Raw genomic sequence first — 288,358 nt, forward strand, 5'->3', positions numbered from 1 at the left:
AGTTATTTTGTATCAATACGATTAGTTGTCAGTAAATGTTTCGTTCATATAAAAGGATATCATCTGCACATAAATTATAAGAATAATCATTTTCAGTGAGAATGCGTCCAGGAAAATGTATTATAAAACCTAATTTATTTTTATTTCATATAATATTTCGTCGAACCTAATAAAAACTATGCAGCTAGTCTAGAATCTACAATTTTTAATTAAACAGCCTATATAGGCCTAGTCATGTTTTGTCTTTAGACATACTTTTTTGGTGTATCATATTTATTACTTCAAGGTTTCTTCATAGTCCCCTAAAAAGTATGTTAATGGCTAAAATTTCTTTGTTTATATTGTAAGAAAAACTTTATATTATAACATTATATGATATACCGTATATGTGTATAACAATAAATAAATTTCTTTTATGTTTTTATTAACTTCATTAAATATGTAAGAAAATTCAGTTAAGATTTTAAGGAAACTCTCTATAAAAATTCAGACCTTGATAAATGGTCACAGCATTTTGACAATTTCAAATATGCTACCGGTATTTTAAAAAAAAGATATGTATGCACGTTGTATGAACACTGAAATTTCCGTGTAAGCATTTTTAAAAATTATTAAATTCCTCTTCCGCCGAACTTGATATCGCAGACAGGTTGACATTATTTTCATTTTTATTATCTTAGCGCACCAGCAGGGGACTTTCATGTGGGAGGAAACAGGAGTACCCGGTTGAGAAGGCGCACCTATCTCCAAGCCACATACGCTCACACCAGGGATCGAAACCACAAACGCAAACCAGAGGTGACCGGCCAGCTAGAGGTCGAAGTGCGATCACCAAGTCATCTCAACCCCCGAGGGGGTGTCTGTTTCTAAGCCCTGATTTAATATTGAAAACATTATCATATTCATTCTAATCTAATCCAGTTGCATTGGTGTATTTTCAAGAGGCTTAGTACATGTATTAGTAAATACTCTAAAGAGGGCTCAATAGCTAAAATGTGTGTAATGTTTTGTAAGTTAAATATTGTTCATATTGACATTATAAAATTTGCATGAATGTAAGGCTAAATATCAGATAGCGACGCAGTTTTTTCTTCTAAAAATATTTATTTAATCAGTATTACATAATCTAAAGATGTGACACCACGGGGACAGAGGAGGTGACTATTCTGGTATCGGACTCCAAATAAGAGATACGCCGTGACACTACAGATAGCGTTACGTCGGGACTATCCTTCGTTACGGCATTAAATAAGGATTTAGATGTGACACTATCGTCTGGGACTTTCTTTGACTGAGGTAGATCATAGTTTCAGAAAAACACACAATTATTCTGATTTTGATTCAGGGTGTGCAGGCCACCCTACTCTTGTAATAGCTTTCACAGCATTCAAGGTCAGGGTCCCCTTTTTAAGCATGAAGTGTTCATTTTTAGGTGCATGCTATAAGTGGGGAGGACACAGAAATGACTGAGGATGTTCATGAACATATAAAATTAACTGAAGATGATACTAGATCTAATGATATTTGTAGAGTGGTTCATGTACAGAACAAAAATCCAATAAACGACCTTAATTTGGGGCTTTTTTTAACAAATATGATAAGACAAAATCATCATTCATGAACAACTAAACTATTGCTAAGTTGGATATTTGTGTGATTTAACCATTTGAATGGGACTTTCTAATATGTGGAAAAGTTGATCGCCCAAGTAGAGTTACAGCGGTAGATTTTCTCATCAAAAAGAGTTATGTTTCTTGGTCACATCAAAATTTCAAATTTTGCTCTGAAAAACGAATTCTTAATTTCCGCAGTCGGGAATCTTCGTTTTTTACGTACATGTGTACGTAAAATTAAAGATTGGATTTAACATTTGTACGCGTGCGCAACTCTTAGAGAGAGAAATAGGTTGTCTGTATTTATCAGTTACCTTGGGCTGATTTTTTTTAACGTTTACATGCAATAGACTATAGTTAAAACTTTCTAATAAGGGGAATTTCGTGGTTTACAAACGCAATATGTAGAGAGTGCTTGGCGTACTCATATTATAGATGCTTAATATCCTTTATGATAATCCGATTTTGTTTCAAATAATTATCACAAATATAAAAATCCTACACATCAAAAACAAAGAACACAAAAGCTTTTCCAAATGTCTATCATTGCATCCGGAATTCCGTATAAGAATCTACTTAGAAGTCAAAAAAGCGACTCCTACACATTGCGCTCTAAACTGTGTTATAAATTATAGAATAAACCATAAATCAATTGAACCCATTTATTTCGATCATCAACGTCATCAGCGGTTGATATGAACCGAATATATCAACCTGATATGATGTCATGACAGATTGATATGAACCGAATACATCAACCTATGATGACGTCATGACAGGTTGATAGGAGATATAACTGCTATGCACATCAGAGAAAAAACTACCGCCAGTTGTATATTTTTAAGTATGCTAATGTAATCTATTATGCATTGTAACGATATATATCCAGTTTGATATAAAATGTAGAACTGAACTGATGCATTGCTTTTCCCCAATTAGACAACTGTCTTAACGGCGGAGATAGTAAGAAGAAAATACGCAACGTGAAAGGGGAGCCGAAGAAGATAATTAAAAATACTAGACGATCACAAGGCCATTAAGATATGTAGTAAGAATAGAGTGCATGGGCCATACGTAGGATGTAGCGATCGGATTTGGTGGCCCGCTTTCCACGTCTGACAAAAGACCCGTGTTACTACACCATATAGCGAATGGTAGTCGAAATAGTAACGTTTTGTTAATTAGTCACGCGTTTGCCAATTTCTCCCGCACGCGTCTGACTGTTCGGATTAACTCACGTTATTGTTGCATACAGACACAAGTAAGGAATACTTACCGATTAACTTTATGATTATTACTGACCATTTATAGGAATACTAACGCATGATGTAAGTACTGAAAGCGACGACTGACAACACGTATATTCCTCACGAGTTTCCATGCATAGTTACCACAATTGATTCAAGAATATTCTAACACAGAACCCAGTTACTCAATACTCAGAGATCAATTCTACATACTATGCATCTTACAGTACATGATGAATATGGAAGACCGAACAGCTCTTTATTCAGTGTTCTTTGTATTTGGAAATTTGTTCCCCGAGATTTGTTTTTCGTTGTATGTCTATGATGAAATGTAAATGTTGATTATTTTTTTGAATAATAGTTATATTCACCTTATGTGTCTTAAAGTCGATTGCATTGCATATCTTACTGTGAAAAACAGGTGTATGCTGGCGTCGGCTATATGCATGCATATCTATCAGAAACAAGGTTTGCAGATCCAGAACCATGCTTCGATGATAATCGCCTTTCATTTGATGATGGGGCCAAATGTCTGGGAGATATTTGATAAGAAGTTATCATTTATCCACCACATAAACCCAAAGGAAAAGTCCGAAAATGATTGACATTTCGAGAATATATTATGAGTCTGTGGGTCAGCACGAGACTCATATCTCAAAGAGCTGGGTACAATTAACAAGAAAGAATGTGTAATTAGTTTAGGCCCATATACAGTTCGAAGTTAACACGTCAATGTACACGAGTCCCCACTATAACTATAGTTATTAGCTAAATCCAATTGATTGGTAAGTTTATATATATTTATATCTTCGGTTGAGTATATGAATCAGTTAGAAACACGCCGTGATCCTTTCTACTGAATAAAAACCAACAATGTTCACAAGGCTGTATTTAGTGTTCTATATGATCCAATGTTTGTTATGCTTTACAAAATACAGACTATTAAATGTTGATATATACTATGATGTCGCCCATAGCCAGATGTTTTCTGAAAGTAAGTTACTCTGTGCATGTTGGTTAAGGTATGCTGTGCGGCCTTTGCCTTCCATGAAAATAGAAAAACGTGTTATTTTTATAATTTTAAACTACACGCAGATTCTGTCAATGTGACAGATCCAGGACTGATGACTTATGTTGATGTCGAAGAGGGTAAGTTTCTCTATTGTACATTTCCCATTGTTTCAGATTTAGGATCAAAGCGGTCAGGCTTATCCCGAAACTCCGCGCTATCCGAAAGGAAAACTTGGATGTTTAGCAAATTTGATAACGATCTATAATAAGATCCTTCAAGAAATCTAAACTCTATTGTATTGACAATATTTTCCGGGCACGCAGTATATATCTGGAACAGAAAGTCCCAGATTACTGAAAACTGAAAAGGACTTTTTTCTACACGGCGGGGGTGTAGCCGAGTGGTTAGCACGTGCGCGCTGTATCATAAGGTCTGTAATTGAGTCAACTGGCGTGGTTTCACTTCCCTACGCGGCAGCTATGTGTAACAGGCTCTGACTTCCTTCGTATAAAGCTCCCAAGTAAAAGGACATTATTATATTGTGCTACAGCCGTGCCTCACATTGAAAGGACCCTCATTATATAACATTGTACTATCAGACATAAGTACCAAAGGCAAAATATACCCCAACCTATCCACATGTTTGGATGTGTTGAAGGAAAAGTGGTGGGGGAATCAGGAACAGAAGGCTGTGGATTGCTCAATATCGACAGGGAACGATGACCCCAATGCTTCAAGATGAAAAATATCTATTCAAAACTATCAAGTACATAAAGTAGATATGTCTATTCGACAGAGTATGCATCTTACTAATAATACTAATAACATAACACCATATTATGTGTCTAATATCAACAGAATTTTAAATATCCACCTTTCTGTAAAAGTGTCAATGAATGAAATTAATCCTATATGTATGTACATGTAATAAAATACACATTAAAAGTCACCCTTGTATCCTTTAAGAAGCTGCGGTGGCTCAGTGAGTAAGCCCCTGGCTTGGTAACCAGGAGGTCTCGGGTTTGCTCCAGTAAACAAAACCAGCGGCTGCCAGGCAGGATACGCCCACATTTTCGAGAGATGGATAGAAAACAAGCTAAGACGAAAGTGATTTTTCCTATAATCAAGGGCCATAATTCAGGAAATTACAATTCGATAAGCGCAAATATCGAAAGAACCGAGATCTTGGGGTTATAAACTTACATTTCAAGTTTCAACAAAATCGGATAAAAATTGTGACCTCTATAGGGTCCACATACCATATTTTTACGCAATTTGAGAACGAGGGGCGGCCATTTTGTCTGTCAGTATTGTGCCGATTTTCACGAAATTCGAACGCAGTCGTCCTTAGGGTGTAACAGTGATATAATAATACGTTTTTTTAAATCGGATAAAAATTATGACCTCTATAGGGTCCACAAGCTAAAAACGCGATTTTTCAAACAATCAGGGGCCATAATTCAGGAAGTTGCATTCCGATATGCGCGAATATCGAAAGGAACCGAGATCTTTGGGTTATAAACTTACATTTCAAGTTTCAACAAAATCGGATAGAAATTTTGACCTCTATAGGGTCCACAATCTTGATATACCATATTTTTATGCAATTTGAGAACGAGGGGCGGCCATTTTATCTGTCAGTTTGGGGCCGATTTTCACGAAATTCGAACTCAGTCGGCCTTAGGGTGTAATGGTGATATAATAATAAAAAATTTTTAATCGGATAAAAATTATGACCTCTATAGGGTCCACAAGCTAAAAACGCGAATTTTCGTACAATCAGGGGCCATAATTCAGGAAGTTACGGTCCGATATGCGCGAATATCGAAAAGAACCAAGATCTTTGGGTTATAAACTTACATTTCAAGTTTCAACAAAATCGGATAAAAATTGTGACCTCTCTATGGTCCACAACCTTGATATACCATATTTTTATGCTATTTGAGATCGAACGGCGGCCATTTTGTCTGTCAGTTTTGGGCCGATTTTCACGAAATTTGAACTTAGTCGTCCTTAGGGTGTCACGGTGATATAATAATACGTTTTTTTTAAATCGGATAAAAATTATGACCTGTATAGGGTCCATAAGCTAAAAACGCGATTTTTCGTACAATCAGGGGCCATAATTCAGTAGGTTACGTTCCGATATGCACTGATATCGAAAGGAACCGAGATCTTTGGGTTATTAGCATACATTTCAAGTTTAAACCAAATTGTGACCTCTACAGTGTTCACAAGCTAAAAACGTGATTTTTCGTACAATCAGGGGCCATAATCCATGAAGTTACGGTCCGATACATGCCAATATCGAAAGGAACCGAGATCTTAGGGTGATAAACCTATATTACAAGTTTCATTAGAATCGGATAAAAATTGTGACCTGTAGACTGTTCACAAACAATTGTGGACGGACGGACGTCCGGACGGACGGACAGGGGCGACGACAATATACGTCCACATGAAAATTTGGGCGTATAAAAATCATTTAATTGCTAATTAATGATTTATCAATTAAATTGGAAATTTGTAATACGTTTTGACATTATATCTGTCCCCCAGATTTAACAATAAATCGTTTTTCAGAATTTTCGATGTTGTTTATCGAAGAAAAAGCAATTCGAGAAACCCGTTCTCTTTGTTTGCGGAAATCCATTACAGTAAAAGGACAATAATCGTTCCAGTCATTATCACATATGTGATAGAACTGGGTTAAACACGTTCCAAATATAATTTAACACAGAAGTGACGAGTGATAACAGGTACATGAGCGAATTTCTGCTCACTAATAATTCCTTCGAAGACCAAAAGTTGTTATATGAGACTGTAAGAGGATATCTGAGCAGAAATTCGCCCATGTATCTTTATCACTCGTCACTTCATTCAGTTATATAGAGGGATAACTCGTGTTTTCCTTTTGCGTTCGTCACTTCCGATTGTTGGAACATTGATTATGCATCTATCGTAGCAATGATCTCTGTGTTAAAATTATATTCGGAATGTGTTTAACTAGTTCCATCACATTATGTGATAATGACTGACACTAATATTGTCCTTTAAACTTAACATAACTAAACGGGGGGGGGGGGGGATTGAAAACCAAATTTATGAAAGGATCATAATAGAGCAGTAACTTAAAAAGATTTTAAAGGGTATCTCTTTTCTTTACTTCTATATCGCAAAATACTTTATTTACTTGTTTCAAACTGATGTAAATGTTTTGTATTTAATATTAATAAGTATTAGAAATCAGTTTGTAGTATCACATATCCGATTAAGTGACGTGTTGCAGGATAGTGTGTGGCAGATTAGCGTTTACGCGACTTTCATAGAAAGTCGGGAGTTGTACTGACCCTCGCTTTTGTAAAAGCCACAATTTATACCCTATTTTGTGCACCATAAAATCGTGATCTTTAACATTCTCCATTGTTTCGAAATTATATTTTTGTGTTTGAAAGAATTGCTCTGTATCAGGGCCTGGTGATAATGAGTAATAATACCACTTTCATTTTTGAAGTGGATGAAATACAGTGATTGTTTTTTTGTATTGTTGTTGGGGGTGAGGGTCACTCTGGAAAATGTAACTTACGTGTTTCAACACTGACTGTATTTTTTAATTGGTAAATTCTTAATAAAATATTCATTCTCATTTTTCCATATCTTTCGTTTTCAATTCAACTTTGATTTTTTGACCGGAAAGGGAGTGTGCATGTCAAATGCAAATTCAACGTATTAAGCGTGATTTTTGCAGTGAAATCAGCGTGTATTTATGCGCCACAATGTCCCGGTCGTGCTCAACACCAAATGACCAACACCAAATGACCATCTGGTGGGTTTACACGGTCGTGCAAACACAGTTCTCACGAATCATCCTCGTGATCTGATGTTGTTTAAAATGATATGTACAGCCAGCCATTTATAAATGAATGAATTCAATTGGTTTTAACGCTCTACTTTTCTGCGTCAATACGTTAAAAATGGTGGACATGCCCAATACAGTTTGCTATGGGACACATTTTGCCAGAACAAAACAAGTGGATTCTAACTGTGGAGTGTCGTTTCACCGTCCACACCAACATGTATACGGGACCTCGGTATTTCGTCCAAGCAGAACAGTAGGACATATGTTAAACCCCATTTCTATTTCGTTCAATCTCAACAGGACACTGTAGCTCCTCCACTTATGAACGTGGTATATATCTGCGGTGTCACCATGTAATATACACAATAGATGTAATGGACAAAGACGAAAAAAACATTTCAAAATGATTAGTATCTCCAGATATGTTCTGGGAACAGCTTATTTAAACTTATTGTATTTCAAGTAATTATTTTAATGACAAATTTAAAATATTTATCGAAGTGCGTTTCACTGACATGTACGTAAGCATACAGTAGGGACCTCTCGCATCGGAGAAAACACGAAAACAAACATATGTTTCGTATCCTCTAACACGCGGTTTCACAATCTGGCGTACGACAATAGCTAGATGTTCAACTTGAATTGAAATTGCCACTCCATGAACTTCTCAGTCCAGGCAAAATTCAATTTAATTAAAATATAGATCTATATTACGTTTCGTTTTTTATACTTTCGATGACCTACACTACATGTAGTAAAGACAAGTAAAATCGAAATTTTGAACTATAAAAACGAAACGAAATTGAATCTGTTTTTTAATCAGATTGGGCAAAATTTTCAATCTTTTCTTTTGGCAGATGTACAACAAGATTCGATCAGAATATTGCATTTTACATTTGAGGACATTCTACACACTCTACACAATCAACAATATACACAAGGCCTCGAAAAATTGTGGAAATTCGATATACTATGAGATAAGAAACACAAATGCGTAACATTCTTCACAGGCCGAACAATTGTGGAAATTCAATATATGAGAAAAGAAACTCAAATGCATAACGTTCTTCAAAGGCCGAACACTCGTGTCACGCACAAGCGGGGATTCAAAACCGCCTCACTTTAATCAATGGCAGACCTTATGATCTAACGCTCACGCGTTAAACTATTCAGCTAACCAACACCCCTGCGTCGCTTCAGATTCATTACCACAGGTACAAGATCGCGAATGGGTAAAATAGGTACAAAGCGAGTAGAGTATATAAATATATAAATGAAATGATAATGGGGTTTAACGTCCTAGTGTTCTGCTCCTATGCTGGGCTAATGAAGGCGGGCATACGCCATACAGTGTGCTATGAGGGAAATTTTGCCCGGGCAGCGGCACTATCGCCTACTCTTATATCGAATTCCAACTGGCAAGGGATCTTTTACGTGCATTCCAATGTATACACGGGACCTCGGTTTTTTCGTCTCATCCGAAGGACTAGACAGCTGTCCTTGTCAGGCCCTCCGTCCTGCATCACTGACAAAGGGGAACCACGCTGGAAAATCTGGATGAACTTTCTCGACCAATGCAGGGATCGAACACCCAACCTCCTTATAAATATATAAAAGTCCTGGCCTTGTACACGCCCAGTATTAGTCTCTCTGATGAAAGATAAGAAATCCATGGTCAAACGGATTTTTTGTATCTAGTTCCGATTATCTTATTGTTATCATTGATTTCTTTGAAAAATTTTAATATGAGTACTGTAAATGTAAATGGAGAGAGAGAGAGAGAGAGAGATGGGGTTTAACGTCCACTCGACACAAACTAGGTCATTTCGGGACTACCACATGGTTCAATTTTATTTCAATAATTCGATTGCGCGTAGGGGTCTTTAGCAGTTGAAGGAAACCGGAGGACCCGGAGAAAACCCACGAGGGTGGACAGGCGACCCTACTCCTTGTCAGTACAACCGGGGAATCGAAACCCCGATAGCTGACCTAATGACAGACCGTATGATACAGCGCAGCGCGCAAATGTAAATGGGGTGTAATGTCCTACTTTTCTGCACCAACTGGGCTAATAAAGATGAGCATACGTGACAAAAAGTGGGATCACCTGCCCAACAGAGCAGGTTTTATCCGGTACCTCCGGTTTCCTCTACTTCTAAACACTCCTACCCGCAAGAGAAATATTGAAATACATTTGTACCAGGTGTTAGTCCCCAAATGACCTAGTTTGTCTTGAGTGGACGTTAAACCCCATCTACCAAAAAAAAACTAGATGGTTGAACGAAACAATTATTAGGGTGACCAAACATTGCTGGGATTTTCATTGCTAACATACCCTACACATACACGAAAGAAAAGATACTGTTACACACCACTCTCTCTCTCTCTCTCTCTGATAAGTTTAAATTGAAACACTCCCACTCTCGTCCACTTCTAATCAGCAGATTAATCATCACTAGGTAAATAAACGTCATATCCAGTTGAAGAAGGGATTGAGGTCAAACCAGATAACGTACTACAGCAAAGTGAATCCGCAGAAAATATATTCAGTGAATCCAAAACAAATCATAATCAGTGTTCGGACCTGACTCGTGGCACAGATGTAACTATTATCCGGCCGTCCATCAAAATGACAGATAAAATTGTACACATCGTTTCGGTATTGTTAGGTCTCGTTCTTTGCTCAGGTAAGGCTCCATTTGTTTCTTACATGTCTTTTATGTTATGTATATCACTATACAACAAGGAACTAATTATGGGGTCAACTGTACTTCAAAGATATCTTTATTTGTATTATTCTTATGCCTTTTAGTCGTTGATTTTATCATTCAATAAATTGTTTATATTATTCACTGTGATAAATAAATTAATTATATCAAAAGATCAAGAAGTCGTATTTATATAATATGATATGGGGTTTAACGTCTTACTGTTCTGCTTTGACGGGCCATCGAATTCCAGCTGCTAAAAATGTCGTATTGATATGACATGATGATATGAAATGAAATGAAGTGGGGTTTAACCGGGCAAATGAAGATGGACACCTCCCCACTTCTTTTATCATTTGTTTTTTAAAGTATAATTTGTAGGATATAGGTATGCCATATACAGTTATAACTGACTTTATGGCTATCACGATTCGCGCTACGACTGAAATTGTGCTTTTAATCGTGGAGTAATCGTGGTGATCCTGTCAGGTCTTTTCATATATGCAGGTCAGTCGTAGCAATGGTATTGATCGTATCGAAACGTATCTGAACGTATCTGCACGTGCCTAATCGTGGAATCAATACGGACAATCCTGTCGTAAAGCATCGCAGGACAATTGGAACCAACAATTCAGGCGTGGCCTAAAAAGTTCCCCTTATTTATTAGCGTGGTTTCCCCTTGTCTGTGATGGAGGAAGGAGACATTATACAAGTATAGGCGCCACGGTGGTCCGGGGTTGGAAGAAACATTTCCCCTGGATTTCCTAACGTGGTTTCCCCTTGTTAGTGGTGGGGGTGGGGGCGCTGTCCTAGCAAAATATAGCGTCTAGTGATGCAGAGTGACATACAACCGGGACCCGTGTAAATGTTGGCGTGCACGTAAAAGAACCTTTGACACTTTGATTGTTGGCGGAAACGACACTGTACGGACAAAAGTATGCCCGTCTTTGTTAACCCAGATGAAGCAGAACAGTAGGACGTTAATCCCAATTTCATTTAATCTCAGTTAGAATCATCTGTTTATTTTCCAAATTTATTTTTAGAGTCTTCTTTTATTCACATATCAGCCCAAGTTGATGATAATGATGGCAGTTATCGCCTAAACGTCGACAACGCGACCTGGTTGGTCGGTGCTCCGCCATTTTTCTACATTGAGGGTACAAGATATTCACAGGAAGCCGGCAATTTGAAGTTTATTAACGTGACCGAATCGTATGGATATGAGCGTTCAATTTTAGGATATTATATAGGGAAAGACATACACTACGAGGCCAACGATACAGAAATAATTGCCAGTATACGATCTTTCGGTGCTGGACCGGTTAAATTTGTAGTGGTAAGTGATACACCTTTTCGAGGCACCATGTACACATTCGCGTGCACGTATAAGATCTCTTGGCAGTTGGAATTCGATCTAAGTAGGCAGTAGCACCCCTGTCTGGGCAAAATGTCCCTCATGGCACACGATACAGAAATAATTGCCAGTATACGATCTTTCGGTGCTGGACCGGTTAAATTTGTAGTTGTAAGTGATACACCTTTTCGAGGCACCATGTACACATTCGCGTGCACGTATAAGATCTCTTGGCAGTTGGAATTCGATATAAGTAGGCAGTAGCACCCCTGTCTGGGCAAAATGTCCCTCATGGCACACTGTATGGCGTATGCCCGTCCTTATTAGCCCAGTCGGAGCAGGCTAGTGGGACGTTAAACCCATTTCATTTCATTTTCAGCAATAATATAATTTATATATAGCTTCGGACAGAGTAAACATGTAGTGGTAAGAGATGTACAGCTAAAATATTTGACCCACGAGAGCCTGTTCTTTCCCTTAAAGTATGTCACAAGTTATGCTGTCGTTAAAATGCTGTCGTTAAAATCGTTTTAACTGAGGAGACTATTTTACGATCTACAACTGCTGGGCCGGTTAAATTTGTTGTGGTATGCGCGTCACCTATCAAATATATATACCATAAGAGCGACTTTCATCCCTTAATAGTAGTTCTCAAGTTATAATATCTAACTTCATATGGTCGTTAAAATCGTCTTAATCAAGAGGGTATAACTACTAAATAAATTACTATACTCTTCAAAAAAAAGTAGGGAAATGCACTTCTGTTTTTATTAGAGGCAACCAGTGTATGGTAATAACAGGCCAATTGCCTACACATGAACATAAACAGTTCATAAGGGCGACTTATCTGACGGCCCCATTTCACTCGCAAAGAGATACACTGTCAAATGTAAATATGGACGTTTTTGATTTTTGTCTTAATAATGAGTAATTGCTCCACCAATCCTCAGATATTCAGTAATTTGTCGTGGCATTCTCCTAATCAACCGTCCAATCGATATTTGGGGCAATCTGACCCACTCCTCTTGCAGTGCCACGGCCAAGTCTTGTCGGTTGACGTTGACGTTGACGAATACGTCTCCCGATCAAATTAAACGCAACACACTAAAGCAAAGATACGCTAAACAGTAAATCTTATGGAAGAACCGATTGGAAAGCAAACATAGATAGGATAAACCAGCACGCGGCAGTTTTCATCAACCCTTCCTTGAAGTGTCAAATTGGACAATGAACCTCTCCCACGTTTATGGTGCTATTGCGTGTCGCACATGCAGCTCAGTGATTCTGTTGGGGCGATACGTTCTTCATCTGTGAACATACTCTCACAGCATGTCAAGTGTCCATGACTATTTATCTTATCACAACCTGCATAGGTATTTGCATTTCAATATCCCCTACTTTTTTTAAAGGGTATAGTATACGATCTTTCGCTGCCAGGCCGGTTAAATGTGTAGTGGTTAGTGAGACACTTCTAAAATATCCACCCCACTATAGTTCGTGACAAGGGATCGTTTCGCCTAAATAACTTCATGTGGGTTGGGTTGGGTCTTAAATCCCTTGTAACTGCTAAAGAGCTCAGACACCCATACCCCCCTCATCACTCAATCTTTTCCACTCTGAACTTAAAGTGTAAATTAGATCCCAAGATGTTACATTCTCCGAACCCAGAATCTCCCAAGCAGCGCATAGTTCTTTTAGTTATTAAAGCCATATTCCTGTCCTTGACCTTTATTTCAGCGATATGTTAATGGTGCCAATGGAACGCAAGGTTATAATGAATGGGAAACTATCTGTGGTTTCCCGGGTTTCAAAATGGACAGTGATTTGTTACCACTTGGTTATCTAACATTTAGTAATAAATTTATCGGTTCTCGAAATAACATTGGCAGGTAAGTACAAACTGACCACAGACTGGGGCGGACTAGGCCTCGGTCTAGCGGTGCATTGGCCCCGACTTGAAACAACCTTTTGACGTAAATTAGAGGAGAAAAATGATCTGTGAATGGGTTGCGGAGAAAGGTGAATCAAGCTTCTTGATATAGTCCTCGAGCTCGATGATTAAATAAAATAAAGAAATTGCATTGTGTTTATGACCTAGTGGGGGGGGGGGGGGGTCCGACGAAGTGACGGCCAGGGAATCAGAGTGAAATTATTTTTTTTTTATAGGGACTGAAACCTTAGCTTTTTAAAACTACCAAGCTTTCCTTGTGCGTGTTTATTGTCAGTGTCCCAATAAAAAAGTTGCCGATATATTTATTTTACTTCTAGGTGGAATAAAACAGCACAGATTCAGGACAGTCTTGAAGGTTCTGGACCTATTTCTATATTTGATCACACTGGTCGAACTATTTTGATATCAGCTGCTGATAACTTCATGGCGTTATCATCATGGCACGATAAAACCAACAACATCCTGTACTGGGGCGTCATGGGTGGAGTCAATGAAATTCCCGCTAATTTTAGCTATCAGACCGTAGCTCTGTTTGCTGACGGCATAGGATGGGTATGTGTGTTATTATTAATCCAGGATAGGTGTGGTCTATGGTATTCAAATGTGATTAATCATCAAGGGCCCCTGGATATATACTGGATTTGGCGCCCGAAACCTAGATCACTAAATTTAAATTAGGGTTGGACCCACCCTCTTTTTACGGCAGTTTATTAAGTGTGACTAGCCTCCCAAGGAGCCAATAATCTTATTGTGTATTTTAATTTTGTTATTTTATTGTATTTGCTAGTAGAGTTTTGTGTTTAAACAAAACGAAAGCTATTTATCAGAACTACTAACACTATATCAACCAAGACGGTCCTTGTCATTCTACATTCAAAACTGAAACATTTGGTTGCTCCTAAATTGTGGAATGATTTATCTCTGAAATCCGAAACTGTTAATCTTCGACTACTTTCAATCCACAGCTGAAGACTCACTTATTTCAGGAATGCTATGAGTATTAATCATTGTCTCATTACGCTTTAGGATGGATTTGGCGCTCAGCAAATGTACATTATTATTTTTAAATATACTGGGTATGTTTAATTATATCGACGTTTTACAATGTTATTCCCATGAGTGGTTGTGTAGATAAGGCCGCCAGTGCACTGCTCCGCCGATGGGCCGTTAATGTTTTTCAGACGGTTCTCGTGCTTAGGTTGTTGTTTTGAGGGTATCTTAGATAACCGACCGAAGATCCCCGCTCCTCAAATATACTAAATATTATATTATGTGTATTATTTTAGAGCTATAACATATTGGGATATTTGTTCCACCCACAGTCACAATATGACTGGACAAGTTCATACCTAGGATACTGGACATCACCAGGTAAATAAATTTTCTTTAGTCAATTTGATAAAACTTACAGTAGATGATATCACGCTATGACTTTTGTATGTTTTAGTCAATAAAATTGGTTCAGCGCAATCTGAAAAGGTAAGTTTTTGAAACCATAAACTGGCAGGAGATCGTGGTGAATGAAAACGAAAGCAGACTAAAATAGCAGCCTCCGTGTAAACATATAGATAATAGCATATGCCTGCTGGGGCCTGTTTCACGAAATTTTAACTAAGATATAATCCAAATTTTAGTAATTTTATTGGATAATATTATATTGATTTTAGTGCTTAGCCAATCAAAATTGAAGTATCTACTAAAATTTGGATTTTATCTTTAGTTAAGATTTCGAGAAACAGGGCCCTGGTCCTACAGGTGATAAAACTTGTTCTTGTTCTGCTTTAATAAACTTGCTGAAGATATAGCTGTAAATTATCATCGCGATTATAAACCAAACATATTAGTAACCAAATGTGCTAAAAATCAGTGCTGGATTTAGGACAGGTGAGGTCCTGTGCTAGTTAAATTATGGGGCCCCTTATTTAAGCCCCGAATAGGCAGTCCGGCATCCAGACTCATAAAACAATTTGGAAGGAAGAAGGGCTCCTGTGTTTCAACATACGTAAGCAAATTGGTAAATCCGGCACTTTAACAGCGCTAAGCAATGAAGTGCAATAAAATGATGGTGTTTCAACGTTTTCGTTTTGAGAATCAACTGGCTTAATGAAAATCTACCGATCATTTCCAATTTCGGCTTGGATGTGTTGAGACACAGAAGTCATCAATATCGACTGCGCATGCATATTATTACAATAGTTGAAGCACTTACAATTTTTAGTTCATTCAATTAAAATTACTATAACTCGTTACCTCACGGCCAATTTACAATCTTCGTAATGCAATAACGAAAGGGGACCGATTATCAATACATGTCATACATAGTTTACTCATGAGCACAATATATGATGTCTTATGTGTGTAGCAGGAAATAACGATCTGTTTATTGTTCTGATTTGTTACAGGTTCAGCTTATTACACTAGCCAAACAGAATCAAGTAAAACATACAATCAAACAATGCAGGATATTTTCAATATATATGAAGAATCAGTCGCTGATAACATCCCTTATACGTAAGTTAGATTCTTAAAGATACATTATGGAAGATTAGACAAAGAGCTGGCAGCTCTCACTAGAATAGTTAAAAATAAGACGATATAAAGGGAATATGCTGAAAATTTCTGTCAAAATTGCTTTACTCTAAGCCAAGAAAACCTTATTTTAAAATCTTTGTAGCATCGATTGTCATTGTTAGCGCAGTCACGAAAATTAAGAAAGTCTAGATTATCCATTTTTGCGTATTCAAATCCAATGAAAATCGAACAGATAAGATGGCATCGAGAGTTGATTATGGTCTTTTATGTTAATAAGTATTTAATTAATAGTTTAACATTTCAGACCTAAAGAAAGACCTGCAATAGACAGATTTACCTCTTGTTTAAAAGACTTCAAATAACTACGCCGCTTTCATTTGGGCCAATATTATAATTATTGTTGATTTTTTGGGGGATTCGTTGAAACATTTGCGTTTTTAGTGAGTTAAGATGAAACCGCAACGGAAATAAAACACGGAGACGGAAATAACTAAAAAACTGATGTCGTAGAGGAGTGGAATGAAAACAAATAGGGTTTAACGTCCTATTGCTCTATGCCGACCGGGAAATTATATAGTGTGCTATGATAGTAATTATATTTAGACAGTGGCGCTACAACCTACTTTTATTTCGTATTCCAACTGTCAAGGGTTCTTTTACATGTACGCCAACGTGTGCACTGGACCACAAATCTAACGCGAAGCCCCAAACCTACTGTGTTTAAGAATAACATCTTTTTTGTATTAAATTATGTTCGTGTGGGTATATCAACTAGCGATGTGTTAATAAACCTGATTTATGTTGTGATTTGCTTTATATTTTAGATATGTTGTGATATTATAGATGTAACGTGATTTATTTTATATTATAGATATAATGTGATTGTTTTATATTATAGATATAACGTGATTTATTTTATATTATAGATATAATGTGATTGTTTTATATTATAGATATAACGTGATTTATTTTATATTAAAGATATAACGTGATTTATTTTATATTAAAGATATAACGTGATTTATTTTATATTATAGATATAACGTGATTTATTTTATATTAAAGATATAACGTGATTTATTTTATATTATAGATATAATGTGATTGTTTTATATTATAGATATAACGTGATTTATTTTATATTATAGATATAATGTGATTTATTTTGTATTATAGATATGTTGTGATATTATAGATATAACGTGATTGTTTTATATTGTAGATATAACGTGATTTATTTTATATTATAGATATAACGTGATTTATGTTGTATTATAGATATGTTGTGATATTATAGATATAACGTGATTGTTTTATATTATAGATATAACGTGATTTATTTTATATCATAGATATAACGTGATTGTTTTATATTATAGATATAACGTGATTTATTTTATATTATAGATATAACGGGATTTATTTTATATTATAGATATAACGGGATTTATTTTATATTATAGATATGTCGAGTTAGATGATTGGTGGTATGTGAAGACAGACAATAAAATAATTAACTGGACAACACCATCTACATCCTTTCCTCTCGGCTTAGAGTAAGTCCCCTTTTATTAAAATACAGACCAAGGACCCATTTCTAATTAAATGTGATTTAGATGTCTAAAGGCAGATAACTGTAGATAAGAGAAAAGTCATATATGTATACTAAACACGTATTCTTTAATGGTTGAAATCGCGGGTCCATGATAGTTCGGACTGGGACGAAATCTGCAGGCGGATTTAATATTTAGATCTGACCACATTATTTCCCATGGGATGCCCATTGAACATTACGGACTTGAATTCTCTCAATCTCCAAAATAATGACAATGGAGTGAAAAGGGGGCTTAAAGGACAAACTTTACAATATAGGGGTATTTTAATATACTTTTAATCCATCTCCAGGAAACTTCACAAAACCACTGGTCTAAAGTTTGCGGCTTATGCAGGCATATGGTAAGCAATAACACAGTTCATTCGTATAACCAGCATTATCGCTAAATTAACATCTGATTAAAGACTGGAAACTGAATTCTGTAAGTACCGGGAAGAACATTCGGGACTTTCGGTACTTTTTCAAGCCCGGTTTTCGCTAGTTAGATTCCCTTGTCGATTTGTTTATTTAGGGCGAAACCTTGCGTGTCATAATATAGGTCATTATGGCACTTACAAGATCTCACAGCAACTTCAATTTGTCAAGAACAGAGAGAATCACAAAAAAAAAATGTTTTTTAATGTCCACTCGACACAAACTAGGTCATTTCGGGACTAACATATGCTTTAATTGTATATTTCAATAATTTGCTTGTGCATAGGGGTATTTAGCAGTGGGAGGAAACCGAAGGACATGCGATTCTGCTCCTTGTCACGTACAAGCGGGGAATCGAAACTACGCCACTTGACTCAATGATAGATCCTATGATTTCACGCGCACGCGTTAAACCACTAGACCTCCCAACCCCCAGTGTCAATTTCAAGAAGACGATTATCAAATGTACGCAACCAGTTCCTGATTCTATGAAACAGAATTGTAACACATAACACAATAATGTTATTAGGGATAGGGGTCTGGCATAGTCATTTGGCCGTTCCCCGATCTACCATTCATTTATAATGAATACAAAAATAATGTTAACTCCAGTATTTATGGCACAATATAGCCCTGTTGCTGACGACGTGCCATTAAACAACAAATCATTTCATTTCATTGATAACCGGCAGACTAATTAAGATGTCTTTAATCAGAATACGTGTGTTTAACCCTATATTTGTATTGCACTTTGCATGAAGGGTATATGAATCTTTCAATCAATATTAAATATTAAATATTGATTGAAAGATTCATATACACTTGATCCAAAGTGCAATACAAATACAAATTTTGTATTCCGTTTTAAGGTCGCCTGACAATGTTTATGCCAGACAAAATGGAGGGAAATATGATTTTGTGATTGAAAATGAGATAGCTCTTCCAAATGATCAGGTGAGTCTCCCCTACCTCCATTTATATTGTCAACAATAAGCGACATATGACCCGCACATCACAAAGGTAGCACTTTATTAGTATAATCTAATGTACACTAGAACCAGCCATCTTGAAATTGTGACGTCATTAAAAATAATAATCGTGATATTTACCTCAGTAAGCCTTAGGCTTTTATTTGGAAACACGAAGAAAAAGATTTATAATTGTATGGAACAAGTTCTTGATTGTAAACTTAAAACATCAATCATATAATTCAATTGCTGGTTTCCTCCTGTTGTCTTTTGAAATTGAAATGTTTTTATAACATTATTCGTTTCCTTCTATATAAACATTACATTTTGCAAGAGCTAAATCTTCCTATTTCAGGTCTTTCTTTAGGCATGAAATGTTATCTAAATTATTAATTAGACATTAATTAACTTATCCAGACCATAATAAATTCTTGATGCCATCGCTATCCTGCGATATTTACTGGATTAGGATCCGATTTTCCGATTTGCTGCTCACTTTTCATTTATGATTTAATCATGAAATGGATACTTGAGACTATGTTTTTTAACGTACCGACGTTAGTAATTATGATCGAGACCAGGCCGAAAATTCAATCGTTAAATTCTCGGTTCAGAGTGGATCAATTTTACTGAAATTTTCAGCAAATTCCCTTTACATTATTTAGGTTTTAACTATTATAGTGAGAACTGTCAGCTCTTTATCTAATCTCCCATAATGTATCTTTAAGTGCATTATTAGTGTGATTCATTTTTTTATTGCAGCAATTTTGGGAAGATCTATTTCAAGAAGCGAAATCTTTGGGAATTGTTACATTTGTGCAAGTGAGTGATCTTATGGAATTTGTTGAGAAGGATTAATAAAATTTACATCGGGTTTGCGTTCTTCTGTGCAAACACCGACTCATGAGCACGATGCCGCGTGTATTTGTACATTCTGAAAATATATCTAGTACCCTTTAGGACCTGGTCGATGGCTTGATAGTGGCGCGGTTGTTGTGTTGAGATTGCTACCAGAGTTCATCAACGTTCTCCAGTACCTAAATGTTATTTCATTGCTCTCTGAAACAACCCATTTCAAAGTAATGAAGTCCTTTTCAGTTCATTGTATTTCACAAGCTCTAAAATCCAATGAAATCGACCATTTTATTTTTGACCCAAATCTAAGAGATTTAGTCAGTTTCGCTATCTACTCTTTTTTCTAATGTTCTATTAACTTTTCTATTTAAATTTAATGTTATATTTAATGTTTTATTCAGTGGTATTTTAATGTTATATTTAATGTTTTATTTAGTGGTATTTTATGTTATATTTAATGTTCTATTCAGTGTCAAATTTAGTGTTATGTTCAGTGTTAGATTTGATGGTCTGTTTGATGTTCTTTTTACTGTTTTAGGGTGGTATGAGTGAAGTGTTTTTATCTATGAATTCCACTAAAACCGACTTGTATCTAGCCAGTAATTGGTTGAATCAGATGTCTAATGCTGGTTTGAAATATAACATCTCTATTATATATACCGATCCTTATCCAAGACATATATTGCACGCTATGATCAACCCTGCTGTTACCCAGGTTATTGCAGTTTTTCTATTAAAAACCCCGAACCCCCAAAACATAGACCACTACAGTCTTTATATATCTAGATTTTTGACCATATACAACGACTTTATTTACTATTTAGAGAACGGTTACGACAACTTGGGTTAGAGTTTAATTCATGCAAGTCGTTGTATATCGACAAGAACGTGACCCCGTTCTCATATTCTGGGCATATTTTTGGCTATGGGTTTCAAATCAAAGTTGCCATTACCACATGGGAGAGCATTAATGTATGGGTTTCCAATCACCTGTTAAAGAACTCCTAAAGTAGCAAAGAAAATACAAAACATTTCATCTGACTGTTCCACCCTTATATTGTTTAGTGACTTACCCTTTAATAGGTCTGAATAATCTTAATGAAAAATGAAGTTTATCTTACTCTCTCGGTTTAACTTTCCACCGACATTGTGTCCGACGTTAATTCAACCACAACGGAAATGATCGGGATGTATTGATACATGTCATTCTTTAACAACATAATATTTTGAGATGATTAGGGAGGATGTCATTCATATGTTGTCCTATATTATTTTAAGATATTTAAAACGTTACTGACTGATTTTGATCGTCTAAATATTTAGGTGCGGGTTAGTGATGATTATGGTAGTCAAGGTGATCAGTGGAAGATAGGTATAAATTCACTGTTTACAGCTGGTGTACAGGTCGGTGCGGCTAAAGGTGTATTTAAAAGTAAAACTGGTCAAACAGGTAATGGTATGCATTGTGTTTGGGGGGAGGATAGTCCAAATCGCCCAGTGACTAGCATTTGCTACATATTATTTCAACAATCCACTTGAGTTGGGGGAGGGGGCGGGGGAGGAGGCTTTTCTAGTTTTATTTCTATACCCGGCTTATCATTTTACAATAATTGTATTAAACAATTCGTAGAAAACCTGTTGGAATTGTCAGTTGCTTCCAAAATTCTTATGTATCTCATAAGAACAAGACTTCCATGACCATGAACATTCGATAATAAGGGACGGATATCCTATCTCTATTTATTTGGCAGGCTATTCAGAACCAAATCCACGATTACAAGAAGTGGTAGCTGTTTTATCTGGTGGGTTTGTAGGTGTAGGTGATAGTTTAGGTTCTACAGACACAGAACTACTAAAAAGGTAATAACAATTAATATTCAAAATATACCATTGGGGTGATGAGCATACCGGAACACTTAGCGAGGCAGCTTTACATTGTTCGATTTAGATTCCTTGGTTTGGCATACAGGAATTAAGTCTTTATATCAAGACATAGGTGCCAATCAGGTGCAGTTTCCAAATACGCAAATATAGAAATGCAGTGAAATGAAATGGTTTCTAACGTCTTACGTGTATGCATCCCAAACAGGGTTATAATATTTATTATAGAAATTTATTAGGGAAATTTTGGCCGGACAGTGGCGCTAGGGCCTACTCTTATAACGAATTCCGTTTCGTCCCATCCCAACGATTAGACAGCTGTCCTTGTCAGATCGTCCATCCGGCACCACTGACAAGGGGAAGAAACCACGCAGGAAAATCCCGATGAACTTCCTCGGCCAACAGGCTGCCCATTTGTTATAACGATTCAATGCTGTTGTTGTTCTTCTTCAGGTGTTGCGGTGCAGATGGCCGTTTGTTAAAAGCATGGCGTCCTGTAAAAGCAATTGACAGTCAAATTATACAGGTTTGATTGATTAATATAACAAGAATGACGTCGAATGTTATATATATATCCACTGATACACATCCATACTTAGACTTTCGTTCATGTCATCCAGCGCATACCAAAAGGAATATTCCTTATAATCTTGCAAGACGGATATGTACAATTGTATCTTCGGAAGAGGATAAATCAAAACGTCCGAAAGAGCTAAGGGAATTCCTTACAAAACAACATTATCCTTTAAACTTGATAAATATTGGTATAGAAAACGCCTCTAAACTTAACATTGGTGATCTCAGAAAACCCAAAATAAAAGACAACATTTAATCCTTCTCAAGAAAGAGGGTTGTCCATTGTAAAAGGGCGGTTGGATATTTTAAAGAACAAGAGTCGTAAATTAAAATACATCCTAAATAATTCAAAAATTATAAATACTCTAAAACAACCTCAAAATCTTAGAAGAATATTAACATCATCAAAGTTTGATTCTGATATTTCGGTACCCCGTGTATCCAAGTGTGGGGACCTACGATGTATGACATGTTCCGATATATTAGAAGGAACATTTGTCCAAATTACTAAAGATTTTAAATTCTATGTTAAACAAAATATGAATTGCAAATCGAAGTATGTAATTTACTTATTAATACGTAATGGTTGTAATGGCAAGTACATTGGAAAAACTACTCATCAGTTGAATTTACGAATTAACCAACATCGTTCTAATATAAAACTCGCAAGAAATAGAGTTTTGCCGGTGAGCGAACATTTGGATATTTGCGGTAAAGGTCAATTAAAGATATTTCCTTTTTACAAACTCAATATTAGTGATAATGATCTCTTTGAAACAAAAGAAAGCAACTTTATCGCTAAATATAACCCAATTTTGAATGCTAAGGGGTGATTATTTTAATTATGTTTGATATTTAATTAATGTTATTTCGTTTTAATTTTTATATTTCACATTGTCATTGTCCTCTGTTATGACGTAACGTTATTGTAACAGCATAGTAACGCATTAAAATGACCTGACGATTCGTTTGATAACGATGAAAGTACTAGCCAAAATTTTAATTTTTAGTGTTTTTTCTCTAATACTTGAATTTTGCTTATATGATTAACTGAGAGTTAGATCGTTTTATATATTTATATGTAAGTTCTAACATGTTATCTCCAGAGAGCTTTCCAGGATGGCAGTGGACCGAGTGGTGAAGTATGGTATAGCTATTCTGTCATTTCAACCAACATTACAGAACATAATCTGAAATATGGTATAGTGTTTGCTGCCGAACAAATGGGGGAATATATTATGACACCTATGTCTATAAATCTGGAAGATATATATAACAAGGTTTGTACCAAGGGATACAGATTTAAATTCACTAAATTGTGACCAGGGGTCCGCTGTTTGGGAGCCCATGAATTTATTAAAAAATAAACAAAGTTTATCTTCACATCCGGGGAGAAAAACGGTCTTAGAGTGGAGCTTAGGAAAAGTGAATCAGGCTAGTTTCGTTTTCTCAAGTTCACTTAAAGGAGCTAAATCGCTAATATTTGGGACCTAGAAATTGACACAAATGGGTCACATGGCTTATAATAATGTAATATGAATGTATATAAACTGATTTACATTCAACCGTTTCCGTTTTTACTATAATTTCTGATCAGTTATGTTCGGCGAAATACGCCAGAAGTCTCAATTGAATGGCAATCTTTAGCGTCTGGTTATTCCAGTCTATACCGATGATATTTATTGCGCGTGCTCTCCAGATAAGAATATAGCCTCACCATTTGACATGACTTGTGGGATATGTCTAGCCGCGTTCTTTGAGTCCCTTACCAATGGTAAAATGTTTATTTTGTCTTGAATATTGGATATCAGAAGCCCATCTTTTCCCTGTCAGATCACAAGACCAATGTTGATTTGAATTGACAAATAATTCGTGTTTCAATGTCGAAGATTTTTGATGATGATATTGAGTTAAAGACTTAGTTACTTTAAGCTATAGTATTTTAAAGATAATCGAGTCATGTCACATATTCTTATGGGTGCTCAAGGAAAACAGTTAGAGCTACCCAGTCCACTCCCGAATGTGGTCAGGTTATACGATCAGTGTGGTGAAACATCCAACGTTACACATAGGCTTTTATTCTGCATTCAAGGTCGTTATATCGATAAAAGCCGTATGTCATGTATGTGTCACGCAGCAGTGACGATAGTTACATCGATAAAAGCCGTATGCCATGCATGTTCCTGAAGCAACGATCGCAAGTTTTACAACATCTAGATGTACGTAGTTAAGGCGAGATCAAGCCTTCTATTGAAGATGTATGCCATGTCTATGTCACACCGCAGTGACGATCAAATTTAAGTTTCTCTTTGATATTCTCCTTATATAGTTCTCCATATATAGTACAGTCAGGTGGGATACAAATTAATTTAAATACTTCACTTGTCCGAAGATATCTTGACCAGTTGAGAGGCCGGAAGGGGGGGGGGCAATGATTCAATGCGCACACGTTAAACCGCTTGACACCCCAATCCCTCCGACGATACTATTGAAGTCCACTGACAGTCTCCATATATAGTGCAGGCAGGTGTGATACAATTTAATTTAAATACTTCACTTGTCCGAAGATATCTTGCCCTGTTGAGAGGCGGGGGAGGGGACAATGGTTCAATGCGCACACTTAGACCACTTGACACCCCAACCCCTCCGACGATACTATTAAAGGTCACTGACTTGTTGATTCCCCTTTAGTAGGGTACATTTGTGATCGATAACAGGTATGTCTTTAAAGATAAAGGTTAGATTGAGAAGGTGGAGAAAAACTAATGCTTAAAACTATTAAAAGGATATTGGCTGATTAAATAGATGTCACGTTTTTATTTACAGTTACCTAAAAGTAAAATATTTTCGTACCGCAGTCCCGATTACTTGATGGATTTTAGTGAGGAGAATCCAGTGACGTTGTCCGGATGTAGTTTAAAGGATTTTTGTCTCTATTACACTGTTCCGGTTATAACAGACAATCGGTGAGTTGATAAAATAATTTAAAAAAAACCCTCAACTCTCCTCTTGTTTAAACAATATCTTATTCAATAACAGACTTATTATTATGAATATAACACCCTTGGTCAGCTGATATAAAACCGGCTACTTATGATAGATCAATAAACCAAATCCATTGATAGATAGATGTTTATTTTTCTCATTCAATGGGCAATTTATTCTTATCAGAGTTTTAATACGAATTTCAATGTCATTAACCACGGGTACTCTGGGCATATGGCCAGCAGAGTCACTAATTAAACATACATTATGCAAGAGCTAAATCGGACTATTGCAGGCCTGAAATGTTATCTAAATTATTAATTGGACATTAATTAACTTATTCAGATCATAATCAACTCTCAATGCCATCGTTAGCCTATGATATTTACTGGATTTGTATACATTTAGTGATGGATAATTTAACGTAGAAATGGATGATCGAGACTCCGTTTGTTATCATACCAACTGCAGCAATGACGACCGAGCCTAGCCTAAAATTCAATAGCTAATATCTCGGTTCAGAGTGACTCAATTTGACTGAAATTTTCAACACATTTTGTTTTTGTTATCTATTTGTTAATAATTATAGCGAGAACTGTCTGCTCTTTATCAAATCTTCTTTTATGCCCCTTTAAGAGTTTGAATCCAGCAATCAGAATAATTATATGAGTGTACTATAAAACAGCAGAGTAATTGACTAAGAGTATAAACTTGAAACTCTGGACATTTGAAATTAAATAAAATTGGGTTGAACGTCCTACTGCTCTGCTCCGACTCTAATGAAGACGGGCATACGCCATACAGTATGCTATGAGGGCAATTTTACCCTTGGCTACGAGCAACTCTTATATCGAATTCCAACTGCCAAGGAATCCTTTACGTCCACTCCAATGTGTATCGGGGACCTCGGTTTATCGGTTCATCCGAACGACTATGCGTTGTCCCTTTTGAGGCATATGACCAAGAGAGTCACTAACCAAGATCATAACTTGAAACTGGGTATATGACCAACATAGGTACTAACTAAATTAAATGAAATTAAATGGGGTTTAACGTCCTACTGTTCTGCTCCGAACTGGGGTACTAACTAAAATCATAACTATGTGTATATGACCAGCATAGTAACTAACCGAGATCATAACTTGAAATTATGACCAGCATAGTTACTAACCCAGATCACAGATAGTCACTAATTGTTATTATTTATTTTTTTTTACACAGAACAACTTTATTGAGAAATTTAATTCATATTTCAGTTTACCCACACTTAACATAATATTCAATTATTCTTGTTTCAGGGGGCGTGAAATTTTAATATTAGGAGAACTGGATAAATGGATTCCAATGGCCATGAATAGAGTAACAACAGTATTTATGGGTGATGACGTATCATTATCTGTGGCAGGTGCTCCAAGGGAGACGATTCATCTCACAATTCTAATAAACGGTAAACGTGACGTGTACACAATAAAGACTGACGACACAGGTCACGGGCATCTATCTATTGAACCGAAGCCAGCTATCTCTTCAGCGACAAAACAGCAAATCTATTGTTCAGTGTTTGTGTTTTTATTAATTACAATGTATCAGTTATGTTTTCAATAATATGGACAATAAACTAAAAACCAGGTGATATAATTTGTTGGCACACCAAATGCTGATTTATTATTCGGATATTCTAGATTTATGACTGTTCGGGTGTATTTCCAGATTACCAAGACTGTAAATCTTTATAATCAATGTCCTTCTTTTGTCCAGTGAAGACATGTAGGACTTTAAAATCTATTTCATTGCATTATTATTTCCTTCTATGATCTGTCTGTTTAAATATCATTTATGATCAAATTCCAATAGCTTTAATTGACATTGGATAACGAATTACAATAGCCCTGAAAACCTGTTCAAGTTCGAATATCCGAATATTTATGTGAGAACTAAATAGAATTAATATCTGTCCCACGATATATTTTACCTATCGAACATACGGGTTGAGTAATATACTTTTATTAACGACAATATTTTTATTTTTGCGTACCATGCATTGCAATAAAACAAATAAAGAAAACTCTTATGGGTTATGAATTGTTCATTTAAGTATAACTTCATTTATTAGTTTCCACTTGACCGCAGTGGTGCATTAGACAATTGCTTTCATGTGTTTGTTGGGGGGGGGGGGGGCTGGATTGCAAATAAAACTTTGGGTTAATTACATGTTCTAAAGATGAACTGGGTCAGTAACGTACGATTGTCTGGTATTCCATATTCAGCCATCGTTTTTGATACTCACAAAAAAAACCCCGCCCATTAGAGAAATTGGCACGCAGTTTCCAAGTTGGTACATTGTAGTAGCCAGTCGAGTAAAGGGTGCCTCGCCAATCACGAGGGTTTGTCTTTAAAAGAGCTATGCAGGCTCGGATTTCTCAGATACTATTGAGACACCATGGGGAAATCTTGTTCCTATGGTTGCTTCCCAGATCAGACGATGAGAGGGCGGTATTTACCGTCATTGTTGTTGTTAAGACATGTTTGTAACTAATAGAGTTATATAAACACGGATTTAGAACATTACGGTGTTCCAGAGTTTCATTATATCTTAACCCAATCTTGGGCGAGATATCAAATTTATTTGATTTTTTAATATGATGTCTAAAATGTCACGAAATTGAAGTTTTAGTAGTTTAAAATCGGTTAAATTTTAAAAATCTGTTAATTTTGGTCATTTCAAAGGCTGTCCCAAAAATGGGACGCTGCCCACAAGAGGGTACATGTTTTAATAAAAATATAAACAATAGCAGTGGAAATTATAATGACGGTTTAACAAAGAAACAACTAGTTTTTATTTAGATCAGGTAATTTATTTCATTTCTAATTATATTTGTATAAAATATCAAACGTTAAATAATGTAAAATCCCATGTAGGCTAAAGTCCCATTTTGCTGTATAATTTACTAAATCGCTTTAACCGGCGTTAAAAAATTACAGGTGACGGAAAATTCTTCTGGTTTATTCAGACATATTCTCCTACTTAATTTATTCTGGGGGTTGAATAAAAATATCGGCACCATTTAAGTCGTCCTCGTCATCCAATATCCGATCCAAGGTTTCATTTATACGGAAGCGTACAGGGGTCATGCAAAATTTTGTAGAAGGCCTCGAGATCCTGCGATCCTGTGATACTTTCTCGAGATCTCAATTTAATGTTCTCGAAATCCCCTAATAAATTTCTCGAGAATCTCCCATCCTGCGTTAACGATCTCGAGAATTGGAGTTAATGTTCTCGGGATCTTGCCATCCTGTGTAAATTTTCTCGAGATCTCGGATAATTTCATGTGAGTGCGTAGTTTTAACGTATTCTCAGCGCCCCACAACCTGTTGTTTCGGAGTTTACCCCCCCCCCCCCCCCCACACACACACACACTTTCCCGAAAACCTTAATAGCTCGGAAGAGCCTACAGTTTTTAACGGTTTTGTTTCAAATTTTGTGTTTTAACGGATTTTCGATATTCAGTGTTCCGCGACAAGGATGACCCCTGTTTATTTTCAGCAATATAAGATTTCTGTCCCAGAGAGATAACAAGCAGGCGAACACGAAAGAGATTAGATTTCTTGATGAATGCTAGATCCTTATACAATTTATTAAACAACCAAGTTTTCCTTTCGAATAATCTGCTGTTGATGCATAGATGCTGCGTGGGCGTATCTCCACACTTTGCGTGACTATCGTTCAAATTTCTTTTGAATCATTAGTGTCACAAGCAGAGGAACCCTATTTATTTTCGGCGGAATAGTGAACCTTATTGATTTGCGGCGCTCCCTGAAGTTGTTATGGCGTTATTTCTATTTTCCGGTAAACCTTGTGAACACGTTAGAACCCTGAGTTTTTAAAGATTTTTTATTTAAAATCTGCTCCGAAGCATGTGTACCACAAGACAATAAACTCTCTGTCTAGCTTTATTCTAAAACAAAATATGACCCGAAAACCATGCAGAATATACCATTTTCAATTAAACGTCGACCACACATTAAATTGAAACAATTTAACAAGCAAGTCTGTAATTCAAAGCTTTACACATTAAAGCTAACGTGGTAGGGTTTGAATTTCATATTTGGTGTGAAGTATTGGGGCTATAAGACGATGAACCCAATCGATTTTAATCATATTTCAAATTTAGTGTAAATCATGGATGTCCTATCGATTGTCCGTATATTCTTTCATTAGTTAGCAGTTTTCCTTTGTAACAAATGTTAGAGTATATTTGTTTTATCAAATTTGGTGCGAAGTATTGGGACAATGGTTGCTTCACAACGTGGATACACTATCATATAAGGTTTCATATTAACTCGGGATCTCGAGAAAATGTACATAGAATGTCAATATCTCGAGAAAATTAACTCAAATTCTCGAGAAAAGATACACAGGATGTCAGTATCTCAGGAAAATTATCAGGGGATTTCGAGAACAGATCTCGAGAAAATTACCAGGTGATCACGGGATTTCGAGAAAGTATCACAGGATCGCAGGATCTCGAGACCTTCTACAAAATTTTGCATGACCCCTATATATACGCTTCCGTACATTTACACTCAGTTACCTATAAAAATTCATGTAAAATTATACAAAACACTATCTGTGCTGTAAAATTGAAAAATTCCACTATTCGGAACTTAGCATGTACAAAATGGCAAATGTGAAAAACATACCCTTTAATGGGCAGCGTCCCAAAAATGGGACGGACTTTATTCAGCTCACTAAAAGTAATCTATATTGATTATTCTTGCACAAAGTCATATTTGAGAATCTAGAACACATAACCTTTAATATGATCGTAAAATTTTCCCGAAATATATACTGTAAAAGGATTACTGACCTTTGACCCTTTTGACTTTCGCATTTTGCAGGCTGTGTCATTACGGACGCCATCTTGGAAGGAGAGGTAACTCCATGAGACTTTTTTTCTAGTCAATGTCAATTAGGCTCTTTATGTATTATACTAATACTGTTACTTTAATAATATCTTGATTTTCTTTGTTTTAATTTTGATTTGTAGGGTCGTCCCAAAAAAGGGACGCTGCCCTTGAATGGGTTAAGTACACAACGTGAAGTCAAGTCGAAATATCGAAGTCCAAGGATATTGTTGCCGTGACAAAAGTACACAAGGTGAAATCCAGTCCAAGGATATGGTTGCCGTGACACGACACAATTCTTTATAACTACCATAATTTTAATACTTGTGACCTGGTGGTAGGTGACAAGCGTGGATGTTGGTTGCCTTAGCTTTAAAGCAAAAACTGGCGATTTTTCGAGCAATTAATGGAAAATTATTAAAGATCGCTTACCAATTATTTACGAAAATGGATAGTGTGTACCAGGGTTAAAGAGAGTATAAACTGTCCGTGAAACTGGTTGAATGGTGAGAGTTACCCAATAATGTAGTACAGAAAGGTACGGAAGCCGATAAACACACTCTCGCATCTTGTTGCTTTTGCGTGAACGAGGTGCGACGGCGAAGCCAAGAAGCCGTGACAAATGACTGTAATCTTTGACTGTCGCTATGAGACTCCAAGAGAAAACGAATGTGGAAGGTTGGACAATAGGCGTGCGCATGACAGATACAGACAAGAAACGAAGGGAAATCACTTCTTGACTTCATGGTTTCCTGCCTTCGCCTTCCGAAGTGACTCAACTTCTTGGCATCGAAATAATTATTTCTTGCCATCTTCTCTTCGCGCTGTTAATTATAGCGAAGCGAAATAATACTTATCGGCTACCATAGAAGTGTACGATATTGTAACCCTTTAACGCTATAACTAAGTATTGTTGTGTACATGTATATCAGCATTAACTAAGTATTGTTGTGTACATGTATATATTGTCCTGTCATATTTTCATATTTTATCATTGCTTTGCTAGATAATGACTAGATAATGACGTCGCTCGGGAATATAAGCAGTAATTGTATTCCATAGAATTGTGACCTGTATACTCCAGTTCAATTACTAAAGGCCAATGAAACAGTTTATGTATTATCTGTTTAGTCTTCAGATAACAAATGTAAATACTGGCACGTAAATTTATATCAGCCCCACTCCCTACGCATATAGGCTAGTCATACTACATTGGTCACAATAGGTGTTATCGAGTGTAATAACCATTACAAGGGAAGCCACGGTGGCTAAGTGGGTAAGACGCTGACTGTAGGTTGCATTAAACCATTCGGCCACATATCCTCCCCTCAACTGATTGCGACCTCGCGATTCAGATATTAATATTTCGCAATATTTGAAGAAATAAATCAGAAAATAGATAACAGATATTGAACTTATCTTTAGGTTTTGACCTTAATCAGCTAAATTAGATTGAATGTTGTGTGAGGATTGAGTGTTACAGTACATATATAATGACATCGTTGTGGGTTATTATTTATATTGCCATAGCTGTATTCTGTCCAGGTATGATTTTGAACATACATTTAGAATTGTTAAACAGATAAAAAGAAATTAACTTAATTGTCAGGATACTTAATTTTAGTTATTACAAGTTATATTTTAGACTGAATAATTAAATAGGTTATACTCCTATTTTTGGCTTCAGTTTAGATATAAATGAAATGATAAGGGGTTTAACATCCAACCTTTCTGAACCAACTGGATTAATAAAAGCGAGTAAACGCCACGCAGTTTGTTACGAGGGTAACGTAGCCCACAGATAGCCGGTGCGCGGAAAAAAAGTCACAGGAAAAAGAATCACAGTAAAAAAGTCACAAATTTGCCTAGGTAAAAAAAAACACAGGAAAAAAAGTCACAGTTTTTTATTACATCTCAAATTCAATAACAATATAAACAATAACATACATATTTAACCTTTCATTACACATATTTTCATTACACAAATGTAACAGACTGCTTTAGTCTTTAGAAATAAGCACATTTTGATATCATAGCACATCTGACGTATTAGCACATATGGCATGTCAGCACATCTGACATTTAAATACATTATAGCACATTTGACATATCAGTACATCAGACATTTTAACACATTCTAGCTCATTCAACATTGTAGCACATCAATACTCTTTGTTAATTCTAATGTTCCATCCAACTCCATGTAAGAATTCTTGGATGGATTTGGCACCGCTGACACGATCTCTGCAAAAATTTCGTAGTTGTGTCTGCATCTTTACAAACTTCTTCTTGATTGTATAGTGTTTGCAGCAAGGTAATGTAGAGTAACCACTCTATTAACCAAACCTAATTAACTCATAGACAAATAACTTAAACGATCAAAGATATACTCACTCTACAATACAATATATATAAGTTGTGACTTTTACCTGTGGTTTTTTTTACATGTGTTTTTTTTACTGTGACTTTTTTACCTGTGACTTTTTTTCCTAGATTTAGAGAGCCGCGCTACAGCCAACTCTTAAAGTAGCTAAGTCTCTAACTCAATATCATCCAAAACCTTCGACAATGAAAACAAGAATTATTTGTCAATTTTAATCAACATTGATGTTGTAATCTTACCGGGAAATGATGGGCATCTGATATCCAATATTTAAGACAAAATAAACATTTTATGATTGGTACACGAATCGTGTACCATAATGCGTTTCAGCGCAATTTGTAACAAGCGACTCGGAAGAACAAGGTTAGACATATTCCACAAGTCAAACGGTGACCGCATATTATATCGGTGTAGACTGGAATTACCATACGCTAGAGATTGCCATTCGATTGAGACTTCTGGCGTATTTCGCCGAACATAACTGCTTTGAAAGTAGAGTAAAAACGGAAACGATTAAATGTAAATCAGTTTTGTTTTTTTTTAGATTCATATTACATTATTATATACGTTGCGACCCATTTGTGTCAATTTGTAGGTCCCAAATATTAGCGAATTAGCTCCTTTAATTAATCTGTTGTCCGGGAAAACATACCCGCATTATAGCAGACTGCATGGCGTATGTCCGTCTTCCGTAGAATAGTTGGACGTTATAGTATGAAGCTCATATTTCATTCATAATTGGAAATGACCTAGTTGAGTGAACGCTAAATTCACGGTCCTATGTACCTGTCTATAATCATATCTTTTGTTATTTCATACAAGATTCCGTCGAAGCCGACCCATTCGGATTTAGAGTAGACGTCGACGATAATGGCACTTACATCATTGCTGATTCTGATCGAATCATACTGGAAGGAGCACCACCATTCTTCATAGTGGATGGAACCAGATATTCAGCTGCCGATGGTAGTCTGAAGTTTATAAATGTTTCTGACAATCAGAGTGGTATTGGACCATTAGGTGCTTGGACGTCTCGGGATATATATTATATGGCCGGTACCACAGTCATTATCGCTAGTGCAAGAAACTACCCATTTCAATTCTTAACGTTTTCTGTGGTAAGTAAGAGAAAAATACACATAATTACCCAATCACGAGATCCGTTTTCATATACATGTACTTATATCTTTTGGCCGTTTTGACCACATTATGGCCGGTTCGACTAAGGTTTTTGTCGATTTGACCAAAGTGAATTTTGGCTGTTATGGTTTATGGGTTTGATCCACTTCCTGGCTCATAAAACCGTTTATTGTTTATCTACTCCTGTCCGTCTGGTTCTGTTTCCTGACATATATCAGGATAGCCTCTATCATTCAGATAAATATTCTACGAATATTGAAGACTATGAGGTTCTGGATGACCGAGACTAATCTCAGGGACCACTCTTGATGTATGTACGAAACGTCGTATGCACATTAGTAATTGTGTCTTTTTTTAATTTTTGTACTCAAATGGCGGCAATTGAAGGAAAACAATGTCGACCTTCAGCGAATTTTAGTATAAAGAAATACGAAACATCGCGCCCAAAAACATTAGAGTTTTGCTGTTGTTGAAATGCGTAAATTAAAAGCGGTTTTACTATTTTATCCAGGTATGCGGGATATTGATCATGTCCATTTTGATATTTTACATCAACACATAGTACACACGAAATTATATTCTAATCTGGAGAGAGTAACACGTGCGGTTTATTTAACCAAGGATCAACGTGTTTAAAATGAACAACATGTCCATAAAATGTAGTAAGAACTAATCAAAGAGGAGCAATCATCTGTAAGAAAAAAAAATCAAACTTAATTAATCATCTTCTTTAAAATAATAAATAAACCCACAACAAGTAAGGCTACACCCCCCCCCCCCCCCCTAACAAAAGGAACCATTAAGTATAAATGAACAATATGGCATGTCTTTCACACCCAATAAGCCTGGTTAACAAAATTGAAGATGGGGTTAATTATCTAGTCAAAATTGAGGTATTGATATTTGCAAGCGTTATAATTCAAACCACTGCACCCTTTTTTTCCAGAAATATATCAATGGAGCCTCCAATACCCAGGCTGCGGATTACGATCAAATTATTTGTGGATTTCCTGGATTTAAAATTGGTGCTCCAAGAACAGATTTAGGATATTTGGCGTTTGGCGGCCATTTTACAGGCGATACTGATAAATCCATAGGCAAGTAAGTATTTAATATAAACCTGTATTATTTGACCTCTCTGAATAACAAAACTTTCGTCAATAATATTCCTGAAACCATGTTTATAAACATTTGGAGTTGTTGTATTAGTACTAAGTCATTGTCCGTACCGATCAGATTAAGATAAAGGAAACTGTGGTTGGGACTGAGGCATGTTCCTGAAGCAACAGTCGATTTTTATAGCATCTAGACGATGCTACACACTCAAAGCAAACACGGCTCCCTCCACACAAATCTTGACATTAGACGAACCTTGAACTTTGCAACTCGATTATCACAGGTAGACATTTTAATTGGAAAGCACGAGATTTGTTATTCCCGGTGATCAAGCCGGGTCGCTTACCCAATCAAAATTAGTGCCGAAATATGCACTTTCTTCTTAGTATGTGGCTTTATGATTATATACTAAAAAATTCAATAAAAAATTTAAATGCTGCATAAATAAGTACAATTTTGCATAAATTAGTACAATTTTGCATAAATTAGTACAATTTTGCATAAATTAGTACAATTTTGCATAAATTAGTGCAATTCTGCATAAATTAGTGCAATTTTGCATAAATAAGTAAAACGTTGATACCCTATATTTCCAACAAACCCGATACTATTTCGGAAAATTGTAACTTCTATTTTGTATCCCAAAATACATCGCATGCGATTCTTTGTAGATTTGACAGTACAGCTACCATACACGATGGACTTGAGGGATCTGGACCACTTGCAATATTTGACAAAGCAAGGAAGACAACTCTAATAACACCACTTGATAGATTTATGGTGACATCCATGTGGCATGATAAAACTAACAACTATATCTACTGGGGATTAATGGGAGGTATAGACAATATACCCTATAATTTTGAATACCAGACTATTGTATATCAAGGTACAGGAATTAACGCGGTAAGTTATTAGATATTATATTTTACGGTACATGAAATATTACGGTAAGTTATTAACAATTATATATTACGGTTCAATAATACACAGGGTTTATTATTAAAGATTATATTTTACGGTACAAGAATTAATACGATGTGTTATTTTCCGGCATATTATTATTATTTTACGGTACAGGGATAAATACGGTATGTTATTTTACGGCATGTTATTAAAGATTATATTTTGCGATACGAGAATTATAGACACAATATTACACGTACGAGAATTAAAGATTATATTTTACGGTACAGGACTAAATGTGTGTTACTAAATATTTTACATATATACAGGTCACAATTCTATGGAATACAATTACTGCTTAATTATGACCGCATGACTAGAGAAGTCTAGTCGAAACGTCGCTCAGTAATAAGCAGTAATTGTATTCCATAGAATTGTGACCTGTATATTCCAGTTTAATTACTAAATGCCAATGAAACAATTTAAATATTTTACGTTATGTTAATTACTAATGAAATGTATGTAATGAAATGTTATATTTTTAAAGGTTATATTTTTAAAGATTATATTTTGCGGTACATTTTATTAATTTTCAACCTCCATTTCTACATTATGTGTCTGTTTATTGTTGATGGGATGTAGCATAATGGTCTTTGTTTATTTCTCTTTCGATGATGTTTTTTTTGTTTGCAGGCTATGAGTGCATGGGGAATGGTCCTGGGAGATTTATATTATAATCGTACAAAATCTTTTTTCTCAGCTGATAACGATATTTCAACAAAATATGTTGGTTATTGGACGGATGATGGTATGATTTATTATTAATACATTATTAAGACAGGGTGTTTCGGTCAGGGCACTGGACTCATGATTGGAAATGAAATGAAATAGAGTTTAACGTCTTACTGATCTGCTCCGACTGGCAGAATTAAGACGGGCATATGCCATGCAGTTTGCTATGAGGGCAATTTTGCCCGGACAGCGCGGCGCCACGGCCTGCTCTTATTTTGAATTCCAACTATCAAGGGTTCTTTCAGGTGCACGTCAATGAGAACCCGGGACCTCGGTTTTTCCGGTCCATCCGAACGATCGATTATAAATTGTTCCTGTCAGACCCTCCGGTGTACATCACAGACAAGGGGGAACTTTTTCGTCCAACGCAGGGGTCGAACACGGCACCTCAAGGTTAGCGAGCCAGTGCCCTACACACTGATCCACCACGACCCCATCTCGCGACTAGAAGGCTTCCTTTAAACAAGATCAACGAAATTTTGATTAATCTGAAATACACAGAAAATAATGAAATTGGACCTAATAACAAATTAATTAGTGATCAAAAGTCATGCATATGGAAATTATGTTTACAAATGTTTAAAGACTCTTTGTGTGATTTTAACGCTATTGCAGTCTTAAAATAGTGCAATACCGTTCAGTATCCACAAAGATATGTCGAATTAAAAGTTCCTTCAATCTATGCTGCTCCCCATGTAAAAAGACTGTCGCCATCTTTATTTGCCGTGCGGGGGATCACGTGGCTAAGTGGGTAAGGCGCTGGCTCGCTAGCCTGGAGGTCAGATTTTCTGGCGTGGTTTCCCCTTGTCAGTGATGCAGGACGGAGGACCTGACAAGGACAGCTGTCTAGTCTTTCGGATGGAATGGGACAAAAAACCGAGGCAGTTGGAATTCGATATAAGAGTAGGCCATAGCGCCGCTGCCCGGGCAAAATTTCCCTCATAGCACACTATATGGCGTATGCCCGTCTTCATTAGCCCAGTTTAGGAGCAGAACAGTAGACGTTAAACTCCATTTCATTTCATTTATTTGCCGTGCACCTATTTGATGAGCCTGTTTAAAATCGGATTGAATCCGGGATGTGTGTGTGGGCCCTGGGTACGGGGGGGGGGGGCGTTATCAGGCGATGGTTTTCTGATTTAGCTTTCTGAATTAAATGTTAAATAATCAATCTGGGTATATATTGATTAAACATACATTATGCAAGAGCTAAACCTGTCTATTGCAGGTATTTCGTTGGACCTAAAATGTTATATAAACTATTAATTAGACATTAATTAACTTATCCAGACCATAATCAACTCTCGATATCATCGCTAGCCTGCGATGTCTATTGGATTAGGTTCCGATTTGCTGTTCGACTTCCATTCAAAATTTAATCATGAAGTGGATAAACGAGACTATGCATTTTGTCGTACCGACTTTAGTAATAATAATCGAGGCTAGGCCGAAAATTCAATCTCTAAATCTCGGTTCAGAGTAGATCAATTTGACTGAAATTTTCAGCAAATTTCCTTTACATTATCTAGGTTTTAACTATAATAGTGAGAACTGCCAGCTCTTTATCTAATCTCCCATAATGTATCTTTAAGCTGTGTTGAATTTGATATTTTCCGGAAAATTCAAATCACTCTTTATTACTTTAAGGTACATATTACTCGAAGGCTTCAGAACTAGGTAAAAACTATGCTGATACTATAATTGCTCTACAACAGGAAGCAGTGACGGAAACGAAGTTACCTTTCAAGTGAGTAATATAATATAATAACAATTCACTAGTTACATCGCTCAATAATACTAAACACAAGTTTCTAGAGCATATATCATATTCCAGATATTTTCTGTTTTCACTATTTTTATTATATTCCAGATAATTTAGGTTTTCAATATTTTTTATATCAAATTCATTCCAGATATTTGTGTTTTAAATAAATATGTGTTTTAAATAAATATTTTGTGTTTTAAATAAATATTTTGTGTTTTAAATAAATCTGTTATATTCCAGATATTTTCAACTTGATTCCTGGTGGTGTATAAAAAATGGTAGTAAAATAAAAGATTGGAAAGCTGACTTGACAGCTCTACCCCAAGGAATGGCGTAAGAATATTTATATATTGTGAAACAACTGTAATTTCCTTTTCATCAATTGATTTATATTTAGCTTTGTCATAAAATACAATTTTGCAAGCATAGAATGCGATTTAATGTCAAATAAACAATGTATTCAACTAAACAAAAATATTATTTTGTTTCTTGTTTTGTTGCAGGGGATTGGAAAACGCTACAGATTTGAAGTTTATGATGTATAGTGGAGTTTGGTAAGATAGGGTTTGAACGTTGTACTTTTCTGTGTGTGTGTGCGGGGGGGGGGGGGGAATGGTTATCACGTGCGCGCTTTACCATCAGGTATGTCATTGAGTCAACTGGCTGGGCGTAGGGTCCTCCGGTTTACAAACAGGGGGTATACGTCATGCGCTGTGCATTGCATGAAGTTTGTCAAGATTGTGGCGCTACGGTCTACGTACACAAGGGACCTTGTTTTTCTCGTATCATTCTATCGACTAGAACCCTGTAGCTAATGAGCCACAGCCTAACTCCCCAAGCCACCTAAAATGTTTAATTAAGTGACAAATACGGAACTGATCAGATACGCGAATCTTTCGCGTTCTTCTAAAAGTAGTATAGAATGTTTCAGAAATAGTACATGTACCTGCCTCGTGCATGATACCCACGACAATATGTGCTCATGATTTCAAACCAGAGTTTTTATATTTTTTCAGGTCTAGTGATAATGTATATGCTCAACAAAATGGTGGGATGTACGGTTTTGTAATTGAAAGGGATACAGCCCTACCACTAGACCAGGTTACATTTAACCTCATTTATGGGTTTTTGGACGAACTGGGCTCGTTCATCTTGCATATCTTGTTCTTTGAAAAATATCCTAGGCTCCGCCAAATCATGTACCATCGATATGAAACTTGACATTATACGTGTTTCGTGGACAATTGAGCATCGATTTTAGATACGATATCACAGTGCCAAGATAGCCGCGATGATTTAATACTGGCTTCCTGGGCTATAGTGGGTTCGCCCTTTTTAATCTCTTGTAAAGTACAATATCTTAACAGTTTATAATAAATAAACTAGTGTCCAAAAGAAACGATACCACCTGTTTGCAACGACAGAAAAGAAAAACTAAACAAAGCAGAAGTTTAGGATTAGTGTTCTTCTTTTGTTAAATCCTTTCACAACATCTGTACACAAAATCATTACTATCAAATCTGTACAATCAATCTGACAAGCCGTTAAAGATCGGTGGGGTTGAAAAATAAACATTTCGTTAGAACACTGATCACAGAAACAACGGGAAATGACACACCACATGTCAGTAGCGGGTATGTCCACCGTGAGCATCAATACATGCCAGAACACGCCTGCGGACGGATGACGTTGGGAGTGATTTGTTGCCATTCCTCGAGGAGACATCGTTCCAAGTCCTGCACGTTGACTGGAGGCACAAGGCGACGTCGGATTTGCCGATCGAGATGGTCCCATAAGTGCTCGATGGGATTCAAGTCCGGTGAACATGCGGGCCATGGCAAAACGTGTACGTTGGCGTTGGCAAGGAAGTTCCGTGTCAATCTTGCTGTGTGTGACCTTGCATTGTCATGTTGGAAAATGATTCCACGAGGCTGTTGCTGCAGAGAGGGCACCACAACAGGCCGTAAGATGTCATCACGATAACGATTTACATTCAGGTTTCCACGAATTACGACAAGCCTCGTTGTGACGTCTCCACATATGCCAACCCAAACCATTAACCCTCCACCTCCAAATGGCCGGACCTGTAGGACACAGTTAGGCGCCAAACGTTCACCAACTCTTCGGTATACAAGCTGCCGTCCATCGTTTCGGAACATGACGAATCTGCTCTCATCAGAGAACATAACACGTGCCCAGTCCCGCCGTTGCCAACGTCGAACTCGCTTGGCCCATATCAGTCTGTCGTGCCGGTGTCGAGGCGGCAGGTGCGGTCCGCGGTAGGGATGACGTGGCCGGATACCATACTGCCGTAGTCTCCTGTAGACGGTCTGTCGACTGATCCTGTGTCCCAGTGCTGTCGCCGCCGTGGATGTCGCTGTTACGGTGCGATTCCTCAGGTGCAATACCCGGATGTAACAATCCTCACGGGGCGTGGTTACTCGTGACCTGTCAGACGGAACCGCTGCATCAACCTGGTGATAGTGATGCGTGCGCAGCCCAACCTTCTGGCGACGTCGACATGTGACGCTCTTTGTTGAACCATTCCAACGGCCCCCTCTCTCTCTCGATGGCTGTCATACGTGGCATATCTTGTGTTCCGTTTGTTGCTGTGATATCAACGTGTATGATCAGCCGTTTTTTACAGTTTTCATGCACGTGCAGAACATGCTAGAGAGGGAAATGTCACTTTCACGAAATTTACGTTTTTTCCCTCAAGTGATCAACTGTTCCCGGTATTTTTATGGACTATGCTGTGTTGGGGATGTGCAATACTTATTGGCATGTTTTCATACTAAAAATTTCACTTAGAAAAAAATTAATTGGAAAGAAAGTTGGTATCGTTTCTTTTGGACACTAGTTTAGTTCACAACGATATCATGAACTAAAATTTCTACATTAGACATCATCTTCACACGATAGGGCCAAGACAAGAAGATCCATCTATACTTGTCGCAGCAGCTTTTAACAGTTAACAGTATCAATTTATTATTATTTGGTTTCAGAAATTTTGGGACGATTTGTTCCAAAACGCTGCTAAATGGGGTCTGAAGACATATGAACAGGTAAATCTTACATACATAATTGATTTGGTATTTGTTTCTAAATGTTCCAAATCCTATTGGTATCAAATATTTATTTCTTTTTTTTTATTTTCCCCAATCAGTTATAACTACTGTCATCTGGGAGTTACGGGAAATGTTAGCCAAACTTTGTTACTAACAGATCGGTCACGTCGACTTTCTACTCTAGAGGTGGTCTCATGGCTACTTGTTGATTAAGACGCTTTTCATTAGCCTCTGGATTTTCCAATCTGGTTTGCCCTTGTCAGTGGCCCTAGAACGCTGGTCCTAGAACGCTGGTCCTTGTAAGAAAAATACATAGCATCTACAATGGGACGAAAAGCAGAAGTCCCATGTATAATTAATGGTTCTCTGAAATCATAAAAGAGTAGGCCGTAGCGCTGATGTTGGGATATATCCCCGTCTTCAGTTAAACCTATAAATAAAAGTCTATAGGACTGTTTTACCAATTTGGAAATAGCCTTTATTATAGTTAGATTACATGGTCACTAATAAGGTCTGACAAATAACACCTTAAACTGAATGTTTGCTTTTTTCAGGATGGGATGGATGAAACATTTATGAATTTAAATGTAACTAAAGTCGATCTCACGGTTTCCAAGACCTGGTTACAACAGATGAATGATGCTGCTGTTAGAAATAATATTAGTATCCTGTATTCTGATGCTTATCCTAGACATATTTATCAGACATTGATGCTTCCAGCCGTAACACAGGTATAATAAAACATAATACATTATTTTGGGTATTCAGATATTCGCGATATATTATTCAGACAACAGCTATTCGCGATATATTATCCAGCCAACCAAACATATATTATTGAGACCTATTTCAAACAAATGAAATTTTCGGAAACCCTGGGACTTGCACCTCTTCCCGAAATAAATCATGCATAATTATAAACAAACATGAATCGTGAGGACGAATTAGGATTAATTTAAAAACAAATAGACATGGTCCATGAAGAGACATTTTATAATAAAAAAAAATTAAGAGTGATGGATATTGAACTGGCAGTGCAAATGGATATTCTGAAATGGCATGGGCGTCACACATGGGGGTGGGGGGTCCGGGGTTCCGACTCCCAATTGTTTTTCGGGGGGGGGGGGTCTGAATATAGGCCCTAACTCCTATTTATTTACAAGAATTATTAGGATTAGTTAAGATTCTATCTGTATAAAACAATGTACAAATTAAAACACAAACACTTATGTATGTTTACTTATTGAAATCCATGTGTAATACACAAAATGTACAAAATACTTTAAATATCTATACAACTTTCTTGTAAATGTCAATGTGTATATGTATATAGTATTGTAGTTAACAAGGTGGTTGTCAAATATGCATCCTCATAAACTAAAGTTATGTGATCCAGTTTTGTTTCATTTGGATCCTCCGGCGTCACAGATTGTCAACATTTTATATAATTTCATTTGCGTACCCTCACCCCCGAATATATATTTCACGGCTACGCCTCTGTGAAATGACAATTGTTAAATTAATTTCATGGGCGTCGACATCTTGTTTTAGGTCTAGTTACCTCCCCTAGACTTCGTTCATGATAATGTAATGACAGGATAATCTAGCCAATGACATATTATTCTCAAATATCGACGACTAATATTAGTATAATATATTTGTCTGAATGATAGAGACTATCGCAACATGTCCTGTGTATCATTGCTTGATAAAGACTAGGGGCCTAGTCGAGACGTCGCTCTGTAAAAAAGAGAGAATGTTTCCATGTAATTGTATTTTGTATATTAAAAGTAATTAATTGACGGTTTTATGTTTTCTCAAGGCCAGAGTTAGTCCAGATTACGGCAAAAGTACGGACCAATGGAAAATTGGAATTTCGTCAATTTTTGCCAATGCTGTGAATTTGATTCCCAATAAAGATTCTCTGAGAACAAATCGTAACAATAGTGGTGAGTTTTATTTATGACAGACGACGAGGGTTGTATGTCTAATCTTGGAAAGCAGAATCGGTTATTACTTCTAGTTCAGATTAAAGCCAGGGTTCGCGTGGGTGTGGGTGGGTGTGGGTGGGTGTGGGGCAGATTTGAAATTTTGTTTAAACGGTATTTATTTTGATAAGATTGGAAATTTGGTTTACACAGTATTTATTTTGATGAGATTGGAAATTTGATCCCGGATTCTCTTCAAACAAATACCCCCAACATGACCTTACAGACTGTCGAGTGTAGAGAATGACATGATGCCCATTCTATACTATTACCCTACAAACATTTGTCAGTTCCAGTGTTACTATTCGGCCAACTTCTGTACAGAGGTGCGCAGCATTGATAGTTTTGAGAAAAATAATGTTGGTGTGTTACTTATTCGCACAATTCAAGATAAATTTAGCAATTTCAAATTTTGTGCTATTGACTTTTTTCTATAATCACCTGGGTTTTTTTAAAAAATAAGTTGTGAAGACAAAAGTTGTGTGTGTGTGAGAGAGTTGGTACCACTATAGCTGGTCTAGAAGGGTGCAAAATTGTCTCCCAACGAACCTGTTTGTTTTTTTCAGGTCTTCTTGAACCCCATCCTGAGTTGGAGTTAATTGTAGCCCTTCTGTCCAGAGGACCAGTGGGTGTTGGTGATAAGTTAAAATTTGTTAATAGTACAATCCTGAAAAAGTAATTTCTTCTTTCTTTAATTTCTTTTAAATGCTTTAACCTTATTATTCCCTGTATTTGTTAGTACACTATATTTGAAGAATATACAAGAACAGTAATTATGCCAAAGTCTAAATGAAATGGGGCTTAACATCCTACTTTTCTGTGCCAACTGGGTTTATTCAGATGGACATACGTCAGGCAATGTGTGAACCATTCTGGATCGATCCTGCGACATCTTGTTAACGAGCCAATGCCTTACTCGCTGAACCATCGTGACTCCCACCAAAGTCTGAGTCACGGCTAACCAATCTGGTTAAAATTCAATGTGTGAACCATTCTGGATTGACCCCGCGACCTCTTGTTAATGAACCAATACCTAATCACCGAGCCATCGTGACTCCCACCAAAGTCTGAGTCACGGCTAACCAATCTGGTTAAAATTCAATGTGTGAATTGACCCCGCGACCTTTTGTTAATGAACCAATACCTAATCACTGAGCCATCGTGACTCCCACCAAAGTCTGAGTCACGGCTAACCAATTCGGTTAAAATTTGGAATAATTTTCCCAATTTATTTTTTGAATTTGTATTTAGCTCAAACATTGAACAGACTACAACAGATAGCTAATAAAATGAAAAGACTGACTTAATTAAAAATTAAACCAATTAATTATAATCAACCTTTTTTTACAATTCGGTTTTTAGTTGAAAAACAATATTATATTATTATACTAAATAATTGTATGCAACTGTCGACGGTGTTATGTATTATTTATTTATTATTACCATGCAGGTGCTGTTCTACGGATGGAAAATTATTACAACCAATGCATCCAGCTACAGCCATAGATTCTCAGATTATGCAGGTAATTCTGTTAAAATATTATGCGGTTGGATGATCACAGTTGATACAAACTCTATACATATTTTTAGCATTCCTTAAAGACTCGCTATAGGAATTTCTTCCAAACTATAATAGTGTCTCTACTAGGATTAGCAGTCGACAAATGGTTGAGGTCCGTTAAGTATTTGCAAAGTTATGGCAAATTGTATTTTGATCGATCTATCCGGCTCCAGCCATCTTTTATTGGTAGCGGGGAGACCTGATGAGCCTAGTTTAAATCCGACTGAATCCAAGCAGGGAGATTAACTAGAGTTGGTATTTTGATTTTCTTTTCTTTATTAAATATTAAAGATACATAGTTAAGAGTTTAATAAAGAGTTGGTCATTCTTGCTATAATAATTCAAAAATAAATGATAAAAAAAACATTGAAAATTTCATTCAAAATACTTCATTCTCAGCCAAGTTATCATTGTCTGTAGTTTTGACAAGATGTGTGCACAGTGGTAACCAGGGCACTAGTATAGTTGGGACTTAGCCTCGCTTTCCCATTTTTAAATTAAATCGTTAAATGGCGAAACGTTTTAATCTAGTTAAAATCTCGAGTATCCGATGCCATCGAGAGTCGATTATGGTCTTGTTTTGTTAATAAATGTCTAATTGATAGTTTATACACGTGTATAACATTTCAGGCCTAAAGAAAGATCTGCAATAGGCAGATTTAGCTCTTGCACATGAGTACATATTTAGGTGTCCGCGAGAAATTTGATATTTTAATCAATATGAGTGCACATTTAGTGTGTATTAATCCTTTAGAAATTTGATATTTTAGCGAAGATGCAAATAGCAACTCTAAAGGTGAGTTTAAAAAATACTAATTAACATCATTGCATAATCGTTTCAGGCAGCTTTTCAAGATAGCAGTGGCCCTGATGGCGAAGTTTGGTCTACGTTTACGTCAGTTTCTGCTGTAGGAATGGTCAATGCTAAATATGGTATCATATTTTCTGCTGGACTTTCTAAACCGTTTGACGTCACTCCTGAGAATACTCATCTAGATTATGAAGTAAGGAGTAATTGTTTTTAAGATTTTAAAATGCCACAAATAATAGAGTATGGGCGTATCATTCAACATGAAATTGACTCCTCACTCACAGTTCATGTAAGTTTACCTGTCACGAATAGGGATATGTCAGACTCTAATTCTAATTCAGATATACCAAAAGTGTGGCTGTTACCCTATCTTTGTTACAGCATACAAGAGTGTTAGGGGTAATCACGAATAAGGGATATGTCAAACCCGAATCCTTTTTCAAATATGCCAAAAGTCATTAGGAATAGGACCCATTGTCCTTGACTGTATCCCTATCTTTGTTATCAGTTTGGGAAATATTTCTTGGCTATTGTCCGAACTGTATTATATAAGGCTGTAAGAATAAGACTCATTTTCTTAAAATGTTGTCGTATCTTTGTTGAAACTTTGGGGGAAGAGAACCCATGTTCTTTTATTGTTACCCTATTATAAGTTTGGAGGAATACGTCCCGTTTTCCATGACTGGAAGAATGGGAGATATGCTCTTTAACTGTTGTCTTATTTTTTGTTATAGTACACACAATTTAGAACTAAATTTCTCTTTCAGTTTCCAAAGAGTAAAATCTACAGTTGGACTAACCCTAGTCAGTTATTCAATTTTACTAAGGGTACGAAATTTACCCTACAGAACTGCACATTAGAGAAGTTCTGCCTCTACTATACAGCCCCTATTATTGAATTCGAGTAAGTACCGCCAGGTTCTTAGAACATTGCTGTCCTTTCACCAATATAGTATTATAGAACTTGTCATACCAAAAATAGCAAATAACGCATTTACTCAGCGTTTTGACTTGTAGTAAGTGGACGTTAAACCTCATTTTCTCTCCCTTTAATAATACCCTTTGGTTCAGTTTGTTCCGCCATTAAGGGAGCTATTCGGGGATGATTCGTTTTCTGTCAGAGAAGCTCATTTTTAACCACGTAATGGAAATGATAATGGTCTACCATTCTGCACCAACCGGGATAATGAAGACGGGTAGCCACAAGCCTATGCAGTGTGCTAGGTGGCAGCGGCGTTCCGTCTACTCTTTATGGAATTCCTCCGGCGTAGTTTCTCCTTGTCAGTGGTGCAGGACGGAGGGTCTGACGAGGATAACTGTCTAGTCCTTCGGATGGGACGAAAAACCGAGGTCCCGTGTATACATTGTCATGCACGTAAAACTTACCTTGGCATTTGGAATTCGATATAAAAGTAGGCCATAGTGCCACTGCCCGTGCAAAATTTCCCTCATAGCACATTGTATTGCGTATGCCAGTCTTCATTAGCCCAGTCGCAGCAGAACAGTAGGACGTTAAACCCCATTTTATTTCGTTCCGTCTACTCTTTATAGAATTTCAACTGACAAGTGTTCCTTTACGTGTACGAAAACAAGTAAATTGGTTGACTTAATTTATTTTAGCCCAATCCAAAAGTACAAACTGCACCTTTGAATATATTTTATATATTAGACGTATCAAATATTATATCTTTCAGTGGTCAAGAAGTTGTTATATTAGGTGAATTAGACAAATGGATCCATATGCCATACCAAAGAGTTAAGCAAATAACCGTTACAGATACAATAGAAATGGAAATTAATGGCGCCCCCAATGAACAAATAGAAATCTGGATTGCTGTCAATGGTAACATAGGAGCCATAGCAACTAGAGCCAACGATAGTGGGGTCGCCTTTTTTAAATATGAACGCAAACATAAACCATCCAATGGTGCATACCATGTTGGCAGTGTGGTAACAACATTAATATATTGTGTTGTTGTAGCATTAAGTTTAAATGTTAGAATGTAAATACACTTAGATACTGTACAGATGTAAAATAAACACCATTTTGTAAATAAATATCCATTAGATTTGTTGTCTTTAGTTAACAAGAAATTGTGAGGATAGCATCGTACCCTGTTCGATGAACCATTTTTGGACCAGAAGCTAATCCCTAATCGCTATATATTCATCTTGCTACTCTTCTTGGGGGCGATGCTCTTCGAGAGGCATATTTTCTGTATTAACATGTGATGAAGTATTAAGGCATGCGCTTGATAAATATTCTGTCCGGTTGAAATTAGATGTTGGACTTCAGTACAATTGTCATATTTGTTTCCACGCCAAAAACTCGCCAACAACAACAACAACCGATGTCAGTAATACAAAATCAACCCACGGCATTTTATCTAACATATCTCGAGAGTATATTGAAATGAAGTTGCGTTAAAAGTCATATTTCTGTGAAACAACCGGAATAATGAAGCGAACATTTGTCATGCAGTGTGCTCTAAGTGATTGTGGTAGATAACATTGACAGAAAGAGGTTTACCGTCCACTCTAGGTCATTTCGGGACTAAGATATGGTTCAATTTTATTTCAATAATTCGCAGTGGGAGGAAACCGGAGTACCCGGAGAAATCCCTCGATTTTGGATAGGCGACCTTATTCCTTGTTACGCACAAGCAGGGAATCGAAACCACGCCACTTGACTTGATGACATACCTTATGATCCAATGCGCATGCGTTACCCCCCCACCCGCAACGTAGATACGTCGAATTGGGTTCAATATAAATAGAAATGGGTCCATAAAAGGAGAGCCCTTGACGAAGAAGAGGCGGAAATGCCACTGCCTGGGCGAAATTTCTCCCTAAGACCACAGTGCAGGGGGCGTAAGCCGGTCTGTATTAGTCTAGTGTGGATAGGAAAGGTCTGACGTTAAACCCCCTTTCACCCCCCCCCCCCCCCACACACCCACCGAAAGCTTATCTTTTCCCATTTAAACGTCGGACTTGGATTTTCTCTGACACATAACAATAATAAGAGACATCATTTTTTATCTTGGAGTGGCGATAAGATATCTAATCATTAATTCACATGATATTGATTGGCCGTGGTGAGTTATTTGATAGCAATATACATGGTCATATGTCCGACAAGTATTTAAAATGGAGTATCTTTGGTGTATAATATGTACTTATATTCTACTCCACTGTCCAGGTAAGGTTAGCTTTATATCATAGAGGGCACCTGTTGGCAACCTTTCCGCACATGTAACGGATTTTACCTGATTTGACTGATGATATGTCGATTCATAGGTCAGATATAGAAGTCTTAAGCCCTGCGCATACCAAAGTTTATTTGTCACCTGACGACCAAAATTTGATGGCAAAGAAAAGAAATGGGGTTTTACGTCCTACTGTTTTGCACTGGGCTAATGAAGGCGAGTTGACAACAAAACATTAAACGCACATCGAACGGTAGTAACGTATTCCACGTTGGCGTGCACGTATAAGAACCATTGACAGTCGGAATTCGAGGGAGAGTAGGCGGAAGCGCCTGTGTCTTGAGAGATTTCCCCTCATAGCACACTACATGGCGTATGTCCGTCTTCGTTATCCCGGGTATTTGGGGCAGTTAAACACCATAAATCCCATTCCATGTTTCTCTTTTAATTAGGTTCTGTGGAGGCCAACCTCGCACTGAACGTGCATGTCGATGATGCTGGTAATTATATGGTGTCATTTGTTGAAACAGTTCTCCTTGAAGGAGCCCCACCCTTTTTTATAGTGGGCGGAAAAACCTACTCAACAGCTGATGGCAGTCTTAAACTTATAAATGTCACTGAGAACAGTGGAAATACAGATGCATTTGGTCCTTGGACGTCACGAGATATCTATTATGACGCCAATTTTACCACCATCATCGCTAGTGCGAGAAACTACTCTTACGGTGTTGTGTCGTTTTCAGTGGTAAATATACTTATCTATATTTAATACATCAACAAATAGATAAAGGTCCATAGTGATAGCTAATGGTGTTCACTAGGTATAAATAAAATGGGGTCAAATCGTATTTCTGATTGTGTTTGATTTACGTGAATGGAAATACCGCTTTAGCACATGAACCTCCCCATAGACCCCCCCCCCCCCCCCGCGCCCCCGCCTACAACCGACGAAATCAAAACATCAACGATAGATAATCTCCAGTCTTAAAAAGAGACCCATTGTTGTCTGCACTGTAGGTGCTGAATTTTGATAAATTGTTAATTAATCATATTTTTCTGAATATTCTGAACGTATTTGAAGGACTGGTAGGCTTCCTTGTGGAGATTCAACTTCCAGAATAATTTAGTTTTCAAGGGATCAAAAATGACTCAAATGGCGCTCTTCTTACAAACGAGTCTCTGGTGCACCGTGCAATACTTCCTAATTTAGAATTCTGGGGAAAGTTAGAATGCTTAGAATCTTCATTACCGAATATCGACCCTTATGGTTCCCGATAATATTTATTATGCATTATTTTGTTCGATTACACTATTTTGCCTATACAGCTTTTTTAGGACTTCGAATTTTGTCTAATGGTTTGGATTGTTCGTATTTGGTTTTATCTTATTTTTTATCTAAACTTATCGTCAACAAAATCAAACAATTTCATTCATTTATTAAATAACTTCTAAATTAAATTTATATACAGAATTATGTGGATGGCGCAACGGGAACAAAATCCGCTGATGAAAATCAGATTATTTGTGGATTTCCTGGATTTAAAGTTGGTACGCCAAGAACGGATTTAGGATATTTGGGATTCGGTGGTCATTTTACAGGCGATACTGATAAATCCATGGGCAGGTAAGTTTTCAATATAAACATGTATTACCTAAACTTTGAGTAACAAAACAAGATTCGACATTTGGATAAGGATATACCTGGAGCAATGGTTACGAGCTTGGTACACTGAAGATGCTGATTAGTTGGACCCACGTTGACATCAGACTGGTTTTCCTTTACTGGAAATGAAATGAAATGAAATGAAATGGGGTTTAACGTCCTACTGTTCTGCTTCTATGCTGGGCTAATGAAGACGGGCATACGCCATACAGTGTGCTATGAGGGACATTTTGCCCGGGCAGCGGCACTATCGCCTACTCTTATATCGAATTCCAACTGCCAAGGGATCTTTTACGTGCATTCCAATATATACACGGGACCTCGGTTTTTCATATCATCCGAAGGACTAGACAGCCGTCCTTGTCAGGCCCTCCGTTCTGCATCCCTGACAAGGGGGAACCACGCCGGAAAATCTGGATGAACTTTCTCGGCCAATGCAGGGATCGAACACCCGACCTCCAGGCTAGCGAGCCAGCGTCTTACCCACTTAGCCACGTGATCCCCTTACTGGAAAGGAACAGCGTCTAGTCGTCTGTGTGGGACGGAATAAACGCATGTACGTAAACGAACACTTGACAGTTGGAATTCCATAAAGAGTAGCACGAAACGTATCTCCCCTGAAAAAATTCCCCTTCGTTCTGAATTTTTGATAAGATAAAACCATGGTGGAAAATCCAGAGGAAACTTCTCGTACCAACACTCCGGATCGCGATGTTACCCATTGAGCCACGGTTCCGCTGGAAACATAGACCCATGCTAACACAGCCCGAAACATGTTCCAGACCTAGATTATAATTTTTTAAACCAACTACACAGTGTTGTGAAGTTTGTTGCCGGGGATCCTCTATTTTTGATAATTTCTAGAAGTGTTAATATATACACTCTATTTTACTACAGATTTGACAACACAGCAACCATACCTGATGGCTTAGAAGGTTCAGGACCATTAGCAATATTTGACAATACAGGAAAGACAGCCGTGATAACACCACTTGATAGATTTATGGTGACATCCATGTGGCATGATAAAACTAATAACTATATCTATTGGGGATTAATGGGTGGATTGGATGGTATACAACGAGAGTTTGAATATCAGACATTTATAAATTATAACACGGGAATAAACGCGGTAAGTAGAAATGAAATGAAATGAAATGGGGTTTAACGTCCTACTGTTCTGCTACTTACTGGACTAATGAAGACGGGCATACGCCATACAGTGTGCTATGAGGGAAATTTTGCCCGGGCAGCGGCACTATCGCCTACTCTTATATCGAATTCCAACTGCCAAGGGATGTTTCAATGGCAGTATGTATACCTCGCCTTTAGAACATCTGATACAACATCTCGTACACCACTTCTCGTATATCTTGTCCATAGAACATCTGATACAACCTCTTGCATACCTCGCCTTTAGAACATCAATTACCGCATCTCGTATAACCTGTCCTTAGAGCAGCTGATATCACATCTCGCACAACTTGTCTTTAGAACACCTGATATCATCTCTGATACAACTCGCTTTAAAACAACTAACACCATCTCTCGTATACCTAAAACCACCTCTCGTGGAACATCTGATGAAACCTCTCGTATAAACACAGTCGTCAGTTGATATTAATTGAACATGGATAATTGGGACTTTGTTTATTATCGTAGCAACGAAAGTTTGAATATATTCCCTTTACATTATCTATTTTTACGTATTATAGAGAGAACTGTCAGCTCTTTATCGAAATCTTGCATAATGCTTTTAACGCTGCCTCTTTAAGGATACATATAAGAATGTTTATATATTCCAGGCAATGAGCGCGTGGGGAGTAATTGTTGGTGGTCAGTATTATAATAACACAAAGAGTTTTAGCACCGCCGATAAAGATATTACAACACAATATCTTGGTTATTGGACAGGTGACGGTATGTACAAACACTTTCAGATATATCTCTACTTTCAATTTAATCTAGATAATGTAAATGGAGTTTAACGTCCACTCGACACAAACTATGTCATTTCAGGACTAACATATGGTTCAATTTTATTTCAATAATTCTCTTGCGCGTAGGGGTCTTTAGCAGTGGGAAGAAACCGGGGGACCCGGAGAAAACCCACCAGGTTGGACAGGTGACCCTACTCCTTGTCACGTACAGCCGGGTAATCGAAACCACGTCAGTTGACTCAATGACAGACCTTATGATGCAGCGCGTACACGCTAACCATTCGACCCCCCCCCCCACCCCAAATAGAAAGACGGGTAGGACGTCGTGCCGCTGTCAGCGCAAAATTCCCACCTTAGCTCACCGCATAGATAATGCACGTCGTCTTTACCCCTGTTGTACAGAAAAGTGGGACGTTAAATTCCATTTCATTTGTATCGCTATTAGTAGGATCAGTTATTTACATCGGGAACAGAAACATACACCTGAACGTAAATCAAACAGGGACTTAAAGACATCAGGAACATCAATCAAACAGGGGCAAAAATATATAGGAACACAAACAATAACATTGACATGGTACATGACTATAACACGGCAACCATTCTGCAATGGCAGCGGCTGAGATATGGTGAATCTATATGCTCGTCGCCGCTAGTCTCCGCTCTCCTTTAAGTCTGTCTCTAACCAAGTCTCTTTAACTACAGTGTGTGATCATGAGTTAGTTGTGTTTTACGCCCGCTTCCACCGAGGTGTTATCGCAGACAACTACAGAAACCACAAGGTCTTATATATACCTTCGTATAGCTGACTGTGAGATTCTATTTAATAAACAGCATTGTCAGTATATGTGGGATTGATTAAGTATGTAATTAAATACGTGCAACGTGCATATATGTAGTGGACGTGTATATATGTAGTGGTCAGTATATATTATATCGTAGATTAATAACATATGGGGTTCAATTAGTTCATTGCATCTACATAAATGTTAATATTATATATGAGAGAATATAAGCTAACTTTGATGAAAGTTATGGAGCACTGTGTCAAACATTAATATTAGTCAAGCGGAAATGGTACTGAACTCTCAACCAGAATGTTCCAGCTATGAATCCCTGCCGAGTAGACTAGAACCCCCGGTTTTTACTTATCAGAGGTAAAACACACGAAACTAAAAAGTGAAGTGTTGCATATTCGTTCGGATGGGACGAAAAACCGAGATCCACCGAGATCGATTACCATATAGTAACTATAACTGGAATATGCTTGGAACTAACATATGGTACATTTGTAGTTCAACAATGTCTATGGAATTTCGAGACTAACATATTGTTCAATTTTATGTCAATAATTTGCTTATGTGTGGGGGTCTTTAGCTGTGGGAGGAAACCGGAAGACCCGGAGAAAACCCACGAGGTTGGAAAGACAACCCTACTTTTATCCCTCTAGTACAAGTGGGGAATCGAAAATACACCAGTTGATTTAATGAACCAACGCGCACCACCCTCAACTCCTCCCGTCGTTAAATGAACATGACGATTACCTAGAGTATGGAACCGTATGTTAGTCTCAAAATGACCGAAGTATAGTGTTAACGAGACATTAAACCCAATTTCTTCTCTTTAAAGGTTCATATTATGCAAATGGTCCAGAACAAGGTAAAACGTATGCCGACACAATAGTTGAAGTGCAACAACAAGCTCAGACGGTAACGAAAGTACCCTATACGTAAGTATATTGGCATTTCTATTCACGTAAACTATGTTGGATGATTATTTTAATTAGAAATACGAATATTGAATTAAATTTAGATAATCGATTTGAGTATCTTTAAGTGCGGATTAGGTCGTAAAAAATAGATATTGTCCGAAAAATGCAAATGATTGAAGGGAGGGGGGGATGACCGAATGGTTGGTACGTGCGCGCTGTATCATAAGGTCTGTCATTGAGTCAACTGGCGAGGTTTCGATTTCCCGGTTGTATGTGACAAGGAGTAGGATCGCCTGACCAACCTTGTTGGTTTCCTCCGGGTCCCCCGGTTTCATCCCACTGCTAAAGTCGTAAAGACCCCTAAAGACTCTGACAATGCACAACCGATAGACCTGTTTACCAGCACACGAATCTCTAAATGTTTGATCATAATTGGTTTTAAAAGGTAAATTATGAAACACTGGTTTTGCATTCCCGATATTTTGTATTGTCAATATAATTTATTATATTCCAGATATTTTGTGCTTTCAATATTTTGATCATATTCCAGATATTTTATGCTGTCAATTTCAGATATATTTGTTATATTCCAGATAATTTCCGTGTTGAATATTTCTATCATATTCCAGATATTTTATATTTTCAATATTGGTATCATATTCCAGATATTTTGTCTTTTCAAAATCATGTACCAGATATTTTGTGTTTTGACTATTTCTGTCTAATTCCAGATATTTTATGTTTATCATATTCCTGATATTATGTGTTTTCAATATTTTTATTACATTCCAGATACTTTATGTTTTTCAATATCTCTGTTATATTCCAAATATTTTATATCTCTGTTATATTCCAGATATTTTGTGTTTTAAATAAATCTGTTATATTCCAGATATTTTGTGTTTGAATAAATCTGTTATATTCCAGATATTTTCAACTTGATTCCTGGTGGTGTATCAAAAATGGTAGTAATATAAAAGATTGGAAAGCTGACTTGACAGCTCTACCACAAGGAATGGCGTAAGTGAAACTACAAAATCAAAGATTCGAAAGTTAAAGCGGTACCAGTACCCCAGTTATTTGAGTTATTTGTTTATATTACAAAGCGGAGTCACGATGGCTCAGTGAGTAGGGCGTTGGCTCGCTAACCTGGAGGTCCCTCGTTCGAAACTTTATTTGAATTGCCTGGCGTGGTTCCGCCTTGTTAGTGATGCAGGACAGAGTGCATGGCAAAAAACAAAGTAAAGTCATTCGGATGAGACGAAAAACTGAGGTTCCGTGTACACATTGGCGTGAAGATGAAAGGCCTTGACAGTTGGAATTTGATATAAGAGTAGGCCGTAGCGCCGATGTCCCCAAAAGTTTCCCCTCATAGCACACTTTATGGCGTATGCCGGTCTTCATTAGCCCAGTCAAGAGTAGAACAGTAGGACGTTAAACCCTATTTTATTTGTTTATATTACAGAGGATTAGAAACAGCGACAAAGTTAAAATTCATGATGTACAGTGGAGTCTGGTGAGTTCAATATTTTACTAAAATGAATAGACCTCTTTGGTGTGGATCCAAAGTATTATATTTTGTTGTTTAACTCTATAGATAAAATCTGTGTTAAGATCGTATAACAGATTGCGTTCCGTTATGGATCCACCAATAACCGTAAACAGCCTATTTTCATTAATCTTTACAACTCAAACCATGTCCAATACCTGCAATGTAAATCCGTGAGATAGTATGGCCATATTATCGTACATTATAATTTAGGGGAATATCCGTTACGAGACGACGTTGTGCTCTGTTATAAATTTTGGGGAATACCCGTCTCCTCTTGTTACGATATTATTCTCTGTTATAATTATTAGAAAACCCGCCTCCTCTCGTGAGAATACCCGTCTCCCCATGAGACGATTGTATTCTCTGATATCTTGTGATGATACTATCCTGTGTTATAATTTTGGGGAATACCCGCCTCCTCTTGTGATGATATTATTGTTTGTTATAATTTGGGGAATACCCATCTCCTCTTCTGACGATATTATTCTCTGTTATAATTAGGAGAATACTCATCTCTTCATAAGACGATTGTATTCTCTGATATCTTGTGATGATACTATCCTGCGTTATAATTTGGGGGAATACCCTCCTCCTCTTGCGGTGGTATTATTCTCTGTTATAATTTGACGGAATACCCGTCTCCTCGCTCGTGAGACGATATTATTCTCTGTAATAATATGGCGAATACCCGTAAACTCTTGCGACGATATTATCCTATGTTATAAACATGTAACAGTAAATCTCTTTGATCTTTGGGGTATATTCTATGACCAGAATAACTTGCGGTTTGAAAGTCGGGGCGGCTTTGGATATATATATATATATATATATACAGGGAAATTTTGGGTTATTCCTCTGAAAGTTTTTCTTTAATCCTGTAACGGGTTATTCTTCCAGGATAGTTTTTTTCCCATAAGAAAACATGATATAAGGTTTTTCTTACGAGAATTCTGGGATATTCTAATCTTGCGTACATGTAAACATAGACGGTTTATAAGCAAGATAAAGTCCTCGACTTCGGTTATGCTGGGGAAGAAAGACTTCAGAAAAAAAAACCTCGGCCTGGCGACCTCGGTTTTTCTTTATCTCGGGTTTTTTCTTCAGTCTTTCTTTCCCCAGCATAACCCCAGTCTCTTGCTTTATCCTACACTTATAATATGGGGAATATCCTTCACCTCATGCATCGATATTATCCAATATTATAATTTAGGGAAATGCCCGTTTCCTCTTGTGAAGATGTTATCTCTTTTATAATTGGGGAAATACCGGTCACCTCTTGTGACGTGATATTATTCTCTGTTATAGGTCTGCTGATAATGTTTATGCCACGCAGAATGGTGGAAAGTATGGTTTTATTATAGATGGTCCCATTGCTCTTCCTTTCGACCAGGTAGAATTTACAAACCTACAATTAAAACGAAAATAATGATCACATTGGGTTAAAATAGTTGTGGTGAAAGGTTTTTAACGTCTTACCGTTCAGCACCAACTCTACGGTCTTTTATTAAATCGAATTCTAACTGCCATTGTGCACGACAATGTGTACACGGGACCTCGCTTTTTCGTCTCTTGCCGTGCCCTCCGTGCGGCACTACTGACAAGGGGTAACCACGCCAGAAGATCTTGATGAACTTTCTCGGTCATCACCGGGATCGAATACGTGACATCCAGGTTAGCGAGCCAACGTCTTATTCACTGAGCCACCGCGGCTTAATGTTGTAAATGGTACCGGGTATGTTTATTCTTTCTAGAACACCTGATACCACTTCGCTATTGATATTTCTATAAATTGACTCTGTTTTGTCTTTTCGCTATTGAGGGGGTGGGGTGGCCGAATGGTTATCGCGTACTCGTGGCATCGTTAGGCCTGTCATTGAGTCAAGTGGAGTGTTTTCGATTCCCAGCTTGTACGCGACAAGGGGTAGGGTCGCCTGTCCAATCTCGTAGGTTTTCTACTAAAGACCCCTACGCTCAAGCGAATTAATGGAATAAAGTTTAACCATATGTTAGTCCCCCCCCCCTCTCTCTCTCTCTTTCGCTCTCTGATATTGAAGGTTTGTTCTTTATTATAGCATTTACAGTTTATTATGTCTAAGTTATAATACATTTATTAATGTAACATGTATACCCCTTTTCCAGACATTTTGGGATGATTTATTTAAAACTGCTGTTCAATGGGGATTAACAACTTATGATCAGGTATTTTACTCTATATATATATATATATGACGTCATTGATATTCTGTTATAGATGTTACGACATCTTTGATGGCCCCAGTCGTCTCAATCAGAGGAAATGGTGGTGCACTGTATGATCATTCGGCACACAGAGAACAATCTACTTTTAGAACAGATCTCTACCATGAATGTTCAAAAACATTATTCACACTGGTGTACTCTTATGTTTTTTTTACCACTGTCAAGGGGTCGTTAACGTGATATCAATGGTATACAATCAGACTTTGGTGTTTCAATCTATCGGTGACTAAAATATACACTATAAATTTAATAAATGAAATGAAATGAAATGGGGTTTAACGTCCTACTATTCTGCTCCTATGCTGGGCTAATGAAGACGGGCATACGCCATACAGTGTGCTATGAGGGAAATTTTGCCCCGGCAGCGGCACTATCGCCTACTCTTATATCGAATTCCAACTGCCAAGGGATCTTTTACGTACATTCCAATGTATATATGGGACGTCGGTTTTTCGTATCATCCGAAGGACTAGACAGCTGTCCTTGTCAGGCCCTCCGTCCTGCATCACTGACAAGGGGGGGCCATGCCGGAAAATCTGGATGAACTTTCTCTGCCAATGCAGGCTAGTGAGCCAGCGTCTTACCCACTTAGTCACGTGATCCCCCATATCGTAGTCAAATAACTTCTATAAATAAATCTATAAGACACTAGCAGATCAAAGACGTCATTTTATATACATAATGTTTATTAGTTCATTATAATTGCTAGTAATCAGGCAGAAGTCATTAACTAGGTGCATAAAACTGTGCAAGAGCATGTTGAAGAGCCTGCAACGTCACCAAATCGGTCAACTTCTCTGACGCATACTTGAGCGTAACGTTCACCTCGTCTGCGGTACACTCGGACCCTGCCATCGGCAAATCTCAAAGTGAATCGAGATTCGTCACTAAAGACAACCGAATTCCACTGTCTTTGAGTAAATCTTATGTGTCTTGTGGCCCACACAAGTCGGTTACGGCGATGAAGAGGTGTCAATATTGATCCATTATAGGGCCTCCGAGCTCGAAGACCAGCAGCCTGCAACCGATTTCGAACAGTTTGTGCAGTTACCCGTCCACCAAACATCTCTCTACTTGTGGAGGTTGCAGTGACAAATCTGTTTCTAAGATGACGTAATCGTATTGCTTGATCTTCCTGGAGTGACGTCACACGTGGCGCTCCCGCCCTTGGGCGGTCGGCAATAGTTCCAGTTTGAAGCACACACATTCTAAGATTAATTATTGTCTGGCGTGAACAATTAAAGGCTCTTGCAACAGTGACCACAGACTGACCAGCATAGAGCCTACCTATAGCACGTAGACGTTCTACATTTGAAAGGTGCGGCATTTTCTAACAAAGATGAAAATAACAATTTTAATTTGTTTTTCCAGTTCAAGTTACGTGTGCGTGTTCAGTTTAAGCAAACTTGCATCGATTGACCTCACGAGTTTGTGTTTGCACGTGTTTTTCAGGTTTTTCATCTTTATAGGCTCAAAAGTCACGTGATCCATGTGACTTTACAATTTTATGAAATTAAAGGCTTCTTACTACTTACTATCGTTAGAAACACTTTATAATTTATTTGACTTACCAGAAAAAAAAATTTGTTGAAATTCATCAGTGTCAAGTTTTTAATTTAATGGCAAAAATTGTCATTACTAAAAGACCCAGGTTCATAAGTAAACGGTATCAGTTTACCAGTGATATAAGAGGCGTTTCCTTGCCAAGGTCCCTGGAAAATATCGAGAATCTTTTTGCGATCAACATCGAGATCCAACCCAGGACATCATGTTTAGTGAACCAACGTCCTACTCACAGAGCCACCGTATCGCTGCACACACATTAAGAAGTAAATGACTGTATTTCCGAAATTATAAAATGATCATTAAGGGTTTAAGAGGGGTTTTTTTTGTATTTTTTTAGGATGGGATGGACGAAACATTTATGAATATGAATGTTACAAAACAGGATGTAACTGCAGGGTCAACCTGGTTACAACAGATGAATGATGCTGCTGTTAGAAATAATATCAATATTCTATATTCTGATGCTTATCCTAGGCATCTGTTTCAATCATTATTACTACCAGCTGTAACACAGGTAAACATATATTAATCATGGATTAACATCTACTACTTTCGGTTTTGGAGTAGGCTATTTTCAGTTTCGCGAAACTGCTTTAAGGAGGCGTCGGGGGGGGGGGGGGGGGCTCTACCCTGGTATGTTATAGAAGATCTGGAGTTATTTCGAATAAAACAAAGAATGGCCAATGGCAAATAATTAAATAATTCGCTGGTCCTTGTGGATACTCCATAATTAAATAATTCGTTGGTCCTTGGGGATACCCAAATGAAGATTCCGAAACTGAATTTTCTCCATCCATGTATAGGTGGCAATCGAGAATACGAGATAATTTCGTTCAACAAAGCATACGAAAATTGAATATCGACCAATCCCCTATGTTTTTAGCCAGACTATTATTCACACGGTATCGCTATGAGCGAATATAGGGTACATGAGGTAAGGGTTCGAATGGTTTGAATTTTATACCACGTTGTTGTTGTTAGTTAGTTGTATTTTACGTCCGCTTCCACCGAGGTGATATCGCAGACAAAAATTTGATTTTAAGGTGTGTTTTTTTTTTAAAAAACGCACCTATTAATATTTCAAAAACTCTGACCCACACAGTGGTTACAAGGTTTGAATGACCCCGGCGATAATAACATGATAGGGCACTACCTTGTAACAAGCACGTTTGCAAAAAAGGAATTGCATGATTTATAAAGAGCATATTAACTCGGTGATGTACTCTGTCATTTTGTATAACTCAGACGAGAGCAAGTCCAGATTACGGTAAAAATAAAGATCAATGGAAAATTGGCATTTCTTCGATTTTTGCTGATGCATTAAATTTGGTCCCCAATAAAGATTCATTTAGAACGAGTCACAACGGATCAGGTAAGCGTTTAACCCTTTAAAGTTCTTAGTTTCTGTACATTTCTAGGTCTAAACACTGCGACCATGTGACAGTTGATGCTTATACATCCGACACCTGGCGTCTTGGCGTAATCAAGTTATGAGAGTCAGCACTACATGCACTGTTATCGTCTCTTGTCTTATTTCTTCATGACTGACGAAAACCAAAAACGAAATTAATACAAAAATCTACAAAGGTCCAATTCAAAGTATATAACAATTCTATATGGTATATTATCAGGATACCTCGCTACAGTAGAGTACCTAGTCACCCGAATTCCATGTAGTAACGACGAGACACCGCAGATCTGACGTACTTAATCAGCGTAAGCTCAAGCCACTTCTGAGGTCCCTTACTGATAGCTGAACATGGTCATTGTTAAAATTGTATAAGACCATCTTGTTTCGGAAGTTTGTTCCATAACACCGGGACAAGGCGTCATTATTGAACCGCGATCAAATACAGCACTTCTAACTACGTGTCTTAGTAGTGTACATGAATAGAGAGTAGCGGGTGATGGAATAGTCCAGTCTGGTTCCCCTTGTCTGTAGCATGTGATTCCCTCTTGTCAGTGGTGATGGAATAGTCCAGTCTGGTTCCCCTTGTCTGTAGCATGTGATTCCCTCTTGTCAGTGGTGATGGAATAGTCCAGTCTGGTTCCCCTTGTCTGTAGCATGTGATTCCCTCTTGTCAGTGGTGCGGGACAGAGGACCTGACAAGGACAGCTCTCTAGTCGGTCGGGTGGGACGAAAAACCGAGGTACCGTGTATACATTGACGTTCACGTAAAAGATCCCTTGGCAGTTTCAATTATGTCCGGGAAAAATGTCCCTCATAGCGCACTTTATGGCGTATCCGCGTCTTCATTATCCCACTCGGAGCCGAACAGTAGGACGTTAAACCCCATTTCATTTTGTCAGTGTCAATATTGAGGTATGTTAGTAGATCTCTCTATATTTGTGTATCTCATTATTACGGTCAACATGCCATTATTTCATTGAAGATCTTGGTGAACCGTATCCAGAATTAGAGATGGTTGTAGCTCTCTTGTCTAAAGGCCCAGTGGGTATCGGTGATAGAGTAAACTTTGCTAACAGTTCAATAATCAAAAAGTAAGTTTTTAATCACCTCCGTGTATACTGTATACTATTGGCAGACCTTAAAAGTCATATCGTAGTAAGCTGGAAATCGAAAGACGGGGAACCCATTGCGTCAAAGCATAATTTCCTTCATGGTACACTATGCCCGTCTTCATTATCCCGGTCGGTGCAGAAAAGTAAGACGTTAAGTCCCCAGTTCATTTCATTTTATTATTGATGGTCATTGGTATAAATTATTTTTGTATCCAATGCAGGGCGCTGTTCTTAATTTTAATCAATTTTTATACAAGTCGGATTTTAATTAAAAAGTTATACTAAACAATTATATTCAACTGTCGTCGGTGTTATGTATTATGTATCTATAATGTCATGCAGGTGCTGTTCTTCTGATGGTAAATTATTACAACCAATGCGTCCAGCTAAAGCCATAGATTTACAGATTATAGAGGTAAATATTGGTCAATAGTAATTAGGTCACAATATTTACGGTAGATACGGAACATTAAATAAATAGCTGGCATTATAATTGTTAAAAACTAGATAATGTAAAGGGAATATGCTGAAAATTTCAGTCACACTGCCCCAATAGTAATTATACCACCATCTACGGTAGATATTAAAGAGGCATTATGGGACATTAGATAAAAAGCTGACAGTTCTCACTATAATAGTTAAAAAATAGATACTTTAAAGGGAATATGCTGAAAATTTAAGTCACACTGATCCACTCTGAACCGAGATATAAGCGACTGAATTTAAGGCCTAGCCTCGCTCATCATTACTAAAGTCGCTACGATAAAAAGCATAGTCTCGATTATCCATTTTTGCATTTAATCACCAATAAGCGTAGGGCAGCATATCCAGTGAAATCCATTGAATATTCAACATATAGGATGGCATCGGGAGTTGATTAAGGTCTTTCCGTGTTAATAAATGTCTAATTAATAGTTTATATAACATTTCAGGCCTAAAGAAAGACAAGCAATAGGCAGATTTAGCGCGTGTATAATGTATGTTTAATTAAACGTTCAGGCCACGCTCACAGCTGAATATTGGGTAATGTGAAAATTACCGAGACACAGTAATACGATGAACCTATTCGATATGTAATTTGAAATCTTATCCAACCGATAGTCTAAAACTTTCAAATTGTCCAGTAAATTGATAAACATGCGATACGTTCAAATTTACATTATTGTTTATTCCAGTCGGCTTTTAAAGATGGCAGCGGGCCTGATGGTGAAGTATGGTCTACATACACAAATATACCCTCTGTAGGGATGTCTGTTTCCGGCAATGCTACGTATGGTGTTATTTTTGCTGCTGGGTTAACAAAGCCCTTCGACATCACACCAGAAAATACCCACTTAAATTTTGATGTGTCAAAAATTCACAATGATGTACGGGAGATATATTATTTTTCTTTTATATCAAACCCCATAAGTTTCTGATAATTCCGAGTGCTAATCGCGTTAGTGTCATTCAAATGTGTATGTTCGTTTCGCCACGACGCGGCCAAGGGTTGCACTGGCTCAGTCGCCGAGGGAGTCCGGTTTCATCCCAGTGTAGACCGAGAGAGTTCATCGTCCCCTTAATCATTGGTACATGATGGACGGCCTAGCTAGGAAAAATGTCTAGGCTTTACACAATAGGGCGTACAATCTAGTTTCTCCCGAGTACTGGTTGGCGTTTAGTAAATGAAATTAAATAGGGTTTAACGTCTCACTGTTCTGCTCCGACTGGGCTAATGAAGACGGGCATACTGTGAGGGAAATTTTACCCTAACAACTCTTATATCTAATTCCAACAGCCAAGGGATCTTTTACGTGCACGCCAATGTGTACACGGAACCTCGGTTTTTCGTCCCATCCTAACGACTATACGTTGTGCCTTGCCAGGCCCCCGGTCCGGCAAGGCCACTGACAAGGAGGAAAAACGCCGGAATATCCCGATGATGAACTTTCTCGGCCAATGAAGGGATCTAACACGGGACCCCCAGGTTGCGAGCCAACGTCTCACCCACTGAGCCACCGTGGCACCCACTGAGCCACCGTGGCAGATGGAAGACGATAAAAAGTAGGTGAAAACGCCGCTGTCCGGGCAAAATTTGTTCTCACTTCACACTGCCTGTCGGAGTTAGCCGAGTTGGTTCAGAAAAGCAAGACGTGAAACCTCAATTCATTTGCCATGAAACTCAGTTAATACAGAACCTATTTATGTTATCCCTGGACGCATGTGAAGGCATAGATCACAAACATTTATAATTATAATCACCAGTCTTGATAACTACCAGGCACACGTGTCAGTCCAGGCTGCAAGATCTATAATTCCTCTTAAGAAGAATCTGATTTTAGTAGTCTGTGGTAAAATTTTCGATTCGCGAAAGTTTTAAAAACCACATGACTGTCATACTGGAATTGTTTCTATAGTTTTTGGTATAAACGATGATATGTAATAGGTGCACCTGTAAGTCCAAACGGAATTGTATTTCGATTTTCGTGCTTTGCATCAATTGCTGAAGAAAATGAAACTAGTATGTCATATTAGAATTGTTTGTTTACTAATGAATTCAACTTATTACCTTACTCTGCTCTTTTTAATCCTTGAATATCTATGACTAAGAAAAAAAAAACATGACAGGGTGTCTGGACGTTTCTGGCGACATTCGACTATCTCTATTAAGTTAAAGAGGAGTGAATCCTCGTAGAAACACCACCAAATCTTAACATACAAGCTACCAATATTCCAGATATTTAAATTGTGTCATGTTTTATTTTGTACTTTTTGCAGTTTCCAAAGAGTAAAATATACAGATGGAATGAACCGGGCGTGTTCTATGACTTTTCTAAAGACATCAAGTTCACTTTACAGAATTGTACTTTAGACAATTTTTGTTTGTATTATACGGCTCCTATTATTGAATTTGAGTAAGTTTCGTTAGAGATCTGTCGGGGATTGGACATCCTCGCTATCCCTAGTAGTGCCATTCCGTTCCACTACACACTGGAGATACTAAGGATGGGGATTGGGTGATCGCGTAATAAATGATCCTTGGAACTGTCTAATACCAGAAAAACTTTAAATATCATATACCTAGAACAGTACGTATGACTTGCTGTTCAGGAGACGGGGTCCGGTGGCTCAATGCGTATTACTCTGGCGTGATAACCAAAGGGTCATAGGGTTCGATCACGAGAAAGTTACCGGCATCTAGTCGTTTGGATGGAACGAAAGATCTAGGTTCAGTGCACAGGTTGGCTTGGTAACCAGGGTCCGACCACGAGAAAATTACCGGCGTCTAGTCGTTTGGATAGGACGAAAAACCGAGGTTCTGTGCACAGGTTGGCGTGAACGTAAAAGACCGTTGACATATGGAATCCGAAATAAGAGTGCGCCGTAGCGCCGTTGGCTGGGCAAAAGCCCCCCACCCCCACCCCATAGCACATTAACCAGATAGGTGCAATAAACTAGGACGTTAAACCTCATTTAAAAAAAATAAATTAACTTTGTTTCAGTGGTCAAGAAGTTGTGATACTGGGTGAATTGGACAAATGGATCCATATGCCATACCAAAGAGTTACACAAATTTCAGTTACTGATACAATAGATATGGAAATCAACGGTGCTGCCAACGAAGAAGTGGAAATCTGGATTGCTGTGAATGGCAATATAGGTGCCATAGCAACTAGAACCGACGACAATGGATTGGCGCGTTTTAAATATGAGCGCAAACATACGAATGGAGCAGATTACCTTCAATTCTCACTCAAGACGTTGCTTGCATGTGTTGTTTGTATATTATTGTCACCGTATTTAAGAGCATAAATGAAATGAGCTGTATCATTATTGAATACGTATTTTGTAAATAAATGTTTTATTAAACAAGGGACTTTTTTTTGAATACCCCACCGCCGCCCTAAAAATAGTTTAAGGAACATAACAATTACGAAACTGAAGGTTAAAGTCGCTGTTCCTAAACCTGCATTTGTTGGGTAATATCTAATTTTTGGCAACTTAATCCATGCTAAAATGTATTCAAATTAATTATTTAAAATTTAATGTACGTACTTGACCTGTGGCGCTATAAACAGCAACTGTATTTAGGCATTTATATCAGGCATAATTTTTCACACAATGCATTGATATTCTCTACACGCGTGACAGGCGTCCATATTCGTTCATTGGCCTACCCACGTGGAGCCACGGTGACGTTGGCTCACTAACCTGAAGGTCCAGTGTTCGATTCCGGTGTGAGCGTAGAAGGTTCATTTTTATTTTCCGGCATGGTCCCCCCATGTCCGTGGTGCAGAACAGGTGGCCTGGTAGGGGAAAATGTATAGTCCTTCGGATGGCACGAAAAACCGAGATTCTGTGCACGCAAAAGAACCCTTGTCAGATGGAATTCAATATAAGAGTATAAAATTAAAAATAGCTAAGCAACATAAGAGGTTAATGTGTGATATTGGGTCTATTTGTATTTATACAAAATACTTGAGGACAATCCAAAGGTTATTGATGTCGTTTATTCAGATGGCGTGCGTGCTGTACGCTCAAAGGGTTAACCAAACCAAGAGGGCGCTGTTCAACAATTTCCGGTGAAAAGTGTGTCAACAGGAATTGGAAAGTAAATAAATAAAAACAGACGAAGAAAACGGAAAATTTGGGAAGCATTATTTACTCCTTCACAGAGAAAAAAGGGTTCATTTGTTATTTAGCAAGGTACTCTATACATTAGACTCAAAGACTTTTAATCTTAAAACCGATGTCTTTCAGTTTTTTTATACTCAGTGGAACGGCAGAGGCTGTCACTAGTTTTGGGGACGTAAAGTTGTTTTCTCTGTGCAGTTGTTTCGTTCTTTCATTCCTGGAATTTTACGTCCACTTCCACCAAGTGTGATATCGTAAACAAAGGGAGAGTCAAGTTGTTTTCTGTGCAGTTAATTAGAGTATGTTGTTATCAACAGACTAACATGTCATTGTCAAATAATAGAGACATTTAATTTTAACTAGCCAGAAAATATATTTGGTCGCCATGGCGAGTGTTTTAGTCGCCATGTGGAGCCTTGGGTTTGGGGTGGATTTGGATCAAGGCTCACACTGGCTTGGATTAAACCTTAGGAGTGTAGGACTAACTAATGACTGGCGATTGGCGATTATCAATCAACTAATTATTAATTTGAGACAATTGTTAAGTATTAGGCTACTCATTGACACGGTCCGGATTATCAGCGAGTTGATTAATTTATAGTATACCGCCATGTGATTGACACTCAAAGTCGAAATGTGATGGTCAATCTAGGATATGATGAGAATTTTAAGGTATTTTTTTCGCCAGTTCTCAAAAAGAATTGCCAGTACCCCAATATTTTATGGCCAAAATCAAATCTTAATCGCCACTTTCATATTTTTGTCGAAAATTGCGACAACATGAGCCTTGATTTGGATGTATTTTGGTAAATTGTGCTACCGGTGAACATCTGAGCTACAATATTTCTTGTTTATATTGGCATATTGTTTGTAGTCCATTCTCGTTATTCATTCAGCTGATCACCTCAAATTTAAAGATTCATTCTCACAAAAGTATTTATAGGGTAGTTATTTCCAATAAAAGTATGGCAGATTTGGTATAAATGATTCGTTGTACTTCCTGGCAAAATACTCACTGATGATATTTCCTAAGTCAGGGGTCATACAAGCGGCTTTTGACCCTGTGACATCAGACATTGATTTGTGAATCAGCATTGACGTTTCTAGGGATTTACCCACAGTTCCATGCAGAGCACACCAAGAACTTGCCGTAACAGACTGTTTCATTGGCTAATTCCTCACATCAACTAGAACGCCTGTTATACAACAACTTTTCCAGATCCTTGTGTTGTGAAGACAAGTAAAACGAAATTTTGAACTATAAAAAACAAAATGAAATAGGATTTGTGTTTTAACCCGTTAAGTGCGTAGGTCGTTATATAACGTCCTGGACAACTGCCACTCACTGTGTGTAGGGCATAATATAAGGCCTTGGAGGTATTTTCCCCAACCTATTCTTAGAACATAGCACATAGTTCTTCGTCACTTCGTCAAATTAATTACACAATAGGGGGTAGTTAACGTTTTAAAAAACGTCACACTTAACGGGTTAATCAGATTGACCACACAATTTATATCAATACAATTTTCAGCTCTACCAGAAATAACTAGTATCGGTGATTATAATACAAATTTTTGTGGATACCAGCAAGCTATAGTGATTATTTTATAATTTTTTACTTCTAGTTGACTGAAATAAACGGTAACGGTTTATGGAAGTACACACAATATAACGTAGAACGTGTTCCTGTATAGGCCTATATATAATTTATGATATTGCTGAGACTATTATTAGAAATAAAGCTAAATGGAATCAGAAGACAGTACTTTATTTCCAAATTGGGGTAAGATAAAACAATTAATCTGTGAATAGGATTTGATTAAAGAGAGATCTACATGTATGAACCAATTACTGACTGCTATTGACATCTTTGTTGATAGATTAAACCATGGATTGTCTCCCACGTCTATTGACTCCTATACTCAAGCAATTTAACTGCACTCTTACGCTCAAGCAATTTAATTACATTCAAGCAATTTAGCTGCACTCTTACACTCAAGCATTTTAAGTACACTCAAAAGTCATTTAATTACACTCAAGCAATTTAATCAAGCAATTTAATTACACTCCTACACTCAAACAATTTAATTAAAAAAAAATTGAACCATGTATTATCTCTGAAACTGACCTAGGTAAATGGTTTGTCATTGAGTCAAGTGGCATGGTTTCGATTCCCGGCTTGTATGTGACAAGGAGTAATGACACCTGTCCAACCTCCTAGGTTGTTTTGTCTTGGTCCTCCCGGTTTCCTGACTACTGCTTTTTTTAAGACAATTACCTATGACTATGAGTGAATTATTGAAATAAAATTGAACCACATGTCAGTCTTGAAATGACCTAGTTTGTGTCGACTGGATGTTAAATCCCATATCACTCTCTCTCTCTCTCTCTCTCTCTCTCGCTCTCTCTCTCTCTCTCTCTCTTGTTATTTAGTTCTGGCTGGATGTTTCAGAATTCCATTATGTTTTTCAGATGATGAAATGAGTGATTCCGATCAGATAACACTAACCACCTCCATCATCAGTGTAGTTGTATTCTCTATAATAGTAAGTCTAGGTATCCTTTGTTGTTGCTGCTGCTGTAGAAAAAGACGTAACTATGGCGGCACTGTTTATCGTGAGGCGCCACAGAATACTACGACTATAACAACTTATCCGCAGCAGAGTGTCCAATACCCAACGCAGGCACCGTATCTTGGTGCTCAACCAGGTGAATTTTCTTTGCTTTCTATATAATGTCCCCAAAACTCAATGTTTGGATTTGACAGACGCAAACATGCAAAACGCATGCATGGAAGTTAGAAGTCTGTTAATAAACATACATGTACATTATGCAAGAGCTAAATCTGTCTATTGCAGGTCTTTCTTTAGACCTGAAATGTTATCTAAATTACTAATTAGACATTAATTAACTTATCCAGACCATAATCAACTCTTGATGTCATCGCTAGCCTGCGATATTGACTGGATTAGGATCCGATTTGCTGCTCAGCTTTCATTCATGATTAAATCATGAAATGGATAATCAAGACTATGTTGTTAATTGTACCGACTATAGTATTGATGAACGAGGGTAGGCCGAAATTTCAATCGCTTAATTTTCGGTTCAGAGTGGATCAATTTGTCTGAAATTTTCAGCAAATATCCTTTACATTATCTAATTTTTAACTATTATAGTAAGAACTGTCAGCTCTTTATCTAATCCCCCATAATGTATCTTTAAAGGGAATGGAAGCTTATAGACCCTACATGTATATCCTGAAACTGACAACAACATCTAATGCGCCTCCCCCCCCCCCCAAAAAAAAAAAAAAAAAAAAAATCTGTGAAGCAAAATTTTGTAATAGCATCCCTGCTGTAGACTGCAGGTTTCTGAGCCATGTCTTGATTTCGGTATTATGTTTGTACGACCTGTTGTTCTTGTTGGAGGTTAAACCCATTTCGTTTTTTCTCCGGGTCCTCTGGTTTCCTCCCACAGCTAAAAAGACCCCTACGCGCAAGCGAATTAGTGAAATAAAATTGAACCATATGTTAGTCCCAAAATGACCTAGTTTGTGTGACGTTAACCCCATTTCTCTCTCTCTCTCTTTTTCTCCCGGTTCGTTTGATTTCATGGCCCTGGATAAAGACAAATGAAAGGAATATACTATAAATATGTTTACTTTTATTTCAGTGCCACCCGGACAATATATGCCACCCGGACAATATATGCCACCCCAACAACAGCCATACTATCCACCACAAGGTCAACCATCTTATCAACAAGGTTATCTACCACCTCAATATCCTACAGCCCCACCCCAACAATATCCTCCCTATCCACAGGCTGGTTATCAACAACAAACATTTCAAAAAGTAATGTCGGAACCACCTCCACCATACAGTGATGCTCCACTCATGCAGAAAGCCTCAGCACCACCTCCTGAATAAATATGATAAGTTGTTAATATTTAAAGTAAGACATGCATGATTTGCATTTTTGGGAAAATATCAAATTTTGCGTGGTTTAATCCATGGGAATTTGTACTCAGATTGATTACCTAATATTTAATTAACCCTTTATTAACCGTCAGACGTTCCATATGGAATATTTCAGGAGGCCATTTTGCAGGTCATGACATATAAGTAAAAGTGACAAAAAATGTTAAATATGTTATACCATTCAATAGAGGAATTCAAGATCTTTTCAAAAATATATATTTGTATGATTTATTCTTAAATTTAAAGAGTTACAGGATATATTCTTAACTATATGCTTTTTTCTAGTCGAAACACCAAAACAATCCAACGGTTAAAGGGTTCAGAAAACAAATTCGTCATAACTTTGTAAATACTGAACAGAATCAAGCCACAATTGGGCTGATATAACTATTAGATCTCCAACTTTCACAATATTGTTGTTTGCAAGGGATTCCTATAGCTCACTAAAATAACGCATAGAGTTTTTAAGTATCGTAAATTGAAATTATGTACATACATGTCTTATAGATTAATCATTCTCATCTCCATTGGTTTCATATTATATCCTACACCATTATTTGAGAAATCTGTATTTAAATTGTGTGTGCTTGTAGTAACTTACAATTATTAATTCATGATTATCCAGGTTTTCAGAATTGCTAATGTTGGTCTTACACAGTGGCGAATATTGTGGCAAAAAGGATTTATAAGAAATTTGCAAGAATTTAATAAGAAATTTGCAAGGCTTTGTACGAAATTTGCAAGGATACAGAAGAAATTCGCAAATATTGATAAACATTTTTTCAGCATTTCTCTAGGCCTATATTATAATTTTTGGTGAATTTGCCGTGAATTTAAAATGATCACATTGACAACGATATTCTTCACTGTGTGAGAGTAGCAGAAGATAATGTGGGCAAGATAATCAGGTCTTTATCTCAATATCATAAACCAAATCAAAATCTATGTTCATAAGGAAAACAATTCACCGGTAAATTCACAGTAGATTAAACCGATGCACATTGCTCAATGGATACTATATAACCAGAAACGAAATGTAGAATCCCAAGTACTTTTTATTAGATCACAAATGTTTATGTTTCAGTGATTTCATTTTTGGTATATATTTTGAAGTTTTTAATAAACTATAACATATACGTATGGCAAACCAGCTACTTATTTATTTAGTTAATTAGTTTGTTTTTGTAGATTGTCATTCCCTCGAGTCCATGTCCTTTGATCTTGTTGTTGTCATGTATGAGGGGGGTGGATGGCCAAATGGTCAGCACTGTATCATAGGGTCTGTCATTGAGTCAACTGGCATGGTTTTGATTCCCTAGTGGTACGTGACAAGGAGTAGGGTCGCCTGTCCAACCTTGTGGGTTTTCTCCATGTTAGTCCCGAAATGACCTAGTTTGTGTCAAGTGGACTTAAAGCCATTTCCCTCTCTCTCTCTCCCTTGTCATGTATGGTTTCATGAATTGTTGTTAGGCAGTAGCTGTCTTTCCATAAGTATGTGTTATAGTTTATTATTTTATCCAGTTACTAAATGCCTCTAAAAGATTCTATTTATAGTATTTTAAGGTAAAAAATTATAAATTCTAATTTTAGGGGATGTAAATTGACTGGTCATTTTCACTACTAGTCAAATGAAGATTAGTAAATTTGACATTCAATATTTGAGAGGTCCCTCCAAAAACATAACTTTTCAAATTTCACAAAGAAAATGTAAACATATATAGAGTTAGTCTCCACACAAATCAATCAACATTATTCAACATTTTATTTTTCTGTCGATAGTCCTATTTTTAGGATTAAAATTGTTTTATGTACTTGGTTAAAGACTTAAAGTTACATTATAAGAGAGTATATATTCATATATATGTGCCAAATAGAACTAAATAATCCCACCAGCTGTTATTTCATTAAATAAATGAAATGAAATGAAATGGGGTTTAACGTCCCACTGTTCTGCTCCTAAACTGGGCTAATGAAGACGGGCATACGCCATACAGTGTGCTATGAGAGAAATTTTGCCCGGGCAGCGGCACTATGGCCTACTCTTATATCGAATTCCAACTCCCACCAGCTGTTATTTCATTAAATAAATGAAATGAAATGAAATGGGGTTTAACGTCCTACTGTTCTGCTCCTAAACTGGGCTAATGAAGATGGGCATACGCCATACAGTGTGCTATGAGAGAAATTTTGCCCGGGCAGCGGCACTATGGCCTACTCTTATATCGAATTCCAACTGCCAAGGGATCTTTTACGTGCACGCCAATGTGTACACAGGACCTCATTTTTTCGTACAATCCGAATGACTAGACAGCAGTCCTTGTCAGGCCCTTCATTAAATAAAGGTTATGATTCAGACTCAATTTTGTCTGTTAAAAATAACCATTGATTATTCACTACAACTTGGGAATCATTTAGTTGTATTTTTTTAACAGGAGTTTTTGTATTTAATGTTTAGTTTCAACTTTCAAGCCATTGTTGGAAAACTGTTCAAATCCATTGCGAATCATAGCAAACTATTGGTTTTCTACTGTTGTGTAGCTTAAAGGGTCTATCTATATTAGATAATGGGTTTTGGCTTTATAACTATTTACTTTCTCAAAAGGTATTGAGTAATTAACAGAGAATTTAATTACTCAACACTGCTGCAGAAATTAAACAGTTATAAACCCAACACTCGTTATCTAGATGGACCATGTTAAACTGCGTAACAGTAGGAGAACCCAATAGTTTTCTGTGATTCTCAACAGATTTGAACAGTTTTCCAACAATGATTTGGAACTAAACATTAAATACAGAAACTCTTGCTAAAACAACACAGTTAAATAATACCCAAGTTGTAGTGATTGTTTTGTGTATTATGTTTTGTCTGTATTAAGAATTTTATAAGGGTGACTCATAGCAGCAGGGTGCCTAACCTTAACAATGTGTTACAGCAAATTGAGTCATTGTCTAGGATAATAGGCTAAAAATATAAAAAATAAATAATAGCTTGCTTTATTTGACAAATCTAAACTTTTACCTTTTGTGTTATATCATTAAAAATATATTTTTAGCCTATTTCGTCATATAAAAGACTTGCAACTTTTGACTCATTTTACTGTCGCGGGTCACATATACCGTAGTCTGGAGTCCAATTCATTAATCATGTAATATATAAAAATAGATTATTAGATCTTTAAATCATGATTTTAGAGTACTGACCCAATTTTTCGGGCATTACTGTTTTGTATTTATAAGACTCTATCTGATTTTTTTTATAATATAATTAGAAACTTCCATTTCTTTCAATATTTGTAACACAAATAAAATCAGAGTGTAATTTTCATTAAAATTGGCCCTATTCAAAGGAGATTTCTTCAGTGATATTGAAATTGAATAGAATTTTACAGAATATAATTACTTTTTATTACTTATATCTTACTAAAAACCCTCGGGATATATATTTGACCACCCATCTTATTTGCAGGGAGCAAATGTTGACATTAAATAACTGACATTTAATCTATCATTTTCTATCTGCGGTGTGGTTCAACCCACCCACCTAGTTCCAAGAGTTGTTCGATTGGATGCATGTATTGAAATTTTACAACAGTCCCTAAGTAATTGGATTGGGTGATGCTAATTGTAGGCCGGTTGGGGAGGTACAGGAATTTCCGATGGCCGCTTTATATAAATGGCTGCTATATATAAATGTGTATTTTGGAGAATACTAACCCTAACCCTTGTATGAGTGGTAAAAGGTAAATCGGATCCATGTTTAGCCTTCTAAAAAGGGTTAGGGTTGGTATTCCCCCAAAATACACATTTATGGGAATGGATTCGCCAATCATCGGAAATTCCTGAACCTCCCTACAATTAGCATCACCCAATTGGACTGAACATATACATACATGACATAATTCTATTTAGTGCAAATACTGTTTATTACATACTGAGCAACGTTTTGTTTGACTAGGGTTTGCTTGTCTTTATCAAGTAATCATAGAAATAACAGATACACGACACAATTCTATTCAAAATGATTATTGCTTATTACTGAGTGACGTAACGACTAGAATTTTCTTAATCTCTTTCTTGCATCTAAAATATGACGCTTTATTAAGTAAATATGATCCACTATTCCACAGATTTGAAATATTTCAAATGCATGAAAGTTGGTTAGTTCCAACAAATCAGGTCAAAATCTTGACTTCAGTCTATATGATCATGTACATATTGACAGTAGTCCTTCACGTTTAAGGGGAGCTTTTGCTCCTGTTCCTTTCGACGAATTAGCCAAATCGGGCTCCTAAATATTGAGATTAATAAACTACTTTCAGGTTTTGTTTACTTTTAAACTGCATATATCCAAGGTATCAGGAGCTTTTGATGGCTCCCGCACAATTTTATAAACAGTGTAATTTATATAAGATATAGCTTGTTATAAAATGGGTGAATAATAGTGGGATTTATTATATAAAAGTTATAAGGCCAAAAACCTGTTTAATTTTCAATTCTTCTGGGTGTTGATAAATAATCACTTGAATCACATGAAAGATGTTTTGTTTAATGGAACTGAAACTTTTGATCAGTGTAACCAAATACTTTCAGTTTTTAAAATAGTCTTTTTGCTAAAGATGTTAGAAGCAAAATTTTAACAGGTACTCCCTAAGAACAGAAAATTAATTTGGTGGGGCCTAATTATATGGGACACTAACAGTGACAAACTAGCTATTGTACATGTATATAATCTAAGATAATGAACTTGGTGTGGCTTAATTATATGGGACACTATAGCAGTGACTGATTGACTAGCTGTAGTTTATAATCGAAGGGGTAAATATCAATTATAATGATGGAAAACTAGAAATTATAAGCAAAATTTTAAAAGGTACTCCCTAAGAACAGAAAATTAATTTGGTGGGGCCTAATTATATGGGACACTAACAGTGACAAACTAGCTATTGTACATGTATATAATCTAAGATAATGAACTTGGTGTGGCCTAATTATATGGGACACTATAGCAGTGACTGATTGACTAGCTCTAGTTTATAATCTAAGGGGTAAATATCAATTATAATGATGGAAAACTAGAAATTATAATATTATTATGAGGCATAAGTTTTTAATCTTTTAAAGGGTAAATAGTTGTATACCAAGTTATTATAATGATATTTTATTGATGTGTATTAGTATTTATTGAATCTCTGCCAAGGATCACCATATATTCCCTATATGTTAATGTGCTTGATCCATAGGTTCTGTGGTTGTCATATGTGTCACCATAGACAGCCATTGGCACCATAGCTTCTCTATATTTTCCCATGGGTCGTCATTATAATTCCCACCCATGAAAATCACATTAATTGATCCTTGTTACCCATGTGTTAATCTTTGTGACCAATAGAATCCCCATACATTTCCCATGGGAGACCATACATTGCTCATGAGACCTGGGCAAATCCCATTTATCCTACCATTTTAACAAGGGAGTGTGGCCGAGCCCTACTCTATCCTCATTATATGTTTATTATAAGTATTTTGAATGTGTATATAAAACTTCTAGTCTTTATTATTATATTTGTTTTAATGTTTACATTGTGTTTGTAAAAGCTCAGCAAGTAAGATTTAGAATGAATACTTCAAAACATATACTGTTAAATTATATTAAAAGATTTACTTTTCAATTACTTTAAAACATATAGTCTTCAGTTACTTAAAAACATATAGTCTTCAGTTACTTTAAAACATATAGTCTTACTCTCAATTGTTTTAAAACCCTTTACTCCCTATGGTTTTAAAAGCATTTACTCTTGGTTGTTTTAAAACCATTTATTTTAAAACCATTTACTCTTGATTGTTTTAAAACCATTTACTCTTGATTGTTTTAAAACCCATTTACTCTTGATTGTTTTAAAATCATTTAGCCTACTCTTGATTGCTTTAAAACCATTTACTCCCAATTGTTTAATACCATTCAATTACTTTAAATCATATACTCTTCAATTACTTTAAAACCATTTTTTTTCTCAGACAGAGACTTTAATTATAAGCTGAAATCCATTTTGTTTTCCTTGATAGTGTTTTTTGATGTAAAAACTGTGATATATACATGTATGATGTACAGTGAGACTTACTATTAGATTTTTTATCAAAATTTAGCTAATAGGCCTATTGTAAATAACAGATTTTTTCCCCTTTTTCTTGGAATAATAAACTCTAACGGGTCAAATGGGATCATTTGGACATGTGACCATAGAAAACCATTTTACTTTAACAAGTATTGCCGATTATTGCAAAAGCACTGATACCTCTTTGAAATAGTAGACCCTATTATGAAAAAAGGCTTCTTCTGTGAACACATTTTTATTGGTACATATTATATACATTGAATTGACACTTTGTTGTACTGTGCAATATATTTGAATGAAACATAAAAACAGGCCAAGAAATAGTGGTTATAATTTAACTGACAAATCGTCTGGCACTATTGCTGAGATAGTAACTCACTTTTTTTACTTTGTATCTATTGACTTGTATTATAAATATCAATACAAACACTGAAAACAAAACAATCTGTGATGGGATACAATTTACAGGTAGGCCTAACACAGCCTGAATTTACAGGTAGGCCTAACAAAGCCTGAATTTACAGGTAGGCCTAACAGTGTCTGTGACAGGTGTCTTATTTCCAGTCTTAAAAACATATAAATCTCCATTTTGAAGCCAAACATACATGTAATATTTATTTTCCAAAAAATGTATATATGAGCAATTATGACCATTGATCAACCCATTTTTGATGATCTATGAATTCTTATATTTGTGGTCAGGGATGTTTGTTATACCTTGATATATAATGGAGGAGTGCCAGGCCTTAGGCATTTACAGGAACTGAAAAATTATGTCACATTTGTTGGAAGCCAAAGATCTAAATTTGTATGTTTTGGGGAGACCCAAATATTTTTAATTTTCTTTTTAATTAAAGCATGTATAATTACAATTATGAAGTGTGTGTGTATATATTGAGACCCGGATTAAGACATGAGCTTTAAGTCCTTCACCAGATAGAGGATCATCAGAGATTAAATGAAAAATTATTTTATTTGTGAATGTGGAATAAATCCTCTAAATTGTGTTTTTAAAACAAGATTCAATTAATATATTATGTATGTATATATATTGGTAGTAAACATACCACAGTGAACAGAAACAATTTATCATGGTATAGGCCTACCAGGGACATGTGGCCGGGTACAAATGTCCTAGACTCATGACTGATTTTCTGTGGGCCTCACTGTAACTGTAGTCCAAGGTCCTACAGAATTTTAATTCAACTCTGTATAAATTTATTTAGTAGTTCATAACTGTATTTCTAAGGGCCCCACAGAAGGCCTACCTGTAGCCCAGGGGCCTACATAATTTTAATTCATGAGGAACCAAAAGTACCTGTAGTACAAGGGACCTACAGAATTGTAACTCGGCTGTGTATAAATGTATTTAGTAGTTTATATGAGGTGTTTTATCTATATGCATGTGTAATCAGGGCTTTATCTGATTATTTACATTATTTATCATTATATTTGATATCTAGTTGTAGATCTGTTCATATAGTTTGTACATTTTATCTGTTATCTATTTATTACAAATAAAAAAAAACATTAAATATTCTGGTTATTTTCTTCTTAGAAACATGGGAGGGGGACGTAGGCTTTAGATCATAAGGTCTGTCATTGAGTCAACTGTGTGGTTTCGATCCAAACCTCATGGGTTTTCTCCGACTGCGAGAGACATTAAATATTCTGGTTATTTTCTTCCTAAAACATGGTGGGGGGGGGGGGGGGGGGCGACATAGGCTTTAGATCACAAGGTCTGTCATTGAGTCAAATGGTGTGGTTTTGATCCAAACCTTGTGAGTTTTCTCCGACAGTGAGAGAACTCTAAGAGCAAGCTAATTAGTGAAATAAAATTGTACCATGTCAGTCCTAAAATTACCTAGCTTGAATCTAGTCAATAATATACGCCCACAGTGGCTAACTGGGTAAGACACTGGCTCGCTAGCCTAGAGGTCGTGTGTTCGATCCCTGCACTGGCCAAGAAAGCTCATCAGAATTTTCAGACGTGGTTTCCCCATGTCAGTGGTGCAGGACGGAGGACAGCTGTCTAGTCATTCAGATGGGACAGTAGGAAGTTAAACCCCATTTCTCTCTATTTCTTATCATCTGTTGGCCGACTAAGCAGGATGTTCGTGGGTCCCTCTCCCGCATTGGCCGGGAAAGTTCCTCAGAATTATGAATGGGCACCATTGTTGGTCATTGAGTAAAGCTCTAGTTCTCTAACCAGGAGCTCTGGGGTTCGATCCTGGTGTGGGGGATCACGTGGCTAGGTGGGTAAGACGCTGGCTCGCTAGCCTGGAGGTCGGGTGTTCGATCCCTGCATTGGCAGAGAAAGTTCATCCAGATTTTCCGGCGTGGTTTCCCCTTGTCAGTGATGCAGGATGGAGGGCCTGACAAGGACAGCTGTCTAGTCGTTCGGATGGGACGAAAAACGAGGTCCCGTGTACACATTGGCGTGCACGTAAAAGATCCCTTGGCAGTTGGAATTCAATATAAGAGTAGGCCGTAGGGCACTGTATGGCATATGCCCGTCTTCATTAGCCCAGTTTAGGAGCAGAACAGTAGGACCTTAAACCCCATTTCATTTCATTTCGATCCTGGTGTTGGACGATAAAATTGCTGTGTCAATAAAGCAGACAGGCAAGGAACAGCATTTACTTGATTCATCAGATGATGAAACGTGTTAATGTGGGCGTATAAAAATATGCAGTTGTCTGTCATTTCATCCAGATAAAATCTTAATGACTATATTATGTATACATTTGTATTAGACATCTGTTTCCTTAAATATTCCAAATAAATTTCATTTAAATCAACATTAATCAATATTTCAACATACTCATTATACTACCCTTCTGCTCAGACTGGTCCGACGTGGTTTCCCCTTGTCAGTGGTGCAGAACGGAGGGCCTGACAAGGACAGCTGTCTAGTCGTTCGGTTGATACGAAAAACCGAGGTCCCGTGTATACATTGGAATGCACGTAAAAGATCCCTTGGCAGTTGGAATTCGATATAAGAGTAGGCGATGGTGCCGCTGCCCGGGCAAAATTTCCCTCATAGCACACTGTATGGCGTATGCCCGTCTTCATTAGCCCAGTATAGGAGCAGAACATTAGGACGTTAAACCCCATTTCATTTCATTTCATTTCATACTCAGACTGGGCTAATGAAGATGGTCATATATCATACAGTGTGGTTTGAGGGAACTTTTGCCCGAACAGCGGGACTGTGGCCTACTCTTATATCGAATTCCAACTCTCAAGTTTTTTTTTTACCTGTACAATGTGTACACTGGACCTCAGTTTTCCATCCCATCCGAATAACTATACCACGACTCCCCAGACAATAGATTCTAATGACTTTTGATAATGTGATTGGGGGTGGAATAACTGATGCCAATTCAGAAACAATGCCATACCCATATTTAGTGTCTCAAACCAGATCATTTCGGGACTAACATATGGTTTAATTTTATCTCAATAATTCGCTTGCACGTAGGGGAAACCGGAGGACCCAGAGAAAACCCACAAGGTTGGACAGGCGACCCTACTCCTTGTCACGTACAACCGGGGAATCGAAACTATGCCAGTTGAATCAATGACAGACCTTATGATACAGCGCGCACATGCTAACCATTCGGCCCATCCAACCCAGTTTTATAAAGAGTTACCATAGGCAGAAAACCAAGACAAGTTTTTTCAAATATATATATTATTTTCATATCAAAGTACATACATACAGAATAGAACAATAAGTACAGTTAGTATTACAGTGTATACTGTACTAAAATAAATTTCTTTTAAAATAAAATCATTTAACATCTGTATATTGATTAAAATTATGATAGAACAAAATTTTATCCTTAAAAATTATCATCATTCATTTACATAAAAACTTGATATTCACTGTTTTATTTCATTCATACATATATACATTAAATCATACTACTCTAACCTGGGAATAGGCCCACTGCTGAACCCCGGGGATACTGTTGTATCCTGGGAAAAGGCCTACTGTTAAACCCTGGGGATACTGAGAGACCCTAGTGATACTGCATTACCCAGGGGATACCATTATAATCCCAGTAATTTAGAATGTTTCAGAATCACAGCCAAAACTGTCCTCTCAGTTGAAGCAGACCTGATCGAGTGCCCACATAATCGCAGTGTTTCTGGCAGTCTAGCTTGAACACCTTATACCACTCCTTACTGAACCCTTCCAAGTTTATAAAACCCATTCATCAGACAATTCAATAAACAAAGACTACAAATACATTGTTATTTATTATTATTGTTTGATTTATATAGCGCTTCATTAACAGATGAGTGTTTCTAAGCACATTCACAACAAAACAGTTCAGTATTACATATTTGACCAGCTTTGGCAAGCACATTCACAACAAAACAGTTCAGTATTACATATTTGACCAGCATTGGCTAAAAGGATCTATCCAGTTAAATTATGTATGATGTATGGACCAAGTGATTCTGTTCTACCGCAGATGCTTCTTCTAACGGATAGTTAGCTCAAGAATATCTTTGTAAAATCTGAACAGAATAAAGAAATTTGTCCAACCATGGTGACATGATGATGGCTATTACTAGAAATTTAACTGTCAAGTCACAAACTGTGTGTGTAATGGTTGAATAGTTAAATCTCATGATATCACAAATAATTAAATAAATCAGAATAAAATCTCATGATATATCACAAGCCATAAACGGTAAATGCTGGAAGTATATGAAATGCTGAAGATAATTATTAGGCGTAATTGTAGACAGACGGAAAAGGTAGAGCTTCAGTTTCTTGTAACCTTAAAATAAAAATAAACAGTTATAATTATTTAAAAAGCTAAATTATTACCCACAAGTATTTTCATAGGAGAAACACAGCGGTTCTGTGAATATGTCACTGACTTAACATACTTTCTATCTAATTTCCTTCATTGAAAATGAATTAACACTAATAAACCAATAATAAAGCCAAGCAAGAGTATTTTGGTTCTCAAACATTCCTTCCCTAAAATATGCAATTTGATTAAAACACAGATCCTATTTCATTTCGTTTTATATAGTTTAAAATTTCGTTTTACTTGTCTTTACCACTCTAGGATCTGGAAGAGATGTTATTATTGACGTGTTCTGGATGGCGTTAGGGATTAGCCAATGAAACAGTCTCTTAGGGCGAGCTTTAGGCGTGTTTTGCACGGAACTGAGGGTAATCCATTAAAAAACTTCAATGCTGATTGGTTAATCAAATGTCTGACATCATAGGGTCAAAAGCCGCCTGTATGACCTCTGACGCGACCTATCTCTACAGCTTGTCAGATCTACATGTAGTGTAGGCCATCGACAGTATAAACAAGCCAACAGTGAGGCTGATGTCCCCCGCCGAAATTGCAAAATAAATAGATGACACATATTAATTAATCGCACATTTATTTTTTTCACTAAGTTTCATCACTCTCTATCAGATAGAATCAAGATTATCTTGTCCCAAACCATCGACAAATGAAATCGATTAGCTCTGCTTAGCTTCAGCTCGAAATGTTAATTATTGAACTCAGTCAAGACATTCACCTAATGAACATCTACATATACATCAAGTTTAAACATTCACCTAATAGACACCTATGCCAAGTTTGAACATTCTACCTCAATTAGAAGGAGAGTTATTGTGTTCCAAAGTTTCTACCAATCAAATTGCTTATCACTCTGCTTACCCTCAGCAAAAAATGTTCATTATCGAACTTAGTTAAGGTATTCATATAATAAATCTATACACCAAGTTTCATCAATCTCACTTAATTAGAACTAAAGTTATCGTGTCCCAAAGCATCAACCAATCAAATTGCTTATCTCTGCTTACCCTAAGCGGAAAATGCTCATCTTCGAACTCCATCAAGGCATTGACCTAATCAACACATACACCAAGTTTGAACATTCTAGCTCAATTAGGAAGAGAGTTATCGTGCCCCAAAGTATCAACCAATCAAATTGCTTATCTCTGCTTACCCTAAGCGGAAAATGCTCATCTTCGAACTCCATCAAGGCATTGACCTAATAAACACATACACCAAGTTTGAACATTCTAGCTCAATTAAAAGTTATCGTGTCCCAAAGCATCAACCAATCAAATTGCTTATCTCTGCTTACCCTAAGCGGAAAATGCTATCTTCGAACTCCATCAAGGCATTGACCTAATCAACACATACACCAAGTTTGAACATTCTAGCCCAATTAGGAAGAGAGTTATCGTGTCCCAAAGCATCAACCAATCAAATTGCTTATCTCTGCTTACCCTAAGCGGAAAATGCTCATCTTCGAACTCCATCAAGGCATTGACCTAATAAACACATACACCAAGTTTGAACATTCTAGCTCAATTAGGAAGAGAGTTATTGTGTCCCAAAAAGTGTGACGGACAGACAGACGGACGGACAGACAGACAGACGGACAGACAGACGGACAGACAGACAGACAGACAGACGGACGAACCCATTTTAATAGTCCCCTGCTTTCTTCGAAAGGCGGGGGACAAAAAATGAAACGAAATGTAGATCTGTATTTTAATCAGATTGTAAAATATCAGGTTTTTATTTACAAAGGACACATTTCTACTTCTATGGAATACAATTACTGTCTATTTAGTCAGCAGCATATCCACTAGTTTTTATCAAGCGATGGTCAAAGGTCAAATATAAAATAGGAAGGGCTAAGTTTTTATATATTGTTTTTCATTTTGTGAAAGGATCACTGGAGAGAGAGAGAGAGAGAGAGAGATAGAGAGAGAGATGGGATTTTAACTCCACACAACACAAACTAGGTTATTTTGGAACTAACACATGGTTTAATTTTATTTCAATAATGTGCTTGCGTTTACATGTTTTTAGCAATGGGAGGACCCGGATAAAACCCATGTGGTTGGACGGGCGACCCTACTTCTTTTCACATAGATCCGGAAAATCGAAAAAACCACACCAGTTCACTCGATGGCAGACCTTATGATACAGCGCGCACATGCTAACCATTCGGCCATCAACCCCCCCCCCCCCCCCCCGAAAGGATCATTGGATACCAGACACTAAATGGCTCCAAGCCCCCCCCCCCCCAAAAAATGCAGCTTGTTCTGAGAATTTACATGGCATAATAGTTTTCTTACCAGTTTTGAGGACTGTAAACTGTGTCTTTCTTATCGAACACATGGAATGTGTAAATATGTCGAGATTTTTCTGATTTATTGTGGAGACTTTTATGAACAACCTCGCCATGTAATACAACACAACTACCTGTAAAATATTTGTAAAAAAAATATCATTAGATTTAGAGTCAGCTGTACTTCATATAATAACTTCACGGTCCTACCATAAGGGAAAATGAAACAAAATGGGGCTCAACCTCCTACTGGTCTTTATCAACAGTAACGATGCACCATTGGCAGCTAAATTCATGTAAATATGTACTCAGATTGGTTATTTAAACATACATTATGCAAGAGCTAATCTGCCTATTGTAGGTATTTCTTTAGGCCTGAAATGTTATCTAAATTATTAATTAGACATCAACTCTTGATGTCATCGCTAGCCTGCAATATTTACTGGATTGGAATTATTTCTTGCCACAGCTGACACACATTTATAATAATTCAACACTATTTTCAGGTTGAATTTTTTGATTAGAAAACATACACAAAATACGTTTGAACTGACAAGCCATTTAGAGACATGCACAGACATCAGGACTTTTTTAATCGCAAAAAATAAAGAATCACAGTGAAAAACAGACGGTAAGGATTCCAAAATAGCCTTAGAAAAGAGGTGGAGAAGAGCAGAATTTTCATATTGCAGCTATATAAGAGACCGTTCATTTACATGTGTGAATTTGTCTGCTATCATACCCGACCAGATTGTAATACAATGTCAATATAGGGACCATTCGCATTGGTATGAAAACGAACATGTGTTCATTTACATTTCCGTTTACTGTAACATGCGGTAATAGCTAGATGGCCTTAATTCCAATCCATAAACTTCTCAGTCCAGGCAAAGTTTACAATTGATTTTTTGGCAGATGCACAACGTATCAATCAGAATATTGCATTTGAACACATTCTACACACACTACACAATCAACAATATACACAAGGCCTTGAAAAATTGTGGAAAATTCAATATATGAGACAAGAAACATTTTCGTTTATGTACTGGTTGATGTACACACGAATCGATGACGTTTTCAGATTCGTTTTAGTACTGATGTAAAAGGTCCCTAATACTAATTTGTTTCGGACCTTTTTTAACTGGAACTGGTATAAACTGATCATCATTGAATGTGGTTACATCACCGGTAAATACAATATGTGGTTGACCAGGAGTTGTATCAGGATTTCGTATCATACGTCGGTTACCATATAAACCATCTGGAATATAGAACAGTCATACTTATCATACTTCAGTCACCATATAAACCATCTATAATACATATATATATAGTAAACAGTCCCATTCAGAGTGGGGGGTGGGTAGATGGCTGAATGGTTAGTATGTGTGTGCTTTATCATAAAGTCTGTCATCGAGTCAGCTGGCATGGTTTCGATTCCCCAGTTGTACGTGACAAGGAGTAGGGTCGCCTGTCCAACCTCGAGGGTTTACTCAGGGTTCTCCGGTTTCCTCCCACTGCTAAAGACCCCTACGCGCAAGCGAATTATGGAAATAAAATTGAACCATTTGTTAGTCCCAAAATGACCTAGTTTGTGTCGAGTGGACGTTAAAACCCCATTTCTCTCTCTCTCCATTCAGAGTGTGAAATAAACTTATAACACAAGCAATCACCAATCAATTATCTGTGAGCATAAAACATGTGTCGGTTCTTGTTGATTACCTCTATAATTTAATAATCCAGCATATTGTATCGATCCCATACGATGTCGGAATTGACAGAGTCCGCTGTAGTTTGAAGCTGCACAGCCTTGGTATCCCCAATGGTCTTAATCCGTTCCACTCCACTCACTATATCCTGGATTCATTCATGGGGTATTTATGTATTCAAATTATCTGCCCTTGATCGTAACTAGATTCTATGAACTAAACCAAAAAAGTCTTAGTCTCATTGTTTACGTTCGCAACAATCAGGGCTCACACTGGCTTTCAATTTTTTTCCGTCAAAAGGCATGATAATTTTTATATAAAAAAAAGTTCATATTTTTTTTCCGCCAACTGGAATATTTTATCTGCCAAAAATGTGTGATAAAAAAGACAACACCTAATGATATTATGTCTCAGCTAGGCTTATTATAAAACAATTACCGATATATACAATACAATATACAACAACTTTAAAAATCTGTTTGTATATAATTACATTAGCACAGTTTGGATTTAATAAGATCCTTTTTCTTTGGTGACTTTAGTCTATTTGAACACCGTACTGCACAATATATATTCAGTATTAACACGTCAGATCTCATTCAAGGATTGCCAATTTTCTATAAATTTATGTGTTGCGTGTACAATAGGCCTATAGTTATTTTCAGGTACCGTAAAGGTATCAGAATCTGAATCCCTGATAGAATGATATAAATTTCCATTATATTTGTAAGATGCTTACAATTATACCCGTCGTTCACCTTTAGAGCATTTTGGCGACGGTAATATGATACATATGGCGAAATGATTTCTCGTTCAAGAATCGTCGCTATTCAACTCTTTCTTACATTTTCGACCAGTGGTGATGATATTATTTGAAAAAGTGATATCCGATCGGCATGCTTGTATATCTTATGTGCCGTATATGAAGCCACAGTTCAACTATCGAAATATTTAATTCTTTTCGAAAGGATCTGTTGGCCATTTTGATTAGGAATAAATAATGACTTGAGATAGGCTTTATATAGATCATTGGCAATTATCAATCAACTAATCATTAATCCAACACAGCTGAATAGTATTACTCATTGACGCAATCCGTATTATCAGCCAGTTGATTAATTTATAGTATTCCGCCATGTGATTGACACTCAATAAATGGTTAATCCAGGATAAATACGATTAGAATTCTTCTCAAAAAGAATCGCCAGTACCACAAAACATTATCGCCAAAATCAAATTTAATATCCCCACTTTCATATTTTTATTGCAAATCGCGACTTTGGAGACAGACAGCGTGAGCCCTGGCAACAATATGGCGACTTATTTGCTCGATTATGAGAAAGTTTGCAAGAAATTTAATATAAAAGAAGTGACATGCACACAAAAAGATGTCCTAAAACCTCTTTTTGATGGGAAAGATGTTTTTATCTTTTATGTCAGTCAAAACAGACAGTGGCAAGTCATTATGCTATCAAGCATATTGGTCGATAAATCGAGCACAATCATCAAGGGCAGATAATTTGAATAGGTCTCCCCCATGGATGAACCCAGGGGTTAGTGGAGTAGAACGGAATGAGACCACTGAGGATACCAAGGATGGTTGCTGTAGTGCAGAAAATATTGTAGGATTCCAACATCCAACATGTATACTCATTCTAGTGTGTCAGTATAATCACTCTAGGGTGACTGTATATAATCAGCGCCAGTTGAAGATGCAGTAATAGTGTCTTGTAAATAAACAAAGGCTAAGATAAACTATTAGTTTCTATTATGAATGAATATTGTGTACAGAAAAATATGACTTACCGACACGAAGAGTAAACCGAAAAAGCACCCCGGAAGAGAAGGGAAATAACTAGCAGAAGTGACAGTTCTATTACTCTCGGTGAGAGCTGTTCGGTTAAGTTACGCACCAACTAGCACCGGGAGTGTATTAATTAATTTAAACTTAAACATATACTGGTGCAGTACATACAATCAAACTGGCATGACTGGTCAAACTTACTTTTATGAGAGCCTGGTATAAACCAAAGACAACCATTTTCTATTGTAGCATCTTCTAAAGCAATCCACAATCCATATAACTTCATTGGTTCAGTATATAAGAAAGTATTGTCTTGATGAGGGGTCACTGAAAACATAAGCAAAAAGAAATGAAATGGGGTTTAACATCCTACTTTTCTTCACTAACTGATTGAGAGAGAGAGAAAAATGGGGTTTAACGTCCACTCGACACAAACTAGGTCATTTCGGGACTAACACATGGTTCAATTTTATTTCAATATTTCGCTTAGGTGTAGGGGTCTTTAGCTGTGGGAGGAAACCGGAGGACCCCGAGAAAACCCACGAGGTTGGACAGGCGACCCTACTCCTTGTCACGTACAACCGGGGAATCGAAACCCCGCCAGTTGACTCAATGACAGACTGTATGATACAGCGTGCGCATGCTAACCATTCGGCCTTCCCCCCCCCCACTAACTGATTGAGCTAATGAAAACAAGCATACACCATACAGTGTGCTGTGAGTGAAATTTTGCCTGAACAGCGGCATTTCCCCTTACTCTGCGTCAAATTCCAACTGACAAGGAGTCTTTTACGTGCATGCCAACGTGTATTCTGGAACTTGTATATTTGTGCCATCCGAACAACTAGATACTGTTCCATGCCAGGCCCTCTTTCCTACACCACTGTAATCTCTGTGTAATGAAAGGATACCATAGACAACATTTAGTTGATTCAGTATTAACTCCATTATTCACCCCCACCCCCCAAAAAAAAGGTATTACCTTCGCCTCCAATACCGGGTTGCTGAAAATAAAAAAAAAATAATATAGGTCAATTTAAATCACAACTATATACTTATCTGATACCAGGAGGTTGGATTTAAATAGAAGCTTTGAATGAGATTTTGGAACAATATCCATTTATCAAGGATTTAATAAATTATGCCATTTTGGATTTCTGGTTGCCAATCAATGGTTCAATTTTTTTTCAATAATTTGCTTGTACGTGTAGCATTTTTTTAGTAGTCAGAGGAAACTGGAGGATTAGAAAAAAAAACCACGAAGTTGGACAGACGACCCTTTTCCTTCTCACATCTTTTTTCTTTATGTGATTTCAAGATTATCTGATGGTTGATTCAGAAGTTGTTTATTTTGGGATTAATCTTAAAGATTTACCTTAAAGATATACATGCTTTGACATACAACTGGATCTACAAGATTTAAACTTTTCATAATATTCTAAAAATATAATAAAAAGTTAATATATTAAATATACATTATGCATGATTTAGATAAAGAGTATTGACAGTTCTCGCTATAATATTTCAGAAAATAGATAATGAAAATTTCAGTCAAATTTTACTTCATTCTGAGCAGAGTTATGGCTGTTTGGTAAACAGTATAGTCTAGATTATCCATTTTTAATAAATATATTAACTTCCGGGCGATCGTTTTTAAATCTGTTGAAAATCAAAACCATCCAATGGTCTGGACAGCTGTTAATGTGAATAAATCTAATTAATGATTTATATAACATTTGAGGCCAAACGAAAGATCTGCATTAGACAGATTTAGTTCTTACATAGTGCATCCTTAAAATTATAATGAATACCTATGGTTAAAGATAGTTTGCCTCTTACTCTATAAAACTAGAAACTATACAGTAACAATACAAAAATAAAATTCGTTGGCTGATCATCATTTTGTACTCAAATCTGAGCATAAACACAAGCATACCATATCAAATTTTGGGTATAGTAAACTTGGTGAAGTGACGACACAAAGATCAATGTTCTCAGACTCGATATACAATAACACAGAGAATCTGTGTAACAGAGACAACAGTATGGATCGTAATACCTGGTCTGTACAATCAACAGGTAAAAATACCTTGTCTGTACAATAAACAGGTATAAATACCTGGTTTGTACAATCAACAGTATTTCACTGTTCTCATAGTCACTAGAGATTCGACCAACAAATACAATTTTGTTTCAGACAATTCAGTATTTTCTAGTAAAACCATTAGTTAGAAATGCAGATTGTGTGTCCGATCAACAGAAACACATCAAATTATCTTACCTTGACTTTTTCACTAAATGTGACTCTTTTATAAACAGGATTTAGAGCATGGAAGGCTGCAAATATAATTATCAACAGTTATCACTATAATCAATCACATTATTAATAGAGAGCCACAGTGTCTAAGTGGGTACTAGACGCTGGCTAACCTGTCAAGAGGTCGCGTGTTCGATCCCTGCATTAGCCGAAAAAGTACATCGGGTTTCCCCTTGTCAGTAGTGCAGGACAGAGGGAATAACAAGGCTGAAAAACCAAGGTCCTGTGTATACATTGGCATGCATGTAAAAGATCCCTTAGCAGTTGGAATTCAAATAAGAGCTGTAGTCTACAGTGCTGCTGCCCGGGCAAAATTACCCTCATAGCACACTGTATGGCAGATGCCTGTCTTCATTAGCCCAGTCAGAGCAGAACAGTAGGATGTTAAACCCCGTTTCATTTTCGGCCTGATTCTTCCTTTGTTTTTGGGATCCCCAATGGCTCAGTGAGTAAGATGCTAGCTCGCTAACCAGGAGGTTTCGGGTTTACACCCAGTGTTGATTGAGAAAATTCCTTAGGATATTCCGTCTTTGTGTATCATCAGTGTGCAAGATGGACAGTCTAGTCATTCGGATGGGATCAAAAACTGACGTCATGTGTATGTGTAAATGAATGAAATGTTGGTAATATTAAAGTTTACAAAACTTAAAATAAAACAAAGCTTTCGACAATAACTTACCATGTCCCATTTTATTTATAGATCGCTGTTTATCTACCAGTAATTTTCCTGAAATTAAACAGACACAAACAGATGACTCAAGTTACATAAGGGGGAACAACTGATGTGGCCTGTGATCGGGAAGCTACAGTAATCTTTTGCAGAAGGGGGACAACTGATGTGGCCTGTGATCGGGTAGCTACAGGAATCTTTTGCATAAGGGGGACGTCTAATGTGGCCTGTGATCGTGATGTTACAGGAATCCTTTGCATAAGGGGGACAGCTGATGTGGCCTGTGATCGTGAAGTTACAGGACTCTTTTTCCTATTGGTGTGGTTGCATATGGGGGGTGGAGTGGGGGGGGGGGATGATGCGGCCTTTTTATATATTGGTGTTGTTGATGTTGTCTCTGGCTTGGGTAGTTACAGGAAACTGTTGTATATATGTGTGGGTTGGGGGGATGCTGATGTTGCATGCATCTTGGGTAAGAGGTCTGTCTGTCTATCTGTCTGATACTGCAATAAATTAAGTGTAGTTTTATTTATTGTTTATGTCATTGATGTTGTGGATTATACCACAGGTGCTTGTAACATTGAAAATATAACTAGGGTGATAATTCTGGACAGTTGGTCAAAATTGTTGAACTTTAAAAGAATTCAAAGATCGTAACAATGCATATAAATTTCAAGTAGAAATTAAACAGGAAGTTTTTGTTTGAATGAAGCAATCAACAGGGTTGACAAAAATATACAAGCCTCAAAATACTGATTTCATTTGAAAGCGACAAATTGTTAGGAACTATTGAATTAAACCTGACATTCTGAATTTTGCGCTGGATGCCACATGTATAAAAATATCATTAAAATGAAATGAAAAGAAATGAAATGGAGTTGAATGTCCTACTGTTCTGCACCGACTGGGCTAATGAAGACGGGCATATGCCATATAGTATAGTGTGCTATGAATAAAATTTTACCTGGACAGCGACACTAAGGCATTCTCTTATATAGAATTCCAACGGTCAAGGGTTCTTTTATGTGCAAACTAATATGTACACGATAAATCCGTGTCAGACGACATGATAGGATTCAGAGGGGTACATGTAGTGTCTGACTGGTGCTATTCTTCTTACCTTTGTCATCAATTGCTCCTTCTTCAAAGAAAAATCTAATTTTATCACCACTAGTCATAAAGTAATCATTACTCAACTACAGTGTAAAAAAAAAATAATAAATAAACACATATTCTACTGACATAAGAAATTAATGGGAGAAAAATGGGAGAAAGATGAAAGAAACTGGGTTCAAAGTCCACTCATGGCAAGGGACAACGTATAGTCGTTCAGATAGGATAAAAAATAAAACAAGGTCCTGTGTGCACAGAAATGAACCCTTGACTGTTTGAATTTGATAATAAGAGTAGGCTGTATCACCCTTGTGCAAGAAGAATTACCCTCATAGCACACTGTATGGCGTACATCCATCTTCATTAGCCCAGTCCATTTCATTTTCATTTATTTTTTTAACAATTCAATTGGGCATAGAATCTCTAGCTAGACGAGCCCATGCCATTTACAGATTCAAGCCTGGGATCAAAACTACAAAATTTAGCTTTATGACAGACCTTATGATCAAAATAGCACACTAATGTTTTCGAGGAAACAAGATTGAATACCAGGTCCAGTGTAAAGGTGAGACAGGAAAGGAAGTGTGATAAATTCACGGTCCAGCTCTGCAAAGACACATTAATGCACTGCACCCTTCACAACTGGCATGCAGCTAAAATCAGCCATGATTTTAAATGCAAGAATTCCCCAATAAATTACAGGCAGATTCAGCTGGAGTGACATTGGTGGTGTCAAAATGTGGAGATAAAATCAAAAACTTACATGTTTTTTAGGATCTGTGGTATTAAATACAGAAGGACAGTGTTCCTCTGGCTTCATTTCTTCTATCATGTTCCAACATTCTGATCGTAGAGCTGTAATATCTTCCTCACTTAAAAAATCGTCTATAACAATATAACCATCTTTTTCAAACTAAAATAAAATACATATTGATGAAACAGAGCTAGACCACATTTTTTTTGAGTCTCACATTTGTTCATCGAGATGAGTTGATTATTCTCAGTGAATTTACGTAATACATGTTAGTGTTTTGAGTTGACATAATACAAACTGGAGAAAAGGGAACGATCATCACCAAATAATTATTTCCTTAGTTGCCTATAAGTACCCTAAGCCTGGCGTACATAACATTTCGTTGCCGCAAATGACAGCATCCTGTATAAATTCCGTCTCAAGGTCTGCTACTCGTGCTAGCCATTCCAAACGTCAAATTACGGTAGGCTACTCGATCTCTAGGTCAGGAAATTAAAAACAAACGGGTCAATATTGCATAAATCCAACAATATTATATCTGTGTATATTGGTGTAATTATGTTAGAGTGCCATGGCTGATATGAATAAAAATATACGAAATAAAGAACAAATCATTCTTAAATTTGTGCACGCTACTGGATCTTGACCGATCTGTAGAATATCTGTCAGTGTTTATAGTATACCGTACCCACAATTCTAACCCTAACCCTTCAGAATAGTTTTAGCCACAATCTACCGTTGTTACAGCTTCAATTTGTACGTTTGACATGTAATTTATAAACCTAACCCGAACCCTAACCATAGAGAAGATATTCTCCAGATGACACAAAGATCTAGTATTATTCTAAATGTGTACCTTCTCCTTATCAAACAGCGCCATATTTGTTTTTCTTCTGCTAGCGACCTTGACACTGCTTATCTTTCGGCAATCAGCATTCGGACCACTATTTTTCCCCCAGAAGTGAAATTTAATGTTCTGCCTCCTATAAGTTCGTGTATCAGCATGATTCTTTTCTTCGTAGCTTCACATTTATTCTAGCAACATTTTATAACATAAAATCAAAATGAATAATAATTGCAAACCCGTTAAAGGCTCAATACCACTCTTGTTGTCCCGTAACTGAATAATATGTCCCAATCTTTATTCTAGTCAACAAATTGTACTATTTTACAATATCCCAATTAATTGATGATACAAATTTCATCTTAACACATCTAATTTAAAAAATTGGAAAAATTCAATAAATGATTTGAAAAGCCTAACGTAAACCTTTTCAAATGTGACTTGGATTTAAAAATATTTTCGAACCCTCTGAACAAGTAAAATAGGATGTAATGGATAATTTACACAACAGGTAGGACACTTAAACATCTAATACTTAGAATAAGGCTATTATTTATTTTCTAGAGCTGTCAAGCCAACAAGAGTGTTATTGTCCCTTTAAAGTTATGTGTGTTTTATAGCATGGTTGCACTTGCAGGATCAGGCCCGTGGGCCTTTTGCTCTAGACACAAACAAGGTGAGAGGGAGAAATAGGGTTTAACGTCCACTCGACACAAACTAGGTCATTTCGGGACTAACATATGGTTCAATTTTATTTCAATGAATAATTCGCTTGGGCGTAGGGGTCTTTAGCAGTGGGAGGAAACCGGAGGACCCGGAGAAAACCCACGAGGTTGGACAGGCGACCCTACTCCTTGTCACGTACAACCGGGGAATCGAAACCACACCAGTTAACTCAATGGCAGACTTTATGGTACAGCGCGCACGTGCTAATCATTCAGCCATCCACCCCCCACCCCCCATACAAACAAGATAATTTTGGGATTAACATAATATGGTACAATTTTATTGCAATAATTCGCTGGCGCGTAGTGTTCTTTAGCTGTATGCGGTTGCCCGGTGAACCCTGGAGATTCGACAGGCGAAGTACCGTAGTACCGTAGTCTATAGCCACTTCTAAATTGTCAAATACAAATGTGAGATCGAACCAGACCACTTGACTCCATGACAAACCTTGTGCATGATCTAAAGCAGAAGTGTCAAACATACGACCAGCGGGCCAGATCCTACCCGCCAAGGGTTTAAATGTGGCCCGTTGAACAAATTTCAATAAACTGATGTCGATAAATAGCTATTATTGTCAGAGAGTTTAAATTAAAACATGGCATATTCATAAGATTCTGAATATCAACACTGTTTTGTTGTTGTTTCTAAAAGAATTCAGTGTAAAATTTTTAAAAAAGGTTAGAGTAGCTAAGTCTCTAACTCAATATCATCCAAAATCTTCAACATTGAAAACACGATTTATTTGTCAAATTAAATCAACATTCATGTTGTGATCTTACCGGAAAAAGATGGGCTTTTGGTATCCAATATTTAAGAAAAAATAAACATTTTACCATTGGTACACGAATCGTGTACCATAATGCGCTTCAGCCCCAGTTGTATCAAGAGACTCGAGGGACGAGGCTAGACACATTGCACCAAATCAAACGGCGCATGTAGACTGGAATAACCAGACGCTAGAAATTTGCACTCGCTTGAGACTGCTGGCTTATTTCGTCGAACATAACTGATTTGAAATTGGAGTAAAACGGAAACCATTGAATGTAAATCAGTTTATATACATTCATATTACAGTATTATATGCGTTGCGACCCACTTTTGTCAATTTCTAGGTCCCAAATTTTACCGATTTAGCTCCTTTAAATTATGGTCTATTTTAAAGTATTGTATGTAACGATTTTAGTCAAATAAATCAATAAAATTTTCTTTATCTTGATATTTTTGTATGTTATATATCTTGGGCTCACTTGATGGAAAATTTTAGTTCATGTGGTCTCTGACACCCCTGATCTAAAGGTAACATTCCCCTCTTTGCAATGACAGGGTAATCTTCGATACATCAATCAATTTGAATTGTTATCACTGTTATGCTTTATGCTTTTACAGTGATTTTCCTTTGGATTTTGAAAAATGTAAATTATTGATTGTCCTTATAGTGGTGTGTATTAAACTATTAATGAATTAAAGTATGGGGTTTAACGTCCACTCGACATATATAGGTCATTTCAATTGAAGATGTTTCGTCTCATCCGAACAACTAGACGTTCTTTGACAGACCTTCCGTCCTGCATATAGGCTGTAGTTATTAGATGCAACATTCCCGATGCGCTTACTCTTTCAGGAACACCTAATACCACTTCTCACTGTTTCAGTTCACACAAACTTTGTTGCAAATTTTAGCATGACACATTCAGCCTATCTATTTTAGGAACTCTCTGATCGTCATTACAGTGAGAGAGAGAGAGAGAGAGGAGAGAGAGAGAGAGAGAGAGATAGACATGGGGATTAACGCCCACTCGACACAACCAGGTCATTTCTGGACTAACATGGTTCAATTTAATAATTCGCTTGCGCGTAGGGGTCTTTAGCAGTTTGAGGAAACCGGAGGACCCGGAGAAAACCCCACGAGTTTGGACAGGCGACCCTACTCTTTGTCACGTACAACCAGGGAATCGAAACCATCCCAGTTGACTTATGATACAGCGCTAACCATTCGACCATCCAACCTCACACAATATTGTCAAAGCTTATTCTCTACTAGGAATATCAATCCAAATATGGCCCCGTTCCGTTCAGCATTTATAAAAATACTAAATGAATATTCGGCATCCACTGAAAAAAAATTATCTCGTATTCGCGTTGTTAAAAACAAAACAATAAACGTGCCATTGAGTTGGAATTTGATGAAGATTTTCGTACATATAGGGTTTAATTACATCGGGAACAGTATAAGAAACATTTACATAAATACAACAGGGACATAAATATACACCGGAACTAAACTACACCAGGAACATAAACAATAACATTAACATAGTACATGACTATAGTGCCGGAACAGCTATAGATTCTAATATTTTCATTTTATGTGTACCCTTCGTAATTCATTATAATTTCGCAGGCAAAAGTATTTAGTGAATTTATCTTTATTTAGTCGCATTCTGTAATTAATTTGGAATTATTTCCAATGTAAATTATATAGGTGTCTAATTATGTTTGATGTTGCCGAGTAATTTTATGTGATGTGCTTATCCCATTGTCTAGCATAGGGGAGCATATTGTTTTCATCGGCAGGGATCGACAGTAGATTAGTTTCATGTTTTTATTGTCTGTATTTGTTTGGAATGTTTTTTCTGAATCGGTGCCTATTTGTATTTTTATTGTACCTTAACCATGCCGGAAATTATAATCATTTATGTATTTTACTTCTTGAGTGACGGTAGGGTTGATGAATGGGAGATAACTTAATTACTTAAAATTTAGTACCTTTGTAATTTTGTCTGTACATTTTCAATTTCTATCATTTTTATTATTCTGTTTCTCCAAAACTTAGGATATATGGTATTTTCATCGCCCCTTTTTTGTTTTAGTTGAGGAGGGAGTTCGTTATTTTATTTATGTATGTTCTTTTATATGAGTATGCCACTTACATTTATGGAGCTTAATGTATATATTTACGGCTTAAAATACACCTTACACATCCACACAGCATGAGCATAACATGGAATTGACCTGGTCTGACTATCGAATACGTCATGTTAATAGACTTAAAAGACTGATTCATAGAAGATATTAATTTTGTATCTTTTTTTAGAAGGTGTTGTGATGTGATTGTACGAGATTACTTACGTGTTTGTACCGGAATTTTTGATTAAAGTGGATTATTGTAGACGTTGTTTTTATACATTGTTAGAGACGTTGGCAAGACGTCCCGTCCCATTCTTTCCGAATTACCTGAATTTCTGCTGGCTAATCCCCTACTGAACGAATATTTAATATTCACAATATAATTCCTTAAGACTGACGGTGTGCGGGTAACAATATTACAACCACTCCGGCCCCCTGCCACGGCAGCGGCTGAACTCGGGTGAGTCCATACTCTATATGCTCTCCACGTGTCTGCCTTACTGTCCAACAACAGGGAATGTGACACGAAAGGTATACGAACTTCTTAAAGGAATTGAGTCTCACACCAATTATGGAGTTGTTTATTACCACGCCATTGTATAATTTGCTGACCATTGCGTATTACATTGGAAGACATGGTCAGGTTGTACACAGATCAAATGTAGCTTGTCAATGTCATATGGGATGAATTATTAATTAAATTTTTAATGTACAATACAGCGAGTAGGCCTACGTGTTAGAACAAGTTTATAATATTGAAAACCCAATCCAATATCATATTTTATCAAAACCAGCAGGCGGTCAATAGCAATCTGAACGACAGACCCATCCTATCTGCAAAAAGCTAGTTAACATTTAAACATACATTATGCAAGAGCTAAATCTGATTATTGCAAGTCTTAATTTAGGCTTCAGATGTTATAGAAATTATAAATTAGATCTTTATTTAAACAACAAGCCCAAAATCAACTCTGTAGACCTACGGATGGCTCGGCTACAGCTTGGATTTAAATAGGATTTCACTGATTGTTAAATGGCGCCCCATGCGGAGATTATTAACCGTTACGTTGACGTCATCAGTTAGATCGAGGCTAAATGATAGAGTGTACGAAGGGAGGCCGTTGTTGAGCGATGCCGCATGTCAGTCAATTTGATTGAAAGTTCGATATATACTAGTCAAGTTCCAGGCTTACAAATTTAAAAAAAATTTTAAAAATTTAGTGTCGAATCTTATTAAAAATCTTCAACAACAATTTTTGGTTTCACTAATGTATCATTTCAAAAAGTATATACCCTTTTTACATGTTGCACGATTTCACCTCCCAAAATTTAGCACGAAGATCAACTAGCATGCAGACAGACAGCAAAAATATGAAAATTCCGCCAAAAGCTCATCAAAAATAATGATTAAATTCCAGTCTTTATAATGGTTAAAATCACATCCATCAAATATACACCTTTGTGTTGTAGGATACACATCTATCTATCTATACTAATATTTGTGACTGTCGTTTGTCTGTCTGTCTGTTTGTCTGTCTGCCCCCAATCGGCAGAACTTTGATTAATTAAGTTTATGAAACAAACAAAAGTAAATTTGCGTTTAGAAAACTGGATATCCATATTAGAATTAGTGAGTCGATGCCTGAAGGTGTTGGCCGAGAATGTTCATCGGGATTTTCCGTGGCAGCCCCGGGATTTTCCGTGGCAGCCCCGGGATTTTCCGTGGCAGCCCCGGGATTTTCCTCGGTAGCTTCTTCTTGTCAGTGGTGACGAAGGGGGTTGATTATATGTGCTTGTCATTTAATAAATATTTAAATAATAATAACGTATAATGTTTAAAGCCAAAGCAATATGCAGATTCAACTCATGGATCTTGAAACAAGCCTCTAGCTTACATCTGTATAATCAGTATTCATGTCGGCGTGCGCTTTAGGTCATAAGAATTGTCATTGAGTCAAGTGGCGTGGTTTCGATTCCACACTTGTACCTGTGACAACTGACAATGAGTAAAGTCCCCTGTCAAACCTCGGATTTTATCCGGGTCCCACAGTAACTCACGACTGCTAAAGACCCCTTGACCATGTTAGTCCCGAATCTCTCTCTCTCTCTCTCTCTCTCTCTCTCTCTCTCAGTACGTTATCATGTGAAAGTTGAGCTCTATAAATACATCATATCAGTAATATTATACAACTTCCGTAATGTAACATTTGTTACATAAACAAAAAATAACGCAATGAGAAACGGAAATGAAAACTTTTGTATCTCAGAGTGTATCCGTAAGACTAAGTTATATTTCCCTTACTACTCACAAAACTATAAGAGTGTGTTGGCCAATCATTGGCAGTCTATTAATTAGGGAATTCCCCATCTACAACTATATTTAGAGTAGCTAACTCAAGGTCATCCAAAGTCTTCGACATTGAAAACACGAATTATTTGTCAGTTTAAATCAACATTGATGTTGTGATCTTACTGGGAAAAGATGGGCTTCTGATTAAGCCAAAATAAACATTTTACCATTGGTAGGCCTACACGAATCGTGTACCATAATGATTTTCAGTGCCATTTGTAACAAGGGACTCGAAGAGCGAGGTTAGACATATTCCACAAGTCATGTCAAACGGTGATGCCATATTCTTATCTGGAGAGCATGCACAATAATGCCAATGAAACGGTTTGTTACGGCGAGCTCTTGGCGTGCGATGCACGGAACTGTGGGTAAACCACTAGAAACTCCAACGCTGATTGATTAATTAATGTCTGACGTCATAGGGTCAAATTCCGCTCGTATGACCTGTGACGCGAGCTTCCAGTACAACCGGTCAGATCTTCGTGTAGTGTAGTCCATCGAATTTTAAAAAAACGAAACGAAATATAGATCTTTAATTTAATCAGATTGTTCATATTACATCATATTGCTATTTAACTCCTTTAACATGAACTCATTTATTTACAGTGTTAAAATTATGGAAGCCTATTGGAACACTTGACAGTTGGATTTTGAAATAAAAGTAGGTCGTACTGCCGCTGTGTGGGCGAAATTTCTCTCAGCACAATGTATAGTGTTATCCCATCTTCATTGGTGCAGAAAGGTAGCTGGTCTGATAGTTTACGTAACCCTGGTGTGGGTGGTGATGATGTGGGGTCTGGGTTGGAGCAATGTCGACCATGGAAGCCTTTTGTGGCCATTTTATCATCTAGGCTTGGCGTAGAAAAGTAGCTTGCTTGATCAATTTTGGGTAATTTTTTATAATTTTTGGTAATTTTGTATAATTTTGCGTAATTTTGTATGATTTTGGGTAAATTGTGATGTTGGTAGTAGTCAGTGAACATGCGCGCGAATTGAACTTCCATGGCTAGAAGTCGAGGGCAAGAAGTCAAGGGCGGAAAGTCAAGGTGAGAGGCGAGACCGTAGGAATTTTCAAAGGCGGGATAGTGAGAAAGCAAGAAAATAATAAAGCGGGAAATCGAGATTATAACACGGTCAAAATAGGCTTCCATATAAAATGGAATAAGTGGATTGGAATTCTTAAGTGTGCTTGTCCATATAACTGCACTGTCTGTTGTATAGCTATACAAGTATATTGTCCGGATTACAATTGCTTCAATATAATAACAGAGCGGATTATTCGGTGAGTATTCTAGATTATGTTGATGTTGAAATTGAAATCGGGTACTGGAAACAGTTGCCTACTCCCGCCCCTTTGTCAAGAATGCAGGCGCGTATATGGTTCGCAGATGTATGTGTGTGTGTGTGTATGTGTGTGTGTGTGTTCGTGGAGAGGGTGGAGGGGGGGGGGCTGCAGTGTACCCGCTATAAGAAAGAGTTATTGCGAAAATAAAATCTTGAAATCAATTAATAGTATCTTTGGTTTGTATTAAGATTCATAAAGCAGGAAAGATCAGAGGAAACACTCTTTGTCAGGATGAATTATCCATTTAGAAGTAGGCAACACGTTGCTTTCTTTTACAGTGGACTTGTCCAAACAGCACTCTTTGGCAAGTGTTGGCCAAAAAAGTTCATCGGGATTTTCCAGCGCTGTTGCCTCTTGTCAGATGTGCAGGACACAGGGGCGGATCCAGGAATTTTTGCCGGAGTGGGTTTGCCAGGCTCCTGTTAAGGAAATTTGACAGTTGACAATGCATGATGCTACGCAGGCATCCATATACATTGAGCATTTTAAAGAGAGAAATCCAACACCCCGTTTGATGTTAATTTTTATAATGAATCAATAGGATCGCATTGTGACTCAATTTCATTGATGCAACGCATTACTTTTGATATCGTACAGGTCTATATATCATTATATCGTGCTTTGAATGCCAATCCCATCCGACCATCTCTTATATTATTTTTATGTAGCTGAGCAGGGTGGGGTTTGGAACCCACCCTCCACTCTAGATCCGCCACTGGGACGGGAGGTCGAACAAGGACAGCTGTCTAGACGTTGGGGTAGTCCGGAAAAACCACGGCCCCGTGCACGTAAAAGATCCATTGACAGTTGGAATTCGATATAAGAGTACTTCTTCTTACATCACACTGTACGGCGTACATGCATGTCCGTCTTCATTAATCCAATCGGAGCAGAACAGTAGGACGTTAAACAACATTTCATTTAAATTTCATTAGTGCGACTCCATTGACTTGGCCATTATGATATAATAAACCGATTGTTCTTTCAACTATTCTAATTAAAATTGCCGAAAATTAAATCGCAAGAGCTTCTGTCAGACGCATATAAAAATATAGTGAAATGGGGTTTGACAGTCATGTAGCCGGACATGACCTTTACCTTCCCTTTACTCTCTGACTTCCAGATGACAAGGGTTATTTTGTGTCACGACAATGTGTGCACGGAACCTCACCTGTTGGTCCATCCCAAGGACTAGACCATTATCAGATCCCGGTACCGAACCACCGAATGCGGGGGGTGGTGGGGGGTGGATGGCCGAATGGTTAGCACGTGCGCGCTGTATCATAACGTCTGTCATTGAGTCAACTGGCGTGGTTTCGAATCCCCGGTTGTACGTGACAAGGAGTAGGGTCGCCTGTCCAACCTCGTGGGTTTTCTCCGGATTTTCCGGTTTCCTCCCACTGCAAAAGTCCCCTACGCGCAAGCGAATTATTGAAATAAAATTGAACCATGTGTTAGTCCCGAAATGACCTAGTTTGTGTCGAGTGGACTTTAAACCCCATCTCCCTCTTTTTCTCTCTCTCTCTCCACCGAATGCGGCTTTCTTACCGAGTCACCATGGCCAACTCCAAATCTATATCAATGGAGTATTATAGCCTTGAGACACAGAACTGACGTGTCTATGTCATATGTGCTTATACAACCATACTTCCGGTTCACTGAATTGTAGCTATAAGAGCCACCAGTGTAACGTGTAATTGTGGATTTGACGAGAGATAGACGGGTGATACCAGGGTCTCATATTCTGGTCAGTAATTTCTATGCTAGGTAGGTAGATAGATAGATTCATTTGACTCAAACATAATATTATACCACATAATAAATGACATATATTTATTAATGGTGCAAAAATTTCGAAATAATTTGGGGGCTCGATCTGGCTGCAGTCCTTTTAATACAGCCCCGGTGAAACTTGATGTACATACATTTTAATTGTCAATTAATATGTTGTAGCCTAGTCCGGTTGCTGAAGGGGGGGGGGGGGATCGCCACCCAAGCTGTGAATTTATAAGACTAAGTTTTTCTAGACCAGTTTTTTGAGTAGATTCCGAATCTGGGTGGTGATCAGGCGTTTGAGGGGGCGTTTTCGAGATATATGGGGGCCTAATGTCTACAATTGGGGGGCAATGTCATTATGTTGACATAAATGATTATCATGTTATATATTAATAAAACATAAATTTCTAGGACTGTCCATCTTTAAAGAAGTGTGTATGATGCCTCTGGACAACCGTTTTGATTTGTGGCGAAGTGGGGTGGGGTGGTTGCAGGTTTCCGTGTGAGGAGTGGGGGGGGGGGGGTGTAAAATTGGCAGGAAATGAGCTCACGTCGATTTAAATGATGATTTTCTTAGAGCTTGCAAATGAAACATCTATAAATATGTTTATAAGATTCCCATTGTGTGGGGGTGGGTGCCCGAAGGGGGGAAGGGGCAACATGTGTTTTTGTGGACAGAAATTGTTTGGTTCAAAATTGACCTTACAAGTTTGAAAGTGGTTTCTCGCTAGCATTTTCGTTTAGTACCTATTTCGTCATTCAATATATTAAATTATAAAGGTACTTCACAAGAGATCTGGAAATGTAGATCAAAAACACAGTAAATCAGAGACATGTTTAGATATTAGTTTATTCTTAGTCTTCATCAGAAGTTCAAAATCAGGGGTCATAATATGAGCGGGATAAATATCTGCTTGGTTATAAATCTTCATTCCAGCCATGCAGCAAAAGACCACTACGGTAAGGTGGTAATAAAAAAGGCCTGTTATTTTTTTCACCCAGAAAATCTTCCTTCTAGCGTCATCTACTGATGTATGTCGCCTTCCGCGATATTTTCTACCTTTGCCCGTTTCATTATCGACCAGAATGTGTATATTTGGATCATTGTTTGCGAGGAGAATGATTAGGATGTCTATTTTGCCCAAGCAAGAACGGAAAATACAATTTGTTTCAGCGCCTCCATTAATTTGCAATGCGAAGAGGAGTAGGTTAGCTATTTTGGTGTCCTCATGGTTTGTTGTCAGTTCTAGGATATTCTCGACACTTTCAATACTAATCTTGATATATTTTTTTTATCCAATCAAGATTAATATTGAAGTGTCAAGAATATCTTGGCCTACATGCTTTCAGTGGTAATGACTATCTGTCTTTCTTTTTCCAACTTTCTAACAATTTTAAAGAGCTGGGACAGACAAATGATGTTGCTGTTGATTTGTCATCCAGAAGATATCTATCCCGCTCATATTATGAACTTTGATTTTGAATCTTCTGATGAAGATTAAGCATAAACTAATATCTAAACATTTCTCTGATTTACTGTTTTTATGTACATTTCCAGAAATTCGTAGGGAACATAAAAGCAAACCGGTTAAAATACAAATGTATATTTCGTTCGGTTTTTCTTATACTTTCGATGGCCTACACTACATGAAGATCTGACCAGTTGTACTGGGAGGTCGCGTCAGGAGTCATACGAGCGGCTTTTGACCATATGACGTCAGACATTGATTAATCAATCAGCGTTGACGTTTCTGGGGGTTTACCCACAGTTTCGTGCAGAACACGCCAAGAACTCGCGGTAACAGACCGCTTCATTGGCTAATTTTAAACCAAGTGGTTTCTGTCCCCAAATTTACACCCCCCCCCTCCCCTCGCCCCATACAGGTGTGCAGTGGAATTAGAAAGTAATGTTTTTACCAAGCTCTAAGAAAATCATAATTTCCCGCCAATTTTACCCCCCCCCCCCCACACACACACCCTCCATACACGCTCACCTGCTACCCCCATCCCACCTCCCCACAAATCAAAACAGTTGTCCAAGGGCATCATACACACTTCTTTAAAGATGGACAGTCCTAGAAATTTATGTTTTATTAATATATAACATGATAATCATTTATGTCAACATAATGACACTGCCCCCCCCCCCCAATTGTAGACATTGGACCCCTATATATCTCGAAAACGCCCCCTCAAACGTCTGATCATCACCCAGATTCGGAATCTACGCTCACCTGCTACCCCAATCCCACCTCCCCACAAATCAAAACAGTTGTCCAAGGGCATCATACACACTTCTTTAAAGATGGACAGTCCTAGAAATTTATGTTTTATTAATATATAACATGATAATCATTTATGTCAACATAATGACACTGCCCCCCCCCCCCCAATTGTAGACATTGGACCCCCATTAACCAGATTCGGAATCTACGCCAAAAAACTGGTCTAGAAATACTTGGTCTCATAAATTCACAGCTCGGGTGGCGACCCCCCCCCCCCCCCTTCAGCCTCCGGACTAGCCGGTATGTTTTCTAGAATATGAACGAAAACTCGCGCAAAGTATGTAAATTCATACTTTCGACAATAATATTCACATTATATATTTACTGCGAAATAATATATTTTAGATACCATGAATAAGTGGTCAATTCTATTAGTATTGATAGTAGCTTTAGTTGATGTCGTTGCTGAACGTGCATCAACGTGGGATTTCTGTAATTGTCGATGGGCTGAATGGTCAAAATGGTCTGATTGTACAGAACAATGTTACGGCCGACATCGCAGAGACAGAAAGGTTTGGATATCAAATAAAAAAGGATGTACCGAATTTGCTCACTGTGCTACAGGTCAGAACGAAGGATCCGAGTATGCCGACTGTAATACGTTTTGTTACAATGGTGGTACATACTTATCTTCATATACTGGTTGTATATGTGTAGCTGGCAAATATGGTCGATGTTGTGATAAAAGTAAGATATATTTTTTGATACATATTATTAATTGTGATAAAAATTAGTTATATTATATATCATTACCAATATTCGATTCCAGAAATTTAACGTGTTATTTTGAACAGTCCAACTAAAATTATACCAACCTTTTTTTCCATTTTAGCCCAAACCATCTCGGTCAGTAATCACGTGATTGGTAGACTCCAGATTATTGCACCAATCACAATCCATGATATAGAAAATTTCGCCAGATCCTGCAGCTAATTACATTTATTTTCTGTAATAAATAGAGCTACATCAGCTATTTTATTTTTAAGCTGTAACATGTGCCACGCCCGCTACATTGGAGAATGGAAGAAGATCCTACAGTAGTCTGAATTATGGTAGCACCGTTACATACAGCTGTAATCACGATTATAGAATGACCTCTGGATCTTCAAGAAGAACGTGTCAGCATAATAGCGGCTGGAGTGGTCTTATGCCAAGATGCAGATGTATGTACACGTATAACTGATGAGTTTAGTTAAAATGACCTGAGGGCATGATCTCCCTCTCTCTGTCTGGATTATATTAAAGGACAATATTGGTGGCAGTCATTATCACATATGTGATAGAACTGGTTAAACACGTTCCAAATATTATTTTTTCACATAGATCATTGCTACGATAGATGAGTAATCAATGTTTCAACAATAGGAAGTGACGAACGCAAAAGGAAAACACGAGTTATCCCTCTATAAGACTGGCTGAAGTGACGCGTGATAACAGATACATGGGCGAATTTCTGCTCACTAAAAATTCGTTCGAAGATCAAAAGTTGTTATATGAGACTGTAAGAGTATATTTGACAATTCAAAAAAGTAATTGAATGTCATTAGATAAGAGAACACGAGAAAAATAGAAACATTCCGTACATTCACGGGTGTTTATTCATTCTATACTTTCATTAGTTCTCTTATCTAGTGACAGTCAATTTTGTTTATGAATTGTCAGATATCCTTTCACAGTCCCATATAACAACTTTTGGTCTTCGAAGGAATTATTAGTGAGCAGAAATTCCCCCATGTATCTGTTATCATTCGTCACTTCAGCCAGTTTTATAGAGGGATAACTCGTGTTTTCCTTTTGCGTTCGTCACTTCCTATTGTTGAAACATTGATTACTCATCTAACGTAACAATGATCTCTGTGAAAAAAATAATATTTGGAACGTGTTTAACCAGTTCTATCACATATGTGATAATGACTGACACCAATATTGTCCTTTAACTAGGTGTCAACTCAATCCCCACCCCCACTCTCTCTCTCTCTGACTATCCCCCTCTCTCTCCCTCTCTTACGGTCCCTCTGTCTGTGGAGTCAGTGGCCATTGGTTACCATCAGAACCGCTGCCAAAATGTAGAAGTAAGGTCTATGTTTATAACGAATTGTACAAGTTTATTATATACTTTTATAATGAGAGCATGGTTGGTTTTAATTTTAGATACTAATACATAATTCATTGACTTTAATATTAATGATGAATACTGATGCTTGCTCCAATAACTTGTAGGTTATAGATATTTATACATGTTCCAGTAACTTGTATATTATTATATTTTTAGATGTTAATACATGTTCCAGTAACATGTATATTATTGTAATTTTAGATGTTAATGCATGTTCCTGTAACTTGTATTTTATTTTAATTTTAGATGTTAATACATGTTCCAGTAATCCATGTAAAAATGGAGGAAGCTGTATAAATGGTGTAGAAAGCTATACATGTCAATGTCAACCTGGTTGGAGTGGGATTAATTGTGAAAATGGTTTGTGATTCTGTTTGTCGTTAAAATCAATGTTTGTCAACATACAAATAATAATGACAAATTAACAGAATGTTGGAATTAATAGTTAGGAATTAATGGTAGAAATATGGATATGTAACGACGTGAGACTCGAGCCCATCTCCTTGATTTGTACACCCACCCACCCTCACCGCTCGTAGTAATGCGTTACTGCCACGGGATAAAGCACCTAAGGCCCCAAGTACTATATGTGAGAGGAAGATATTTTAAATATATCTTTTATAAACAGATGAAATATGTGAACTAATTGGATTATAAATATATTGCTTTACTTATTTAATTCAGATGTTCAGCCCCCTACAATGACCGGATGTTCTAAAGATCAACTGATTTATACCAAAGATGCTACATACAATGTCACATGGTCTATCCCAAAATTCTCAGATCCATTCAATAAGAACATCACAATGTTAACTAATTACCCAGAAGGCTTTATTGTGGCGCCATGGGGTGACCATGTTGTTCAGTACGTGGCCACCAAACCATTCAACGGACTCCAAACGGAATGTAAATTTACCGTAAAAATTAGACGTAAGTAGTGCGGATCTTTAAGCTAATGATTAAGATAATGCACAAAACTATGGAAGACTAAACAGCTTTTTATTCAGTGTTCTTAATGTTACAATTTCATATTTTCTAAGAAAGTCAAAACATAATGATTTCTATGTCTTTTGCTCAATAGGTTGTCAACTCACTATTATACGATCATAGGTTATCTTTCTCACACTTAAAAATCTTCACACCGGAAATAAAACACATTACCTTCCAATTACCTTCCTTGTTTTCCTATACCCCACCATAGAATAGCTATCTTCAAACGTTTGAATTTGAAGTTGAAAATGAAATTTTTGCCAATTTCTCAACTGGCAATAGTGAATTATAGGATTAATAGGATTATTCTTTAACAAGGTAGGACTGTTTGTAGATACCATCTATTTTAGGGCTTTATTTTAATACATTTTAAAAATATAACTTAAAAATACGAAATTGTAACTTTAATTCTTAATTCATAGTCTGTAATTCTTATTTGGAGATACGTATTTGGAAATTTGTTGTTTGAGATTTGTTTTTCGTTGTATGTGTATGATGAAATGTAATTGTAGATTATTTTTTTGATTTACTGCAATTATATTAAACAATAATAATTTTACAAATCTGATATGACAAACGTCTGATTTGTAAAACAAATATTGATTTTAAGATACAAATGTTAATTTTAGTGTACAAATGTTAATTTTAGTGTACAAATGTTAATTTTAGTGTACAAATGTCGAAATACGACAAAAAATGAAGAAATAAGAATTAAGGACTATGAATTAAGAACTAAGAACCAAGAACACTAAATAAAGAGCTGTTTGGTCTTTCATACAAAACAAAAGAGAATCGAAATATAAATGTCTTAGAGAGAGAGAGAGAGAGAGAGAGAGAGAGAGAGAGAGAGAGAGATGGCGTTTAACGTCCGCTCGACACAAACTAGGTCATTTCAGGACTAACATTCAATTTTATTTCAATAATTCGCTTGGGCGTAGAGGTCTGTAGCAGTGAGAGGAAACTGGAGGACCCGGAGAAAACCCACGAGGTTGGACAGGCGACCCTACTCCTTGTCACGTACAACCGGGGAATCGAAACCACGCCAGTTGACTCAATGACAGACTTTATGATACAGCGCGCATGTGCTAACCATTCAGCCATCCAAGCCCCCAAATGTCTTAGAACTTACGAACTAGGTTATTCCGGGGCCACAGTAGGTCCCATTTCGATCCCGGCGTTCGCCAAGAAATTTCCCCGGAATTAGCTTTATCCCGTGTTAGTGGCGCATAACAACGACCCCGACAATACAGCGATCGATATTGATATTGTTATCTTACCGTGGAAATTTGGGCTCATGATATCCAATATTTAATATATAAAAATTTTAAGACCATTTCCAGATGTTAGGAGGATTGTTTGGTCTAATGGCTTATCGCGTGCGTGTGAAATGTATGTCATTGAGTGGCGTGGTTTCAATTCCCCGCTTGACATTCGAACCTCGTGGTTTTTCTCCAGGACCTTCGGTTTCCTCTCCCTGGTAAAGACCCCACATGCAAGCGAATTACTGAAATAAAATTGAAACATGTTAGTCTCGAAATGGCCTATTTTTTTTGAGTGGGCGTTAAACCCCATTCTCTCACTAACTAGTTTAGAAGACTAGTGGTTCCCATTCTGTGATGTTAATAAAATCTATTTATATATTCTAGCCCATCCCTGTCCTGAATGAAACATATCAGCTCAAGATGTTAATTCTATATCATATTCTAGCTAGCTCATCCTTGTCCAGAATTAAACATACCGACTACTGTTTTAGTAATGGTGTTAATTAAATCTATTTGATATATTTTAGCTCATCCTTGCCCTGAACTAAACATACCAATTAATGGTGCTCGTGTATGTAATGGATGGAAGACAGAATATGCTAGAGTTTGTTTAGTGTATTGTAATAAAGAATTTACTCTTCAATTGGGTTCATATTCTGTACAACAATGGTATATATGTGGAGCCAGTGGTAATTGGTTACCATCGGGACCTTTACCAAACTGTACATGTAAGGGTTATGTTTATACCTATAATAAACTCTGTATATAATGTTTATGAATTATATTATTGGGAGTCTTGTTGATGCAAAAGAGTAGGACCGGTAAATCCCATTTCATTTCAAGAGTTATATAACGAGAGAGAGAGAGAGAGAGAGAGATTATTATTCTTGGTATAAAGTTATGCGCTATGTGATAAGACACGTTTTGCCAGCTAGCCGTTTGTCCCGTTTTATGGTACATAATGCAAAAAAGTTTTTCAAAAGTATCTTGTTAAAGAGTCACATAATAATTTGTTTAGCACCAGCAGTGTCTTATAATATTCGCTTATGTTTGATGACCGAGATGTTATATTGCCCATTAGAATTCTATGTTTTTATTCCAGTGCCTAATATCAAGATTGGTTCAGGAAAGGATTCACCAGATTATCAGTATAACAGTTGCCATGACGATTCTGTTAAACAGTCTTACATTGACAGACTCAAAGCATCCCATCAGGCAGTGCTATGTACTAAACACCCGGATGAATGTAAACCAGATAACGTCTCCGTCGATTGTTAAAACATTATAAATATCACGATACCCCATATGATTCTGGATATACAACCTCCTGGGTTATGTCCCTTTATAAAACAAAACGAAATGGGGGCTTTTTTGCTTGAACTGCTTGCTAATCATGAAGTAGCCACACGTTGAATGGAAACCGCACCAACATAATAAAAGGGTGATAGCATTGTCAATTTCTTTGTTTATTTCGATTTCAATTGCTTAGAGAACCAATCTCTTATTCACTGAGTCACCGTGGCTACCCTTATGAAACTTTAGTATGTAAATATTATAAGTTGAAAAAACAAACCAACACCAGTGTATAATATATCATTTATTGATATCTATTCACATGACAAATTGTACCCTATCCCATGGCTGGGAATTAAATGGATTTAAAGTTACAATACCACTCTTGTTGTAACTGAATAATATGTCAAAATCTTTATTCTGGTCAACAAATTGTACTATTTTACAATATTCCAATTAATTGATGATACAAATTTCATCTTAACACACCTAATTTAAATAATTGGAAAAATTCAACTAAATGATTTGAAAAGCCTGACGTAAAGCTTTTCAAATGTGACTTGGAATTAAAAATATTTTTGAACCCTTTGGACAAGTAAAATAAGATTTAATGGATAATTTACACAACAGGTAGGACACTAACACATCTAGTACTTGGAATCAGGCTATTTTTTTATTTTCTGGAGCTGTCAAGCCAGCAAGAGTGTTATTGTCCCTTAAGCACCGATGAGATTAACAAATGTAGCTATAAAGTACGGTAACAGTAACAACTCACCAAGAATAAACTATTGTGGAACTATTATAGCAGGTCTTTATCTAAATCTTACATAATGCACTCTAATATCTTTATTTTAACGATTTTACATTTCGCCATCCTCGATTTTTTTTAAATTGTGTTTAAACATACTTTAATCTTCCTCTTCTCGTGAGGGTGGAAGATTGGAACAGCCTATGGCCTCTCTAGTCGTGAGGGTGGGTGATTGGGACAGCCTATGGCCTCTTTAGTCGTGAGGGTGGGTGATTGGGAAAGCCTATGGCGTCTCTAGTCGTGAGGGTGGGTGATTGTAACAGCCTAGGGCCTCTCTAGTCGTGAGGGTGGGTGATTGGAAGAGCCTAGAGCCCCTCTTCCTGTAGTCGTGAGGGGGTGGGGTGATTGGAACAGCCCAGGACCTCTCTAGTCGGGAGGGTGGGTGATTGGAAGAGCCTATAATAGAGCCCCTCTTCTTGTAGTCGTGAGGGGGTGGGGGTGATTTGAACAGCCTAGGGCCTCTCTAGTCGCGAGGGTGGGTGATAGAAAGAGCCTATAATAGACCCTCTCTTCCTCTAATCGTGACGGGGGTGGGGGTGATTGGAACAGCCTAGGGCCTCTCTTCCTCTAGTCGTGAGGGTGGGTGATTGAAACAGCCTAGAGCCTCTCTTCCTCTTGTCGTGAGGGTGGGTGATTGGAACAACCTAGGGCCTCTTTTCGTCTAAATCCACCTCACATCATTTTAACTAGTTCAAAGCTAATTTACCCATAACCCATTCTTAACAGATAAAAATACTACCTTAAATTTAACCCAACTAATGACACGGAAGATTCCAGAAATGAAAAGAAATGGGGTTTTGCGCCCTACTGTTCCGCTCCGAGAAGATTCCAGAAGCAACGTTCACATTCCTACTCATTACAATTTATCTAGACGCCATTTTCATACCGCCACTGACAGTTTTGATGTTGAAACCAGGATTTGACGGAGCTACATTTTGCTTGTTAACTTTAAAATGTTGGTGCATTATCAGTGCTTTCAGACTCATCAATACGACCTCGACCAATTCCATCAAAGTTAACAGACTAGCTCCAAGACAGAATCCCATGTAGCCCCCAAGCTGACCGATAATGTCCCCGAAATCCAACTGCTGTATATGGCTATTGGTGGTGACCATCGTGTCTTTAAGGGAAATCTTTAAATACATTAAGTTGTTTCGAGCGTGTGCCATATTCCGGCTCAGATTTGCCCGAGTCAGGGTATTCATGAAGGAGGCAGCTGGAAATAGAACGGAGGAAAGTTCGTAATCATATTTAACTTCCGAACACGGTCTCTTACAGCCACATAAATCGCCAGCAGTATAATGAAAGTATTTTCTCCAAACATTCAATGCACAATACTGTCTTTCAGCGATTGTACAGAAGTCACTGGTATTGTCATGAAAGAGTGATTCTGTAATACATCCGCACAACGATTGGGTACGATCAGTCAAACACTTAATAACACATCTTGCATGCGAGTACGGTGAATGGATTTCACTGAACGAATTTGTCTTGCCAACCTCTATACAATCCTGATTCTGGTAAGAATTGTATGGCCTGGGTAAATAATTATATCGTTTTTCAGAGATCTGAATCTCATACACGTGTCCTGGAGAAAGGACGGTTGATGGAGAATGAGCATGAATTGGTTCATCTGGGTGATGCAGAAGAAGGCGGACTCCAGCTGTCATAGAACTAAATGCATATCTATTTTGTTTAACATCCAGAAAGAGATTTAAAAAACTCTTGTCATGAAACATCAGCGGGCTTTGATATTTATTATTGGAATATCTCCTGTTAAAAGTGAAACATTTTTCTGCAGGTGCCCTGTAAGTAACAGTAAAGTGTGATGTATTATTCCACAGTAAATTATTATCTACTACTCCAAAATGAATCATATCATTCATCCCAAATCCCAGTCTGTTTAATTCTTCCTCGCTTACTCGCAACCCATGCCATTTAGATTCAGATATATTAAACGGAGCAGTGATATCAAAAGTGTATGTAAAATATTCCAGAAAAAGTTCATCGGATTTATTAAAGTTATTTTTATCAAACGAGTGTACGTTGCAGAGCGTGATAGCTGGAAGTTCCAATTCAGAATGATAAGTCACACTTGTCTTGGTCACATAATTATACTCCCGATATTTGATATAGAACTTACAAGTTGTGTACAAGAGGATTACAACCATTATACCAATACATAGAAACCACAGACGTCTTTTCGCGACTTGGTGCTGACGGGCGACTGTGTATTTACAGCCGTGGAGTGAGGTTTGAGTCAGAAAGTCTCTCCAAATAGTTGAGAGACTGTGTTTAAAACCCGACATGTTGCACAGTGAGGTTGACAATGTCATATGAATGACAATATCCTGGATATCAATAGGTAGATCGATGACGTTTTATTGACTAAAGTAATTACTTCATTAATCATTCATTATAATGTTTATTATCTACACAGAAGCGCAGAAGCGATTTGTATTGGAGACATTATAATGTTTATTATACATTTGTGTCGTGGACAACTTGGGGAGAGGCCAACACGCATATGTGTCGGAGACCTCTAGGAGTGAGCCCTATATGTGTATTATCTACACAGAGGTGTAGAAGCGAGTTTCATGTAAATGTTCTGTCAGATTGGCTATGATGGTCTGCGATGTATCACCCTCGGGAGCAGTGCTCACTTTGAGTACCATTTTATTCCGCCAATTTTTCATTTTAATTTATTAACCATATATTTTTTCGCCCCCCCCCCCACCCCAAAAATAAAACCACACATACAAAAAGAGAAATATTTATTAGGTTTTTTCAGTAATTCTTACTTTCAATATAAATGCATACATGTACGATGTTACAATTTACACAATTCTTGTCTGCTAGCCAGAGGCTCATTTTTTGAAAGCTTTTTTGGGTAGCTGCATCATACCTTAAAGATACTTTCCCAGTGCCAATAAAAGTATGGCAATCTTACTAGAAAAATACTGGATTCCCCGAAAATCACCCATGGAACGCATGCAGGACAAAAATGTAAGAGTTTCCCTAATCGGCAGCCCGACGATTAGGAATGTCGGGAAAAGTGGACGTTAAGCCCCAGCGAATGAACGAATCGTCTGTGATGCGAAGCGGGTCTGTAATCTTGATAATGATTGTTCAGTATTAAATATCTAATTTTAAGACAATTGGGTATTGGACAATGGCTAGACAATATTACGTCGTTGGGTTGTATGTTATACACGCATTACTTGTAATCCGATACAAAAGTTTAGGAAATCGTCTGTCAAATTTATTTGAAAGGCTTATTTAAGTGGATGTGGACAACTGTTAAATTCAAAATGAACATGTGAAAGTATTGGTTTGAGTAAGCCAAGATTTGAAATAAACCACGAACCACCAGTTCGAAATACAATAATCTGACATATTTACATATTTAATCTTGTTTGTTGTATATTACAGTGATATAATTAAAGTCAAATACAGCACAAACCCTTAAAGTCAAATACACCACAAAGTTTAGACTCAAATACACAACAAACCTTTAGAGTCAAATACACTCAAATTCAGTGCAATCCTATAAAGTTAAATCCATGTACAAAGGCAAAACACATATACTCCGCAATCATATAAAGTGACATACATATACACTGCAATCCTGTAAAGTCAATTACACATACTCAACAATCCTATAAAGTCGTACACACATACACTGCAATCCTATAAAGTCAAATATACTATTCAAAAAAAGTAGGGGATATTTGATTTTTAAGTGTTATTAAAATCACCTAATGAAACTGACGAAGAAACAAATGACAAAATGCAATGAAGTTCACATTCATCGATTTATTCCAAATGATCGTTAGACTAAGTAAGGCACAGACTGACCATTATAAGGGTAAAATGATACCCGGGGTCAAACAGCAAAGTTACCACAGCATCACAACCAAGTCAGTAACGGGTAAATCCTCCTCTGTTTGCCAAACAAGCATTGATCCGACGTGGCATACTCCTAATGAGACGTCTAAGGTCATTTTGGTCCAGATTGTCCCATTCCTGTTGCAACGCAGCAGCAAGTTCTTGGACATTGGCAGGACGTTGTTGACGTTGACGTAACCTCTGTCCAAGCATGTCCCAGACATGCTCGATGGGGGAGAGGTCGGGACTCAGTGCTGGCCAAGGTAATGTGGTGATGTTCTGTTGTTGGAGGTAACCTGTAACGATCCTGGCCCTGTGACATCTTGCGTTGTCATCCTGGAAGATGAAACGGCGGCCATGACGTCGTGCGAACGGCACAACATGGACTGCCAAGATGTTGTCCCGGTAGTACTGGCCTGTAACACGCCCTGCAACAACATGTAAAGCCGTTCTTCCAACAACAGTGATGCCTCCCCACACCATAACAGAACCACCCCCAAATCGATCATGTCTGATGACGTTAACGTCTTGGAAGCGCTCGTTTCGACGACGCCACACCCTCCTACGTCTGTCCAAAAAATCAACAGTGAACCTTAACTCATCTGAAAACATCACATTGCTCCAGCGTCGATTATCCCAGTGTTGACGATCCCTACACCAACGACGTCTTGCCTGAATGTGATGATCTCTCAAACAAGGGATCACGCGAGGACGTCGGGCGCGAAGGTGACCCCTATGCAGTCGATTCCGATTCGTCTGGCCACTCACTCTCACACCAGTGTCTGTTTGAAGACGAGCGCTGATCTGATTTGCTGTGATGACACGATTTCTCAAGGCCAAGGTACGGATAAATCGATCCTGGGCTTGAGTTGTCGCCCTTGGTCGACCTGAGCGTGGTCTGTCCTGTACAGATTGTGTATCACAGTATCTGGACCATAGCCTGCTTATGACAGACTGAGAAACATTCATCGTCCGCGCCACAACCGCCTGTGTTGTGCCGATCTGTAGCATGCCAAGGGCACGTAACCTTTCATTTTGGGTAAGCCGACGCATATCAAAATTTGTTTTCTGGTCACTAAAACAATTAAACTGATGTTTCCACCCTGGAATTCAATGCCACAATGACTGTAACGTTCAAAGTCAGAGTCGTGCAAATCTTGGGTTGGACCCCCATGATGATCCCAAGCATCACCTGCATTCCATGCGGTAGCTATTGGTGCGTTTGGGCGTCACATGTAACTGGAAATGTTTCTTCTGTTAGGTTCTATATTGACTTTTTTCGTAGTCATTTGCATATTTTAGTATTATGCCCCCAAAATCAAATATCCCCTACTTTTTTTGAATAGTATATATATGCACCGCAATCCTATAAAGTCAAATACATGTACGCCGCAATCATATAACGTCAAATACATGCATACTGCAAATGCACGGCAACTATTTTAAAGTCAAATACCCTCAAATACACTACAATCCAAAATAATCCCATACACTGCGATCCATTAACGCCAAATAAACGACAGCCCTTCGAGTCAAATGTATTGCAATCCTACGACGATATATATTAGATGCATCTTAAATTTTAGCTAAATTTGCTACCCATAGGACTTATTTGTGATTGTGCTAACAAAACATATTTTGTAAAATTATCCCCTCGCCGCCGTGTCATATCTGCTGCATTAAAACCTATCCTGGTATGTTTTTTTTTCTAAATGTATTTTTGGGTCAGTTCATTATCATTTACATCAAATCGCTTCCCGACAAAGCAGAGCGAATTGGCATATTGAAGATTATATATTCCGCCGGGGCCAAATTTCGTAATTAATTACATAGCAATCTTTTAGAGGATGTATGAAGTTTAATGATACAGGAGAACCGTGATGGTTGAGTGAATAAAGCATTGACTCACTAACCAATTGGTCTCGATTTCGCTGTAGTAGTGTCTAGTCGTTAACATGGGGCACGGACGTAAAAGTATAGTCGCCAGTTGGAAGAGTAAACCGTAGTACCACATTCCGGGCAAAATTTTCCCTATATCAGACTGTATCTCCGTCGTCATGAGCTGATTCGGTGCAGAAAAGTAGTGGTCTTAGTTTCTCTTTATTTGTACGTCCCCCGCCATGGTTGTCATCTAACCATACGCTCATGTCGAATTAAAAACCGAGGTTCTTCGCGGTCCACACAAGTATTCGAAACCAGAAAACCGCGAAGAACTACATAAGCCAGGTAATATTGCAGACCATGTGGATGGATTATTAGAACGATAATATATATATTTATATCAGCAATCATACTGTTCAAGGCCAATAACTCTGGATGTACGTTGGAGAATACAACCAACAACGCAAAGAAACAACTGTACTCGCAATTATGATTCCTCCCACAAAGAATACATGAAACCCCTTGGGATTGTTCACCTAGTCAGTGGCGCCAGACAGGGGATCTGGTAATGAATAACGTCTAGTTACGTGTGGGACGATAGAACCCTTGAATTCGGCGAGGCAAAATGTCCCTTATTGCACACTGCATGGCACGTGCGCGTTTCCATTTACGGATTGCCTTATATTCTAATTCATTTAATGTTTTTGATGTAAAAATGTGATGTTAATCAGTCAAAACCTTTCTGTTTTATGAATTTTATTTCCATATTCCTCCATACTACAATAGTTTAATATAATATAAGCAATCTACAATATGACGTTGTCGATTAATATCAAATATTAATTTATTCCCGTGGATCCATTACTCTGATTTATCTTGTCGTATATAGTTAATGTTTTTTTTTTCTTCGATTTCAATGTATAACAGTTATTAATGTGTAGATTAATTGTACATTATCTCCATGTTCCCGTACTTTGCATAAATGAGGTTTGTCAGTGTGCAATAAAAACTGTACAAAACCGATTCCACTAAAACCGTGGGACTTGATTGCACTGTGTGATAAGATCCCGGATGTTTTTATACCAAATGTACAATTTATAGCAACTATGATTCTTCCCCCTCCTCCCCTTTGCATGGTATATTTGTTGACTCGAATTACATACTAAAATGACGTCACTGCCTATAATATATCCCTTTGACAGGATGTCGTAAAAAGTCGAAATGGTCAACCCTTCAATGTTTTTAACAGATGATTAAGATGGTCGGAATTTTCAATAAATAAAACGAAATGGGGTTTAACGTCCTACTATTCTGCTCCGACTGGACTAATGAAGACCTGCATACGCCATACTTCAGTCATGCAGATATGAAGGCCTGACAGGGGACACATTGGCGTGCACAAAAATGAACACTTGACAGTTGGATTTAAAAATAAGAGAAGGCCGTAATGCCGGTAGAAGACTATATGGCGTATGTTCGACTTGATAGGCCCAGTCGGTGCAGAACAGTAGGATGTTAAACCCCATTTCATTACAAAGCAATCTATTAGAGACTTTTTTTTCGCAGAAACGATTTAGCTTTAATAAATTTTATTAGCAATTTTATTAGAAATTTATTACAAGCAATTGAAATCGAAATAAAGAAAGAAATTGACAAGGTTATCACCCTTCTATTATGTTGGTGCGGTTTCCATTCCACGTGTGGCTAGTTCATGATTAGCAGTTTAAGCAAAAAAGCCCCCCATTTCATTTTGTTTTATAAAGGGACATAACCCAGGGGGTTGTATATCATGAATCCTATGGGATATCGTAATATTATATAATGTTTTAACAATCGACGGAGACGTTATCTGGTTTACATTCATCCGGGTGTTTAGTACATAGCACTGCCTGATGGGATGCTTTGAGTCTGTCAATGTAAGACTGTTTAACAGAATCGTCATGGCAACTGTTATACTGATAATCTGGTGAATCCTTTCCTGAACCAATCTTGATATTAGGCACTGGAATAAAACATAGAATTCTAATCTATAACATAACATCTCGGTCATCAAACATAAGCGAATATTATAATACACTGTTGGTGCTAAACAAATTATTATGTGACTATTTAACAAAATACATCTGAAAAGCTTTTCTTCATTATGTACCATAAAACGGGACAAACGGCTAGCTGGCAAAACGTGTCTTAGCACATGGCGCACAACTTTATACCAAGATTAATTCCCTCTCTCTCTCTCTCTCTCTCTCTCTTGAAATAAAATTGGAGTTTGCCGTCCTACTCTACTGCGCCAAGAATGTTTCATGTAATTCATAAACATTTTATACAGAGTTTATTATAGGTATAAACATAGCCCTTACGTGTACAATTTGGTAAAGGTCCCGATGGTAACCAATTACCACTGGCTCCACAAATATACCATTGTTGTGCAGAATATGAACCCAATTGAAGAGTAAATTCTTTATTACAATAAACTAAACAAACTCTAGCATATTCTGTCTTCCATCCATTACATACACGAGCACCATTAATTGGTATGTTTAGTTCTGGACATGGGTGAGCTAGAATATTAAATAGATTTAATAAACATCATGAGCTGGTATGTCTAGTTCGTGACAGACATGCGCTAGAATATATAATACAGATTTAACTAATGTTTAGTTCAGGACAACGGCGATCTAGAAAATAAAGTATATGTATTCCAGATACACCATTACTTGCTAGGTTTAGTTCAGGACAAGGATGAGAGAGAATAAAAATACAGATTTAACACCAGGACAAGGGTGAGCTAGAAAAAAAATTTATCACCCTGAGTTAGTATGTGTGGTCCAGGACAAGGATGAGCTAGAATATAGATTGTACATCATGAGTTAGTATGTTTAGTTCAGGATAAGGATGAGCTAGAATATAGATTTAAAGAAGTTAAACCTCTATTCTTTGGGACCTTAAAATGATTATTGCTTTTTCTAATCAGCTATGTTGGGCGAAATACTCGAGCCGTCCCGTTAGTCCAATCTACAAGTTTATATTAGTCGTTTGGAGATCAGTTATTTGTAAATGCTTCCACACAGACTTGTTGTACCTTATGATTTGTTCACAAAGTCTTCTCATTACAAGTGGCACTCGAGACCATAGATCGAGTACCCGACTTTGGAAACTGGTATTAAAATGCTCACCAGCCCAAATGTTCAGGGTAGGATAACAACATGGACGGAAACATGTTAGCAACTTTCTAGGCCAACACAAGGATCAAATTCTGGGCATCCTGATTAGTGAACCCATGCCTTACAAATTGAGTCACTGTGGCTCCAGAACAAATCGCTTCCTGAATTCTAACACATTTGTTTTTCGATTAATCATTAATTATTATGTTAAATATCCGGACTACTTACGCCTTATTTTCACAGTAAATTTACATTCTGTCATGAGTCCATTAAAGCGCTTGGTGGCCACGTACTGAACAACATGGTCACCCCATGGTGCCACAACAAAGCCTTCTGGGTAATTAGTTACCGTTGTGATTTCTTTATTCATTGGATCTGAGAATTGTGGGATAGACCATGTGACATTGTGTGTAGCATCTTTGGTATAAATCCGTTGATCATCAGAACATCCGGTCATTACAGGGGGCTGAACATCTGAATTAAAAATATAAAACAATATGTTTATCATCAAATTAGTTCACATATTTCATCTGTTCATAAAAGATATGTTTTAAATGTCTTCCGTGCTTAAGGGTCTGAGTACTAGGCGCTATACTTAAAGGGACTATCCCAATTTGAACACAGTCTCAAAAATAAAAGCCTGAGTACGTATGAAATTTAAGCGTCAAAATATAGAGAAGTGGTGTATTTGCCTTGTCTCAAAATTTCAACTCACAATATTGAGTCGTTTGGACGTGAACGCCAAAACTGCTTATCCGGACACGTAACCCTTTTAAGCTTCCGGGTCAATTGTTTCGTTGGATGACCTGATAATCGATTCCCGTTCCATTACTGATCTATACAATGAATGGCTCATGTGCTGTACTTGATAACGAAAGGTAAATTTCACCTACACATTATTCTTATAAAATAAAAGTCTGGTTTAAGTTGTTTGAAAACGTATCACATATGTTGAGTTAGTTGCTCGGCCCTAAGATAGAGGATTTTAAGGGATTTTAACACAAAATTAAGCAGTTTTAATCTCCAAAATATTATCGGGATTGACCCTTTAAGCCTGGAAGGAGGAACTTGAGTCTAAGAGTAGAGGGGGGGGGGTTCCGAGGCTTTATTCCGCGTCAGTGACGCATAACTACAACCCCGACAAGAACAGTTATCAATACTGAGGGTCAGTACATAGAATCAATGAGATGATCCTGGCCATCACGTCTGTACAAATCCATATTTCTACCAGTCCATTTGCCGAAGAATTTAAAAACTATTAATTGGAACATTCTGTTAATTTATCATGATTCTCATCAATTTTCCGTTGTGATTTCCTCTTGTCAATAGAGCAGAACGGAGTTCCAGTATACACATTGGCATGCAAGTAAAAGATCCCTTGGATATAAGAGTAGGCCGTAGCGCTGCTGTCCGGGCACAATGTTCCCCATAGCGCACTGTATGGCGTATGTCCGTCCTCATTGGCCCAGTCGGAGCGGAACAGTAGGCCGTTAAACCCAATTTCATTTCATTTCATTTCGGTTAACGACAAACAAAACTACAAACCATTTTCACAGTTAATTCCACTCCAACCAGATTGACATTGACATGTATATCTTTCTACATAGTTTATACAGCTTCCTCCGTTTTTACATGGATTACTGGAACATGTATTAACATCTAAAATTACAATAATATACAAGATGATGATACGTGTATACATTCTAATTGCAATTTACAAAATGCTGAAATTATTAACATCTAAAATTACAATAACATCCAATTAACATCTAAAATTACAATAATATACCATCATGTCATTTTAACAAAAATTTATCTGATATATATACATCTGTATCTTGGCATAAGACCACTCCAGTTAATATAATCCAGACAGAGAAAGGAAGACGATGCCCTCAGGTCATTTTTAACAAAAACTCATCAGTTCTACATGTACATACATCTGCATCTTGGCATAAAACCACTCCAGCCGCCATTATGCCGACACTTTCTTCTTGGAGATCCAGAGGTCATTCTATAATCGTGATTACAGCTATATGTAACGGTGCTACCATAATTCAGACTACTGTAGGATCTTCTTCCATTGTTCGGTGTACCGGGCGTGGCACATTTCACAACTTAAAAAAAGATAGCTTGCAAGTCTTAGTGTTACAGAAAATAAATGTAATTAGCTATAGGATTTGGCGAAATTTTCTATATCATAGATTCTGACTGGTGCAATGATCAGGAGTCTACCAATCACATTCCGCTGATTACTGACGAAGATGGATTGGACTAAAATAGAAATGAAATGTGAGTATAATTTTAGTTGGATTGTTAACAAAAACAAGTTAAAGATACATTGTCCCGAAAGTATTAATCGGGTGCTTATTTCCAACAAAACTATGGCAAATTTGATATTTTGTATGGATAGTATTAACACCCAATCTCACTAGACAAATACTGGATTACCCCCCCCCCCCCCATAACAAAAACAACAAATAAACATGGGTTTCACTAACTGGCAACCTTAGTATCTTAAGTATCTTTAAATTAATTTCTTGATTCGAATAATTGTTAAATATATGAAGCAATGGAATATAAATAACTTTTATCACAATGGTAACAGCTGAATTGTAACATTTGATAATATATGTAATAAAATATATCTTTACTGTTATCACAACATCGACCATATGTACCAGGTACACATCTACAACCATCGAACATAGTTAAGTATGAACCCCCATTGAAACAATACTTATTGCAGACTTGCTCATATTCTCCTTCGTAACCTGTAGCACAGTCGCTAAATTCCGTACACCCTTCTTTAACTGTAACTCTAACCGCCCTGTCTCTGGAACGATAACCGTAACACTTATCCGTACAATTAGACCATGGTGCCCATTCTTGCCATCGACAATTACAGAAATCCCATTTTGATGTACGATCAGCAATGACATCAAATAAAGCTACTATCAACACTGATATAGTTGACCACTTATTCATGGTATCTAAAATATAATAAATTGATATAATATAGTAATGGGGTTTAACGTCCACGTAACACAAACTAGGTCATTTCGGTACTAACCCATGGTTAAATTTTATTTCAACAGTTCGCTTGCGCGTAGGGATCTTTTAGCAGTGGGATGAAACCGGAGGACCCGGAGAAAACCCACGAGGTTAGACAGGCGACCCTACTCCTTGCCACATACAACCGGAGATTCGAAATTACGCCAGTTGACTCAATGATAGACCTTATGATATAGCGCGCACGTGCTAACGATTCGGCCATCCAACCCCCTCCAAAGGAAGGAGTCCTGGTGAGTAAGACGCTTCCTCGCTGAATGGAGGTTTTCGGTTCGCTCCCGATATTGGTTTGCGGTGCAGGACGAAGGGCCTGACCAGGACAGTTATCTATCTAGTCGTCCGCATGATATAAAAACGGAGGTCTCATGTACACACTTGCAAGCGGCTCAAAGAACCATTGGCAGTTACAATTCGATATAAGAGTTGTCCGTAGCGCCATTGCCCGGGCAAATTTCCCTCGGCCGACACAGGGATCTAACACGGGAGCTCCAGGTCTAAGCGTGCCAACGTCTTAGTCACTGAGCCATCGTGGCCCAATACAGAGTTAAAGAAGACGGGCATTCGCCATATAGTGTTCTATGTGGGACATTTTTCCCGGAAAGCGGGCATGCACAACTCACTAGGGGGGACCATGCTCGGGGGACAGATAACGTATTATAGCCTAAAAATTATTGAAGTATTGTATTGAGGAAACGGTGGAAGCCATTACTATTCTAAACAGAATAGTCTAAACATGATATCAAGCGAATATTTATATCTCAGAATGTAAGTAAATGTCGAGATCCGTATCTGTCGATAACGCTATCCAGTCATTGATGGGCAAACACGACATTTTAAGGATGCCGGAAGCAACTGGGCGAGGGTGGGGCGTGTGTGTTGGGAGAGGGGGTGGACTAGCAGATTTTCAGACAGGGCGTTCCTTGAACAGATGAACAGGTGTAGTGGCAAGCGAAAAGGGCCAGGGTATGGCCGGGTAGAGGGAAAGAGGGAAAGGCAACTGAATGGGCGCTGGTATAGGTTATTTTGGTAGTAATTCTAGATATGCTACGACCTACCCACCCAACCGAGGCGTTATTCGTAAATCAGTTGGGTTCTCCGGGTTCTTCAAGCACTTCAATGTGTGTTAAGTAGACTCGACACAAACTGGGTCATTTCAGGACTAACATACGGTTCAACTTTATTTCAATAATTCGCTTGCGCGTAGGGGTCTTTAGCAGTGTAATAATATTGCTAGAATTTTTGCTCTTGAAATAAGATGCCTTTATATTTCATTAATTAATATCTTTGGCAAGTTAGTAATTTCAAACATATTCACATATATAGTGTGCACTAAATCAACTTAGTCTGTAATTGACAGTTGACATATAAAAAAGGGCTCTTTATCGAAAACATATGTCACTCATTTACCACCAGAATTACACGTGAGTGGAATTATTCTAATTGCATCATTTAGCTTAAAGTAACCAATCATATCGTTAATTACACAAGTTCAGGGTCATGATCACACTTGATTGTGCGTGATATTCATATGGTTATAAGAGAAACCGGGGAACTTTGTAAGACAGACTTGCATTAGATTCCAGAGATCGAGGGTACATCTGAGTTCCTAGACAGCCGAGAGGCTGGATAGGGTGGAGAAGTGGTTTTAGCTATATAGTATTGTAATTTGTGCTATGCTTGTATACCTGTATTCAGTTATATGCTATATAAAATGTAGAAGCGAACTATGCATTATTATTCATGGTAAGACAAACGTCTTAAGAAACTGGAAGAAGTAAATACACAACGTGAAGCAGAAGTAAAGACAGCTAGAAACAAATTCTAGACGATCACAAGGCTACAGAAATATGTAGTAAGAAAAGATGCATGGGTCGTATGTAGGATGTGGCGACCGGTTTGACAATGTACGCTCTCCACGTCAGACAAAAGACCCATGGTGCTACATATTCTATTTGGTTGCCGTGACAGTTTCGACCTTTAGGGTAAGCAGAAAATTTGGAAGAAGATTAGAAGAAAAGAGAGTATGCATCACACTTTGGATGTGGGGAGTTCTCTCGTAATATTTTCCACATCTAACCAGTGACTGCATAGCACTGCATAGTCTTACATATTCGATTTGGTGGCGTGCTGAAGTATCAACCTTTGGGGTAAGAAGTCACTTTAGAAGAAGAATACATATTTGAAGACGTTAAGAAGAAAACCTGTACAATCCAGCAACAGAAAAAGTCTGGTGGAAAAAAAATCTGGTGGAGATATTCGAAAAATTGGGTAAATACATTTTGTTTGGAAAATTAAATGTGTTAAATTTGTTTAAAGACCAAATAATATTAATTTAAAGTTAAAATCTAATTAGAAACTAAGTATTTAAAATTTAACTGTATAGAGAATAAATTACAGTCATTCATAAGTTTTGATTGATAGGTATATTAAACAATATAATATGACTGGCTATAGGTATCTATATTGCCAGGTTAACATGACCTGTAGTAAATTTGAGTAAAATTAATGTTAAAGAGAAAGTTTAGGGAGTAGGTTTTAAACAAAATGTTTTGATATAACTAAGGAATTATAATGATAAGGAAACGGAATAGGGAATAAAATAAGGAACTAATGTTGTCTCCGGGTCGCAGAAGAAAGACGGCAGATCTAAGGATGAAGTTGTGAGTGATTAACTCTAATTTCCTAGTTGGCCGTGGTTTTTACTGTGATTCGTTAATTTGTGTTTTTTGTTGTTTCGTATACTATATAATTGTTGTAATTTAACTTTTGGTTAAAAAGTTAAAAATCCCATATGGTTCATCAAGGGATGTTGGTTATAGTTTTCCTGGAAAAAAACCCTAAAATTATTGGTTCGTTAAATTGTGAGATTGTCACAAAGTCATTAATACGAGTTTTATAAGAGGTTAAGTTAAGAATATGACACTTTTTTAGAAAAGTGGAGTTATACGGTAAATTTTGTCCGTATATAATTTTATGTAATTAAATTTTTGCTTAGAAACGTAATATTAACGTTTAATATATACTTCTAATTGCTTTAAGTTGTCGACATGTACACGAGATGATTAGAATGTGTAATTTGACATTAGGTCAGATTATTATAAACAATAGGTTTTAACACTGTGTTAAATTTGACGTGACGCGTTAATATATAGGATATAGTAAACTGTATGTGTATAGACTAATGTTCCTGTGGATGAAAGTGCACTCATTCACTTGGGACATGGTTATAAATTAAATGAAATGGGGTTTTGCATGTAGGATGGAATGAAGTGTCATTCATATACTGATCATATTTGATTGGCAGTTCTATTCTAGATAAATTAAAATCTGGTATTGTCATAGGTGTGAGCTCATCTTGTGTCAGTGTCAGTCTGTTAGGAAATGTTTAGGTAATAGCGGTTAGTGTTTATAAAAAACGAAATACAAAATTGTAAATGATTAGGTCAAACAGGTCACATTACTGACGGTGAAATATAAAATAACAGTGTAGGAATTCTAAAACAGAAACGGAAATTATAAAACAGAAATGTAATTCTAAAATTGTCCATTACTCAGTTCAGGTCAAGAGGTCAAACTTAGTTTGAAAATTTATAATTAAAGGGACACATCAAAGTTTATTAATACTTAAATAAAGTTTAATTTTAATTACAATAAGATTTGCTAATACGTTTTCGAAATAATATATTAATAATAATGTTAGACTAATAGCAACATAAAGTTTTAAAAATAAAGATTGAGGAATAGTTAGTTCTTGGTCTGATGGCAATGACATGTTTGATTGACGGATAAAATTGTACAACCCAATCATACTTAGAAGAAAAAGAAAGAAGGTTTCAACTTGACACTATGGTAGCTGAAACAGACCAATACACATCCAAGAAGAAGAAAGGGTTTACCAGTTTACCAAATTGACATTTCCTGAGACAGAATTTAATGTGAAACTTGAACTTTAATATAAATATTACGTGATGTGTTATAGTGTTTTGAAATTAGGACACTTGAAGATTTAAAAAAGACAATTTGTGTTTTTTTTTGTGTTTAGGCTTAGTGAATTTTCATAGGATTTTACAGTGATGAACTTTTTTTGGAGAACTTTTGCATGCAACTTTTGATTTTTGATTATGTGTGTTTGTATTTTCACAGTTTTGTTATATAGTATAGTATTATTGATATTTGCCTGTTGCATGAATAATTATAGGGTTTAGCACATAGAAGTTTTAAGAGTCTCCTACCTGTTCATTTAGCAGAAATCTTGCAAGTGGGGGAGGTGATATATGTTGATTTTCTAGATTTCTGCTACATTTATGAATAGTTATATAATTCTACAGATATTGGTATGGTTATTGTAAAGGATTCAAGGGATCTTTTACCCAATACCGAGCAAAAAGTCTTAAAGGAAGGGACGAATGTAATAATATTGCTAGAATTTTTGCTCTTGAAATTAGATGCCTTTATATTTCATTAATTAATATCTTTGGCAAGTTAGTAATTTCAAACATATTCACATATATAGTGTGCACTAAATCAACTTAGTCTGTAATTGACAGTTGACATATAAAAAAGAGCTCTTTATCGAAAACATATGTCACTCATTTACCACCAGAATTACACGTGAGTGGAATTATTCTAATTGCATCATTTAGCTTAAAGTAACCAATCATATCGTAAATTACACAATTTCAGGGCCATGATCACACTTGATTGTGCGTGATATTCATATGGTTATAAGAGAAACCGGGGAACTTTGTAAGACAGACTTGCATTAGATTCCAGAGATCGAGGGTACATCCGAGTTCCTAGACAGCCGAGAGGCTGGATAGGGTGGAGAAGTGGTTTTAGCTATATAGTATTGTAATTTGTGCTATGCGTGTATACCTGTATTCAGTTATATGCTATATAAAATGTAGAAGCGAACTATGCATTATTATTCCTGGTAAGACAAACGTCTTAAGAAACTGGAAGAAGTAAATACACAACGTGAAGCAGAAGTAAAGACAGCTAGAAACAAATTCTAGACGATCACAAGGCTACAGAAATATGTAGTAAGAAAAGATGCATGGGTCGTATGTAGGATGCGGCGACCGGTTTGACAATGTACGCTCTCCACGTCAGACAAAAGACCCATGGTGCTACAGCAGTGGGAGGAAACCAGAGGAGCCGGAGAAAACCCATGAGGTTGGACAGGCGACCATACTCCTTGTCTCGTACAACCGGGAAATCGAAACCATGGCAGTTGACTCAATGACAATAATACAACGCACAGACGCTAACCATTCGGCCATCCTCCCCGACCGAAGGCAACTGTACGCCAATTCCATTTTCCATTAAACATCATAACATGCTGAAATACTTACCGAATAATCCGCTCTACTTATAGATAAACCGTTGCTAGTCGAACAACAACTATATATAACAGTGCTGTTACAAGGACAGGAACAAGTATGTTTAACCGATAAGCGATGAAATTTAACCATTTGTTCCAATTTATATGGAAGCCTAATGTGGTCACGCTCGACTTCTCGGCGTCTCGAATTCTTACTTCCTCGCCCTCGAAAGTCCCATTCGTACACGTGTTCACTGACTACAATCAACAGTATAATTTACCCAAACCGACATAATTCTACCCAAATCCACAATAATTTTAATAATATTCTAACTCAAATTACATTAAATAGGACTACACTGTATATGTCGTTAATGTCCATATCAGGGTTCCCGCGGCTTCGTCAAACATTTTTTCAAGGATATTCAAGGATAAATATACGTCAAATTCAAGGATTTTCAAGGACATTTTTTAGCCTAAGGTTACAATTTTTCATCTTAAAAATAACCAAAACATTACCAACTATCGTTATAATCTCATATTTAAAAGGAATTGAAGACATTTGAAACAAAATTAAGGATCTCAACTGAAATTCAAGGATATTTTCCTATTTCCGCGAAATTCAAGGATATTCAAGACCTTGAAAATGAAATTTTAAATTTAAGGATATTCAAGGATTTTCAAGGACCGCGGGAACCCTGCATATGTGACAATATGTTATACATGCTTTATACAAGAGCTAAATCTGCCTATTGCAGATATTGCTTTCGGCCTGATCATTGTATTTAAATCATTAATTAGACATTAATTAACTTATCCAATCAACTCTCGATGCCATCCTTAGCTTGCGATATTTCCTAGATTTGAATACATTTTGTGATGGATAATTTACGGTAAAAATGAATAATTGAGACTTCGTTTGTTATCATACCAACGCCAGTAATGACGACCGAGACTAGCCTAAATTTCAGTGGCTAATACCTCGGTTCAAAGTGAAGCAATTTGACTGAAATTTTCAGCATATTTTATTTACATTATCTATTTTTTAATTATTATAGCGAGAACTGTCATTTCTTTATCTAATCTTACCCAGTGTCACATTAATTTTCTTTTACTAGATCAAACAAGCTACAAGCCACAAAAGCCACCCACCCTACCCCGCACCCGCACCACCGGGTTACGTAAACTATCAGACAAGCTACCTTTCTGCATCAATGAAGAAGGGATAACACTATATGTGACACTGTGATGAATTAACTCTGGAACAATGTGCTGTTATAACTATGTTAATATATCTTTATAACATCTATACAGAGGTTAAATACAGAACTCTACACACACAGCTATGACATTAAATAAAAGCTAAATATAAGTTCCCTATAAGAGTTATACACTCTTAATCCTTCTAAGTCTACATGATGATCTCCAACGGCCTTTAAGCCGAGGCGGTTATAGGTATGCCTCTCTAGGAATACTGCATATTGTCTCTAACCCAGCTTCTAAGGCGACGAGGCTGTGGGAACGTCCGTCTAAGAAGCCCACATGATGTCTCTATCCTGGTCTCAAATGATGTCTATCCCGGCCTCTACGCCAAGGTGGTTAAAGCTATGTTTCTCCAGAAACACATCATCATGTATGTATTCTGGCCTCTTAGCCGAGGAGACGGTGGGAACGTCCCTCCGAGAATACCTATGATGTATGATACACACATTGTGACAAATCTACCTGACGTCTTTTTGCCGGTCTGAATCAAATTTAATAACGCTTTATATAAAACGTATAGATACGTCAGCTATAGGGTGGGGTAATTACCATTTTTGGGAAAGTGTTTCATTTGGGCACCCGTTTGCATCAACCTTGTTCAATACAACTGGACTAATCTATGCACCAGACTGCTGGACCACAGTAACACACTTCCAGAAATGGATAGTGGCAGAACTGTCAGTGAGTTAAGAATGTTGTAAAATAATATATGGTATATAGTTAATTAGCCCAGTTCCCGTCACATATCTGTAGGTAACGAATCTCTATAATAAGCAGAACACCATTTAGAGAACTAGAGAACTAAAAAAAAACCTATAGTATATGTATATAGTATTACATACGGAGTGGGTTATGGGAGGGGGTGGGGTGCGCCTAGGCAGCGGCGTTACGCCCTACTCTTATTTCAAATTCCAACTGTCAAGAGTTCCAATAAGCTTCCATAATTTTAACACTGTGAATAAATGACGAGTTCATGTTAAATAGCTGTAGATGGGGAATTCCCTAATTAATAGACAGCCAATCATAGGCCAACACTCTTTTATATTTTGTTTGTTGTAAGGGAAATGAAACTTAGTCTTACGGATACAATCTAAGCTTACATTTCCGTTTGTTTGGTTTTTGTTTTTTGGGGTCAATCTAGCAGTTATATCATATTACTGTTCATGATGAATTTATAGAGCTCAACATTCACAGAACGTACCGAGAGAGGAGAGAGAGAGAGAGGGAGGGAGGGAGGGGTCACTTCGAGACTAACACTATAGTAAAGGGGTCTTACCATAAAATACGTTTTCATTTCATTTATCATCAGGTTTTCGGGTTTTCCAGATTCAAGTTAATGCACAGGTTAAAGATATCTGCTACCGATCGCACCCATCGTAGTAACAAATATAGTTGACAATTCGGTTTATTTAGAATAAAATCCAACTTAAAACTTAAAATACAACATTCTAGTGATCAGCGGAAGAAGTGTCTACATGGATTCTATGGGGGGTAACTTGCATGTGTTCATGTTCGGCTCAGACCGGTAATTCTCTCACCATTGACCCCAATGCTAAATCATTAATGTTTCCTGGCATATAACAATGACTTTAACATTCCTACGACCTTAATCTCTATAGCCACAAAAATCCCAACATGTTGCTATCCTATGATAAAAGTATCCAAGGGGGTGGACCTTGTCTTGGACCAGTCAATCAAATATTAATCTACAAGTCCCAATTCTATGGAATACATACAAGTACTGCTTATTACTGAGCGACGTTTCGACTAGGCGTCTCTAGTCATTATCAAGCAATGATAAAATATGAAAATATAAATCTGTGACCTAATATAATTTCTATAATTCTTATCTGCTAACCTCTTGATACCTCCTCTTCAAAATCACAAATATCAACTCAAACACTCTTCTTCGATTCTCGATCAAATAGTCAAGAATATCCGTCATGCAAAAGGGGTTGGGACAAGGGAAAGTACATTCGTGATATCAGGGGAAGCAATTCTCGACTTGGTGAATTGAAAATAAAACTGCCATTTACTATTGTGAGTATATTGTCAATAATGAATAAAATATAGCAACCAAATTTCTCCAGATCCAGCCAGTGAGAGTTATTAACAATCGACGGAGACATTATCTGATTTACATTCATCTGGATTTTTATCACACAACGCCTTTTGATTGGACGACTTGAGCCTACGTATATAAGACTGTTTAATAGAATCGTCATGGCAACTGTTATACTGATAATCTGGAGAATCATTTCCTGAGCCAATCTTGATATCAGGCACTGGAAATAAAACAAAACATTAGACAACACCTTTGTAGTATTCTTCTTAATATCGTCAAGGTGGGTATGTACATTGGATGGACATATTATCTAATTTGGTGACCAAATAGGGACGAAAATATAGAAAATAAAATCGAAACAAATTTCAGGACATTAATGCACAACTGGTGCTTTGTTCTCCACGAATCTGTACAAAGATTAATTAGCTGTCCATGGCTAAAGGTAGATAACAACGATAATGAACAACTCATAAATGGAATCTATGGATACTTATGAATTGAATCCCACGAGAGGAGTACTAATTTATAAAATACTAAAGACTCTTACATGTACAGATTGGTGAGCTAGCTAGGATATGATATAGAATTAACATCTTGAGCTGCTATGTTTCATTCAGAACAGGGATGGGCTAGAATATATAAATAGATTTTATTAACATTATCGAAAATATAGAATGGGATCCACTAGTCTTCTAAATGTAGAATTTAAAACAGGTGATACATATTAACATCAATATAACTAATAATATGGTCAGTTAGTCTAAAGATTTAACATAAGCTGTTTGCTAAAGAAACGTCAACAAGTGTTCCCATACGACAACTAATAGCTCTCACATATTATAAGCATAGTGGCACGTGTTTTATGTATATGGTTCTAAGAGTGATCAGTAACAATCTGATTAAAATACAGATCTTTATTTCGTGTCTTTTTCTTATACTTTCGATGGCCTACACTACATGTTACTAGTTACATAGCAATCTTTTAGAGGATGTATGAAGCTTAATGACTCGCTAACCAATTGGTCTCGATTTCGCTGGAGTAGTGTCTAGTCGTTACCAGTCTTCGCCCGTTAGAAGAGTAAACCGTAGTGCAACAGTCCGGGCAACATATTCCCTATATCACACAGTATCTCCGTTGTCATGTGCTGATTCGGCGCAGAAAATGTGTGGGACGATAGAACCCTTGAATTCGGCGAGGCAAAATTTCCCTTATTGCACACTGCGTGGCACGTGCGCGTTTCCATTCCCGGGTTGCCTTATATTCTAATTCATTTAATGTTTTTGATGTAAAAATGTGATGTTAATCAGTCAAAACCTTTCTGTTTTATGAATTTTATTTCCATATTCCTCCATACTACAATAGTTTAATACAATATAAGCAATGTACAATATGACGTTGCCGATTAATATCAAATATTAATTTATTCCCGTGGACAGAGGCGTATCCGTGAAATATATATTGGAGGGGGGGGGGGTCCGCAACCCTAACCCTAACTCATTTTTAAAACCCCTAACCCTAACTCATTTTTGAAACCCCTAAAAAACATAAACAAACACCATGTGGCCATGCTGTCTACCAAGACACCGCGTGCAAAAGCATTATGGTTACGTTGCTGGCTGAGCGGCCAATAAATATTTGGTTTAGGCGATAATGTTTTTGGGTACCTACATGCGATTCACTCTGATAAGTGGCAGAAAAAAATTAACAAAATATTACTAACAGGCTAACTAGAGACAATTTTATGGAACACAGTTAATTTTCACTTCACACAGGTTTCCAGGATGATTCTCACTGTGTTTTATCTTAGCAATGTAAATCATATTGGGATATGTACAGGTTTTATACAGATAAAATCTTAACTAATCCTAATAATTGTTGTAAATAAATAGGAGTTTGGGCCTACTATGTAATTTTTTTTGGGGGGGTGGGGGTGGGGTGGGGTGGGGTGTGTTACGCGCGGAGGCAAAGCTAATATTAGAGCTGAATCGACCTAACTTAGTATTGCTAACTTAGTATCATTACGTCAACATTAATATGTGCCATGCACCAGAGTCAGTATTGTTATTTTTATAAGCTATTTAGTTATAGCTAGATGCATCACTTTGTGACATGTTTGTGCAATGGATTTTATCGAACGGGAGTTCATTACAAACACACAGGTAAGTTTATAATAACCAAAGTTAAGTAGTTTGTTCATAATCGAAGAAATCCGTTTAAAATTTACGATGAATCAGACAGAAGATGCATCACTTTGTGACATGTTTGTGATAACTTCCCTGCTCGAGTTGCACGAGAATAAAACTATAATTATTGTTATATTATTAGTAGTATCATTATTATATATATATCGCGGCCAAAGTCTACAAACGGTCATAGAATTAGAGATGACATTAACCTGCTATATTATTTAAAGTTTATCTACTCATTTATTGTCAGCCGTTTGGAAGTGTCAAATGGAGGCAGACCGCGTGCGTTTGATTTCACAAAGTCAACGCGTGAGAACTAGTTCTACCCTGGTCGAAATTCAGCTTGTCATGTTTCAATAATTCGTATTAATATGCCCCATCTCAAGGGCGATAGGAATACTTACGCAAGATAGCATACCAATGCAGATTGCAACCGTATTTTTCAAATATTCATCGTCTCGGATTCTGACAAGCTTCATTCACCAACTCCGGCATTTGACTGACGTTTTACACGAGCGTCTGTTCCAGGCACTGTGATTGGCCGTAGTACTCGCGCTAACCTTCGAAGTCATTTCATTGGTTGGTGAGCGCGAGCCGACGTTCCAATCCTTCTGATTGGCGGAGCGTTTAATTAGAGCAGACGACAGGCCTTAGGTTTAACCATAGATAATACCGTATGATTGCCAACTCGCGAATTCTCGACGTTATGTTGCGAAACGCGTGAAACGCCGAGAAAGGGGGTTCATTACTTCCGGTCGTCTGCTCTCACTGTTTGTTTACAATAGGCCCATTATAGCGATATTTTATTTAGCGCTTTCTTCTAATTTTTAAATCGGTATGGCATCATCTGGTTTATGGAACCATAGATAATACCGTATGATTGCCGACTCGTCTTAAGCCCTTTACGTGATGTTGCGTTCTGGTTCGTGCGCATATTTTTTTGCGCAGGGGGGGTTGTTTACTTCCGGTCTAGCTTTCGACAGTACGTACGCACAGTGACACGCGAAATTGACATTTTTGAAACTTACGTTTATGAAATTAATAAAATGAACACGTATATAAAAATTATATGAAAAAAAAAGAACAAGATATCTCCTTCCAAAATATTTTTAGATTATTGCAAAAGATGAAATAGCTACTGTGTGACGTTAAGTTGAAAAAAGGTTACAAATGGGCAAAAAATGCCTTTCTTCATTCATGAATCATGTACCGTACCAATTTACACTAAAATTAGGAAATATTTTTGATATAGAGATAATACTTCAAACACCTTTATTTTTATTTTTCTAATACTTCAAAAAAAATGTTCTACAATTTAATTTGCCAAAGGAAAAAGGTTATATTGCGAGCTAACTAACCCGCACCTCTGTGCCACACACAGGCCTACGGTATAGGCCTATCTATAGTATGATTAATAAAATTAGATGTTGCATTTTATTATCAATTGCATGGTATATTAGAACAGTTTTAAAAATCTTGTTTATATTCAAATGTGCATTTTTTAAAATAAATTCAGCTTTGTTTGTATACTTTAGTTGATAAAGATGTAAATATCCCTACAAAATTCTTTTCCAATCTAGGCCTAATTAATAATTTTAGAAAATGGCCATTTATTTATTTTAAGTCCCTCTGACGCTCTGTCATTTAATTTAGTTAATTTTATAAATGCAGACCCCCCCCCCCCAAAAAAAATACACACATACTTTTTTTTCAGCTTGCACAACTGGAAAAAAAGTTTACTTATATAAATCCACCCCAATGTAAGCAATTATTTCATAGTCTTTTTGATCTAGGCTTTGTTGAGAAATTAAATTAGCTTCAGTAGATATAACAATTATATATAAGGAAAAAGAAAACACTATTAGTATTAAATAAAAAAGGAATTATTGCTTTAGTTATCAATGAAAAGGAATTTTTGTTCTAAAATAGATTCTTCCAGGAATCCTGTACATTAAAAGATTTACAAGAGTTGATAAAGGCAACTTCATCCTTGATATCTGAAATTTCAATGTTGGCCACACCAATTTGATTTCCTGTTCTTCGGGCTTCGATATAAAAATAAATAGCTAATTAAATCATGTGAAAGATGTTTTGTTTAAAAATTTGGAACTATAAGCTTTTGAACAGTACAGCCAAGTACTTTTGGTGTTTAAATAGATGTATGTATTTTTCCAGAAGAACCAAATAAATAAATATAATTAACGTCCATTTCTATAGCGCCAAAATTCCGCAAAAATTGTGTTCATAGCGCTTGGCAAAACATACCTACACGAAGTCTTTAGCTCTAAGTTATCACTTGTTTGTAACAGATGAGTTTTTAAAAATTGTAAGGTACTACATTTATCTCATCATGTTGTTTATATGAATATATGATTACGGTATCCAATATCATTCATGTCATTAACATTTAACTTGTTTGCATACTTGACAAATTAGCCTATAGATCTAGTCAAATTTTTTTACAGAGTTACTTCGTGTAACCGGGGTAATTAACAAGACTGTTTTGTTAGGGTTTTTTTAAAAAAAAAAAAAATTAAAACACGTCATCCAAGCGAGAACCAAAATATATTTCTTTATGTCCTAAATTTAAATAAAACAATAACAATAGACATAAATTTGAAGGGGAATTATGTAAGATTTAGATAAAGGGCTGGTCGTTCTCGTTATTAACTATAACATTTCAAAAATAGATAATGCAAATTGAATATATTGAAAATTTACCACCATACCGTTCTAATCTATTTAAAATCTGAGCAATCAGATGGCATCGAGAGTTGATTATGGTCTTTTCATGTTAATAAATGTCTAATTGATAATTTACATAACATTAAGGCCCAAAGAAAGACCTGCAATAAGCAGATTTAGCTCTTACATCATGCCTGTTTAACATTTAAAAACGCATCTTTAATTAACAATACTTTTATGATAAATTAATAAATGTATTATTAAATAAAGCGATCAGACAATGTTAATGTTACATAATTGGATGATTAATTATATAATTTATAGGCACCTTATTAGATTGAAATACCAACTCTTTCTTCCTCAACTGATAAGATTAAATTATTTAAATCAAAATATGCAATAGCCTAATATTATTGTTAAGATTAACTTATTTAATTGAAACAAAAATTGTAGGTTATATTTTTAATGATTAATTTAATTACATGGAACAGTAAACCCATATCCTTAAATATCGACCGGCAGCTATTTTTAAATATTAATTTTTCTCCAGAACCGTGTTATTTCCTGAAAAGCCATACATCTCAGCATTGTAACACCAACTGGCAGATCCCTTTTACGCGAAAATTGGTCATTTGGCTTCAATTCTCAACCTATTTAACCATCAACATAACCATACAAACACATTACACATAGCTTGAATGGTTTATTTTCTGATGTTTGAAATACATAAAATTAAATAATTATGCTTAATTCAACTATACAAAATTAAAATCAATAATGATATAATACAATCAAACAATTTAAACAAATCCCTTGTTGAGTATTAAAATAAAACAAATAAAATAATGAAAATAATAATATCCCCCCCCCCCTCCCCCCCCCCCCCCAAAAAAAAAGAAAAAAAAAAAAAAAAAAAAAAAAATATAAATAAATAGATACATAAAATAAAATACTTTATCAATATATTAATGTCTAGTGTCTCAATATTTATACCCCCCCCCCCCCACACACACACAATATGAAAAGAAGTAAATAACATAAACAAGCCAACAGTGAGGCTGATGTCCCCCGCCGAAATTGCAAAATAAATAGATGACACATATTAATTAATCGCACATTTATTTTTTTCACTAAGTTTCATCACTCTCTATCAGATAGAATCAAGATTATCTTGTCCCAAACCATCGACAAATGAAATCGATTAGCTCTGCTTAGCTTCAGCTCGAAATGTTAATTATTGAACTCAGTCAAGACATTCACCTAATGAACATCTACATATACATCAAGTTTAAACATTCACCTAATAGACACCTATGCCAAGTTTGAACATTCTACCTCAATTAGAAGGAGAGTTATTGTGTTCCAAAGTTTCTACCAATCAAATTGCTTATCACTCTGCTTACCCTCAGCAAAAAATGTTCATTATCGAACTTAGTTAAGGTATTCATATAATAAATCTATACACCAAGTTTCATCAATCTCACTTAATTAGAACTAAAGTTATCGTGTCCCAAAGCATCAACCAATCAAATTGCTTATCTCTGCGGAAAATGCTCATCTTCGAACTCCATCAAGGCATTGACCTAATCAACACATACACCAAGTTTGAACATTCTAGCTCAATTAGGAAGAGAGTTATCGTGCCCCAAAGTATCAATCAATCAAATTGCTTATCTCTGCTTACCCTAAGCGGAAAATGCTCATCTTCGAACTCCATCAAGGCATTGACCTAATAAACACATACACCAAGTTTGAACATTCTAGCTCAATTAAAAGTTATCGTGTCCCAAAGCATCAACCAATCAAATTGCTTATCTCTGCTTACCCTAAGCGGAAAATGCTCATCTTCGAACTCCATCAAGGCATTGACCTAATCAACACATACACCAAGTTTGAACATTCTAGCCCAATTAGGAAGAGAGTTATCGTGTCCCAAAGCATCAACCAATCAAATTGCTTATCTCTGCTTACCCTAAGCGGAAAATGCTCATCTTCGAACTCCATCAAGGCATTGGCCTAATAAACACATACACCAAGTTTGAACATTCTAGCTCAATTAGGAAGAGAGTTATTGTGTCCCAAAAAGTGTGACGGACAGACAGACGGACGGACGGACGGACGGACAGACAGACGGACGAACCCATTTTAATAGTCCCCTGCTTTCTTCGAAAGGCGGGGGACAATAAAACATACAATTATTTATCAGTATCACAATAAATCAACATGAAATATATTTGCTTCACAAGCTGGCACTCCCCTAGGCCCCTAGGTAGCAAACAAAAGACGGGTACCAGTACGTTCTGCTGAAAATACAAAAGATTTTTAAAAATTGTGTAATTAAAAGCTTATATATAGCCAACACAGCAATGTTATTATTCATACCAAACTGTACTTTATATATTTACGATTTATTAATGATCTGCAAGTATTATTTTACAAATTAATGAATTGAAAACTCTATTTTGCCGATTTTTAAAAGTAGGTCAAAGCTGTCAAACTTTGCCTTAACTGGACAACACACGTGTCGAGATTTTCATGAAATGTAATACTTATTTATAATACAATATAATATCAAAATTATAAGATATTCATTTTTATTCTTACCTCGAACATTGCTTCTATTTCTCGTTACCATTTAACCAGATGATGCCACATTTAATACTACAAGAAAGCGCTAAATAAAAATATCGCTACTGGGCCTATAGTAAACAAACAGCGAGAACAGAAGACCGGAAGTGATCAACCACCTTTCTCGCCGTTTCAAGCGTTTCGCAACATAACGTCGAGAATTCATGAGTCGGCAATCATACAGTATTATATATGATGGAACCAAGAAATAGAAGCGATGTTCGAGGTAAGAATAAAATATCTTTTCTTTTTTTTTTGGTATTTGCTCTTGTATCTCGAGACTAGTCTAGTACTACTACTACTGTATTTAGACCTCGTAGTAGAGAAATTTTGACAGCCGTGACCTACTTTTAGTACCGTCAACACAGAGTTTTCAATTCATTAATTTTTAAAATAATATTTTTTTTTATCTTTAAAGGAAGAAGATACTGGTGGTAGTAATAATGATATAAGTATAAGTAAAATCAATGATGAGGATGATGCTGATATTGACCTTGTGTTTAAAGATATGGAGTTTCTGTTCAATGTAAGTAAATTAGCCTAACCATTAGAAATATAAACTACATTTTTGTTTTAATTAAATAATTTAATCTTAATAATATATTATAAAATAAGGCTATTGAAGTTTTTGATGTAAATAATTTAATCTCATCATTTAATGAATTGTAAATTGTAGGAAGAATTTGAGGAAGAGTCAGCATTGGTGGAAGTTAATAATATTAATAAGGTGCCTTTTTAAAATAGTCTAATTATTCATTTAACTACGTAACATTAACATTGATCTCTTTATTCAAAAACACAATTATTATTAATTTATCGTAAAATTATTGTTAATTAAAGATGCATTATTGACGATTTAGATAAAGAGATGACTGTTTTCAGTATAATAATAGTTAAAAAAATAAATAATGAAAAGGGAATACTGGTATGTTAAAAATTTCAATCAAGTTACTACATTCTGAATGAAGTTATGGCTGTTTGAAGAATAGTGTGGCTTTGATTGTCATTTCTACCCTTGTTATGATTATCCATTTTCTTAATTAAATTATTAAATGGAAATCATGTTTAAATCAGTTTCAAATAACAACCATCTGATGATACAGAGAGTTGATTATAGGCTTTGCATGTGAATAAATGTCTAATTAATGATTTATTTATACAACATTTGAGGCCAAATTTACCTCTTACATAATGCATCTTTAACTGTTAAATTTTATTTGGGGCATATAAAAAAAATATTCTGGTTCTTCGATAATCCTTCCCCACTTAAAAAGACCTTGTTGACTACACCACATAAATATTTTACCCAAGTTACAGGAAGTAACTCTATGAAAATATTTTAATGGATCCACTGGTTAATTTGTCAAGTATGAAAACCTAATAAATGTAATGCCATTGATGATACTGGGTAATCAAATAGTCCTATTTATATAAGCAATATGATGAGATAAATCTACATGTAGTGCCTTAAAATTTGATGGCCATGAAAAGTCATTTAGTCCAGTAGTAATCCTTTCACAAAATAAAAACACAAAAATAAAATAAACCCAGATTATTGGCACAGGATATATATTTTTTGTATTGCCCAATTATATTACAGGATACACAAGTAATCAACAATACTGACATTATTAATGCTTTGAATGAAATTTTAAAATTTAATATGATGGACGAGAAAACAATATTTTATTTTCAAATGTCCACAATCCACATGGAAATGTGGGAGTATAAAAATACTTACATGTATTTGAAAACCAAAAGTATGTCTCCATACTGTTGAAAATAGGCCTGCAGCCAAAAAAATTCTAGCGTGAAGTTCCGCTACAAAATCTTCCCTAATAAACAAACTATACATTTTTGGAAAGCTTATAACACCAGGAACACAAATCCAGAGAGTTCCAAGCACAAAGTTTGCACTAACTTGATTTAGGGCCAGATAAAAATTGTGATAATTGTCAAGTAAATGCTATATTTATTATAATATTATCTTTGTATTTTTCAGTTGCAGATATCAAGGATGAAGTTGCCTTTTTGAACTCCTACCAATCAATTAATAAACAAGATTCCTGGAGGAAATATCATTTAGGCCTATCTATTTTAGAACATAAAACTATTTCGTTCATACCTAAACTAATACTTCCTTTTTTTACTCTAAAAGTTTTTTCTTTTTTCTGAAATAGAATTATTATATCCGCTGAAGCTAATTTAATTTCCCAACCAAACCTTGATCAAAAAGACTTTGAAATAATTGCGTATATTGGGGGGTGGATTATTAATAAACTTGTTTCTAGATATGTGCAAGCTGAAAAAAAAGAATGTGTTCATATGCTTGCATGCAATGTGGATGGGGGGCAAGCTGCATTTATCAAATTAACTAAATTAAAGGACAGAGGGGGGTTAAAATATATAAATGGCCATTTTCTTAAATTATTAATTAGATTGGAAAAGAATTTTGTAGGGATATTTACACCTTTATCGACCAAAGTAGATAAAGATGAATTCATTAAAAAATGCACATTTGAATGTAAACAAGATTTTTTAAACTGTTTTGATAAACCAATTATTGATGATAAAATCCAACATCTTATTTTAATAGATATAGTAAAATTATTTTTTAATATAAGAATACATCATAGATGTAAAATTAGTATTGAAAAATTGAAACTGAAAAAGTCTAAAGGTCTTAGAAAAACATTAAAAAAACTATAAATTCTACTCATGTCATCATCCAACAATTTAGCATATTTATACATGTATTCTATGAGAAGTACCTTATTTATTTATTATATGACATAATTTTTTTAACAGCAATCTTTATTTATTTATTATGAAATTGTCTGAACATTATCATATAACCAAGCATTTCAATATAGTGCTTGTGGTGTGTATTTTTATGTAATAAATTTTTTTTAGTAATTGTCGACATTTTCGATTTAAATCATCTCTGTGCAAATATCTGAAAAAAAAAAATGTAACAGATATATCCAATCTAACAAAATGTTTAGTATTTCAATTGAGTAAAATGACAGTATTCACTGATTATATCGTTTACATATTTCATAAATATATAGAAGTGTAATATTGCAATTTTACCATGTGTAGATAATCCTAATTTATTTGCATAAAAAGTCAAACATCTCACCACAGTTTCCTCTTTTTCAGAGGTTGTGCATTTATTTTAATGGAACCACTTTCTTTCTCAATATTTCCCTTATTAGATTGAAAGAGAATAGACAGGTTTCTTTGAAGTCTAATCTTGTTTTCCTGGTATCTATCAAATTATAAAGAATGGACTAAATAACAATATCCTAACAATGTAAATGTAATCAATGAACAAACTTAATGGGGTTTAATGTCCTACTTTTATTTTGAATTTAATTGAACAAAGACAGACAATTTTTAATAATTCTCGAAATTGGCAGTAAAAATAAATATATTATGTTTACCCAAATGCATATAAAGTCGGGTTGTCGTTTCTCCTTGCCAAACCTCTGATTTCCAAAATGCGACTCCAAAGGGTCTTGACAAAAGGAATTGGTATACACCTCTTTGACACCACAAGACAAGAGATACTTGGTGGCTTCTACTACAGAATTTACTAAAATAAAATTGTTGGTATTATATCTGTACATAACAGTTAATGTGTAGCTTCTACTATAGAATTTACTAAGATGGCCATGCATATGCATATGATAACAATATTTTATGCTTACTTGTTACAAAAAGGCCTTTATATGTCTGCGCTGAAATAAACATTTTCGATTTTTCCGATGTGCCGAAGCCTTCTCTATTTTCAACAGAAAATTTCCAGTTTTTGAAATAGCCTAATGCATCATTTAACAGAAACTGTAAAAAAAAAACAAACAGAAATAAATAAGGATTATGCTGCCAAAGATGGTTATCAGTTATGAACATCACACATACACAGGACGGTACGGTACTTATGATGATACATGCAGACAAGATGTGCATCACTCTAGACCAGCAGGCGATCTCCTCCTCCCCCCACTACAAAAAAAAAAAAAAAAAAAAAAATACTTGCCTCAAATCTTTTATCTTCAACATCTGTATATGGCATTAAATCAGTTTTTTGAACCCTGTTACCTTCTGACTTTGATCTTACATTAAGGCATTCAAAAGTCTGTCAACAATTTCTATAAAGTTAGCTGTCTCCCAGGTATCTTCTGTCATGTATGCCTTCATAACACTACTGACCGTTTTGCTCATTACCTGATAAATAAGTCATAAAAAATACCAGTACTTGGTAGCGATCTACTATATATTTTACTAAAGTATTATTCCATTCAGTAGTGAAAAAAACACTTCTGTATCGCAATCTTTCTAAAAGTTCACAATAGAAATTTATTTCTGCTTGCACAATACTTTTAATCACAAAAGTTATAAAATATTCTTACCTGAGCAGCAAGATTAACTTTCATTACAGAATACGAATAGAGATCTACATGAGCAGGGGTCAGTTTTGTTCTTCGTAATTCTGATTTGCTGTCTTCCATAAATACTTGTCTGACATGGGACCATAAAAGATGTTTGCCATCATTCTAAAAAAAGATGTTTTCCATAATTATAAAAAATGTTTCTATTTTACAAATTATTTAAGATTATACATTTCAATAGCAAATATAATAATTCAAAAAGTACAAACCCAAAGGTAACGTGTCTTCAGTCCAGATCCTGAGTTGGCAAGATTATTTCTTAGCGTTTTCAACAAATGGGGTACATCTGATACAAAATAAATTTGTCTTTCCCGAGCAAAAATATTATTTGTAGAGTAAATAGCTTCCTTATCTTCTCGATGCATATCGATAAGCCTTTGATTAGGCGATGCTTTATCAGAGGTGGAAGCCAATACCTGTAATAATATTTTTGCAGGTTAAAAATGAAATGTATTTAATCAAACTGAAGCACAATAATTTATTTTCAAAACATCATCAGTATTAAAATGATAAAAACAACAAATTTTAAAAATTGTCAATACCATAAATGCTTTTTATAAAATTAAAACATGTTATATAGCTTTACTTAAAAGTATTGTTGTTATATTAATCTTTAATAAAAAAAACAAACATTTTTCATAAGTATTAAAATGATAAAAACAACAAATTAAATAAATTGTCAATACCATAAATGCTTTTTATAAAATTAAAACATGTTATTTAGCTTTACTTAAAAGTATTGTTGTTATATTAATCTTTAATAAAAAAACAAACATTTTAAATAAGTATTAAAATGATAAAAACAAAAAATTAAATAAATTGTCAATGCCATAAATGCTTTTTATAAAATGAAAACATATTATTGAACTCTACTTGTTTTGTTGCTATTTTTATGAATATGCAAAATGAATTGTCAATACAATAAATGCTGTTTACAAGACGAAAACATATTATTTAGCTTACTTAACAGTTTGGTTGTTATATTTATGTTAAATATACAAAAAACATATTTCGTAAGTTGTAAAATTATAAAAACAACAAATTAAATAAATGGTCAAAGTCAAAACCATCAACTTTGAATAATAAAAGTATAACCATGATACATAATAACATCTCACAGCACATTTACAAAAGAAAAATAAACAAAGATTTAAAAAAACAAATACAGAACTAGTAATTTTAAAAGTATTGAAATTTAAAGTTTCTGTAGTGATTTTATAGAAATAGGAATCTCTTGCAAACAACAATATTGTCAAATTTATTTAGTTTTATTTTAGTATTCTAATAGGAATATCAATCAAAAAAAGTGCAATTCCGTTTAGTGGGATTAGGTCTAATCGAAACACTGTAAAAAAAGTTTGACAATGAACTGAAATTCTATTGATCTATGTTGCTCCCGGATTACCTATGTAAATGATACACTTTACTTTTCTTTTTTCTTGATTAAATGTAAAATAATCTGATTACATTGTATATATAATAAGCAAGGATTAAGTCATGAGAAACTTAATATTTTCTGAAAAATGTGAATCACACACAGTTACTTTAACAAACTATTAATTGCTCAAATTAATAAATGTATCTTTTTTATAAACCTTTAGTTTACAGGTAATTTCTAAATGACAAACTGCTTCCCAAAACAAAGGGTATATGTCTTCAGCTCTTGCTGAACATGTACCAAAATAACCAAGGCTGAATCTTATTGGCCATTCACGAGGAGCTGTTAATCCTACAACCATGAAAACTAGAACATGACTAGCTACCTTACTTCCATCAGGTATGAAGCCACATAATTCTCCTGATCTTGGGTTATATACCTGCATAGACAATTATGTAGAAAATTGTCACATTAATATTGAAAATGTGAAATTAATAACTATTGTCAATGTACTATATAAAACATACATACTAAATCAGACTTGATAGTCATTTCATCATGAATCAAAACTACCCATCTTTCATTATCTTTCAGGTCTTTAACCATGTCTTTCAGATCATTAATCACCTAAAAAAATTAATTGAATTTTTATGAAAGCAGTATGTAACATATCGTCTGTGGGGAGTCAAATGGTTGTATCTGGGTTTTGCGAAATTGTCCAGTAGAGCCAATATTCGCAAAGAGATTAAAAACATCGCGTCAAAATGTTGTATGTAAAATGATGTATTTCTAAAGATTTGGGTCAGATTTTTACTAACTTCGAACTCAACCTTCATTGATGTGTAACAGGGTCATAATCCAGGGAGTTACGTTCGGATATATGCACCATTATCAAAGGAACCAAGATCTTTGTTATATAATCATAAATTTAAGTTTCATCAAAATTATGTGGCCACATCCTTGATACACCATATATTTAATTGTAATGAATGCTTTGGTAATTGGTAAGACACAAAGTTGATTTTTTCAAATAAATAACAAATTAAGATCTACTTACATTTGGATTGAAACCATGAGTTGGACTTATAGCATTACTGTAATCCCGCAGTGTCGATTCTCCGGGTAGATGCAAAAGTCCAGTTTGTTTTAATGACCTGTAAGCTTGGGGGGATTGAGTGTGTAACAGAATAGCTAATCTTATTATCATTGGGTGCCATCTTTTCCCAGAAGACTTTCTGTTAAAAAAATTTTTTTGTTCCTTCCAAAACAAGTCCAGAAAAGGGTTTGAAATTGTTTCTTTATTCATAATATTTAATAAGCTGTCATGTAATTGTTCAGAAACTTCTTCGCTTTCATTTCTTAATCTCTTTTGGATGGTCCTTAATTCTTTTTCCAATCTACTATTTTTTACTCGAATATCTTTTAAGGCTTTTGATAGTTTTTCTTTTGACGTTTTTACTAAAGGTGTCTTTTTGTTAAAATTTATTGTTCTTTTTCTAGCAATGTCTAATCTGTTTTTTTTTTGTTTTAGAATATTCTTTGTTTTTTTACATTCTATGCAGACTGGCCCAATAACAAGACATTTAACGCTATGGACCATAGTCTGCATAGAATTTATCTGTTGGTTGATCACGACCTCCTTGTTGTAATTGAGGTTAGTAAAATCGGATACATCTATTAGATCTTTTTCAAAGAAACCCATGCATGGTTTTATCATGGTAATCTTCTCAATAATTCTTTTTAGATCTTCCGATTTTGTGATAATAGATGGTTCATTAATATGAATAGTTTTAAGGTTCATACCTTCTATAAATAGCTGGTACTCCATTCCATTATCTATTTTCACACAATGTGATATCTAAATAAAAATTAAGTTAAATATATTACTGCTGTACATCTTCCAACTATTTTGTTAGATCTACTTTAGATGTACATTGATAATTTTGATTTACAACAGGTTCAAACATAAAGCTTTTACAGCAAAGAAAAAAAGGGAAATATACCTTCATATCTGTATGTCTGTATTTAACAACATCTACCCCATTTTCATGTTGTGTAACAAACCAACCTGGTATGGTACGAAGTGTATTCAGAACAATCTCTTTTGTGATAACTGTCTGAGTTGATTCGTTAAATTCTTCAGGTTCAGTTGTCAAATTTATCCTTTTAAGCTACAATTAAAGGAGCCAAGTCTTTAACTCAATATCATCCACAGTTTTCGACATTGCAAACATAACCTATTGGTTAATTTAAATGTGTTAACATTGTTGAAAGAATATGCTTGTCAAGTGAAATATCAATAATATCCCACTGGTTAAATATCAATAATATCACTCTGGCTTATGATGTCATAGTTATTAAGTATAACGTATTACGCATCCTATGACTTCTTGTACCAGTAGTTATGAATTGTAATTAACATGTTAAATACCGGTACCTTGGAATTATATTTTAAAATAAAAACTTTACATGGTTAATGAATTGTAATTTATATGTTGAATAACTTGAAATCATATTTTGTTTTACTTTCATACAACAGTGATATTAAATTGTGTTTTTAAAATTTTGTCACACACGTAACGTTACATGTGTAACACAAATCAAACACTCGTATTTTCAATTTTATTGTCCAGACTTATATAGATTTTTGGTAATGATAAGATCCATCAGAAAGGAAAGTTCTACCAAATTGTTACATGTTTGACCTGAAATTTCCAATTATCTACAAAAAAAATAAAAATATAATTTCCTTTTATGTATTTTTTACCTAATAAATTTTAGACATAACTCCAAGTCTGTTAGAGATTACATTTGAGTTTGTTTGGAAAAGATAATTAGTATTCTGGACATGTTCTATAAAGTATGGTAAAAACAGGTATTTCGGGTATTGTAATCCAGTTGTGTCATGAATTTTTTTTTTAAGAAATTTGCGTATTATCAATGACATTTTGGTATTTTAAAATGGTAATGAATATATTCTTTTGGAAAAATAAGTTTTTTGTGTTATTTTAATATATCTAATTTTTAGCATATCAGGACCACTTTCTGAAGCGTCGCCCAATACAAGAATTATGTTTAATAAATATGAAGGCCTTTGTATGAAGTTAGATGTATATCTAGTCTATAATGCAATCAACCAATATTCAATACATTGTTTTGTGTATATGTATAAATACAATTATGTTAAAAAAAAGAGACAGAAAAATACGAACAGATGATCTTCTTTGAGCAATTTTCTTTTCGAAAGACTTTTGTGGTATATGTTTTGTAGGTAAACTATTTTCTAACAGAACTCTTTTTCCAGTTGATTCTGTAAAATATCAATCATATTAAATTACACTATGTAATATTATTACCGGTACTAAATAAAGTATGATTGTGATAAGAAGGGAGTTCAAAATTTTTAATATTGTCAAATTATTACATTAAATTTTAAAATCTAGATCTCTATATTTTTTTGGGTTTTTTTACATGACATGTCACCCAGTGTCCCAAGTCTGCGGGGTTTTTTAAAATCATTTTTTCTTTTTACCAAACTACAAAATTTAACTTACCATTTTCTTTGAAACAACTATCCTCAAAATGACGATAACAGATTGTAGCAGCTTCTGGATTGAAACTGGTATCAATCCTGTTTATAATGCTGATTAACTTCTTCTCCCATAATTTATTGTTGTTTTTTTTTATTTTATGAAATGATAATCCTCTACATTTTTTTTTTTAGAAGCAGAACAATTTACTACACAACAATTATTTACCATGATTTGCGATAGGCCTATACTATATAGGCCTAACTATTGCCTATTAATTATAAAAACAAAAACTATAAAAAATGCGTACCAAAAAAAAACTAAATATAACGTATCTTCTTAATAAGTAAAGGTAAATAAGTCTATACTTTACTCTATCACAATATTATTAGTATTACTGTATGACGGCCGTTATCACAATATTATTATTATGGTTATCTATGACCGGAAGTAAACAACCCCCCGGCGCAAAAAAATGTGCGCTCGAACCAGTACGCTACATCACGCGAGTTGGCAATCATACGGTATTATCTATGGTTTAACACTTCGGTTTCCGGCAGTCACTGGGCGCAGTCGAATCTAAGGTTACTACTTTTTAGGCCCATTTTGCCTTAAAGAAAGTCATGGATACATTATTGGTAGGTCAATAGCAGCCTATTAATTCCCGTGGTAAACGGTAGAACACTGACTGGCGATTATTTAAGCTGGACTAGGCCTATAGAACTTTTTTTTGCAAGTTAGGCCTAGGCCTTAGGCTCAGTTCCCCCCGTCAATTTGTCAATATTGATTGTCTCTTTTTGTAGGCCTTATTTTGACCGGAATTCGAGGCCTCCCAGAGCCGAATTCAACAACGTTAAATAACAACATATAGATCTACTTGCCTTTTGTATATTTTACAGGTTCTATTTCAGCTCCTAATCATTAGTGAGATAACCTCACAACTCATCATTTTTGGGGAAAAATCCCCATTAATTTCATCAATTAGTGGGTAAAATCCTAACTCTCATCACTCCTGGGAATCCCCCCCCTTCCCCATTTCATCAGTTAGTGGGTTAGTGGGTAAATACCCACTTTTGCCATTTTGGGGGAAAAATCCCCATTTTTATCAATTAGTGGGTTAGGCCTAGTGGGTAAATCCCCACTTTTTGGGGAAAAATCCCTATTTTGTCACTTTTGGCTTTGGGGACGGAAAAACATGCAATCCCACAATTAGAGCAAAGGGCAGTAACGTCAATGATCAGCTTCATATTTTTAATTATTTTAATACAGAAAGTATCTGGCGTTCACTACTATAATTGCCTACCAATATTTTATAATTTATGCAATTTGATGATTTGTTTAGGTATTGCCGATTTGGTTATTTATTTGCCGTAGAACCTATAATATATAGGCCTACAATTAATTAATTGTTTTCCTCCTAATAAAATTTATTAATTTTTAACTTGTTGTTTGTCTTATTCTTTTGGTATAGCACTAGACTGGAGCGAACCCTATTTCCATTTACGTTCTTCGCTAAGGGAATCGAGGAATCGTAACATTGGTGTCAGAAGTGGGATACTACCACAAAATTCCCTTATTATTATTGTAAACTCCAGCTCTAGTGTGCCAAGAGAATAAGTCAATAGTTAAATCATAAATAAAAATATAATCAACAAACGCACCTGAAAAAAAGAACATTTCGTTTTATTGTGATATAATTCCTTCATAATGGCGACTTTTGATGATACAGAAGTTATCATAAATAATAAAAAAAGTGCTGTAGCAAACCCGACTAATGAGGGCACCAATGATAGTATTACAAAATTCCAATGAATCACTTCAGTCTGTGGAAAGCGACCATCCCAGTATTTTGATAAATAACAACTCGATCTTAGATCAAATCAGCCAACAATTGGAATATCTAAGAAGTGAGAGCCATAAAGGGTTGATCGAAATGAAACAAGAAATAAATGTTATTAAGAAGGATGTCGATGCATTGTCTCATGAATTTAATGGGTTACGTAAAAGTGCTAGACTTGAGGGGAGTGGCATGGTTAGGGATGTATTTCCTGAAGGTGATTTTCAAAGTAGTTCTCCCATTACACAATCAAACCAAAATGATAACCATGTGAGTTATCCGCGTTTTAATAGTAGAGCTCATGAAAATAATCACTCTGTTAAAATGAGACCCCATCAATATGACGGTTTAGAAGATTTTGAGGAGTACCTTTCCCAGTTTGAAATTGTTTCCAACATAAATAGGTGGAGTTATAATGACAAATCCTTGTATTAGCCAGCAGCTTAACTGGTAATGCCAGAGCTATTTTAACTGAACTCAGCCCACTGGAGAGAAAAGACTTCAATATTCTCATTAGGACTCTCAGTATTAGATTTGGCTCACTTGAACATTCAGAAATGTATCGAGCCCGACTCGTTGTAGAGGAAAGGCTGAAACTCTGCCTGAATTAGCCCAGGCCATTCGTAAATTAACACGGCAGGCTTATCCGACAGCCGATTCATCGCTCACTAACATCTTGGCCCTCGATCATTTTGTTGATTCCATCCAAGACTCGGACATGAGGTTGAGAATACGTGAACTTCGGCCTAAAGATATTAATGAGGCTGAAACACATGCCATTCGGTTAGAAGCGCACAGACTCGCTGATAGGCAATGTGGACGTTCTGTGCATCAAATCAGTCAGGAGCCTGTTTCTGTATGTCACTCTCAAAGCCAATCAGTGCCTGAAAAATACGAGTTAGATATCAGAACGCTAAATAGATCAATCAATACGTTGGACAACACGACTAGACAGCTGGTTCAAACGTTAAGTAACAATAAAGCATTTAACCAACCGCCGAGGCAAAGGAATGTGTGGAACGGGGGCAGTAGTAACAATAACAATTAAAATAAGCCATATCAGGCAGGCAATGACAGTCCCAGAGGCAATAGTTATGTGCCAAGGGATCAAAGGAGAGAAAATAATTGGGAAATAAGGGGAGGTAACTCCAGTGAACCCCACCGCCCCCAAGATCAAAAGAGAAACTGGGAAAGACCTCAGTCACCTCAAAAATCCCAAGACCTACGCAATAATTCAGGGAGGTCGGGAAACTAAATGTTGTTGGACTTGCGAGTCAAAGTGCGACGAATCGCATAGATGACTCACTTAATAATAAATCAAATGATATAGTAATTAGTAACATTTCAAATGACCATAATGGCTTGTTTGTGCATACTAAGGTGGAAAACTTAGATGCCCCAATGTTAGTGGATACGGGGGCGAATATTAGCATACTTTGTGAGAAATCCATACAGAAGCTAAAAACTATGTGTGAAGTACATATCGAACCAGTAAAACTGAACCTTATCACTGCTACTGGGGAAAGAGAACCATTCCTAGGGAAATGTACTGCAAATGTGATTATTGGTGCACATAGTTTTAAACATGAATTTCTAATTTCAAAAATTACCAATTTTGGTATTATTGGGATCGATTTCTTAACGAAAGCATAACATAGATATTTTAATTATGAAAAATTGTTTATTAATAAAGGGGGATGAAGTTCCATGTTATAGATATCAAAAGGGAGATAATCACAGTTGTTGCAGGGTCTCTGTGACAGAAGATATAGTGATTCCTCCGAATAGTGAAATTATGATTATGGGTAGGGTGATAGATCCTAAACCTCATGAGAGGACCACAATCATTGAACCCACCGAGAATTTTATGCAAAAGCATGATATTTTATTGGCCAAAAGCATAGTAAATCCAAAGTGTGGGACTGTCCCAATTCGTTTACTTAATATAAATGAGGCTGAACATAAGATTTATAAAAATTCAATTGTAGCGACCATGGAGGTCATTGATATGTGTATGGCTTCTCCCCCCGATTGTGATGTAAATGAAATATTAACAAATAAATCAATTTCATCCGAAAATAATGACATACCTGAGCACCTAGTGGAATTGTACCACAAGTCGTCCGTCGATCTCGAGGAGAGCCAAAAGCTAGCCCTAAAAAATTTATTAATAAAATATAAAGATGTGTTCTCAAAGTCGTCGGGTGATCTAGGCTTGACTGATTTAGTGGAACATGAAATTGATACAGGACTTAATCCTCCAATTAAACAGCATCCCCGTAGGATTCCCATAGCTAAGGTTGAGGAGGTTGAAAAAGAGCTTGAGGATATGATTAATAAGGGAATAATTGAGCCCTCATGTAGTCCACGGAGTAGTTGTGTAGTGCTAGTCAAAAAGAAAGACAACAGTCTGCGTTTTTGTTTGGATTTCCGTCGATTGAATGAGGTGACATTGAAGTGTAGCCATCCAATACCTAGAATAGATACAACACTAGACGCTCTATCTGGAAATTCAATTTTTTCCACCATTGATTTGCGTTCAGGGTATTGGCAGTTAAAAATAGCTGAGAAAGATCGACCAAAAACGGCCTTCGCAATTCAAGGCGGTGGTTTATATCATTTCAATCGCATGGCGATGGGATTATGTAATGCCGCGAGCACTTTTGTTCGTCTCATGGATAAAGTTTTATCTAAACTAACATAGAAAATTTGCATGGTCTATCTCGATGACATTATTGTATTCGCGAAAACATTTGAGGGACATATGGAAAACTTGAACCTAGTATTTCAAAGATTAAGAGAAGCCAATTTAAAAATGAACCCCAATAAGTGTGCAATGTTGAAGAAAGAGGTGTCTTTTCTGGGTCATGTGGTCAGTGAACATGGCATAGCCACCGATCCTGAGAAAACTCATGCAGTTCAAAACTGGCTGATTCCTACTTCAGTGAAAGAAGTTAGATCATTTTTGGTGCTATGTTCTTATTATAGAAAATTTGTATCAAAATTTGCGGGCGGACATAGCAAAAACATTGCATAAACTAACCGAGAAAACCCAGAAATTCGTTTGGGGGGAAGATAGTCAGAAAGCGTTTGATAATCTAAAAGGTGCACTTACCAGTCCACCGATTCTGTCATTTCCCCAGCCAGAGGGCTTGTTCATTATCGATTCCGACGCTTCCAATTTTGGAGCTGGGGCTGTTTTATCTCAGATTCAATGTGGCACTGAAAAAGTTATTTCATATTATAGTAAGGCATTGAGTAGAACTGAACGCAAATATTGTGTGACTAGAAGAGAGCTATTGGCTATTGTGCTATCAATAAAACAATTTCATCATTATTTGTATGGGAAGTTTTTCAGAGTTCGCACAGATCACGGGGCCCTGACCTGGCTTATCAATTTTAAAAATCCTGAAGGTCAATTGGCTAGATGGTTCGAGTTCTTATCATATCATTTCAAAACAGAATATCGTGCAGGGTGTGCCCATAATAATGCAGATTCGCTTTCGCGGAGGCCATGTATCGAACAGTGTGGGCACTGTACTCGGGCTGAGCAAAATTATACCTGTGAGGCCAATCCTGATAATCAAATTTCACTGTGTGACGTGTCTGTGAATGCCTTGTCCAAAATATTACTGGATGCGCTTTGATTCTTTGGTATTTAAGGATATCCTTTGTTATGAGTGGGAACCAGATAAGGGGAGACAACCCCATTTTCAGATAATTTTGCCAGTTAGCCTTAGGAAGGTAGTCCTTGAACACCTTCACAATGGGGTTGGTGGGGCACATTTAGGCAGAAAGAAAACTCTGTCCAAAATAAAGGAGAGATTTATGTGAAATAATATGGGAAATGACATCAAGCACTGGGTTAAAGCATGTGATTATTGTTCTGCTCGAAAATCCAAGACTAAAACTGCTAAAGCCCCATTAAAAAAATATAATGTTGGTGTTCCAATGGAACGGTGGGCACTAAACGTCATTGGACCATTACCTGTGACTGAAAACGGAAACAAGTTTATTTTAGTAATGGCTGATTATTTCACTAAGTGTGTCGATGCGGTACCAATGAAGGACCAAAAAGCGCATACTGTAGCCAATAAATTTATAGACCGGGTGGTTAGCATTTTCGGAGTGCCTATGGAGCTCCACTCCGATCAGGGATCAAATTTTGAGTCACAAGTGGTTAAGGAAATGTGCACAATATTGGGTATTACGAAAACGCGTACTACCGCCTACAGACCCCAATCAGATGGGATGATTGAGAGGGCAAACCGTACAATTGAAAACATGATATCTTGTTTCATTGCTGAAAATAAAAAAAACTGGGATAGCCACTTAAGTTTATTATTAACTGCCTATCGTTCAGCGGAACACGAGTCTACTGGCATTAGTCCCAATCATATGGTCTTAGGACGTAAAATAAACCTACCTGTTGATCTTGTTCTTGGTAGAGTTCTACCTGAAATAAATCAAAACAAGGAAAAATATGCATATCAGTTGGCGGAAAGATTAAAAACAATTCATGAATTCGCACGTAAAAGGTTAAGGATATCAGCGGATAATATGAAACGCAACCATGACAGAAATATTCTGGTTAATCAATATAAGGCGGGAGACCGTGTGTGGATTTATAATGCCCGGTGTAAGGATGCAGGAAATAAATTAAGCCCTGCATGGGAGGGTCCTTGTGTCGTGTTAAAACCAATCAATGACGTACTTTATAAAATTCGAAAGTCTGTGGCTTCTATACCCAAGGTTATCCATCACAATTTGTTAAAACCATATGTGGGCAATCTACTCAATTGGGAAATAAGCACTAAATAATAAGCATATTATATTAAAAAAAAAAAAAAAAAAAAAAAAAAAAAAAAAAAAAAAAAACCCCAACAAACCTTTGTAGCAATCACTTTTTAAATAACGAAGGTCATTTTCATTATGTATTACAGGTCACACGGTATAAATGCAGTATATGCAATGATAACCGAGAATATCTGCGGTTCTCCCATTGCGAGAGGCACATCATCAGTAGCCATTCTGGTTTTGGATACAAATGTAGTCAATGCAAGAATGTTACAAACCGACCGGACATTAAACACCCTGGATGTCCACGTGCCACCATGGAGAGGGTAAAAAGGGCCAACATGAGATATGGTGAGAAAGAGAAGGCCGAATATAAGGATTTTGTGGCCAACATGAAAAATGAGGTTAAATATGTTAGGCGTCAAGCCAGGTCCGAATCCGAAAGACGAGAGGCCAGAGGGACAGCAGTGCGTGAAGTGGTACCTCCACAAAATTCTGAAATCCCTAGTACTGCAAGTAACTTAGCCAAACCACTTTTTGTGTCTCCTATCCGCATTAATCGTAAGCGTTTGAGAAATGTTTCATCTTCATCTTCATCCTCTTCATCGTCGGCCCTGTCTTACGGACCCATAGCAACACTGCGGGGTAGTGAGAGGCCACCAGAGTTTCCAAATTCTAATAACAATAATAGTTCGACCGAATCCAGTCTGGTGCTGAAAATTAAACAACAACTTAAGAACATGGCAGATAATGAACACAGAATGGTTATTTTAGATGTGGGGGGAACAGAATTTAAAACCACTATGGCCACTTTGAGGTCCCATCAGGAGACTCTGTTTTTTTACTTGGCTAAGGAGGATGCCCCTATCAAGGCTGAAAAGAAAGGTGGCCTTCCTTATTATTTTATAGATAGATCGCCAAAACATTTTGATACCATTCTAACATTTTTAAGAGGGGATGTTGGAGCCCCTGCATCCAAAATGGCATTGCCATATAGCTATCAATTGTTACATGAATTGCTTGTTGAGGCACAATTTTATGGTATTACTGGTTTACAATCATTCATAAATCAAAAATTGCAGGAGATTTAAGACTTCCTGTATTTGAATGATGAAAACTACTTCTTCCTGTTAGAGTAGTGCTGCTTTTATTATATTGTTCTTGTTTCATGTTCACTAACTTTCTGGTCGGCTTGCAGGATTTTACCATTAGAAATGGATTTATATATATATAAATGTTATATATATATATATTATTCAAAGAAACATTAGTTAAGAGTGTTTAATAGTTGATCATCCCTGTTATAATAATTTATAATTCAATCAGCCAAATTATCACTGTTTGTTGTTTTGACAGGATGTGGGCATGGTGGTAACTAGTGCACTGGTGTATTCGCGAACCGTTCTAATCTAGTTAATATCGCGATAATGTTTGGTTAATAAGTGTGTAATTAATAGTTTATATAACTTTTCAGGCCTAAATATAGACCTGCAATAGGCATGTTTACTTCTTGCATATATGTGTAATATTTAAGTGGCAAATGTCACTGTTTAGTGCAGAATAAGTAGGCCTATAGGGGTTTGCCTAGCCCAATTTTCATGTTATCCTGCCAGTCTCGTGTACGTACATTACCTGACCTTTGATAAACAAGGTAGCCTATATACATACTCATTCCTATAGCTTTGCCTTTAAAAAAAAAAAGAGTTTATTTTTATTTACTCATTCGGGACGAATGTTTTGAAGGGGAAGGGCCAATGTTACGCGCGGAGGCAAAGCTAATATTAGAGCTGAATCGACCTAACTTAGTATTGCTAACTTAGTATCATTACGTCAACATTAATATGTGGCATGCACCAGAGTCAGTATTGTTATTTTTATAAGCTATTTAGTTATAGCTACTGTCTGATTCATCGTAAATTTTAAACGGATTTCTTCGATTATGAACAAACTACTTAACATTGGTTATTATAAACTTACCTGTGTGTTTGTAATGAACTCCCGTTCGATAAAATCCATTGCACAACTAATTATCACAACGATGAAAACAAGTTCTCTCTTGAAAAATTGAAATATCACAAACTTTTCCCAGAGAAAAATACCAATATGGAAGATGGTTACGTCACTCTGCGGAAGATATCATTTCGTATTAGGGGTGACAGCATAGGAAATTCAAGTACAATTACGACAAGAATCCATGACCACTCGGACCAAAGATCACTCGGTTCAAGACCAGTCGGACCAAGTGATAGACCACTCAGCCCAAACAGACTACTCGGACCATACAAAAAGACTATTCGGACCCAACAGAAAGACGACTCGGACCAATAATAAAATGTTGTTTTAATAAATTGATAATTGCGTTTGTTTTAATATAATTACTCGAACCAATAATAAAGTGTTATTTTAATAAATTGATAATTGTGTTTATTTTAATATGACTACTCGAACCAATAATAAAGTGTTATTTGAATAAATTGATAATTGTGTGTGTTTTAATATGACTACTCGAACTAATAATAACGTGTTGTTTGAATAAATTGATAATTGTATTCCAAATCGCACAATATCGAGAACCACACTTGTAGTCACGTTTAAAAAGGGGCATATAAACGTCCGGTCTTCGTATTATTATGTGCTGTTTATATTAACGCATCAAGGGCGGATAACTTGAAAACGTGTCTCCACCCCCCACCCCCCCCCACCCCCATATATAGTAACCCAGGGGTTAGTGGGGTAGAACGGAATGAAACCACTGGGGATACCGCGAATGTGGAAAAAGTAAAATTAGGCTATCAGACAAGAACAGTATACCCGTATATGTAGAAACTGTCAAAAGTCTGGACATACCGAGTCTCATTGCAAGAGTAAAGAAAAATTAGATTGATATTTTTTTTTGGCACCATTATTAATTAATTTTAAAACTAATCGTTGATTTATTTACGTACACAAAATTGAACCAAACAACTCTAAATATAAGAATTCCGTATAAGAATTATTTGCTTCTTTGTATTGAGATTTAATAATAAATAAATAGCATATTGTCTAGCCTTATAATATAATTTAATTGGTCCGACTGGTCTTGTTTTGGTCCGACTGGTCTTAGTCCGAGTAGTCTTTGGTCCGAGTGGTCTGGATACCTACGACAATTGGCATTGAGTTTGAGCGTTCGCACACATAACTACCCGCATTCCTGTATTTAGTTACCGTCTTTTACATTCTAGTAAAATCTCTGCAAATTTTATAGCTTTACTTTTTGAAATATTTTGTTCTAATTATTTGATTAGCGACTCGGATGGGATTATTTACTTTTGAACACGCATGCCGCACAAACACAACTATACATTCGTTTTACGGGCTTTATCACACTTCGGTCAAAACTGTCGAATCGAGAATTAATGTTCCGCTTCTTACGGGGTCATACGGGCTTAGTAGCATTATATACCCACCCGGGCACCCAATACGGCAATAGACACGCTGAGGGCTGCCGCAACACGCTTAAAGATGTTACTGAAGCGGTTATTATTCGATCGAAAGAATGCGTATATATATAAAATTAAAAATACACTCAAAGAATTCGGAGGTAAGCTTCATGATCCTTGTTAAATTATTTATAACATAAAGAAGATAGGATATTTATAGTTTATTCATGACTTTATTTTTACGAGTATCCGTGCAATCAGTGATATTTTAATTGTGAAGAAAATTTGATAGACTGGCGATCAATGGTTTCCATATAAATCTCCTATGTAATTGCCTTCAATTGATATTTTTCGTCGCCCAAACCCATATACGATCAAAATGATCGCGCTGTCAAACTATCTTTCAATGTTAACCAACCCCCGCAACAGGTATATTGGATTCGACCAATACGTCACGAAGACATTGTTGACATCGACTCTGTCGAAATTACAACTATTACAAGTAAATTTTCAAATTTTTCAAGAGAGAAATTGTTCTCATCGTTGTGATAATTAGTTGTGCAATGGATTTTATCGAACGGGAGTTCATTACAAACACACAGGTAAGTTTATAATAACCAAAGTTAAGTAGTTTGTTCATAATCGAAGAAATCCGTTTAAAATTTACGATGAATCAGACAGAAGATGCATCACTTTGTGACATGTTTGTGATAACTTCCCTGCTCGAGTTGCACGAGAATAAAACTATAATTATTGTTATATTATTAGTAGTATCATTATTATATATATATCGCGGCCAAAGTCTACAAAAGGTCATAGAATTAGAGATGACATTAACCTGCTATATTATTTAAAGTTTATCTACTCATTTATTGTCAGCCGTTTGGAAGTGTCAAATGGAGGCAGACCGCGTGCGTTTGATTTCACAAAGTCAACGCGTGAGAACTAGTTCTACCCTGGTCAATAATTCGTATTAATATGCCCCATCTCAAGGGCGATAGGAATACTTACGCAAGATAGCATACCAATGCAAATTGCACCCGTATTTTTCAAATATTCATCGTCTCGGATTCTGACAAGCTTCATTCACCAACTCCGGCATTTGACTGACGTTTTACACGAGTGTCTGTTCCAGGCACTGTGATTGGCCGTAGTACTCGCGCTAACCTTCGAAGTCATTTCATTGGTTGGTGAGCGCGAGCCGACGTTCCAATCCTTCTGATTGGCGGAGCGTTTAATTAGAGCAGACGACAGGCCTTAGGTTTGACACTTCGGGCTCTGGCAGTCACTGGGCGCAGTCGAATCTAAGGTTACTACTTTTTAGGCCCATTTTGCCTTAAAGAAAGTCATGGATACATTATTGTTAGGTCAATAGCAGCCTATTAATTCCCGTGGTAAACGGTAGAACACTGACTGGCGATTATTTAAGCTGGACTATAGAACTTTTTTTTTGCAAGTTAGGCCTAGGCCTTAGGCTCAGTTTCCCCCGTCAATTTGTCAATATTGATTGTCTCTTTTTGTAGGCCTTATTTTGACCGGAATTCGAGGCCTCCCAGAGCCGAATTCAACAACGTTAAATAACAACATATAGATCTACTTGCCTTTTGTATATTTTACAGGTTCTATTTCAGCTCTTATCATTAGTGAGATAACCTCACGACTCATCATTTTTGGGGAAAAATCCCCATTAATTTCATCAATTAGTGGGTAAATCCCCGCTTTTATCAATAGTTGAGTAAAATCCTAACTCTCATCACTCCTGGGGAAAAACCCCCATTTCATCAATTATTGGGTTAGTGGGTAAATACCCACTTTTGCCATTTTGGGGGAAAAATCCCCATTTTTATCAATTAGTGGGTTAGTGGGTAAATCCCCACTTTTTGGGGAAAAATCCCTATTTTGTCACTTTTGGCTTTTGGGACGGAAAAACATGCAATCCCACAATTAGGGCAAAGGGCGGTAACGTCAATGATCAGCTTCATATTTTTAATTATTTTAATACAGAAAGTATCTGGTGTTCACTACTATAATTGCCTACCAATATTTTATAATTTATGCAATTTGATGATTTGTTTAGGTATTGCCGATTTGTTTATATATTGCCGTAGAACCTATAATATATAGGCCTACAATTAATTAATTGTTTTCCTCCCAATAAAATTTATTAATTTTTAACTTGTTGTTTGTCTTATTCTTTTGGTATAGCACTAGACTGGAGCGAACCCTATTTCCATCTACGTTCTTCGCTAAGGGAATCGAGGAATCGTAACAGGGGTCCAAGTATATTCAGACCCCCCCCCCCCCCGAAAAACAATTGGGGGGATTGGACCCCCCCCCCCCCCATTTGTGACGCCCATGCCCGTGGAAACCATTACTCTGGTTTATCTTGTCGTATATAGTATAACGGTTATTAATGTGTAGATTAATTGTACATTATCTCCATGTTCCCGTACTTTGCATAAATGAGGTTTGTCAGTGTGTAATAAATACTGTACAAAACCGATTCCACTAAAACCATGGGATTTGTTTTCACTGTGTGATAAGATCCCGGATGTTTTTATACCAAATGGACAATTTATAGCAACTACGTTTCTTCCTCCTCCTCCCGTTTGCATGGTATATTTGTTGACTCGAATCACATACTAAAATGAAGTCACTTTCTGTATATTGCTTTGACTGGATGTCGTAAAAAGTCGAAATGGTCAACCCTTCAATGTTTTTAACAGATGATTAAGATGGTCGGAATTTTCCAATAAATGAAATGATATGGGGTTTAACGTCCTACGGCTCTGCTCCGACTGGGCTAATGAAGACGGGCATGCGCCATACAGTGTGCTTTGAGGGCAATTCTGCCCGGACAGCGGCGCTACGGCCTACTCTTATTTTTAATTCCAGCTGCCAAGTTTTTTTTGTCCCATCCGAACGATTAGGCAGCTGTCCTTGTCAGGCCCTCCATCCTGCATGTACCACTGACAGGGGGAAAACCACGCCGGAGAATCCCGATGAACTTTCTCGGCCAACAGCGAGAGCGAACCCGCAACCTCCAGGTTAACAAGCCGGCGTCTAAATCACTTAGCCACCGTGGGTCCCATGGTGATTATTATTAACGAGATGTCGTGTCGTCTGGATAATTATAGCATTTCGGTGGGTAAATCCTCACTTTTTGGGGAAAAATCCCTATTTTGTCACTTTTGGCTTTTGGGACGGAAAAACATGCAATCCCACAATTAGGGCAAAGGGCGGTAACGTCAATGATCAGCTTCATATTTTTAATTATTTTAATACAGAAAGTATCTGGTGTTCACTACTATAATTGCCTATACCAATATTTTATAATTTATGCAATTTGATGATTTGTTTAGGTATTGCCGATTTGTTTATTTATTGCCGTAGAACCTATAATATATAGGCCTACAATTAATTAATTGTTTTCCTCCTGATAAAATTTATTAATTTTTAACTTGTTGTTTGTCTTATTCTTTTGGTATAGCACTAGACTGGAGCGAACCCTATTTCCATTTACGTTCTTCGCTAAGGGAATCGAGTAATCGTAACAGGGGTCCAAGTATATTCAGACCCCCCCCCCCCCCGAAAAACAATGGGATTTGTTTTCACTGTGTGATAAGATCCCGGATGTTTTTATACCAAATGGACAATTTATAGCAACTATGTTTCTTCCTCCTCCCCTTTGCATGGTATATTTGTTGACTCGAATCACATACTAAAATGACGTCACTGTCTATATATCCCTTTGACTGGGTGTCGTAAAAAGTCGAAACGGTCAACCCTTCAATGTTTTTAACAGATGATTAAGATGGTTGGAATTTTCCAATAAATGAAATGAAATGGGGTTTAACGTCCTACTGTTCTGCTCCGACTGGACTAATGAAGACGGACATACGCCATGCAGTGTGCTATGAGGGAAATTCTGCCCGGACAGCGGCGCTACGGCCTACTCTTATTTTGAATTCCAGCTGCCAAGGTTTTTTTGTCCCATCCGAACGATTAGGTAGCTGTCCTTGTCAGGCCCTCCATCCTGTATGTACCAAGGGGGGGAACCACGCCGGAGAATCCCGATGAACTTTTTCGGCCAACAGCGAGAGCGAACCCGCAACCCCCAGACTAACAAGCCGGCGTCTTACTCACTTAACCACCGTGGCTCCCATGGTGATTATTATTAACGAGATGTCGTCTCGATAATTATAGCATTTCGGAGTCACCTTCTAATCGAAGGTCACGCTCTGTTGGTTGACAGTTTTAGGGTATAGATTTATGATGGGGAATCCCCAATTTATACCTACATATGTACACGGAAGTTTTATATCATTTGATAAGACTACGAATAAAGTAAATAGAAGGTAAGAAGCCATTATATTTTATACGCGTTTGGTTCCATTTCAAATCTAATCTAGACCTAGACACTTTGCCCTGCCGCGTTCCCCTGGGTAAGGTCCTGACTCACTGACGGGAGTTCCGGGGTTTGATCCCGGTCTTAGCCGAAAAATGTTCTCGCAATTTTCCAGCGTGGTTTGTCGTTGTCAGTGGTTTAGGAACGTGGGTATGGCAAGGCACTGAGGTCCCATGTACCCGTTGCGTACGTAATTAACGTACGAGTAGGGTGGGTCTGTCGTTCAGATCGGTACCCGTTGGTTCGCTTTTAAAAAAGTAGGGTTAATGCCGCCTTTCGGGCAAACTGTCCCCAATACAGGGGCGTGGTGACCCATGATTTTGCATGAGGAACAAGATGTGTGTGTGTGTTAAGCATTATGATTTTGATTATTATGTTGAAACTCGCATTGAACCCTCGTGAGTTTTTGCCTTTTGGGAGGGGGCACAAAAACTCAAGGGGACGCAAAAACTCAAAACAATGACGCAAAGCTCGTCCTCCATACAATTAAGGTCACGGGTATTACCCTAGTATCTCTTAAAATGCCACACACAAAGTAAGCAGTTTTATGTTGAGACTAATGTATTGCTTTAGATAAGGTAGAGACATTTTAATACAATATTATATCAGCATGTATGTTGTGTGTTGCTTGAATCATTGAAAGGTCGACTTTGTGTAATATATTTTAGCTTGTGTATACAATTCTTTATAGGCTTAGTCATTAATAATATAACGTGTTTTTGGTTGAGATATATTTAGGCACAGGGTTTTAATATGACGAACCCTTTACACGGAGGATTGTAAGATATGTTTAGCAAGAAAGTTTGCACAGAAAGCGAGTAAATGACATCAATGATTGAGTATATATCCGAGGTTATATGTATAGCAGAAATGTCCAACACAGGGCTTAGTTTAGTTATAAAAGCCCGTCTTCATTAGCTCGTTTCGGAGCAAAACAGTAGGACGTTAAACCCCATTTCATTTCAGTTATAAAAGAAATAGTGCACATTATATGAAATCACATTTTATTATTTCATTGTGATTTTTTTGTTTCATTTCTAGGAGATTGTTAACTCAAAGTTGTAGTCACTGTACTCCTCAGATTTACTCAAATGTGGCGACTATAGTGTATTGGTACTGGAAACAAACATACGTGTTTTGATGCCATAACGATTGCTAAATCACTAAGTAAAACAATAAAGAATCAAACTATTATGAATACATAATTTTGAATTTTAGTCACAGGATTTATATCCCCCATCCCTCGATGTACAGGTACCCAGTGAACTCTATAGTTTATTTCAAAGGTATCCTAGAAAAAGACAAGTATACTACTCATAACCTCTAACAATTTTATTTCTAGACTATGAATAACTGGATATTTCTACCAGCACTGGTGATTGTTGTAGTGGGTGTCAACGATGACCGTGCACCAACATGGGATTTCTGTAATTGTCGATGGGATAATTGGTCAGCATGGTCTTCTTGTACGAAACAATGTTACGGTCGACACCGCAGAGAAAGAAGTGTTTGGCACACAAATAAAGAAGGATGTACCGATTTTTATGACTGTGGTACTCCTGGCTCGGGACACCAGTATGATGACTGCAACAAGTTTTGCTACAATGGTGGTACATACGTATCTTCAAATACTGGTTGTAAATGTGTTGATGGCAAATATGGGCGATGCTGTGATAAAAGTAAGATATATTTTTTGATACAATTCAACTCAGATTGCATAAATCCAAAGGTTTGTCACATTCAGGGGCTATGTAACATTCTCAAGTCTACATATAATAAACAAAAACTCACTTTGCCAATAGTTGGTTTCATTTCATACCCTCACTATTATTTCAAATTGAGTACCCAGCACTACTATCCCGTCTCTGATACTAACAATAAATAAAAGCGGATCGCATACTAAACCTTGGGAAACACCAACTGTTGGCCATGTCGAATAAATCCAACGGTTTATAAAACGTTGAAACATTCGAAAAACTACATAATACAGTGGTCTGCAATAGCTCGCTATGTCCACTGCTATTTTTAATTTAATACATAGAATTACTATAATTAGTATAATGCTGTTTAAACTAACAATAGATAATAGCGGACTACGTACAGAACCTTTTGAAACCCCAGTTGTTGGCTTGCTTGCCTTATGCCTGTTTATATAATTTCCATTCGAAGCTGTTACTTGTGCCACGCCCACCAAACCCGTCAATGGAGAAGTGTTGTACAACAGTTTAACCTATGGAAGCACTATTACATATAGTTGCCGTCGTGATTATAATATGACGTCAGGAGTTTCCAGAAGAACATGCCAGGCCAATGGTGGCTGGAGTGGTGACGCTGCACGATGCCAATGTAAGACTTCGTATATTAGGTTTATGATTAAAATTTAAGAGAGAGAGAGAAAGAGAGAGAGAGAGAGATTCGGGACCAACATTATGGTAAAGGGGTCTTTAGCAGTCGTGAGTTACTGGGGAACCTGGATAAAATCCGAGGTTTGACAGGTGACTTTACTCATTGTCAGGTACAAGTGTGAAATCGAAACCACTTGACTCAATGACAAATCTTATGACCTAAAGCGCACACCGACATGAATACTGATTATACAGATGTAAGCTAGACGCTTGTTTAAAGATCCACGAGAGAAAGTGTGTTAATTTCCACTCAACTGCACAACAGAACACAGACAGAACAACCAATAATGTAATTTTAGATATTTATACATGTTCCATTATCTTGTATATTATTGTAATTTTAGATGTAAATACATGTTCCAGTACCTTATATTAATTATAATTTTAGATGTTAATACATGTTCTAGTAACTTATATATTACTGTAATTTTTAGATGTTAATACATGTTCCAGTTACTTATAAGTTTAGATGTTAATCCACGTTCCAGTAACTTGTATGTTATTGTAATTTTAGATGTTAATACATGTCCCAGTAATTTTTATACTATTGTAATTTTAGATGTTAATACATGTTCCAGTAATCCATGTAAAAATGGAGGAAGCTGTATAAATGGTGTAGAAAGTTATACATGTCAATGTCAACCTGGTTGGAGTGGAATTAACTGTGAAAATGGTTCGTGGTTTTCTTTCAATGTTTGTGTTTGTTTAAAGTTATCCTTATTTATTAGCACTTCGTTGCGTTCCAATGTAGTGGTGGTCAATATTGTGATTTACCGGACAGATCGGGTTGAAATTATTCCTTTGGTTGATTTTGCATTACTGACAAAAGTCGAGTCATCGTTTCTAGATGTCGCTGCGTGGGAAAATAATCTTTTTTGAATGACAGGTCACTTGTATGCGAAGACAACCCTTGCGGAAAATTAGTGATACATTACCCCAAGGAACATTAACTGGGGCGGATTTAATTATAACTCATAGTAGTGTTATTATTCTCGTAGATACCCCCCCCCTCCACACACACACACCCTGTAATGATCAGAAATAATTGTACTTGATTTTAAATGTGTTTTCTTTTAAATTTGGGATGTGTCTTCTGATATTGTGAGTCTATGTGAACTAATTGGATGATAAATATATTGTTTTACATTTTTGATTCAGATATTCAGCCCCCTGTAATGACCGGATGTTCTGAAGATCAACTGATTCATACCAACGAGACGTCACATAATGTCACGTGGTCCATCCCACAATTCTCAGATCCAATGAATAAGGAAATCACAATAGTAACTAATTACCCAGAAGGCTTTGTTGTGGCACCATGGGGTGATCATGTTGTTCAGTATGTGGCTACCAAACCGTTCAACGGACTCCAAACGGAATGTAAATTTACTGTACAAATCAGATGTAAGTAATGCTGTCCTGATTTCTGTGATTACTGATCACTCTTGGAACCAAATACAAAGAACACGTACATGCCATTATGCTTATAATATGTGAGAGCTATTAATTGTCGTATGGGAACACTTGTTGACGTTTCTTTAGCAAACAATTCATGTTAAAACTTTTGACTAGCTGACCATATTAGTTGGGCGGATATGTGAAATGAGCGTGCACTTCCGGAAAGAAACATGAAAATTTGGCCATGGGGTTTTGAGGTATGCTGATTTCAAAAATTGCAGGAACCATGACGTCACTCCAGCCGTTCCCGCCAAAAATTGAGAAATTTAAAATGGCCGCCGATTAAAGTGCACCGATTTCAATGATCTTGATATCTATACCTATGTTTTTGAGGTCAAGGAATCCAGTAAAACACATACGAAGACTCATAATGTTCTCCATTCTCAGTTTTTTTTTTTAAATATTCATAATTTTGCTAAACGGATAGGGGAGTTGGATGGTGAAGTGGTTGAACTACGAAGGTGTTTTTTATGCGGTGATTGGGTCGTGTTCATACAAGCCTTTTCTTGCAGCTTCCATGCTATCACCATCATCTAGTCGGGATATGTAAGGGCACTTTGGTCAATTCCTGAAAGACGGATAAATTAGTGGCCAGAGACGAATAACCTACTGCTGATGGGTTTATGGGTGTTCCACCATGTTCTTGACACAGAGCATAAATTTCCCAGTTCGTAGGTTGAACAGATGTAACTGTAGCACATGCCCTAGGAGCGGTTTAAGTCTTTTGGACATGGTAGGTGATTGACTAGGTGGCCATCACTTGTTTCTGAAAAATAGAAGGAAACTGTTAAATGTATTTTCACTGAATACATCGGATGTATGAAGAAAGTTCAGACGTTTACTGAATATTTTTACAACACTATCGTGTACATACATAAAATGGTGATTGACATGAAATGTGGACTGTTTGATGAGTAATATCTAGTTTCCACTGAAATGGAACATAATAATTTCTTGACATCCGTTTAGCAAAGAAGAAGGTGCAAATAATACATCCGTTCGATTAGAATTATGACCATTTTTAGAACACAATATGAAGGAGAACATTATGAGTCTTCGTATGTGTTTTACTGGATTCCTTGACCTCAAAAACATAGGTATAGACATCAAGATCATTAAAATCGGTGCATTTACATAAATTTTATAGACGAGAACGTGTTTTATGGCGGCCATTTTGAATTTCTCAATTTTTGGCGGGAATAGCTGGAGTGACGTCGTGGTTATCGCCATTTTTGAAATCAGCATACCCCAAAAACCCCATGGTCAAATTTTCATGCTTATTTCCGGAAGTGCACAACTCGACCAAAAAATGTTACATATCCGCCCCACTATATTAGTTATATTGATGTTAATATGTTTCACCTGTTTGAATTTCTATGTTTAGAAGACTAGTGGACCCCATTCTATATTTTCGCTAATGTTAATAAAATCTATATATATATTCTAGTTCATCCCTGTCCTTAATTAAATATACCAACTAAAGGTGTTAAATCTATATCATATTCTGGCTCATCCCTGTCCAGAATTAAACATACCGACTAATGTTTTGGTAAATCCATATTTTATATTTTAGCTTACCCATGTCCTGAACTAAACATACCAATTAATGGTGCTCGTGTATGTAATGGATGGAAGACAGAATATGCTAGAGTTTGTTTAGTTTACTGTGATAAAGAATTTACTCTTCAATTGGGTTCATATTCTGTACAACATTGGTATGTTTGTGGAGCCAGTGGTAAATGGTTACCATCGGCACCGTTACCAAACTGTACATGTAAGGGTCTTTAGTATTTTATAAATTAGTACTCCTCTCGTGGGATTCAATTCATAATTATCCATAGATTCCATTTATGAGTTGTTCATTATCGTTGTTATCTACCTTTAGCCATGGACAGCTAATTAATCTCTGTGCAGATTCGTGGAAAACAAAGCACCAGTTGTGCATTAATGTCCTGAAATTTGTTTCGATTTTATTTTTTATATTTTCATCCCTATTTGGTCACCAAATTAGATACTATGTCCATCCAATGTACATACCCACCTTGAAGATATTAAGAAGAATACTATTAAGGTGTTGCCTAATGTTTTGTTTTGTTATTTTCAGTGCCTGATATCAAGATTGGCTCAGGAAATGATTCACCAGATTATCAGTATACCAGTTGCCATGACGATTCTGTTAAACAGTCTTACATACGTAGGCTCAAGTCGTCCAATCAAAAGGCGTTGTGTGATAAAAATCCGGATGAATGTAAATCAGATAATGTCTCCGTCGATTGTTAATAACTCTCACTAGATCTGGAGAAATTCGATTGCTATATTTTATTCATTATTGACAATATACTCACAATACCAAATGACAGTTTTATTTTCAATTCACCAAGTCGCTACCAGGACGAGACTGGTAATTGCTTCCCCTGATATCACGAATGTGCTTTCCATTGTTATCCCCCCCCCCCCGCCTTTTGTATGACGGATATTCTTGACTATTTGGTCGAGAATCTAAGAAGAGTGTTTGAGTTTCCATTTGATATTTGTGATTTTGAGGAGTAAGTATCAAGAAGTTAACAAATAAGAATTATAGAAATTATATTAAGTCACAGATTTATATTTTCATATTTTATCATTGCTTGATATTGACTAGAGAAGTCTGGTTCAAACGTCGCTCAGTAATAAGCAGTAATTGTATTCCATAGAATTGGGACCTGTATATTTATATTCGATTGACTGGTCCAAGACATAGCAACATGTTGGGATTTTTGTGGTTATAGAGATTAAGCTCGCAGGAATGTTAAAACCATTGTTATATGCCAAGAAATGTTATTGATTTAGCATTGGAGTGATAGAATTACCGGTCTGAGCCGAACATGAACAAATGCAAGTTACCCCCCTTGTATCTTCAAACGACCTTAGAATCCCTAAACATTTGTCAAGAACAATATCTAGATTATAGTCTTGATATACACTTTAAACGAAACATCACTCGACTCAGGTTAAATTTGTTACCATTGAATTCAATTCTATGCAGAAGAATCCTGATATTGACCCGGCTTGTCCTCTGTGTAAATGAAGACGGGCATACGCCATACAGTGTGCTATGAGGAAAATTTTGCCCGGGCAGCGGCACTATCGCCTACTCTTATATCGAATTCCAACTGTTAGGGGATCTTTTACGTGCATTCCAATGTATACACGGGACCTCGGTCTTTCGTCTCATCGGAAAGACTAGACAGCTGTCCTTGTCAGGCCCTCCGTTCTGCACCACTGACAAGGGGAAACCACGTCGGAAAATCCAGATGAACTTTCTCGGCCAATGCAGGGATCGAACACCCGACCTCCAGGCTAGCGGTGTTCGATCCCTGCATTGACTGAGAAAGTTGAAACCCTTTATCACTTTCTGTTCATGTGAGTGAGCAATATACGATATCTGTACATTCCAGATACTTTATATAAACACTGTGTATTCAGCGGCACTAATTAAAATCTGCACGTCAATTGACATTGGATTATTAAAATCTGTATCCCAGTATATTGATGTCGCATTATCACATCGAAAATTGGAAATGTAAAGAAATGAATTGTTATACTGTTATCATAAATTGTAAAATTTATCTACACTTGCTGTCTCCCACCTGTTTAAAGTGTTTGTTAAATTGTACGAGTCAGTTGTTTGGAAAGGACGGAAAATCGAGTTCACCCTGGTGATTGAATTTCTTGATATGAGTGTGCTGTGTATAATATTATTAGTTATATTTAAAATAAAGATGTGAGGTCATCCTTTGATGTTGGCGTACCATTAGTTCAAATAATGGTACGGGCAATGACGTATTTCATTGAAATGCACGTGCTGATTAGTGTCTGTATTTGTAGTTGTTTAATGGTCCCGCGTAAGAAATGAAATGAAATGAAATGGGGTTTAACGTCCTACTGTTCTGCTCCTAACCTGGGCTAATGAAGACGGGCATACGCCATACAGTGTGCTATGAGGGAAATTTTGCCCGGACAGCGGCACTACGGCCTACTCTTATATCGAATTCCAACTGTCAAGGGATCTTTTACGTGCACGCCAATGTGTACACGGGACCTCGGTTTTTCGTCCCATCCGAACGACTAGACAGCTTTCCTTGTCAGCCCCTCCGTCCTGCATCACTGACAAGGGAGAACCACGCCGGAAAATCTGAATGAACTTTCTCGGCCAATGCAGGGATCGAACACCCGACCTCCAGGCTAGCGAGCTAGCGTCTTACCCACTTAGCCACGTGATCCCCGTCCCGCGTAAGACATTGCGTAATATATAGATATAGCCCTCGTGCAATATCAATATATTATTTAATGTCTCGCACTCAACCATTAAACTATACTTAAAAGACGCGGGTAACTAAAATAGTGCTTTATTCGAACGTCGAAGTTTGTTGATTTAAAAGGTTAGATATAGGCCGTCGTTATGTGTTATAACACTATTATGTCTATAGAATGACTACTATGGGATTTTAATCACAGGTCAAAGTCTATTGGTTGAATGCTATAGGAACATACATTTTATGCTGGGGAATCCCCAATTCACAAACGCGTATTATTTCTAAGCAGGAAGTTCGTTAAATTTGATAAGAAGAAATACAACGAAGGGAGTCATAGGTACAGACAGTAAGTAATTTGTATATTTTATGTATCAAAACACTTTCCTTTTTTCTTGATATTGTCAGTACAGTAGATGGATGTATTTGCCACAAACATAAATTACATATTTATTTCTGATACAATCGGATACTGACACTGTATGTCAAGGAGCCCAGGGAAATGAAATGAAATGAGGTTTAACGGCCTACAGTTCTGCTCCAGCAGGGCTAATGAAGACGGGGGGGGGGGGGGGCAAGGACAACCTCTTACAAAATATAACTATTATTAGAATCATGGGAATGTCTTAAGCTAGGAATTCATGCTGGTACATAAAGTATATGTAACTCGTTATGCTGTCAAGATACCGTGCGCTTTATGCGCATTGCGTGGTCTTTGGTTGTTAGCTTTATTAATGAATATTTTATACTCTTCAAAAAAAGTAGGGGATATTGAAATGCAAATACCTTTGCAGGTTGTGATATGATAAATAGTCATGGACATTTGACATGCGTTGAGAGTATGTTCATTGTCAAATTTGACACTTCAAGGAAGGGTTGATGAAAACTGCCGCTTGCTGGTTTATCCTATCCATGTTTGCTTTCCTATAGGTTCTTGCATACGATTTACTGTTTAGCGTATCTTTACTTTATTGTGTTACTTTTAATTTGATCGGGAGACGTGTTCGTCGACATCAACGTCAACCGACAATACTCCAAGAATTGGACGTGGCACTGCAAGAGGAGTTGGTCAGATTGCCCCAAATCGTGATTGGACGGTTGATTAGGAGCATGCCACGACGAATTGCTGAATGTCTGAGGATTGGTGGAGCAATTACTCATTGTTAAGGCAAAAATCAAAAACGTCCATTTTCACTTTTGACAGTGTATCTCTTTGCGAGTGAAATGGGGCCGTCAGATAAGCCGACCATATGAACTGTTTATGTTCATGTGTAGGCAATTGGCCTGTTATTAACATGCACTGGTTATCTCTAATAAAAACAGCAGTGCATTTCCGCAGTTTTGTATTGTTTCTGAATATCCCCTACTTTTTTGAGAGTATATATTAGATTTCAAAAAGTTGATTATCTCCATTTAACTTCTGGCTGATGTATCACGAGCAGTCACATCTATTCTTTTCCCATTTCTTCATTCGCGTGCATGTACCCAGACTCGTAATAAGAGACTAGGCATGTCCCTCTACTAAATAAGTTAACAGAATCCTGTTTTATTTTTACCCACCCCTCCTATTTCTTAATTAACGTCCATGGACACAAACTTGTAATAAGAGTGTGGGGGGGGGGCGTTTACTAAGTAAGTTAACAGAATCCTGTTTTATTTCACCCCACCCCCGTTCCCCTCGCAAACACCCATGTCCGTCTACTAAATAAGTTAACAGAATCCTGTTTTATTTTTACCCACCCCTCCCATTTCTTAATTCACGTCCATGCACACAAACTTGTAATAAGATTGTGGGGTGGGGGGGCGTTTACTAAGTAAGTTAACAGAATCCTGTTTTATTTCACCCCACCCCCGTTCCCCTCGCAAACACCCACTTCCAAATACAAACGCCAACAAAATATGCCCCACCCCACCGAATTGTTCACCACAGCCTTGTCCTGTTCATGAAATCCAGGATAATTGTGACCGTGTACTACCTGTTTGCGGAAATGTCAACTACAATGAAATTTCACTGAAACACGTTTCACTAATATGGTAATTCTATTAACTACATGTACATGTATTTCTAGGCATAGTATTATGGTTAAGTGGATAATTTTAGGACTATTGGTAGTTACTTGTGTAGGTGTCATTGCTGATCGAGCATCAACGTGGGATTTCTGTAATTGTCGATTTCTTGAATGGTCCACATGGTCTTCTTGTACAAAACAATGTTATGGTAGGCATTACAGAGACAGATTGGTTCGACATACAGTTAAAAAAGGGTGTACGGAATTTACTGACTGTGCTACTCCTGGCTCAGGACACGATTGGGATGACTGCAACAAATTTTGTTACAATGGCGGTACATACGTATCTTCATATACTGGTTGTAAATGTGTTGATGGCAAATATGGTCGATGCTGTGACAAAAGTAAGATATATTTTTTGATACAATTCAACACAGATTGCATAAATCCAAAGGTTTATCACATTCAAGCGCCCTTTAACAATCTAAAATCTACCTGTATGTAAAAGCTCGCTATGCACACTGCTATTTTCGATGTGATTTTTATTATTATTAATAATAATAATATATATAATAATGATTTATTTAAGAAGGGTTGAAGATTAGGCTATAATAGCCTTTCTAAAACCCTGCCCTTCGTAGAAAATATAATACAAAAGATATAGCTAATAAATTAAACAACACACCCCAATAATTTACAATAGAGGAAAAAATAAATATACAAATCAGTAAATCAGTTAACAGATTAATTTAAATACATGTATATGCGGGTCATATAACAAAACGTTTGAATACATATAGATATAACATGTATTAACAAATATACAATATGTACATGCTTTTAATATGGAGAACACATATCATAAGAGATAAGCTTATAGGTTTTTAAGATAAGATATTTGAAGTAGTTTAAGAAGCTTTTTCCTGAAAAGATTCAAGTTATTTAAAGTTTTTAAAGAGGCTGGCAACGAATTTCCGAGTTTGGGCCCTTTAAAGCGTATACTGCTTTGGCATGAGAGTAGTAAGTTTATTGTTAAGATGATTGTAAGGAGTTTGATAAGTAGGTAAAAGATCAAATAAGTAATCAGGGCACTGTTTTAAGAGAATTTTATAAATAAATATACATTTATTAGAGATATGTTGATTTACTATGGTAAGAATCTTTAACAAAAACAGCGGACCCGTACAGAACATCGTAGAACATCAGTTGTTTATATAATTTGATTTTTGAAGCTGTCACTTGTGCCACGCCCACCAAACCAGCCAATGGAACAGTGTTATACAGCAGTTTAACCTATGGTAGCACTATTACATATAGTTGCCATGATGATTATAATATGACGTCAGGTTTGTCCAGAAGAACGTGTCAGAATAATGGTGGTTGGAGTGGAGACGCTGCACGATGTCAATGTAAGACTTCTTATTTAGGCTAATCATTAAAATTAAAGTTAAACAATTCAGAGAACATCCCACAACTGCACAGCCAAAACACACAGTCAGAATAAACGGCACGTAAAGGTAGCAAATGCGGTTTCATTACATATTGCCAGGATATAAAGAAGCGAGTAAACTTTAGCGAAATGTTCCGCCACGTCACGCCAACAAAATGAGTTTGCAGATCAAATACTGGAGGTAGTCTGTGTCCAAAAATATCGATTAGAACGCTAATTGTATTTGTTGAATTTGTGTTTCTGTTTCATACTGCAGCAATTTTTATATTTGTCCATATTAATTCGTATCCCAGTAACTTAACTATTCATTTAATAATAATCATGATTTTACATCCCTTTAACTAATTTATTATTGCAATTTTAGACGTTAATATATGTTCCAGTATAGTAATCATTGTAATCTTTAAATATTTATACATGTTCCAGTAACTTGTACTTGGCCACAGACTACTATTGATTTCCCCATTGACATAAATGTTAATTTTCGTCTCTTAGACCGGCTCTAATTTTTTCCAAAATTTTCGTTGGGTAGAACGCTTTCTGCCACAGATGGAGCAACATGTGGCAAACTCTTGCCCAAAAGCATGCATGAGGTTCACCATGAAAAACTTGAGATACACAAGCTGGGAGTAAACATGCAATTTTCGACCCTACATTTCAACCTAAACAACTTCTCAACTCTTGTATCCTTCCGCCTCAAATTCATGAATATTCACCAAAACCTGGCAGAAAATGTATTTTTAAACCCTTTCTACACAAAAACGTCAACAAAAGGGGGGAAAGGGAAGGAAAGACTAAAATAATTTTCGATCTACATTCGTAGAAATATTTGATGAGCTGTGTCCATTTATTATAATTTTAGATGTTAATACATGTTCCATTATCTGGTATATTACTATAATTTTAGATGTTAATGCATGTTCCGGTAATTTTTATATTATTGTAATTTTAGATGTTAATACATGTTCCAGTAATCCATGTAAAAATGGAGGAAGCTGTATAAATGGTGTAGAAAGTTATACATGTCAATGTAACCCTGGTTGGAGTGGGATTAATTGTGAAAATGGTTTGTGGTTTTGTTTGTCGTTAATCAAATTTTGTTAACATACAAATAATAATGTCAAATTAACACGGATTAACAGAATGTTCAATTAATATAAAATGTATATACAATGTTTGCCTTTCTTTAGAATAGAACGATGAAACAAATACTGACCTGTATACAGTTTTTACTTATTTTAACACTTCGTTTCGTTCAAATGTAGTGGTGTGCAATGATGGGATTTACCAGTCAGATCGGGTTGAAATTATAGCGTTGGTTGATTTTGAATTACTGACAGAAGTCGAATCACCGTTTCTATGGTATGTCCCTATGGCAGGTCCCTCGTATGAAAAGACAACCTTTGCGGAAAATTATTGTATGATTTGTATGGAACGTAAATCATTGCGGAGAATTGTGATTTTTGCTCTCGTTGTCCAGTCTATAAAGACAGAAGACAAATTAGTGATACCTAATATTACCCTAAGGAATATTAATACGGGATGATTTAATTATAATTCATAGCTGTGTTAATATACCCGTAGATATGAAAACAAAAGACAGATTAGTGCAGTATCACGCCATACCTAATATTACTCTAAGGAACATTAATATGATAAATATATTGTTTTATATTTTTGATTCAGATATTCAGCCCCCTGTAATGACCGGATGTTCTGATGATCAACTGATTCATACCCACGAAACGTCACATAATGTCACGTGGTCTATCCCACAATTCTCAGATCCCATGAATAAGGAAATCAGAATGGTAACTAATTACCCAGAAGGCTTTGTTGTGGCACCATGGGGTGACCATGTTGTTCAGTACGTGGCTACCAAACCATTCAATGGACTCCAAACGGAATGTAAATTTACTGTACAAATCAGACGTAAGTAATGCTGTCCTGTTTTCTGTGATTACTGATCACCATTGAAACCAAATACATAGAACACATGCCACAATGCTTACAATATGTGACTGGCTGACCATATTCTATATTGATATTTCGCCTGTTTTAATTTCTATGATTAGAAGACTAGTGGATCTTCTTCTGTGTTCTCGCTATTCCATCTCCTGAATCAGTGATGTTAATAAAATATATTTATATTCTAGCCCACCCCTGTCCTGAATGCTCAAGATGTTAATTCTATATCATATTCTAGCTAGCTCATCCTTGTCCAGAATTAAACATACCGACTAATGTTTTTGTAATGGTGTTAATTAAATCTATTTGATATATTCTAGCTAATCCGTGTCCTGAACTAAACATACCAATTAATGGTGCTCGTGTATGTAATGGATGGAAGACAGAATATGCTAGAGTTTGTTTAGTTTACTGTGATAAAGAATTTACTCTTCAATTGGGTTCATATTCTCCACAACAATGGTATGTTTGCGGAGCAACAGGCAACTGGTTACCATCGGGACCTTTACCAAATTGTACACGTAAGGGCATTTATTATTGTATACGTTAGTACGTACTCATCTCGTAGGATCCATAGAACCGTGTTGTGTATATTATGTTCAATCGCTAAATGCCATTCAAGGATTATGGGATCTAATTTATTAGTGTTCATAGATTTCCCTTTTTGATTTGGTTATTGTCGTTGTTATCTACCTTTAGCCATGGACAGCTTTGTACAGTTTCGTGGAAAGAAATTCACCATTCCGATTTTATTTTGTTAGGTAATAATGTCCATTCAGTGTACATACCCATCCTGAAGATATTAAACATACATTATGCAAGAACTAATTCTGCCTATTGCAGGTCTTTCTTTGGGCCTGAAATGTTATATAAACTATTAATTAGATATTTATTAACATGAAAAGATCTTAATCAACTCTCGATGCCATCTTATGTGTCGGATTTTCACTGGATTTGAATCCGATTTGCTGCTCAAGGCTCATGGATGATTTAATTCAGAAATGGATAATCGAGACTATGTTTTTTTTTTATCGTACCGGCTTTAGTAATGATGGTCGAATATAGGCCTAAAATTCAAACGCTAATATCTTGGTCCAGGGTGGAGCAATTTGACTGAAATTTTCAGAATATTCCCTTTTTTTCATTATCTAGTTTTTAACTATTATTGTGAGAACTGTCAGCTCTTTATCTAATATTCCATAAAGTATCTTTAAGAAGAATAATGTTAAGGTGTTACCTAATATTTTGTTTTGTTATTTTCAGTGCCTGATATCAAGATTGGCTCGGCAAATAACACCCCAGATTATCAGTATAACAGTTGCCATGACGATTCTGTTAAACAGTCTTACATACGTAGGCTCAAGTCGTCCAATCAAAAGGCGTTGTGTGATAAAAATCCAGATGAATGTAAATCAGATAATGTCTCTGTCGATTGTTAATATTTCTCTTTATATCTGACGTCTAAATAAGAAATTCATTATTCTCAATATCATCATAATACCAAATGCCAATTTTCTTTTTGATTATGTAATTGATTCCCTGAAATCACTATCTATAGTGACTTATTTGTCTACAATCAAAGAAAGGTGTTTGAATTTCCATTTTCCATGTTTTAATGAATACGGAATTTAGCTACTGAAATGACGTCACAGATCAGACCCCACCTCCCTCATTATTATTTTTTACAGAGGATCGTGATATGGTGTTTTTTTGTGGTATAAGGTTTAAGATCACAGCAATGTTTCAATCAAATGTTATAGATCATGAAATGTTATGGATTTAAAATTGAAGTAAATGGGGGAGAATTACTAGTCTGATTCCGACATAAACAAATGGTACTTACCTCCCTTATATCCTCAAACGCCATTAGAATCCAGGATTATAAGGCACTGAACTATTTCTTACACTGATCTATAGAATATTGTATTTGACATAGGCAATTATGTCTGTTATCACGATAGATGCGATCGGTAACAGATAGCTTTAACATGTGTTAAAGATGCGTTTAGCAGTGGGAGGAAACCACGAGGTTGGACAGGCGACACACTCCTTGCCAGTTGATTCAATAACAGACCAAATGATGCAGCGCGCTCGCGCTAACCATTCGGCCGCCCAACCACAGAGAGAGAGAGGGAGAGACAGAGAGAGAGAGATAAATGGGGTTTAACGTCCACTCGACAAAACTAGTTTATTTCGGGACTAACACATGGTTCAATTTTATTTCAATAATTCGTTTGTGCGTAGGGGTCTTTAGCTGTGGGAGGAAACCGGAGGACCCGGAGAAAACCCACGAGGTTGGACAGGCGACCCTAAGCCTTGTCACGTACAACCGGGGAATCGAAACCCCGCCAGTTGACTCAATGACAGACCGTATGATACAGCGCGCGCGTGCTAACCATTCGGCCATCCAACCCCCCGAGAGAGAGAGAGAGAGAGAGAGAGAGAGTTAACACCTACGCATTACAGAGCAAGACTCGGATCCAAACAATGCCACCAAATGATATGGGTTAATATCTTTGTCATCCAATCCGCTTAAAGATGAATTATGTAAGATTCAGATAAAGAGCTGGCTTTTCTTGTTATAATAGTTCCAATGTAGATAATTCAAACTAAATATATTTTGAAAATTTCATTCAAATTACTTTATTCTGATCAGCGACGTTATAACTACAGTTTTCACATGAATTATTATTAGAGAATCTCTCGCCCTCTCTCAATACTTTACATGGCGTAAATACATTATATATTATTGTATCATAAAACCTGTCAAATATATCAAATTCATTGATGGAAAATGCGATTTCTATAAAGTTGGTAACTAAAATAGGGACTGTTTATACTAAGCAGAAATGTCGAGAGCAACCACAATAATGAATATAATTAGAGATAGGAGAAATGGTATGGTCATTCATGTTATGAAATGAAATGAAATGGGGTTTAACGTCCTACTGTTCTGTTCCTAACCTGGGCTAATGAAGACGGGCATACGCCATACATTGTGCTATGAGGGGAATTTTGCCCGGGCAGCGGCGCTACAGCCTACTCTTATATCGAATTCCAACTGCCAAGGGATCTTTTACGTGCTCGCCAATGTGTACACGGGACCTCGGTTTTTCGTCCCATCCGAACGACTAGACAGCTGTCCTTGTCAGGTCCTCCATCCTACATCACAGACAAGGGGAAACCACGCCGGAAAACATTCATGTTATGATTTGTTTTCTGATTGCAAATTAATAAAATATGTTCACTAGATATAATCTGTTTATGGACATTGGCTAAGCCGATTATAGACAAACCAAATAACATATTGGACATCTATCATCTCTGAAGGTCGTAGAGAAATCACAACAGTTATGTGGAAGACATTAATTATTATAATCGAAGCTTCGTTCTTTCAACAATGCTTCGCTTGCCGTTTTCTTGAAACGTAGCCCAGGTTTTAAAAATAAATACAGTAATTGCTTTTCATAGAACTATTTTGGTTATTTTTCAGTACGACCTCTCATCAAAACAACCCGTAGTATTCCATGCAACATACATTTTTCACGATATCTCTAACTAAAATCCCGTAGTCGCTTTCAAAAAAAACTGTAGTGATTTATTTGTAATGTGTTGAATTACTAAAAGGTTGTTAAACAATACAAACAACACAACACACCTTGTATGCAACGGAATTTAAATTGTCAGAACGTTTAAGTTAATGTCTCTGATGGTGTGTGTGTGTGGGGGGGGGGGGAGTCGTGCGCGTTGGATCAGGAGGTCTGTCACTGAGTCAAGTGGTGTGGTTTCGATTCACCGATTGTACGTGACAAGGAGTAAGGTCGCTTGTCCCAACCCCCTGGGCTTTCTCCTACTGCTAAAGACCCTACGCGAGAGCGAAATATTGAAATAAGATCGAACCATAAATTAGTCCCAAAATTACTTAGTTTGACGTTAAACCCCCACCCTCTCTCTCTCTCTTTCTCTTTCTCTCTCTCTCTCTCTCTCTCTCCTATAATATTGTGAAAGTTGAATCTTTACTGAAAATCAGTCCAAACCCGATTCAGTAGGCTATATGATGAATTGAAAATTCGGTATCCATTGAACACGATATGTAGAATATGGCCAACAACGACCCCACTTAAACAAAACGTACGTGTACATGTATTAATCTATCTGGGAATTCCGTGTAATCCTTAGAGCTTATTGTCTTCGTATAATAAATTCACACGCGATTTATAGTGGCAATTCGTGGCTCGTTTATTTTGGCGCAGGTTGCCTCGGGCCCGAGCCCGGTGTTGGCCGAGAATTGTTATCTGGATTTTCCTATGTAGTTACCTCTTGTCAGTGGTGGAGGAACAGAGGGCCTGACAAGAAACAAAATCGTGACCCCGTCTACACGTGAGCGTGTCGACGGGCTGTGTTTGTTTCCTTCATGGCACACTACATGAAGTATGTCGGCATTAGCCCTGTTGGTATAGAAAAGTAGGACGTTAAACCCTATTTTATTTCAATTCGTATTTTGTAAGTATACATGAGTTTGTATACATCGATAGCTATTAATCTGTAAATGACGTGTGTGTTAATAAATGACATGTATGTATTAATAAAATCAGATATGTCGGTGATCTAGATTTTACAAAAGGTACGTATACGGTATAGCCTGAAGGTCCCCTCAACCACTCAACCGTAACGTTTGACTTTATCTAAGACCGGGTGGAAATGTGTTCGTCTTTCAAAGTATGTGATATACGTTTTACCCTAGTCGTATTGTTAGAAGGCTTTACAAGTTGATATAACCATTATGTATTAAGTTTGAGTCGATGTGGAATTTGGATTATCAGTCTGTCTCTTCATTCGCCCTATAGGTATGTGAGTATACTATTTACTAGCCCCTGTATCTCCGATGTGTTACGTACCGTCTATAAATACAAATCGCTGACGGAACGAATGTACTGTATTATTTAAAATTTATAAGCATGTTTTACGGTTAAGACTATATTTTACAAATTTGTGTACATGATATTTTCTTGTAGTGTATTACTTGAATGATTTGTAATATTCGACCAGACTGATCTTTTGTAATATAAGTAGGTTTATATGTTTGCATAATAATAATACAGATTGTTTAGTAATAGGGTACGATGGTGTAACGCTTTAAACATGAACCCGATTATGAACAACAACAGATATAAAGAACGTTGTGTGACACAATTAAAGCTTTATTTAACGTCCGCTTCCACCGAAGTGATATCACAGACAGTCTGTGTGACACGAAATGAGATTCTCGGCGATATCAATTCTATGGAAGCGGACGTTAAATAATGTTATCTCTCTCTCTCTCTCTCTTTCTCTCTCTCTCTCTCACACACACACACAAAAGGGGATACAATCCTATAAATCGGTCTTGACGAGGTTTTCTGCGGGAAAGATTCTAACACATGTTATTTCAGTATTTACAGATTCTTGAATCGGGATTATCGTCCGGAACATTTTTTTTTTTATAAGCAATATTTTTATTCAGATTTCTATCTGAATAGGGATTGGGGAACAGGCATAGCCTATATTAAACCCTTCTCCCTAATGTCCGGAACATTAATTGAAGTAAAGCTAGAACATTAGGTAATTAAAGATACATTATACGAGAGCTAAATTTGCCTACTGCAGACCTCACTTTAGGCCTGAAATGTTATCAAAATTATTAATTAGACATTAATTAACTTATCCAGATCATAATCAACCCTCGATGTCATCGCGAGCCTGCGATATTTACTGGATTGGAATCCAATCTGCTGCTCAACGCTTATTGGTGAATAAATCACAAAATGGATAATCGAGACTATGTTTTGTATCGTACCGACATTAGTTATGATGATCAAGTCTATGCCTAAAATTCAATCGCTAAATTCTCGGTTCAGAGTGGAACAATTTGAAATTTTCAGCAAATTTCCTTTACATTATCTAGTTTTTAACTATTATAGTGAAAACTACTCAAGGTATTATTTTTTTTTGGCCTTTGTTGTTTCCTCATATGTGTGCTAATCGTTTTAATGTTACCATTCACATTATGAGGAGGATTGGATGACCGAATGGTTAGCGCGTGCGCGCTGTATCATAAGGTCTGTCATTGACTCAACTGGCGTGGTGACACAGTGTATAAAGGGATGGCTCGCTAACACGCGGATCTCTGGTTTCATCCTTGTGTCAGCCGATATTATTCGAGCAAAAGTTCCCTCATTACACATTGCATGGCGTTTTCATTATCCCGGTTGGCGCGGAACAGTAGGGCGTTAAATCCCATTCCATTTCTAGGGGGTTTGGGTGGTGTGGTTTCGAATCCCCTCTTGTACGTGACAAGGAGTGAGATCACCTGGGTTTCTCCTTCCTCTCAAGCGAATTATTGAAATAAAATTGAACCATATGTTAGCCCAGAAATTACCTAGTTTGTGTCGAGTGAACGTTAAACCCCATTTCTCCGCCCCCCCCCCCATTCCATTCCATTAGTATCTGAATATCGAACAATATTCAACGCAATATGTTTTATATTGGTAAATAACTCTATAATATCATCATTAATTATAATTAATAATTCATATAGTAATTAAAGACTCATCAAAATTCCCTTGCTGAAAGAAAAATTCCATTAAATGCAACAAATAAACACAGTGGTGAAATGTCTAATTAATTAGTAACAACTTCCAGTTTATCACAGCGAGTGGGCGGTGTCGAAAAGTTTGTGAATAGCCAGTCCCCTTTTATTTACTTGATATGTCTATTGCAAGAGTGTCGGTGTATGGTGTGGTTCTTATCCGCAGGTTTCATTTATGGACTTTGATTATGTGGGATGGACCCTTTGAACTTGGGGGGGGGGGGGTTGGGGGTGGATGGTCGAATGGTTAGCACGTGCGCGCTGTATCATAAGGCCTGTCATTGAGGCAACTGGCGTGGTTTCGAATCCCCGGTTGTACGTGACAAGGAGTAAGGTCGCTTGTCCAACATCGTGGGTTTTCTCCGGGCCCTCCGGTTTCCTCCCACTGCTAAAGACCCCTACGCGCAAGCGAATTATTGAAATAAAATTGAACCATATGTTAGTCCCGAAATGACCTAGTTTGTGTCGAGTGGACGTTAAACCTCCCCCCCCCCTCTCTCTCTCTCTCTCTCTTCTGAACTTACATTCACCAACTGGTGTCTCGTCTATTATATATATGTAACAGCTAAAGTTGCCAATTGTCGGCCATGTTTAAAATGTTACATAAATTATTATTTAGACATTTATTCACACGAAAAGCCCGTAATCAACTCTCTAGAACAACCGATGGTTTGGATATTAAGTAGATTAGATATGAAAAAGATGTTTCTTGTGACTTTAATAATATTTTGTAAAATAATGTTATGGCAGATCTGACTGATCGTTTTTTAATTAGCCCCATAATTATTCATATGTCACACATTAATTAAGTTATATAGTTCGTGAGTGGGATGTCATGCCATTATACTATTATTGTATCAATTCTTGTTTTAATGGCCGCTAATCGTATACATTTGATAATGGTGGTTGAATACTACTACGGTTGTCGATAACACCTTTACAATTTTACCATTATCAATTTTTGAGAGGAGGAGGAGGAGACGTTGTGTGGTCAAGTGGTCTAATATGTGCGCTTTAGTCACTGATACGCTCTACTGAGATCCATCGTCGACTGCTATATGCACTCCCGGCACGGACTTTGAAATTCTTCTCCAAAGCGCAGTGACATTACGTGCTTGAGCCACTCATAGCGCTCTCGGTGCAACCTTATGCAGTTCCCATTTTGATCATAAATGTGCTTTCAGTACGCAACAAGTGTTCTGTGTGCTCTCAGGGTGTCCAATTCCCCACCGTTTCTTCGCTATCACCACGTTCTCAAAACGTTTGTAACTTGTTCGGTGCACAGTTGCAGTTTCCTGCTAAATGACCGACAGCAGTCTACTGAAACAATGCCACATTCACCTACGACCTATCAATTATCGAAGTATGTGTCAAAGCACTATTTGGTGACGCGGTGGGAACTGTAAACTACGGTAAAGAGTCGCCATGAGCTATACCGAGCGCCATACGGGGCACTCTTTTGAAGATGGCGTTAACCAGTCATAGCCGTGTCGACTATCAATAAACAGTCTGTTCTATAATACCAAATTGTTACAATAAAAAACCCCCACATATTACGTTGTTAGTACTTTTTTTAAGATGGCGTTAGTCATAGCCGTGTCGACTAATAATAAACAGTTTGTTCTATAATACCCAATTGTTACAATAACAAAAACACATTTACGTTGTTAGTACGTGACACTTTGATGGTTTGATAAAACAGCACATGTATTCTTCTTCTGCATTATTATCTATATTTGGAATAGTCTCTATCATTTAGACAAATATTATACGTCGAAGACTAGGAGGTTCTGGAGGTCCGAGACTATATCCGGAATGGCGTTCAAGAGGTCGGCAATAAAGGGACACCAATTTGAATTTTTGTTCTTCTGAAATTTTGCTTTCTGTAACTTCGAGAAAACTTATCAGAGCTTTTAGTTCCAATTTTTTTTTTTTTTTTAATTTGTTTGTAATGGAGGGATTACCACATTTACTTTTTGTACGATAATGGAAAACGACCAACTTTGCTGTGAGGTCTTATAGATATTTTGAAATAATCGACATCCACTTGTTACATTAGTGTCATTGGGTGCGAATATGATGACATTTCTGTTGTTTCTTTTAATTCGACATCCGCTGATCAAACAGGCTGCAAGCAGACGACAAGCAGACGACACCTTCTAGAAAGTAGTTAAAAGTGAAAATGTCTACTGCATCCCACCCTGTCGCATGCGTGATTAAGCAAAATTCCAACTGTAATTGACTGTAGTGAGCAGCATGCCAGTTTATGAATGAAATGTCGAAATAGTGTACATATTCAATAAAGGAGTGGTGGTCACGTCTGTAAATCCGTTTACAATGCGTGCACATGGTTTCTACGAAAAAGGGTGAAGTACAATTATTAGTTAAATTCATATCGATCTGGTGGGGTGGGCCTATAAGTAAGGGGTTGGACCCGCATCCTCCGCAAACATATTTTGTGCAGTTGCATCTCCCCCCCCCCCTTACCAAACACGTAATATTAATGTGATTGACCACGTACATAAAATTAGATTCCGAAATTTTTTAATAATCATAATGCCAGGACTGTTTATAGGCTGCATCCAATTCCAAAACTTCATGCAAATGATCTCATACTACGGGTCAAGAACGATTTGGAACATAGTGTAGATGGCGCTGTATTCCAATTGGTTTCAACTTTAGACATGGCATAGGATTTAACGGTCCGGACAGTTGAATAAAGAAGGGCCTACGTCATACAGGGTGCTATGAGGGAAATTCTGTTCTAACAGCGACGTTTCCGCCTACTCTTCATCGAATTCCAACTGTCCAGGGGTCTTTTACGTGCACAACAACGTGTAGAAGAGACCTCGGTTGTTCCCACCACACAAAAGACTTGGTGAAAACCGGGATAGGATTCAAGATATCCTACTGCAGACTTCAGTATTATCCTGCCCCCCCCCCCACACATGTTTTTATAACAAAATACGTAGGATGTTAAACTTCATTTTATTTCACCATGTATCCTGCCTCAAACAAACGCCCCCGGTTCTTATACCAAAATACGTAGGACTTTAATCTTCATTTTATTTCACCATGTATCCTGCCCCGAACAAACGCCCCCGTTCTTATACCAGAATACGTAGGGCGTTAAATTCCATATCATTTCAGTATGTATCCCGTCTCCACAATGTCCTCACAACGTTCGGACTACCAAAAACTACGTATGCATATAAACACATAACAAATATTAACCCAAGTGAATTAGTTTTATATGTCATTAGTTATAAACTTATTTATAACAGCTTGCGACTTTAATAATAGTCAAAGACAAAAAAAGCTTTGTTGGTTTTGTTACATGGCAATGGATTACAATAGATAATGAATTCCATACAAATTAATGGTTGGAACTATTGTCAGAAGTATATCACACACAACCATCGATTTCTAACTTTGTGATATCCACACAACACACAATAGAATAATTTATTTCTGACTTTCTGTGAGTAGTAGCAGTACTGGCAGTGTCAGCCCAACAGTTATAATCTTTTTTTATATATTGGACACCGTGAATTCGTGGTCTGGCAGTGATAGACAAGCAATACTATTGGACACTAGGAAAACGTGAACACAGTGTTGTTTTATCCACGAGACTTGGTTTTAAAATCCAAGTAAATGTACTTTTTCAAAGGTTTCAGAAAATGTGTTTTTACTTTTGAATTCATATATCTAGGCGCTTTAGAAATTCGAGAATGATGTAGTCTCTGTTGACAATTTCGCTTAAACATTGGACATGTGCTCGCGCTGTTGTTTAATCTATGAGACTTGGTTTTAAGATCCAAGAAAACATACGTGTTCAAAGGTTGCAGACAATTTGTGTATACTTTTTAATTCAGATATCTAGGCGCTTTAGAAATTCGAGAATGCTGTAGTCGCTGTTGACAATCTCGCTTAAACATTGGACACGTGCTCGCTCTGTGTTAATCCATGGCACTTGGTTTTAAGATCCAAGAAAACATATGTGTTCAAAGATTTCAGAAAATGTGTTTATGCTTTTGAATCCAGAAATGTGAGTGTGTTAACGTATTTGAAATCGAGAATTTTTTATTTGAGTGTTTTGAACGTAAGCAGTGATGATCGACGCCCCTGAATATGTGCTCGAAGTATAATTTAAAGAGGATTTGGAATTCGAGAATCGTATTATTTGAGAGTTATAAATTAACCAAAATGTTAACAAGCTCGTTTATGAATTGCTCGCCGGAAGACAGTTAGTGTTTTAGAGGATTTGAATTTGAAGAAATCTTAGTGTTTTTGACAAAACAGAATGTCATAGGCGCTGTTGGTATTGAAAATGACATATTAATTGGATAAATGTTTTTGATTTTAAGGAATTTCAGTGTTTGCGAGTATTGAACAAAAACAAATATGATAGTCGCTATTGATATTTAACTAAACAACAATCGGAAATTTGATATTAATTTGGCTATTATTGAGTTACAAAAGTGAAGGTAAAAAGATATTCCAAATGGGAACTTGAAACTATTATTACACTTTAGAATTTTGATCTGTTTTGTTAATTAATAATGTATAGAACAGAAAACAGAGGAAACAACGCCTGTACATATCTAATAACCAGATAATAAATTTTGATGATTGTATATTGATACACGTAATTTGATATTGTGAATTCTAAATCAAAATGGCGGAAGCAAATACTGTGGAAGAAACTGAGTAAGTATACTAAGTTTTAAATACACCTTGATTGTGTATTGCATGATGGTTATTTTTTTATCTTGTACCGAACGAAGATATCGAAGATATGGGGTGGGGAATGGAATCGAATCAACCCGTCTTTGGGTCTCGGTTTTCTTTCAGGAAAATATGTCATAGATTGCTGTGTATGCTATTTTGTACACATTCACCTTATATAATAGTTTTGCCTTTTGCTAATCAGAAGTTGCTCGGTTTTCATATTTTTTGTTTGTTTCCGTGTTGCTACTGAAAAAAGATTCAGGTAGATTAACTGGATTATCTGATGCTATTTGTTATGTAACATCTTATAATATTTGATTGTCGATTACCGATACTGCAGAAATCGTCAATCCCCTGTAACTTCCAAAATATATCCAAGGGAGCTGGCTGTTGATGACAATCGCTTTCGTTCTCTTAAAATGGATTAAAACAGGAGGTGTTCCTGAAATGGATACGATTTAGAATCATGCTGCCTTTGGACAGAGAGAGAGAGAGAGAGAGAGAGAGAGAGAGATCCCGGGTTCGAGCCCCGTTTTGGCCGAGAAAGATGCCCGGTATTTTCCAGCTTACTTTTCCTTTGTTACCGGTGTAGTACTGAGGGCCTGTGCAAAAAGGCGTCAATTTGTTCGGATGGTGCAAAAATACGGGGTCCATCACGTTAAAGATCCTCTGACAGGTGCAAAACGAAATAAAAGTAGGCCGTATTACCGCTGCCCTGGCAAAATGTCCCCGACAGCACACTTCATTGCGTAAACCCGTCTTCATTATCCCGACCGATACAGAAATACAAGAGGTTAAACTATTTCATTTTAGTCATGTCTATTTATAGTATCTTATTACTGTATTTGTTAGGAATGAAGACTCCGGTCTGTTTGTACTTACCTGTATTATGAACAACAGGAAAACACCATTAAAAATTTATACAAATTTAAAACACGTGTATTGATTAACTAACGATTTAAAAAATGTTGAAATGATTTTCTATCTCTCTCTATATATTATTATAATATTACTCACGTTAAAGAGGAAATCTCACATATATTTTAAAGATACATTATGTAAGATTTAGATAAAGAGCTGACCTTTCTTGCTATAATAGCTCAAAAATAGATAATGTAAAATGAAAATATTGAAAATTTCATTCAAATTACATCATTCTGAGCCAAGTTGTCATTGTTTGTAGTTTTGAATAGATCTGTGCATCGTGGTAACCAGGACACTGGTATATTCGAGACAGCCTCGCTTTCCCATTTTTATATTAAATTTTCTAATCTAGTTAAAATCTCGGGTATCCGATGCCATCGAGAGTTGATTATGGTCTTGTTTTGTTAATAAATTTCTAATTAATAGCTTGTATAACATTTCAGGCCTAAATAAAGACTTGTAATAAGCAGATTTAGCTCTTGCATTTATATAATGTATGTTTAATGAATACACCTCGTTGATTCTGAGTGAATAAATCACGATTCTGTGCAACTACATGTAGGGCTCTTTTCTTTGGAACCGTAAAATAAATGAATACGAAAATAGGTCTAAAAACATATTAATGTAATTTGAATGTATATAAAGTGAATTATATTGATCTTTTAAAATTTCTATTGTACTTTGTAATCAATTATCTTCTGTGAAATACGTGAACATTCCGAATTGAACGACAGTTTTGTCGTTTGTGAATCAACCATTACTAATTACTTCCGCAATGTCTTGTGGGATATGTTCTTAGTCTTAATTACAAATGGCGTACTTATTACAAAATGTTCAATGTTTCTTAAATATTGGATATTAGGATCCCATATTTTCACGGATAGATATTAACATCAATATTACTTGATATGAACCGATACGGAATTCTAATTCGTGTTTTTAATTTCGAATAATGAAAAATATTGGGTGTATCACCTTTAAGTAATGAGTTCTTAAAATCATTTCACATATGTAAATATTATTATTATATTACTCATCACATTAAAGAGGAAATGTCTGATATATATTAATGAAGACGGGTATATACCATTGAGTGTGCTATGAGTGAATTTTGGGCCGGGCAGCGGCACTATGGCCTACTCTTATATTGAATTCCAACTACCATGGGATATTTACCTGATCAGCAATGTGTACACGGGACCTCGGATTTTCGTCCCAGTTGTCCTTGTCAGACCATCCGCCCTACACCACTGACAAGGCGAAACCACGTCTGAAAATCCCGGTGAACTTTTTCGGCCAATGCAGGGATCGAACACGTGTCCTCCAGGCTAGCAAGCCAGCGTCTTACCCGCTTAGCCACTGGATAGGCTACAATTCGTTAATTCTGAGTGAAACTCTCCGTATGTCTTGATCATGTACATGTTTAGAGAGCGCTGTGATACGTTGTAGCACCGAAGGGTTGGTCATATGTATCCTGGATAACCGTGTCTATATCACCAATAATACCCCATTGAATTATTGTCTTTAATGTTAAGGGGTCCATACACGTTCAATAAAACCATCAATATTATTGACCCAATATATTGACTCGATATATTGACTCAAGAATATTGACGGGAATTGCCCACACGCGATTCAATATTTTCATCAATAATTTAATCACTTTTTGGTCATTTTTCAAAATGGATGCAGCGGTCACTGTTGCGCTACTCGTGGCAGTTGACGAAGAAGAACCGCGAAAAAAATCGATTGAATGAAAATATTGACGCAATTATTGATGAACCATCAATAAAAATCAAAATGGTTTTGATCCGTCACAATATTCACGCAATGATGGTTATTGACAATATTTTATATCAATATAGCCCACACACATCCAATATTATTGAGTCAATAATATTGACGGAATTATTGAACGTGTATGGGCCACTTTAATTCTCGTCTCGTAGACCGGCACTAACGTTTTATAAAAATTTTGTTGGGTAGAACGCTTTCTTTCTACCACAGGATGGTGCAGCATGTGTCAACCTCTTGTCCAAAAGCACATATGAGGTTCATCATGGCAAACTTGAGATACACTAACGTATGCATGGGACCTCTGTTTTTTGCGCCACCCATACGACCTAGCGCTTTTCCTTGCAAGTGAAATATGGGTTAAGTTATCAAATGCATAAACTGAGTCATTTTATGAAATATAGCCTATTTATGAAATATACCCGTTTTATAAAATATATCCGTTTTATGAAATATATAAGCTTTATGAAATATATAAGCTTTATGAAATACATCCTATTTATGAAATACATCCTATTTATGAAATACATCCTATTTATGAAATAGATCCTATTTATGAAATACATCCTATTTATGAAATACATCCTATTTATGAAATACATCCTATTTATGAAATAGATCCTATTTATAAAATACATCCTATTTATGAAATACATCCTATTTATGAAATAGATCCTATTTATGAAATAGATCCTATTTATGAAATACATCCTATTTATGAAATACATCCTATTTATGAAATAGATCCTATTTATGAAATACATCCTATTTATGAAATACATCCTATTTATGGAATACATCCTATTTATGGAATATATCCTATTTATGGAATGTATCCTATTTATGAAATACATCCTATTTATGAAATACATCCTATTTATGAAATACATCCTATTTATGGAATGTATCCTATTTATGAAATACATCCTATTTATGGAATACATCCTATTTATGGAATGTATCCTATTAACCTATTTACGTAGTATATCCTATTTATTAAACATATCCTATTTGAGACAGGGAGCCACGGTGGCTCAGTGCGTAAGACTTTGGCTCGCTAACCTGGTGGTCATGTGTTCGATCCCTGTGTTGACCGAGATATTTATCGAGATTTTCCGTCGTCCTTCCTCCTTTTCAGTGATGCAGGACGGAGGACCTGGCATGGCAAGGGACAACGTATAGTCGTTCGGATGGCGTTCACGTAAAAGAACCCTTGACAGTTGAAAATCGATATAAGAGTAGGCCGTAGTGCCGTTGTCCGGGCAAAATTCCCTCACAGAACACTGTATGGCGTATGCCAATTTTAATTAGTCAAGAACAGTAGGACGTCCTACATGATACATTTTCGTTTACGCGAGGTATGCACGTCCATACAGATATTTATTTCGTTTTGTCTGGCTAGCGATATTTCGTCTATTTCACCAATCTTTAACATTTAATCGGATATAATCCTACAGACTGTGTAATGTTGGCAGTGAATCTATTAGAGTATATCAAGGATCAAGCTGTCGGTGTAAGTCAAATACGACAGGTTACATTTATATATATATAAATAGGTTTATAGCAATGGAGCAGGTGTTAAACATTTAATTCTGAAAGTTTGACTGGTGATGTGTTGATAATTGGAGAGAGAGAGAGAAAGAGAGAGAGATGGGAGAGAGAGAGAGAGAGAGAGATGTTAACATCCACTCGACACATACTAGGTCATTTCAGACTAGCATATGGTTCAATTATATTTCAATAATTCGCTTGTACGTAGGGGTTTTTACCAGTAGGAGGAAAGCGGAGAACCCGGAGAAAACCCACGAGGTTGGACAGGCGATCCTACTCCTTTTAAATGTCCGTCCACGTGCTTGGGAAGTATGATTCAATATGAGAAATCTTCAAAATTATGTAACAGAAGAAATGAAATGAAATTGGGTTTAACATCCAGTATGCTCTGACCCTGAGTTCACGCAGACTTAAAGGGACAATAACACTCTTGCTGGCTTGACAGCTCCAGAAAATAAATAATAGCCTTATTCTAAGTATTAGATGTGTATTTGTCCTACCTGTTGTGTAAATTATTTATTGCATCTATTGTTCGAAAATATTTTTAAATACAAGTCACATTTGAAAAGATTTACGTTAGACTTTTCAAATCATTTAGTTGAATTTTTCCAAATTTTTAAATTAGGTGTGTTAAGATGAAATTTGTATCATCAATTAATTGGAATATTGTAAAATAGTACAATTAGTTGACTGGAATAAAGATTGGGACATATTATTCAATTACAACAATTGAGCCTTTAAGTTAAGTGGTATTGAGCCTTTAAGTTAAGAATTTACTCAACTTTCAATCACTGTTTATGAGAAATATCTTTGATCCAGAAACACAAAACATTGCACCTAGTTTCTTGATACATTAAAACAACAAAAGTTTTAGAAAGGGCTATATTTTAGTTAAAATAAGGCGAACAGTTTTGAGCAAATTCTTTACTGAAGTCTGGGAATTTTTTGTGAACTCGGGTCCTAAGGGAAATCTTACCCAGGGAAAGGAGTGTTCACCAGTCCTGATATTAAGGGTTATAATAGGTGCACACTAACTAATGCACGATTAGACTATCGACCTATCTAAACAACAAGACGCCATTTTTTTGACAGGACCTCAGTTCTGCGCCAATGGCATGGAGAAACTGGAAAATCCCACGGAACCTCCTCGGCATCAACATGTTAGTGAACCAGCGCAATACTCGCCACCGTAGCTCCAAATTACGTAACACGGCAAAATAAAAAATAAACATAAGGAAATCAATCAGTATTTCTGTCTGTCGAGACCACTGTTGCAGGTTGACGCCATTGTTATATGACGACGCCAATCGATTTCATAATTATTTTCCAACTCTAAGCAATTACATGTTGATTAGTTAGAATAAAAAGTAGGTTTTGTTACAAGTCGTCTCTTTTGTCTGTTTAGTTGAAAAAGATCAATATTAATACATTAATGGCGGTATTAACAGACAAGATAATATTTACCCCAGATTAAAGGGGAGCTCAATGTTTGACGTGATCAGCAGTCGTCCGTCAACCCAGCGTCAATCGCCGCGGAACTCAAATAAATCCAAAACATTATCAAGACCGCTATAGTTCTCGTGGTCAACAATCGTCGGTCAACACAGCTACTTGTATATCGCCTAACGACTTAATTGAATCCCACACGTTATCAAGACCGCTAAAGTTCTCGTAGTCCACAGTCTTCGGTCAACCCATGTCAGCGACCAGCATCTTTAGAGTTCTGGAGATATATAGCAACTCAATATGTAGGATTTAAAGCACATTCCACACATACTAGGTCATTTCGGGACCAACATACGGCTCAATTTTATTTCAATAATTCGCTTGTGCGTAGGGTCTTTAGCAGCGGGCGGAAACCGGGGAAACCCCACGCGGTTGGACAAAATAATCATTATGAATGACGGTACGGATGTATCGGAAGCTCCTAATAAGGAAATCATAAGGAAATCATTCAAATGCAACATTAACCAAGACAAGGCTCCGACTTTGTGAAACACGGAATTCCCCTTCAAACACATCTCGATTTGAAGACTGAAACACTAACCAGATATTCTGACCTAGAATAGTTTAAACAAGGAAGGACAATTTGTAATCAGCAAGGAACCAAGTCTAGGAAATAAATGGTTAAAACGATTTGATAAAGGTATGTTTAATATTAGTCCACAAGTGGGGGCTGCGGTGGCTAAGTGGATCCTGTACTAGCTCACCTACATGAGGTCCTGGCTTTAATCCCGATGTTGACCGCGAACATTTCCCCGAGTTTCCAGGGTGGGTTTCCCAGGTCAGTGGTGTAGGACGGAAAGACTGGCAAAGGCATCGTCTAGTCATTCGGATGCGACGAAAAAGCAACGGTCCTGTTTACATATTGGCATGCACCTAAAAAAAACCTTTACAGTTGACGTAGCATGGCGTATGCCCGTCTTCATTGGTCCAATCAGTGTCGAAAAGTAGAATGTTAAAACACCCATATCATTTGACACAAGGATCAGTATAAGTTCATTAGTAAATGGTGCAATTCCACTTGTACCTTGAATTTATAAACGGGTAGGTATTTTAATTAATAACTGTAGTAAATGATGAGGACATTTGTATTCGGGGGGGGGGGGGGATGGCCGAATGGTTAGCACGTACGCGCTGTGTTTTAAGGTCTGTCATTGCGTCAACTGGCGTGGTTTCGACTCCCCGGTTGTAGGTGACAAGTTTTCTCCGGTTTCATCCCACTGCTAAACTGAACCATATGTTAGTCCCGAAATCACCTAGTTTGTGTCGAGTGAACGTTACCCCCCCCCCCCTCTCTCTCTCTCTCGTTTGTATTCAATTAAAACACGTACGAGTGTATTATATGAATCATGAATGGTGACGTCATCGAAGTCCGCCAACGGGCATACTACGTTTCATATCGACCGTACTCGAATTGACGGAGCATTAAAGATACATTCCCGGGTACAAACTGGGTGGATTGATGATATATTTGGACTAAAAACATATTCAAACTAATTAATGTATCATAAATTTGCTTCAAATCCTTCTCAAAACATTGCAATTGTCGGGGAATACCCTAGCTATAAAAAAACGATCAAAAGAAGTCATGTTTGTGTCACGTGACTTACCTCTCTCGGTACCTAGCAACAGAAGCGAAGTCGGAGGAGAATTCATTGCATACACAAGACTATGTTGTCTTTAATCGCTGACTTATATTTATTACAAATATCGAAGCCTAATTAAATTTTCAAATTATCCACTGTCCGCGTCTTTTCCCGTGATTTTTATCTCAGAAAGTGATGTGCAAACTTCAACGTCACGCGTGCAGACATTCCTAATCGTCGGGCTGTCAATTAGGGAAACCCTTACATTTTCGTCCTGTATGCGCTCTATGAGTGTTTTTCAGGGAATCTTGTATTTTTCTAGTAAGATTGGATATTTCTACTTTCCATATATACCAAAATTGCCATACTTTTATTGGAAATAACCACCCGATAAATACTTTTCTGGGAACGTAGCTTTAAGCTTTTCGTTCGAACAGCGTTGCCGCAAGACAAAAAAAAAAGAGTACAAACAATCCCTGGATCAAATACACCCTAGTTGTGATAAGTGTTTATAAAAGGACAGCATAGACACCGAGCATACTATGGGGTGCCATGCCACGCTTGTCCTGAATTTGGTCCTAATACTGTACGTTCCCAGCTGTATCCTGACACAATCGAAACGCCAGTTAACAAGAATTGAGACACAGTTTAATAACTGTACTCCTTTGCATCCATCTTATGTATTTTGAATTGGTTAAAAACTGTTTGATATTCTAAGCCCCCCCCCCCAGCCCCACCGCCCCCACACCCACCCACACCCACCTCAATATTAACCACTTTCGCACCTTCTTTTCGATCGATACTCGGAATGATTGTGTCATTTGCTGATTAGGCCTATATTTGTGAATTGGTGTGTCTGGCCAAAACTGTTTTAGAGCCCCCCCCCCCACCCTCAGCACACTATATTTGTGAATTGGTGTGTTCGGTCAGATCTGTTTGGGTGTGTGGGTTCTAAAACTCACAAGGACCCCTCCCAGCAGTAACTACTTTCGCACCAACTATTCGATCGATACTCTGTATGATTGTGTCGTTTTGTGATTAGTGACTGACACATCAAATATTTATTCCTTAATGGATGTAAGTATTGCGACAGTAGGTTTATCTAATTCCCCAATAATTGGATTGTCGATGACTCGATGGAATTATTCGAGTTTATGCCGGTGAAAGAGGTTTTCCGTAATTGTGGTATCACACTTTGACATTGTGAAAACCCGAATTAATTATAAGAATGTGTACATTCTTAAATAATTATTGAAGAACAACTGTTACGGATTTCTATGCGTCATTTTTTGTGGAAACACTCGACTTAACTTTTTCTTCATAATTATTAAACAAAGTCTATGAAACATTAAAGTCATTGGTCGCCATTTGCATTTGACGGAAATAGCTTAATTAATTAATAACCGCTATTGTGTAATAAATTTATTTTTTAACAATTGATAAGGAAATCAAAATTAAAATATCAAGGTTAGAAAAACCTCATGGATTGAATTCAATCAGATTAAAAAGAAAAAATGAAATGAAATGGAGTTTAACGTCCTACGTACAGGTCTTCTCCGACTGGGCTAATGAAGACTGCATACAGAGTGCTATGAGGGAAATCTTTACAGGACAGCGGCGCAACTGCCAAAGGACCATTACGTGAGCGCTAATGTGTACACGGGATCTGGGCTTTTCGTCCCATCCGAACGACTAGACAGCTGTACTTGCCAGGCCCTCTGTCCTGCATCTTTAAAAAGTGGGAACCACGCCGGAAAATCCCGATGATCTTTCTCAGACAACACCGGGATCGAACCCGCGACCTACAGGCTAGCGAACCAACAACGTCTTACTTAGCTTGGGTTTACATAAATAAGGTTTTAAAAGCAACCGGACATCTTTAAATGGCTACGCGTCTTTGGTTTAAATGAGCTAAATCGCTAATATTTGGGATTTAGAAATAGACACAAATGGGTCGCAACGCAACGCATATAGTAATATATTATGAATGAATATAAACTGATTTACATTCAATCGTTTCTGTTTTACTGTAATTTCTAATCAGTTATGTTCGGCGAAATACGCCGGAAGTCTCAGTCGAATGGCAATCTCTATAGCGTCTGGTTATTCCAGTTTATACCGATAGTATTTATTTCGCATGCTCTCCAGATAAGAATATGGGGTCACCGTTTGACATGACTTGTGGATTATGTCTAGCCTCGTTATTCGAGTCCATTGTTACAAATGGCGCTGAAACGTATTATGGTAAATGCTTATTTTGTCTTAAATATTGGATATCAGAAGCCCATCATTTCCCGGTAAGATCACAACATCAATGTTGATATAAATTGACAAATAAATCATGTTTTCAATGTAGAAGACTTTGGATGATATTGAGTTAGAGACTTAGCTACTCTAATTAAAAATTACAATACAATCAGTGTGCAATGAAAATATTGTTAAATATTGTAAGCTATAGAAAATTTATTATATCATCTAAGATCTCACAAAATATATTATTAAGATTGATCGTGATTTTAAAACGGGTAAACTATATTTTTTGTTTTTATGCATATTTTCGTCGGGAATAGCATCATATTACCGTCATCTGAAAATAGAGAGTATATGGTTACAACAACCTGATTAAAATACAGATCTATATTTCGTTTCGTTTTTTTATTCTTTCGATGGCCTACACTACATGAAGATCTGACAAGTTATAGCGATAGGTCACGTCACGGGTCAAAAGACCGACTTATGACCCTATGATGTCAGACATTTGATTAACCAATCAGCATTGATGTTACTAGTGGATTACCCACAGTTCCGTGCAAAACACGCCTAAAGCTCGCCGTAACAGACCGTTTCATTGGATTATCCCTGACACCATTCAGAACACGAGTTAAATAACAACTCTTCCAGATCCAAGTGTAATAAAGACAAGTAAAACGGATCTGTGTTTTAACCAGATTGTGGTTACAATAAATGAAATGAAATGTGGTTTAACACTCTACTGTTCTGCTTCGACTGGGCTAATGAAGACGGAGTTACAATAAAAAGTTTATTATATTAAATGTTGTCTATTTTTACATATATCCGTCGAAATCAGTTATAGGTGTGGTGAACAGAGTCCTATTATTGCCATCTGAAAATATCAGGGACGATATTGTTAACATAACAGGATTATTATATTGACTATGATGATAGGGGGTGGCGATGAGATTCCTGTTACTACCATCGCAGATTGGGACGATATTGTTACAATAAATTCAAAGCTATACAATAAGTTTACTATATTTGCTATGGTCTCATATTCTATATATAGGATTGCGGATTTGTGATTTAAAAACAGATTACAGGAGGTTGTTATTTTTTATATACCGTTATGAGGATCAAGACGATAGTCAGATTACAGGATGTTGTTATTTTTTATATAGCGACGACAGTCATCTTACTACAATTTGAAAAAAAAAAAATGGGCAATATTCTTTAAATGAAATGAAAGCATTATAGTATTTTTTTTTATTTAGGATTACGGATTTGTGATTTAAAAACGGATTACAGGATGCTGTTATTTTTATATAGCGTTATGAGGATAGCGACGATAGTCATCTTACTACCATTTGAAAAAATAGGCAATATTCTTTAAATGAAATGAAAGCATTACATTATTTTTTTTTTAATTTAGGATTACGGATTTGTGATTTAAAAGTGGGTTATACGATTTATTACTCTTTTTTTAATATATATTTTCGTACAACCGGGGAATCAAAACCATCGAAACCACGCCAGTTGACTCAATGACAGACCTTATGATACAGCGCGCACGTGCAAACCTTTCTGTCACCCCCCCCCCCCTTCCCGTTATGGGATAGAGACGATACAATAAATTCAAAGCTATATAGTTAGTCTATTATAGTAAATCAAATTGTTTGTTGGGATATTTTTTAGGATTACGGATTTGAGATTTCAAAACCGATTATACGATATTGTTGGTTTTATTTGACATATTATTATATTCCTTGAAATTTGTTGCGGGGGTTTGTCCCTTGCAAAGCCCTTCGTCCTGCACCACCGGCACAAGGGAACCACGCCGGAAAATCACCATGAACTTTCTCGGCTAACACAGTGATCGAACAGGGAATCCCCAAGTTAGCAAGCCAACGTCTTACTCACTGAACCACTTCGACTCCACATCAGAAAATACGCACACTATTTTTAAAATAGGACCCGTACGTCCTCAATAAACGTATTTACCGGAAAATGATGCACTCTGATGCGACGTAAAATATGAATATGATGCCCGACTTAGTTACTAATGAATGATATCATTTGACCATCCGATGAAATGTTAACATATTATGAATATTTAAGTCATCTGTTTTCTTCCTGTTGTCGATTACATTTCCGTTTTACTAGAAACATTAAACATATACAAACCCTTCATAATGTTCATTTCATGTTATTATTCAACTAAAATATATACCGACATGACTAATACCATGATTTGTTTGACCAATCAAACACTCGTATTCGGGCTGGTTGCTGGATGCTTGGTTCACTGAATGCGATTCTAGAAGATTCCAAGTTCAATTCCCCTATAACCGGAAGTTGTGTATGGATACTCTGTACACGAATACATTTCATCATTATGGAGAAAGAGAGAGAGAGATAGATAGAGAGAAAGAGAGAGAGAGAGAGAGAGAGAGAGAGAGAAATAGGTTTTAACGTCCACTCCACACAAACAGCTAGATAATTCCAGGACTAACATATGGTTTAATTTTATTTCAATAATTCGCTTCCTCGCAGTGGTCTTTAACTGTGGAAGGAAACCGGAGGAAACCCACGAGATTGGATAGGCGGTCCTACTCCTTGTCACTACAACCGGGGACTCGAAACCACACCAGTTGACTCAATGACAGACTTTATGATACAACACGCACGCGTAAACCTTTCTTCACACCCCTGCCCCACATGGATTTTATAAAGAGCTCCTAAACCAAATGAATGTCTTGACTTTTAACCAAATAAATGTGTATTTTTTTTTATTTTATTTTGACGGATACAAACCTACATGTATAGAAAAAAAATAACTAAATGGACCATTTTCCTGTAATCTAACTGTATTTTTACTAAATATTCAAGAGCTAAATCTGGCTATTGCAGGTTTTTCTTTGAGCCTTAAATGTTATATAAATTATTAATTAGACATTAATTAACTTATCCAGACCATAATCAATTTCGATGCCAGCGTTTGCCTGTGGTATTTAATGGATTTGAAATTTGAGTATTTTTTCTGATGGATGATTTAACGTAAACACGGATAATCGAGATTTTGTTTATTATCGTACCAACGGTAGTAATTATGAGGATCCTGTGAACCCTGTGTCAACCTACCGCTATGACATTGGTTTGTTATTTACGGCATGTAATATAATGTTTTTAGCTGCATTTGAATACTCTTATGTTAAATTCCAACTGCCAAGGGAGAGAGAGAGAGAGAGAGAGAAATGGGGTTTAACGTCACTCGACACAAACTAGGTCATTTCGGGACTAACATATGGTTTAATTTTATTTCAATAATTCGCTTGCGCATAGGGGTCTTTAGCAGTGGGAGGAAACCGGAGGACCCGGAGAAAACCCACGAGGTTGGACAGGCGACCCTACTCCTTATCACGTACAACCGGGGATTCGAAACCACGCCAGTCGACTCAATGACAGACTTTATGATACAGCGCGCGCACGCTAACCATTCAGCTACCCCCCCCCCCCCCACGCAACTGCCAAGGGTTATTTTACGTACACGTCAACGTACACACAGCACATCACCCGAATAACTAGACACCATCCCTTGCCATGTCATGATAATGGGGAAATCTCAAGGTACTTTGCATTTTATTACAATAACCCTAATCAAAGTTTACGAAATCTAATGCAAAGCTAGAGACGAATAATCTAAATGTAGCCGAATTACGTTTAGCCTATGAACTATATTATTAGCAATTATTTTCAAACAGCGCAATATATTGCGCTGAAACTTTCTGATACGAAACGTAGTTTTTTTTTCGGCACAGAGATATGCATACTTAAACGCACTAGGGGATTTGCTTATGAGTCACCTCCAAAGTTTGAACTTCATGTGCGAACTGCCTATCCCGAAAGCTGGAAATTCACTATGTTTCAGCGATTGGTCACTTCGCTCAGATCAGACCACTTTCAAAATGTCTGGATCTGTGAACGTCGGTTGCAACAGGCCACTTTCAAAATGTCTGGTTCCGCTCTGTTGTAAACGGGAAGATAAACGATTGCATGTTTAGTTTAATTCCGTTTTGATAGCCGGACTAATCAAAAATATATTTCAATCTATGAATAATTAAACTCTGGTGCGGAAATCCTTCTTCTTAAGACTTTAACAGATTAATCAGCTTCCTTGATATATATCACGATTCAATAATAATAATGCATCCGGAACTTAGTCATTGTTTTAGGAATGGGGACTTTTACCCACATTAACGGTTCAGGCGTATTTAAATACACTTTAAATGCATTGATATTACATTGATTGTATCATTCATAAAAGAACGTTTATTATTGCTAATAAATTACTTATATTAATAAAAGTCACCAGTGGGTTTATGTATATTGAATGCTCACTCTCTTGACTTGTTACGGGGTTGTACTTACGTAAACATTCAAGGTTTTCTCGCCTTTTCATTCAAAACCGTAGGTGCTAGATTAACTTCCTGTGTTGAATAGTTCCCAGTCCTTCCCTCGATTAAATTTCCGAAATTAGCGGATGTAGTTAATTGATATCGTTTAGAAAAATAGCGATTCGTCTATTTTCATTACCGGTAAGGAAATTTGCCAGCGTCATGTAGGGTTTAGTCGCCGCTCGCGCTCTCTTCTCTTCTTGTGAACTATTGAATTGTGACTCGAATCAGCCTTTCATGACCAAAATTTGACGGTTTGTGACTCGAATCAGCCTTTTATGACCACAACTTGACGTAGCTGGTTGGCAAATCGTGTTTTTTCTATACAGAATCAATGAATGGATGCATGAAATGGGACTTAACCCCCCACCTTTCTGCATCAACCGGGATAATGAAAACGAGCAGAGGCCATGGAATCGGCTATGGGGAAATTTTTATCCAGACAGCAATTGAATTCAAACTGTCAAAGGTTTTTTTACGTGCACGCCAACGTTTACACTCGATCTCGGTTTTTCATCCCATCCGAACGTCAAGGCGTTGTTTCTTGCCTGTTCTAGACAGATCCTAACCAGTTACTTTGAAGATTTCACAAAGCTATCAAACATTTGATGAGTGTTTTCTTCGTCATATGATGTGACGTAACGCGTAGAACGTTACTAGGTGTGACCTCAAAGGTCAGTGAAATAAAATGAAATGGGGTTTAACGTCCTACTCTTATGTCGAATTCCAACTGCCAAGGGATCTTTTACGTGCAAGCTAAAGTATACACGGGTTCTCGGTTTTTCGTCCCATCCGAACGTCCAGACAGCTGTCCGTGTCGGGTCCTCCGTCCTGCACCACTGACAAGGGGAAACCACACCGGAAAAGTCCGAAGAACTTTCTCGGCCAATCCAGGGATTGAACACGCGACCTTCAGGCTAGCGAGCCAGCATCTTACTCACTTAGCCACCGTGGCTCCCTGTTACTTTGAGAACTTCACTTAGCTATCAAACATTTTATAAGCGTTATGGTCGCCATATGATGTGACGTCACATGTAGATCTTTACTGGGCGTGGCCTTAAAGGTCAGTCAGCTTGTACATTAGCATTACCGCTATAAAACAGATGTTGTCCAATGGCGAGGTGTGGGTGTATAAATGAAGTCTTGTAAAATCTTCTGTTTATGTACGAAGTGGTACAGAAGGTCTGGCTGATTCATTGAAGCTACGTGACCATATTGTTGTCCTCTACTTTATTGAATGGTCCATTGTATTGAATGAATTTGACCAGAAATACGTCATAGAGACCACAAGTAGATTACACTATAACGACCAATAACATTTGATGTGGGATATCGTGACCATTTTATTATACCATTGTGTATTATACGTACTCGTGACCACATTAGGCCTATTGATCTATTGACAAGCCTATTGATCTATTGACAAGCCTATTGATCTATTGGCAAGCCTATTGATCTATTGATATATTGATAAATACCCACTAGTCGTATTCAATAAACCCAGTCTTGAACCCAAAGCCCATCAAAAACTAGTTCGGACTAATGAAGACCGGCATACACCATGTAATGTGCAATGGGGAAATGTCGCTTATACAGCGGCCGTTCAGAATTGCAGCTGGCCAATGTGTACAATGGGTTTACGTACTATCGGAGCAACTAGCAACATAAACTTGTCAGGCCTTTCGTCCTGCACCACAGACATGTGGAAACAGTGCCTAGTCGTTCGAATGGGGCGAAACATCAATGGCCCCTGTAAATCTTGGAGTACACGTAACAGAAACCTTGGTTGTTGGAATTCGAAATAAGAGTATCGCGATCTTCATTAACCAGGTTGGCGCAGAACGGTAGGACTTTAAACCCCCTTTCATTACTGATAATGGATTTAAATGAGAGCTACGTTTCTACAACGATTTCCACACGGATGTTAAGCATAATACAAGTACAGTCTGAAAACGTAGCTCCAATTAAAATGTAGCTTACCACTTGCTTTCCATAGAAATGTTGGGATGATTGTTTTTTTAATGTGTACAATCACTAATATTACATATTTGATATATCATGTATTGAAATTCAAGTGACAAACAAGGGGGCTTAAGCAAAGATTATTGACATTAAAATATTTCGTAAGGGATTTGAAGTAAACGTTTGATAGATTAATCAGATTGAATACCTAGTTAGTCTAAATATATCATCAAATCACACAGTTTGAACGCGGGAAGCCATCTTTAAACAGTACCTAACAAACACGTTTTGTCACATTTTGAGATTTTGAGATTGTGTTTCAATTTTTGCAAAAGTTTTGTTCATCTTAATCAATCTCGTATCGTCTGCCTTCAGGCAAATAAATTCTTCAAATTGTTGAATAATAATAACATCCGATGTTTGATACGCGTTCACCTCAAGACACAGGTCATTGAGTGTGAACACGTGGTTTTGTGTACTATTATGGTCATGTGGAATTTAACGCGGGCGTCCACAAATTATCGCTCGAGAAGTAATGATTGTCATGCACCAGGCACAGTATGTTTATTATTTCTAGAACCCTTGATAACGCGGGTCATTGAGTGTGAACACGTGGCTTCATGTGCCGCTATGAACAAGTGGAATTTAAAAGCGCGTTCACAAATTATCACTTTACATGTCTATAAATAGTGGCGAATGTCGTGCAGAAGACAGAGTATGCGTACACTTTCTAGAATACTCGATATCACTTCTCCCACTCCACAGTGTTAGCTATATTTAGCGATAGGTGTCGTGAAAGAAACCGCGTACATTTACTTTTTCTAAAATACTTTATAACACTTCTCGTATTAATGTTGCGTGCATTGGTATCGACTAAACTAGGTCCTCAAATATGGGGTCCCGCGCTGACCAGGAAAGTGAGTCTTGTCGCTTGGATGGGACGAAAAACAGGATCGATCCGTGTGAACACTGGCGCGCGTATAAATATACACCTGACAAGACATTAAACTCCACCCGATTCGTTTCGTCCAATTTGCTATTTTCTAATTAAACTGGTTACTGATTAATTTGCTCATCGATCAGATTTACTTCTATTTTGATTGATCTAGGGGTAATTAAAACTCAGATTACGCATGTCTGATGGTAAAATTAACTCATTAGACCAAATATAGACAGCTTATTACGTCATTAAAGAAACTATGAATATTTTAATTAATTATAACGAACTCCTTAAAAACTATCAATTTAATACGTCTTATATAAGCCTTAAATATTAGCATTAAAGCAGCAATACGTATAATTCAAGTCAGAGTAAGTTGTTGCCATTATATCATTACAGATACATTATGGAGGATTAGATAAAGGACTGGCAGTTCACACTATAATAGTTAAAATCTAGATAGTGTAAAGGGAATATGTTGAACATTTCAATCAGATTGCTTCGCTCTAAGCCGAGAAAACCTTATTTCAAAATCATTGTAGTCTCGATTATCATCGTTAGCGCTGTCACGATAATTAAGTCTCTATTATCCATTTTTGCTTTAAATCATCAACGGAAGTTGAACAGCAGTTCAGATTCAAATCCAATGAAAATCGAACAGATAAGATGGCATCGAGAGTCTATTATCGTCTTTTCGTGTTAATAAAAATGTCTAATTAATAGTTTATATAACATTTCGGGCCTAAAAGAAAGACCTGCAATAGGCCGATTTACCTCTTGCATAATGTATGTTTAATTGGCCTTTAATTACACTAATTGGGACATTCTAAATTTGAATTTATTTTGAATTTATCAATATCATCCAGCAACATTCTTTTGACTCATAAACTCGCATTATATTAGGCCTACTATAACCAACTTATATTTTGGGGAGTCACGGTGGCTAAGGCTCGCTAGCCTGGAGGTCGTTCATCGGGATTTTCAGGCGTGGTTTCCCATTGTCAGTGAGGCAGGACGGATGGGACAAAAAATCGAAGTCCCGTGTACACATTGGCGTTCACGTAAAAGATCCCTTGGCAGTTGGCAAAATTTTCCTCGTAACTCACTGTACGTTTTATGCCCGTCTTCATTAGCCCACTCGGAACAGAACAATGGGACTTTAAACCCCAGAACATTTCATTGTATTTCCAATTCATATTTTATGTTTTGGAAAAATGTTCAAAAAAGTAACCTAATTTACATGTTGTTCTTGAATACTACCATATTGTTTTTGTCTATAGAACATGTCTATAGAACATCACTCAGTATAAACAAACATTATTTTATTGCCAATAAATTTAAGAAGTAGAGTTTTCAAACCATGTATTTAAGCCACGTAAAGGGTTGTAAGATCCAATACGATTGTAGATGGACATACACAGCCCACCAGTCCGGTCATTGACCAAGGACCACACAAGTACGCACAAGGCGCGCGATCGTCCGAGTGGGGTCTGGGGGTGTTCTCCCCCCAGGAAAATTTTGAAAAATGACAACCGTAAACCCATTTTCCAAGCATTTCAGACCAAAGCAGAAGAAGGCAAATTTTTGATTTCCTGATACAATTAGATAACAGAATGACCTAAGAGCACTATCATTAGATGAATTTGAGAATTCTCTTCAGTGTCAAAAACAAAAACCTTTTATTCTCCGTAGTCAATGACCAGACCATGATCAGTGGTCATGGTCGATGGTGGTGGCAGGGTGGCAGCCAAGCCAAGAATTAGAAAGAGCAAGCCAAATTCTCGTCACCACTAAAATTGATCGATTTAAGCAGATCCCGCTAAATTCCGCAACTGCTCTAAACTGAAAACTAACATCAATGGAATTCTTCATTTCATCATAATGTTTTGACACATTTTTGATCAGCGTTAGACCAAATAAATCAGTGTTCTTACCCAAAAAGTAAAAATTTCATAAAACGTCCACCATGACACTTTTTCTTTTTTCTTTCTATTTTTTTCTTTTTTCTTTATAGGCTTATGCCCACTTTTTTTAATGAGCTTAGGCCCATCTGTCACGGACAGGTGGACAGGTGGGCCCAGTCCGGCACTGAACTTCATACAAAAACTGGGCATGATTGGGTTTCTTTTTCTAAATTGATAACAATATTTCTACTTAAAGGCTACTTATAGGACTGTCAGTGTTTTGATGTCAGTATAATGACAAGTACCAGCGAATCTCCCATATGTAAGTCTTTGATAGAGTGGTCACTTATCCCTGCAACGCCTCCTGTTGTCCTGCCAAAGAAAACACTATTATAGGCTTATAATAGAGATATTTATGATGTTTAAGCGCCACAGGAACATGTTTTGATATGCCATAACAAACACCTTATAAATTAATCTATAGTAACCTAGACTGAACATAAGTCTGACTCCTTTATCTCTATGGGTAGTTGTGTGTTTGATTAAGGCATCATAAACTCTGATATCAGTTGTTGGCAAATGTAAATACTATATAATAGCGAGGTATCTATTAATTATACAAAACTGTATTTAAATGATTCGGATTCTCAGCTTCGACTGTTGAGTTTCTGTAAACGTTGGAATTAAGTTTCGTCATGGATTTGTATTATGTACCTTATGGTAGAAGAGACTGTCCTACCATATTTTGGACACGTTACCATAGAAACAAACGGGGACACATGTTAGTCGCAAAGTATACAGTGTTGATGACTAGTTAAACCCAATTCCGTTCTATATATAGTAACAATGACTGACGAGACATTACTCCCCCCCCCCCACCTCTTCCATTATAAATACTTGTTTTCACATTATAACAAAAACTAGTCTGGTTAGCGCAACTTTTTATTGGAACACTTTATCGTATCATCTATGCTCCAAAATTATTTACGATGTCATCTAAATCGTAAACACAGCATTTATGAAGTAATCTTTATTGGTAAACACTGTAGTTATTTCTTTTGAAAAAAACCCCAAGAAAAACAAGAAACAGACGCCATAGGCCCCGCGTTGAAATGTAGCCAAAGTAACATGAAATATAGTTACATTGTGCTTTCGTTAGTATAACCGTCATTGATCCAGTTGCCCTTACTGTAGAAACGCAATTGATATCGAACGCAACATTTTTGTTTTTGCAATTGCATGTTTATTTTTGGAAGTGGAAAAAATAAACTGAAAACCACATCTGATAGAAAATAAAACGATACGCCAGGAGGAAAGTGTGATATTAGATCACTATAAACAACTACATGTGGTAAAGAAATGTTTATACATATGTAAAAAACAAAGAAAGTTCAAGATAAAATCTATATACTGTTTCAAAAATCTTATGGTGGTGTTTCAGTCAGTAAGACGTTGCCTCGCTAATCTGTGGGTGCCGTGTGGTGCAGGGCGAATAGCATGGATAGGGGCAACATATAGTCCTTCGGATTATACGAAAAACTGAGGTTCCGTGTGCAAGTAAAAGAACCCCTGACAGTTGGAATTCGATATAAGAGTAGGCTGTAGCGCCACTATCAGGGCAAAATGTCCCCCATAGCACATTGCATGACGTTTGCCTGTCTTCATTAGCTCGGATGAAGCAGAAAAGTAGGACGTTAAACCCCATTTCATTTTTTTTATTTTAAATTAATAATTTCTCTAAACTATAATTTCAGATGATTCGATTGCCCCCTAGGAATGAAATGAATGGGTTTTAACCTTTTAGGTTTCTTCATCAACCGGGCTAAGTAAGACTGTCATACGCCAAGCAGTGTGCTACATAAAATATTCGCCTACTCGTCATTGAATACATATTGTAAGGGTTTTTTCACGTGCACGTCAATGTATACACGTCCCATCGAAACTACTAGACACTGTCCTTGCCAGGCCTTCTGAGGAACTTTCTCGGCCAACACCGGGAACGAATCCGAGACCTACTGGTTAGTGAACTAGCACCTTTCTCGCCAAGCCACCGAGGTTCCCTGTACGGGAATATGAGACTTATGAAAACGACTATAGTTTATCTTTAGACGTAAAGATGTACAAGCTAAAATCTATAAATAACGAAGAGACTGGAATATGTTTTCTTCCTAAAACACGTGATTGTGATCTTATCCTAGTCAGTCGGTATCTGACATACTTTACAATACAACATTCGTTATGTACTCATTGGACTGGGGTACGATCTAGACAGCTCGTGCTCTAAGCTATATTTAAATATAACATATCGTACTCTTATCTAATTTTTTAGGGTTGGTTTACTTCACTGAGTTGATATATAGGACGGAAAACACCCAGCTCACATTTTTTTCTCTCTTACTTTTAACAAGACGTTTGATTGGCTGGACGCGGCATTCCCCTTCGTCTTTCTAAATGTGTGTGACATTTCTAATGGGGTGACCCCAAGTTCCGTTGTTATGACGTAAGACGCGCTCTAATTCTCCGACAGCCTGAGGCTATGAGTGTATAGACGTGAATAGACCGTATGTATTGAGCTTTTTGGTCGTGTGAATATATCAATCGGTGCAGAGGCGGGCTATAAAAGGAAAAACTACACATCAATTATGAATGACAACCATTCGAAACCGCAAGAGATTGCATCGTCTTCTAGTGTGACGTCCACGCCGTCTCCCAAGTCGGTACACTTCGTTTTACCAGAGGAAAGTCACCATTCTAGATCCATCATGGGCACCCTATCTCCAGAAAGTGCTAATACTAATAAATCATCCTATTGTTTTACCAGATCGCCACGAAAAGCAACTAGACGACCATCGTCTCTGAACACAAGTGAATCTGGATTTTTACCACCACCCAAATCACCATCCGCTGCTAAATCTCGAAGAATGGATGGATTCTCAGGGTAAGTAAACCATTATTCCTATTGGCACGTATCAATGTCTTTTAATGTTAATTAAATACTTTAACGATTTGTAATGTTAATATATTTATGAATCTTCCAAATCAATGATGCTGATGACCATGCACGTTTTACCTCTATACAAAGACGTACTTGAGAAATGTGAAGGTTTTATTATACATAAAGTTTGTAAATCACCATAATTAGTATGTTCTAATTTCTTTGCACAAACTGGACGTGTTTGGGTATTTTTTATAATTAATACAAAAACATATCTTTATTTAAGAAGTAAAATATTTGGCGTTCATTAATTGTCAGTTATCTATTTGGAATTTGATTCCAGCGTTTTAAGCAAAATGTAAACATTTCAATATGGCAAAGAATCTGTGCAAGCTAGTATAATTTGTTATGTGAAGTAAGACGGGGGAGGGAAAACTGTCAAAGAAATAGGTAGATTATTGTATAATTTACCTCCTAGACTTTGTCAAATGATAAGTAAGCTACCTGATAGCCAGAATAATTTGTTGTCATTAGTCTGTGTGTGTGTGTGTGAGAGAGAGAGAGAGAGAGAGGGAGAGAGAGAGGGGGGGGGGTTAACGTCAACTCGACACAAACTAGGTCATTTCGGGACTAACCCACTGTTCATTTTTATTTCAATAATTCTCTTGCGCGTAGGGGTCTTTAGCAGTGGGAGGAAACCGGAGGACGCAGAGAAGACCCACGAGGTTGGACAGGCGACCCTACTCCTTGTCACGTACAGCCGGGGAATCGAAACCCCACCAGTTGATTCAATGACAGACCGTATGCTATTTATAATAATTGTTTAACAGTTTCTTTTATAATTTTATAATAGAAGAGATTTAGAGAAACCTCGCCGCACCTTTTTACACCACGTACAGCTAGGTATTTAAGTCTATTTTACTAGCCATATACACACATAATTCACAATTCTGTGGAATACAATTACGGTTTATTACTGAGCGACTAAAGAAGCCTAGTCGAAACGTCGTTCAGTAATAAGCAGTAATTGTATTCCATAGAATTGTGACCTATGTATTCCAGTTCAATTATTAAATGCCATTGAAACAATTTAACCCTACTTCTGTGAGGTTTTAAAATTTGTCTAAATTAACTGAATGAATTTAACCAAAAGTAAAAATATATTTTCATAAATAATATTCTAATATATTTTTGTTTTTATTTTTGCATTACATAAAATTTGTGTTTAGCTCTAAGGTTTTTAAATTTTGATAACTGAATAAATATAGCCAAAAGTACAAAAATATTTGCATAAACGACTTCCCAATGTTGTTTAACATAATGTATGTCCTTATGTCCTTGACTTCAGTACAAAAACATATTAATATATCAACATACTCGATAACCAAAAGTAAGTCATGACGTTACGAGTTTTTGTGATTCTGATGGAAACAGTTTTAGTTTTATATGAACTCGTGAATTGCACGATTCATGCTGACATACCTTTAGAAATTCATATATCTAGATAATTTTTATCGTAACCTTGCTCTCTTTTCACAAAGCACAAGTAGTACTAACGTATATGTACATTTTAAAATTTTACTATTTTAAAAACTCTACGTGCTAATGAAACTAATTCATAAACTGCAACACTCAGTAGCCGTCGTACTGAAGTATTTGTGTGATTATAGGTAATTCTCTGACAATTATTTTCAATTACATGCATATACATTTGACATTTTAGTAAAATGACATTTTTGAATACCAATAACTATTATTTGTTTGCTTCGTTTCTTTTCCTTTTCTAAGTTTGTATGACGCAGAACAGTATGACGTTAAACCCCATTTCATTTCATTTCTGTTTGTTGTTGGACCCCCAAAATACGTAATACCAGAAAAGAAAAATAATTGTGATTAACTGGTGTACAAGATAATAAACAGCCTGTAGACATGATAATTTGTTATATGTACAGCTAGAACAGTCTAATCTATTTATCACACCTCCTGCTGTCTGTAAACTAACTCCTTACACAAATTCTATATCTACCTTGGTACATACAGTACAAACAAAACCAGAATCAAATAGCCAGGGGGGTGCTCGGGATCGACTCAAGTGTTGACCAAGACAGTTTCCAGAAGGTTCTAGCGTGGTTTTCCCTTGTTTGTCAGTTTTGCAGGCCGCAGCGGGGGGGGGGGGGCTGGCATGGAACACTTTCAAGTGTGGGGGGGGGGGCAAGGAACAGTATCAAGTCATTCGGATGGGAGGTATACCCGAGGTCCCGTGTAAACATTGGCGTAGACGTAAAAGAACCCTTGGCAGTTAGTATTATAAATAATTATAATAATTGTTTTTGAAAAGTGAATATGAATCACTTTATATACATTCATTTTCCATTAATACGTGCTTTTAGACCCATTTTCGTCTATGTTAAAGGAGGCAAGTCGCTTACTCAATATCATCCACAGTCTTCCACATTGCGGCAGGGTTGGATAGCCTGTCATTTAGTCAACTGGCGTGGTTTCGAATCCCCGGTTGTACGTGACAAGGAGTAGGGTTGCCTGTCCAACCTCGTGGGTTTTCTCCGGGTCCTCCGGTTTCCTCCCACTGCTAAAGACCCCTACGCGCAAGCGAATTATTGAAATAAAATTAAACCCTATGTTAGTCCTGAAATGACCTAGTCTGTGTCGAGTGGACGTTAATCCCCATCTCTCTCTCTCTCTCTCTCTCTCTCTCTCTCTCTCTCTTCGACATTGCAAACACGACTTAAATCAACATTGAAGTTCTTTTCTTACCGTGAAAAGATGGGGTTCTGATATCCAATATTTAAGCCATAATGAACATTTTAAAATTGGCACACGAATCGCGCGCCAGAATGCTTTCGAATGCCATTTGTAATGAAGCGACTCGACGAACGAGGCTAAACATATTCCACAGGATATACATAGACTGGAATAACCAGACGCTAAAGACTCCCATTCAAGTTGAACACTTCGCGTATTTCGCCGAACATTACTGATTAGAAATTACAGTACAAACAGAAACGATTGAATATAAATCAGTTTATATACGTTCATATTACATTATTATATGCGTTGCGACTCATTTGTGTCCATTTCTAGGTGCCAAAGATTAGCGATTTAGCTCCGTTAAGGTTCTATAGATTAGAGCCACGGGCCCATTAAACAATAATAAATATAGTTTCATAATGAAGTATAGATATATTTATTTCCTTACTGTAACAAGGGGTGTTAGATATAACCTACTTCCATGTAGATATATAAGTACATCTTTCCTGACTTCATTAAGATTAACTGACCTAGATTCTCTCTGTGTGTAAGTCTCGATATCCGTACAACACGTACATCCATGTGGACAGCCTGTCAACTATTGTAACACAAAACATACATTAAACACGACCTCTCGACATAAACTAGGCCATTTAGGGACTATCATAATATGATACAGTTATTAGCAGTCAGAAAACCGGGGGACCCAGAGAGAGAGAGAGAGAGAGAGAGAGAGAGAGAGAGATCGACACACAGTTGGTCATTTCGGGACTAACATATGCTTCACTTTTATTTCAATGATTCGCTTGCGCGTAGCGGTCTTTAGAAACCGGAGAAAACTCAAATACAAAATTACGGATTTATTGCCTGGACACTAAAATCATAGCACACATTTTAGCTCTTGACCAATGAGGGAGAGGAGTGTGGTTTAAAGTCCACACGACTCAATCTAGGTCATTTCGGAACTAACATATGGTTCAGTTTTATTTCATTAATTCCTTTGGGAGAAACCGGAGGACGCGGAGAAAACTGCTTGATAAAGACTTTATAATCATAAGCAACATCTTCCATTTTCTGATTTACGCTTCCGTCCGAATGAATACTAGTTGATTTAGACAATATAGTTTTAGTATTTATAGTATCGCATAGATAATTGTATATTATTATGCTCATTCTCTCCCTTTATTCAATCCACATGTACCTTTTTTGTGATTTCTGCGTATTGTCTTTTGTCCGTAAATTTGTTTTGTGTAATTGTTTTTTGGGTGTGCAGTGCCCTTGCACTTACTATTCGAAAATGCATTGGTTTGAAGAAACGTAACCGACTAGGTTACATAATAAAGCAATCGAAATATTTATCAAAACAAAGCAAAATGTTAATCCAATTTAATCGGAAGCGAAATATTAATCCAATTAAACAGGAATATTAAACTGTGAATTAATGGACTATATTTAATACACGTATTCTGAGATTCTGAATAAGTGTTGATAACGCAAGACATTTATATCTTCAAGTAAATGCAATTATTCAACAGTGGATGCAATAAAACTCGATTTAGTCATTAAACTCTAGGATATATATTAATCCCCGTCCTCATTGACCCTGTTAAACCCCATTTCATTCCATTTCTATTGTATATAATCTATAAACATCAAAACGTCAACTAATGTAATCCAGGGTTTACAAAATACCCTCCCTTACCGTAATGGAGTTCGACAAGGCTTCTCAATTTGACCCCCTTTATTTTCAACATAAATAAATGACTCCATTTTATAATACCTACTTAGATCTACAATAAAATGCAAATTGGTTTTATTGTAAACATTGGCCTGCGTGTTGCCCGATAGACGATTGGTTGAACTGGACCTAGATATTATTGACATTCAAGCAAATAAACTTCATCTGGGTTGAACTCATGTTAGCAAAACATCGGAGTGGATATAGATATGGTTGAATTTCAAATTTTGACAACTGCAATAAGATGTGACTCTTGGAGAGACTGTTAATCGATAATGACGAGGTTATACGAACGAGACCACAGACGGCATTCCATGTAGATACTCTTGTTTCCAACAAGGCGGTGTATTAAAAATATTATATTTTAACTGTGTTGTTTAGCAACATATGTATGTGGACTGTCGATAGATAAACCATGTAGCTCTGTTATTCCATACGGATTTGTGCACGTTCTAGACCACCTGGTTCCACGTCTTGTTTAATTGGGAAGTTGCTTACACGTTTCTTTAGAGAAACTGATGAACTTAACATAATGGCCAGCTCACAATCAAAATTCAAGCCCGCAACGAGTATTGTGCACGATATAGAGTATACGTGTACTTCCAGGAAGAAGTGAAATAGGGGGAAACAATTACTAGTCTTAGTTCCGGTGGATACCGATGGGTTGTCTGTAGAATTAGTTGTAATTAGTGACGAGTGCCGTGTACGATTTGTCTGTAGAATTAGTTGTAATTGGTGACGAGTGCCGTGTACGATTTGCCTGTACGTGTTCTTTCTAAAATACGTGATTAGCAACGAGTGTTTACAATTTGAATAAATCCTCATTTAAGAGCAGCAGCTGCTACATCGGAAATATATGTGTGATAGAGATAAGTATATTTCCGTATTTACTATATAAAGTATTTGGCCTCGGTTTAGACTAATTAGACATGTCTTACCAAGATACATGCAACAACAGAGACCAGTCTTAACATACAGTAATACAGTGTAATCAGCAGACAGAACAAACAATACAGTGGGATTAGAACTATTTAACAGATGGTTCCAGTTAAAATTTGCAGTACATGCATCGATAATTGCAGTACATAAATATAGCCCCAGTACGTAAATGGATAATTGTAGTACATAACTGGACAATATTTATAAATGCTGTACATGGATGGATATCCCAGTACATAAATATAAAGCAGTACATACATAGAAACTTGCAGTACATAAATGGACACTTACAGTATACATAAATGGAAACTTGTAGTACATACATGGAAGCTTGCAGTACACAAATGGACACTTGCAGTACATAAATGGGCACTTGCAGTACACACATGTACACTTGCAATACACAAATGGAAAACATTTATGATTGTACTGCATAATTGTGTAATTTCAGTACATAGTAAGATACGTGTAGTACATAAATGACATCATATATAATTGCAGTACAGAAAGGGACAAACTGTATAAGTACATATATGAATAATTGCGCATTATATAAAATTTATGAGTTCATAATTAACAAATACATGAACATATGCAACATGTACGCTGTAATATTGTAATCAGATTAATTCAATGATTTTTAAAGACGATTAACAATCACTTAAGGTTTTCGATATAATATTTAAAAAAACCTTGTGGATATTATTCAACGACTATATTTACAGTTACTTGTACAAAAATAGATTAAATGTTCTTCTTTTAGAGCTTGACGATTTAATTTAATTCTCATTTCATCAACAATCGCTAAAAATACAACAAGTAGACATGCATCAGCCTAAATTAATTCACTTCAATTTATGCGTCTCCATTTTGAGGAATAACAATATATGACATTTGTGCGTATACAAAAATATATCAAGAAGTCACAAGGGCGTGTTGGCAGAATAATACATGCATATGTTTAGAGGATAACGAATACGTGCAACGCATACCGATGTAAATAAGAGCGGAAGTTAAAATATTCGTAATGCATACCTCCCTGTGAATGCTAAATATCTACTACTAGTATTTGATGTATTGTTTTCACGAGGTAAGGATGTTGTTATTTATGTTCGGTCTACCACGTGCAAGGTGAAGTGAAGTGCAGCGAACCAGCATCGTTATCGAGTGGCACAACTCTCCGTTCCTAGTTCCGTCCTGGAAGTGCACAAATTCAAAGTCTGACGGCGATATTAAATTCGGTGCATATTATTATAAAGTGAACAATAGACTTATCTAATTTGGTAATTTATTCTCGTGTTTAGAGTTTAAAACGACGACTAAGGTTTAGATATTCTTCTATTTATTCAACGAATTCTTCTAAACTCAAGTGGTGGACATTAGCTGAATGTCAGGAATTTATGTTGTGGAACATATGGATATTTGAGCCGAAGAATTAAGGGTGTGACATGTTTTAATTGTCAATAACAAACTTTGATAATAACAAACTTTGATAAAATGAAATGTTCAAGAAACTCTGTCGGGTGAATCGGACTGTACGATAATTTCGAACAAACATCTAATATTAGTGGTAACTTTTATTGTATTCTGTTAAGATTAATGTTAAACATAACGTTATGTTTGATTTCAGCCAATAAGGCATCCCGACATTGAACATTGAAAGGGCTCTTCAAAATAATATTATCTTTCGCTGATATCGTAATATATTCCTAGTTAATTAAAACATTTCGTATTTTCCCCATCTTTAGCAGATAATAGCAACACGCTGTATATCTCCTATTCAGTTTATTATTACCTCAAAAAAGCGAAATTAATTTTAGACTCGCCTCAGTAAATAAATTCTCCAGAAATCAAATTAACACCTACAATAAAAGTGTTTTCGTTATGACAGACGTGAATGACTTAAAATTATAGCAATTTGGTGAATTGTGTTACCAATTACCAAAACGAAAGTAGATAAAACAGTAGTATAAAGACAATTTGATAAACACAACCATTGGACACCTAGCCTAATATTAATATAGCACATCCCTACTTCTTCGAACTGAATAATTTATTAATATTACGTCATACTATGATGTTATCAATTAAATACACAGCAGTAAAAGCAATCTGATAAACAATCATTTGACACCTTGACTTATTCATAATAACACAACTTTATGGATTTACTACTTCTTGGTTTATTACATGCAACGTTTCAATACTCTTACAGGTATCAGTGGAGTGGATCTATAAGTTATTATTCGTATCAGTGGAGTGGAAATTAAAAATTTTATTTATCAGTGGAACTATTATTTATAAGGGCTACTATAACTTATTTGTTCTATTGGAACAATAATTAAAAAATTTTCTATATAATAATATGGTAAATGTATGAGCAAGAGGGGGTGGGTTCAACCTAACTAATTATGCATAATGTATTGAAATTAGTCATATAAATATTTGATGGTGTGGTTAATGGGTTTTGATTGCATTTTAGCTTAGGCGGTGGCTTCAATCCCCACTTTTAACACCTTAGATTGAAGAAAAATGGTAAAGCCATACTCAAAGGGAAATGTTTGTTGTTATAGTCTTAATTAATGTTATGTTTTTATTGTTAAATGGTTCTTACTCATGGATGTACTATAAATGTAGAGTTGTTATTCATTATTGATCATTGCTTGATAAAGATACCTGTAAGAGTATTGAAACGTTGCATGTAATAAACCAAGAAGTAGTAAATCCATAAAGTTGTGTTATTATGAATATTATACCTCTACTTCAAAATGTCATTCAAGGAACTTACCTTGACTTATTATTATTATTATTATTATAGTACATCTCTATCTTGGCGAAGTGAATAAACTATTAATAATACATCATACTATTGTATTATTAATTACCAAAACGAAGTAGCTAACACAGCAGTAAAGGCACTCCGATTAACACAATCGTTTGACACCTAGACGGACATTAATATAGTATCCCGCCGAACTGAATAATCTATTTATAAATCACCCTACTATTGAAATCCCAAACAGGTTTTGGCCCGGGGCTATATATTAGTAAGCGATATAGTATAGCAGGACGTGGTGATACAAAACAAACAAGAATACGACCTCGCGCACTGAAACACTTGAATAAAAGAACGTTATCTCTGAAAGTTGCTTAAAGGTAACTAAGAATGACTTAACAGAAACCTGAGGACATTGACAGAAAGTAGCAACGTGGCGTTCAGCAAGGCTCGCGTATTTTAGTGTATTTCCTAATGCAATTTTGTGAGAAAAAATGGCCAAAGTTGATTGATATGCATGACCTTCGACAAATATGTGTTGACATCAATATTGAACAGTGAGGGAAGAAATTAAACGTGGCGTTACACAGGGATCAGGAATTTATCTATATGTTTTAAGTTGGTTTCTTAATGACTAGATGTTTAGATGTGGTCGTAATTCGAGGAGCGTGCAGAGAAGTTTATTGCTGTGTTTGTCAACCAAATAAGGCCAAGTGTAGCATATTGCTACGAAACGATGATACGATTTATTGACAGTGGACTTTTCTGCACTTGTAAATACTTTAATATAAACTGTCGTGTATTACTTCTGGTGAGATTGTAGATTGATTCAACAAGGATACTAGTGAGACCTATATTTTCCTGTGTTTTGTCGTTGGGATTCTATATTAACTAAATATCAACTAAACGTTAACATTTGTCAATATGTCGAGGTTCCAGTCCAGCAAATTTCGACAAGGTGGACGAAGACAGAGGACAACAAGTTTAAATTTATTACGAAAAGATAAAAGGTTTGTTTTTGATTATATGGAATGCGACTGTCCGGACCAACTTCTAATAGCTAGGATTGCACACGTGACCATAGAAAAGCCGTAACCGTATGTGTGTGTTGATGGGTTTTAGACTCCATTATTATACTTAATCAACTGTTTGCCTTTGTATGGGGTGGGAAGGGTTAGAGTAGAGTCAATGTGGTTGAACGCAGGCTGATTACATGTAGATCACAAGGTCTATCATGGGTTCAAATGGCGGGGTAAGTGAGTAACGAACTAACTCACCGAGAGAGAGAGAGAGAGAGAGAGAGAGAGATTTAATTCAAAACATAATTTGCGAAGAGGGTTCTTTAGAGACAAATTCACGTGGTTAGGAAAGTCACCTTACTATTTGCCACGCGATCAAGCTCATGGCTTTGCATATATTACAAGTGTTAAGATCTACAGCACGCCTAAAAGAATAACACCCCTCTCCTCTCTCTTCCCATCTAAATATGGAATCCACAATCAATCTGTGAACGTATTCAATCACCTAGTATTATAGACACAAGTGTCGCAGCCTTTGTTTAATTCTCTTTTGCTTAGAAACAACTGATATGTAATTTGCAGGGTATTTTATTATATATTTTTATGAGCATACGTTTTGTTTTGAATTTTCAAATAATATGTACCCTGTATGTGGGTTCTATGCTGTCCGGTTATGTGAGTGCCCATCCATAATGTTTTAACTTGTATATTGTATGCTTTGCTCAAAGTCCGTCTTGATGCAATAAAACCTTCACTCATTCATTCATATATCCTACATTGTGACACATATGCCTATGAGGTTATATTTCACCTACATTGATATTATGTGTGGTTATATTCACCACAAGTATATTATTACATATAAATAATAATAATATATTCTAGATCTTCTCATAGGTCTGTATCATAAGTATTTTATTACATTATTATATTTTAGACACTTGTAAAGGGATATATCAAATAATAGGATGGGCATAAAATAAAATTATACCATTGTAAACATAATCTATTAACTCCGTGAACCTCGCAAATATATGGGTGATATCTGGCATATCATGTCTGGGGCATTATACTAGCCAATATACAAGTTATTAAATATCGCAAATATGGGTAGCATCTGACATTGTAGTTGAAATACGCATATCCTGCCTGGTGTATGATACTAGTCAGGACAAAGGATTAAAGATCGTTCTTTTAAAGTAGCAATGTCAGATAATGCCTATTCTTTTATTAGTGTAAAAATAGAATATTTCTATTTAAACATTTTACCAAATAATAGTTTTAAAGCCACATTTCATTTCCTTAAATTAGTTGACTACCAAAATAGCACACTGTTATATTTAAAGATGCATTATTCAAGAGCTAAATCTGCCTATTGCAGGTCTTTCTTTAGGCCCTAGACGTTAAATGAATTATCCATTAGACATTTATTAACTTGCCAAGACCGTAATCAACCCTCGATGTCATTAGATGCTCGAGATTTTCAACGGATTTAAACACTAATGGTGGTTAATGGTTTAATTAAAAATGGATAATCGAGACTTAGTTTACTATCGTAAGAATGGTAACAATGACAACCGAGACTCCGCTATTCTCCAACGAGGCCTAACGTCGCTCAGAATGACTGAAATTTCAAGATATTGTCTATTGTCTAATCTATTTGAACTACATGTATTATATGGAGAATGATCGGCTCTTTGTCTAAATCTTACATAATGCATCTTTAAAGACGTTAGCGAAGGGTAAACAAGGAGCGGGAGGGGGTGGGGCACGGTGGCTAAGGTTCGATCCCTGCATTGGCCGAGAAAGTTCATTGGGATTTTCCGACATAGTTTCCCCTAGTGGTGCAGGACGGAGGGCCGGACAGGAACAGTTGTCTAGTCGTTCGGATGGGACGAAAAAACGAGGTCCCATGTACACATTGGCGTTCACGTAATGATCCCTTGGCAATTTGTATTCGATATAAAAGTAGCTCGTAGCGCCGCTGTCCAGGAAAAATTTCCTTCATAGCACACAGCACACTGTATGGCGCATGGACGTCTTAATTAGTCCAGTTGGAGCAGAACAGCAGGACATTAAACCCCAATTCATTTCGTAAACTAGGGATATTATTTAACATACGTAATGTTGTTTCTTTTACGTTTTCAGTTTCGATCCATACCAAGTCTTCGAGGTAAGTAAAATAATTTATATTTATTTAAGGAATATGATTCAATATCCTGGTACATTATTTAAATTGAATAAGACTTATGACATCACACCTATAATATTGGGAACAATAACATCTTTATCGTCCATATTTATTGTGACAATAACTAACAAATTTAAAATATAAAAATCTTTTGAAGAGATCTCTCTATGGAAAACTTGGTGTCACGAAATCTATATAATATCGGGCATAATATAACATTTTTATCGATTTAAAATTTTAAAAATTCTATAACGAGACCCCTTATAATATTAAAGTATGTTCTGTAGTTTGATATAAACTTAAACGTGAATCCCCTTAAGATAGAAAAAAAAACAACATGTTTGTGAAAACCGCCGAGAATGCGATATGCTTGTACACTTTTCAATCATTTCTTTAGATACGGTAATTTGTAAACTAGTTCACGGGTGGGGTAATGCAAATAATACAATAATAATGTATTTGTATTGAGGGTTCATCCAGGTTTCTAAAATATTATCTCTAGCCTTTTTAAATGAGTTATTTAATATATTCGTGTGGGTTTGTATCCAGTTCAATGACTAGATATAGGTCAGTATATACAATGCCCTGTGCAAATATTGAAAAAGTGGGCCTTGGGTGGTTATTGGGATGGGTCGCGTCCAAATATCACACCATAATGAACGGAAATGGATCACGCAATAACGTATCCTTGTGTTGCTTATTCCGTTATAAATTAATATATCATATGGTCATAAACCGGAATTAATTAAATCAAATTATGCCGATGAACATCCACTTTTAAACTTATGATTATTATGTACAGTGTAGTTCAGGACACTCCACTTTTAGTAGATAAATATTCTGGATGCCGGAATAGGAGTAGGTAGCAATGACTATGGCGTAACCAGGATTTTGTGAGAGGCAGCTGGGATGGCTTGCGGGCACCGTAGGTGTGAGCAACCTAAAGGGACATGGGGAAGTGGAGACAATTGTGTAAAGTTTTGTAAATTTCCTGGCATTTGAGGTCATTGCTGGGAGAAAATTCTTGTGAGCGTAGATAAAATTTCACATAATATGTAATATACTGAAATCTTAATTGTTGAGGCTGGTTCTGAATGGATATGAGGATAGGGACTCAGATAATGTTTGTGAAAAGTGCGTGTCTGTCTCTCCACAAAATGGCGCCAACACACGGGGAAATGTGTAAGGGGTGGGGGGGGGGCTTCTGTACACGAAACAACCCATTAGTTATTCCAACATGATTTAAAACAATATCGATTTTTAAATATGCGATATGCTCCATTGTATGAAAGAATGGGGTGGGTTCTGATGTATTACACAAGGTAAGTCTAGAAACGATACAAGACTTAAAATAGATTTCCTATATCTTCTCAAAGCCATTGTATATAGAATAGTTAGTATGACGTAAAGGAATTCCATTGGGGAATGCCTTGAATAACTAGCTTTAGTATCGAAAATCTGCTCATTGGCCTATTGATAAAATCTCTTGATATATAATCAGTTAAATACAGTTTGAAAGTTTTGATATTTTTTGAAAAAAAAACAAAAAAAAACCCCACGATAGAAATCGGCAATTTTAATTTCATTGATGTTCACTTTATATTTAATAGGGATGACTCGTTTTAATCGATTTCTTCCAATGAAACCTGATCAATCGATCAACTGATATTTATATAAAGAGTATTTACATGTAAACTTTGGTTGTGAGGTCTAAATAAACAATAAATAAAATGTAAACTTTTAATCACGACATGACATTACATTAGAATATGTCTGTGACCGCAGTACGATGTTTGTCAGTTTCAAGTATCGGTGTTACATGTTTGCACGATCTTACCGATATTCACTTAACCCTGATACACCGTATTAAGAGATAAAGGACTTCGCGCAGTTAGTATCTAAAATTAAATAGTTTCTATTAACATCAGCCAGAGGAGTATCATGCATGCCCAAGCTTCTAACTATTTTGAGACCCTCCCTCATTTATTGTCTTACTCTTCTGTACCAACCGGACTATGCTATGAAGACATGTCGCCCGCACAGCGGTGCTCTTGACTAATCTTATTCCGAATTCTAACTGCCAAGGGCCTTTTTGTTACATACATGCTATGTGTTCACAGGACCTTGGTTTTTCGTCTCATCCAAACGGCTAGTCGCTGTCCATTGCCATACCGCCCGTTCAAAACGATTTGAAACCTTCCGTCAGTGATGGAACATCACACTGCAAAATGAGCAGAAACCAACCGACGGAGACAGCAATAATGTCTCTTTAATACTTGTGCGGCAATTGTTCATTAAGAGCTACTATCTATTCATCAGATATTACAAAAGAACATGACACTGGTTGTTCTAAACCCATTAGATAAATAAAGGACGGGATTTACACACGATTACATCGATATTTAAGCCGATAAGCTTGAAACTCGATATGGTTTGAGTCCTATCTGAGTGGAAGACAGCAGAGTATTGTTATTGACGCATGTCAATCAATGCCTAAAGTTCTTGACTTTGGTGTTCCCCAGGGATCCGTATTGGGACCGATTTTGTTCACAGCATACACTGCACCAATTGGAGATATCATCCGTGAGATGGGTCTTAATTACCACCTCTATGCGGATCATACCCAGTTATATGTTGAACTTGATCCTTCACCAGATACCACTACATCAGAACTGGAAGCATGCATTGAACGAATTAGAATGTGGATGCACTGCAATTTTCTGAAATTGAACGATGACAAGACAGAAAATATAATAATCGAGAATAAAAAGAACATCGACATCAACCATGTGACTATTGGAAGCACAGCAATAACCCCATCCAACTGTGTCAGAAATCTTGGTGTGTTCTTTGACTCGTCCTTAGATATGAAAACCCATGTATCAAGACTGTGCAAAAAGGCGAACTTTCACCTGTATAACATTGGCAAAATTCGATCCTATATTGACCTTGATGCCACTAAAATGTTAATAAACGCTTTTGTTATGTCATCTTTAGATTATTGTAATTCATTATTGTATTCTCTTCCTAAAACTCTTGTAAGTCAGCTACAAAAAATCCAGAATAAAGCAGCTCGAATTGTATCTCTCACCAAACCATCTGATCATATTACACCTGTTCTAAAACAGTTACATTGGCTACCGGTTAATCAACGCATCATTTTCAAAATTATCACAATCACTTTCAACTGTTTAAACGATCCTTTGGCACCATCCTATTTATCCGATTTGATTAAACAATATGTACCTTCTCGTTCCTTACGTTCATCTCATAAAAACCAACTTGTATGCCCAGTACAGAAGTCAAAATTTGGTGAGAGAGCTTTTGCGTACGCAGCACCAAAAGAGTGGAACAAATTGCCTCTGGAAGTCCAAAATAGTCCAAACTTAGCTATATTTAAACGACGTTTAAAAACCCTGTTTTTTACCCAAACTTTTAAACAATAATTTAAATGCTTCACTTTCCATTTGTATATTGTAACTATTCCTTTGTGTTCTTTTGTTTATTTGTATATACATGTATACTTGTTTTGTTTCTTTATAATCATATCTACATTGTAAAGCGCCACAGAGCAGCGCTATAGAAAACGATTATTATTATTTATTATTATTATTATTTCTTCGGATCCTCCGATTTCCTTCCACCGCTAAAGACCCCTACGCACGAGCGAATTAATAAAATCAAATTGAACTACATGTTAGTCCCAAAATGACCTAGTTTGTGTCGAGTGGACGTTAAACCCCATCTCGTAGTTTTTTTTTAAATGGCGTATGCCCGTCTTCATTAACCTATTTGATGCAGAACAGTGGGACATTAAAAACCCAATTTCATTACCCTTTTCTATTATCATAAACCTTTATGAACTACTTCTTCAACTCTCTGAAGAAAACAAAAAAAAGTAAAAAAATTAGTTGGTTGTAAAAACATTTACACAAAACATGTTATGAATGGGAAACATATTAACAATAACACATCTACCATTAACCTTAGTTGACCTTTATAATATACGTCAAGATGTGGGATCAGTTTGTACCTAATTATTGTACCATACAGACAAACGTACGAAGGCCTACCTCAAACCTTCACATATTTGTGGCAATAGCTGACATACTAAGAAGTTATATAAATGTCCGCTACTAAGTAATAGATTATTTATTTGTCCTCCCTCCAGCCTCCATAAATGAATAATTTGAAATAAAAGCAAAACAAAACAAAAATAAAATAAAAATAAATCTAAAAAAAAACTACATCATTTCCCAGATGAAGGTCTGTAGATAAAGCAGTTTGAAACGTTGGAATTCCAGCGTTTTTTTATTTTACTTTGTTTTACTATATTATAACTATAACGACGATTTACTTAATAAATAACGTGACAGGAAATATAATTATGCGTACTGTGTTGTCAATTAACTAATGGATGTATATTAAATGTATTTCAGGTGAATCATCTACCATGTATGATATTAACTGTTAAAGTTATTAATGGCAAAAATATATCCAGTGGTTGGGCTCAAGATTTAGGTATGTATTATCTTTAATGGATAATAATGTGCCCCGTGAGACAACCTGGGAATCTGAATCTCAAACTTGTCCCCGAATTAGGTGAAAGAAGTCGCTTGCAACGGGTATGAGGCATGGTATGCCTACACTGATGAGAACATCTGGTAACACTGATAAGAGTTCAGATTTTATGGAATGGGGTTTAAATGTCTCGGTCTCGTGAGAGAGAGAGAGAGAGAGAGAGAGAGAGAGCTTTAACGTCCACTCTACACAAACCATGACTAACATATCGTTAATTTTATTTCAACAATTCGCTAGCGCGTAGAGGTCTTTAGCAGTGGAAGGAAACCGGAGGACCCCGACCCAACCCTTGTTACGTACAATACAAATGCAACGACGCAACTTGACTCAATAACATACCTTATGACCAAATGTGCACGCGTTAACCATTCGGCCATCCAACTCACCGTTAATGTCTCGTGAAATTCCGATGGTTATTCTCAGTTTGCGCCAGGATTCGAACGTGCGACATCCTATCTAGACATTCCGGATAAATCACCTACGACAAACGCCTGGTAGGGGTTAGAACACGTGTACCTTGAGAACTCCTCTCTTTTGACGATAGCGAATTTAACACCGCGTTTTAAGGTGATAGTTTTGCCTACAGGAACTTTATATTTTGCCATTGTTATGCCTGTTTCACATGTAAATAATCTTAAATAAAATCAACTTGTCCATAATATCATCAAAAATTCGATATTTTGACAACGTAAAAGATCAACTGACCTTCGCCTCAATTTAGCTTTATTTATAACGTAGAAATAAGTGGAGCGTAAACCACAATATATTTTTATGATCGTTATAATAGTTATCGTCTATAAGGCGTAACGCAAGCATCTATATCCTTGCCAATCCTTTTCGTACATTATATAAATGACATCGCAAATTGTTTTATTTACTCAAGGAGTGTGTGTTGGTGCATGAACTGTGACAAAAATTAAAAAAAGAGATTATTATTATCGTAAATGTTTGAAACACCACGTATCATGGCAGTTGGAATTCGATACAACAGTAGACCGTAGCGTGGCTGTCTGGGCAAAATTTCTCTCGTAGCATACTGTATGACGTGAGTTCTTCTTCATTAGCCCTGTCTGTGTAGAAAAGTAGGGCGTTAAAATCCATTTCATTTCACTTCTGTACAAACACAATGCCGTGCAAGGTCCTATTAGAACCCTCCTTTACCTACGAGGATGGGACTGGCGAATTTCCTTTTTTCGCCCCCCCCCCTCTTTTCCCACCCTATGTTGATCTAGCCTCTAAACGACGACTGGCCCTTCTGGCATGCTTCTCAGGAAGCACCACCCTGTGATCTCATCCTAGTGGAAACGGGCGTTAACTACCCACGAACGAACGAATCATTTGCATCCTATAGGCTGTAAATACTAACACGTGCCTTGCAAGAGACAGATTATGCTTAACCCTTCTAGAACATCTAAATCACACCTCACTGGTGTAGGTGGCAAGCGGTTTCTCCTGTACTACTCATGGATTATCACTGGAATGTTTTTCAAATGTTGTGTCTTTCTTGGACTGGCACTGGAGTATGATCTCAATGTTATAGGTTTTTTTGTTTGGATTACCACAGGATTTTTTCTCAATGGTGTGTTAAATGTTGAAAATAAAATTATTGTAGTTAGGAGTTAGTATTAGAGAAGATTGGCTTGCTTGCACAGCTGCAGGAAATTATAATTAATATTACCTTGAAAGATTTGATGTACTGGGCGTAAATAACAGTTAGTTAAATTAATCTTTTAAACATGTTTATCTCGACACGATGATGTAAAACTGCTGCTAACAAGCCTTAGTTTATTCTGGTTTGTGAAATGTTGCGATCTCTTGATCAAACAGTGAAAGGACGGTCCTTTAATACAATAAAGAGTCTCATTTATTTCGATGGCGTCATTAGTGCAATATTCCCAAGAGAAATTTCAACCCTTCATTAGACAGGATTGTTGTCATTATGAAGGCTCAGACAGTATAAACAAACAACTTCTACTTATTAGAAAAATAATGAAATTTAAAATGCTTTGGAAACATGCGTTTGTGAAAATCTGCAGTGATTTAGAAAATGTATTACAGGACTATATATATGCGACTTTGAATTATGAATGAATTTGAATGAAACTGGTGTAAAGTGTATAATAAACATTGGATTTTTATATATAACTTTATAATATGTCCATTTTGTGCCCTCTTTAAATTAATTCATCCTTGGAGGGTGGGGTGGGGGTTGGGGTCCTGGTATTGACCAGTCCTCCCATGCAGCCATGGGTGTGGGTGGGTTAGATCCTGTGATGGTTGAAAATACTCATCGGGATTTTGCAGGGTCTCGTATACACACTTGCTTTCACCACCTAACCCTTAACAGATGGAATACGACTAAGTGTCCAGACTAAATGTCTTGACTAAATGTCCGCCATAGCACACTACATGGCGGAGAAAAGCAGGACGTTAAATACCATTTCATTTATATTTTCTTAACCACACAAATATATTATATATAGGTAGAGATAATGTTAAGTACATGTAAGTAAGTGAACTGCGAGATATCGATAAGACAGACGAAATTCCTGAACAGTTATACAGAATACTATAAACATACTATACATGAGTCATTGATAGAGGACTTTCTTTCTCGAACATTCCGTTAGAAAAATGTGTTTCGCAACTAAATAAATAGTACTTGCGCTATGTACTTGGCCTGGGATTTTTCGTTCCATCCGAATGACTTGGCGCCCTTTCCTAACCAGGACCACAGTCATACACCATTGTCAATGGGTCGAACCGGGGCCGCCTGATTAGAGAGCCAGCGCCATACTCCTTGAACTTTCTCATCCAACATCTCGTGACTTTGAGGAAATCTGCAAGTGGCCATCCTAAATAGATCTAACCATCAAACCTTGGACCTCCTGGTCATAAGTGAACCGCTCGTCGGATCTTTCTACTCAACATCGGAGTTGGAGCTAGCTTAATGAGACACTTTGGTTCTATTAAATCTCATCTCGATAATTGATTTGTTGGTTTGAACTACATTACAGTGATGGTGGAATGCAATGAACCTGCTAATGTTAACGGTTCATGTTTGTGTGAATTTTATTTCTACATGTTCTTTAAATGGTGGTTTACACGGCCCCGTAAGTGGATGAGAAAAAAAAGCATCTAAACGTAGATCAAATGAACTATTCTCCAGGGAGATTTATTAAGAGCAGACGTGAGCTAACATGCCAATATAAAATGTCAGGCTTCATTTAATGCGATTTAAAGGCACTCCGCCTCGTTCATTTCGAATGGAATGGGGTTTAATGTCTCGTCAACACAATACTCCCGTTATTTTGAGACTAACATGTAGTAAATGTCATTTCTATGACCACGTGTACAATTTACAGGGGATAATTTCCATCTACTCTTCGAATTCTAACTTTTGACGACGCGAGTGTTTACACGGGTGGTTGGGAGCCACGGTGGCTCAGTGAGCAAGACGTTGGCTCGCTAGCCCGGTGATTCTGTGCTCGATCCCTGTGTTAGCCGAGAAATTTCATCGAGATTTTCGGGCGTGGTTCCCCCCTTGACAGTGGTGTAGGATGGACGGCGTATAGTCGTTCGGTTGAGACGAAAAACCGAGGTCCCATGTACACATGGGCATGCACGTAAAAGAACCCTTGACAGATGGAATTCGATATAACAGCAGGCCGTAGTGCCACTGTTCGGGACAAATTTCCCTCATAGCACATTTTAAGGCGTATGCCCGTCTTCATTATCCCAGTCGGAGCAGAACAGTAGGACGTTAAAACCCAATTTCATTTACGATATATCGCACAGTCCGAACAACTGACCACATTTCCCGTGTCACTCGTTACGGGCGCACAATTCTGACAAGTAAGAACCGGGCATTAAAAATCCCGATAGTTCTTCACAGCCCACGCCGGGATTCGAACTCTAAACAAGAATCAAGTGCTCGACTACCGCGACCTCCTCTATAAATTGGACCACGGTATGTTGTGCCGCGTTAATAGAACGTGTACTTTTAACATCAGATATAACACCCGCTCAATAATTTTATAGTTATATTTTCTCATATGGACAGAGTAGCAGAAATTCTGTTTATTACTATATTAGTTGAAATCTTCGGGGACTTTTGATTTAATGTTATTTGTTAAAACAGAAAAATAAATTCTTTTTAATAGAAGCATGTTATTGTAAATGTCAATTACTGACAGATCAATAAAATCCCCATTAAATTATTTTTACACTTTTATTCCTTAAATGCTCAATACCACTCTTGTTGTAACTGAATAATATGTCCCAATCTTTATTCTGGTCAACAAATTGTACTATTTTACAATATTCCAATTAATTGATGATACAAATTTCATCTTAACACACCTAATTTTAAAAATTGGAAAAGTTCAACTAAATGATTTGAAAAGCCTAACGTAAACCTTTTCAAATGTGACTTGGATTTAAAAATATTTTCGAACCCTCTGGACAAGTAAAATAGGATGTAATGGATAATTTACACAACAGGTAGGACACTTAAACATCTAATACTTAGAATAAGGCTATTAATTATTTTCTGGAGCTGTCAAGCCAGCAAGAGTGTTATTGTCCCTTTAAAGGGAGTATAACCGGAGGACCCGGAGAAAACACATGAGGTTAGACATGAATGTACTTGTATATAAATTGATTTACACTCAATTCTTTTGGAAAATTCAATCAAACACAAACCTATTTATTTGAATGGAAATTTGTTGGAATTATCCCGCATTTTTAAAGAATTACTAGAACGATTAATCTATGTCTTCAGGGTACAGGGGTAAGGTGTGATACTTCCGGCTTTCAAATTAATCAATCAAAATGCCCGAAACAAAGGGAATTCCAGTCGTTAATGGCCATCTGGATAATCAGTGAATAACTTCATAGTTTTCAGTGCACTATGTCATACGAACGTGCGTATTAAACACGTGCTGCATGCGTAGTACACATAGCTAACATTCTTATTTATTAGCCAAATAAATGAACGGTAAAGAAATGTGGGTTAATCGGGTACTTATGTAAATATTTCACAGGTATACAACATTACAACAATACCTCATGGTAATAGTTCACACATGTACTTGTGCCTTCATGAAAAGGTCGATAGGTCGAGGACGTTCCACCAAACCCTTCAATCTTCCGTTTATTTTACATACTTCTTAATCCAACCCGGTTAAAAATAAAAATGGGGGGGGGGAATACATGCACACACGCACACGCACACGCACGTCATTTTGAATTTTATGGGGCGGGGGGTCCTTGGAAAAAAAAACGCTGGCTCACTAACCAGGAGGTTTCGTGTTCGATCCTGGTGTTGGCCGAGAACGGTTCTCTAAACTGCCCAGCCTGAGTTCAATTTGTCAGTGGGCATGCCGCGGGGAGGGGTAGAGGGTGTTAGTGAAAAGTGTCTAGTCCCCAGTATATGCTACCCTTGGCATAACGATAGAGATCTCCTGACTGTTGGATATCGTAGGACAAACTGTCTTCCAACACAAACACTTTGCTTGAAGTATGCCTGTCTTCATTATCCGTGTTAATAGTGCAGAAAAGTACGACGTTAAACCACATATCTTGTTATTTCGATGTGTTTTAAACTAATATAATTCGATTGTCTTTCTTTTACAGTTGACACACCAGATCCTTATATCAGACTACGAGTACGAAATGCTCCAAATAGCAAACAACGAACCAAGACCATCGACAATGAATGTAACCCCGTCTGGAACGAAACATTCACATTCCTATTGGATTTCAGGGATAAAAATATTATACGTAAGTTTTATATTATATCAGATATATTTTACGGGCGTCATTGGAAAAATGATATCTTGTTGTACCTAGTAGCAATATTAGTTCTAACTTTCAAGGTTTACCTTCCACCAATGGTAAATAGATATAGAATTCTTATATTCCCTTACTGTATTACCTTCCAATACCAATGGTAAATAAATATAGAATTTGTATGTTCCCTTACTGTATTATATTCCAACACCAATGGTAAATAGATATAGAATTCTTATATTCCCTTACTGTATTATATTCCAATACCAATGATAAATAGATATATAATTCTTATATTCCCTTACTGTATTATATTCCAATACCAATGATAAATAAATATTGAGTTCTTATATTCGCTTACTGTATTACCTTCCAATAACAATAGAACATATATTCACTCACTGTACTACATTAAAGTTACTGTGCGTCATTTGCATTTATCGGAACATAATAATATCAAATTCTAAACGGTTAAATCCATGTTAAAGTGTACTCGCATTGATTATGTGACATTTCCTTTAAAAAAAAAACGAAATCAAAATATCAACGGTAGGTTTGCTAGTCGACTCGATGATTGTAAATACGCTGCAAGGAATTAGGCAGAATGAAAACGTTCGCGAATTTTGTCAAGTAGTCCATACCAATGCGAAACAGAGAAGTAATAAAATTAATGCCTAACCAAATTAAAGATCCATTATGTAAGGTTTAGATAAAGATCCGACCGTTCTTGGTATACTAGTTCAAAAATAGATAACAAAAAATGAATATATTGAATATATCATTCAAATTACTTTATTCTGAGCGAAGATGTAGCGCAGATAGTTTATTTATAGTATCAACCATTTTTCAGAATTTGATTTGATGGAAGCTAACTATATGTATGATCAAGTTATGGGGACTGTATATTTTGATACGTGTGAACTACAGATTGATGAATGGCACCCTAAAAAATTAATATTTTATGAGGTACGTTATAGGCTTGATTATTATTTATATAACACCTGATAAACTTTACCTGTAGTTTGGAAGGGCATGTAGCTGATAATGTACTACTTTGTGTAATGAGGATGACAGAAAGAGAAGAAATTGGGTTTTACGTCCGCTCGACACAAACTAGGTCATTTCGGGACTAATACATGATTCAATTTTATTTCAATATTTGGCTTGCGCGTAGGGGTCTTTAGCAGTGGGAGGAAACCGGAAGACCCAGAGAAAACCAACGAGGGTAATGAGGATGAACGAGTGGTTTCGCTCTCAAGACTTGTACGTGACCAGACGTTAGCTCATTTTAGTTTAAGAGTAAACACAAATTGTGTTGAACCATCTAGCTGGGATAAGAGTTGTGTTATAGAATGAATAACGTTATTATTATATATTTTTCAGACCTCTCAAGTATTTGTTGAAATTTTACTGCAGTGGGAGTGAGTATCATTTCAAATTAAATATATTATATTTACATTCGTCTGATACCTTGAGAAATGATTCTTCTAAGTCTTAAGCCGGTATCACACACTGTGAATTTCGTTGTTATACTCAACTGTGCCTTTCTTAGTTGGCCAGCTTTATTAATATTTAATAAAAAAAAGCCGTTGCCAGAAAAAAACAAAAATGAAATAAATTGGGGTTTAACGTCTTACTTTTTGAAGCAGTCGGCAAAATGAGGACCTACCCTAATGAGGACATAATATTCCATACAATGCGCGATACAATGTATTGTGTGCCTGGATAGCGAGCAAACGGGTGAACCTCGGAATTCGAACCCGCCGGTACATTCTAACTGAGAGACTTATTCTCTTGCCGATCGACTCCAACGACTCCCTTATAAAAAGAAAATGAAATGAAATGAAATGGGGTTTAACGTCCTACTGTTTTGCTCCTAACTGGGCTAATGAAGACGGGCATACGCCATACAGTGTGCTATGAGGGAAATTTGCCCGGACAGCGGCACTACGGCCTACTCTTATATCGAATTCCAACTGTCAAGGGATCTTTTACGTGCACGCCAATGTGTACACGGGACCTCGGTATTTCGTCTCATCAGAATGACTAGACAGCTGTCCTTGTCAGGCTCTCCGTCCTGCATCACTGACAAGGGGGGATCACGCCGAAAATCGGGATGAACTTTCTCGGCCAATGCAGGGATCGAACACCCGTTATAAAAAGACTGTCATGTTCTATTTGTTTGGTTTCTGTAAAAATCCCACGTTACGATATAGTTTATGCTCTACTTGTTTTGGTTTCAGTCAAAATCCCACATTACGATATAGTTTATGTTTATGTGAAGGTGAGAAATCGTTTAGAGAAAACAGACGACGCAAAGCTTATGAAGGATTAAACAAATTACTGGGCGATCGAGGGCCAAAATCTGTTAGTGAGGTAAGCAGCTTTATCCATTCAGTTGGTAGTCTCGAACCTTGTATTTGCCTTCTTCTGTTGATGATAAGTATGTTATTAGAATCCACCAATGTGCAGACATTTTAAGTAGAAATAAGAGGTGGTTTATTCCTCATCATTTTTCGTGTGATACGACCCTTTTTCTAAAGTAGTGTGTGTGTGGGGGGGGGGGTCTACTTTCTCCGCCGGGATCATTGTTTGATCCAGCAGCTATACACAGATCTACCGGCCTGTCCAGCTTCTGCTACTCTTTTAAAGGAGTTTTTGGCGTTCCCCCTTCCCTTTACTCGTTATGATTCCACAAATGAAATGGAATCGAATATGGTTTCTGCATCAACAGGTCTACAAGACGGGCATATTCCATGTTGTGTGTTATGGGAGAAATCTTTTTCGGACGGCAGCGTCTCTGCTTACCCTTCATCGAGTAACAAATGTCAAGAGTTATTTAAAATGCACCCCAACATGTACATGGAGAGAGAGAGAGAGAGAGAGAGAGAGAGTTTAACTTCCACTCGACACAAACTAGGTCATTTGGGGACTAACATATGGTTCAATTTTATTTCAATGATTCGCTTGCGCGTAGGGGTCTTTAGCATTGGGGGGAACCTTAGGACCCGGAGAAACCCCACGAGATTGGACAGGCGACCCTACTCCTTGTCACGTACAATGACAGACCTTATGATACAACACGTACGCGCTAACCATTCGGCTATCCAATCCCCACATGTACACGGGACCAAGCGCTTCACCCACTGAACCACCGTGTTCCCTTGACCAATCGGGTGATATTGCATGGCGACAGACATAACGGTATTGGAATAGTGTCCAAGAGACGGTTAGGATTTTGATACATAGGAGAATATACCAAAAATAAAACTTCCAACCTTCGTGGGTTTTCTCCGGGTCCTCCGGTTTCCTCCCACTGCTATAGACCCCTACGCGCAAGCGAATTATTGAAATAAAATTAAACCATATGTTAGTCTGTGTGGAGTGGACGTTTAACCCCATTTCTCTCTCTCTCTCCAAAAATAAAACTAGAAAAATAGAGATAGTTTATAAAATGAAATAAAATGAAATGGAGTTTGGTGTCTGATTGGGTTAATGAAGACACCACACAGAGATAGTTTATAAAGTTAGTTTTGAACAATTTGTCGCAAAATATGTGTTACGTGACAAATATGTTAGCTTTATATAGACTGTCCTTGTTATGACCTTGTAATTTGAAATGGCATGCAACAATTTTAATAGTGTACACCAAACCGGGAAAATTTAAGATGATTTCTTAGAATTATTTCAGTATATTTATACATTGTAACCACCCTGTACCGAAGGATGTAACATAGGAAAGACTTGATAACTGGGTGTATAACACAGGAAAGATAAGACTTGATAACCAGGAAGTTTAATCAGTACATTTGAAGGACGAGAAACATTCCGGAAGAGGACGGAGGGGCAGGGAGGGGGCTGAGGCAGTTTGCTCTAAAAATTATTTGTCACTCGAATTTTCAGAATGAATCGATCATTAACTAAAACGATTTTTCCACAAATATTATTGCGCGAAGTGTTAAGTATTATTGTCTTCAAAACGTAAACCGCGAGCGATATCATTTTACAATTATACGATTATATTTCTATGATATATTGTCTCATTCTCCGATGTTTGTGACCGAAAAACTGAAATGCATTGCTCGAAAGATGTACTGATGAATTTGGGTTTAATATTTTATGTCAACTAGTACACGCGAACTGTTACTTGGTTATGTCACACTGTTATAACCACCAACTAAGTGAATTTTAATTGGTTGTTTTTTGTTTTTTTTTCTTGTAATTATGTCTACGCATGGGCATGAATGACATATACGGAAATAAACCACAGTGTACCACGTGGAATAAACACATCACATTATTTACGTAAGAGGAAGATGGCGTGACGAATTTTTTATGTGGATAATTATGTTATTTATATGTTGGGTTTTGTTTTTAATGTATTCGCTTATGTAACTATTTAAAAAAAAAGCGACAATAGTTTTAATTGTGTTTATTTATTTATTTATTTTTTTATTTATTTATTTATTGTAGGCCCTATTTTATTTTTATTGTATTTTGTTATATTATATTTTATTTATGGAAAATAAGATAACAACCTATTTCTGGCTGGGTTGATATATAATGCCCAAAGGAAACTCTTCATTCTATTTCGAATTCAGGACTGGATTAAAAGCTTTCGAAACCATTGAGAAGAGTATTATGTCCACATAGAATATATAATTATAAATTAAAACAATATTTAACGCGTTAAGCTCGCCTCTTTCTTGATTTGAGAGTAATCCATGGCTGTTGGAATTTTAAATTTAAAAAAAAAAACGATAAAAAAAATGAAATTGAGCAAATTTTTATTTTATTTTATGGCCCTACATAGCCAAGTTGATGCAGAAACGTAGGACACGTTAAACTCCTTTCGTGCTTTAATGTAATAAATTATATATATTCAGGTTCCTACAGTGGCAGTGATAGGATCAGGAGGAGGATTTCGAGCTATGACAGCATTTAGTGGTGTATTTAAAGCTCTGATTAACACTGGTATATTGGACTGTACAACATATGCTGGTGGTCTGTCAGGTTCTTCATGGTAAGTTACCTTGATACCCCCCTCCCCCATAACATCACCCCCACCCATGTAATCCATTTAAATACTTACGTCTAGGGGAGGGGCACCTGTCAGGAATACCGTGTGCGTGTGCTGGGGTTCAAAAGGTAACCGTTGCCTCGTCGTTTTAGTATGAAGAAAAACCGTATACATATTGGAGTGCGCGTTAAAGAACCTTTGACAAGTGGAAGTTGATGGACAGTGGGCAGAGACGCTGCTGTCCAGGCAAAATTATTCTACCTCTTTCTTTTCTGCACCAACATAATAAAGATACTGTGTACCCTGGGGCAGGGTTGGTTTAACCATTAAACAAATTAAGCACATGCTCAGGGCATCATGGAACAGGAGGCACATACTGTCTGCTTCGTTAGATGACAAATTTAAAATGTTTAATTTAAACATTAAGAACTTTTGATTAGTTTTTCATTGTGTTTGCCTGCTCTGTTTCAATTAATAATGACGCATATAAATCTCATTTTGACAAATGAAATTTTTTTTTTGTGGTTTATAATGGTTTATTATATATATGGGGACACCAAATTCTTTAAAGTGCCCAAGGCCTCTATGGGTCTTAATCCGGCCCTGTCTTGGAGCTATTTTCGATTTCCAACCGTGAGAGGGCCTTTAACGTGCTGCCAAGCGGTATTTTTATATTTAGCAGGAATTCATTCTAAACTAATATTGTTGTTAATTTCAGGTTTTTATCTACGTTATACTCCCACCCCGACTGGCCAAATGTCGACCCTGATGTTATTATAAAAGAATTAATGAAGAACGTAGATTCCAGTATATTGTGGTTGTTAAAACCCAAGAGTATCTACAGATATCTCGATAGAATATTACTGAAACGACGAGAAGGCCAACCTGTTAGTTTTACAGATTTCTTTGGTCATATGGTCGGCGAGACTCTATTAAGAGGGGTAAGGCGTTTTAAAAAAGATCTGTATTTCATGCTGTCTGTGTTGTAGGGATGTCTGTTCTATTCTGGTTGTGTGCGTCGAAAATTCCCAGATCAGTTAAACACTACAAGTGTATTTGGATTTTTCTAAAATTAGGAAATACCAAGAGCTAGGTTTAAACAGTTCCCCAAATTATTTAAACCAAATTCCAACCATAGGCCTACATTTCGCTAAAAGTGTTTTTTGTGCACAGTAATGACCCCCAACCGACCTGACGTCCCAAATTCGCCCAACAAAACCCATGTTTGGCCATGTTCTGTTTGTTCTGTCTTTGATTTATTGCAGTTTTCCTTGAAAGTCAATAATATGATAAAATGAAACCAACGTTAGTTTTAAAATGTAGGCCCTATAACAGAATTTTGTTTTTATTTTTAATATCAGCGATTAGACGTTAAATTAACAGACCAAAGAGCTAGAATATCCGATGGGGCAGCCCCCATGCCGCTGTACACATGTGTTCACGTGAAGAAAGACGTACCAGCACGTTCATTTCAAGGTACGTATAGTATGGTTTTATCTATTTGATACGGCCAACTTAAAGTTTGGCCAAAGGTCACGAGATGTAAACCCTAACCTAACCCTGGACCTAGCCCTAACGCTTACCCTAAACCTAACCTACAATCTCGCCAACAAACACGTACCCTAACCTTATTTACACCTCAGCGATCTTGACGAAAATTGAATTGGCCGTGATAAACAGGTCTAGCTAAATATAAGGGAAGTAACTTTATTTTCTGTACGTACACACGCGTAGTTATCTACCTTGGATTGTGCATACTGTGATGCCGCACAGTGACAGATCCAAGCTTTTAAGTTGAAATTTCAAGAATGGCTATTTGCTTTACAAACTTTAAATGATATTGTTAGTTGCTTGGCATAAAGAAACGTGTAAGTAGATTTTTTTTCTATAGACATGCTACAGCCACAGGCTAACACACCATGTATGGGCAGCCACGATGGCTAAGTGGGTAGCCTGGAGGTCGCGTGTTCGATCCCTATAATTGACCGAGAAAGTTCAACGGGATTTTCCAGCGTGCATTCCCCTTGTCAGTAGTGCAGGACGGAGGGCCTGATCGGGACTGCCGTTCGTATGGGACGAAAACTGACCTCCCGTGTATACATTAGCGTGCATGTAAAAGATCCTTTGGCAGTTGGAATTCGATATAAGAGTAGGCCATAGTGTCGCTGCCCAGGCAAAATTTCCCTCATAGCACGCTGTATGGCGTATGCCAGTCTTCATTAGCCCAGTTGGAGCAGAACAGTAGGACGTTAAACACACCATGGGAAAACCAGCACCATGATTTTTCATCATGGTTTCCTGTTGTCACGTTGGCGTGCACATAATAGAACACTTGACAGTTGGAATTCGATATAAGAGTAGGCCGTAGGCTACCCCTGTCTATCCATTCAAAATTTCACTCATAGCACTCTGTATGGTATGTGCCCGTCTTCATATCACTCGATTTCATTTATATCTTGAATATGATTGTCTTTTTCAGAATGGGTAGAATTTACGCCATTTGAAATAGGATTTCCTAAATACGGCACCTTCATGGACTCCACGTTATTTGGTAGTAAATTTTTTATGGGTAAATTGTGCACAAAGTATGAAGAACCGCCATTACATTTTCTACAAGGTTTGTAATTAAATATATATGTAAATAAAACAAAAATACAATAGAAACGGGGGCGGGGGTGGGGGGGTGCGAGCTCAGCGACTAACCAGAGAGTACCGAGTTGAACACGTTCCTTGGGATTGCACAGCGCGGTCTTCTTACCTCGGTGTTTGGTGAGGGGATGGTTGGTCTAGTGGTTTAGTGGTTTAGTGCGTGCGCGTGAAACCATATAGTCTTTCGTTAATTCAAGTGGTTTCGATTCCTCGTTTGTACTTGACACCGAGTAGGGTCGCCTGTCCAACCTCGTGGGTTTTCTCCGGGTCCTCCGGTTTTTTCCCACTGCTAATTATCCTTACATGCAAGCAAATTATTGACATAAAATTATACTATATCCCTGTCCTGGAATGACCTTAGTTTGTGTCGAGTGGACGTTAAACCCCATTTCTCTCTCTTCTCAGTGATGCAGGGTGGCGAACCTAGCGAGGAAAGGCGTTTAGTCTAGTCTTGCGGAAAAAATGAAAAACCAAGGTCCGATGATTACCATTGGCAGTAGGTTAAAGATCCACTAGCAGGTGCAATTCGAAATAAGAGTAGATCGAACGCGAGGCCAATTTTGTCTTTTAAGATATACCTTTCTTCATTAGCCAAATTAGTTTTTTTGTTTTTTTTTAAATGCAATTCATATTTCTTATTACTGCTGAAAGTGACATTTATGTATTTTGTCATTCTATTAAGATAAAGATTTTATTGTAAATTATATACATCTTGAGGATAAAGATGTTTGGCTAGTCTGAATACAGCTTACAAATAAAAGTATTTTATTTATCTAAATATGTTGCAGGGATATGGGGCAGTGCTTTCTGTATCTTATTTAAACGTTTATTAGATGATAATAGAAAATTAGATCCGGCTGAGATGATTCGTCAAGAAATGGGTAAGTCAATTGATGAGTATCTGAAACTACACTGACGTAATATGTGAGCCGTGGTGACTCAGTGAGGTATCGGGTTTGCTTCCGGTGTTTGAAAGTTCCTCGGGATTTTCCGGCGTTATTTTTCATTTGTCAGGCTTGCAGGGCGGAGGGACTGACAGATTACAGTGTTTAGTCGTTCGAATAGGACGAAATCTGCTGATGAACTTTGACCTATAATAATCAGAGGATCACGTGGCTAAGTGGGTAAGACGCTGGCTCGCTAGCTTGGAGGTCGGGTGTTCGATCCCTGCATTTGCCGAGAAAGTTCATCCAGATTTTCCAGCGTTGTTTCCCCTTGTCAGTGATGCAGGACGGAGGGCCTGACAAGGACAGCTGTCTAGTCGTTCGGATGGGATGGGACGAAAAACCGAGGTCCCGTGTACACATTGGCGTGCAAGTAAAAGTTCCTTTGGCAGTTGGAATTCGATATAAGAGTAGGCCGTTGTGCCGCTGCCCGGGTAAAATGTCCCTCATAGCACACTGTATGGCGTATGCCCGTCTTCATTAGCCCAGTTTAGGAGCAGAAGAACAGTAGGACTTTAAACCCCATTTCATTTCATTTCATTACCTATAATAATCAAGACGCATTTGTTTTACAGGGAAAGAACTGGAAAAAAATCAAGCAGAGGAACTAGCTGATTCCTCGGATTCCAGTTCTGACGAAACCGACGCGGAGGGCGAAAGTAGTTCCTCACAGGAGGACGGTGAAAAACCGCAAACGGTTGTCACAAATGGGGGCGGAAAGGGAATTCTAAAACACAAACCCGACTGTAAATATGAAAACAAAAAGAGCGGAATCACGATCAAGGTAAAAGAGAACGGAAGAAGAGTGGGATTTGCTGAAGGAACGAATAAAGAGAAAATTAATGATGTCGACGTCACGGATGGAAAGATGACAAGGAAGAGATCTAGTCGTAAAATGAAGAAGAAGAGTTATTGGAAAGGTGTTTTAGAAGGCATATTTGAAAAGTAAGATTTTTTTTTCTAACAACGTGCCGTAATTATTGCGGCTTAAGTAACGAGTAGGAGAAAATGATATAAAAAGTTCAGCTTTCGGACTCGCGCTGTCACCCCTCGGTGGAACCGACGTAAAACGCCCCGCCCCACGAAAGAACGATCCTTTAAAATAGCGTCTCTATGACTATTTTGATAAAGAATTAAGTGCAATAACGTAGATATATGTATATATATCTCTGTACAAAGTTTGCGGAAAAATAGTAACGAAAAGGGCTTTTGGAACCATCTTACGCTGCTCCGTGCTTGGTATTAATCATTTATACTTATCATATATAAATAGAGCATTTAATAATTTTGAAATAGAGTAATATTATCTGAAATACTAGCATTGAATAGCAACAAAAGCTTCAGATTTTAGCAAAAACTTCGAGTTGGAGCACGTCCTACTGTTCTGCTCCGATTGGGCTAATAAAGACCGTTATACACCATACAGTGTGCTATGAGGGCAATTTTGCCCGAACAACAATACTGCCTACTCTTATATTGAATTGTAATTGCCAATGGATATTTTGCGTACACGCCAATGGGGTAAAAATGGCTGGATTATTTGAATGAAACTCGAAGAATGTTTTAAATATGTAGACATAAATAAACAACTTATTCCAATTCCAATTTCTACTTTCACTTTCAGCAAAAACTTCGAGTTACTGAGTACTCGAGCAGGTCGAGCAGCTGTCATTCATAATTTTATGAGAGGACTGTCCTTACAGCAGACATATCCGCTGTCTCCATTCACTCCTGTCCACGATAGAGTGGCCGATGGCGATGAATTTGACGGAATATTTGAGATGCACCCGACAAATATCAAACATATTTATATGGTAGATGCTGGATTGACCTTTAATTCACCGTATCCACTAGTACTGAGACCACAGCGGGGTGTCGACATCATCTTGTCCTTTGATTTTAGTGCTAGACCCAGTGATTGTACGCCTCCATTCAAGGTAAACTATTGACTCTATAGAATTTTATTGCTTTCGGTATTGCCGTAGTCAAGGGCGAATATTCCGAATTTGGAAATGAAATGGAGTTTAACGTTTTTCTTTTCTGAATCGGAAGCCACGGTGACTCGGTGAGTAAGACGTTGGTTCGCTAACCTGGTGGTCCTGTGTTCGATCACTGCTTTGGCCGAGAAAGTTCACAGAAATGAATAACTGAGGAATGTAAAGTTAGGCCCAGTTTAACGTGACAACTTTGGAAATACCGTGTGTCGAACACTTTTCGTATCTTCTCTTTTTTGTCTTTTCCAGGAATTATTACTTGCCGAGAAATGGGCCAAGTTGAATCGTCTGCCGTTCCCGCCCATTGATCCATCGATTGTAGATCGGGAAGGTCTGAAGGAGCTTTACATATTTAAGCACCCCACTGATCCGTGCTGTCCCATTGTCTTACATTTTCCTCTAGTCAACATAGCTTTCAGAGAATTCTCTAAACCAGGTAAATCAACGTTTATATTTGTTTCAAAAACTTTATCAAGCTCCGCAACACCTTCCTGCTCCACAAGCCTCACTGATGTCTGTCCCATGGCGATAATTTAAAACTGCTAACAGACCGAACATCATTCTATGTAGGGTTCAATTTGATTTGCAAAGCAAATCCATGTTCAGTGAAAGGGCAAACCTCATACAAGTTATGTGTGCGCGTTGTGATAGCGAGCTTTCAGTCGAAGGGAAACGCTGGGACAAGAGCCAAGATTTAACATTAATCGCAATGTAAATATTGATGTGGTCTGTATCGAACTCAATTATCAACTAAAAGAGTCCCCCCTCCTTCTTCTATTCGTACAGACCCGCTGATTTGAATGCTAATTTGTAAACTCTCATTCCCGTTAGGTTGAACGCTGTCTACCACAGATGGGGCAACATGTGGTAAAGTCTTGCACAAAACACAAAAACGCATGAGGTTCACCACAATAAAATCCTACCAAAGAGAGAGAGAGAGAGAGAGAGGGAGAGAGAGATGGGGTTTAACGTCCACTAGACACAAACTAGGTCATTTCTTGACTAACATATGGTTGAATTTTATTTCAATAATTCGCTTGCACGTAGGGGTCTTTAGCAGCCGGAGGACCCGGAGAAAACCCACGAGGTTGTACACGCGACCTACTCCTTGTCACGTACAACCGGGGACTTGAAACCACGCCAGTCGACTCAATGACAGACCTAATGATACAGCCTGCACATGCTAAACATTCGGTCACCCAACCCCCCTCAAAAAGGGTACAACAATAGCTATAAATTGAAGGAACTATAGGGGAATTAATGGTGGTCTGTATCCTAATACGTAGTACCCATTTCTTTTACAGGTGTGAAGAGAGAATCTGACGAAGACTTGAATTTCGCGAATTTTGATTTATTCGATGATCCATCCACACCGTATTCCACATTTAACTTCAAATATTCCCACGAACAGTTCACGCGGCTGTCAAAACTCACCGAGTTTAATACTTTGATAAATTTAGAGGAAATTAAATCTTCTCTAGCCGAGTGTGTTGAACGGAAACGAGCAAATCCAAACAGAAAATCCATCAACGCCAAAAGTTTCAAACTTCTCCGAATGCAGAGTATCAAAGAACGTAGGAAATTGAAGAAATTTGTGGAACGCGTAGACAGTTCTGTTAGAGGCAGTTGTCACGGTTCGGAATCATCTTCCCTATCCAGTCCTGATGTTCAGCAAGACGTGTGCCAAACGAACGGTGACGGAGAATCGAGTACTCAAAGGGACGCCACTCTAAAAAGACATGGAGTGCCCCGTAAATCCACACTGGGCTCCTTAAACAGTATTACGGAAAGTATATCGCTCAATTCACCAACTGATGAAAAAGAGCGTTTTTATTCCACACGAGACACAAAACGGCAGTGTGGCTTCTGGCCCAAACCTGCACAATACATCGATGATGAGTCGGAGATCGAAGATGATGATGTCTGGTACGATGCGGTGTGTAATTCGGAAGATGACGAGGATTACGAAATTAGCATTTTCGCTAACACATGAACAATTAACAAACACCTTGACCGCTGATTTATTACCATAGCAACTATGGTGTATCACGTGATATTCGCACATAAGTTGCACGCACCTGCCCATGGCATTAAAGTGTGTAACAGATCATCACTTTGAGTTGTTTTTGTCATCTCATCCCATTCAGCGAGGGAACCGTGTGAAATTAAGTGAGGGGCTAGAATAGTGGACACGCTTGAACACTTTTTTAAAATGCACATACTTAATAATGTGTTTTGATAGCCAATGATGTAAATTTAGTGCTTATTAATACTCTTAAGTCTTAGTTTCGTATTTTCTTATATCATTTGTTGGTAATACGCTACACATTCTCGTGGGTTTACTCCGGGTACTCTGGTTTCCTCCCACAGGAAAGACCCCTGCGCATGCGCTTATTATACAAACATATCACCTTCTGTTCAAGCGAACATTAAACAATATGAACAACTACAACCCGTGCGTTCATTGGTGGATACGTACTTTTAAGTTTCTTAAAGAAACGAATTGAGTGTTAACGTCCCATCTGTCTGCCATATGGGTTAATGACGACGGCTGATGGATGTCACTTTAAGAAGCTATACCTTTTTAATTTAGGTCAAAATAAAGAAAAGAATTTGGTTGAATTGTTTCAAGCTGAATACCATATTATATCCTTGTTTCGAAATACTAACCTGACAAGGACAGTTGTATAGTCGTTCGTTCGGACGGGACATAAAATCGTGGTCCAGGTACTCATTAGTGTGCACGTAAGACATCCCTTGGCAGTTGGAATTCGATATAAGAGTAGGTCTTAGTGTGCCGCAGTCCAGGCAAATTTGGAATTCGATATAAAAATGGGCCATAGTGCCGCTGCCCGGGCAAAATTGTCCTCATAACACACTGTATGCACATGCCCGTCTTCATTAGCCCAGTCGGAGCAGAACAGTAGGACGTTAAACCCCATTTCTTTTCATTTCTAAATATTAAACTGGGGGTGCTGAAAAGAAGGGCGTTTATGTATACTCCGTTTTATATTTGTACAATTCGAGATGGAACTTTAAGTAATTGTAAAGTCTACTAAACATGAAACCGATGAGCACGACAGACTTCTAAAAATACATAGGTCAAAATTCTATGAAATACAATTACTGTTGATTACTGAAGGACGTTTTGACTAGGCTTCTCTAGTGTTGAACAATAACACTAATTGTGTTCCATATAATTGTGACACGTGTATTTCCATGGAGTTCACTTACTAACTACAATTGAAACAATTCAATGATGAATATATAACGAATGCTAACCCGTTGTCCATTTTTTTACGATGCTATTTCAAACAAACATTTTTGTTCGTTTTTTTTAAACTACAAAAGCATGCATGCATCTAGCTAATTTAAGACTTTGTATTTCTTTATTTAGCCCTAATATGGGCAATCTATGTGTTTTATGCCTCTGATTGTCATTTGGTGGATTTTGAATTTCTTTGTCTCACAAAAGTGTCACCACGTTAGATTCGTAAAAGGAATATGAGGCCAAAAATGGTTTAATTCTGTTCAGTATTTCCAAAGATATAATGAATTGAATATTTCACAACATTCGTCATTCAATAAACATATTCAATAATATAAACAAATCTGTTTAAGGGGTAAAATCCTTTAAATGGGACCTGTTCTCAAAATAAATCGGATTGGGTTTTTCTATTGTTAATTAAATATTACATAATGAATTTGAGTACCACACGACATGTTAGCGTCGTTGAAGACCTGGAAAATTTTCCGAAAATGCAAATGGCGATCAGAGGGTGTATTCCCACGAAGGCGCAGTTATTGAGCGTGACCAAAATTAATCCTTCCTGCGAAGGCGCAGATATCGACTTGTCGGCTTTCGTTTGAAGAGAGACATGTTCTTATTAGGACCCAATTAACGGTGTTAAAGATTTTATGAATTTATGTTCACTCTGAATTTTATTCACCAATTTTGCAACAAGAACAAAATATCAATGAGATTAGAATCGTTCAGTATGTTGGGGGACAGGAACCACCAAGGAAAGGCTACAAATATGCTCCAATCCAAAGCCAGCCCCAGGGATTTGGCGAAATTAAACTAATTTTTGTTATAGTATAGTTATGTTTTTATTTATTTGGCGAAACTAAATTAATTTTTGTTATAGTATAGTTATGTTTTTATTTCTTATGCCAAAACTGATGCTAAAATGTTGGTTAATTAGTTACATTGGGGATTATGAAAGTGTAAATTCTTATCATAACAATCTATAACACCATTGTTACGTTTTTAATCCATTTTAATCCCTAGGGGCTGGATTCCCGCGAAGTCGTCGAAAACGACATTTTTTAATCCGTTACGGTCAATAACTGCGCCTTCGTGGGAATAAACCGATCAGAGTGGCTTTTTAGGTTTAAAATAGCTTTACCCCTATTATGATGAAATTGATAGTATAATATTTTGATTATTTTGATTGTTTCATAAGATATCTTCTACACTTTTAAGCTCATTCTTTTGCTCGTAAATTGTTTTAATTTATTTATTTTTTTTATTTCTATTCGACACATTTATTTTGTTCCAATATGGCTGTGCCTTTAATGAAATAAACCATTCAAAGTATGTGTGTTCTTTTAAAATTCCCTGTAAATCTGTTTCCATGGATTATTCTGGTAGTAACGGTATCCCGGGTCCGATCCAGGTGTTGATATAGAGTGAGTCGTAGAGGCTCAACGCGTAAGACGCTAGCTCCGGGTTCGCTCTCAGTGTCAGTCGAGAAAGTTCCTCGGGGTTTTCCGACGTGGTCTCCTCTTGTCGGCGGTACTGAGGGCCTGGCAAGAGATAGCGTTTAGTCGGATGTAGGCATACGTAAAACAACCCTTGACAGTTGGAATTCTAAATAAAAGTAGGCCATAGTGTACTGCATGGCGTAAGCTCCTTTGGATTTTCAGAGGTGAAGGATTGGTAAGGAAAGCGTTTAGTCCGTCGTTGGGGACGGAAAATCGAGGTCATGCCTACACCTTTGACAGTTGAAAATGGAAATGATAGTATGACGTATCGTCGCTGTTGGGACAGAAGTTTACCTAGTTATGACACGCTGCGTGACAGAAAAGTAAACCACGTTAAATCCTGTTTTATTTCATTGTTCCGGAGAAACCCCATCACTTATTGTCAAGCAATACTCTGGGGTTTCCGATCTCCGATTAAAGGGAAAAGGGAACCTATAAATTTCTGGAAAAGGTGTGCACATGAACATGTCATTAAATTCCAAGTAATTTGCGTATATTTTCTCAGATTTAAGTATCCGGCTATGGTGTCATCCGATATCTTAAATAAATAAATGTTTTTTTTAATGGCATGTACGCGTTTTCGTCGGCGAAAAAGTCGATCTAATGCAAATGTTATGGAACTGTTTCCATGTAACCGGCGAAATGCGCACGGAAACGTCGCGAAAACGCATGTCAGGAAAACGGGCTTTTGTTTGAACTGCAAGGGAAGGTAACTCTGCATAACCGTGCCGAGGGCGGATGCTCTCCCACAAATTTTAATCATTTCACCCGCCCTCCCCCGGCGCCTCCAAGCTTGAAATATCCTGGCTAAGCCGGAAGGAAATAAAATGAGGTTTAATACGCCATAGCCTTCAGTGTCCTACGGCAGATATTTTGCCCGGACAGCGGCACAACTACCTAGACTACTCTTATTTCGAATTACAACTGCCAAGGGTTCTTTTACGTGCATGTCAATGTGTACACGGTACCTCGGATTTTCGGACCCGCCGAAATTCTATGCGTTGCCCCTGGTCAGGCCCATGTCCTGCATCACTGACAAGGGGCAAATACGCCGGAAAATTCCGATGAACTTTTTTGGCCAATGCAGGGATCAAACACCGGACCTCCAGATCAGGGTCTTATTCACTGTGCCACCGCGGCCCCCATTTTTGACATTGGTCCTCGGTGGGCTATATATTTTGTTGCACGGTTGTGTTGTAACAAGCTATGGTTGGGCTTTCAACGAGTCCATTGTCCTACACAATGACTGCACGTGTGAATTTGAGGAAAAAAATTATTCGGCAAACCTCGGCACACTCCGGTATCTACATCTCGCAAGGACTAGCTTCTCCTATATGGGAAATACCTTTTTACTATATAGATAATTATATCTATTTGAAAATTAAATAAACGAAATATGTATTTAAACTCAAAATAAATAAATAGGATATATTTCTAAAAGAACAGATTCTGTTATGACGACGCCGTTGTAGTTCTATAACGTCATGGTTTAATGACGTCACGCTGCCACGAAGGCTGAAGAAAGCGACACAAAGAAAACTTCAAGAGAAGTTAAATAAGAAAACGTTCACAATCGTATGTTTACAGCCCAAATAACAAGATGGTTTACTTTAAGGTAAGGCCATGTTTCACATCCTTGTTGAAAATTTAAATCTTAGCTGAGCTTGGCGCTGGTGGAAACATGCCCACTGACCTGCCTGGTACTAGAGTAGGCCTAGATTTAGATTTAGACTCCTAGGCCCTAACATTTAAAATTAAAATAGGCTTAGCTTTGAATAGATCCAGGCTTACATTAAAATATTATAACAAGCAAATCATATTATTAGGTTACACCTCCAAAATGAAACGAATAAAGGAAGAATCTAATTTTGGAGACACCTCATAACTGAGTAACTGAGTAATCCACTGGTTCACTAACCAGGCTGTACGGGCTCGATCCCGGTACTGGTCGTGATAGGCCTACTTCCTCAAGGTTTTTCAGCGTTGCTTTTCCCTTGTTTGTAGGCGAAGCAGGTGCGGGGGACTGATATGGAATAGCGCCTGGTCGTTCGGATGGGACGAAAAACCGATGTTCTAGTCTGAGTATATGTTGGCGTGCACCAAAGAAGAACCCAAGGTGTAGAATTTATTACATCTCTAAAACTTGTTTAAATACCCCCCTCCCCCCTAAATAATAAATAAATAATAATGACAATTAGACCTAAACAATTTCTAAAATAGTTTTAAATTGCCCCCCACCCCCCAAAAAAAAAATCAAAAAAGTATTAATAGATGTAGGCCTAATATAGACTAAATATCGGTGTCTGTAATTCTCCTAAAACGGCGAATGGCGTAGGCTATATTTTAAATGCCATTTAAAGACATGTCTTCTATTCACTTCTAATTCATTAAATATTCGCGTATAGGCCTATGTGTTAATAATTCTAAGCTGATGAAATAATAATCATCATTCGCAGTTTTTCGACCAAAGTCTAATTTTGTTCGAAAAACTGTAACAATAATTATTATTTCAACAGCGTAGAATCATTGATGAGTCAATACAAATTCTTATTCCATAAAACATTAAAATGTTTAGTTAAACAGGCTGCAGATATTGTAATTAATTTAACAAGTTTTGGTGGGCGTAAATCGGGGGTTATTATTTTTATAGGTGAGAGAGAGAGAGAGAGAGAGAGGGAGAGGGGGAGAGAGGGGGAGAGAGAGAGAGTCATTTTGGGACTAACGCATGGGTCAAAGGGGTCTTTAGCAGTGGGAGGAAACCAGATGACCCGGAGAAAACCCACGAGGCTGGACAGGCGACCCTACTCCTTGTTACGTATAACCGGGGAATCTAAACCACGCCAGTTGACTTAATGACAGACCTTATGATACATCACGCGCATGCTAACCATTCAGCTATCCACCCCCACCCCCTATAGGTGAGAAAGGTGAGCTTGAAAGATGACTAAATTCTAAATATATATACGCTAAAATTGCCCACTAAATACAGTATTTTGTGAGAAAAATGGTAAAAAAAAAATTGTTCGGATTGTTTTCTTTTAAATGTTGTAGGGATACCACGTCACAAGTACCGACCGTGTTAACAGTTCTAATTAGAACTTCAGGACTTTTAAAAATCCATTTCTATACAGCTAAAAAAAACTATATAAATAGACAAATGAGAATATAAATGATAAGAGTCAGAAAAATATAAAAACAAAATGAAATTTAATGGCCGTACCGGTGTTGAAAATTCTAATTAGATCTTGTGAATCTTTTAAATTCTAATTAGATATTGTGAACCTTTCAAATTCTAATTCTTTCTTTAAATTCTAATTCGTTCTAAAATTTATTTTTTTAAATTCTGATTTGATCTTATAAATTCTAATTTGATCTTTTAAATTCTAATTAGGCCTTCGGATCTTTAACATTCTAATTAGATCTTTATATTTCTAATTAGGAATATTTTGTGGAAGAAAACAAAAGTACCCTTGTTGAAAATAAATTCTAATTAGATCTTAAGGACATTTAAAATAAATGAGAATAAGCTTTTAATATTTTGTTAGAAAATGTGGTAATTAGATCTTCAGGAGCCTTATACGTGCAAACATAGCTCACATAACACACTTATTAGCTCTTGACCAATGAGAGGGAGAGAAATGGAGTTTAACGTCCACTCAACTTAGATATTAATATGGTTCAATTTTATTTCTATAATGGGGGGTTGGATGGCCGAATGGTTAGCACGCGCGCGCTGTATCATAAGGCCTGTCATTGAGTCAACTGCCGTGGTTTCGAATCCCCGGTTGTACGTGACAAGGACTAGGGTCGCCTGTTCAACCTCGTGGGTTTTCTCCGGGTCCTCCCACTGCTAAAGACCCCTACGCGCAAGCGAATTATTGAAATAAAATTAAACCGTATGCTAGTCCCGAAATGACCTGGTTTAGGTCGAGTGGACGTTAAACCCCATTTCTCTCTCTCTCTATTTCTATAATTTGTTTGTGCGTAAAGTAGAGGTCTTTAGCCGTGGGAAGAAATCAAAGGACACGAAGAAACCCCACGAGGCTGGACAGGCGACCCTGCTCGTTGCCACGTACAATCGGGGATTCGTAACCACGGAATTGACTAAATGACAGACCTTATGATCTAACGCGGTCTTGGCTAATCGAAAGGCTGTATTATTCAAACATTTCAGTTTAGATTTTTTCTTAAAATAAAATTAAGACCCCATGCCTTTAAAACGATAATTTCATATTTTCTAAGAAAATCAAAACATAATTAGTGCTATGCCTTTTGCTCAATAGGTTGTCAATTCACTATTATACGATTATAGGTATTATTCTCCCTCTTAAAAATCCTTTGACCCCGGAAATAAAACACAATTACCTCCCTTGTATTTCTATCCCCCCCCCCCCCCCAATGGAATAGCTATCTTCAAACGCTTGAATTTAATGTTGAAAAAGATATTTTTGCCAATTTCTCAACTGGCAATAGTGAATTATAGGATTTATAGGATTATTCTTTAACAAGGTAGGACTGTTTATGGATACCATCTATTTTAATAAATTTTAAAAATATAACTTAAAAATATGAAATTGCAGCTTTAAAATTCGATTTCTACGTCAAACATGCGACTATGATAAATGTCAGTTTATAATCAGCTTTTGGCCCCACTTCAAATCGTGATATATCATATAAGCTACATCTTAAAATAGTTTAAACAATTGTATTATTATCCTGAAATAGTTTTAATAATTGTATTATTATCTTCGAATAGAACTATGAAGTGATATTATTAATCGCACCACCAACTGAATTTTGTCTCTATCAGGTGGTCATTTGTATAGATGGTGTAATGCAAGAAGATTTGTGTGTAAATGAAATGAAATAGTGTTTAAACTGTAACGTCCTACTCGTATACGCCAACTGAGTTAATGAAGATGGGCAAACTAATCCGATATAAAATACTTACAAAGATATGATGAAATGAAAACTTGTTAACATTCGGTATTCGCTGCTAGTGCAGATGATAGGATATGGTAAAAAAAAACAAGCCAGGGCCACCTATGATCATGAGTTTCACTAAAATCTTCCTAATTAAGTTGAACCCAAACCCTTTGATATATTATTATTATTATTATTACAGCATATTTACAGTGCACCCCTTCATATAACATGTTCCAGGGCACTTTACAAAGTGTCAATGTAATCATAAATAAACAACAAGATTATGGACATGTTAATGCTTGTATACAGAGTCAGTTAAAAGCCTGATTAAATAGTGGGGGTTTGGATGGCCGAATGGTTAGCACGCGCGCGCTGTATCATACGGTCTGTCATTGAGTCAACTGGCGGGGTTTCGATTCCCGGGTTGTACGTGACAAGGAGTAGGGTCGCATGTCCAACCTCGTGGGTTTTCTCCGGGTCCCCCTGTTTTCTCCCACTGCTAAAGACCCCTACGTGCAAGCGAATGATTGAAATAAAATTAAAGCATGTGTTAGTACCAAAATGACCTAGTTAGTGTCGAGTGGACGTTAAACCCCATTTCTCTCCCTCTCTCTCTCTGATTAAATAATTCTTCTGAATTGAATTTAACCAATCTGAGAACATTTTAGCGCTGATTAAGCCGTAAAAATTTAGACATTTTCCGTATTGTGCAAATGCCGACCAGACACTTTAAAATCCCAGTATTTGCAAAGATATTGAATTGAATGAAATTTTGTCGATTATGCCTCGCTATGTACTAAACTCGCTACCATTTTGTAGTGTGTGGACATAAAAGATTGGTCTGTTTAAAATCCTATTGAATCTAAGCCCGGGGGTTATCTAGCGTTCGTATTGATTTTGTGTTCTTAAATTAAATGTCAGATAATCAGTTTGATTAAATATTAGCTTGGATTAAGCTAATCCCGATCAGACACTTTAATAAAAGTTAGATATATTCAAATCACATCATATTTCCCCAACCGCCATAACATCTTTCCAATAATTACGTAGAAAGTCGATTATTTTTCTCTAAAAATGTCCCACGCGTTCCGTCTCTGAATATTAAAGCAATGAAAATAGCAACTCGATACTAAATAGGAACTCGAGGTAACGAATACAGCTACCCGATACTAAAAATAGAAACGCGATACTAAAAATAGCCGTACAACAAATGATAAATTATAATCGCCTCAACTAGTATTGTAACGATCCTTTTCAGTATTCCGGGTTCATGAAAATATATTCCATAAATCAAATGGCTGCACATTTGCGTTATGCATGCTTCTGTCTAATTATATCACTGTTTGTTTTTTGTTGTTTTCATTTTGACATGGATGCCGCTTAATTCGTTTGTGTGTAGAGAGGTCTTTAGCAGTGGGAGGAAAACGGAGAACCGGAACAAAATCCATGAGGTTAGGCAATTGACAAATTGTTCCACCACAGCACACACTGTTAAACCTCATTCCATTCCATTACACGGAGAACCGGAACAAAATCTACGAAGTTAGGCAATTGACAAGTTGATCGACCACAACACACTGTGTGTCTACAATTAGCCCAGTGGTGTGCCGGCGGTCGTTAAACCCCATTCCATTTCATTACACGGTGCATTGTACATGTAGACTACATGTATTATGGTGTAGCTATTGAATATCTCAATATTCTGCTACTGACTCTGGGTCTGTACTTGGTTAAAAGGTCAAACAGAAATCAACAACGAGCGAATTAATTACTATACTTCTGCTGGAAACGACGCCATAGCAAAAGACGACAACTGATCCGACAATCCGATTTCAGTTTAATTATCGATCGACTGGCGAACCACATGGAGTAGAAGTCCGGCTGCAAAATAGTTTTGATAATTTGTGTAGATGGCGTGTCAAGACACTCTGTTCACTGATTATGGTCCTTTGTTAAAACTAATTTGTTAGCATGGCTACAGTTGCTAATTGTACTTAGTGATAAGAAATAAATGTTACCCTCCCCGAGAGTTGAAAATATGTGAAATAACACAAGGCCGAAGACCGTGGATTATTTCACATAGGGAAATAGGGTAATATTTGTCTTACATACCGACATCAATGTTAAATTTATCCTAATTGATTTCATCTATAAGACAATAGTTTATGTGCCAACAATGCCGTGCCTATAAATTACCTTACGCAGGAATCAGTGGGCTGTGAACTCGTTTAACAGTTGGTCAGTGTAGCGGAACAATAAACACGATAGTGAGCGAAAAATCCTGTCTGCGCTGGAAGATATGAGTACTGGTATATAAGATCCTTTTTTATGTCTAGATTCGTCTTGGAAGTAAGCAAAACAAAATGATAAATATTACCCACCGTATTTAGTTAGTTATGGGAATAGTTTCACATTTACGGATTGCGAATAAAACTGATGTGGATATACTATACAATCCATAATCTGAGACTTTTAGACACGTTCTTGATGGTCAGATGGAGATACTAAGTAACATGAGCCTGACAAAGGTCCTCGTCTGAATCTTTGACAACGTTGTACAAAAAAGTGAACAAAATGATAAAAGAAAGAATTTGTGTCCCTTTCTATTGCAGTGTGATATAATATGGCAGGGCATGCGCGAAAAAAAAGCTCTCGCCAAAATATCTACAATCTTGTCATATATACACTCCAAATCCATTACAATACAATACGGTACCCGATTATTAACGCCCATGTCGCCATGATGTTTGTTTATAGTCTCGATTATTTGGTTGCTAAAATATCATTGAAAAATATTGCTTGTTTTGAGAATAGGTTTCACAAACGAAAATTAGCCTGAAAGAATAGCCCCTTCAATATTATTTAATGATAATCTACACATTTTTGCACAATGACAGAGGAAACAGCGTTATTTTATTTATCTTCAAGAATTTCGTGATCGAGTATAATTTTTGATTGGCTGAAATACCGGATGTCATTGGCAGAACGCCGAGGCCAATCTTCGCGGCACACGATAATGAAGTGATTTTTTTTGGTTCTGTGTTTATTATTATGGCTCAAAACAGTAACCGTGTTTAATTGCATACATTAAAAATATCGGAGTTACATTCGGTTATCGGGTTAAGTGAATTAATACCAAATATCTGTATTGCAGGTGCCGCAAAATGAATTGATAGATCTTGCACAGTTTAGATTTTTTCTTAAAATAAAATTAAGACCCCATGCCTTTAAAACGATAATTTCATATTTTCTAAGAAAATCAAAACATAATTAGTGCTATGCCTTTTGCTCAATAGGTTGTCAATTCACTATTATACGATTATAGGTATTATTCTCCCTCTTAAAAATCCTTTGACCCCGGAAATAAAACACAATTACCTCCCTTGTATTTCTATCCCCCCCCCCCCCCCCAATGGAATAGCTATCTTCAAACGCTTGAATTTAATGTTGAAAAAGATATTTTTGCCAATTTCTCAACTGGCAATAGTGGATTATAGGATTTATAGGATTATTCTTTAACAAGGTAGGACTGTTTATGGATACCATCTATTTTAATAAATTTTAAAAATATAACTTAAAAATATGAAATTGCAGCTTTAAAATTCGATTTCTACGTCAAACATGCGACTATGATAAATGTCAGTTTATAATCAGCTTTTGGCCCCACTTCAAATCGTGATATATCATATAAGCTACATCTTAAAATAGTTTAAACAATTGTATTATTATCCTGAAATAGTTTTAATAATTGTATTATTATCTTCGAATAGAACTATGAAGTGATATTATTAATCGCACCACCAACTGAATTTTGTCTCTATCAGGTGGTCATTTGTATAGATGGTGTAATGCAAGAAGATTTGTGTGTAAATGAAATGAAATAGTGTTTAAACTGTAACGTCCTACTCGTATACGCCAACTGAGTTAATGAAGATGGGCAAACTAATCCGATATAAAATACTTACAAAGATATGATGAAATGAAAACTTGTTAACATTCGGTATTCGCTGCTAGTGCAGATGATAGGATATGGTAAAAAAAAACAAGCCAGGGCCACCTATGATCATGAGTTTCACTAAAATCTTCCTAATTAAGTTGAACCCAAACCCTTTGATATATTATTATTATTATTATTACAGCATATTTACAGTGCACCCCTTCATATAACATGTTCCAGGGCACTTTACAAAGTGTCAATGTAATCATAAATAAACAACAAGATTATGGACATGTTAATGCTTGTATACAGAGTCAGTTAAAAGCCTGATTAAATAGTGGGGGTTTGGATGGCCGAATGGTTAGCACGCGCGCGCTGTATCATACGGTCTGTCATTGAGTCAACTGGCGGGGTTTCGATTCCCGGGTTGTACGTGACAAGGAGTAGGGTCGCATGTCCAACCTCGTGGGTTTTCTCCGGGTCCCCCTGTTTTCTCCCACTGCTAAAGACCCCTACGTGCAAGCGAATGATTGAAATAAAATTAAAGCATGTGTTAGTACCAAAATGACCTAGTTAGTGTCGAGTGGACGTTAAACCCCATTTCTCTCCCTCTCTCTCTCTGATTAAATAATTCTTCTGAATTGAATTTAACCAATCTGAGAACATTTTAGCGCTGATTAAGCCGTAAAAATTTAGACATTTTCCGTATTGTGCAAATGCCGACCAGACACTTTAAAATCCCAGTATTTGCAAAGATATTGAATTGAATGAAATTTTGTCGATTATGCCTCGCTATGTACTAAACTCGCTACCATTTTGTAGTGTGTGGACATAAAAGATTGGTCTGTTTAAAATCCTATTGAATCTAAGCCCGGGGGTTATCTAGCGTTCGTATTGATTTTGTGTTCTTAAATTAAATGTCAGATAATCAGTTTGATTAAATATTAGCTTGGATTAAGCTAATCCCGATCAGACACTTTAATAAAAGTTAGATATATTCAAATCACATCATATTTCCCCAACCGCCATAACATCTTTCCAATAATTACGTAGAAAGTCGATTATTTTTCTCTAAAAATGTCCCACGCGTTCCGTCTCTGAATATTAAAGCAATGAAAATAGCAACTCGATACTAAATAGGAACTCGAGGTAACGAATACAGCTACCCGATACTAAAAATAGAAACGCGATACTAAAAATAGCCGTACAACAAATGATAAATTATAATCGCCTCAACTAGTATTGTAACGATCCTTTTCAGTATTCCGGGTTCATGAAAATATATTCCATAAATCAAATGGCTGCACATTTGCGTTATGCATGCTTCTGTCTAATTATATCACTGTTTGTTTTTTGTTGTTTTCATTTTGACATGGATGCCGCTTAATTCGTTTGTGTGTAGAGAGGTCTTTAGCAGTGGGAGGAAAACGGAGAACCGGAACAAAATCCATGAGGTTAGGCAATTGACAAATTGTTCCACCACAGCACACACTGTTAAACCTCATTCCATTCCATTACACGGAGAACCGGAACAAAATCTACGAAGTTAGGCAATTGACAAGTTGATCGACCACAACACACTGTGTGTCTACAATTAGCCCAGTGGTGTGCCGGCGGTCGTTAAACCCCATTCCATTTCATTACACGGTGCATTGTACATGTAGACTACATGTATTAAGGTGTAGCTATTGAATATCTCAATATTCTGCTACTGACTCTGGGTCTGTACTTGGTTAAAAGGTCAAACAGAAATCAACAACGAGCGAATTAATTACTATACTTCTGCTGGAAACGACGCCATAGCAAAAGACGACAACTGATCCGACAATCCGATTTCAGTTTAATTATCGATCGACTGGCGAACCACATGGAGTAGAAGTCCGGCTGCAAAATAGTTTTGATAATTTGTGTAGATGGCGTGTCAAGACACTCTGTTCACTGATTATGGTCCTTTGTTAAAACTAATTTGTTAGCATGGCTACAGTTGCTAATTGTACTTAGTGATAAGAAATAAATGTTACCCTCCCCGAGAGTTGAAAATATGTGAAATAACACAAGGCCGAAGACCGTGGATTATTTCACATAGGGAAATAGGGTAATATTTGTCTTACATACCGACATCAATGTTAAATTTATCCTAATTGATTTCATCTATAAGACAATAGTTTATGTGCCAACAATGCCGTGCCTATAAATTACCTTACGCAGGAATCAGTGGGCTGTGAACTCGTTTAACAGTTGGTCAGTGTAGCGGAACAATAAACACGATAGTGAGCGAAAAATCCTGTCTGCGCTGGAAGATATGAGTACTGGTATATAAGATCCTTTTTTATGTCTAGATTCGTCTTGGAAGTAAGCAAAACAAAATGATAAATATTACCCACCGTATTTAGTTAGTTATGGGAATAGTTTCACATTTACGGATTGCGAATAAAACTGATGTGGATATACTATACAATCCATAATCTGAGACTTTTAGACACGTTCTTGATGGTCAGATGGAGATACTAAGTAACATGAGCCTGACAAAGGTCCTCGTCTGAATCTTTGACAACGTTGTACAAAAAAGTGAACAAAATGATAAAAGAAAGAATTTGTGTCCCTTTCTATTGCAGTGTGATATAATATGGCAGGGCATGCGCGAAAAAAAAAGCTCTCGCCAAAATATCTACAATCTTGTCATATATACACTCCAAATCCATTACAATACAATACGGTACCCGATTATTAACGCCCATGTCGCCATGATGTTTGTTTATAGTCTCGATTATTTGGTTGCTAAAATATCATTGAAAAATATTGCTTGTTTTGAGAATAGGTTTCACAAACGAAAATTAGCCTGAAAGAATAGCCCCTTCAATATTATTTAATGATAATCTACACATTTTTGCACAATGACAGAGGAAACAGCGTTATTTTATTTATCTTCAAGAATTTCGTGATCGAGTATAATTTTTGATTGGCTGAAATACCGGATGTCATTGGCAGAACGCCGAGGCCAATCTTCGCGGCACACGATAATGAAGTGATTTTTTTTGGTTCTGTGTTTATTATTATGGCTCAAAACAGTAACCGTGTTTAATTGCATACATTAAAAATATCGGAGTTACATTCGGTTATCGGGTTAAGTGAATTAATACCAAATATCTGTATTGCAGGTGCCGCAAAATGAATTGATAGATCTTGCACAGTTTTTGTAAGCGCGTTTGAAAGCTTCTCACGCAATGTTTACGGCGAGTGCTTTTTATAAAAATGAAGCCCTGATATGACGGTATATTAGATTAAAAATTCCAACGTGCTGTCGTCTAATTTCTAACTTCTATTCATGTAATTTCTAGATTAAGGCAATGTATAATCCAATTTCTTTATTTGTTCAGCGTCATGTTCAAGTTTATACCTCAGTAATTAGTTACCACTTTTTCTGGAGCAACGCGTTTATCCACAGAGTTGGCGGCTGTGAATTTATATTTTAGTCCTGCCTTTCCTACCCTTCACTTGACTAACCTAAGAAATAACCCGGCTCACTCCTCCATCAACTTTCGTCGGACGCATTTGTCTGCGATAATACAGTCGATGCAAGCGGATGTTAACCCCCTAATACGCAGTATAATGCAACATCATAACGCCAGACTCTTTCCGTCTGCATAATATATGTATTTCTCTTGAATATTGAATGGCGTTTAAAGGAGTAACCCGCTAATATGTGTTACCTAGAAATCGACACAAATGGGTCGCAGCTCATATTAAGTTAATGTGAATCTTTATAAACTGATTTACATTCAATCGTTTCGTTTTAACTCAAGTTTCAAACCAGTCTCAATCGAATGGCATTCTCTAGCGTCTGGTTATTCTAGTCTACACCAATAGTATTTATTGTGCATGCACTCCAGATAAGATTATGGCGTCACCGTTTGACATGATTTGTGGAATCTGTCTAGCCGCGTTCTTCGAGTCCCTTGTTACAAATGGCACTGAAACGCATTATGTTACACGATTCGTGTGCCAATGGTAAAATGTTTATTTTGTCTTAAATATTGGATATCATAAGCCCATCTTTTCCCGGCAAGACCACAACAGCAATGTTGATTTAAATTGACAAATAATTCGTGATGTCAATGTCGAATTTTTTGAATGATATTGGGTTAGAAACTTAGCTACTTTAAGGTTTGAAATGTTCTTTTGTTCTATTTAAAACACAAAACAATAAAGTGACTTGGTTGTTTTCCATCAGCGATTTACCACATAAAATCTCTATATTATATACCGGTATCTAATTCTAAGAAAATTGACAACTCCAATAACGATATTGGCAGCACGAGTAGAATGACCTCTAGTGAGATTTAGGAGCCAACAATCGACCAGACTCATCATGTTTATCGAACGTTCAGACGGATATTGAGATCGGCCAAGGAGGAAGTGTTTGTTCCATGGTGTCGTTCATTAGGATTCCAGGTTCGTTGACAGTTCATTCTATTGTTAGCTATAATGAACCGCAAAACTGAATTATGTTGTTGGGTTTTCTATTTTTTGTATTTTTTACAAACCCGCAAATCAAAATATAGCATAATATAATATAATAATATTGATTAAACGAGGATCGGACGGTTTTAGAATTGCAAAGGAGAAATTAGAGTCTGAGGATGATAGGATTCAGGGTTCCGTAAACAATGGAAAATTATCGTAAATCATTTAAACAGTATTTTATTTAAGAAAAGAAAAAGGCGTATTTACAACTTGGCGTGTGAAACAAATATAAGTGAATGCAATAACAAACAAAACATTCATAACTGTTATCGTAAATTCTGCCTTCTACCGATGATCTACAAAAATGAATATTCACAAAGCTTAAACTATGCTAATGTATTAACGCTTGAAAATGAATTATCATCGGGAGTAGGGAGGGGGGGGGGGTGTCGGGGGGTAGTAAGAGGTTCGTTAAACAGAGAATGGATCTTGGTTCAATACACTTTAGTTATTAGTTCTTAGCGTGTCCCAAAATTCTACCCGGATCCAATATTTTGATGTTACCACTCATGACGTCAACTGGTCATTCAGAAGACGACCACCGTGAAGATTAAAGGAGCTAAGTCTCTAACTCAATATCATCCAAAATCTTCAACATTTAAAACACGAATTATTTGTCAATTTAAAACAACATTGATGCTGTGATCTTACCGGAAAAAGGTGGGCTTCTGATATCCAATATTTAAGACAAAATAAATATTTTACCATTGGTACACGAATCGTGTACCATAATGCGTTTCAGCCCCAGTTCTAGCAAGAGACTAGAGGAACGAGGCTAGACATATTGCAGCAAACCAAACGACGTATTTAGACTGGAATAACCAGACGCTAGGAATTTGCACTCGATTGAGACTGCTGGCTTATTTCACGGAACATAACTGATTTGAAATTAGAGTAAAAACGGAAACGATTGAATGTAAATCAGTTTATATACATTCATATTACAGTATTATATGAGTTGCGACCCACTTATGTCAATTTCTAGGTGCCAAATATTAGCGATTTAGCTCCTTTAAGGACTAAGCTGTGTGTGCCCTTTAACCAGGTCAGATCGGTGACATTTAGTCATGTCACGTCCAATCGTTGGGTCGAAATTCAAGGTGACAATAGCTTACTTTTTTTTATCTGATATAGATACAAGTGGAAAAAAATGAGGTGGTGCTACGGCCTACTCTTTATGTCGAATTACTACTGTCAAATTTACTAACCAAAGGGGGTGGGGGGCCGTGCTGAACACGGGGCCGACGTTTTCGGAATGCGGAAACCACGCATTACTTTAGAGACAAAAATCTTAATATTTCTATCTTTACATGTGCAGTGCGGGGTTGGAGTATTTTGCTGAAAAAGCGGCGCTTTCGCCTACTCTCCTTCGATTTCCAATTTCCCTTATTTTCACGCCAATGCATGTACGGATGGACTTCAGTTTTTTTTTTATTCGAACCCAGAACACACTCAAACCGAGTGTCCCGCCCGCTAGATTTCTAACTAGAGATAAAGACACCTAATCAAAAATGAAATTTGTATTCAGTAGCTGGTCGACTTAATGTTGATCACGATTAATTAATCTACCAAATATTTCCACAGTGAACCTTTGAACTCGTTTTATATGTTGCCCACGAGATGAATTAATTCCCCTTAAAGGTGTATTCCATTGAGAATAATTCGGTCATCGATCGATGAGTCCTCTAAATCTTTTAAATGTATCTGAAAGTATGACCCGTTAAAATCAAATTACTAAGAGAGACAGAGAGAGAGACAGAGAGAGAGAGGGGGGGGGGAAACCGGAGGAACCGGAGAAAACCCAAGAGGTTGGACAGGCGACCCAACTCCTTAGCACGTGATGTACACGCGGGAATTCGAAACCACGCCAGTTGACTCAGTGACAGACTTTATGATACAACGCGCACGCGCTAACATTCGCCATTGACGTTTTTTGACTCAAACTAAAATTAACTAGAAGTTTGACTTTAATTAAACGCAACTGTCTTATTTTGTATTTTGATTTTGTCTGACTTTTATTATATTGTCTCCTTTTTTATTTTGTTTTATCTATGTACGATTAGTAGGACAATAAACTTGAGATAATACATATAAAAATAACTTGAAAACATTTTACAAAGGACTGATAAATAATTTGTCAGATAGGGAGAGGGGGTGGGGTTAAGATATTTTTAGTTTTCGTTAATGATATGTGTGATATAATCAGCAAATTCCGGACTAATGATAGGTTATGAGGGAAATGTTGGCCAGATAGTTTTATTTCTTCGTCGAATTCTATCTATCTATGTTTCTTTTACGTGCACACTCATCCAAGCAAATGAAGGCGGTTTCCTTGCTAGGCCCTTTCGTCCTACAACTTTGAAATGGGGGAACTTTCGCGGTCATCACAGCGGTCGAATCCGTGACTGCTGATTAGTGAACCAGCGCATTACCCCTTGATCCACTCCGGCCCCAGTTTAAAGGCTCGTATTTATAAATAAATGCAGTGTCGCCAGTATACATGGCCTTCATATTATGCATTGCATTAGTGTCTAATTTTAATAACACGTGTCTGGCCCTTTATGTGGGATTCTCTGGCAGCAAACTGAAACATAAGCATGTACCACGTAAAATTGTTGTCATTGTTATAGCCAATCGATATGTAATGTATTGGTTCCAGCCAAACAAGAATACTTTTAATATTAATCAACCACAATACTGCCACTCTCACATCAGTGCCAATAGAATCGACAAATCTATTTTTAGACTACTGTCTGATATAAATGGAATCGTATACAATCCCAATCGATAAACTGACTATCGTCGTATAGAGCGGTTGAACGGGAGGGTGGGGGGGGGGGCTTATATAATTTTATGATTCGGGTTGTCGAGGATGGTTTTTGTTATTTGAATGAATGATAATGGTATTAGAAGGGAGGGGGATATTTGTACTGATTATCTGGCGATGTGACTAGATTTGGACAATCTGATTAAAACACAGATCCTATTTCGTTTCGTTTTTTATAGTTCAAAATTTCGTTTTAGTTGTCTTTACTACACTAGGATCTGGAAGAGTTGTTATATTACCGGCGTTTTGGTTGAAGTGAAGTGAGGGACACACCAATGAAACGGTTTGTTACGGCGAATTCTTAAAACGTGGCACACACGGAACTGTGGGTATACTACTAGAAATGTCAACGCTGATGGATTAATCAATGTCTGACGTCATAGGGTCAAAAAACGCTCGCACGACACCTGACACGACTTGTCAGATCTTCATGTAGAGTAGGCCATCGAAAGTATAAAAAAAAACATAAACGAAGTATAGATCTGTATTTGGACAGACAACTTGAGCTTATGTTACATTTTAATAAAAGAAAATAATTCGGGGATTAAAGTCATGCTTTTCTGCTTCGACCAGGTCCATGCGGAAGGGCATGCGCCATGCAGTGCACTATAAGTGGAATTTGGAGCAGACAGTGGCGTCACCGCGACCGCCTACTCTGATTTCAAGGGCAACACGCGTTGACCTGGGTTTTTCGTATCATCCGAACTGCTAGATGAAGTTCCTTGTCAGGTTACCCACACTGCATCGGGACAAATTTAGTTATTTTGTCAGACAAGGGCAGTATTTATTGTTCATTCATTTTCACAGACGTAAAAGAACCACATTCCTAAATACTAAAATAAATATAATTTCTCTAACGTTTCAAACAGAGGAGTTATCAAGCGATTTATTTTCAGGTCCGAATCCTTTTTTTTAAAACATATTTGGAATGGAATCGGATTTTTTTCTATTTTATTCCATCCGAAATGAATTAAAATGGTGTTTAACGTCCAACTTTTCTACGCCGACTGGGCTAATGAAGACGGACGTACGCCATACAGTGTGATGTGAGGGATTGTGCCCGGACAGCCGTGCTGCGGCCTACTCTTATCGAACTGTCAAAGGTTCTTTTACGTGCTCACCAACGTGTGTATGGGACCTCACTTTTCGTCCCATCCGAATGACTAGACACGCTCTTTGCCAGCCCCTCGTCCTGTTCTACTGACAAGGGGAAACTTTCTCGATCAAAACAGGGGTCAAACGCCCGACCTCTTGGTTAGTGAGTCAGTGTCTTACTCACTGAGTCACCGCGACTCCCTTGTTGCGTGACATGAGCTAGAGATTAAAATGGCAAAGTATGGCCTCCAGACTATAATGCACCATCACTACGATGTTAATTGCTACATCTAAAGATTTTATTGATTAATAAATTGGACATGTTATGTAAAATTCATTATTGTATAACATAATCTGATGATGTTAATCAGATACTGATGAGGTACACGTGCGTAATCATGTAATACTAATAATTAACATACTGTTATTATGATGATCTCATGAGTAAATTCACCGCGCAATTAAATCGGAAAGAAGGGGTTGAGGGCAGGACACAGGTGCGTTTAATCACTGCTTCGTCGAATTCCGGGGGGGGGGGGGCACGGTGGCTAAGTGGGTAAGACGCTGGCTCGCTAGCCTGGAGGTCGCGTGTTCAATTCCTCAATTGGTCGAGAAAGTTCATTGGGATTTTCCGACGTGGTTCCCCCCTGTTAGTGGTGCAGGACGGAGGGCCTGAAATGACAGCTGTCTAGTCATTCGGATGAGACAAAAAAAAACTGAAGTGCACGTAAAAGATCCCTTGAAGTTGGAATTCGATATAAAAGTCGGCGTAGTGCCGCTGCCCGGGCAAAGTTTCCCTCATAGCACACAGTATGGCGTATGCCTGTCTTCATTAGCCCAGTCGTAGCAGAACAGTGCGACCTTACTTAAACCCCATTTCATTTCATTTCGTCGAATTCCAACTGAAATATACGTCATAAAATAGGACGTTAAACTCTTTATAGCACACTGCATGACCTACTCCGGTGGGCACAAAGAGTAGGATGTTATACTCGCATAGCACACTGCATGACATTTGCCTGTCTTCAATAGCCTGGTTGTAAAACACGTGGACTTTGTGACATTCCAGCTAATACCGCTTTGAAGTTTGATAATACCCAGCAACAAAAGAAAAAAATTATATAGACACAATCTAAGTTGTTAAAAAGGCTGGCGAGCTGTCTGCAATAAGCTGCATTATTCTGTAGATCTCTTTAAACAGAATGCTGAAAATGGCATGTAACGGTGATCAAGACTAGAAACTAAATCAATAAAACCTCCCCACTGTGTCTTGGATTAGTTTTCAACCAACTCTAAACCGTGGCTGCTGGCGACTGACGAGAATAGAGGGGAAAGCTCGGGTGAACGCCATGCATAATGTCGTCGTCTAAAATCGATCCAGGTATTTTAAACTTTATAAAAGATGGAATTTCTTCAAGGTCAGTGTGACTTTGCTTTCTCATCTAATCCACTTCTTATGGGGGGATATGTTTTGTTGTACATACTCGTTTTGTTCTGTATGCGTATCTCTGGTTGCTTTGGGGGCCGCGGTGGCTCAGTGAGTAAGATTTTACCTCGCTAAAGCGGATGCCCCGTGTTCGATCCAGGTGATTTTCCGGCGTGGTTCCCCCTTGTCAGTGGTTCAGAGCAGAGGGTCTGACAGGGGACAACGCACAGTCGTTTGGATGGGACGATAAACTGGGGTCTAGTGTACACATTGGCGTGCACGTAAATTAACCATTGATGGCTTGAATTCGATATGGGTCGTAGCGCCGCTGTCCGGGCACAATTTCCCTCATAGCCACTTGACTCAATGACAGACCTTATGATTTCACGCGCACGCGTTAAACCACTGGCCCCCCCCCCCCCCACCCTCACTCGAAAGAAGATATTATTATTATTATAGGTAGTATACTTGTTGGTGTGCGATCAAAGAAGGAGAGCGGGTCAAGACGCCGCTGTTTGGACAAAATGTACCTCAAATCACACTCTATAGAGTATGCTCGTCATCAGTACCCCAGTTTCTTCATACAAATAGGGCATTAAACTCCATGTTATTTCGATTCCTTTTATTTCTTTTGTTAATGGTGCGAAGTCATTGATTTTCTAAACAAAGGAAAGTAAAATACAAATTGTATAATGGTATAATATTGAGTTTTTACGCAAATACAGAAAAAAAAGAGATATTCCACTGATTGTTTTACAATAACATAGTTCTTCAGCAATGGCCGATTTTTTTATGTTACTGATATGTATGTAAAAGAAATAAAATGGAGTTTAACGTCCTACTTTTACGTGCATGCAAACATGCATACGAGAGCTCGGTTTTCTTCCTGTCCGATGGACTAGTCACTGTTCCTTGTCAGGATCCCCGTTTTGCTAACACACGATCAAGTATTGGTCAATTACTTGAGCGACACTGTACTCTAGGCTACGCTGTTGGCCGAGTAGACTATCTGCGAGGGGTAGTTTGTGGGGATGCCAAGTAGGCTACAGTAATGTCTACTCCTTCGGAAGGGACGGCAATAGACGTTCACCATTTGATAAAAGAGTAAACATTGGATACTTTGTCATATGAACGCCCGTTAATTTTGTACACCCCCCTTTCCCACAGACACACACACACGCCATTCTATAAGCTTCCAATCTGCCTGTCAGGCTACAGCGTCTAGTCGTTCGGGTGGAACGAAAAATCGAGGTCTCGTGTACACGTAAAAGAACCCTTGACGACAGAAACCGTTGCAGAGTACACGCTAATGTCGCCCTCTGGGCATGATAACAAACTGTTCTGTGTATGCCCGTGTTCATTAGCCTGGTTTAGGGTCAGAAAAGTAGGACGTTAAACCCCATTTCATTTCATCCCCAATTGATTACGCTTTAAAATGTCGATGGTTGCATTGGCCTACTTAGTCATATATTTTATTCAGCCAAATTTCTCTTTAAAGGGTATCGCGTACAAAAAGCTTTTCAGTCTTTTGTGATCTTATTTTTTTTATCCGGTTATAAAACTTTTTGTTGACAGATTAAATAAAGAATTTTACATTGACCATTGGCGGTGATCGATAAACAAAAATATTTCTTCATTAGAAAATGATTATTTCAAACCACGGGCAAGTTAATCTTGTAATTTTCCACGACCCTTTTAAATATGGCGAGTCCATTGTTAAGTTTACAGTGACGTTGCTATTAAATTATGGGGGATTAATTCATCAGCGGGTCTAAAATCCATTGAAATTTTCCGTGACGTAAATTTGTTCTCATTATTCTACGGCCCAGTTTTTAGACGCATTTAACGTTGAGATTAGAACAAAGAGCGAATCTAAAAAATCTTCAAACATATTTAAGGACACAATGTGCTATATATGGGGGATATTTTACAGGATAGTGGCACCATGGCCTACTCGTATTAGTCTCAAGGGGTATTTTGTGTGACGTAGTTATCCGTTTTCTTTAACTTTGATAAATACCGTTCTTTGTTCCACGTGGTATTGTTCTTTAATAACGAACAAAAGAACAATTAATGACAAAGATAGAATGACGGTAGTGTTTTTAAAATTGACTTGTTTGCGATAAAGAAAGGGTATTGAAACTGGCATTCTTCATTTTTTATAGTCGGGAGCCACGATGACTCAATGAGTAAGATGTTGGCTCGCTAACCTGGAAGTCTCGTGTTCGATCCCTGTTTTGACCGATAATTCATCGGGTTTTTTCCGGCGTGTCACCCCCCCCCCCCGTCAGTGGTGCTGGGCGGAGGTCCTGGTAAGGAAGAGTGTCTAGTCGTTCGGATGGTACGAAAAACCGAAGTCCCGCGTATGCATTGGCGTGTACGTAAAAGAACCCTTGTGAAGTGGAATTCGATATAAGATTAGTCCATTAAACCACATTTCATATTTCATTTCTATTTATTATCTGTAATATACGGCTTCCTCTATAAATTTCGATTTACAACTGCATTGGGATTCTTAACATACTGCCAATGGTAACACGATACCTCGACTTTCGTTTCATCCAAACGTTCTTAGGGAACCAAGCTGGAAAAGCTTTTTTCTAGTTTCAAATATTATATAAATTATACGGACATTTATTTACATGACACACCCATAATCAAGCCTCGAGACTATCGGGTGATCGACATATTCAGTGCAATATCTTCGTTAAACGTTACTAGGGGCGCCACTCACCGAGACTGCTGTGCTGGCTGAATGGTTTCCGGCGTGGTTCCCCCATGTCAGTGATGCAGGACGGAGGTCCTGGCAAGGACAGCTGTCTAGTCATTCGGATGGGACAAAAAACCGAGGTCCCGTGTACACATTGGCGTGCACGTAAAAGATCCTTTGACAGTTGGAATTCGATATAAGAGTAGGTCGTAGTGCCGCTGCTCGGACAAAATTTCCCTCATAGCAAACTGTATGGCTTATGCCCGTCTTCATTAGCCCAGCTTGGAGCAAAACAGTAAGACGTTAAACCCCATTTCATTTCATTTTATTTCATTTCTGACTGAATGACTAAAATTCGTGGCATTTGTACTTGACAATTGACACTAATTAGGCTATTCCTTGTCAAAATTTCATACATTCATAACTTCGCTCTGCATAAAGAAATTTGACTGAAATTTGCTATATTTATTTTTCATTATCTATTTTAAACTATTATCTGAATCTTACATAGTCGGAAATATTTAGCATCATCCAAGGAGCATCTTTAAACTATCTGCAGATTTCTTAATCCATATATATGTAAGTGCAATTATGAATGGAAGTAAAAATCGATTTTTTTCTCCTTGAAGAATTCAAACCGGTGTTTAACTAAAGGTCAGCAATGACGTCAACTTACAGGAACCATTAGCGCCACAAACGTGGTTTTAAAAAAATAAATAAAAAATAATGTGTATTTAAATAGTTCGATTATTTGTTATCCGGTCTAGGTCAAATGTTTGTTGCGTAATACATTTTTTTAAGCTTGTGCTGCATCGCCCACGTCCAACAACTTGTCGACTTAAAGCAGCTCTTTCCCGTGGGTAGGTGGAAGTCTGAAGTATAGGTCACTCTAACCATTTGACTGGCAGTGGCGTATGCTGTGCCCGGGGCAAGGTGGGATTAGCAATTTATTTGTTCGTATATCATCCCGAAATTTAAAGCAGCTCTATAGGCCACCCTATGCGTTTAACTGGTAGTGGCGTGTGTCGTGCCCGGGGCAAGGTGAAATTCGCAATTTGGTTGTATTTTTCTATTCGTATACCATCCCGAAATGACATATTTTGTGGCAAGTGGGCGTACATCTGTTTTCATATAACACCATAAATATTTAACTACTGATGTTGCGGCATATCGCTATAAATGTTTGACAACATGGGATGCAGTATATTGCTATAGACTTTTACTCCAGGGGTGTAGGATATCGGTATTTACATTTTTGACTGGTGATACAGTATTCGCATATCGCTATACGTGTTTGAATACAGGGGATGCAGTAATATCGCTTGACTAGAGAGGATGCAGTTTATATCGCCATAGATGTTTGACTATAGGGTTGCAGTATAAGCTTATACATGGTTGAATACTGAGTGCAGTATTTGTATAAATTTATCACTATCAATACTTTGTCTATTGTGGGATCGAAAGTAAATAATATCTTTATATCACTAATTGTTACGACAACAAAATCAATCAGTGTACGGCTTTGATAATTGGTACCACACCCGCCATTAATAAAAATCTATTATTAGTAACGGATTTACCCTATGTCCTAAATGGACATGTGTTCCATTAATTAAACTAATTAAATACTATATTTGGTCATTTAATGAAGACAAATGTAACAGTGGGGGATGCATTAATGTGACACAATAATGTCGGCGGTCAATAATTCATGAGTATTAACCTAGTTATTAGCAGCAAGGGAACGTAAGTACCATAGCACAGATGCCCAACATGTCTGTGATAAATTATCGATAAGAAGAAATCGATATTTGAATCATGTTTGGCGATGATTAGTAAGCACGTACATCTGTAATAAAAAGTGATAAAACAGATTTCTTTAAATGTTAAAGATTAAAGGGTGAGTCAGAATGTTAGTCACATGCTACTTCGTTAAATAAGTACAATTATTTTTTTATGAACTTTTGAAAAGAGAGAGATTGGCGCGTCCTTGCATGTAGGGGTCGTTAGCGGGGGGGGGGGGGGGCAGAGAAAATCTACGAGTTTTGACAGGTGACCACATTCTTGTTAAGTACAAGTGGTCTAGGGAAAGTTTTCTTCATCAGCGTGGTTGACACTGAACTTTAGGAAGTTAAACCCCATTGCATTCTAATTGAATATTGCTTTAATACTGGGGATATTAAATTTGTTATAGTTTTTGTTATTCATTATATATTTTTTTCTATTTTTTAACAAATAAATACAAAATCACACAAACTCTCAACATACCATCATATGAAATAATTGATTTTAATGGTTAATACAATATTTCCGAGTGTCGCCTCCCTAACTTCGTGGGTCTTCTCTTTATCCCACTGCTAATGGCCCCTACACACGCGCGGACTTCTTAAGTGATTAGATACGCTTACCACATGTTAGTAACGTAACGGGCACGTAGATTTTCTCTGTGTGTGTCTCTCTCTCATACCCCCCCCCCCACCCCCACCCCGTTTACGACCCTTACGCACAGGAGAAATATTAAAAAATAAAATAAAGATTCACCATAATTACGGACGTTAACCCACATTTCTCTGCTCGTCACTTTAACTACATACGAGTTATATACAGCAAGAATATTGACATATGCCGGTAGAAATAGAACAGTTATTGATCGGCAACACTGGCTTGGCTCGCGAGGTGTCTGTTGATCTATGGATGTCCATGTGTTGGCTAGAAGACGATACATGGTCGAGGTTTAATACTGAATCTGTTTATAATAACGAGAACCATTTGTGTGAGGGGATCTGGCGAGGGAGAAACATACACGCCGTCTGTTCGTGTGTAAGAGGGGGCCTGGATTGTGGATAGGATTGTATTGTTCTTGAGGTATAGTCTGGATTATAATATTTTTAATTTTAATTTGATTGCTAAGATGATGAATCTCATGCGTCGTGTATTAAATTTATGTACGATTTCCTTAAAACGCCGTACAACAATCTCTTTAATAAAAAAAATTGAATAGCATTATTCGTTATTAGATACATTTTAGTTATTTATGCCGCTTATTAAATTTAGAATGGGTTGTCATGGCAATGAGAATGACAAATTTATTCTTAAGAGCTTTGAGTAGCAGTAATAGTTATTTATTAAAATCTCATGAAAAAAATCAATGAATGTATTAAACGCAGTAGCATTGTTGTAGAAACCGTGTAACATCGGAGTTACATTAAAATGGAAGTCTACACGCAGTACATGTAGACGTAAGCTTATACATGTATACAAATTAACACGATCGGAATCCATTAAAGCTAGTGTTGTCTCCATGGCGATTTCCTATTTTTCTATAGAAAGAAACATAAACCAGCTGAAAGTGTAAATATGGTATATTGATATACGATCACAAATAGATTTTATTTTTCTCGAGTCATGGTGGCTCACTAATCAGAAGTTACCTGGTTCGAGTTTCGATCTCTGTATTCTATCCTGTTTTCCCATAATCGGTGATGCCTGTGCATAGCAATGAAAATGTGTCTAGTCGTTCGAATGGTACATAAAACGGGGGTGGGGTTGGGTGGTATACCGCATTCGTGTGAAATCATAAGGTCTGTCATTGAGTCAAGTAGTTTAGTTTCGAATTCCCGCGTGTACGTCACGTGCCAAGGAGTAGGGTCGCTTGCCGAACCTCGTGGGTTTTCTCAGGGTCCTCCGGTTTCCTCCCACTGCTAAAGACCTCTACGCGCAAGCTACTTATTGAAATAAAATTGAACCATATGTAAGTCCCGAAATGACCTAGTTTGTGTGGAGTAGATGTTAACATAACCAACGCTGTCCGTGCACATTTGCAAACATACTACATGGTGTATTTCCATCTTGAGTATCTCGGTTATTGCAGACAGGTAGGACCTGAAACCCCATTTCGTTTTTACTTGTTTTAAAAAGATCCCGACTTCATTAGCTCATTAGAACAGAACAATAGGACGTTAAACCTCATTTCATTTCATTTCATTTCATTTGTTTTAAAAGGAAGTAACGCCATGTTAATAGTGGTTCATGTTTTTAAATATAGTAAATATTTTTCAAATTTGAGTGAAGTCTGTGTCACTACAGACCCGGGACTGTACAGCGCAGTGGACGCTTACGGCTAGCCCCCGGATCCATTCACTTTTTTTGAATTGTCTGTATGTTTGTGTTTTCCTGAGTATGATGTCCTGTCCGTGTATTTGTTTTTGTGTAAATTTTGTGTGGTGCAGTCCCCCTGCACTTACTATTGTAGTGGTTCATGTTTTTAAATATAGTAAATATTTATAGTGGTTGAGTTTTATAAATATAGTAAATATTTATAGTGGTTCATGTTTTTAAATATAGTAAATATTTATAGTAGTTGGCTTTTGTAAATATAGTAAACATGAAACAGTCACTGGTTTTATTCTAAAAATACGACGTTTCGACAAGTATCATATTACGTTATCCAGCATAATGGCATTTAGTAATCTAGGGATAATTAATATTCATGGTGAAGCCATTTACAGAGATTAAATTACAATAAGAAATAAAAGAAAAAAGATTCTAGTCAATGTCAATAGTGATTTAGTGTTTTAAATGTACGGTAGTAAATATTATTAGTGGTTCAATGCATTTGTCGGTTGATAAGTCCTTTGTTAACTTGCTAATTCTAAGTAGTACACGGAAACGACATTGTATAAACAAAATAAATCACATGTTCCCCTTAGCAAAAAGTCGTATATAATTTCAGTGTAATTTTCTGTAGAAATACTATAGAGTTTTTTGGGGTGGTGGGGGGCGTGTCCCATATTCTATATGATGACATTCTATAAATCTATAGCATTCTACAGAATTTGGAGGGCCTGTAGGATTTCCTGCATATTAATGGGAAAATTGGTATAGAAAAATATTATAGCATTCTATAGATTTTTTTATTTGCTTCTGGTAGGAAATTCTACAGTAATGCATAGGAAGGAATACTGTAGTATTGGGACACTACCGTTTTCTGTAGGATTTGGTATTATAGAATTCTATAAAATTTTTATTATTTTTTATTTTGCCCCATAACTTTTTCTAAACTGAGAAGCTTATTTTTTTTTCTTAATTTGGATTCTGTTGTTGGCCTACCAGCCTGAACCATGACAAGTTTTCTTCTTCATATAACTGAAATGTAGGGAAACAATCTAGTTAAATGAAGTTATATAAATAAAATATCAAAATCACGTATAGCTAATCTGATTTAATATTGTTGTAGAGAAATTAATAAAATATACTTATCTTTTGGCTTTTGATTAAGCTTTGTGAACAGACTGCAGAGTTGTGTACCACTTTCGCCAGTCTCTTGTTAGCCCCGTTTAGTTGCTTCTGAATTTTAGAATTTTAGTAATTTTAGAGAAATCTTTACATTTTTGTCCTGTATGCGTAGGCGGGGGGGGGGGGGAATGTTCTGCAAAAGAAACCAATACAGTTTGGTTCAATGATACGTATATCAGACAACACATACTGAAATTCGGCGAAATGACGTAATTAACATAATTCAATATTGCGGTTTTCAACACGTTTCGGAGAGCGTTATCTCGTAATCAGCGTGTTTTAGTGGTGGGAGAATAACTCTTTTTTAAATTCTTCAAACAGAAATGGTGATAGAGGCGAAATGTGCTAAAATAACGAATTAGACCAAAACACCCTCAAAAAAATGTATTTTTCATGCCAGCTATTTCGTAAGATGACTTTTGGTTATAAGGTTTTCGATGTCTCTGAATTTAAAGATAAATTTTGAAAATCCAATACAGCAGCAATGCAAAATGGCAACCAAACTGGAATCCAAAATGTCGGATTTTATTCCTTGGATATGTCATTTATATGGGTTTCGGTGTCGCTGGCTTCAAATCTGATCTCAAAAATAAAATTAAAGAATCCATGATGGCAGAAACGAAATCCAAAACGTCGGAATTTTAGTTCATCGTCATTATTTTTTTTACTTCCGTTAGATATGACTTGTACAATATATCTTATAGCCTAAGGGTTTTGAGGTTGCAGAGTTCAATTTCTATCCACAAAACTAATTATGAATAGCCCAGATGGGGTTAATTTAAAACGACAATGAAAATAGAATACAATATGGCGATTTTTGTTCTTTTGGATGTCCCTTGAAAAATAAAGTTTTCAGAGTTACTGAGTTTAATATGGGGTTCAAAAATTAATTTCCGATAAGATTGTCAGACATAGCATTTGTGCATCAGCTGAAAACATCAGGATATATCATAGAAAACATCATTTACAGCCAGTTTTTCAAAAGAAATTTCACGCCCGTGAGAAGAGAATCCTGTCGGACACCCATGGAGTGGTAATGCTTCGCGATGCCAGGTTCAGGGACCTTGCCCCCCCCCCCGGTCCATCCGTGGTATCATCTAGACCGATAGTAACTACATGTTCATTTCTGTCTGTTGTTCATTTCACAAGTTCTTGTGATTGCCACACCAATACTGTTTTTCATCAGCAATGGACACAAGACAAAAAATAGGCAGAAAATGAACCTGTGGTTGATGTCGGTACTAATGTCGGGGGTTGGATGACCGAATGGTTAGCACGCGCTCGCTGTATCACGAGACCTGTCATTGAGTCAACTGGCGTGGTTTCGAATCCCCGGTTGTACGTGACAAGGAGTAGGGTTGCCTGTCCAACCTCGTGGGTTTTCTCCGGGTCCTCCGGTTTCCTCCCACAGCTAAAGACCTCTACTCGCAAGCGAATTATTGAAATAAAATAAAACCATATGTTAGTCCCGAAATTACCTAATCTGTGTCGAGTGGACGTTAAACCCCATTTCTCTCTCTCTCTCTCTTTAGAACAACTGACTGTAAATTGTGCTTTATAGAGTATATCTTTGTGTTTTTACCTTCTGCACATATCTAACTTGCGGCAACCTTAGCATTTCATAAAAAAACGACGTAAATTCATGATTTAAAGGGGACTCCAAACAACGCAAGAACATTAACTAGTTTCGAGACCCCTGAAGCACCATACTCCTGTTCAGCCCATCCATAAAAAGGGAGAGGAAAGATAGGATGTTAAAACGCACTGCAAATTTCTGCATTACTTGATTACTTCAATCATCAGTAGAAATACGCTATATAAAATGATTTTCATATATTTTTTTACAGCTACAAAATAGAAAAAAAAATATGTTTCCGTTTTATCCAAAAAACGATTTGTTGTCATTGCAGAAAGACATGGTGTTAAAACCTGTTGCAAATGTTTGTATTACATGGTGGACCTTTAAAAATTATCATATAAATTAACACTTGGTATTTTGATCGAGTATTTTACAGCAACAAGAAAGTTTCAATAAACTATGTATTGTTAGTTCGTGGGGAAAGTGCTACAGATGGTAGACAATATTTAAATGTTGTTTAAATGCATATTTTCATAAAACTTATAATGCAGATAGATGTTTATATGGAAGGTCCACTTGAATATAAAATATCATTTTGTGTGAAAACCCATTCCATACAAACTATTTAATGCATGTTAGTCTCAAAATGTCCAGACGTTAAGCCCCATTTTATAAAACTGTAATGGCGTAAATATGATAAAGACGTATTTAGCCGTTATTATGACTACGGAACGTGTGAATGATGATTGTTTTGATTAACAGGAAGAGCGCTTGTTACGTCATTTTAATCAGAAAACAGGTGGCATTAACAGAATTCTCACTATTATGTAATTTATTCTACAAAGAGTCAATTCACGCGTTCGCTCCTCTTTCCATTATTAAGCTATTGAACGGATATCTGGTCTTAGACTCTGGTAAGAAGGCAGGCGTTAAATGCCTTTGTGAAGAACAGATGTTAACATTTTAACAATACCAGTGTAATTAGAGACATATGGGCAGTTGGACAGAAGGGTAAGAGGCCGGTACAATTTAATTATAGGCTGAGTGTTTTTCGTTCCGTCCTTTATATGATAGTTTCGTAACCAACCGCAGAATAACGAGGAACGAAATTTGATATGTTAGTTAGAATGGTGGTCATTAGTGGACTGATTGACATGTTTATTGTTGAGTCAGGTAATAAGAATTTATTTTGTTTTTTTAACTATTGTCGTGATCGTTTTCTCCGAGGCTGCATTTCAGTACTTGTGTCGACTTCAGAAATGGGCGTGCAAGAAGTAAAAAACGTCTGCATTATTTTCCTAGCCTTAAAACGACTGGAATGAAACACCTGCGTTTCTGCATTAACCGAGTTAATCACGCCATACAATGTGCCACCAGGGGAGCTTTGCTCGGATAGTGACATATATATGCGCCTACTCGTCGTCGAATTCCGACTGTTAAAGAGTTAATTTACTTGCGCGCAAAACGTGAAGACTGGGGCATCCATACGACAAGTCAAAACTGTTCCTTGCCAGGCCTTCTGTCATACAGTAATGACAAAAGGAAACCAGCCTGAGAGATCTATCTAAGCACCATTTTTACTGGCTCCAGAAATAGCTATTTTTATTTGAGAATTTTACATTACCTATCATTTGATGACATCAGGCCTATAGTTATTGATTCACGATAATAATAACGACCCTTTACAGCACTATAATCTACATTCTTCACCGGCTTCACAATTACTTTAATTATCTGATGGAATTCATATTATTGGTTTCAACATGGACCTTATAATATAAGTTGTTCTGTTCCGTATAATTACGACGATATTCTCTTGCCGCTTTGAAACCATAGACCTTATATCATTGCATTTATACGGAACTGACCAAAACGCTATCGACTATTGGTTTAAGAATTATTTGTATTTCGTATCATGAAGTATCATGCAATATCCAGTCATTATGATAAACGAACCTAATTAAATAAATAAAAAACCTAATAATTCACTGTTGTGGAACTATTTTGACAATAGACATATTGAGCCTGTTCCCTGGATATTTAATAAAAAACAAATAAAACGCTTATATCGTGTGCCGTGGATATCGAATGTTAACAAATGTTCAATTGATAATATTTTGGTAAATACTGAACGGCACTGACCTGATAGTCTTTTTAGGGATTGAAGTTTCGCAATATTGTGCTGGTAAGGGATTCACAATGACGATCTGGGAGATAAAATAATATATGTAAAGAAAAACACGTACTCTAGTTGTTTGTTGATATTCATGGCACGGTAATCAATATAGAGATAAAAGGTATTATTTTAAACCGCCAGAATTACTATAGCACGATTATATGCTGGTTAATGACACGAAGATATTCCGACTGGCATCAGCTTATTACCACTTCCAGAAAGCGAAAGAAATAAAAAGTCGATCTAATGGGGCCTTTTTCATCTAACCGACGAGAAGGCGCACAGAAACGCCGCGAAAACGTGTACATGGCAAATGGGCTTAAGACTTAAGACAATTCAATGGTAGTGTCACTTTAACTTAATTTGTTTGTGAGTAGATTTCTCATTGAACTTTATCATGATAATAATTTGCATCGTACGTCGAATCTCATAATTTTTACGGGTTTAAAAATCTACTCGACAAAACGAGGTTATTTTGTGACTAACACATGGTTTACACAAATCTCCTTATTTCTCAAATACAACGTTTAAAAAATCTAATTCTTACATTAGTTGACTACCAAAAACACTCGATTATTTTTACAGTTAAAGTGAGATAAAGAATGGAAATTATTCAAGAATTAATATACATATTCAACAATTAGTATGATTTTAAAGAATGATTACAATCAAGATATATATTATTCTGGCTCGCGAATAGGTTGATGGCCGTTTGAACCCGCATTGGTCAATTACATTATACAAATTGTATAGAATGGCGGTCAATGACGTCAATAACTGTGTGGATTAAGACAGATGCTAGCGATATTGGTGTATATATGTGTATATATTTTAACAGTATATAATCTATAGGTCAAACAATACAGCTAACAGATCTATAAAACCATTCTATAGTCTGGTGTTTCTTATCCACCTTCAGGCCATCTGCCTTGTAATCATCTCTATTAGATTTCAAGATAGATTTTATTGGTTAGAGAGAGAGAGAGAGAGAGAGAGAGCCATACGAACAGGTGTATTATTAAGATACAACTGTACTCTGTTAGTCCCAAAATGACCTAGGTTGTATTGAGAGAGAGAGAGAGAGGGAGAGAGAGAGTTGCAACTGTACATGTTAGTCCCAAAATGACCTAGGTTGTATCGAGTCACATTAACTCTCTCTCTCTCTCTCTCTCTCTCTCTCTCTCTCTCTCTTTAATGTTACGCTTTTTTAAAGAACTGTTATATTCCACATCATAACTGCGTGTTGTTTCAATTCAGGAGTCTGTAAAAGAAATAATGCATCTGAGTGCAAGTCAATAAACACCGACGTCAGGTTCGCCATTGTTCTCTACGTTTATAAAATATAGAATGCACACACTGGGGACTAGGGGTTGTTTTGTAGGTCGAGTTTTCATCGAACCTTATCGCTGTACCAAGTTTTTATCGTGTGTCGATTGCCATTGTGTAAGAGAAATAGGGTTTAAAATCGTTACTCAACATGACTAATTTATTTTGTTACTAACACGTGGTTTATTTAGTGACGGTGGTTCGGTGCGAAAGGTGTTAACTTATTGACAAGGAGGTCCCAGGTCCAATCCAGGTGTTGACGGAGATAGTTTCCCGTGATTTTCCGGTCCGCTGCCATGTTGGCAGTGGTGCAGAACGGAGGGCCCGGTTATGGACAACGACGTCTAGTTGTTCGGATGGCACTGAAGACCGGGATCCCCGTGTACAGGTTGTTGTGCACATAAAAGATATGTTCGCACATCAATAATTCGTTATAGAAATGCCAGGAATTTTAAAAATTTAGGTGTGGGAGGACCCCGGGGGACCCGGGGAAAACCCACGAGGTTAGACAGACGCCCCGGACTCGCGGGGAATCGAAACCACGCCACTGCATCAATGACAGACCTGGTTATCTAACGCGCACACGTTTAACCATTTGGCAGCCTAACCCACTCAATACAAATAGACTGAAGTTCCCAGCACGGACTCAGATATAAGTTATGTTACAACTTACAAATCTAGGATCAAATAACATTTTTCAAATTGTATGTCAACAGAATCTGTTTTAAATTAAACTAGGCCAGAGGAATGTCCTGAATCAAACTACATCCCTTATCTTGTCTAATGATCGTGTGCAATTTTGATATATAAAAAAAACCTAATCGAATAAAGATGACTTGCTGATTAATTATCTGGAAAGGCAATGTCCATGTTCATTCCTGGACAACAATTAGTTTGCAATACATTGTTCACGAATTGAACAGCGTGATTATATCGTGGAAACAAAACAAAGGTCTTGTGATGTTGATGTTTTCCACCATGAAATGTTTTCCATAAGACCACTGCACATATAAGAAGCGATTCAATGATTGAAGGAGATGAAATGAAATGAAATGAAATGGGGTTTAACGTCCTACTGTTCTGCTCCTATGCTGGGCTAATGAAGACGGGCATACGCCATACAGTGTGCTATGAGAGAAACTTTGCCCGGTCAGTGGCGGAAATCGAATGGCCTGACAAGGAAAAGTTTTTAGTCGTTTTGAAGAAAAAGAAAAATATTAATGTCCCGTGTAAACATTGGCGTGCACGTAATAATAGAACCCTTAACATGAAATTCGAAATAATGAGCAGGTCGTGCTCCTCATATCACATTGCATGTCCGTCTTCATGATCCCGGTGAGTGTCGAAATGTAGGTTAATCACAACTTCATTTGGTTTCTGTGGCGTTTGAAAGGGCTCACGAACAAAGTGTTTAGAAGCCAAGTCTAGTAGTCGTCCTCGTTATCTAACATTGTTCAAAGATGGACCCTGGCCTTTAATTCCACCGTACACAAATGTAAAAGAAAGAACTAGTGAAAATGAGGATACAAATTATTGGACTTTCACCTTTTATACCTTGAACTGTATATGTTATTGATGATATATTTAAAGAAAAAACGTTGTTGTTTAGATCATTGTTGGTGTTAAAAATGTTGCGACTCATCTATGAGAGATGTCTAGTGATGTGACATGTCCACGTAGCTAATGGTTGTGTATTCATCTTGAAGTTCAGGTTAAATTTTTGTCACCTTCTGCACCCTTGGGCTTTGTCATTTTGAGATGTACCGTGTCATCCATGTTTTATTGGGCTGTTTCGATCATTGTTGGTGTTAAAAATGTTGCGACTCATCTATGAGAGATGTCTAGTGATGTGACATGTCCACGTAGCTAATGGTTGTGTATTCATCTTGAAGTTCAGGTTAAATTTTTGTCATCTTCTGCACCCTTGGGCTTTGTCATTTTGAGATGTACCGTGTCATCCATGTTTTATTGGGCTGTTTTGGAATGTCTGAGATGTATTCCTGTACATAACTAGCACATTTATGTTTACATTACTGGGATGTTTTGGAATGTTTGAGATGTATTCATGAACATAACTAGCAAATTTTTTTTCACATTACTTCAAAGGTTGTCTTACGTCGTAATTATTAAGTAAGAGATCTTGAAGTGGACTCCGTCCTCCGTCCTTCCATCTCAGTTTTGTTTCCGGAAAATATCTAATAAACCGTTTAGGATATCTTATGAAACTCTGTACACTTATTAACTTAAAATAACAAACTTGACTCAGCGGCGCGGAAGATGTTGATGACTGCATGTGACTTCTAGTTACACTTCTTACTTACTGATTCAGAATAATATCTGCTGAAGGGTTCCGTTATAAAATATTAAACCACGGATGCTCAAATCATCCACAGGTATTATTGAAAGGACAGCTAATAGTTCGAATCTGTCTCTTAAACTTTTATTTGGAGACAATCGATTTATAATTTTTTTCTGGTGATGAACTTTTAGATCTGGGGGTGAATCGACAACACTCTGTTCTGAAGCTAATTGTTCCGTTATAACATATTACACCACGGAGGCTCAACTCATCCACTCATCGACTATTTTGTTTTAAAAAAAAACTTGTGTAAAGATTTTAATTAGGAGAAAATGAATAGATTGCATCAGCCTTAAAAGATGCATTTTCAAATAGCTAAATCTTTATTTTGGCTTCAAATGTTATATAAATTATTATTGAGACTTTTATTCACATGGCAAGCCTATAATCGACTCTCTAGACCATCGGATGTAGCAGATGCAAACGGGTTAAACTACGATCGACATTTAATGGTATATAAATTATTATTTAGACATTTATTCACATGTAGCAGATGCAAACGGATAAAACTACGACCGCCATGTAACGATTTCATTTAAAATGGAGACGTGAGGTCGGATTAACAAGCACATGTAACGTTGCAACAATAATAAACAACTTATGTCAAAACTTCAAACAGCGATAATGTCTCACAGAATAAAGTAATTTGAATGTAATTTTCACTATATGAATGTCTTGTCAGGCAGTTAATCTAAGTCCACGACTGACCGTTCATGTACCGAACAAACAATTTGTCTTATGTTAGAATCCTTCAGAGACTAACAGGCTCTTATAGTATCTATGGTTACATGTGCAATTCTATTGGAGAACAGTAGCGCTTTCGCTTACCCTTCATCGAATTCCAACACTCAATTGTCCTTTTACGTGTATACGAGTGGGCACCGGCACCGGTTTTTTTTTTATCCCATCCGAATGACTAAGCAACACTTAGCAATTGTCAGGGACGTTGGGTGGCTGAATGGTTGCATCATAGGGTCTGTCATTGAGTGGCGTGGCTTCGATCCCCTCCTGTACTTCTCAAGGAGTAGGGTCCATCCTCGTGGGATTTCTCCGGGTTCTTAGATTCGCCCAACTGCTCAAGACCCCTCCCTCTCTCCCGCGGCCCCATCTGTTATTTTACAAACCTGATTCATTGGATAAGGTCGGCTAACCACCGCGTCAGTTAGCCATAAGTAGTGGCTGGTGTCATGGACAATGTAAGATATGCTTACTGATTATTGATCATTTGCTGTCACTTGGCATTGCTACAAAATTAGCCCAGTGGGTGCAGTACAGTAGGTTAGACCCCGATTCCTTTTATTTTATTTCGTTTCACCAAATTTGTGTCTATTATTTTAATGGTTATATATTTTTATTTATTTCAGTTTAAACGGAATCTAGCTAATGAACAAGGACGGAACGAATTAAGAGACTCATCTCCTCAAGACACACCGACACCCGCAACCACACTCGGTGATAGCCTATCCGCATCAGCTCCTACAGCCGCCTTGGTTGAAAGCCCCAGTATCAAAGGCGAAGACGGGCTTGAAGATGTGTCAAATGAGCTGGGCGAATTTGGTGTCAAGTCTGTGAAAGAACGTGTTGAGTCGAAAGCGAAAGAAGATTTTCCCTGTCCACCAGTTGAAACACTATCACCACGGAATTGCATACGAAACCGACCTACGAGAGAATCACCTCCTAAGGTATCACCGAAACCTTCTTCAAAACCTCTTGGGATTAAGAATAGAGTTTTGAGAGACAGGTTCGAACAATTTGCTTCCGATTCACCCGAGCACAGTCCTAGATCTAAAAGTTCATCACCGGAAAAACCTATAAATCGATTATCTCCAACAAATAAAAGCTTAAGAGACAGATTCGAACAATTAGCTTCTGGGCAGAGTGCTGTTGATTCACCCGAGCGCAGTCCTAGATCTAAAAGTTCATCACCAGAAAAACCTATAAATCGATTGTCTCCAACAAATAAAAGTTTAAGAGACAGATTCGAACAATTAGCTTCAGAGCAGTGTGCTGTCGATTTACCGGAGAACAGCTCGAGACCTAACAGGTCATCACCAGAAAAACTTATAAATCCATTGTCTCCTACAAATAAAAGTTTAAGAGACAGATTCGAACAATTAGCTTCAGAAAAGAGTTCTGTTGATTCACCGGAGATCAGCCCTAGATCTAAAAGTTCATCACCAGAAAAAACTATAAATCGATTGTCTCCAAATAAAAGTTTAAGAGACAGATTCGAGCAATTAGCCCCAGAGCAGAGTGCTGTCGATTTACCAGAGAACAGCCCTAGATCTAACAGGTCATTACCAGAAAAACCTATAAATCGATTGTTTCCAAATAAAAGTTTAAAAGACAGATTAGAAAAATTAGCTTTAGAGCAGAGTGCCGTCAATTTACCCGAGAACAATCCGATTTCTAAAAGGTCATCACCAGAAAAACCTATCAAGCGATTGTCTCCCGATAAAACGTCCACTAGTAATCTACAGGATTCTCAAAAAGAAAAGGTCTTATCCGTCTTGAAACACAACATTCATGATGACACAGACGTCATATGCCCACTAGGAAAAGTAGCAGAGCAGCCGTTGTCAGAGAATATATCTAAAGAATTACAAACGAAGGTACCACCTTTAGAACATATTACCAGAACAACCAAACAGCCAATCATTGTAGTCCTGCCACCCGCATCAGAAACCACATCAACGTTGGTGGAACCCAACATAATATCAACTCCATTAGTTAAGGAAAGAGCATCCCCGGAGGATACTAAGCCACAGGTCCAAACTCCCGTGAAATATAGGATTACACCACCCGAAAAGAAAGTAGTACCATTGACACGGACACGGTTACGGTTATCGCCGAGATCAACTGTCGATAATCATACTGAGACAATAGCTAACAGGGATACGTCAGAGAGTTTAGTAACACCGACTGAACTGAAAGGCATCGAATCGCCATCCCCTTCAGCAATAACTCCTAAATCACGTTTCACCCGTATAAACTGGAGCCCACCTAGAGAGGTACCAAACGGAGATAAACCAGTGAATATATGCGAACCAACCGCGTTCGTTAAACCAAGCATTTGGAGATCAGTAGCAGCTCCTAAAAGCCCAAAGATGAAGATAGATGAAATTGAATTCCAGACTACTGCTGCAGCAGAAACTGAAACTGCTAACAAGGCCGATCCCAAAATCCCCGAGCTAACCGTAACCCATGCTTGCTCAGATAATTCTGATCCCTCAATTGACAACGAACAAAATGGATATATTCGACATCGATCGACTACAAATGGCAAGCAACACGAATCATCAGTACTTAATGGAAATGGTACATCGCATGTTAAGGACACTGGGAAGGTTGACATGCTCACGGCTAAGCTTCCAACATTATCCGAAATAAAGGCAGCTTTACCACGACACTGCTTCAGACCAACTGTGGCAGAGTCTATGTATTATGTTGTCAAGGACATGATTTTAGTAGCAGCTATGTTCTGTCTAGCTCAATGGTTGCTAGGTTTTAAATCGTACGTTTTGCTGGCACTTCTAACGCCGATATATTGGTTTGCCCAGGGAACACTCTTCTTTTCAATTTTCGTATTGGGACATGATTGCAATCACGGATCATTTTCAAGCTATGCACTCCTGAATGACTGCCTTGGGACCGTGCTCCATACCTTGGTGATGACTCCATACTATCCGTGGAAACTTTCACATCGACATCACCACAATAACACGGGAAACATGGATAAAGATGAGATATTTTACCCCGTTAGAGAAAAGGACAACAACAAAAATTCATTCCTTCCACTCTTTGGTCTCGGATTTGGATGGATGGCCTACCTCTGGAAAGGATTTGGACCACGGCCCATGAACCACTGGATTCCCTCTCACCCAATATTTGCCCGACATCTTTTAGGGTGCGCTCTATCGATAGCCTCTATTGCACTCTGGTTAGTTTGTCTTTATTTCTACGCCTCTAAAATGGGTTTAGGTAATTTGTTGTATCATTACGCGGTTCCGGTGTTTATATGTGGCTGTTACATAGTTGTTGTAACCTTCCTCCACCATAGTGATCTAGAACTTCCCTGGTATGGCGAAAACAGTTGGGATAATGTCAGAGGCAAGTTGAGCTCAGTTGATCGGGACTACGGTATGATTCATGACGTCATCCACACGATTGGAACTCACCAGGTCCACCATCTATTTCCCGTTATTCCCCACTATCACCTACGGGAAGCGACCAAGCACTTCCGGAAAGCCTTTCCTCAACTTGTACATATCAGGAACACGCCGATTCTTCCGGCGTTTTGGGAAATGTTTTTTAAATACACCAGTCAGAGTATCGTTGCCAATGACGCTAAAATTCATTACTACAAATGATTCCATGAAGCGAAGGGTGAGTGTGATACGTGAGATGTGATGAAAGTGATGTCGTGACTTTTGTATAATGTTGATAGGGGTGTGGTGCAGTGGGGACCAAAAATCCTAATCTTTAAAAGTTTTTTTTTTCTTTTTTTTTAAAATTAATATTAGTATTATGGTATGTACATGAATCGGATTATATGGGCATATAACTCAATGTGTATGCAAATTATGTGTAATAGTGCGAGAAAACAGGCGCATGGATTTGGTACTGTTTTATTTTAGAGGAACTATGCGTGAAGTGAGTGTCGTTTGTTAATTTATGAGTATGAAGTGGTCACCGTGTAGATTATAAATGAGATTACGACCTTTCTCTGGAATATTACTAAGTTGTATACCTGTTGATAGAAGATTATGAAACTATTATTTATTTATTTATTTATTAGACATGACGTCGGTACATCGTGAATTATTTAGATTTGCGAAAAATGGATCATGTCATAAGACTATAGAAAAGCGTTGAATAATTGCATTATTTATAACAATATAACAACACTGTTAAAGTCTTTTGAACATTCTCGGGTGAAAATAACAAAACAGAAATGAACTACATGTATACCAAAGGTCATAATTAGAGCATAATGTACAGCTTATATTTTCCATTTTCCAAAGATTAACTCGTAAAATGACACTTAATGTTTAACTTGAAATGGAAAGGGTAATACTGACCCTTCTTTACAGCTTGTAGTGATCCGTCTATTAAAAGGAACAATTGTTTCCTGATCCGGCCGTAACATGAATCGCCGATTCGTAACATGTCGTAACATGTATCACGTCGGCGATTCCTGATCCAGCCTTATCAACTATCACATCGGCGATTTCTGTAGTGGCTCAAACATCTATCTTTGTAAAGTTTCTCTGCTACTTTTCCCGTCATCCTGTTGGATTTATCGCAGTTGTGTTGATCCCGTATCACACATTGTTGCTACCTGATAAATCAAACATTTTTTATTGCTATCTGCAATCACATATTGCTACCTGCTATCACATATTATTGCTACTTGCTATCACACATTTTTGCTACCTTCTATCACAATCTAGATCACAGATTACCGTGTAGGTAATTAATTTTATCAGTTGTTTATATCCTGCTTATCCTCATTCGTGTCACCCCCACCCCACCCCCACCTTCCCACCCCGACCCCTTCTACCACAAAATATGGACGATGTATTTCTGACTTATGGAAGCTATAAATCATTGTAATCGTAATAGTTTAGGTTGATTTCAATGCTCTCATGATAGTAAATGATTTATAGGAGTCAAGATTAGATTCCAATACTTTTGACAGGCATCCAAGACCGAATGCTAAAAGTTCAGTTCGAATAACCGTGATTAATTATTCGGATTTCAATATTTATGTTGGCGCTGTGAACGATTAACGTAGCTGTCAGGTCTGTAGCATTCTCGTGGATAACCAAAGATTTTTTCACGTTGATATAGCATCGTCATTTCGGTAGAATTAAACCAACCCTCGGAACCTCCTCTTGTGTGTGACGTCTTTTCCCTTCCGCACGTCACGTGATTGACTTTTGACACCACGTTTTGTGGTCCATTGTTTTGGATCTACTCATCCATCGTTGTTAAGGCAAATTTAAACGTGCATATTTTAAATATTATTTAAATATTATTAATATTTTAATCATACATTTTTGGGGACAAGAACTGGACATAAAGTGCTAATCCTCTGGGTATTGTTGTTATTCTGGAGAGGGTTGGGGCCAATTCAAGTACGATCGCAGTACATTGGGAATACTTGTTCCCGGTTAGATCTTCTTCATAAGGGCAACTTTAAGTTTGATCACAGGTCACGAGATGTAAACAGGGCCTAGACCTAACGCTTACCCTAACCCTAACCTACAACCTTTCCAACAATAACCTGATTTACATCTTAGCTACCTTGACGAGAATTGAGTTGGCCTTAACAAACAGATCTAGCCCTTGTTCCCCGCGCATCGATTACAGGACATCCATCTTTGATATGACGTCATGTTCGGTTCCTGGTCCATAGTACGCTCGTACTTTTTTTCTTTTTTTATATGATTATTATAATATCTATGGTTTATAAATTCGGTATTTTCTATGCACATAATTTCGGTACAAATAACGCTTCATATATTTGTGTTTTTTTGTATGTTTAATAAATTACAATATAGGGCATGATGCTCATGGGCCTTTACATATCAAGTACGAACACTTTCTATAGAACTTTGTCGACCAGATATGTAATAGGTATCATCGAACACCAGTTTGAATATGAGATTTAAGAAGAATGTCAAGCGAACGTGTAATAGTTGATAGTTTCCTGACCATATAATACTTCTGATAAAAATACAGCGATGGTCCACTGGAAAAACTGGAAAGGGTTAATTAATTTTTTAAGTATGGAATAGGAAATTTAAGCGACCTCGGTATAGGAGTAGCCTATAGACGATTAAGGATTTTATTCCATTAACCTATTGCGGGTATTTGAAGGAGTCGGGTATATGTGTACATGTACGTGTATTAAAGATGAAAGATTTATTCTAATAGCTTATT

At 37.0% G+C, this 288,358-nt stretch overlaps 7 protein-coding genes and 6 long non-coding RNA genes across 18 annotated transcripts in view; 10 read left to right on the forward strand and 3 right to left on the reverse strand.

Moving 5' to 3' along the window:
- The first annotated feature begins 21,909 nt into the window (after positions 1-21,909).
- Positions 21,910-23,859, forward strand: LOC126823670 (uncharacterized). The gene is made up of 3 exons (XR_007681267.2): positions 21,910-21,988; positions 22,463-22,535; positions 23,692-23,859. It is a non-coding gene; the product is annotated as an uncharacterized LOC126823670 (long non-coding RNA).
- Positions 23,860-51,880: 28,021 nt separating this feature from the next.
- On the forward strand, positions 51,881-54,522 carry LOC130013989 (uncharacterized). Its single transcript, XR_008788965.1, has 3 exons — positions 51,881-52,006; positions 52,680-52,794; positions 54,444-54,522. It is a non-coding gene; the product is annotated as an uncharacterized LOC130013989 (long non-coding RNA).
- Positions 54,523-57,412: 2,890 nt separating this feature from the next.
- On the forward strand, positions 57,413-61,274 carry LOC126823279 (uncharacterized). Its single transcript, XR_007681112.2, has 4 exons — positions 57,413-57,467; positions 58,217-58,276; positions 60,240-60,416; positions 61,148-61,274. It is a non-coding gene; the product is annotated as an uncharacterized LOC126823279 (long non-coding RNA).
- Positions 61,275-62,294: 1,020 nt separating this feature from the next.
- On the forward strand, positions 62,295-66,238 carry LOC126823235 (uncharacterized). The gene is made up of 5 exons (XR_007681110.2): positions 62,295-62,404; positions 62,768-62,840; positions 63,601-63,792; positions 65,183-65,319; positions 65,908-66,238. It is a non-coding gene; the product is annotated as an uncharacterized LOC126823235 (long non-coding RNA).
- Positions 66,239-66,996: 758 nt separating this feature from the next.
- Positions 66,997-73,503, forward strand: LOC126823327 (uncharacterized). Its single transcript, XR_007681129.2, has 4 exons — positions 66,997-67,111; positions 68,666-68,823; positions 69,513-69,749; positions 70,713-73,503. It is a non-coding gene; the product is annotated as an uncharacterized LOC126823327 (long non-coding RNA).
- A 7,302-nt stretch (positions 73,504-80,805) lies between these two features.
- LOC126822658 (phytanoyl-CoA dioxygenase domain-containing protein 1) lies at positions 80,806-93,633 on the reverse strand. The gene is made up of 11 exons (XM_050551685.2): positions 93,500-93,633; positions 92,653-92,802; positions 91,897-91,972; positions 90,786-90,833; positions 90,071-90,126; positions 89,165-89,227; positions 88,772-88,793; positions 87,991-88,116; positions 85,409-85,537; positions 84,281-84,407; positions 80,806-81,932 (listed from the first exon to the last, which is right to left on the reverse strand). Exons 1-11 carry the CDS (start codon positions 93,521-93,523, stop codon positions 81,881-81,883), a joined length of 873 nt encoding a protein of 290 aa, XP_050407642.1. The 5' UTR covers positions 93,524-93,633; the 3' UTR covers positions 80,806-81,880.
- A 6,940-nt stretch (positions 93,634-100,573) lies between these two features.
- On the forward strand, positions 100,574-110,701 carry LOC126821172 (sushi, von Willebrand factor type A, EGF and pentraxin domain-containing protein 1). Of its 2 annotated transcripts, none has more exons than XM_050549630.2 (7): positions 100,574-100,752; positions 105,222-105,563; positions 105,863-106,039; positions 107,239-107,352; positions 107,677-107,922; positions 109,772-109,972; positions 110,347-110,701. In XM_050549630.2, exons 2-7 carry the CDS (start codon positions 105,227-105,229, stop codon positions 110,520-110,522), a joined length of 1,251 nt encoding a protein of 416 aa, XP_050405587.1. In that variant the 5' UTR covers positions 100,574-100,752; positions 105,222-105,226; the 3' UTR covers positions 110,523-110,701. The 2 variants fall into 2 exon arrangements, with proteins under 2 accessions (XP_050405587.1, XP_050405556.1); XM_050549599.2 differs by lacking the exon at positions 100,574-100,752 and adding an exon at positions 102,305-102,582.
- A 7,152-nt stretch (positions 110,702-117,853) lies between these two features.
- LOC126821581 (sushi, von Willebrand factor type A, EGF and pentraxin domain-containing protein 1) lies at positions 117,854-149,885 on the reverse strand. 2 transcript variants are annotated; one of them, XR_008788596.1, is made up of 12 exons: positions 148,546-149,885; positions 147,337-147,504; positions 146,391-147,191; positions 145,865-145,960; positions 145,719-145,772; positions 144,165-144,371; positions 143,917-144,060; positions 143,544-143,731; positions 143,215-143,347; positions 142,948-143,099; positions 142,644-142,772; positions 140,430-142,457 (listed from the first exon to the last, which is right to left on the reverse strand). XR_008788596.1 is itself a non-coding variant. In XM_050550147.1 (7 exons), exons 2-7 carry the CDS (start codon positions 123,264-123,266, stop codon positions 118,941-118,943), a joined length of 1,248 nt encoding a protein of 415 aa, XP_050406104.1. In that variant the 5' UTR covers positions 123,267-123,271; positions 128,705-128,850; the 3' UTR covers positions 117,854-118,940. The 2 variants fall into 2 exon arrangements, 1 of the variants encoding a protein (XP_050406104.1); XM_050550147.1 differs by lacking the exons at positions 140,430-142,457; positions 142,644-142,772; positions 142,948-143,099; ... (7 more) ...; positions 147,337-147,504; positions 148,546-149,885 and adding exons at positions 117,854-119,116; positions 119,475-119,675; positions 120,507-120,752; ... (2 more) ...; positions 122,933-123,271; positions 128,705-128,850.
- A 9-nt stretch (positions 149,886-149,894) lies between these two features.
- LOC130013229 (uncharacterized) lies at positions 149,895-160,015 on the reverse strand. 2 transcript variants are annotated; one of them, XR_008788601.1, is made up of 6 exons: positions 159,928-160,015; positions 155,590-156,210; positions 155,127-155,156; positions 153,816-153,922; positions 152,791-152,855; positions 149,895-151,584 (listed from the first exon to the last, which is right to left on the reverse strand). It is a non-coding gene; the product is annotated as an uncharacterized LOC130013229 (long non-coding RNA). The 2 variants fall into 2 exon arrangements; XR_008788598.1 differs by lacking the exon at positions 159,928-160,015 and adding an exon at positions 157,475-157,750.
- Positions 160,016-163,195: 3,180 nt separating this feature from the next.
- LOC126821301 (fibropellin-1) lies at positions 163,196-169,774 on the forward strand. The gene is made up of 7 exons (XM_050549961.1): positions 163,196-163,274; positions 164,667-165,003; positions 165,494-165,670; positions 166,289-166,402; positions 166,888-167,133; positions 168,761-168,961; positions 169,292-169,774. Exons 2-7 carry the CDS (start codon positions 164,670-164,672, stop codon positions 169,465-169,467), a joined length of 1,248 nt encoding a protein of 415 aa, XP_050405918.1. The 5' UTR covers positions 163,196-163,274; positions 164,667-164,669; the 3' UTR covers positions 169,468-169,774.
- A 1,899-nt stretch (positions 169,775-171,673) lies between these two features.
- LOC130010242 (sushi, von Willebrand factor type A, EGF and pentraxin domain-containing protein 1-like) lies at positions 171,674-178,693 on the forward strand. The gene is made up of 7 exons (XM_050549741.2): positions 171,674-171,828; positions 173,549-173,892; positions 174,721-174,897; positions 175,891-176,004; positions 176,625-176,870; positions 177,227-177,427; positions 178,170-178,693. Exons 2-7 carry the CDS (start codon positions 173,559-173,561, stop codon positions 178,343-178,345), a joined length of 1,248 nt encoding a protein of 415 aa, XP_050405698.1. The 5' UTR covers positions 171,674-171,828; positions 173,549-173,558; the 3' UTR covers positions 178,346-178,693.
- A 2,863-nt stretch (positions 178,694-181,556) lies between these two features.
- On the forward strand, positions 181,557-247,063 carry LOC126819563 (cytosolic phospholipase A2). 3 transcript variants are annotated; one of them, XM_050547885.2, is made up of 17 exons: positions 181,557-181,753; positions 209,940-210,056; positions 221,440-221,464; positions 225,922-226,003; positions 231,701-231,847; positions 232,707-232,822; positions 233,240-233,277; positions 234,100-234,232; positions 236,743-236,879; positions 237,595-237,817; positions 238,238-238,352; positions 239,356-239,493; positions 240,314-240,406; positions 241,045-241,414; positions 242,094-242,406; positions 242,713-242,899; positions 243,768-247,063. In XM_050547885.2, the coding sequence occupies exons 2-17, from the start codon at positions 210,040-210,042 to the stop codon at positions 244,454-244,456; spliced, it is 2,823 nt and encodes a 940-aa protein (XP_050403842.1). In that variant the 5' UTR covers positions 181,557-181,753; positions 209,940-210,039; the 3' UTR covers positions 244,457-247,063. The 3 variants fall into 3 exon arrangements, with proteins under 3 accessions (XP_050403842.1, XP_050403678.1, XP_050403760.1); XM_050547721.2 differs by lacking the exon at positions 181,557-181,753 and having other exon boundaries at positions 209,594-210,056; XM_050547803.2 differs by lacking the exons at positions 181,557-181,753; positions 209,940-210,056 and adding an exon at positions 218,375-219,282.
- A 35,684-nt stretch (positions 247,064-282,747) lies between these two features.
- LOC126812081 (nucleolar protein dao-5) overlaps positions 282,748-288,358 on the forward strand; it is a 5,788-nt gene continuing 177 nt past the window's right edge. The window contains exon 1 of the mRNA XM_050538265.1: positions 282,748-288,358. This exon is cut by the window's right edge and continues 177 nt beyond it. Within this exon, the coding sequence (XP_050394222.1) occupies positions 282,748-285,780 (3,033 nt within the window). The 3' untranslated portion in view covers positions 285,781-288,358.

Source organism: Patella vulgata, chromosome 1, assembly GCF_932274485.2.
Source record: "Patella vulgata chromosome 1, xgPatVulg1.2, whole genome shotgun sequence".
Lineage (NCBI taxonomy): Eukaryota > Metazoa > Mollusca > Gastropoda > Patellidae > Patella > Patella vulgata.

Coding starts and splice junctions, on each gene's coding strand:
- LOC130010242 (XM_050549741.2), top strand. CDS start 173,559: ATGGTTAAGTGGATAATTTTAGGACTATTGGTAGTTACTTGTGTAGGT. Junction 176,871..177,226: donor ATTTACTGTACAAATCAGAC/GTAAGTAATGCT, acceptor GATATATTCTAG/CTAATCCGTGTCCTGAACTA. Junction 177,428..178,169: donor ACCTTTACCAAATTGTACAC/GTAAGGGCATTT, acceptor TGTTATTTTCAG/TGCCTGATATCAAGATTGGC.
- LOC126821581 (XM_050550147.1), bottom strand. CDS start 123,266: ATGAATAAGTGGTCAACTATATCAGTGTTGATAGTAGCTTTATTTGAT. Junction 122,396..122,932: donor TGGTCGATGTTGTGATAACA/GTAAAGATATAT, acceptor TCTTTTTTTAAG/TTGTGAAATGTGCCACGCCC. Junction 119,117..119,474: donor ACCTTTACCAAATTGTACAC/GTAAGGGCTATG, acceptor GTTTTATTCCAG/TGCCTAATATCAAGATTGGT.
- LOC126822658 (XM_050551685.2), bottom strand. CDS start 93,523: ATGGCGCTGTTTGATAAGGAGAAG. Junction 90,127..90,785: donor TATAAATAAAATGGGACATG/GTAAGTTATTGT, acceptor TTATATTTGCAG/CCTTCCATGCTCTAAATCCT. Junction 85,538..87,990: donor TATACCAGGCTCTCATAAAA/GTAAGTTTGACC, acceptor TCTATATTCCAG/ATGGTTTATATGGTAACCGA.
- LOC126819563 (XM_050547721.2), top strand. CDS start 209,761: ATGAATGACAACCATTCGAAACCGCAAGAGATTGCATCGTCTTCTAGT. Junction 233,278..234,099: donor GAAATTTTACTGCAGTGGGA/GTGAGTATCATT, acceptor TTTTGGTTTCAG/TCAAAATCCCACATTACGAT. Junction 237,818..238,237: donor GCGAGACTCTATTAAGAGGG/GTAAGGCGTTTT, acceptor TTTTAATATCAG/CGATTAGACGTTAAATTAAC.
- LOC126821301 (XM_050549961.1), top strand. CDS start 164,670: ATGAATAACTGGATATTTCTACCAGCACTGGTGATTGTTGTAGTGGGT. Junction 165,004..165,493: donor TGGGCGATGCTGTGATAAAA/GTAAGATATATT, acceptor TTCCATTCGAAG/CTGTTACTTGTGCCACGCCC. Junction 167,134..168,760: donor ATTTACTGTACAAATCAGAT/GTAAGTAATGCT, acceptor TTTATATTTTAG/CTTACCCATGTCCTGAACTA.
- LOC126821172 (XM_050549599.2), top strand. Junction 107,353..107,676: donor TGGGATTAATTGTGAAAATG/GTTTGTGATTCT, acceptor TATTTAATTCAG/ATGTTCAGCCCCCTACAATG. Junction 109,973..110,346: donor ACCTTTACCAAACTGTACAT/GTAAGGGTTATG, acceptor TTTTTATTCCAG/TGCCTAATATCAAGATTGGT.